The 281,479-nt window shown below is 53.3% G+C and overlaps 6 protein-coding genes and 1 non-coding gene across 13 annotated transcripts; 3 read left to right on the forward strand and 4 right to left on the reverse strand.

Annotated features, from left to right (window-relative positions):
* Positions 1-3,352: 3,352 nt before the first annotated feature.
* On the reverse strand, positions 3,353-101,723 carry CDC42BPB (CDC42 binding protein kinase beta). 3 transcript variants are annotated; one of them, XM_045901568.3, is made up of 37 exons: positions 101,268-101,723; positions 61,110-61,201; positions 58,709-58,792; positions 55,712-55,807; positions 50,686-50,834; positions 46,234-46,327; positions 44,531-44,731; positions 42,649-42,897; positions 40,723-40,802; positions 38,810-38,976; positions 38,606-38,725; positions 37,674-37,807; positions 35,987-36,229; positions 34,433-34,543; positions 32,698-32,942; positions 32,484-32,589; positions 31,925-32,049; positions 31,398-31,503; positions 29,326-29,474; positions 27,829-27,923; positions 26,061-26,140; positions 22,554-22,643; positions 22,132-22,209; positions 20,525-20,630; positions 19,396-19,532; positions 18,648-18,787; positions 17,371-17,452; positions 16,066-16,282; positions 15,788-15,850; positions 14,043-14,639; positions 11,236-11,333; positions 11,066-11,150; positions 10,848-10,965; positions 10,617-10,734; positions 9,869-9,974; positions 9,714-9,784; positions 3,353-4,634 (listed from the first exon to the last, which is right to left on the reverse strand). In XM_045901568.3, exons 1-37 carry the CDS (start codon positions 101,440-101,442, stop codon positions 4,503-4,505), a joined length of 5,139 nt encoding a protein of 1,712 aa, XP_045757524.1. In that variant the 5' UTR covers positions 101,443-101,723; the 3' UTR covers positions 3,353-4,502. The 3 variants fall into 3 exon arrangements, with proteins under 3 accessions (XP_045757524.1, XP_064427704.1, XP_045757525.1); XM_064571634.1 differs by lacking the exon at positions 101,268-101,723 and adding an exon at positions 98,995-99,267; XM_045901569.3 differs by lacking the exon at positions 22,132-22,209.
* Positions 101,724-122,026: 20,303 nt separating this feature from the next.
* Positions 122,027-123,845, forward strand: LBHD2 (LBH domain containing 2). Its single transcript, XM_045901826.1, has 2 exons — positions 122,027-122,095; positions 123,681-123,845. Exons 1-2 carry the CDS (start codon positions 122,027-122,029, stop codon positions 123,843-123,845), a joined length of 234 nt encoding a protein of 77 aa, XP_045757782.1.
* A 4,966-nt stretch (positions 123,846-128,811) lies between these two features.
* On the forward strand, positions 128,812-140,717 carry EXOC3L4 (exocyst complex component 3 like 4). The gene is made up of 12 exons (XM_064571635.1): positions 128,812-128,938; positions 132,683-133,119; positions 133,621-134,278; positions 135,023-135,134; positions 135,406-135,528; positions 135,896-135,996; positions 136,233-136,313; positions 137,225-137,339; positions 137,879-137,998; positions 138,091-138,243; positions 138,880-139,001; positions 140,188-140,717. The coding sequence occupies exons 2-12, from the start codon at positions 132,699-132,701 to the stop codon at positions 140,378-140,380; spliced, it is 2,199 nt and encodes a 732-aa protein (XP_064427705.1). The 5' UTR covers positions 128,812-128,938; positions 132,683-132,698; the 3' UTR covers positions 140,381-140,717.
* A 9,556-nt stretch (positions 140,718-150,273) lies between these two features.
* Positions 150,274-164,015, forward strand: TNFAIP2 (TNF alpha induced protein 2). 2 transcript variants are annotated; one of them, XM_045901572.3, is made up of 12 exons: positions 150,274-150,429; positions 153,296-153,659; positions 153,952-154,597; positions 156,597-156,711; positions 156,871-156,993; positions 157,141-157,241; positions 157,897-157,995; positions 158,555-158,678; positions 159,586-159,708; positions 159,933-160,088; positions 160,260-160,381; positions 162,340-164,015. In XM_045901572.3, the coding sequence occupies exons 2-12, from the start codon at positions 153,311-153,313 to the stop codon at positions 162,479-162,481; spliced, it is 2,100 nt and encodes a 699-aa protein (XP_045757528.1). In that variant the 5' UTR covers positions 150,274-150,429; positions 153,296-153,310; the 3' UTR covers positions 162,482-164,015. The 2 variants fall into 2 exon arrangements, with proteins under 2 accessions (XP_045757528.1, XP_064427707.1); XM_064571637.1 differs by lacking the exon at positions 150,274-150,429 and adding an exon at positions 150,748-151,339.
* A 58,171-nt stretch (positions 164,016-222,186) lies between these two features.
* LOC123862516 (ras-related protein Rap-2a-like) lies at positions 222,187-223,668 on the reverse strand. The gene has a single exon (XM_045902045.3). The coding sequence runs from the start codon at positions 223,430-223,432 to the stop codon at positions 222,830-222,832; it is 603 nt and encodes a 200-aa protein (XP_045758001.1). The 5' UTR covers positions 223,433-223,668; the 3' UTR covers positions 222,187-222,829.
* A 16,647-nt stretch (positions 223,669-240,315) lies between these two features.
* Positions 240,316-255,538, reverse strand: LOC123841438 (exocyst complex component 3-like). Of its 4 annotated transcripts, none has more exons than XM_064571640.1 (12): positions 255,054-255,187; positions 252,348-252,493; positions 250,818-251,385; positions 250,228-250,348; positions 249,222-249,314; positions 248,206-248,306; positions 246,442-246,534; positions 245,192-245,324; positions 243,581-243,694; positions 243,192-243,347; positions 242,629-242,753; positions 240,316-242,085 (listed from the first exon to the last, which is right to left on the reverse strand). In XM_064571640.1, the coding sequence occupies exons 3-12, from the start codon at positions 251,270-251,272 to the stop codon at positions 242,004-242,006; spliced, it is 1,473 nt and encodes a 490-aa protein (XP_064427710.1). In that variant the 5' UTR covers positions 251,273-251,385; positions 252,348-252,493; positions 255,054-255,187; the 3' UTR covers positions 240,316-242,003. The 4 variants fall into 4 exon arrangements, with proteins under 4 accessions (XP_064427710.1, XP_064427711.1, XP_064427708.1 ...); XM_064571641.1 differs by lacking the exon at positions 255,054-255,187 and adding an exon at positions 254,415-254,927; XM_064571638.1 differs by lacking the exon at positions 252,348-252,493 and having other exon boundaries at positions 255,054-255,534.
* Positions 255,539-255,630: 92 nt separating this feature from the next.
* On the reverse strand, positions 255,631-255,737 carry LOC123862561 (U6 spliceosomal RNA). Its single transcript, XR_006795265.1, has one exon. It is a non-coding gene; the product is annotated as a U6 spliceosomal RNA (small nuclear RNA).
* Positions 255,738-281,479: the final 25,742 nt, after the last annotated feature.

Genomic DNA, 281,479 nt, shown 5'->3' on the forward strand with positions numbered 1-281,479 from the left:
GGGGGTGGGAAGGACTGGCAGGGCCAGTTCGAGGGTCGAAGGTGGCTGGAGCTCTTCCGTGTCCAACAGTCTTTTTTCCAGTGGCCTGGCTTTTTTTTTTTTTTTTTTAAAGATTTTATTTATTTATTTGAGAGAGAATGAGACAGAGAGAGCATGAGAGGGAGGAGGGTCAGAGGGAGAAGCAGACTCCCTGCTGAGGAGGGAGCCCGATGCGGGACTCGATCCCGGGACTCCAGGATCATGACCTGAGCCGAAGGCAGTCACCCAACCAACTGAGCCACCCAGGCACCCCGTGGCCTGGCTTTTTACAGTACTGTAAAAGATGAGGAGGGTTTTGGTTTTGTTTAGGGACCTCCATTTGTTGGAGTTGGAAATTATGGATCTTAGAGGTCTTGGTTTTAGTTGAATCATCTAGGGCACCAGCGAGCTGGCTTGCTACATAAACTAGATCTAGAGTGGACAAGTTTCCCATTCCATCCTGGTCCTTTTAACTAGAAGATCTGCCCAGTAATGAACTGGAAGAGCCACCCAATAACGAACACAGAGTTCAAGGCTACTGGGTGGAATCGACATCCGGAGGAAGACCAAGCAATCTGTAGTGGATCGTAACAGTTATGAACAGGTTCACAGGTGTTTAGTGTGCAAGCCTGAATTTCGTGCCAACGAACAGGCTTAGGAAAAGCTTCAGTAATTGTTCTGGAAGTTTTCTAGTGAGTACCCAGGCTTCCTAGTCTGTCTCTGTAAATCCCTTCCAGGATCTTCCCACAGGGCCAGTTTCAGCTGACATTGGGCCTGACCCTCACCAACAAGCATGTGACCTGACTGACCTGCCTCTGAGTAACTACGTTAAGTGCCTCGGCGAGTCTGTAGGATCCTGAGTCCTAATTTAGCTCTAGCCCACCAGGGAACATAAGAAATTAAGGGTTTAGCACTTCAGTCCTCAGAGGGCTTAACTTTAAAGGGGTAGGTTCTGATAGGAGCAGAGGAGAGAGTGGGAAGAGATTTGGCAGAAGAGGAAGTTCAGAGAGGACTGGAATAAAGGGGGCTGGGGTGGCCGTGGAGGCAGGCGTGGGCACGAGATGGCTGAGCACACCTGCAGACAAGGCAATGAAGCCATTCTGACTTCATTCGGTTGTCTTCTTCCTTGGTCAATTTATTTAGTAACAGTATTTTTAAAGTGGTGATCTTAGAGTCCTGAACACGTCTGGAAGCCTCCAGGTATCGACTTAAAGTAGATATTCCATTCGCTTTGCTTAAATTTAGAGCCATGGTCTTCTAATTTGATTTTGAGAACAGTAACTCTGGGGAGACCTGGAGTTCCCCTTAATGACTACCGCAGCTCTAAATTATCTTAAGGTTGCCCATTTAGTGAAAAATGTGCACGAGGAGGGATTACCTTTCATCCCTCCCGGGATGACCATGTAACGGCAACCTTGCCACTGAAACAGCCGGTCATCCCAGCAGAAGGATGGGTTTATTCTGGGGCGGCAGAGGCCTTGCGCGGCCGGATGGTCAGGCTGCGGCAAAACCACAGGCAGGCAAGTCTGGAGACCAAAGGAGAGGAGGGACAGGGTGATGGAGAAAAAGGGGGGAGTCGGGAGAGGCGGCTGGGAACGAATGTCCGTGGGCGCAGAGTGAGGATTCGGGGCGCTGCCGGTTTCTCACCGGCTGGCTGTTCCCGAGGAAACTCCTGCTGCTGGTACAGGACGCGTCTTCCCGTGGGACGGAGGACAGGCGCGCGCGGTGGGAGAGCTGCCCGGCCGGCCGCGGGCTCTGCGAACACAGCGCCCTTTACTCGGGCTCACGCTGCGCAGGCCCGGGCTGAGCGCGGGCCTGGCCGTCGGAGACCCGGGGCCTGCGCACCAGCCCCGCACCGACCGGGAGCTCGGGCCGCGGGGGTGTGCTCCGCGCGGGCACGGGGTCTGCTGTCCGCCGCTGCAAGGCCCGGCCCCTCTGCAGGGCGCTCTGGCCCGGGGCGCGCGTGCGCCCGCGGCGGCAGCGGCGAGAAGGCCGGTCACGCGGCAGCGCGCGGAACAGCAGCTGCGCGCGGAACAGCGAGCCCGGCGGCCCTGCCCGGAGGCCCTGCCCGGTGTCCAGGTCTGGGAGCCCCGCCGGCGCCCCCCCACCCCCGCCGCGGCCAGGACCCCGAGGGCGTCTGGGCGGCGGGCGGGTGCCGGCCGTCGAGTTCCCGTGGGCAGCGGCCGAGCGCGGTGGGACCGTCGCTCGTGGGGCCGCGGTGTGGACCCCGCGCGCTTCTCCACCAGCTCTTCCGCCTCCGCACAGCCGAGCGCCCGCCGCTGGGACCGGCGGCCGGCGCTGTCGGCGGGGCGCGCTGTGACCCTGGCGCGGAGCCGGCCTCCGCTGGGGCCGGGATCCGCCCCGTCTCTGCCCCGCACCGCTGCTCACCCAGCCCGGGCCCTGCTCCTGTCAGCTCTCCCGGCCGATGCGGTTTCACTCGGGCCTCGGACGCTCCGGCGGTGCCTCGCGTGGTCGCTGCTGCTCGGACACGCGGCCCCTTCCAGGCGCAGGTGGGAGGACGGCCGTCTGTGCCCTGTGTCGGGGGTGGGGGCTGTGCTAAGGCGAGGGGAGCAGATGGGGTGTGGGCGGCGCTCCGCGGGGCGGCCACGTGGGGGGCACAGGGCGGCGGCGGCGGTGGCCGGTCCCGAGCATCCCCCGCCCCGGGCTGGGCCGGCGGCTCTGAACCTTGTCGTAGCCTCCCAGCACCAGCTCCGGCGGGGGCTGTCACTGGCCCCGTGTGACCAAGACCATGCTGGGGGTCTCGGGGCAAATATAACCCGGCCCAGGGCAGGGCCTGTGCTGGGGGGAAATTAGGCCTCCTGAGTTCCGCTGGCTCCTGGTGACTCGGGCCTGCCCCATCCCGTCCTCTAGGGCCGCCGAGGGGCCTGTGTGCTTGTGTGTGGACAGGGCCCCCCTGCTGCTGCAGGCAGCCCCACAGACGGGAGGCCGGCCTTGCAGGGTCTCATGGGCACCCACTGGCCCTGCCCTGCCCGTGGGCCCTAAGGCTCCTACTTCTCTCAGGTTGAAATTCTAACCCCACTGCTGTGGCTGGCTACCTGGAGGCCCCGCAGGAGCACTTGGCCCGGGGGGGGGTCCCTTCCTCCCCCCAGTGGCCCAAGCCCAGCCCTGCCTACCGTGTCCGGGGGTCCCCCCACGAGGACCCCCATCATAGACTTGGAGGGCCAGAGTCCTACTCTGGAAACCCGCTCCAGCCACATGGAGACCGGTGCTTTTTGCAGGACCCGCCCCCTCCCCCCCCATGACGAAGAACAGTGTCTGCAGGCACCAAGACACGCACAGGGTGACAAGTCATCACATTCAGACGAACCACTGAGAGCTTTAAAACTGCTGTCTTCTGCTTTATTGGCAGGTAAATTGTTCAAAAATGTTCTCACAATTCAATAATTACAAAGACTCAGACTTACATTAAAAAAGTAAAAACCAGAACCCCCAGCAGGTGCCAGCCCCAGCAGAAGGCCCAGGGGGGCGGCAGGCAGCAGGTACTGGGTGTGCGACACGCACAGGCAGGCCGTGGTGCCCACGTCACTCGGTGCCGACTCCAGGTAAGTAAGTGCATGTCTTCAACAGCGTCGCCAAGAACGCCGACCAGCGGGAGAGCAGGGAAGAGCCTGTCCTGGGCCGAAGACAAGCGCGGTCTGCTGGCCAGTTAATCCTAAGCCTTTCACGGGACAGGCCACAAACCTGATTACTCAACACAGCAGCAAGGAAGGGGGAGAGTAAATCCACGGACAGAGCCAATGTGCAGGAGTGTGTCGGGCGAGTCTACGTGATGCATTCGGGCACTAATCACAGGGCTCCATGCAGGGGCGGGGCGGGCGGGGGCGCTGGCCTCCTCACCCCCGGCAGGCCCCGGGCCGGCGGCAGCCGACCGAGCGCGTGGACTTCACAGTGACACTTGACGGCTGGGACCGGGAGCGGACTCTCACACACGGGCCCCGGGCAGGGGTGGCTCGGGGCCTCTGGCCGTGGCTACAGGTTCGGCAGAAGGTCTGCAGCTGAGGGTAATGGCGAAGTGAAGAAAGGCCACTGCCTGACCTCCGCTTTCCCGTCTTTAAGATTCTAGTGACACTGGGACTGAAACACAACTTCCTACGAGTCTCCTAAGGTCCTAGGGCACAGGCTCGACACGGAGGCTGTGTCCGAGCTGCACGGGACACCAGCATCCGCAGGGCCCCACGCGCCTTCGCGGCTGCTTCTGGGCGGGAGAGGCTGGTGCTGGTCCTTCGTGTGCAAACGGAACGGCGCTGTCCCACAGCGGTGCGCGTGAGCGGGCCGGGCCTACCACCACCAACCATGCGGCATAAAACTGGTCATTATTATAATAAAGATTTTTATCTCCGTATCTACAACTCGAGTCTGCATTTCCTCGGACAACACTGGAGGGTCAGCTCAGTCTTGGCACTGGACTGGGGGCCGCGCCCAGCGCCCTGGCCCCATACTGGTCAGGCGGGAGGCCGGTAGCTTCAGGCATCGTAGGCTGGCTGCTCCAGGCCTTCAAGAGGGAGCTGGCTCCGATGCGGTGAGTTGGGGCTGGGGGGGCCGCTGGGGTTGGAGCTGTTCGATGGAGTCGAGTGTTTGGTCGAATCGGAGTCCGGCTGTTAACACAAGGAGGGGAGAGCGTAAGAACCAACTGCCCTGGGCCGGCGGAGGCTACGTGCGGCCGGCCAGACGCGGGCGTTGGGGCAAAGATGGGGCAGCTACTGTCTCCTTTCTGGTTATGACAATTCTCTCTACGAGCATGTCACAGGGTCCTTGAGCTTGCCGGTGAAGAGATCACAAACCACAGCCCAACCCGAAAGCCACAAATACCTCAGTAATTATAGTTACAAGGAGGAACGAGCAACTCTACAGTGAAGAAACCAGTCAGACAAGGCAGTCTTTCACGATAAAGTCTCGCTACGTGATAAAGCATGTCCATGAAAACCCCACAGCTCACTTCGTACTGAAGGGTGCAAGTCACAACTTTCCCGCTGGACGAGGCACCAACGAGAGGCGAGCTCTCACCACTGCTGCTCAACACTGTACTGAAGTTCAACACCGGAATAAATTTAACCGGAGGTGAAACATCTGGACACAAACTAGAGAACATTGCTGACAGAAATTAAAGATGGCCTAAATAAACAGAACGACATCTCATGTTCATGGATCGGAAGACCAAACATCATTAAGATGGCAATACTACCCCCCCGGCCCCCCTCCGCAGCAATCCTCAGACTCAATGCCGTCCCTACTGAAATTCCAACGGCTCTTCTTTCCAGAAATGGGAAATGGAAATCCTCAAATTCATATGGAATTGCAAGGGGCCCAGAGTAGTCAAAACAATACTACGAAAAACCTGGGAGGAATCACACTTCCCAAGCTTACTCCTTCAAATGTACTAAAAAGCAACAGTTCCCCAAACAGCACGGTGTGCATGAGAACAGAGACCAGTGGAACAGAACCGAGTCTAGAAATAAATCTATACTACCATGGTCAACTGGTTTTTGACAAGGGTGCCAAGACTATTCAACAAGGGAAACAAGTGCTGGATATCCACATGTGGAAGAATTAAGTGGAATCTCCACCTTACGACATACGGAAAAATAATTCAGATCAATGACCTAAATATGAAGGCTAAAACCGTAAAACTCTTCGAAAAAACAAGAACAAATCTTCATGACTTTGGCTTCAGCAGTGAATTCTTAGATATGACCTCAAAAGCACAACCAACAAAAGAAGAAAAACTGGCTATCACCCAAATTAAAGTATCAAAGGACACGATCAAGAAGGTGAAAACACAACCCACAAAATGGGAGAAAATATTTGCACCTCACATCAGGGTCAAGTATCCAGATGACATAACATACTCTTCAACCCAATAACAAAAGACAACTCAATTTACAAAAACGGACAAACGACTAGATACTTCTCCAAAGGTACAGAAGTCACCAAGCAGCACAGGAAAATGATGCTTGACATCACCAGTCATTAGGGAAATGCAAATCAAAACCACAATGAGGTACGGTAACTTCACACCCACCAGGATGGCTATTAAAAAAAAAAAAAAGGAAAAGAAGAGTAAGCGTTGACAAGGATATGGAGAAATCGTCACCTTCACGCTTTGCTGGGGGAGTGTAAAATGGTACAGCTGTCGTGGAAAACAATTTGATGGTTCCTCAAAAAGTTAAACATGTTCCACGGCTAGGTACATACCCAGACGTGAGGACAGGCGTTCGCACGAATGCAGGCGCGCACACATTCATTTCCGCACAGAGCTCAATCCAGCCCCACCCCCCATGCCCACCAAGGGATAAGGGGGACGTAAAATGTGGTACATCTGTACAATGGAATATTTGGCAGCAGAAAAGAACCTACTGACTGACACCTGCTACACTGTGAATGAATCTTGAAGACCTTATGCTAAGTGAAACAGGCCAGACACACAAGGCCGCGTGGAACGTCCGTGACAGGTAAATCCAGAGACAGAACCAAGATCTGGTGTTGCCATGGGCTGGGGGAAGGGAGGAATGGGAGAAACTGCTTGGGGGGGGGGGGGCGGGGGCGTCTCCAGGGTGATGGAAGTACTTTCATCTTTAGCTGGGGGTTGCACAACTCCGTGAATTTACTAAAGAGCCACTGAATTGTTCACTTTACAATGGCGTGAACTCCACTTACATTCTTTCAAGAATGTGAACACACAAGATCAGTGCAGGACAAACGGGTGCTCTGTGCCTCAGAATGTACTAGCCCGAGGATACTGCGTCCTCTGTGTGGTACTCCAGCCTGGGACTGCTAACCTGAACCCCGAGACACGGGAATGTTGGAAAGACGGAGGACCTGCTCCAGGGGCAAGGAGCCTGAAGCGATGTGGTGAGACCAGGGGCTGGGGTAACAGAAGGAAGTGTGCCAGGCACAGCGCGGACCACTGCCGGAGGCACCATGGTCACACGGGACGAGAACCCTATCCCTGCTCTTGGGGCAGGGGGCCTGGTCTAGCCCACCCACTGATACGGTTCAGGAAAAGTATGTGTGCAAACACATACTTCCAAGCACTTATATGCTGGTCCCTGGGGCGGGGGGGGGGGGGAGCGCTAGGGGGACTTTTCACTGTTCTCCAATTCAAAATCTCAGACAAGCCTTGATTGAGGGACATTCGGCAAAAGAACTGTACTTTTCATAACAAATTCAATGTCATGAGAGAGAAAAAAGGCTGGACTCAGACTAGAGCCAGGACTATGGAATGCAATGTGTTATCCTTAACCGGATTCTGGGTTTAAGAACAGCCAGGCCCTGGGCATGAACAGTCCCTGGGAGGACACTGAGGCACGACGTGAGCCCTGTGACCAGGGAGGAGGCACCTGCACCCTCAGGAGACACGCACAGAACGGGATTTGGGGCTGTCGTGATGTTGTACCTTCCTTTCTGCTGGGTGTTCCCCACACACCCAACAGGGAGAACTAGGTTAGATCAAGCTCACATGGGATGTTCACTCTAGTATTCTTGCAATTTTTCTGGAGGTTCGAAATTTTCAAAATACACAGTTGAGGGAAAAAAGGTAAAATAAGAGAAATAAACCAAGACCTAAAACCAAGACCTCCCTCTAGAGTCGTCAATCTTAGGCAGTTTTAAGAATATTCTATGAAACCTTCCAGGAAAGAAAATTGATGTATCACGGCTACTAAAATATGCAAACTCCCTCAGTCAGAGTTGAGGCTAGGACAGCTCTGAGGACAAAGGTGGCCAAGGACAGCACAGGACACAAACTTTACTGATGAACACTGTCAATAAAATGATCCCAGACTGCATCTATTCGAAATAAGAACAGCGCATCACGACCACGGAGGATTTACTCTCAGGAGGCAAGGCCATCAGCTCCGACATGAACAGGCGAGAGAGAAATCCCATGAAGGTGGTCACCGGGGACACCTTTGATGAAAGCCTCTGACTAGTACCTATCACCCCTTCCTTACTGAAAAAGCTCTTCCCGAGCTTGGAAGAGAAAACCACTTGCTTAGCTTGGTGAGACGCTCGCCAGAAAGGACAGGTGGCGTGAGTCTTACTGGAGCGCGGGCGGGGACCCGAGCCCATGGTGTCGGCAGGCCAAACCTCCGCTCTCAGGAGCGCCGGCCAGTGCACTGAGTGAGGCCCAACACCAGCCTCTGCAGCCCACCCGCCCCCTCCCCCGGCCCCGGGTCAGAGAGACTGAACTCCAAGGCCACCAACCAAACACGGGTGCTAATCAGAATTCAGCAAGGTCGCGGGACAGTCCAAAGTCGCCAGCTTGTACAGACCCCAGCCATAACCACCAGATACATAAAGGAAGATTATAGTACCTTCACAATGGCAACAAATCCCTTCAAATTCGTAAGAATAACTTACCACAAATGTGCACTACCTGTAGGAGGAAAACCATCAACTGGAAAGACACTCGATGTTCCCACACAGGAAAGGTCAAGACGGTGAATATCCTTCAAATTAATCTATGAATTCAATGTAATCCCAATGAAAAGCTTAACACATTTTTTACTTTTTTACTGTGAAGCCAACAAGCTGGTTTTAAAATTTATTTGGAGTGGGGTGCATGGGTGGCTCAGTTGGAAGAGCATGTGACTCTTGATCCCAGGGTCACGGGTTCAAGCTCCACATTGGGTGTAGATGTTACTTAATAAATACACTTAAGAGAGGGCGCCTGGGTGGCTCAGTGGTTAAGCGTCTGCCTTCGGCTCAGGTCACGATCCCAGGGTCCTGGGATCGAGCCCCGCATCGGGCTCCCTGTTCGGCAGGAAGCCTGCTTCTCCCTCTCCCACTCCCCCTGCTTGTGTTCCTGCTCTCACTGTCTCTGTCTCTGTCAAATAAATAAATAAAATCTTTAAAAAAATAAAAATAAAAATAAGAAAACCTAAAAAAAAAAAAAGAAAGGAAACCTCGCCAAACTCCTGAGAAGACTACAGGAAAACGTCTGTTTATCTTAGCTAAAAAAGACAGACTGGACTGCGTGAGAATTAGTATCTGCAACAGACTGTTCACAGTGAGACGAGAGCTTCTAGGAATCAGTGAGGGGGTGAAGGTGTGCAGCCGGGCCCTGGAGGAAGAAACGCTCAGCCCACGTTTGGAATGACCGTGGAGCTTGGAGAGTCAGCAACATGTGCGGTAAGACCTGTGTTTGCCTTACCCGTTCCGCCCCGGGTGGAGTTACCGGGGAGCCAGAGGGCAGAGTGTTGGGCTCCCCCACTGTCCCCACTCCCTTCTCTCTCAGATGCGCGCCTCAGCGTGCACAAGAATGCTGCCCACCACGGCGGGGTCCGGAATGCCCGAAGAACACCCGAGCCATGCTGGCCCTGCACACCCCGATCCTGAACGGCCATCAGAGGAACGGGGGACAGAGACCGTTGTGGAAGGCTCTCCAAGATGCACCAGGCCACCTGTGCGCTAAAATGAATGCACCAACCAGTATGTGACATCTGAATACGGAGAAGTACACAGAGGAGTCTAGAAGCACTCAGGTCCGCCCATCACCAGGCTGCTCTTCGTTCTGCAGTGGCGACCAAGCTGCACCCTGGCCCTCTTTCCCGGGCCTGCTGGGCCCCACGTGGTGGTTCCAGGGCGGGTGAAGCCGCTGTCACCACTCTGATTCTCCTCCAACACGAGGAGCTGCAGACGCTCAGGTGGCGTCCCCGGAACGAGGCAAGTCTTACCTCTTTGTCAAAGTCCTGGTCGGGGTCGGACATACTCCTAAGAGGCACGGCCACTCCAGGCTCCAAGCCACCTACGGGACAAGGACGCTGTCATCTTAGGGAAAAGAGGCCAGAGCCCCAGCAGGCCGGGCCCCCACCCTCGGACACCCTGGTACCTGACGAGGGCCACGAGATGTAGGGCTTATTCCTGGGCGGAGGCTGCCGGGACAAGCTGGGGGGAGCAGGGCCAGGCCTCTCCTCCTGGGAGGGGGGTACGGCACTCTGGGTGGAGAGAAGGGCAGTGAGCAGGCTCTGGGGCGCCCAGGCAGACCCCGGCCCAGCGGGTCAGCCACCTGCAAAGTGGGCACCACAGAACACAGCCGGGGTCCTGGGACCTCGCTCCCTAGACAGGGGCGCCAGGCCAATTCTGAGCTAAGAATTGGCAGTAACGGTTTTAGTCAAATCCTCGCTCATGTTTTTAAGTGAAACATTATGCTACCTGCTTGTATGAAGATGTTCCTAAGAAATCCTTTTTGACAGCTACTTTCCTCACAAAACACTAACAGCCTGAAACGGTGACAGACACCCAGCCAGTGTGAACGCCCTGGTGTTCAGAGACACACAAATGAACACACAGCCGCTGGGAGCGGCCGCCGTGAAGGAGACCGCAGGCAGGGCAGCGGCTCCGGTCTGCGCCGCCCCTGGGCAGGCGGGTAGCCCCGCCCCGCCCCCAGGCCCCGCCCCCGGCCCCGCTCCAGGCCCCGGCCCCGCCCTGCTCCAGGCGCCGGCCCCGCCCCGCCCCCACGCCCCGCCCCCGGCCCCGCCCCGCTCCAGGGCCCGGCCCCGCCCTGCTCCAGGCCCTGGCCCCGACGGCCCCGCCCCGCCGGCCCCGCCCCGCCCCAGGCCCCGCCCCCGCGAGCTCACCAGAGGCAAGTCCATGAGCACCTGCATTCCATCACCTGGGCCCATGTGGGCCACGTGGTTGAAGTTGGTTGGGTTGGATATCATCTTGGATCTCAGTTCTGGGTCTCTAAGCATCTCTCTGAGGGAAAGCAGGGTATTGTCGAGACCCACAGATGGTCACCGTCCCTTGGCTCGCCTCCCCCCCCTCCCCCCCCGCAGCGAGGCCGGGCTGGCCAGGGAGGGCGCGCTCACCGCCGCTGCTGCAACCTCTCCTCCTCCGGCACCTTGAAGACGAAGCGCCTCTTGCTCCTGGTCCGAAGCATCTGCTTCTTGCTGTTATCACAGGTGTCGGGCACGTTGAGGGCTGTTCCTGCGGGGATGCGGAGCGACCCCTGTGGGCCCACGTGGCCCTCGAGCTGGCGACGCGCAGGCCCCCCCCCCCCCGCACTTCCACGCGCCGCCAGGCTCACCCGCGAACTTGCTCCTGAAGTAGATCAAGCGGGGAGGCTCGCAGTTGAGGAGGTTGAGGGTGCCGTCGGAGCTGAGCGGTCTTATCTGTGTCGGGGAGCAGACAGGGCGGCTAGCGGGGGGCCGGGGCGGGGCGGGAGGGGCTGCCCCGCACCGGCCCGGGGGGCCTTACCCTCCGCAGGCCGATGGTCTGAACCCACTCCATGGTGCGCACGTCGAACACGTCCACGCCGTACTCGCTGTACACCGTGACGTGAGAGGGGCTGCAACCTGGCGTAGACGGAGCAAGCAAGGTGAGCGACCCACGTGGCTGGCCCACACCTGGCGCCTTCCACCCTGGACGGCAGCGGCCAGGCCCCAACACCCGGGAACTTTAGAAGGTGCCAACGGGGGACACGCCGCCCTCAGCTTAGGGGTTACAACCGGTTCAAAGGGCGGATACTTTCACCTTCCCACTCCAGAAAGAACCTTCGCTTCAAAGTTCACACCAACACCGCACGTTTACCTGCTTTACCATCCCCGTAGCTGAACATTTTAAGTACCACGGTACAGATGCTCAAGAGGGTTTTTAGTTTAAAAAGCTAGCTTTTTCATTTAGCCTCCTTACACAATCACTGCAAAAACAACTGCTTCAGGCTCAACGCATGTGAAATTGAGGCAAATTCCTTTAAGAGATGCCAAAAAGTCAGGTTTCTGAGTCAATATTTAACATCTCCAAACAAAACTGCTGCTTAGCTCTGGGGCAACAATCCTGCCCGTCTCCACCCCCAGCTAACCCACCGGCTCGCTCGCTCTGAGACTGGTCCTTCCTGGTCCTGCCGGGTGTTTGCAGGCAGCCCTCTGGTGGGCTGGTCCAAACACCTGGGACCAGCTTCCTGGGAGGAGCCCCGCGGCAGGGGGGCCATTCCCCCTCACCCCGAGTGATGGCATACTGCCCCGGGGGGGGGGAGGGGAGACTACGACACGGGAATGCTCCAAGGACTGCCGGCCCATCTGGCATTTGAGGTTTAAGGGGACAGTCCGCCCTTCAGAACTGCAGTAAGACTATCTGAACGGGGAAGGAGAGGGCCTGCTGGGGGGTGGGGGGCGGGGGGCGGGTGCGCGGTGCGCTGTCGTGTCCCCAGCGCCACCCTGCAGGAGCGCAGAGCCAGGCCGACAGCACAGCTCAGCCTCCGCTCCGGTTCTCCTGCCTCCCAGGCTTGACTTAACTCCCTCGCGTCACTACCGGAAGATGGACCTTTGCAAGGCTTCTCTTGATGTGTTGCTGTCAAGTTCCCAATGGGCTGTGTGGTCAGCCCTTCTCTTTTGAATACAAACAGGAAAATGAAACAGGCTTTAGGAAGGAGCCAAGAGGCTGGAACTGGCCAGCAGCCTGTCACAGAAGTGACAAGCAGAAAAACTTTATGAAGTAATTTTCAGAGGACCGTTCTGCACACGGAGGCCCCTGGGGCAGCTCCTCTTACTTGGGAACATATGGGGCTTCCTTTGCAAGGAGCCAAGGAGTGATCTGTGTGACTTGCTGATAAAGTGATAAACTGAGGCATCCAGTCTAAAGAAAACTGTAAATTAAAACATCAACACCAGTGGCGAGAGAACAGGCTGGGGAGCCTGACAGATCGGCGTTTGAGCCGGGCTCCGCCGTGTGCCCCACGCGATGCCCTCCTTGGCCAGGTGGGACTGACTGCGCCTCCCTACTGGGGACAGGTGAGAATGAACACACGCAAATGCTCAGCACGGGAGTGGAACGAGGAGGCAACAGTCTTAGTTCTCCAGCCTGAATGTCAGTGACTTATTTTTCGCCAGCTCTAAAACGGATCTGGTGTCTGTACTGTGCACAAAGGGGAAGCGAGAACCGGACAGGGCCAACACGGGAGCTTAAGGTGTGCATGCCAGTCACAAAGCCAGGATGCCAAAAACATCACGCTCAGTGACCTTTCCACAATAAACTTTTCAAAACTTAGGGTTCAGGAGGAAAAGACCCTGACAGGCAGGGTTGCCACGTGGCTCTGTGGCAACTCCTGTCCAGGCTGCCCTTGAGGACAACGGGGAGTGGCAGGGAAGGGACCCGGCCTGCCACCACCTGCCTGTCTGTCTGTCTGCTGCCCTGGCTGAGGGCTGACCAAGGAATATGCAGAGGCCCGGAGAGCCAAAGGCCGGTGGATCCTCTCAAGGGCCCGGTGTCCTGGTTCCAACGCACTTGGGTACTCTACCAGCTTGGCGTGGCCAGCAACGAGGCACACAAAAGGTCGTCCTTTTACGTAATTAAGGAAAAATATGACCCCCACCTCCCACCCCGTCCCCACCCCCCATCCACTCAACATCAGCATGTACCCTGTGGCCCGTCTCATCAACCCCTGCTCTTTGTCTGACCTGCTGCTTCACCGACTCGGGATACACTGAGCAGGTGATCTGAGGCGCAGAGTCTGCTAAGAGTGACCAGACAAGAGTGGGAAGTGCCCCCCCTGGAGCCAACTCGGGGCCTTGGCTCACCAAGCTCAGGCCTTAAGAGACTCCTGTCCGGGGACCCCGTTCCACAGAAAGCCACTGAAACTAGACAAACAAAGGGACGCAGCTCCCAGCATTTCCAGGGACACATCTGTCCCAGCAGGAACTTTACCCCTGCACACTGGAGCTGAATTTTTTTCTGGCTACCAAAACCTTTTAGAGCTTGTTTTTATTACCGTGTGAGTTTATAAATCAGGGGCCCCTGCAAAGCCCGGGTGCCCCAGGAGAGAAAGGCACCGCGGGCAGGAGGCTGGCGCTAGAGGGGACCCCCCTTCCCCCCCCCCCCCCCACTGGTCCGAGATGCGCTGTCAGGACTGCACCTTCTCTCGAAGAAATGCACGGGGCCCGCTTCTCTGGCGCCTAACTGCTCGGCTAAGGGAACTGAGAGACAAACCAAAGCAAACTAGAACGCATGCTGACTGTCGAGGTGAAGAGCAGCAACAGGGATATGGCAACAGAAAAACATATACATACTACAGGCAACAGGCGCCGCAGGCCACATGAGCTCCTGCATGCGTGACCTCCGGCCTTGTGGGTCCACGTACAGTCCCATGTGGCTGAAGCAAAGCAGGTACTCCTCGCTTTTGAGCTCCACAGCACAAAGGGCATCAAAAGACTGCTGTGAGAGGAACGTAAGCGAGGGGTCATTGGGATTTACCAGGGTTAGAGCCTGCCCGTCCCCCTGGGGGCTCAGCAGAGAGAACCCCGAAGGGTAGCCAACACAGAGCTTGTCCTTGACCGCGGCCATCCACTGCACAGTGCCGGGGGCCACGATCTCATTGACCTTCCTGTGGAAAGGCCTAGTTCTCTGGACCTCATAGCAAAGGACCAGCCGTTTCACAGCTGCGAACAGGAAGGTGGAGGAGCCCTTGTTCAGTGTTGCGGTCGCTATGAGCTGGCAGCCTTTTGTTTCTGGAAGCTTGATGTCGACGTTGCTTTCTGCCCCGTCGAAGGCAGACCACGGACAGAGATGGACATGGTGGTTCCGGCCGCAGAGCAGGACGGCCACTTTGTCTTTGGGAGCAAGCTCGATCTGGTAGACTTTCTTGTAGTCAGCAACTCGGACGATCACTGCGGGAACAGAAATGCAGTGTCTCACGGTGGCTCCCGGGCACCTGCCCAAGGGCGCCACGAACCTCCCCATCGGCTCCCTTCCCTGCCAGCCAGCTCTAGAACACGCTCTAGAATGTGCCTCCACCCCTGCCAACGTCACTGTCCTGCAGATGCCAGGGCAGCGCCCTCCTTCAGAAGCCCCCAGGGGCCGCCATTCTCACACTCCTCCCTCTGCCTCCATGGCACTAGCCACCCCCCCACCAAGCTGGGAGATGCTGAGCGTGCTGTGGCCTCGGGGGGTGGATCTGGACCTCCTTCCAGTTCATCCCTGAAGACGAGAACCCTCGGGTTGCATGTGGGGAACAAAGGCCCATCTCCAACCTCACTGGACCCTCAGATAAACTCTCTGAAAGCACCCACCCCCAAATTAACCCAATCTCCCCAATACCCTAATTGGTTGGGATCTGCACTAAGGGCTCTCTGAGCAGAGCCCTTGGTCTGGAACCTGAGGGACCAACAGCCGTCGGTGTAGGCCAGCAGCGGTCACCCCTGGTGATATGCGTTTACACCGGGCTCGGCAGGAAGGGAACGCTGCCCACCGTGGAGCAGCTCCTTATTTCTGGGGGACGTGGCCAGACCCTGGCCCAGGGCCCAGGCCAGTTCTAGTCTCCTTGGAATTCTCTCCTGAGACACAGGGTGGTGAAGAGGGGAGACATGGGATACTTTCCATTTCCTTGCCGGGAAGAAGGAAATGTCAAACTTTGAAGCGGAGAAAGGAAGTTTCAGGAAGGCCTCAGCACGTGCAGGAATTCAGCGAACGATCCTCCTTCTTGCCCCCACTCCCTCCCCAATCCTCTCCTTGACGAGCCCAGTGAGCACAGTAAGCTGCTCACCTGTCCCCGCCAGGGGCTGCTGGTTGGTCTGGGTGCCCTGCTCTGCCCGGGGTAGGCCCTGCCCACCGCTGAGGCACCAGTGGGCACTCCGCCCGCACCTGCCGAACATCTGTCCGTCTGTTGCAAATGACGTTTCTCAGCTGTTTGCCTTTCCCTGTGTTTCCATAATTCACACATCCCTGAACGCCTCTCAGCTCGCGAGGGTTCCTGCCACTGCCCCCGCACCCGGCTGTGCGAGCCCGGGAGGACGGGCGGCAGCCCCTGTGCACTCACCGTCGCGGGTCACCTCTATGACGTAGAGCCCTTCTTCTAGGCCGACCACGATCCTGTCCCCATCTGTCAAGGCGGGAGGGGTAAGAACAACACACGAACGTCAGTCCTAGTGACGCACACCGTTCGCCTCTCGAAGCAGACGCAGGAACTCCGCTCCAACGGACAACACGGCCGTGGCCGCCGCCCGCTGGAGGGCGGATCGGGCACCGCACCCGCTGACACGCTCTGCTGCTCCCTGTGACTCAAGAGCGCGGCCCCACGCGGCACCTGGCACGCACCCACGACGGCGGCGCTCAGGACGGCCTTGATGAGAGGCAGCGTGCTGTCGTAGGCCTCCTGCGGGACATGCACCACCTGGTTCCTCAAGCGGTTCTTGTGGAGGATCGACTGCAGTCCTTCTAGAATCCCAACCCACTTCCTCTTTTCGTTCTCATTTTCTGTCAGAATGAGCAGTGAGCTGGTCTTAGAAGGTATCCCTAAGAGAGAGGCTGTCACCTTCGTGACAGACAAAGAAAAGAGCCATGAGACAACCAAAGCACAGCACACAGACGCCCGCAGCCTGGCCTGGACGCCACCTCGCGCTGGAGGGCGTGCTGCCCGGCAGTCTGGCTCAGGGCGACTGCTGAGTCCCGATTCTGGGGTGCCCACAGACGCTGTGAGGGGCTCTGCTGCTGTAAGCGGGCGGGGGCACTGTTATAAACGGTTCTATATAAAGGGCCCTGCATCCCTTCCTTGTCAGATTTTGCTCTTGCCAACACTGTGATGGAGTTACCCCATTTTAAAACTACTTCTTGAATGACCTCACTATAATTAACAACAGAACAGGAAAAACAGAATCTCCCACACAAACACTCTGCCCACACGTGCTTCCCTGTGAGCGCCCCCTGAGCCCGCAGCAGGAGCCTGGATGGCGTTGGCTGGTACAGAATGGTCAGCTTTTAAGCACCCAAGGATGGCAATTTTCTGTATCATACGTGTGAGGCAGTCTCTGAACTGATAGGTAAGTTCAGGAAAGAGGATTCTTGGACTTCATTTTGTGGTCAGTGAAAATCCTACTGTGTTTATAAAAATTCCCAATGGAGGGGTTGGGGGTGATTCTTTCCCTAATCCACAATCGCTCAGAGGCTTCCTAATGCCACACCATCTAACATCAACCCAGTGGGGGGACCCTCCATCTCGGCCAACAAAAATGCTGCTGGGAAACGTCTACTGATTCCTTCTGTTTTGCTCCAGTTGAGGACGAGTAAGTCCCGGGGAGGGGAACTGCGGGGGCACATCCCATCCATAAAGGACCACGGGGCGGCTCCCAGCATCAGGCACACTGTGACTGCACATACAGACCAGGTGGGTGCAGGACAGAAGGCAGTACTGGTGACGTGGGGAAGGCGGGGCCCTGGGGAGGAGGGACCCCAACATGAGGGACGGCATCTGGAGCAAGACAGGAGGTGGAGGAACAGGAGTTCTGGGTCTGCTGGCCCCTTGCTATGGCACAGTGAAATGCTCCGAAGAACTGTTCCATCTTAACCACGAGTTTTCCTTTTTAGGATTAACAAAACACCTCCAAGGAACAGAGAAAAGCATACCCTGAATATACACGGAATATCTCGGCGGGAAGCATGTATGACGTCTGAGGCCAGGACTGAGCTCACCGAGAACTCCTCATCTCTGGTAAGAAACAGAACACTTGGAACATCAGAAAGAATGGGCACATGGGCCTGTCCCCCACCCCCCAGTGCTACAAATCTCCTGAGAAAGGATACTTCCATGGCTCTACTTTCTAGAACATACGGTTGGCCCCTTGCCTCCAGCTGTGTAAGAAAGCGCTTATGCTGACAAAGCCCACAGACTCGAGAACCCTGCAGGTGTTTCAGTGATGAGGGACGTGTGAGAATAAAAGCCCTTTCCCTGAGCCACATGGTTCTAGTCTGTGCCAGATGCTTCCAGCCACATACACATCGCTGATTTGGCCCATACTTGGCTACAGTCAAGTGGCCGCCTGGTGACGGCTTCTAAGAACGGGACACAACCTGCGGAAACAGCCGTGCAAGCCCCACGTCCAACACTCTGAATCCTGGGCTCCACCTGCCTGTGGGCTCTTGGCCACCAGGCCAGGGCGCACTTGCGCCCAGTGACGGACGAGCAGGATTGCCTGGGGATGTGGAAGTGGGAGCCGCTGTGGAGGTGACTCAGCTACACGTCTGTCCCTGCAGCTGTCGTCGGGGGCACCACAGCCCGTGGCCCCCCAAGCACCAGTGCGGAGATTGAGGCGCCAGGCCCTCGCCCAGGTCAGGGGCAGACGGGACACCAGGCCCTGTGCTGAGCGTGCGCCTTCTAGGAACTGCTTTGATCTTCACAACCAACCTCCGACCTAATGATGTAATCATGCCCATTTTACAAATGGGGAAACACAGAGCTGGACGCTACCCCTAAGAGAAGCCAGGAGGGAGGGAGCATGCTACGCCGCCTCTCTCGGTCGGATGCTAGGAAGGCAGGTGATGAGAGATCCGTGGTAACGGAGGGTGTCATGCGGCAGAACCCTGGGCTCTAGGTTTCTGTCACAGACAGGATGTGCAGGTGCCAACACCTTGGGCTGGGCAGTGTGTTTCTGGGAAACCTCCTACCTGTTCTTGGGGCAAACAGTCTCCTTAAGTTAAATACCTATGTGCCAAATTGTTGGATGCAAAAATACCCACAGGGAAATTCTAGCACGCACGTCAAGCGCCTGTTTTTAGAACTGCGTGATGACCGAGGATGTGAAGGTATAAATGAGGTTAAAGATTACCCAGCAACAAACTCCCATTTTGGGCTAAAGAGAAGTCAGTCAGAACTCACAGAACAGGACGGAACACACAGAACAGACCTGAGGTCCAGGACCTGGCTGGCAACAACACCAGGCTGGGTGGACTTTCCTTCGGGCAGGTCATAGAGAAAGAGCTTGCAGTCACAGACCACTGCGTAAGCCCGCTGCCATCCTTTCTTCACCCCAGTGGGCTTCGGGACCTACAGATAACAGTGAGCACGTTCCACTGGTCCAGAAAGGCCAGGCCCCGGGCCCCAGGAGCCTCCTTGCCAAGGGCTTCCGTCCAGCTGCTGCGTGGCTACCCTGCTTCTCCAGGGACAGCGCCCCCCCATGACCCTCCTGGGCTGGCGGCCAGAGCCGGTCTGGGCCCAGGAAGACTCAGGGCATGACTGGGGAGGGGTCCACACAGGATAAAAGGTGATGCAGGGGACAAAATGGGCAACTCAGCGAACAGGTGTGTTCACACCACACACACAGCATCCTGGAATGCCATAGCTCTGAGGCTGTCCGGACACAGCGGTTTTAAGACAGCACTCGGCTCTGGAACCATCTCTAAGTGACCGAAAGGTGGGGATGAGGGGCTCCGGAGGACTGAGCATGTTTCTGGGCTCCTCAGAGCCCGGGGGGCCTGAATGCCTCACTGCCCAAGAGGGGAGGAATCCCAGGACCAGCACAAAGGTCACTTCACAAAGCAACCAAGGTCGGCTGTCAAGAGCAGTGCGGTGTGACTGTGGGTCATCACGACGGAGACAGGGAGAGTGGAGCTGATGCAAAGTGCCCTCCCCCGCCCGGGCCTTCATGCTCCTACCTTGACGTAGCCCTTGTAGGCCGTTCCTATGCCTCTCTGCACGTCCACGCCCAGAGGCCGCTTGGACTGCTCGGGGGGGATGGGGCACACCTGCGGAGCACTCTCTTTGCAGGACACGTGGCAAGCAAACGAGCACACTGGAAAAGGGAAGGAGCACCGCCATCAGAACCTGCTGCCTCCAGAGCAGAAGCCACGGGAGCGCGTACGCCACAGATGCGGCCACGCAGTAATCCCCACATCACGGGAACAGCCCCGACACCCAGTGGAGCGAACGGTTTCTGGAACAGTCCCCACAAAGCCCAGGGACTCTGGCACCGAGCGGCCCTCGAGCATGCTCGTGGGGGCCCTGACATGGGCGTGAGGGCTAGCATGGCGGCGTGGCCGCAGGGCCGTGCGTGCGCTCCCCCCGGAAGCCGGGCCTCACGCCCCATAGCTCTGTCCCCTCCTCGCCTGTGGAGGAAACCAGCTGCAGGCGTGTGACCAGGCAGTGGCTTCAGGGAGAGACGGGGCTCCTGGCAGCCGAGCAGAAGGCCTGCCAGGGAACAAGGAAAAGGCTTCTGCTGCCAGGTAGACGCACACAAAGCTGCTTTTGCAGAGCAAGTCCCCCTGTGACCAGCTGCTGTCACTTGTCATCGCGTGTGGCGCCAGCTTGGGGCCCATCTGTGAGACGGGCGATCGCACCGCACCGTCGTGTTGCCGAATGGGAGTGCGGCACGGGGCAGTGATGCGCCCAGAGATTACAAGGCCAACAATGACACCAGGAGAGACCAAACACCGGCGCTTACCCTCAGATGACGTGACGGGGAAGAGTGTAAGGTTCTGTTTACTCTCTGCTCTTCCTGATTTTCCAGAAGGACCGTGGACATTTCATTTCATAGTAAACAAGAGCCCACGGATAACCTGGGCCACCCTGTGACCCTGTGCTCTCCCGCAGCCGCAAGGATTTGGGACCGTGTCTCCCAAAGCTCGACTGAGTGTTTATAAACCTAAAGAGGGAGACAATCTGCCCTCGGCTAGCTCACCAGGGGCTCTGTATTCCAGCCTCGTCTGACTTTAGAGTAACTGCCCCTCCTGCCCGGGTGCACCCCAGTCACACACACGCCCCCCGCGGCTCGCGGCCGCCACTCACCCTCACAGGCGTAGCCCTGCCGGATCAGCCCCACCATCAGGGACGTGCAGTGGCTGCACTGTGTGGGGCTGGAGAAGGACTTGATGCTGAACTGGTGAGCTTTTGGCTGGAGGAAGAACATCGAGAAGGTGAGACCCAGGCTCTGAGCAGGGACCATCAGTCTGCTTGTGATCAAACCGAGGGACTTGGGCATGGCCCCGAGAAGCCGAGAATGCGCAGCTTCACTCTGAGGTCTATGTGCTCCTTACCGGTATTAACCAAGGAGTAGTGCTTACCACCCACCGACCAAACTTGAGCCAGAAAAGAAGTCAGCACATGCCTCCTCTGGTGAGCGGTCTTGCTCGTGGGAAGAGCAAGGGGGGCCGGGCAGGGACGCCATGCCAGCACCGCCCACACGCGCTCTGGGGCTGGCGCCTCGCCTCCTGGGGCTCTTGGGGGCTGGCTGGGGCCACGTTTTGGCGGGGGCTGCCACCCAGGGCTGCGCTCGCATGTGAGACCCAGAGCCACGCAAGAAACGAAGAGCAGCCCTGTTTCTAAGAGCAAGGGCCTGGACGGACCTGCCGCCCCTTGTTGGGAGGGCGGGCGCATCACGACACGATCCGCAGTGGAATGAAGGGTGAGGCTGAACAGAGGAGCAAGCTGGAGACATGCAGCACGGCCAGTGTGTAAAGCTCCGGCATAGCAAAAGAAAGGCTCATTATTCAGGGGCACAAATACTACGGGACCACGTGTAAGAAGCAAGGGAGTGGGCAACACAAAATCCAGAGGGCAGCCCCCCTGACCCCTGACTCTACGGGCATCGAAGCCCAAAGCCTAACAAAATCAAGTGTCTAAGTTGGCCCGCTGTCTATGGTTGGGGCCATGCCTCGTTAAAGGAGAACGAAGCATCTAAGTGCATCAAGCCAAATGCTTGCTAAGCCGGAAACTTTGGGTCTCCTCACGAGAGCCCTGGGAGCTGGCGCAAGGCCCCCACATACACTTCTGGGGAGGACAAGGTACAGAAGTGCACGCTGGGGGCTGCTCCGCTTACTCTGGGGGAAACACCCTTCCACGGACCCCAGGGCTCTCCACCGCTCCAAGTGCAGACGGACAGATGGAAGTCAGCCGCGAGCAGCGCGGTATGGACACGTGACCAGAGGGGTCACTGCTGGAGAAGGGAGTACGATCTGGGAGATGCAGGAGAGACCGAATTCCGAAATTTCCAATTAACATGTGACCATGTGTCATTCACTGGTTGAATTAAGGAGACACAGGGTCAGGGGCACCCGGGTGGCTCAGTCGTTAAGCATCTGCCTTCGGCTCAGGTCATGGTCCCGGGGTGCTGGGGTCGAGCCCCGCATCGGGCTCCCTGCTCAGCTGGGGTCTGCTTCTCCCTCTGTCCCTCCTCCTGCTTGTGCTCTCTCGCATGCTCTCTCAAATGAATTCTTAAAAAAAAAAAAGAAAGAGAGAGAGACAGGGTCCCGACACTTCGTGGACCACACACTGCTCACGGCAAACCATTACTAGGAACCAGGGTCTCGCTGTGCATACAAAAATAGTAAGTCTTATTATTCAAAGTTCCCTCCTAAAACTGAGAAGGCAGCATGGGTGCAAAGCCAGGCCCCTACCTTTGGTCCGGCCAGAGCGAGGGGCTGCATGGTGGGCAGTGGCACAGTGGGTGGCCTCTGCGTGGCCCGAGCCATGTCCTGGGGACAAGCAGGGACAGGTGAGCATCCTCTGAGCTCGATACTGCTCTTACATATCACACCCTGCTTGGGATTCGTTTCTCTCTAGAACTGATTAATAATGAACGGCATTTTTAATTTCCTACGTTGTTGAGACATCGGTCAGAGCAGCCCTCGCCCAGCTGATACATGACAATAACAACTGAGACACAAGTTGGGCTCGGCGGCTGGCAGAGGGTCCTGCTACAGGGTGCGAGGTAGGACCGGGGGCCACCTTGGCATGAGCGCACCCTCTGCTCATCAAGGGCATGGGCGGGGAGGGGACCCAAGGGCTCACAGGGGAGCAACAGGGCAACACTGCTTACTTCCTGCTGTTCTGTGCTTGCGGCCACAGAAACCGATGGGGACACCTCTGGCTTCGGAGCCTGGGTCTCTTGCTCCCCAGCTGAGCTGCTCTGTGAAAACAAAGGCGGAGACACAGTGGGAAGGAGAGAACTTCCACAGAAGTCAGACTCTGATTGCACGGTCTGTCCCACTAGGGACCCCGGGTCCCACCCAGGCCCGTACTCCCATCACGTCCCATCAGAGTCCACTTCACTCACAGCTGTGCTGCCTTCCCCCAGGGCCACTGCCCTTGGCATTCTAAGACCAGAGTGGTGACCGCGTGGTCTCACAAGCCACGTGGTCTCACAAGCCAAAGGCCAGAGGCCACCTGCCTCACCCTCCACCCGCAGCCCTGACCACCCGTTCTCCCCGCCGTCCCCCATTTAAGGGGCAGGAACCGGAAACTGCTGACCCACTGGTCTCGTTCAGAAGTGACTTTATCTATATCTGGTATCGTTAAGATAAAGGAGTCCAATACTTTTTAACCTCATTTCAGGGGCCAGGAAGAAATTCGGACATCAACAGGGGTCTGGGGCCTATGACCCAGAAGTAAGAATTTCCCTGAAAGTTCTACAACACAGGGAGGCAATGTTTTGTTCTAAGAACTCAAGATTCCCAAATTAATTTCACAATTTGAAACTGAAGCTAACGCTTTGAATCTAATTTGAAGCTCATTTTAAGACCACTTGAAAAGGACCTCATTTTGAGTATTCCTGAAGTTATTTCCTCACGAAAGGCTGTGGTATTTGCACAGACGTACATAAACTACGTACTTATGCTCAGTAAGTGTTAGCACCGAGACGCAGAGGTAGCTGGAAGGTTCCTACGGGAGAAGCTGACAGCTTTATCTTATGTTCCACATTGAAACCCCAAGGAAGCAAACCAGAGAAACACTTTTTAAAAGTTGTAGTTAATGAGGTTCCTACATAAGGAGCCGAATTCAGATGGGATGGTGGTGTGTGCATATGAACACGTACAACTGTGTACTGTGGTATATTTGAATCTGTTAACAAATTCACCAGGGAAACGCTACATCAATTAGCTAATCATCAAAGTACAAACTAAGCAAATTTCTCCCATAAATAAGGTGTATTACATGCATTAGAGTTCCATCTCTAGATAAATGAAAAGTAAAAGAATATCAGGTAACTGAATTTCAGCCATGGAACAGCCTGGCTAGTCTCCCTTGGTTGGGGAGGCCAAGGATGGGAATTAGGATGAGGAGCCATCCCCATCTGAGGGCTGCTAGGGACACAGGGAGGGCGCGGGGGGCCAGCATGGGCAGTGACTTACTTCTTCCTGAGAGGCTGGCAGAAGATGTGGGGACGAGGCAGAGTCCTTGATTGCGACAGATGGGAAGCATCACTTCCCGCCCAATGAACCCTTGCACAAAAATACACTGATTCCATCACCATGGCCAACACTGTAGTATTTAATGTGTTTGTACAGAGAAAGCAGGGTAGAAGCTTCTAAAAGATGGATCCTCAGGTCTGGAAACATCTCCTGACAAACCTAGACTCTGACCAAGGATTTTTTCTTTCCATCAGTGAACGTCCTTCCTCCTCAAACCACAGAGGGAAGGAGGGACAAAGACCAAACAGGGAGACTGCAGGAGCGCTGGCTGCCGGATACGGCGGCCTCTGTCCAGGTGCAAGATGAGACCACCTCCCCAAGGACCACTCCTCTTGGACTAATCCTGTGGCAATGCCTTGGCTCTCCGGGCCACCTCCACCCGGTTAAGGACAGCCGCCCCCGGTCCACCAGGACGTGCCTGGTGCTCCCGCAGTGGGAGACACATGGGCCTTACGAGGCAGCAGGTTTCTGAAGGAACCAGCTTGTGAGGACCGGGTAAAGCTATCTGCTTCTTAAGGAAAACTGAGGACTTTAGGGAAAAGACAAGCATCACTAATTTGGTAAGAAACCATTTTGACAGGTGAATAGAAGCAGGTATGGGAGAGTGGTAGGAGCAATACAGACCTGCTTGATTTGGTAATAACTGATCCTAGGCAAGGACTGCTGCCGGATACCAGCCCGCAGCCATCCCAAAGTCCCAATGCTTATGAAGGGGTGGGGCGGGGTCTGGCGGACACCACCTCACTCTAATGATAAAGCCTGGCACCCCCAACCCTACACACATGGGAAATACCCAACATCTCCTGCGCAGAATCCATGCCAAAATGTTTAACCCGCTTCTAATCGCGAGGAACTATCAGACAAATCCAGAACATAGGACATTCTGCAAGACGGCTGGGACGGCCACTAGGGAAATACAAATGCTATAAAAGCTGGGGGTGGGGGAGGAGTGGAGGCGCTGTTCCAGATCCAAGACGGATGCGACCTATGGGCTCTGGCTGGATCCTGACCGGGGAGGCCAGCCAGCAGTAAAGGACTTTGTTGGGCAACAAGGGAAACGTAAACGTGTGCTCTGCTTGGGCTTCAGCGGGAAGCGTCCTCCGCACTGCAGTCCTGCGAGAACACCCTCGTCTCGGGAAACAGACCCTGGAGTGTGAGGGGACGTGTCTGTGCATACCGGTGAGATAGCTGTATGCTTACTGTACTTTCCTTCAAGTTTCCTGCAGGTTTATAATTTTCTAAATAAAAAGTTGGAGATCAACAAAAAAAATGACGCTTTATCAGAAATCCCATTAATGAGATCTGCTTTCATTATTTTTACTTTCTGGCTCGTTTCAGGGTTTGCTAGTAAGGGTCCACCCCTAGCATTTTGGAAAAAGAGGGAAAGGCTGTCCTGGGTACACCTGCAGCGCACGCACAGATGAAGCGGGGCTCACGCAGCACCAAAGCCACTTCCTCACGCGGCTCCGACCTACTCCCGGAGCGGAGGCTCGTCACACTGAGCGCCAACACCAGGCTGGCGACAGGGTACCCGGGGCTGGACTGCCCTCATAAACCACTTTCCTCCACCCGTCCTTAAGACCAAACCGTACAGCCACACAGGACTTGCTGAAAGGTTAATGAGGCTTATTCATTTGCTGCGGTATGAGAATTTGTATTTTCAAAGCTGCCACGGGGCGCCTGGGTGGCTCAGTCGGTTAAGTGTCTGCCTTCGGCTTAGGTCATGATCTCAGAGTCCTGGGATCGAGCCCCGCATCTGCTCGGCGGGGAGTCTGCTTCTCCCTCTGCCTCTGCCTGCCCCTCCCCCTGCTCGTGTGCGCTCTCTGACAAATAAATAAATTAAAAACAAAAACTGCCTGAAATACTCAGCACACAGCCAGAGGCCAGCGTAGATTTCTCCCCTGAAGATGCTGAGCACTTTCTTAATCAACTTCCACTTAGTCTGAGGATGCTTCTCTGGGATCATTTTAAATACCTTAAATGTGTCTAACCTCATACACTGACCACCACGTGACAGGTCCGCATGAGGAAAATGCTGTTAGATGTTGTGGGTGGCCCCACATGGGATCAGAGCATGTCATACTAGCTCTAACTTACCATCAATTCATTTGTCACTTTTAAAAATAACCACTTACTCTGAACGTCAGATCGTGTGCAAGAGGGGCAGTGTTGAAATACTCAAAAATAGAATCCTGAAAATCCGGAAGTTTAAGGCCTGTAAAAAAGAAAGACCAGTCAAGGCAGGTTTAAAAGATGGTCTTTTGTGCTTAGATGAGAAGACGCAACGTCATCATGATGTCAATCCTCCACAAGCTGATAAATCTGATGCAATTCTAGTCACGTTTGTTTGGGAGAGTCACCAAGGAAGATGGTCTCAGAAATCCCTATAAAAGGGGGTTGAAAGAGGAGATCTACCAGATATTAAAACAGGCTCCCCAAAACCTTTTTAATCACAATCAAGCCAACAATGAACGAGGAGGAAAATCCAGAGACAGACTCCGGTGCTCAGGGGAGTCTCATGTGGGAAGGGTCACATGTGAAATCAGTACAGAGAGGAACTTTTCAATAACTGGTATCAGACTACTAACTAGCACAGGAAAAAGATAAAACTAGATCCATTCCTCAAAATGTACATCAGAGTCAATTCCAACTAAATCAGTAATCCAAATTTAACAAATGAAACCATAGCAGTATTAGAAAATATGAGTGAATTACTTGGAGTACCTGGGGATTTGAGAATATCTCCCTATGACTCAAGAAAAGAGAAGACTGATAAATTTATTGCACAAAAATTAAAAACAAAAAAGCACCAAAAAACATATGCTTGGTAAAAAACAAAACATAAGCAAAGTAAAAAAGACAAACTGGGAAAAAAATCTGTAACTTCTATCACAAACAAAAGACTCTTATCCTCGATATACAAAAAGCTTCTAGAAGAAAAAACCTGACATACAAAAAGCTTCTAGAAGAAACTTAACCTGAATTTTAAAAAATGGGCAAAAGATACAAATACATAAAAATTACAGAATAAGAAATGCGAATAGGTCTTAAACATACAAAAAGGAGCTCCATTTTGCTCATGATAAGAGAAGCACGAGTGAACTCTATTTCGATGCTACTTCTCGCCTATTCAGCATGCAGACCCACTCTGCAGGCGAGCCTCTGGGGCGGAGTCTGGCAACGGCTAGCACGAGTGGATGCATGCTTACTCTCTAACCGGCAACCCCGCTTCCAAAAATACCCCCACATAAATAGGAACTGTTATATACACATGGTTTTCTGTGCAGCCCAGCACCGTCCACAGCCCCCAGCAGACTGCGGTGCAGCATGGCCATGAAGGGACAGGACCTGGGACCACCTCGCATGCCGTGGCCCTACCCACACGCAGAATGGAGCCCCAAGCAGGCTGCCTTGCATAACCAGGAGGATATGGATGCATGCCTTTACACACATGTATTCGCTGTGTATTCCAAGATCTGATGGCAAGGATAAACCAAAGCCCGCGCTTACCTTTGGGGAAGGGATCTTTGAATGTGCCCTATTTCAGAATTTGGGCTTTGAAATTGTGTTAAGTGCTTTCTTTACGAAACTAAAAAAAATTAAATCTAACACAAAACCATATCCTTAAAAGAAGTTTATATTTAAATAATTCAGAAGCTTGGGCGCCTGGGTGGCTCAGTTGGTTAAGCGACTGCCTTCGGCTCAGGTCATGATCCTGGAGTCCCGGGATCGAGTCCCGCATCGGTCTCCCTGCTCGGCAGAGAGTCTGCTTCTCCCTCTGACCCTCCCCCCTCTCATGTGCTTGCTCTCTCTCATTCTCTCTCTCAAATAAATAAATAAAATCTTAAAAAAAAAAAAAAAAGAAAAAAAAAAAGAATTCAGAAGCTTGTAATTTTAATTTACCAGTATCTGCTCTAAATTTTTCTTCCATGTTTTTCTTCAAAATTTCCATTTCTTCTAATAATTCTCTATTTTTGGCTTCGGAATCCTTTAGTTTACTAAAATAAAAAACAAAAAACAAATGGCTTTAAGCACACTGAGAATAGATCATCCACATGTTCACTTAGCAAGTGTCAGAATGTGAGGGCAGGGGCTCGTCTCCAGTGCCTAGGAAAGTGCTGGAACACGGCAGGCTCTCCGCTGAACAGAAACACAGATCCCCTCTTGGCCTGGGTGTGCCTACTGAGTATGTTATGGGAAGCATGGATACTTCCCAATTATAAACAGACACGGATTTTAAAAATCATGGTTAATGCAGGTGTATCTCTTCAGGCCGTCATGGAGTTTCTGACACTCCTAGTTTCTTTCCAGAGGAGTCCTTTGTCCTCCGAGGACACACGACCTCTAAACGTCTTTCTCATAGCTGGCAAGATGGCGGGCTGCACCTGAGACCATGACCGCTGCCCAAGCACTGGGGGTCTTGGGGCTCCCACGCGGTCACGGGGCGACACAGCAGTCAGACCGCGGTGGTTAATGTCTGGCCAGGAGGCGCCCGGTACAGTCCAGCAGCGGAGCGGGGGTCTGCACTGAACTAGCGGGGAGCGCTGGCTGGCCCACTGCACCTCTGCCTGTCTCATCATCTGTAAAATGGGGTTGCAAGACTGCCGGCCTCCCGGGAACACTGGAAGGGTCACATCGTTAACAGCATTGCTTACAGGGAGCATTATTTAAATGGTAGCTGTTATTACTCTTCTAGCTCCAAACCAACAGAACGTGTGACTCGGTAATCCTGTCAGTGACATCCTTAGCGACACCCAGGTGCCCACCGCCTCCAGGGAGGAGCCTGCCCCACCTTCCACATCAACTGCCACTACAAGTCGGGAGGCCTGGTTTTTACGAAGCCGCGAGCGGGTCACTACTGTGTCCTGGGCACGTCAGGCAGCATCTGCTGGTGGTGGCCCCTCATCACACACTGGCTGACTTTACTCTCGTGTGTAAATGGTGTTCTTATGACTGTATGAGGTTGGAAAAGAGCTTTCAAATAGGCATACCACCTTCCACCTGTATTTTAAAGTAAGTTTCAGGTTAAAAGGAAAAATTCGAAGCTGATGAACTGAATAGCACTAAGGTGAAAAAGAAGCCCAGAGAGGTACCCACCAGACGTGTGGCCATGTCCTGTCACCCAGCACGGGGAAGACAAGCATCGCCCTCCACACACACAGACACTGACCCTTCAGAACTGTGGACTCATACCACTCTCGTTATTCCTTGGAAACACTAACATAACCCTCCAGTAGGTGAAGGGCATTTGCACATTCGTCCAGTCGATTCTTACTGAGCACCTACTAGGTGCCCAGAAAGTCCCACTGCTCAAAGCTCCTTCAGTCAACTATGTCACAGGACAGGGGCGTGCCCAAGGTCACACAGCCCCCCGCTTGGTCGGACCACAGCGCCAGGTACCTTTCAAAGGAGAGATTCGTGTCTTTGACTTTCCGCAGCTCCTCCTGAACAAGCTGTTTGGCCCGGATCTCTGCCTCAAGAGCGGACTGCAATTCTAGCCGCGCAGACATGTCCAGCTTCTGACTCCGGCGAACCTTCCAAAGGGGATCCTACAGATGAAATATTGCAGATACGCTGTTAAGCTATTTATTTGTTAAACAAAATGCTGGCAGGTACTTCATCTTTTTTCTAAAACTTTTATTATCATTTAAATATTAATTAATTTACATATTAATTTGATACCGTTCGATATTATCAAAGTCCATCAGACCCAGTTTTAGTTTGGGCATTTTGTGACTTTTATTCTTAGATATCTTGTAAGGAATGAGATGTACCTTTTCTTATTTTTTAAAAGAATAAAACTGAAACTCAAGTGTAATTTCTATTTGAGCCCACTAGACTCTCTTACAAACCTAAGATATATCGCGAGGTCTCAGCTGTCTTACTTTTCCTTTATCTGGAGACATTCTGCCATTTCACTCTTAGAGATTACGTCCGTACTCACCGGTCATTCCTACCGAACGAAGGGGAGGGGGAGGGAGGGGGTAACTTAATGAAGCCAGCCTGATGACAGTGTCCTATTCCTGCTGAGCCCGATGTAGTCCATCCGCTTTCAAGAGGGACAGAAGTCTGGGGATACCACTTTGATAGGCCTTTTTAAAGTTTTAACACAGGATTTTTCATTTTCCGTCCACACAGTAAAGAGAAGAAAGATAACCCGGTGCAGGTGCGTAGGGACAGAGAGAGTGGCGCTTCATCTAGACACTAACGACTGTACTGAAATCCAGCAAGTGAGAGAAAACTCAGCGAGTCTTCAGATGACTGCATCATACACGGATTTAACAGGTGAACAATACACTTCTCAGGACAGAAAGGAAATATACTTTTATCCAGCCCTCCAACAGGAATATCCTGTGACAAGAATCTCAATCAATCCATTTTGCTAAAAGGACTACGACTGTATTCTTTCATCTTTTCTTTTTTTTTAAGATTGTATGTATTTATTTGACAGAGAGACACAGTGAGAGCAGGAACACAAGCAGGGGGAGTGGGAGAGGGAGAAGCAGGCTTCCCGCTGAGCAGGGAGCCCGATGCGGGGCTCGATCCCAGGACCCCTGAGCAGAATGCAGACGCCTAACTGACTGAGCCACCCGGCGCCCCTCTTTCATCTTTTATAAGGCTTCTGCACTAAGTTTATTCAGTGCAGTTCATAAGTGCGAGTATACATGTAAACATGATTGGAAGAAAAAAGAAAATGTAGAAACAAAAAATATCTGATCATTTGAATTGGTTTTTATAAATCTAAAATCTAAAAATAACCATGTTTTCCAATTAAAGAGCAAAGAACATGGCTGTATTCTTCGACAGGACAGTATGAAATGTGCCGGGTGCTTGGGTGATGGGATGAGTGGTTAATGACACTGAAAGGTGCTGCCCCTTTCGGGTAAATATACCTTCAAATCAGCACAACGTGGGGATGAAAATTTGGGTTTATTAAGTTCTGGATAAAGTTTTAATAGAGTTGTTCCACTCTACCGTTCTTGTTACTTGCATACGTTATCCACACAGTAACTTACACACATACACAGGTGTCGTACAAACAGCAAACGGCAAATGGGAGCAGGAGGGCTGCGCGTGGCTGTGCCCAGAAGTGAGCCTGGGCGCAGACAGTGCTGCGTTCAGCCCAGAGCTCGCCACGCTCCCGGCACTCAAAACACACGGACCACTGCCCAGGCGGATGACAGAATGAACAGGACCAGTGTCCGTGAGGGCAGCAGCCCGTCCTGGGGAGGATCCCTCCACAGAGCCCAGCACGCAGTGATCACAGGCTGTGGGAGCGTGCGCTATCAGAAGAGGCCGTGATCTCCTGGCAACGCGCAGACCCTGAGCTCCTCAGACTGGGTAGCTCTGGCCACATGGAAGTCCCGCCTCATCAGTGAGACCCGCCTGGCACTGAGCTGCACTCGTGCTCAACAGAAAGCCATTAATGAATTCCATCGCCATCAAAATGCAGAGTTCAGAACAAAGCCTACCAGTGCTCTGGACCCCAGACTGGAGCTCCTCAGAGTCTCGAGCTCTTCGGTCATCTTAGAAGCAAGAGCCTGAAGATAACCTCGGGCATCTTTCTCGTCGCTGACCCTAGAGGAGGACCATACCCCGTGAGCCAGAGGAACCGAAAATGAGAACAGGTTCCTGCCTCCCACGGGACAGAGTGACGCCGTGTCCTATCAGCCAGAACAGTCGCCCACGACCATCGAATGCCTCTGCCAGCAAGGGCAGCCCCAAGTCCCTTCTGCTGAGTTGTGCGGAGGCCTGGCTTCCCGCTCACCAGAACACAGGGGGCGTGCAAGCCTGACCCACACCGTCAGTGACTCGGTGCGGTTTCTCCACCTTTAGTCCAATGTGATGAGCACTGGACAGAGCTGCTGCCCCTCGACTTTAGCGATTCGGGGAAAGAGCAGAGAGGTCTGTGCTGAGGCCTCAGAGAAACCGCGTCGGTGAGGAGAGCCCAACGGGCTCAGGCAGGGCTGGGGACAACCGCGGCCGGGCACGCACATACCACTGAATGATCTCTGCAATCTGAGCTTCCCAGTGGGCAACCGACTCCCTCTTGGCTGCCAGGTCCTGCAGCTCATCCTCCAGTTGTCTATTTTGAGCTGTGAGTTTGTCCACAAAGGAACAAAGCTGAAATTAAACAATTGTACCACACGACTTGTTATTTGGTGCCTTTTAAACTTTTTTTTTTTAAGATTTTAACCTTTTGTATGTTCTGGGGATCTCCGTGGGAAGCTAGAAGCTAAAAGGGTGCTCTTCAAATAGGACATCAGCATTGTTGCAGCCCAAGTTCTTCTCAAGAGTCTGAAAGCTTTCCTCGTTATGAGACATTATCCCAAACTTAGTTTTCAATGTAGATTTTTCGAGTGTATCTAACTTCCGTCACATCTCAATACAAATCTGAACACACTAAGAGATAAGAGCTGGTGGTTTGGGGTAATTAGCAGCTTTTAACCCAGTGAAACACCCCATTCTGAAGATCAAACCTATGACTTCCCGTAAGCATTAAGCTCCCAGGACACGTGACCGAGGACATTGCGGCCGCGAGCGGGGGCGCAGATTACCCTCTCGCTCTCAGCCGTGAGCTTCTTGTTCTCCTCCAGAAGCAAGGCTCTCTCGCGCTCATACTTATCTCTTACTGTGCCTACCGCCTCCTCCATTTCCGTGTGCCTGGGAAGGTGTGAGAGAGAAGGGAGTCAGAAGCCAGTGAGCCAGCCCCCCAGGGGGGCAGGGGCACAAGCCAGCACCCGCGACACTGAGGAGCGCACGGACACATACCGCTCTCGCTTTGACTTCTCCAATTTGTCTTTTAACATCAGAACTTCCTTCTGCAGGGCCAGCTGGTGGCTCTCCGAATCGTGCACCTCCTTCTTCACGTTTTTGACTTCCAGCACATGGGAGGCCTCACGCCTGACCAACTCCTCTTCGTAAAACAGGACTTTCTTCTCAAGCTCAGATTTGATTTTGGAAATCTCCTGCTGATGTTCTAAGGTGGCACCTGGTCCCCGGCCTCCTTGCTTCATCTGAAGATAAAGGTTAGATTAAGTTAATTACAGAGCTCTGGGTCCTCCCGAGGGCCACGCGGCCTGTCACCCCCCCCCCAAGCGACAGGCGCTGCACCTGACACATCTGGCCCCAGCGGCGGATGCCAGGGGCTGACAGTATCTGCCTTGCTGAAGGGACGTGCCCCAATCTGCCCAGGACTCCAGAAGCTGTCTCTATGCCCTGACAGGAAGGGTCTTCAAAGCCTCCTCCCACTGTTGGTTCATCACGCAAATATTGCTTTGAGGGCTGACTATGTGTCGGGCCCCCTGTAGTAACAGGGTTACACTGCGCTCTCTACTCTCGTGGGGCAGGGGGGAGAGACCGACGACAAGCCAGGGACTAAGCAACAAGACGCTAACACAAGGCAGCGCGACCAAGAACGGGGGGTGGCACGAAGCGCACAGTTAGAGACGGCGGCGCTGAGGTGGTGACACAGGAAGCGCCGTGTCAGGCGACGAGCGGCAAGGCAAACGCGCTGAGCTGGGAGCGAGCTGCGTGCACAACAGGAGGGTGTCGGGGTGGCTGGGGCGAGCGGGAAGGGGAAGTGCCCGGAGGGGCGCCGTTAGGGTCAAGTCACCCCGGAGCCATGGGAAGCCGCCGGTGGGCACAGGACAGGACGCACTCCGGCTGCCACGTGGAGCACGGACTGTCCCTCTGGACGGCGACAAGCACTCGGGCACAAGGGGGCAGAAGTCTAGGCCCATGGGGCTGCCGCCGGCCAGACCAGACAGCAGCAAGAGGACGGAAACAGGCAGCTCCGACATATGTGCTGGGGGAGGGGGAGGCCCACTGTCCCCACTTCGCAGGCAAGGAAACCAAGGCTCAGAATGGCAACTCGCGCACCTGAGATCGCACGAGGCTAACAAGGAGACCTACCGCCTCCTCACCCCTGTTCTACCACTAGCGCTCTCTGCTCGCTTGCTCGCTCCCTCCCAAGGTGCCTGGCTGCCCCGCCCGGGCCACCAGCCTGTCCCTTCAACTTCAGTGGCAGGATGTGGGCTTCAAGGAACATTTCCAGAAATGGACTCCACTGAATTTAGAAACCTGAGACAGGGAGGCCTGGGCGGCTCCGTCGTTAAGCGTCTGCCTTCGGCTCAGGTCACGATCCCGGGGTCCTGGGGTCGAGCCCCGCGTCGGGCTCCCTGCTCGGCGGGGAGCCTGCTTCTCCCTCCTCCTCCCTGTTCATGCCCACCTCATTCTCTCTCTCTCTTTCTCTCAAATAAATAAAATCTTAAATAACAAAAAGAAACTCAATAAATGGTAGGTATCAGGTGTTAGTTTACCAGGGTTTCCTATAAACTGCCTGAGACTTTTTACAGAAGGGAAAACATGAAGGAACTGGACTTTTCAAAGGGAAAAGCTGCCATAAAGCCGTCTTCTCCAGGCCCAGCGTCTCTCCGCAGCCACCCTCCCCCGACAGGCCCACCACGACAGTCAGGGAGACGGTCTGGCCTCCGGAAGGCGCTACCTTGAGGGCCTCAAGCTCACTTTCCACTTGCTTGGAGAAGTTCTCGCTGTGCTCACGAAGCTTGCGCTCCCTGGAGGCCTCGGCAACGGCGTCCTCCAGCCGAGCTTCCAGCTGCAAGAGGAAGGCCCGCTGCTTACTGGCACGAAGCCGGCCCTCCGGACAGGGGCCCTCGGCCAGCGCAGTCCTACAGCGTCTGACTCCTTCCCTCCTCATCAGATTTCAGACCCAGTTAAAGGCTGAAAAACACACTTCAAGACTTGACCAGAACGGCTGGTTAGTAATAAAACAAGTTCAAATTCTAATTTAAATCAATAATTTGGCATTAAATTTCAAGAAAGGATGCAGAACGGTGAAGCAAGTACTTCGGGTGTCTGGAGAACACGAACTCATTATTAAACGACAATCGTCACGCGTGTGTGGGAGCGGGGGGCAGCGGAAGGACGGCAGCCCTGGCTGTGTGGGCCTCGGCGGCCTGCCTTGTCCCCCACAGTGACTCCTCTGCAGGGTGACCGCTAACGCTGGTCAGGGGTTCCACGGACCGGAGCCACGGCCAGCTACAACTACAAAGGTATCTGGTAGTAAAATAAGTGCAGAAGAAAACAAACAAGCATGTTGAGACCAAGTGACAAAGATCACATACTTCTAGGCCTTCCGATTCAGTTTACTAAGCAAATTTTAACAGAATTCAATACTAAGGGCTGCTTAAAGTATGTCACTCGTTAGTGGAAGGGCATCTGGAGCATCTCAGGCAGCCAGTTCTCAAAGTCGGGTCTTGAGGCCCTGGGGGAATAAAGGCCCTTCTTTTTCTAATTACCTGGGTTTTCTTCAAATACTTGAACCAAAACAGTGTAACACGACGGACTGAATGCAGAAATAGGTATGACAACCTACGTGTTGTGTTATTATTAAGGCAGTTACTAAAGAAAAGCACAAAAATGTAAAGATGCCACTCTTTTCACTACACAGGGGAAGGTAGTTACTTTTCATAAAAAATGTTACTTATGTCAACATGTGATGGGTTTATTGTTAAACTGAAAGAAGTGTCTTCATTTCTAACATGGTAAATATGAAGGGCTGTAACCAACACAAACAAAAGCTCTTTGGGAGGTCTCAACAATCTTTAAGAGCAAAAAGCCGTCCTGAAAGCAAAGTCTCAGAGCCCCTGGGCTGACGTGAGGTGCGCCTGGCTGAGCCTGCTCTTCCTACCCTCCCTCTGCACCCACCAGGGACATGCGGCTCACGCACACTTACGCGGTGCTGGATCAATCATGACACATTTATGTTATATTTGTGAGGTATGAATACCCTCTCTATTTGCTTTAAAAGGGAATTTTTAACAATCAGCATCCTAAGACATCTCTTAATAATTTCACTAATAGATACTGAGGGCTGAGAAATACAAAAAAACTTGGCAAGCCAACTTACTTGGTTTCTCATAAAATTTAAGGCTTATTTTAAAGTAATTTATATAATTCAGCCCGAGTTCTCAAGATGTTTTATTAAGATCATACAAAGGTCCAAACAGTACAATCCCTGAAATAACTAAAAAGCTACCTCTTTCCTGAACTTCTCAGATTTGCGCATTTCCTGCCGCATGGAGTCGATCTTCTGCATGGCCACCTCCACCTCCTCCTCTTTGTCGCGGAGCTGCCGGGACACCTTCTGCTTCTGGGAGCGGAGCTCTGCCATGCGCTCGTTGAGCTCCGAGAACTCCTGCAAGGCCAGCTTTCGCTGCTGGTGGGCATCTTTGAGTTCTCTGGCCTGAGATTTCAATCGCTCTGAAGCTTCGACCAATTGCTGAACAGAAAGAATGAGAGCTATTTGACATCTGCTTGACAAAGACATGGAAGGCTGGAAGCTCAGTCTTCCCCCGCAAATGCCGGCTACAGACCATGGCCAAGACCCAAGAGCTCACCTTCTTGAAAAAAGCTCTGGCTCGGCCCCAGCACGCTATGAGGTGCCTGAAAGAAGCCACCTGAGCTGAGGTGCTGAGTGTCACCTTCACTCCAGAAAAGACCCCCAGTGACACGGCGACCAGAAGCCCAAGCTCCCCCAGCCAGCCTGAGGCCCCGCTTGCAGCGGCAAGTCCGGCTCACCGGTGTCAACCTCTCCCCGGCGCCATCCACACAATCACACAGGTGGATGGAGCACGAACGTCACCAAACAGCAGACTCAGGAAAGAATGTGTTACAGAAGAAAAAGCCTAAGATTTCCACCAAAGTAAAGAATCATAGAAAAAAGACGACAGGATTGCTAACCCTCACTAGAGAGAGCGATGGGGGTGGTTGTCCCTCTGGCTGCACGGGCAACATGGCCTCACCACCGGCCACCCGGCAGCCTCCCCCCTGCAGCCAATCCCTTAACCACTGGTGGCAAAGTCACCGCGGTACCTGTCTGACTGGGAGGCGGGGATGTGAACAGGTTGGCGAGGAGGCTCCCCCCATGGGGGGGCATGCCTCCACCGGGCCCCCAGGACCAGGCTCTGGGTGTTACTGTAGCTGGAGTGAGGCGGGGTCTCCTGTCGCGCACTGAGACAGGAGCGCTGTGGTAGGATGCCGTGGGGAACTGGACAATCTGGGTTTGAAATCCTGCACATTTTAGAGAACGATCACAAACCGTGCGTTTAACAACTTAAGTGTGTAAATGAATGTGTTTCAGAAAACACGATCCTGTGGTATGAACATACTGTATGATCATGGAGTTTGATATATTTCACCGAAAATCAAATTTATAAAAGCCTTTTGGGGGGAATTACCCGAACTTTAACAAATGGTCTCTCTTGTAGCGCTCTGTTGTAAGGAAGAGCTCACTTCTGAAAGAAGGGGGGGTGGGGAGAGGCCGCTGCAGGGGGCCAGATGGAGCAGGGGCGGGGAGGGGGGAAGGACTGGCACCAGACACAAGCGTATGAACCCAGCTGGGTCGGTTCCTGTGGACGCTGGGACATGGGGACCCTCTGCACCGCCATGTCCTTACTTTCACTGGGGGGTATGGCCCACAGGGCAGGCTTGTGGTCAGCATCCAGGAGGAGGCCCACGAAGTCATGGCCAGCCACCCTGGAGGCTGAGTGCCCAGTGGCCCGGCGGGACCCTCGGGCACTCGTGCCCCTCTGGGGCTGCGGGCAGTACAGGCCAGGACACACACGAGGGTCCTGGAAGAGGTCCGCGGACCCCTGCACGACTTCAACCTCACCACTTAAGAAACCATTCACACCCCTCTCATGGCAAATCACACCCTGGATTACCTTGTGAAAATCCTCCTTCTCCTGCCGCACCACACGGTACTGCTTTTCCAGGCCTTTCAGCCGATGTGTGGAGTCCTCATGCTCTTGCCGAAGGGTCGCCGTGTCCTCCAGCTGCCGCTCGAGCCTATTTGAATCTGAGCGAAAGAGAAAACAGACCATCTGACTTCCTGAGAGTGAATTATTTGTAATTCCTCATGCTCTTTATCATTTAGAAGCTTTCTGACTTTCTCACACACGTGAGCTGTGTCAAGTGCCACTTGCTGAGCCACCCATGTGAGCTGCCCGTCTGGGTAACGGCTCTGCCCCGGGGGCTGTGAGCCCGGGCGTGGCACTGAGCCACCCGTCTCAGGGACTGCTAACCCTGAGCAAGCACAGGGCAGCCTCTGTGTGTAACTGACTCGGGCCCTTTTCAGCGTCAACGGGGGTGGGGGGGTTCTAGGAAGGAAACGGAGAGAAAGAACAGGTTTGGAGACGAGAGCCAACTGCCGGGCTAACCCCTGTGTCAGTTGAGGGTTAAGACTCAAAAGTGACTTGAGTCTTTAGGAAGCTTTGATAATCCAGGAACCACGTAAGATGGAGGGGGGAGGACAGATCCAGCATCTAAAATACCGAGGAAAGAAGGTCACTGAGGAAAGCCTCAGGAAGAAATAAGCAATTCTGTCTCAGGGCTACAAAGAGGGGAATTAAGACAGAGAAATGTAAAATGTGCTGAGAGTTTGTGGATGAAGTACTAGAAGACACAAACTAGCTACAACTATAAAATCTGTAATTTGAGCTAAGCCAAGGTGGAGAAATCATCTCAAGTGAACAGACAAAAGAGACCTTTAAACAGGTTCAGTGAAGCCAAAGCTTTTTTTCTCCTTTTCCACCTTACGAAAAGGACTGAAAATTTTCTCTGAAGGGATGAATGCCCAAGAATACAGACCACCTACCTGCTATTTTATTCTTCAGACGCTCGATCTCTTCATTTAGCTTTTTGACTTCCTTATCCCGGGCCAAGCTGCCCAGGGCCCGGGTGGAGCCATGCAGGGACTGCACGGTCTGGGTGGACTCTAGGGAAGGGAGACAGGGCGTGAGGGCAGGCCAGTGCTGAGGGCGGGCATCCGAGGCTGTGGGAGGCTGGGCTTTGCCCTTACCTTGCAGCTTCCTGCTCAGCTCCAGCTTCTCCTGCTCCAGCCTCCGGATCCGCCGTTCGTAGGCTTCTACCTGCAGGCTGTTCTCCAGGTCCCGCTGCACACCCTCGTCTTTGGTCAAGGTGCTGGACTGCATTATGCTCTTCAGAGAGCCTCGGTCGGAAAAACAGCTGTAAGTGAAGCAACAGGGTTTTCTCATCTACTGAGAATTCATAGCTCATCAGCATTTTAGAACTTCTGGGGCAAAACACACATCTTTCAAACAGGCCAACAACACTGTCTGTGAAAAGACTACAGAGTCAGAATTTAGAAGAGTCTTCCTTATGGCTAATGGTCAGATGACGGGGGGTGACAGACAAGGATGTGCCCTCTGAGGTGGTCAAAGAAAATGCCTCTGTGAAGGAGGGAATGGAATCCCTACGGCACCACTTACACTCAACCAGAAATGCAAGGGGAGACGGTATCCTGTGGGCATCTGAGCGTGGGGGCCTGGCAGAGGCCACAGGGGACGGGACGGCCCTGAATGCCCAGGCCATCGAGGGCCTCCTCCTGCTGCTGACCGACTGACGATTTCTGGGGATGGGCCGCTCCACCCTCCAGGGCTCATCCTCCCGTGCAGACTGAACAACCCGCACGGTTCTCTCAACTCCAGCACTGTGGGCGGCCCAGCCACTCACCAGCGACGGGCCCGCAGCGTGCACCACGTGCACAGATTAAAGCCCACGGTGCTTGTCGCACTCAGAGCTTAATTCTTGAACTGGTACACAAGTTACTTAGTTCTCTTGCTTTTAATGTGACAACGATGCTGGGGAGACTCCTCTGGCTCCTGCTACACTGAGTGCAGCCAAGGCACCTGCACACACACGTGTACGGAAGGGCCGGGCTGGTGTTTCTCAAGGGTGGCCCGAGCATGCTGTGCACGCCAGCACCGTGGGGTCTGTTCCAGAAGGAGGGCCTGGGCCTGACCCACCAAACTGGAGCCTCGGCAGGTGGGCCTGGAACCCCTGGGTGTAACAAGCACCCACGGAGCTAGAACGGGCCAGAGAAACGAGGAACCTCTGCAGGAGGGATTAAGCGGTCAGTATGCCTACGGCATCTCGGACCCCTTCCTGTGGACTACGAGGCACCAGCTGTCACTCTGGCTCAAGTGCTGCTTAACCCCGGCACCTCACACCAAGAGAGCTTCAAGGGCTCAGGCAGGAACAACCCTCTCCTGAAGGCATTCTCATCAGTCCGGCTATGAGCTGCTGGGAGGTGCCAGGAGTCAAGTTGTGTTGCCCTCCTTCAGGCGCTGCGTGGTCCCAGCTGCTTCACTTCGCCTGGATTTCCTCCTCTCTCCTCTCCTCCTGGCCCAGTTTTCTGTGAAAGCCGGTGACAACTTGGCGAAGAGGCCCATTCAAGACAGAGGCTGACAGGTACAAAAAGTCACCACGGTATTTGGGGGCTGGAGCTACACGTGGGGCTTCTGTTCCTGGCTCTTTAGATTTCCATTACGTCTGGGACTGCGCTCCACGGTGGAAGCTACAGCGCTGCGGCTAAAATCCTTATGAAAGCCGGGCATGACCGGGGCAGGGACCTGCTGGCCACGGCCACTGACATTCTCTCAGAACAGATCTTGCCAACACTGATGGCCTGTAAGTCAGAAGTCAGCTAACTACCTCCCATGAGCTAAGGATGGGTTTCCCATTTTCAAAGCGTTGTTAAAAAAGAAGACTATGTAACAAAGACCACCCTTTGTGGAAGAAGTCTGCCAGGCCTGCTACGTGTCACCATGTATAGTCATCAGGTGGCCCTTTCAAAGGACAAGCCCTCCCCCCAACACTGACGCAGGCATGCACCCAAACAGGAGCAGCCCCCAGACTGCTCATCCAGCCCAAGGGGAGGCTCTGGCTGGAGAAGGATAAATCTAGACCTACCTTTCCGTTGTGAATGTAAAACCGATGAATGGCAAATGTAACCCAGAGAAGCCTGTATGAGAACCAGGAGGTAATATTTCCTGCATAAGAACACATACAACAAAATTAAATCCATGTTCAAACAAAGGGAAAGAGGCAGGAAAGAATATTACCCATTGGTAAAATCAGGGGTGCACGAGAGAGAGTCGTGTGGCTTTCTAGGACATGGAGGACACGCGTTCCCCGCCAGAGAGCACAGCACTGGCAAATTTGCTGTTCTCGGGCCTGGCTGCGCTCACAACGCAGCAGAGAGGACAAACACACCGCTTCATATGAGATGATGTCCCGGGCCCAACGCGCACCCCAGCCCAGCCCGCTGTAGCCACAGCAGCCACCACTCCACGTGGCCCTAAGGAGAGGTGCACAGATGGTGCACACACACAGCCCCCGGAGGGCGCGGGGCAGAGCCTGGGGGCTCCCAGGCCCTCGGCAGAGACAGAGGCCAAAGGCAGAAGAGAGGCTTGGAAGCCAAGGTAGAGTATTGTAGGTGAATGTATTACCAACTCTGTTTTTCAGCTTCAGGATCCTTCTTTATCGAACATGAGACCAAAGTTATAATTCATCTGGGAGATGTCAGTGTGGAAATGGTTTCTCTGGAATCTAGGAAAACCCTTTCCACAGGACACTACTTTTCTCCGTGTCGTCTATAGTTCAGCTCTTATTTGAGTAAGAGGAATTCTCTAGGGAGCACTCAAGATCTTTCTTCTACTTGGTTGAACTTCAGTCCCTCTATCCCCAAACCAGGTCACATGTATGGACTAAAAAAGGCTGGGTTCGAGGAGATCAAATAACTTTACAGCCTCTACGCAAAACTCTCTGGGGCTAAAGGTGACGACCGATGCACCAGAGGCCCTGTTGGAGCGGCCAAACACCGACAGCCCTAGAGCCAGGACCCGATCTGGAGACTCCACGACGTCAGTGGGAGGACTCCGAACCCACACAGTCACTGCTGCTCCCAAACCCCTGCCATAGAAACACGTGTGTAGACACCCAAGCACACGGGACAGCAGGAAGCCTACAAGCTCATGCGCGGGGACCGGAGCCCCAGAGGCTTGGGAGCCCGCTGTGGGGGAGTGGAGGGCTCCTCGCCTGCTCAGGGCCTCAAAGTCTGGAAGCGGGGACAGGGCTGTGGCGGGCTTCCAGATGGTGGCAGAGGTGACACAGTCGAATGCCATGAAAATACAGCACAAGCACGTCTGGTGAGTTCCAGAGGAGAAGAGCCATGTAACTCGATTTTACTCCCACTGAGCACAGGCGTACCTCGGGAGAAATGCTGGGTTCCGCTCCAGACCACCATAAGAAAGTGAGTATCGCAATGAAGCGAGTCAAGTGTATTGTGTGGTTCCCCAGTGCATGCAGGAGTTCACACCACACTACAGTCTACTGAGCGTGTGACAACATTGTATCAGAATAAAGTACACACCTTAATTTAAAATACTCTACTGCTAAAAAGTGCTAACCATCACCTGAGCTTTCAACAAATCATAAGCACTAATGACAGATCACGTAGCAAATACAGTAATAGTGAAAAAGCTTGAAATATGGTGAGAATCACCAGGATGTGACAGAGAGACACAAAGTGAGCAGAAGTGGCACCCAAAATGTGCTGGAGGCACGTGCAAACCTTTAGTCTGTAAAAAACCCAGTATCTGCAGAGCACCATGAAATGAGGAGTGCCTGTGACCCTTACTTTTTCAAAGGCACATTAAGGACCAGGCTGAAAGTCGGAATAAAAGGTGTATTTTCTTAAAACAACTACCAGATTTTTAAAGAAACCAACTCAGTCCTAAGATGTATCATACTGGCAAGCAACACCTTCCACAGAACACTGGCACTATTCGGACCCACCGGGACACCACATGAGGACGCAATAGCGTTAACACTTACAATATTTCTTAGCACATCGTCATCCACATCAAAGTTGGAGGTGTCAGAAGGACTGCTCACGTCAGGAATATAAGGTGCTTCCAGGTTCCGTATGTTTTCCCAATTCAGACCTTCAAAGAACGCGTGCTTTTTGAAGTCCTCTATCCCGTTCTGGCCCAGCCGGCGCTCTCTGCTGCAGATGAGTCTCTGAATGAGGTCTTTGGCTTCTTCAGACACGTCGGTGACATGGGATGGAAACTGAAATCGCTCCTGGAGGGTGGGGAGGTCGGTGGACACAGGATGAAAACTTACTCAGAAAAATCGAAGGTATACAGACATTTCAGGAAACAGAGAGGCGACCACTCCAAAGCAAGTCACGACTACTTTCACGGTAACTAAAATGCAAGCCACAGCTAATGAAACTGAACTCCAGAAAGGCAAACGAGAAAATCATTAGTCTTACTGCTTTTACGTGTGGCAAACTTGGTACCACATTACACATAAATGCCAATAATGATGGACAGTCACCCATCAAAGTGGCCGAGGACACAGACCACGCGCTGTGTGGGACAGGCCGGTACAGCCCTCTCAGAGGGCGTTTCACCAGGAGCTATGGCAATCCCACTCTGAAAAATGTATTCTACAGAAACAGTCAAAAAGAGAATACCTAGCATGTTCACAACAGCATGATATTCTGACCAAGTAAACTGCAAATTACCTAAATGTCCACCAAAAAGGGACCTGTTAAAAACAGGGCACACACACGCCAAGAGAACGGGCTGTTTCTGTGCATCGGACAGATGACAAAAACACATGGACAGAACCACCTGGTCATATGCAATATGCTGCCATTCATTCCAACCCCCCCCCGCCCCTCCCCACACACACCCAGCCCAGGCCCGCCTCTGTGATCTAGAACCAGGGACAGCAGAAGCAGCTCGCGGGGTTGCGTGAAGATCAGGTGAGTGCGAGCACGCAAAGCACTGGACCAGGCCCCACAGGGAGCGTGCTCAGTACCAGCAGGCTCCTTAGGATTCACGGAGTCCCATTCAGCACCTTAACAGCACTTATCATGGAAAAGCAGATGCGGTGATTTCCACCATCTATGCTCTACCCTTCTGTGTCATCTGACATTTTAATGGTAGGTACAGACTAACTTGCAAGTGAAAAGAGTTATTTCTACCTTGGGAAAAGTGTTTTTTACAAGTATGGCTTGCTCTGATTTGTAGTTAAATGGAAGACCACCCACCACTTTCCTGTTAATCTGCTCCCCATGGGAGCAGTTAGTGAGGGACGGGGCTGAGGACAGGTCAGTGGAGGGGGTCACCCTTGGATAGGCGTGGAAGAACGCTGAGAGCACGCTGGCAGAGGGTGGGAGCGGCGTGAAGAAGACATACGTGACTGAGGGAAGCAGATGACAGAAACACGAGGAAGAAGAGTAAATGGTAAAGCAAACGAGAAATGGAGGCGAGGCAGAGAGGAGGCGAGGTCGGAGTGGAAAATGCACAGCTGGGAAAGGGAAAAGGAACAGGACCCAGGAGGTGGAAGGATGCCGCCATGTGGAGGCGCGTGGCCCCGTCATTGAAGCTGGTGAATCCAGACCCTTGGGTGGAAGTGCCCAACTGCTCCTCAACCCCGGCCATCCTGAGGCCACGCACGCTCAGCACGCTTCTCCTGGGCCGTGACCTGGAAGCTCTCCTCCCCTCACGCCCACACCTCCTGTGTCGGCCGCCGGTGTGGACCCTACTGCCGCAATCTCTCTGCTCCTGTCTGGCGGCCAGCAGCCTGCTCCAGCCTTAACACCTCTTCCCCAAAGATGCTAACAGCTTCCAAGCAGCCCTCCCGCCTCCAGGCCTGTACCTCGGGACTCGAACCAACAGGACATGGAAATGCAACGTCTTACTTCGTGGTTCATGATCTTTCCATAGGTCTCCACAAGTGACTCTGCGTAGAAGGGTGTTTCTCCGTACAGCATCTCGTACATGCAGACGCCCAGAGACCACCAGTCACACTCGGGGCCGTACTTGCCCATGCCGTCCTCCATCGCCTGCAGGATCTCGGGCGAGATGTAGTCAGGAGTGCCCACGGCCACAGAGGACTGGACCTTAGGGGAGAGGTGGTTTTGGGAGGGAAACTCTCAGGCCAAATTCCTAACTACCTTCTCTAAAATAGGGACAACAAATAACGAAATCATCATGAAATAAAACTGCGGCACTACACACTGGGCAGTTTCCAGAATGCACAAGACTGTCTTGCACACCTGGTCTCTCTGTGCCCAAAAGCCCACCTCAGCCCCCAGATGACACTGCAGTCCCTCAAGGGGTGGCATGGCCCACACGCTCCGTCACTGCCCCAAGTGTGGTCCAGGGGCCATGTGTGTTCAGGCTGACCCTTCACCACCCCCGTGTGCACACAGGCCACCCTGGGCTCTTGGAGAACAAATTCTAAGGTGGGGCCCAAGACGCTAAATTTCCAGCATGCTCCCAGGGATGCTAAGGCTGCTCACCCAGAGCCTACCCTTCAGTCTCCCAAACGGGAACATCTGGAAGTAGGTCCAGGCACTAGCTGGGTGCTCAGGAATTCCCCAGATGGGGAAGCAGGAGGCTAAGGCCCCTAAAGGGGAAAGAACAGTCCCTCGGCTACTGATGTCAGCAGAACAGGCCTGTGACATCTCTACGGAGATCTGTGGCCAGAGAGGGCAGCAATCATCACAGAGAAAGCAAGAGGCAGTGAGTCAGCTGAGCAATCAGACTGGTCTCGGGAGCACATGGAGAAGAGTCCGTAAGACTGAGGGAGAAACAATCACAGAAGGCCTGACTCTCCCTTGGGTCGTGTCTGAGGAGGGGGCCGTGGGGTGCAAGCAGTACCCCGGGTCAGACTGAATCAGCAGCAGGGGGGTCTGCCTCCATCATGTGACCAGAGTCACTGCTCTGCTGCATGGCTGCCCGCTGCAGAAGCTCCGAGGCGGACAGCGGGAAGACTGGAGCATGAGGTCGTGACACGGGACGAGTGTCCACACGTGCGGGTAAGAAGGCTAACCAACACTCGAGCTCAGTCTGAGGCCACTGTCTCGTCGTCAGAAGACTGGACTTGAGGACAGCACCAATATATCAACTCATCAATACGCAGAGCTTGTTGGAAAGAGAAAGCCTAGCATCCAGGACCCCCGCTTCCAGATCTACAACACCCGCAGAGAGAAAACCGCTGACAGGGAGTCAGCTGCCCACAGACAGAAATGAGGAGCGGTAGTTACAGTGAAGGTTTGTGCGCCCGACTGGCCTGCACAGGGTGTTTCAAGAAAGGACCCGAGGGCTGCCTGTCATCCCCTGCAGCGCTGATGTGACTTGAGCTGCCTGGCCACGTGAGGAAACCGGACAACCCGTGCCCCCCAACTGAGAGGCATGTGCATGACTTTTGTAAACACAGAAAGCTAAAAAGAGGTTTCAAACTTAAGTAGAACATTTCAACTGTCTCCTAAATGGATTTATCTTTTTAATTTACATTCATGAACTTGGTTTCTGAACTGGATCTCAAATTAAAATTTTAAGCCCCTTAATTACAAGCAAAACCCCAAATCAAATGGAAAATCTCCAACAAAATACCTACAGTTCCATCGTCATTCATCTTCAAGCATGATCCAAAGTCAGCCAGGCGGATGTGACCATTCACGTCCAAAAGGACATTGTCAGGTTTAATGTCTCTGTTAGTAAAATAAATAAACGAATTAACCATTTCCATGCTACACACTGAGTAGGTCAAAGCTCTTAACCTTAACAGCAGCGTACCAGCTCTGACAATCTTGGAAAAACGTCTCCCGTGACGCCTTACTTGGGTAAGCAGTGGCGGTCTTCACCACTACCGCTCACTCCTGTGCGCGAGCTGATCCCCGTCAGTCAGGTGACAGGCCATTCCTGTTCCCACCACACGTGCCAGGGGCTGTGCTCGACCCCAGGTCTACGACGGGAACCAGACCCCGCGGCCCCCGCCTTCACGAAGCTTCCCACCAGCTGAGATGGCAGAACATGAACACAGGATCGCAGACACACACACGTGGTCTCAGCACCAGAGTATGACATGCGTGGTATGTACTGTGAAGAAACGTGAGGAAGTCGAAAAGGAAGCCGAGGGTGGCTGAGCAGAGACTGGATGAGAGCAGGAGATGGGTGAGGCTCTGGGGCAGGAGCCCGGCGGCCAGCAGCGCACCGCGTACCCAACGCCGGAGCTGACGGGACAGACCTGGGGGCTGAAGACCAGCTGTCAGCAGTAAGCGCCTGGCAGGAAAGTAAGCCCACGGCCATACCTGCTGCTCTGTGTCCTTAGAAACGTAGGCCCCCGGGTAGGGGGACGACCTCTAAAGCACAAACCCTCCTTCCTGGCAGAACAAGCTCAAATGACCGGCCAGCATGAAAGGGAACACAAACGTCAGGAGCAAAAGAAGGCAGATGCTCACCCAGAGGAGTACAGGCAGGCACCGAGGCGACAGAATGCCACACCTCTGGGAAGACAAACGCGCACCCGCTACTCCCAACATCGGGGGCGAGTCCCACAAACAAAGTGAGCAGAAGATGACAATTCTTACCCACAGGAAGACCCACAAAGCAAAAGAAAACTAGCACAGCACTCCAAACTGGAATAAACAAACAGGAATAGGAGAGAGAAAACAAAACAAACCCTCAACGAGTCGGGAAAATAAACACTAAGGACAGAACCAGACAAAATCAGGACAAAATCAGGAAGAAATGAAGAGAGTTGATTTAACTCAGGAAGAAATAAAAGAAAAAGACAAAATCTTATCAGAAATGGTGACTAAATTATAAGGTGCTCAAAGGAGAACAAATTCAAATAAAGATCTGATGAAAGGCACTGAAGAAAGGGAGGGAAAGATCTAGAAGAATAAAAGGGAGACAAAGCAGTGAGAAGGGTCAGAGAGAACAGTTGGAGGGAAGTGGAAGACAGGCTAAGAAGACCCAGCACACAAATAACGGGAGTCCCCGAAGAAACCGAAACAATAAAGCATAACTAATACTTGAAAATACAATTCGAGAGAACTTTCCAGAAGTAATAGAAAGGGCCTGCATTGACAGACTGATGGGCCCATCACATCGAACATTTTCCAACTATTCTTGGAGCCAGACAAGTCGATACTGAAGGTCACAGGGATCGGTTACTGTGTGAGGGCAGCCAGAAGAACCGTGAGGAGGAAGCAAGGGGGCTGAGGGGGCAACTAGGCCTCCATGGACTCAGCCTCCATGATTAAAGCAGCAGGGCTCTGGTGCGGAGACACAGAGGGACGACAGGACAGGACGGAATGTCCAAAACCAGACCAACTGCACAAGGAGTGCAGACGTGATGAGGATGTTCTCTCAGTCCACTGGGGCAGAGAGACAGGTGAACAAGTAAGCGGCTCTGGGGACAACAGGAGGGCCTCTTCAGGATAAAGTAAGAGCCATTCCTGGGGAGGCTCTGCAGAGCTGCCCTGACCACCCACTCCCCGGATCTCCATCTCGGTCAGGTTTCCTCTGCGCTATCCTGTGTCTCTTCCACACAGCTCCTTGTTCTCGCTGTTCCTTTCTCAAGACTGTTTTTGTCCTCTGAATATTCCTTCTCATAAAACTGCACCATTCTTCTTTCATTCCTAAGCCGTACTCTCTGTTCTCTCCGGGGATGTGATATCCTCCAACAGCGAGTCTTTGTGAATCTGTGACTCTCCGTTTCTACCTCTGCTGAGGTCTGGGGCCGACCTCTCAGAAGCACGGGTGTTGCGCTCCCCACTCCCTGCCGCCCACTGCGTCCTGAGCTGCAGAAGCCCAGCTGCCCACGGGCTACCACAGAAAGGGCGCAGGGCTGTGGCACAGGGTCAGGATCGTGCGTGTTCAATCCAGCAGTGTTATTGCCACTCATGCTGACGAAACACACCTCTTGCTGGCCCTAACAAATGTAGTTTCACCCCACTCACACTGTGTCCACCACGGGAGGCTGGGGTAGGACCGACTTCCTGCAAAACCTGACTTTGTGACCTTTCTACCAAAAATGCACAGCTTTCTGCTTTTAGACTGGGTCGTTCAAGCTCTAGGTCTGAATCCTGAGTTGATGGGGGTGCTAATTACATACTTAATTTTCCTCCTATGCCTGGATGTCGAACAACAGAGTGAAGCTTTACGTAGCCAATTAAGAAAATAAAGAGAAAGCTTTCTAATTAGGGAAAACAGGGAAAGAATAAACTGTTAATAAGGTGGTCAGATTAACTTCCCTGGAGATTGGTGACAAATGCAAAGACATTTATGTCTGGTATGAATCAGGCACAGTCTGTCAGAAAGGAAGAACATAAAATTGAAGGTTGAAAACAACTACAGTGAACTGTTATAAAAGCAGCCGCAACGACATTAAGGAATCCATGAAAAAAGAGAAAATGCACTGTCCCAAACCTCATCACCCTAAAAGAAGTGACATTTGGGTGCAGCTCCCTCTGCTTACTCTATGACACACGGAACCTGTGGCCCGGTGCCCTGGGCAGGACATGTGGCTGAAGGCAAGCTGTCCCAGGGCCCTGTGCCTCAGTTTCCCTGCTGAGCAGTGAGGTCACACTCATGGCCATGTTAGGAGAACAATGGGCCCCGAGCCTCCCAACACGGGACAGTGACGCCTTCACAGTCCTAAGAGGAAGGTGATTTCCAATCTAAACTTCCATACTGGATCATCCATCAGTCACACATGTGGATGGAATTAAGATGCTGATCTCAAAAAAAATGATCTCAGGAGCCTCCTTTTCCAGAAATTACAGAGAGTAGGTGCTACCAAATCGAAAGACTGAACCAAGAGGACGATACGATGCGTGACTCAGAAAACAAGGGATCCAATCCCAGGGAGATGGGCAGGGACCCTGTCCAGGGGCAAAACTCTCAGAATGAGGGCAGAGCAGTAGGCTCAGAGAACACCCTGGACAGAAGGGAATGGGAAGGAAGAGGCAGCTCCAGGCAAAATCAGACCAAGGCTACCTGCTGTGTCTGTGTGTGCATAGCTTTGTGATTTGGTCACACAGTTTGGGGATAATTAGCGATGGCTCCCACGGAAAAGTACACTCATGAAAACACAGGGCCGCTACTAACCCTGGAGGAGACGAGTTCTACAACGGGGGTAATGCTGTAACTGCAGGGCTCATCTGTAATATTTAAACAGGCGCCGTATTATGAACACCAGACACAGATTCAACCACAAGTTATCATTTACGGCCTGGGATGATGTGGGAGGGGAGGATGGAGAGTGTGTGGGGGAGAGGGCTGGGAGAGAGAGACACTCTGTAAAAAGTAAATCTCCATTTTAAATGATGTGACCTAACTGTCCCTCCTCTGCGAAAAAGAGCACAGCAAGAGAAGCGCGTTACTCAGAAACAGGAGGTAAACAGCAGAAGAAACAGTTAAGAAAGGTGGCAAGCTACCTGTGGCCAGTGGAATCTGGGCAGGGCAGGAGACTCATATACAACTATCTGACTTTGATCAAAATGAAACAACCCCCCCAGGACCGATGCGCTGTCCTAAACGGGAGAAAGCGACAGAGGCGGCTCTCGCACAGGAGAGCGCGGGCCCAGCAGAGGGCCCGGGACAGTGGGGGGCAGCCAGCCACACCGACCCCTCCTCAAGCGCCAGTCACACTCTCGCTCAGGCGGCTGTGGTATGCGCCCCTCTTCTCAGCCTCATCTTCCTCTGTGTTTCGTTGGGGGCCGTGGAACAGAGAAGGCACTGCTGAGAAAGCAGACACAGACACAGGGAACCCACGAGCTAGGGGGCAAGCATCCTGGGGAGGTGGGATCAGCAGGGGAGAGGGTGAGCCAATGTCAGGTAAATATCAAAGGTGGCTTCAGTGACCGGCACTCGAGCATCACGATCGTCACAGTAATGCTGGGATCCCCTGGTGCCAGGCGCTGGGGCAGCTCAAAGTGAGGACTGCTAACTGCACGACCTCTCTGGAAGGCCTGGAACCTAGGGTCTGTGACACAGAGAACTCTGAAAGGGTATTTTAACACATTAGATGGAGTTTCTGTAAAACGTAAGAGGTGATTACCTGTGCACATAGTGAAGCTGATGGATGGAATCGATGGCCAACACCATTTCACCAATGTAGAATCTTGCCATATCTTCTGGAAGCTTGTCTTCAAATTTACTGAGCAAGGTCAGTAAGTCACCACCCACATAGTAATCCATGACTAAGTACTACAAATTGGGAAGAGACAGGAGAGAACATTTAGTCAGCACCAAGCCTGACAACTGAAGGCCAAACTCCCACCGTGAAGTCCCTTGGCTCTTCAAGTCTGGATCAACGGCTTGCTCCCACGTCATCCCACGTCATCCAGGATTTCCTGCTTTGATGTATCCTAACACTGCTGTACTTTCAAAGTTCGGCATTTGGCAGAGAACAAACTTCAAGAGATAGTACATCTAACCAATGGAGAAAGTGACTGAAGGGTTTGATGCTGGAGAAGGCACAAAAGCCAGAAACATGATTTGTGATCTATCAAGTTCTACTGTGTTTAAAATAATTTTCCAGGGGGCGCCTGGGTGGCTCAGTCGGTTAAGCATCTGCCTTCGGCTCAGGTCATGATCCCAGGGTCCTGGGATCGAGTCCCGCATCAGGCTCCCTGCTCAGCAGGGTCTCCCTCTGCCCCTCCCCCTGCTTGTGCGTGCATGCATAAATAATAAACAAACAAACAAATAAATAAAATAATTTTCCAGGCCCTTACATCACAGGAAGAGACCACTGGACCAGAGGAGGAAGGCGAGTTACCTAAAATCACATGAAACTAGCAGCTCTTATTAGAAAGGTGATCCCATGAACAAGCTGAAAAGTAGGTACTTATGAGTACACCCCCACGAAACATCAGAACATTTACTGCTTATGTAGAAATCAAAGCCATGAGAGAAAAACGTCCAGGTGCCGGGTGTTCCGCTAACGGGACTGAGCAGGCCCTCCCCTCAGAGCCGGCTCGTCCCAGGGCGGGAGGGGCAGGGCGGCCTTCTGTCTGAGAATAGTCTCTGGGCGCAGCACCCTGAATGCTCTGATGTCTGACGGGGCATCTCACAGGTCAGGGTGGCAGCTGCTGGGGTCACGTCTCAGGGACTCCTGGACAAGGGGGCAGGCCCCACCTCAGAGCACTCACCCCCAGTTTCCTTTGAAGAGATGGATGCTCTGGTCTGAGCAGTTAACTAACCAACAGAAGGGAAATACCACCACCTTGCTTCCTAAGCCAGGCAAACAATCACTTTATTTACTGAGAACCTAACAACAGTAAGAGTTCCCACTCAGGGAGCAACTACTACGTTCTGTGCTTTCAGGCCTGATTCACCCGCTCTGCGGATGCCCACAGCAGCCCTCCCCACAGATGCCAGCACGGTCCTGTTCTAGGGGTGAGGAAGTGAGGCTCGATGACGCGCCCGAAGTCCCCCAGCCAGCGAGTGACAGAGCTAGGATCTGAACACAAGCAACTGGACCCAGGCCCACAATGGCGAACATGGCCCTCGGTGCCTCATGAAAGAGGAGAGTAGCCACCATGCTGCTGGGCTCCTCCGAGGAGGGAGAGCCTTCACTCTAGGCCCCTGCTCTCAAAAGCACTTGTGCTGACAACCCTCCCATCCTGCCTCACAAGCCACTCTCAAGACTCAGGTCGGCTGACCCCACCTCCCTGCCTAATCTCAGGGCACCGGGGCACTGCAGCCTGCCTGTCCAAGGGCGGGAGTCCTGTGTAATCAGGTTCCCCTCACCCGTGCCCACAACATCTCCTGTTTCACGGAAGACCCTCAATGGCACCCACCGAGCTAGTGCTTTCCCTCGTTCACTCACTCATTTGCTCATTCTCAGCTAGGAGCCCTTGGCACCCCTCCAAGGCAAGGGGTGCTCCTCCACAGAGCCGACATCGAGGGGAGGGCCAGAGACCCTAAGTAAGTAAGGAGACGGTCACAAGACTTTCAGAGAGCACTAAGCACAGAAGAAAACAAAACCACACAGCATGCTAGAGCATGACCAGGCTGCATGGACCATCAGGCAGATATCTTGGGGCCTACACAACAGGCAGAAGCCGGCCTTGGCACGGGCCAGAGGTCATGTTCCAGACAAAGGGACGTGTGCAAAGGATGTGGCCCGTTGCGGGGAATGGAGAACAGTGACTATGGCCGGAGCGCGAGCAGGGGGTGGGGGTGAGGCCAGGCCCCACAGACCACAGCAGGGACCGCAGGCCCCACTCAAAGAGCCAGGGAAGCTGCTGGGAGGTCCTGGGCTAGGCAGCTGCAATCTGATGTACTTTACAAGCTTGCTCTGCCTGCCCAGGAAGAAGGGACTAGAGGATGAGGGCCAAGAGCAGGACAGGAGAGGGGCTGGGAGGCCAGGCAGCAGGTGACGGTGACAGGCACTGGGGAGGGCAGAGAGGATGGATCAGGCATCGTGGCTATCTGGAGGCAAAGACCAGAGCACCTGCTGACGGACGCATGCGGGGTGAGGGGGTAGGTGAATGAATAGCCAAGTTCTGCAGCCCCTAAGAAAGCAGTAGGAATAAGTCAAGCACCACGTCTAGCTGAATCTCAACGGTTTCCATGTCTACCTGGAAATCTGAAAAGAAAAATAAAAACGTAGTATAGCAGGGCTAAATATGATTGATAGGCTCCTAGAAAACGAATTTGTAAGGAAAGTAAACTGTAACGGCTTATGACGCAGACACTTAGAAACTGATTTTTGGAATAAGAACTAGACCAATTATCACGTAACACAGGATTCTAAGTAAGGCAACGCCCTTTCACTTACTGGTGAAACAGGTTTAATTTTTATGACATGGCAAGTTTAGATACCTACAACAGAAATTATAACACGAACTGGCTTCGCAGGGCAGCCCAAGGAATCCACCTAACACAGCCGGCACCCCCCCTCCACCCCCCCCCCCCCCCCCCCCGCGACACTCAGGCCGCGTTTTTGCCGGGCCTGCTTCGCACCTGCCCCACAAAGACTGCCACTGTCCCAGAGAGAAGGAAACTTGCCCAAACTCACCACTCGGGGGCAGCAGAGACAGCCAGATCCTGGGCTGCCAACCCCAGCCTGAGGACCCAAGAAGGCCCAGAGTCCCTGCTCTCCTTCTCCCTAATTGTCACTGTACCTCTATTTGTGCAACTCTAAACACTCAAGAAGATGGCTTCTTGGCTGGAATTCCTAACTGACCGTCTGCGGTCAGAATAAGCCTGGGGACGCCTCACACTTCAGACTGCAACATGCCGTGCCGACTTCAGGGAAGACACGTTGCTCTCCTTCGGTACAGACCCACATTGCCTAGACTGCTCAGAAGCTTCATTCACATGGGAAACAGGCTGGAGCCGGTCCCCTGTGAGCAGGGGGTTTATGTGGAGAGGGCCCCAGGGCGTCAGGACTCTGCGGTCTGTGGGGAAGGGCACTGAGCACCACTTCCTGCCACAGGCCGGGGCTGCGGTCCTTGCTCAGCCCCTGCATCTGTGCGACAACCTTGGGCAGATGACTTCATCCCTTCCTGCTCCAGACACTCCATTTAAAAAGTGGTGACAACCATGAGCGCCTAAGCCATGGGGTCCCTGGGAAGACAGGACTGAGGTGACCCACGCGCCACTGCTCAGTAAACACAATGGTCCCCTCTGTAGAAACAAGCATATTTATTTAAAATTCTTTTATTTTTTTTTTTAATTTTAGAGAGAGAGAGCACACACACGTGAGTGAGCAAAGGGGGCGGTGGGGGGGCAATGGGGGAACAGAGGGAGAGGGAAAGAATCCCAAGCAGACTCCACACTGAGCACAGAACCTGACGTGGGGCTCGATCCCACAACCCTGAGATCATGACCTGAGCCGAAACCAAGAGTTGGACGCTTAACCAACTGAGCCACCCAGGCGCCCCTATTTTAAATTCTAAATAAAGGGTATAATAGACCCTTTTACCTAATTCTGGGCATTTCAATCTAAGGGATTTCTTTTGATGTCTGAAAGAGACTGCTCTATGATGAGTAAGAGAGATCCCACGTCACTCGGCTTGCTGTAGGAAATGGAGCACGCTAGTGAGGGTGCGCTCAGAGAGACAGAGGTCCCCGCCCTGAGGCTGTGCTGACCCTCGAATGCGGCCAATGCTGGAGCTGCGCAGGCCGGAGGAGCGAGGCAGAGACCAGCTTCTCCGGGTCTGTGCTCGCCCGACACCTGGAGCTCCACATAAAAGGACTTCAGGTTTAGGTGAACCTAGAGTCACTCTTGGAATTCAAAGTGCCTGAGACCCAAGGTTTGGTTTCCCTTCACTCTAAGCTATCGTGTTTTTTTTTAAGATTTTTATTTATTTGACAGAGAAAGAGCACACAAGCAGGGGGAGTGCGAGAGGGAGAAGCAGGCTTCCCGCAGAGCAGGGAGCCCAATGCGGGGCTCGATCCCAGGACCCCGGGATCATGACCTGAGCCGAAGGCAGACGCTTAACGACTGAGCCACCCAGGCACCCTCACTCTGAGCTATTGTGTCTGCGTTTCCAGGTGTCTACGTTCTCGTCCAGGCGTGTGCTGGTCACACGGCAGACTGGTCAAGACCGAAAGAAGCCCAGCTCAAGTCAGGAGAAACGGATGCTAAGAGTCCCCCAAAACCCCGTGTCAGAAGGCCTCAGAGAGCCCAGCTCGTCCACCTGGGAGGACTGCAAACCAGCTCAGTGTCCTGGGCCTGTCGCCAACCAGCAGGACAACAGCCACTCGGCGTGAAGGGCTGAGCCCCTGTGGCCCTGCAGCACTCCCTCGTCTCACACGTAACTAAAGATGGAAAAGGTTTAAGATGAAAAATGTTTAACACCCCCAGCTTAAATGGAATAAACCCAGTGAACAAAATAATCAGGTCATCTAGTAATTAGAAAAAGTATACAATCTCATTAGTCTATTTTTTAAAAATTCCACCTGATTACTACATTAAAACAAACCCCTAAGTTTTCTCTGGTCATATATACGTTTCAACAATGTCAATTCCAAACAGTCTTACTCATTTTTTCGTAACAGCATAAAGGAATCAACAAACTTCGGCCACACGCCATCTGACTGAGCCTCAGCTCCCGGAGACCCACACGTACCAGGTAATTCTCGTCCTGGAAGGCGTAGTGCAGCGTGGTGATCCACTGGCAGTCCCCGTTCACCAGCACGTCGCGCTCTTCTCGGAAACAGGCAGTCTGTAAGCAATCAGGGGGAGAGGCGGTCTATGTCCATCTGAGGAGTACAGTCCCGAAGAGAGGGGACCCTGCTGGGACCCAGGCTCTGGAGACAGTGCTGGAAGCCTGGCCTCCCTGCCTCACCTGCAACCTCCCCCCCCAGGCGGCTCCCACCTGCTCCTCAGTCTTTCTTTACCTGCACTGGCTGAGAGGCCGAGTGCCTCCGGGTTCCTCCCGGCCCCTGCCCACACGGGCACTGGGGGCTGCTGAGAACTCCCTCCTCATGATGAGCCTCCCCCCGCCACGTGCCCGCTGCTCCAGCTGGGAGAGTCCACCTGGCTCGAGGGTGGACGCCAGCCCCTCCCACCCAGCAATGCCTGACCTCTCCTGAGCAGGCCAGCTTCGTCTTGATGGCCTATGGCGTGGCCACCCCGTGTCTGCCCTCTCGCAGACCGTATGGCTGGCAGGGGAGGGCACACCCCCGCCTCGTGATCTGAGCCATGCCATGGCATTTACTTCCAGCATACTGATGCACGTGATAGCAACAGGATGCTATGAAGACCTATGGCCTATCGCATATGGGTAAAAGGCTAGCTTTTAGGCTGTCATGGTTTGTTCAAGAAGTTTACTACATAGGTGGCCCCTGTATTTAAAATGCCCAGGTTCTCTGGCAAAATTATAATAAAACGTTCTCTTTATTGAGCACAGAACATTTTAACTCCTTCTTGTATTTGAAACTTGCAAAGCTTCACAAAAATGAGAGTGGCACTAACAGGGGCCCCACCCTGCCAGGCACTGGAGAATTCTACCTGTTCTCTCAGGAGACTCACAGTGGCCTGTAGAACTTGTTTCTTATAAGCTTTGTTCTAAACTTGTTTTCTCAAGTTTTTCTTTCAAAAAGATGACTGAAGTAGATGTGCCCCGATTCTACTAATTAAAAGCAGAGAAAATAACTCGAATGGGCCAGCAATCAGCTTACACTGTCCAGTTGTGCAGAGACCAGAGGTCCCAGAGCCCCTGCGGCCCCTCAGCCAGTGGCCACCAAGACCACAGGGCCTGGTGCAGGGCGGCCACAAGACGCTCCGCGTTCTCAAGCGTCTACCTATCCACGTTTAGAATGAAAGCCATTCTTACACTGAGGATCCGCAGCATAGTGACCCACAGACAGGAAATATACGTATTATTCAGCAGTTTTGTTTTGTTTTCAGAGCAAAGTTTCAGGACTTTTTTTTTTTATGAGCTAAAAGCCCAGCACGATCCACAAGTTATGAATTCACATGGCTCTGCAACTTCTGTACTGCCCCCTCTTGTTGACTTCATGTGTTTAAAGATTTTTAGAAGTTAATATAAAATGTTCAATATAGGCTTACTAAATAAGAATAAAAAAATGAATTACTGTAACCAGCATTTTATATCAATATTATGTTTTTGTACCATCACACTCACATACCCCATTACATATATTCTGAGATAATCATAATTATCATCATAAATCATATATAATCATAATAATTCTTGGACTTTTCAGAGTATGCCAATTAGGATCTCTGTAACCAGATTTAAATTTCAAAATTCCATAGTTTTAAAATGTACTCACCATGACATTTGGGTAAATACTAACTAGTATGATAAGGTGAGAATCACCTCTCCCTAATCCTGAGACTTCTCACTCCTATAAAAATATAAACTTGAATGAATTTGCTACTAGCATTTATTCCCCCCAAGTTTTATGGAACACCAGCTGCTTTGTTCCCCACGGAAGAGTCACTTCAGCGGCATTCCTGTGACAACCAGAGCACCAGTGGTGCGAAGAAGGGCTGCTGGGCACCAGGTGAGGAAGGTATCTGGAGCCCAGGTGACCGCACAATGGTGATGCATTCGCTGGGCAATCCAGGGCGAGGCCTTGTGTGGGCGCACGGCAGGAACGGGGGTACACATGGGGAAGCAGAAGAAGCCGCAAGTGACAAGACGTGATGAGCTCAAGATGCTGAGTGAGCATGCCCACCCACCTAGTTAACGACAACCTGAGCTCAGGAGAGGGATCTGACCAGAATAAACATCTGTACTGTGATCTGCCCAAGGTGGCAGGATCAGCCCAGGTAAGAATTAGAGAACACAGGGGGAAGGGCCACCTAAAATTACAAGGAAGGTTCAGAGTGACAGGATGAGGGAGGCCAGAAACCAGGGAAGGAGTTCCCAAAGGAGGAGGTGGCCGATCCTGGGGGCGTGCAGTCCCAGGGTGAGCTTGCTTCACAGCTGGGGCGCAGCAGGGGCGGCGTGGATGGGGGGAATGGGTGAGGCTGGATGCTGCCACAGGTGTGTGGAGGGCGTTGGGCCTGGGCAGTCCAGCGAGAGGACACAGGGTAAGTGATGGAGCCCGAGGCGAAGCAGAGGGGCACAGAGCATGGCTGGTGAGGATAGACCGGGGGGCAAGTGTGGGCAGCACCAGAGGAAAAGCTCGGGCTCACTCCGCAGCCTCACCTGTCTCCGTCGGGGCCAGGAGCGTGAAATAGGCTCCACAGACATGGACACAGCACTCAGGAAAAACGCATCTGGAACATCTACTTACAATTCTCATCCTCCCTCTAGGAGGGAGCATTAAAGACATTTCTGTACTTAAGTAGGCTCCAAATTCAATAATGCCTTTTGCACATGAAGCAGAACTGAGATAAATGCCTAAAATTTCCGTGAAGGCTTTAATGTTCCCTTCCAGTAAACAGCCCTGGCGGGAGAGGGGCTCCGCAGTGCAGCGGACAGCCAGGACGGGGCTGACGTCGTGGCGACAAAAAGCAGTTCACTTGGGTCAAGGAGGGAGGCCCAGATCTGGGAGGGCTGTGGTCTGGACCCCACGTGGTGTCGTGGCCTCTCTCCTCTCACATAAACCCCAGTTCAACTGTTGATTAGTCACCACTCCACGCTTACCTCTGCTCTTTTCAGCATTTCCCACTTGTTGAGGATTTTCATGGCGTAGATTCGTTCAGTGTTCTTCATTTTGACAACAGCAACCTGGAATACGAACAGGAGTTTAACAACAATGTAGTTAATGGAACAAAAGGCCAGCACATTTTCATATAACTACAGTGAAATCTTAATTGCCTGGGGGAAATGAAACGCTGGAAAATGAGCTGCTGAGGAAAGAAGAGTTTTTTACGTAAACAAAGATTTGCCCTTTTAAGCATCAAGACTTGATGTTAGCCATGCTGCACCTGGCACCTGACTCGCTCAGTTCAAAAACCTTCAGCGGTGAGCAGTGGGTGCACAGGGGGGTTCACCGTCCTCTTCTTTGGGGCATGCCTGGGATTTTCATCAGAAAAACCTTAAAAATCTACTCATTGCTCCCAAGCCTTCCTCCCTGTGTCCGAGGGCTCCGTCCCCACAGCCTTCCTACGCGCCCACTGGTGCTCACATCTACCTCTCACAGGCGGGATTCAAGTCCAGCTCCAGCACAAGCCATTCTGGGCCCATGGGCCTCAGTTTCTCATCCTCCTGGTGGAGCGGTGTTCAGGCAGGGCCTAGAAGGTGTCAGTGCTCCCACACTGATGAGAGCACTTCCTAGACCAGCTGTCCCCACAATCCTGAGAGGAAAGTGTTTCCAAAGCCATTCTGCTCAAGGAAAAGGGCAATACCACAAATATTCCCAATCTTGTTTATGGAATCATCCAGAAACGTTTCTCTCAACTTTGCCTGAGTAGTGGTGGTGGGGGGGTGCACTTCTGAGCTACCAGTTTCATATGCTCTCATCACGGGACGTGGAGTTCTGGACTGTCCACGTTCTCTCTGGGAGGGGGCTCCGGAGTGGCACGTCCCATGATCTCAGTGCTATCGGTCCACATACCCGGGCTCCACTGCAGACCCCCCCAGACAACCTCCCCTGGCGTGTCATTAGGAAAAAATAGTTCAGTTAGAACCATATATGTTCTTCATAAAGACCGTCCCAGCACTGACAGAGTCCTCATTTCTGTGATCCGCTCAGTGCTGTCACTGAAACTGGGCACACTTCAGGTACATGATGACTGGAATATCCCAGGGAGGCAACGGCAATAACACCTCATTACCACAGAGTGCCATGTAATGGTAGTACTGTTAAGAGTCCAAAATTCTAGTCCTGGCAGGGGAGGGCTGGCGAGCACGTGCAGGGAGCCCAGACGGGATGCAGAAAGGCTGGGGGGCGGGAGGAGCTAGACGAGGGAGCCGGTGATATGAGGAGCCCAGGCCACGGGGCCCAGGGAGGGGTGGCATGAAGCCAGCGCGGGGTGGCAGAGAGCACGGCTGGGGTCTGATCAGAGGCCAGAGCAGTTTCCAAGGGAGAAATGAGGGCACGACACACAACTGTCCACACTCGCTCGGGGAGGCCAGGGCTTTCTCCCTCGACTATTTATAAAGCATTTTTGGAGGAGTACTTCCTTTCTGTGCATTCTACCGAAGCAGATGCAGTAGGGGTACCATCAGGTGCTTGTAGCAGAAGAATCGTCAAAAATACTGACATGTTTTCTAAGACAGATCACAGGCCTTGTTCAACTCAGCAGGCAGAGGAGGCACCTGAGAGCAAAGCGGCCGCCCGGTGAACTCACTGCTTTGTTCCTTGTCCGGCACACAGTGGGAAATGTGCGCCCCACACAACCAACCCCACACCGCATTTCGTAGCTGTGCGGTCACGGCAGGCGGGCTCACTGGCAGGCAGAGCACGTCAGCTGCTGCGCTGGGGCCGCGTGTCACTGCTTCTCCTCGGAACCCCCCTGCCACGGGCTCCCCCAGCCCGAGCTAAAGGCAGAGTCTATGCAGAGGCGTTTCAAAGTCGAAGAGGCGCACTGTAAAAGTGCCTGATCCTGGTCTGCTACGGGGACCTGGGCCTCCCTGGCGGGGGCATGACACCAAGCAAGGCGCCCGGGGCAGAGGCCATGGCCTCCGGGGTCGGCTGTCTGGCCCAGGGCAGCGAGGCCGGCACACCTGAGGCGAGCGGAGGTCGGGAGGGCAGTGCAGAGGGCCGTGCTCGTGAGCGGGCCGGGCTCCGACGGCAGGCGAGCCGCCCACAGGGAGAACGGCCACTGCCTCGCCCTCCCTGCACTCTGGAAAAGGACCACAGAGCTATTTTTCAATTCACAAATGGATTTTTAATAGACTTCTTTGTCTCTAAGAAACAATATTCAGGGCAACTCACCTGTCACAAGCTTCTTCTTTTTCTCTTAATTCTTTCAGACTCTGCCCGCCAAGCACCACTCTCCCAACGATCCCAATAATGACCCCCTCCCCAGATCAGCGCACCGGGTCCTAAAAATGCTGTTGTGGCCGTTAGGCAAAGTCAGCACAATGAAGTTTATCTTACCTCTCCAAAAGCCCCTCTTCCGATCACTTTAATGATTTCGAAGTCTTCTCGATGAAGCTGCATCTCCTTCACCAGTTGTGTAAATGGTTTAGCTACAAATTTAAAAAAGCAAATCAACAATTTACTCTCATAAGTTGAGACTACATAAAAATTCAATTGACTGGGGCATTCTACTAAATTACATAGTTTTAGAAAAAAAGTTTACTTTTTAAATGTTTAATATCTGGCAAGTTTTGGAAAGTCCGTATTTATGCTCAATTAATGTAGATGTTTATCATCGCACCTACACTCTCTGTTATAACAAACGCTGCCACAACAGAGATCCCCCAGTAAAAATCACTGAAGCTAGGGTCTACCTCGCTGCGCAAGCAACTAGTGGGCACATTCGCAGCCATCCCACAGCGACAGCCCACCGCAGCCCACAGAACCAGCTATCCTCCAGGTGAGCAAGCGCCAGGCTCCACCTGTCAGCTCAGTGGAGCCATGGGGCAGCTGCGGGAACACGAGACATTCTCCAAGAACGGGGGCGATCCTTACACCACGCGGGCAGTGCTCTCGTACATCGTAACCATCCTTACCAAATGCATGGAGCCTCTAAGTGACTTCAGTAAGAAATGAGAAGCACCTTCCACAGCACTCACGTGTTCCGCATTTTAGGAGGAGGAAACTGAGCCAGGTTTCTGGGGACAGTCTACTGGGTTGAATAGTGTCATGTCTCCCCTCTGCCCCCCAATCAATAGTGTCCATCCAGAACCTGGGAACGTGGCCTTATTTGGAAGTAGGGTCTCTGCGAATTAAGGTAAGGTCACAAACAGGAATGACATGGGCCCTAAATCCAACAGGACTGGAGTCCTTATTAAAAAGAGAGAATTTGGGCACCTGGGTGGCTCAGTTGGTTAAGCGACTGCCTTCGGCTCAGGTCATGATCCTGGAGTCCCAGGATCGAGTCCCGCATCGGGCTCCCTGCTCGGCAGGGCGTCTGCTTCTCCCTCTGACCCTCCTCCCTCTCATGCTCTCTGTCTCTCATTCTCTGTCTCAAATAAATAAATAAAATCTTTAAAAAAAAAAAAAAAAAGGGAATTTGGACACAGAAGGAAAAAAGCTACATGAGGATGGAGGCACAGACTGGAGCAATTTGGTCACAAGCCAAGGAACGCCGCCTCCGCCAGAAGCTGAAAGACACGGGAGTCTTCCCTGGAGCCCCCAGAGGGAGCATGGCCCTGCTCACACCCTGACTTTGGACTTCTGGCCTCCAGAACTGTGACAGGAAGATGTCTCAGTGGTGTTGAGCCGCCCCCAGGTCGTGGACGGCACTCCAGAGAGTGCGGGTAAGTTCCCTGACAGGAGCAGAGCAAGTGGCAGCGCCCGGACAGACGTCCTGTGGTTCACCTCCTGCAGAGGCTCACTCCCCACCACCACCTGTCCCGCCCTTGGTCTGACTTCCATTTAATCACATCTCTTACACCTCACACCTGGTCTTATTTTCACCTCCAGGCCTAAATCCCCATTTGATGCCAACCTGTATTCTACACAGTTCTTTTTTAAATTCTCCACTACTAGTTTTGCAAAACATTTCCACTGGGGAACTGTTACCGCTATCAGTGTTAAGTGCCCATCGGCACAGAGATTAGGGAACAGAACACATAGGGCCTGATTAAAAAAAAAAAAAAAAAGGCCAGGCTAAAGAAAACCCTTGAGTTACAACTTGAAAGGTCATCTATGGCTCATCTTTCTTTCTTTCAAATATCAACCCAAATAACCATTCCCAGAATGCCTAATGGAAATATGTACTTCAAACAGCCACCGAAAACCTCAACCTCTCTTGGTATCTTCTCGGGGAACCACATGGTACCGTTCCTTCTACAATGAAGAAAAACAATCCCAACAAATCTGATCTGTTCTATTTTACCACCGGAAGAGAGAGATGCAGAAAGGAAAGCACACTGACCAGCTACGAACAAACTCCACCACTAAGCACAGTCAAGTGCACGCCGTAGAAACACCCGCTCTGGCAGGGGTACAATGCAACGTTCTGGACCCTTCCACAAATACCCCAACGACTCACGAAAGGTGGTAGCCACTGTTGTAAATGTACAAACCAGTCATGCAAGTCAAAGAAAATTCCACCCAGAATCGTGCCAAGAGTCAATTTAACTTGTCCGTGTTCCTGTTCCATCTTACTCGTAGACAGTGTTTCGTATTTTCTGTATTCTTTTATTTTCTTAGACATTTCATGTCTCTGTACTCAATTATCATTTTAACAGATGCATACTATTTCACTAAGTTGACACACCAACCACTGTAAATGGTGTGTCTGTTGAACAGATAGATTAAACATTTTTTTGTTAAAAGAAAGATTTATTTGGGGCACCTGGGTGGCTCAGTCATTAAGCATCTGCCTTCGGCTCAGGTCATGATCCCAGGGTCCTGGGATCGAGCCCCACATCGGGCTCCCTACTCCGTAGGAAGCTTGCTTCTCCCTCTCCGACTGCCCCTGCTTGTGTTCCTGTTCTCACTCTCTCTCTGTCAAATAAATAAATATTTTAAAAAAGAAGAAGAAGAAGAAAGATTTATTTGAGAAAGAGAGAGCGCGCGCGCACACACGAGCAGGAGGGGCAGAGGGAGAGAGAATCCGAAGCAGACTCTGTGCTGAGCACAGAGCCTGATGTGGGGCTCAATACCACGACCCTGAGATCACAACCTGAGTCGAAACTAAGAGTTAGACATTTAATTGACTGTGCCCCCCAGGCGCCCCTCATTATTTTAAAAAAGATTTTATTTATTTATTTGAGAGAGAAAGAGTGTGCACGTGCATAGAGGGGGAAGGGCAGAGGGAGAGGCAGATGCAGACTCAGTGCTCAACACGGGGCCTGATGACACGGGGCTCAATCCCAGGACCCTGAGATCACGACCTGAGCTGAAGTCAGACGCTTAACTAAGCTGCCACTCAGGCGCCCCTAAACATTTAATTTTTAAAACTATTATCTTTCTGGGAGGTCTGGGTGGCTCAGTCAGTTAAGCATCTGCCTTGGGCTCAGGTCCTGATCTCAGGGTCCTGGGATCGAGCCCCGCACCGGGCTCCCTGCTCTTCAGGGAGCCTGCTTCTCACCTCTGCCTCTACAGCTCCCCCTGCTCGTGCTCTCTCTCTAATAAAATCTTAAAAAAAAAAAACACCTATCTTCTTACAGTAACTTCACAATCAACATTTTCATGCACACAAGCTTTCTTTACTATTTTTTTTTTAAAGATTTTATTTATTTATTTGACAGAGAGAGAGAGAGGAATCATGAGTAGGCAGAGTGGCAGGGAGTGGCAGAGGGAGTGGCAGAGGGAGAAGCAGGCTTCCCGCTGAGCAGGGAGCCCGATGCGGGACTCGATCCCAGGACCCTGGGATCATGACCTGAGCCGAAGGCAGACGCTTAACGACTGAGCCACCCAGACGCCCCCTTTTTTTACTATTTTAAAATAATTTTTGGGCTGAAATTCCAGGACTCTCCAACGGACGCTACCGTTTTCTGCAGCTCCTAATCTGCCGTCCATACTATGGCCCGAGTCACCGCTCCTCGCCCCAACACCGTACGTGCGTGCCTACCTGCCTCTGAAACTGGCAGTTCTCTGAGGCCCAGTGAAGCTGGCTGTACACCCCCATTATGCGGATTATCTACTCATCCCATTTGCTCACTGGTCACGTCTTAATCTCGTTCAAAGGACTGCGTAAGTGCTTTATTCCTTGTGAGACAGCTTACCTGTAAACACCACACCTCCATCATGTCCCCGCTTTTCATCTTAATCATATTATTCTTACAGAAATTATTACTTCTAATAAAAGTATTTCTAATAAAACTGAATTGATTCATTCTTCCTTCGTCATTTTACTATTAAGGTTTAGAAAGTTATCAACTCTTTCAAGATCTGATATTCAATCCTGTTTTTTGCTAAATGGCTTTTAAAAATAGTTAACCTGTCATTCATCTGTTGTTGAGAGCATGTTGTTGGAGCATGAAGTGTGTATCTTAATCTCTGGCTGTAACTGTCTCTGCGTTGTATTTAAGTGGTCCAGTTCTGCTGGGGGTGTGGGAGAGAGAGCCCCAGCTTCCAATCGGGAGACTCAGGTCCCAAGTGCACCAGCTGGTAGCAGTCCATCTTAGGACGTCATTTCGTCCTCTGTGATTAACTTTCCTCACCCATAGAATGGGCAAAACGCCTTCCCTGCCCACCTCAGGGGCCCATGAACAATGACATCAAGGCGGGTGGAAGTGCCTCATGGCAAGGCTGCCACCCGGAATGCCCTCATCACTCCATCTCTGCTCTTTCCACATCAATCATCTTATTTACCTTCCTCATCAAGTTTCCTTTAAAAAAAAAGATTTTATTTATGTGAGAGAAAGACTGAGACAGAGTTGGGGGGGCAGAGGGAGAAACAGACGGATGAGGGCCTCAGGGGGACCATGACCTGGGCCAAAGGCACTTAACCCACTGAACCACCCAGGCGCCCCTCTCCTACTCTTTGATAGAAGCAATTTTGTTGTTGTTTTTTTTTGCCTTGTACACAGTTCTGTGCAAATTTTCCTGAAATGGATGGACATGGGTTCATCAGGGCCAGTCAGATAAACAGGAAAAACCATGGAAACGGAGATGAACACTTGAAACGATAGCCAAGAGTTCTGAGGACAGAGTAAAAATATGACACTGGTGTGTAAAAATTATTAAGACTGCATTAACTAAAACCAGAATAGAGAATCACACGGCAGCGGCAGACCACCCTGCTAACCACACAGATGTAAGGGGCCATGAAATCACACTGATCAGACAGGACTTAACAGGTGAAAAGCAGAAAGAGTAACATTTCAAATGGGCTCTCAATCAGTATCAATACAAAAGCAGGGAGACTCCGCCATCCGGACTGGGCAGAGTCAAGAGACAGAAACACACAGTTAATGAATAAGAAAATCTGACATAAAGAACTGTTAACGAGGTAACTAAAAAGCAGGAAGGGAACTTATCGTGGGGACAGCAGATGTGGATCAGGGGAACCGAAGGAAGATGCTGGAATTTTTGACACCTAGGCAAAGGGCTCTGTTGAGCTGAGGGTGGGATGCTGCTGCTGGTACTGGGGTCTCTAGGCTCAAAGGTGCATCCCATGGGCTGGGAGCCAGGGAGCTGGGAGGGAGCTGGGATCTCCAAAAGTGTGGGAGAACGCCCACCTGGGAGCCGCCGCCCACTGCTAGCAGGCACTTTGGCCAGAAGGAAGAAGCGTTAGTAAGGGCGTCACTCAAGGGAAGAGGAGCAGGCAGGAAGACCCCAGTCCCTTCTGTCTCCTCCGCCCCTCCAGTCTCCTACTAGCACCCTTTAGACAGGGCCCAGCAGAGAGCAGGGGTCAGAGCCCAACCGGGGAGATGCTGGGGTCAGGTGGACGTCCCCGCAGGGAAACAGAACAGGGTGAACAGGAGGGGAGATCTGTTCTATCCAGGAGGACCGATCACATAAGTAAACAGATTCAGGACAAAGGGGAGTCAGGTTCCTCACCGCCAGAGAAGGGAGTTACGGGTAAGTCACGAATCCTGCAGTACTGGATTAGAATCGGAGGCATCAGTGTGACCTCAGGATTTTCAACGTACAGAGACATCACAACACAGACATAAGTAGCAGCATACATCCGCATAGCCCTCGCTCCACCCATGGACAGGGCCTGGGGGCAGCAACATCCCAGCAGCAAGCACGTCGAGCGCCCGGCTCGGGTTCTCGGGGCCATTCTCCCGCAGAGCAACCAGGGCTCCTCAGGCACTCCAGAGCCCGGCCTGGAACATTTTGTGGGAGGAAGGAAAGACACGCTCAAAGAATACTGGTCAATCAAAGTAAATACCGATAGTCACAGATTACATAAATTAGGTAGGAAACCAGAAGTCCATACTGACATTCATAAATTTAAAAAATCTGATGAGAAATGAGATATTTATGTAAATTCAAAGCACATCCAAACGAAATAGTTCTCAATGACAAAGGGAAGCAAGTAGCTTTACGGTGACGTCGGGCAGACACTTCTCCCTAAGTTAAGCGACCAGAGTGAACACCATCACCAGTTACGTGACAAAACGAAACTGTGCCAGCACCCAGCAGGACACAGTGAGGAAAGGCAGTGTCGCTTCTGGACATACCCTGAATTTAATCATGAGGAAACAGGACGTAAACCTACATTAAGGAACATTCTACAAAGTAACTGGCCTGCAATGTTCAAAAATTTTAAGGTCATGAAAGTCAAGGCGAGACTGAGGAAATGTTCCCACCGAAGGGAACGGAATGGCCAGGCCGAGGAGGAGTGGCGTGCGGCTCTGCGCGGGCCCGGGTGCCACGGAGGGGAAAGCGAGCGGGATGGTGGCCCTCCCGTGGGCTTGGAAGAGCAACTCACTCTCAAATCGTCGGGGGCACTTCTGCGTACTGTTTGTTATTTGCAACTTTTCTGAGTTCGAACATGTTTCAAGAAAATTCTTGAACATCTTTTTAAAGGTTCTCTCTCATTATCTGGAAAGCAGGTTGCAGAGGGCAGGAGTGGAAGCAGAGCGAGCAGAGGGTGCTGCCTCCCCATGAGAGCTAGCAACGGCGGCTTCGAGGCCCACAGTGACAGTGACAGCAATGCAGGCCCTGGACACGAGGAGCAGGAGGCCACACCCAGGTTAGGCTCCGGAAGTGCAGTGGTCTGCCATGTGGGGTGAAGCAGAGGAGACTCAAGGGGACTGCTGTGGTCGGATGCCAGCGACTCACGGGGGACACACCCAGGATGAGCAGGTTTGGGGCAGGGAGGGAGCGATGACGGAGCAGTGGAGTCCAAGTATTCCACAGTTTCCGCTGCGGAGCCTAAGACGGCGAAGAGACCAATCTTGTAAAATCCTACTGTTCCATACTTTCAAAAGCCCCACTTCAGAAGCACCAGCTGCCACGGGGGTGGAGGAGCAGCGAGGCCAGGAAACTGGAGACGGAGCTCACTGGGAGGAAGGAGGGCACTGGCATTTTTTAAACCTTCTCTCATTCTGCCAATGTTACCTACTGACTTCATCTAGAGCCTGGATGCTCTCAGAATACAGAATGTTACAGGCAAAATTTCATGAATTATATCCACGGGGGTGTGACACAGCCTGTCACACTCTCAAAATACGCAGGATGCAAAGCAAAACCACAGTAGTGGAAACTCCATTAGGGACTCATTTTCAGTATCATTTATGTTAAGGTTCTCGTAGAAGACAGACATCTTACGTAACTTGAAGAAAACAGATCGGCCGTACAACTTAAAATGTTTGATTTTTTTTTTTTTTTTTTAAAGATTTTATCCATCCATTTGACAGAGAGAGACACAGCGAGAGAGGGAACACAAGCAGGGGGAGTCGGAGAGGGAGAAGCAGGCTTCCCGCAGAGCAGGGAGCCCGATGCGGGGCTCAATCCCAGGACCCTGGGATCATGACCTGAGCCGAAGGCAGACACCCAATGACTGAGCCACCCAGGCACCCCTAATATGTTTGATTTTCATGGTGATAGTGAACTTATGGATTCTGAAGTAAGACAAGCGTAACTGTTAGAAATTTTGGGAAGGGTGAAGTTACCTCTCCTTCGCATTCCATGAACAAACACTAAAAGGTGCCAACTCAGCACGTACTCCCTGGGCACCTCCAATGCGCCAGCACCAGGAAACCACACTGAGGACAGACCGAGCAGCGGGGCCCAGGCTGACGGGGCCCAGGCTGACGGGGGCCAGGCTGACGGAGGCCCTGTGGGAGTCTAGTCCCTCCCACACCTTTGCCTGCAGCTGCACCTGCGCACGTCTCAGACCACTCCCTGCTACCCCAGCCCCTCCCGCCAGTCACAAAGCCACCTGTCCCTGTCCCTCTGACGCACACCTCCTCGCTCACCGGCCTGTGCCGGCGCACCCGCTCTCCAGCCTCTCAGCGCTTCAGTCCCCACGGCCACCACACCATCTCTACAGAGCTGGCGTAATCACATCACATCCCTGCTGACGATTCCTCCGCAGCTTTCCATGGCTCTTGGCTAGAATGTGCACGCTCAGAGAGCTTGCTGCAGTGCAGGCCCTCCTGCGTCCCCCACTCCCACTCCAGCCTCGCCCAGCTTCACCCCCGTGCTCCCCTCGATCCTGCCATACCTGGGGTCTGTGCCTCAGTCAACCCTGGGTCTTCCTAAGTAGAACCCTCAGCCCGGGATAGCCCTCTCACCCCTACCAGCTCCTGCTCACCCTTGGGATCCCTGAGGCAGAAGGTGACCCCGACTCCAGCCAACTGACCAGGTCAGGAGCCTGTCAGTCCTCTAAGAAGGAGGCCTCGGAGCTGTACCTGCCCACTGGCATCTTCCCCACTGGACTAGAAGGCCCTGGAAGGCTGGGCTACCTCCCCCCTGCTAATGCCTGCTCCCCAGGCCCTGGCGCAAGGATGGGAAAGCAATAAACACAGCTGACTGAGGGACGTCATGATGCGCCATCAGGAAAGGTTACTTCCCCTACAGGATGGGTGGGCAGAGTTCCTAAGGTAAAAACATTTAACCACCTGGCATATTTTCCACCAAAAAAGACTGAATAAAGCTTTAGCCCTTAGAGAGCTAAATGTTTATTAGGAGATTCTTTTTCCCCTAATTTCTTCATTCTTCCACAACCCAAGATTGTCCCCAATAGAACTTCTCTTGCTGCCCTGAATTAGGCAAAGAATTAACCAATCAATCAGTCGTGGGCAACCACGGGCCAACAGGAGATCCCAACTGTAAGGAAAATCTGGAGTCCAGTGTCCCTTCAAACAGGAAAACACTTTGCCGGGAAGGACTGGGGGCGGAGGGAGGCTCCTTGGCTGAAACAGACAGAAAATCATTGTGAATTGAGAAACTGATGCCCCCCTCCGTCCTCACTGGAGTGTTTATCCAGAGAGGAAGATCAGGGTGGCTGGAAGGAGTGCCCAGGGAGGGACAGTCAGAGGGAAGAGGACGGTGTCACAGGGCAGCTGCCCTCAGAAAGGCAGACCGGAAGTCCCACTCTGTCCCTTCGCAGCATGCGCCCTGGCCTCCCACTGTTCCAGCCTCAGCCACTCATTGGTCATGTATTTGGAACTGGAAATGGTCTTACAGATTATCTAGCCCACGTAACACATTTACTAGCACAGAAACAGGAGCCCCAAAGGCCAAGGGCCTGACCTCCAATCCTGCTCCGTGGTGCGGTGCCCCGCTCCTGGAGGTCCTCGCGGCAGCTGCGGCTCTGGCCCCACCCAGAGACCACAGGGCCGAGCCGCAGCCCCTCGGCTGGCTGCGTGCAGAGGAGGAGCCCAGCGGGCACTGCAAGCCCCAGGGCGGAAGGCCAGGAACATGCCAGTGGACTAGGGACCTGGTCTCTGCTAGGGGCGAAGCGGCCAGGACGGCACCCCGCAGACCAGGAGTGCGGCCACAACAGGACATTACAGCGGGCAGGGGATGACTCTGAGCCCGACGAGCACACACAGAGAACTGGAGGGCAGGGCCGAGGGAGAGTCGGGCTGTCATCCAGCGAGCGGCAGGAAAAGCAGACACTTTCCTTCAAGTACCAGCTCCCAAACTCCTTCAAATTTATTCTCACAGTTCAGACTGCTGATACACCTACAGAAGATTAACGCCTTTCATAAAGTTTTTGAAAAATGTGCTTAACTTACATCAAATGGGATTTGTTTTTTAAAGATTTTATTTATTCATTTGACAGAGAGAGACAGCGAGAGAGGGAACACAAGCAGAGGGAGTGGGAGAGGGAGAAGCAGGCTTCCCGCGGAGCAGGGAGCCCGATGCGGGGCTCGATCCCAGGACCCCGGGATCATGACCTGAGCCGAAGGCAGACGCTTAACGACTGAGCCACCCATGCACCCCAGGATTTGTTTTAATAACTAATTTTGTTAGATGACAGAACACTTTCCTTCATAGGGAGTCCGTCACAAATCTGTCTTGTTATAAATCACCAGTTCTGAATCTTCCAAGAAGCCCTACTAACCCCCAAATAAAGTTCTCTAAATTTGGACTCTTCCCACATAGCCTGATAATCAGGAACTATACTGTTGTAAAGTGAACAAACATTAAATTTTAACGCAATTTCAGATCTTAGAGAACTGAAAGGGGAGCCCTTTCACACTGCTCTGACTCAGAAGGCAAGTGAGGGAGAGACAGAGTCAGGGAAAATTGGAGAAGCGAGGGTGGGGGAAAGGGTGGGGAGGCCGCACTGAGTCAACAATAAACCAGGAAAGGCCTCATTCCGACAGCCTGCTGTCACACGGAGGCTGGCGCACCCCACCTTGGCTAACCTTCCTCAGACCTGGTTTCAGGATGTACTCCGGGGTCAGCCACGCATTCCTTCCTCTTCGCGTCCACTTGATTGCTGACTGACTGCTTTTCTCAAATCACTGTCCTTTGGTCCATCTTGCTCAAAATCCTATTGCCTCACTGCTGTGCATCACTTACAAGTGTCTGTCCTTTCCACCTGAGAGCGGCACATCCCGCATGAAGCCCCAACAGAGGCGGCTACGACTCCCACGATGGCAAGTCGCCCCCCCAGACTGCTGGGGCACTGTCCTGGGGATTCCTCTGTCAAAGCAGAGAGCCTACGCAAAGTTGAGTGATCTTCACAACACACGTCTTCTTATAAAGCCAACTTCCCTGCTGAGGTGAATACAGATACATGTTTACGTTAAAAAAAAACCCCGAGTATACAACGGAACGACATGAAACAGAGCCAACTGAGGCATATACACCAGTCACACAAATGCACCGAAGGCCCGAGAGAAGACTTCATGATGCTTCGGCGCCTACGCCAGGGAGAAAGCCAGGTTCAGGCCACTTCTCCTGCGGGGCACTGGAAGCATGCCGTATGTGTACATTCTAAATTTAAGAAACAGGGAAATCTACAGTACAGAACACATGCTGGTTACCAGACGGCAGGGGGCGGGCGGCAGGGGCAGGAGAGAATCTCGCCTGAGTTCACCATGCCATCACCGAGCAGACGGCACGTCCTCACGGCCAGGCCAACCACCCCAGGGCTGGACGTTAAACCCCAACACCGCTGGGACACTGCGCGAACCTGGCAGAGCTACCTGGCTCTTCTAAGGCTATGCCCTCACCGGCTGAGAAGAACAGTGCTTGCCCAGAAAGTGGCTGGGAGTGTCGCACTCTACCCGCGCGCCCCGCGCTGGCACACAGTGCAGCCTCCTTGAATAGCAGCCCCAGCTACCGGTGGCAGACGGGTGTTACTCAGATGCCACACTGAACAGTAAGGAAACCAGCTCTATCACCAAAATTAGCCCAGGATCCAGCGAACTACCAACCAGGAAGGTGTACCTGCTACAAACACGTTCCACCAGGCGGATCGCCCTCGGGTAACACCCAGGTGGCACTCAGCAGTTGCCACGAAGTAGCCCTGTAAACCAAGTGCCACAGGAAGGGCCTCCACGGCCCTGGAGGGTGGTCTGTTCTGCGCAGGGTGGAGGGAAGCCCACGCATACACGTCAGGGCTGCCACCAGCCAGTGGCTCCTGGACCTGCTCGACTGGGGAGACGAGGAGGACCTCACCTGCAAAGTCCAAACCACCAGCGGCCTCCCTTCTCTCCCCCGCCCCCAGGGAACGTGCCGACTCTGATCCCTGACGTTCCCCGAGCCCGCCTCAGGGACCTGTGGGAGCAGTGGGAGGACTTGGATCATTTTAGTGACCTTCACATTTCGACCTGACCTGCGGGGCTACTTTTATTCCATGACACTCAGTTTAAGAATTTTTCTTTTTTTTTTTTTAAAGATTTTATTTATTCGAGAGAGAGAGAGAGAGAGGGAGAGAGTGAGAGCACAAGCAGGGGGAGCGGCAGAGGGAAAGGGAGAAGCAGGCTTCCCGCCGAGCAGGGAGCCCGATGCGGGGCTCGATCCCAGGACCCTGGGATCATGACCTGAGCCGAAGGCAGACGCTTAACGACTAGCCACCCAGGCGTCCCAAGAATTTCTTTATAAATGTAAAACATGAAGGGACAACTGTGACAGACACGTGCCAGGTGGGACTGAGCGGCTCGCAAACTCGCTCAAAGGCTCATCAGACCTCCAGTGCGCGGCTGGCAAAGCACAAGAGCTGAAGAGGTGCTTCAGAGGACGCAGCCAGGGCTGCTGTTACCCTATCTGAACCCAAGGCTGATGCGATGTTGTGGGGGGAAAAAGGAAAGATGCATATTTTCCTGTAGTAACTACGATGTTTACTGTAAGAGTTCTAGTTCTCTGTTTTGTTTGTCTGGCTTCAGGTACAGGGCCCGGTCTATGCAGGTCAGTCACCCATTAATTTAGAGCATTTCCGGTGAACCTGCTACTGAAACCACCTACAGCATCTAGTGGCCACAAACGGCAGCCCGTGAGTCTGCACCAAATGCCTTATTGCTGCCCACCCACCCCCAGAAACCCTGTGAGGTTGGTAGCATCGTCCTCTTTTACAAGGAAAGAAACTCTGGATCTGTGCCCCCACGACTGCCGAGTTTCTTGAACCCAAGGCTGATGTGATGTCCACAGTCCGTGTCTTTTCAGGGCCCTGGGGTCAGGTTCCTGAGTCCTGGTGGGGTGGCTGTCTCGCCTTTCGGCAGTCGTAGATAATGGAGTGGAGGCCTGGTCAGGAGGGCCCTTCATACACCCTCCCTAAGGGGCTCTCTAAGTGACCTTCTCGCTCTGGGATTAACGCTCACGGAGGCGGAGAGACAAAGAAATGTTTCAGGTTTCTGTTAACCTCTAAAATCCTCCACCCCAAAGTTTAAGTCAGAAAAATCAAAATTTAATGCAGCAACTTGTCTGTTTCTTTCACTGATGTGTTTGTGGATGAAGAACCACCCAGTCATGGAGTGAAAAGATTTGGTAAATTCCTTCTCCTTCTCGCCAGGAGCAAGCACAGCTCCTCATCCCCTTCAGCACTGTTCAACTCCCCAGGATCTTTCAACTATCTTCGTGGTTTTTCTTCAAACCGTAAGTCCTCTACACCCTTCCTTCATCTGTACTGCTCTTCAAATGCCACAGGTCTGAAGATATTTTTTTTTTTAAAGATTTTATTTATTTGAGAGAGAGAATGAGACAGAGAGCATGAAAGGGGGGAGGGTCAGAGAGAGAGGCAGACTCCCTGCCAAGCAGGGAGCCCGACGTGGGACTCGATCCCGGGACTCCAGGATCATGACCTGAGCCGAAGGCCGTCGCTTAACCAACTGAGCCACCCAGGCGCCCAGGTCTGAAGATATTTTGCTTTAACATCTGGAGTTACTCCCCAGAAAGGTGAATTCAAAAAGCCCAGCGACATGCGCAGAAGGAAGCTGAGGCTGGCTGCCAGTCCCCCACCACGTCTATCTGGACCGCAGCTGCTCACAGGCACCTTTGTCATGAAGAGCATCACCTCTGTCCTGGACTGCTCAGTCCTGGGGAAGGGCCTGCTTCTTACCCATCTCAGACACGCCCTGCCAGATGCGAGGAACACAGGCCTCAGGTCCAAACTGAATCCAAATCCTATGTACTAAGGAAAGCCTGACTGGGAACCCCTAGGGGAGGCCACCCTGACATCCAGGGTCCTCTTGGTTTAGCAGAGAGCAGGGACAGGAACACACTGAACACAGCACATGGACAAGCAAGGTGAGCGCTACAAAGAATTTTAAGGAACAAGCTGTATGGGTGGAAGAGAAAAGAAACCAGCTGTGGGGGGTCCAAGAGAGGGAACATTACAATAGTTTCTTTGAAGAGGGTTGTGGAGGAGGGAGGTAGAAGGGAAAGGGAGTAAAAGCTAAACCAACCTTGAAGTCCCGCTTCTGTGTCCGACACAAGACCTGTAAGCAAGAGCAGTGTGAGCAGAAGCACGGAGCAGGGGACGCTTGCTCTCCATCTGAGAGGAGGAAGCCAGGCACAGGCGCCGTGTCAGTTCCACGCGGGGCTGAGCAGGTGGGACTGGCCAACGTGAACACACACCTAGCTAGCACCCTTCTCTCACCTGGAAGGCCACAGCGAGGACCCCAGGATTCTGTACCTGGGGAAGTTATGCAGACTGAATAAATGATTACGTGAGACAGTCCACGAAAGCATTTCGAGGGGCGCCCGGGTGGCTCAGTCGGTCAAGCATCTGCCTTCAGCTTAGGTCATGGTCCCGGGGACCTGGGATCGAGTCCTCTGTCGGGCTCCCTGTTCAATGGGGAACCTGCTTTTCCCTCTCCTCCCCACTCGTGCTCTATCTCTGTTGTTATCTCTGTCTCTCTCTCTAATAAATAAAATCTTAAAAAAAAAAAAAGCATTTCATAAACTACAATATTGTATGAAAATGCTTATAGTCCCTGATCAGAATCAAGTAAACAAATACTTAATAAGCATCTGCTGTTTGCCAGGAACTATCCTAGGCAGTATGGGTAGATCTGTGAACAAAAATCCCTACCTTCCTCATACATGTGAGGAACAAATCAGTTATACAGAAGACATTCAATCTTTAGATAAAAGGAAAGAAGCAGGGAAACCGGGAATGTTGTAGAGTAAGGGAGGAGAGTTGTTTCTAAGGGCCAGTGGTCTGGACAGAGCCGTCAACGTGGTGGGGTCAGGTTCTGACTGTAGTCTGAAGGTGGAGCACACAGGATCTCCTGTAGGCCTGCATGTGCCGTGTGAGAATTACCCCAGGTGCTGGCCTACGCGCCTGGGAGGACAGAGTCGTCAGTGAGTGCGTGGAGCAGACCGTGGGTGGCCAGGGAGGTGGCTGGAGCCTGAGCCCGGGCTCTGGCTGGGAGTGTGGGTCCTCAGTCCACTGCTGGCGTCACAGTCACGGCGTGGATGAGATCCCCGGGCATTCAGGAGAGACAGAGGAGGGGACCAAGGGCTGGCCCTCTGGCTACCGGGAGGCTGAGGGGAAGAGAAGCCAGGAGTCTGGAGGAGTAGCCAGCACGATGCGCAAGAACCGGGACTTCTGTCCAGAAGGCAGTGGAGGCTGAGGATTAGCCCCTGGTTTTTGCCACGGAGAGCCCACAGGTGGCCCTGACACAGCAGCAGCTTTCGAGGAGTAGTGAGGGACAAAAGTCGGATTCGAGTGAGTCTGAGAACGGGAGAAGAGGCAGTGAACACAGGGAGAACACATCACTCTGAAGAGTTCTGCTGCTAAACAAAAAATGCATCGATTAGAGGCGTGAAGTCATTTTCACCAAATGTTCTGTAAACACAAAAACAAAAACCATTCATCTTGGAATAGAGGTTAAAGGTGATCCATTCCAAAACCAAGCTCACATCACGCTGATCAACTAACCTCATCAAGCTCGGGGATGGGAAGACGTCTGTATGACGGACATCACAGATGTTATAAGGAAAAAGTTCATTTTCACTGGTTTAGATGCTAACAGTAAACCCTAATTCTAGGCTTATAAATTCAGTCCCAAGCTTCAGTAAGCAATCCACAGAATACAGCGTTTCCTTACAGTGAATGTTAAGGACGCTTGGTATTTCTAGGGCTCTGCCCGGTGCCTCAGTGGTGTCTCCTGGGATGCGCCTGCTTGCCTGCACAAGGCTCCGACCACACGTACCCGCACCAGCTTTTTGTATTTTGTTTTGGGTTTTTTGGGTAGAAATTAATGATTTTACTCACTGGTTTTTCTTTAGTTTTTCCTGATCTTTCTCTACTGAATCTTGAGTAAAAAACTTTAATTTTGATAAAATATATTTATGAACACACACGCTGCTCTATTGAGTCAACTGCTGGGAAAATATACACATATTTGGATAATACACAGATTCCATACTGTGCCAAACCGAGATGCTCAAGAGCACCTGCAATCAGAGTGTGGCCTTTTAGTCCAGCAATACAGTATCACAGCCGCTCTAGAGACAGTTTTGTAATTCTAAGTCTTACTGTGTTAACCCAGGAATCTCAGCGACAGATGAAATTTACCTTTAGCATTCTATTTCGTTAAAGACAAAAAGCAGGCCGCCAGTGCACGGTGCTGGGTGTTCTCTGGCTATAGAGGGTGCCCTCAGGTCAGCTGGTGAAGAGCCTACACACCCAGCACCAAGACGGGGCCACCCTGGGAGTGCTCAGCACCCCCTCCACACACACACACAAAGGAGGAGGACCGTGGGAACCCATCTTCCGTGGCAGGATGGAAAGTCAAGGATGGCCTCCTCCCCCCTGCCCAGCACAAAGCCAGAGCCATCCTGAACAGACCTGAAATGCCTCCGGTACACTTACAGCTGGGCTGTGTGACCAGTGGGGCAGGAAGCAGGGCATGACAACAGCAAGGCCAGGGACCGTCTGCATCTCTTCCTCCCAGAATGGGGCGTGTTCACAACACCTCTGTGTGACTGAGACTGGAGTCCTAGAGCAAAGTGAGTCCTAACCTGCTTCCCCTGGTTCCGACTCTCAGGTCGGAGCCTGCCCTGGAGAAGGGAGCCGGGGGGGGGGGGGGGGGGGGGGGAGGGAGTATAAAATCAGAAGGTGGGAAGTCTACAAAGCCTCCACCAGCAAATCAACACATGAAAAAAAAGGTGACTGAATTTCAGTAATCAGTAATTTAGGGGAACTTTCAGAAACCAAATAATATCCACCAACCTTCCGTTACAATTCATTCAAATTTATGCCACGGTCCTATTTAAGAGGGATAGAAGGTAGGAACCTGGCTGAATACTTTACATTTGTCTTTTACTCTTTCTCCCACCCTGAATATTTGATAAAATATTAAATCCACCCCATTGCTAATAGAAGCTACCACTTTCTGAACATCTACATATGGGTCAGAGATGTCACAAAACAATCTCTCAAACCTGCAGGACAGATTATGACCTGCTTTTGACAGATAAGTAAACTAAGAAAACACGAAGTCCACGTTCATATAAATGGGTGGTATTTTAATTCTCATTTTGTTTCTCACATACGTATTCATATTTCTTATAACATTAAAAATGTCCAATTTTAAAAGGCAAGGAAAAACTAACTGCACTTATTTTTCTTATTGTTCAGGCATCCAGTCGGCCGTGTGTGATCGGATTTTCTGTGGGTGCCCCTGCTGCAAATTCAGAGCAGTCTGGCTTTTGTTCCACACAGTAAAACCATAGCTGCTTCTGCTTTCGTGATTAGTACACCTTCTGTGGAACCAACAGTCGGTGGTAGCCAGTATCAGTTTGGTTAAAGGAAGTGTATCGTTCAAATTCTTTAAAATCTGGAACCAAAGTAAACAATTCTTTCATGCTCCTCTAAACGGATTATTTATCACCCTTCTGTTCCCCCATCCGTCTATCTCCTAAGCTGACATATGTGTATCCTGACGACCCAGCTACGTCTACCAAAAAGATACAAGAATGTTGACAGCAGCTTTAGCCAAGCCATCATAAGCCAGTAACAACCCAATGCACACTAATGGGAGAATGGTTAAAAAGCTGCAGTCCTCGTGCAATGGAATACCACACATCAGAAGAACGAACTGAGGCTACGCACAACACTGATTAATCTCAAGGATACAGTGTGAAGCTAAAGAGAGCAGATGCATAGAACTGCATGATTCCATTGTCTGAAGCTCAGACACAGACACAACTCCACGAGAACGCAATGAGGAAGAACAGTCTAACAGTGCTAAGACACCTGGATACCCGCATGCAAAAGAATAAATATGAGCTCCTGCCTCACACCAAATACAAAATTAACTCAGAAAGGATCAAAGACCTAAAAGTAAGAGCTAAAACTATAAAACTCTTAGAAGAAAGCATGGGTATACATCTTTGTGACCCTGGATTAGGCAACAGTTTCTTAAATATAAGGCCAAAAACATAAGCAAGAAAAATTTTAAAAATAAACTGGACTTCATCAAAACTAAAAACGTTTGCACTTCCAAGGACACCAATGAAAATGAAATGACAAACTACAGAATGGAGAAAATACATGCAAATCTGCAATTATGCACAAATTCATGTACAACTCACTAATAAAAAGACAAATCAGGGCACCTGGGTGGTTTGGTCAGTTAAGCATCCGACTTTGATTGTGGCTCAGGTCATGATCTCAGGGTTGTGAGATCGAGTCCCGTGGGCTCTGCACTGGGCATGGAATGTGCTTGAGAATCTCTCTCCCTCTCCCTTTGAGATTCTCTCTCTCCCTCTTCCTCTGCCCTTCCCCCCCACCCCCTCCTACTCTCTCTCTAAAAAAAAAAAAAAAAGAAAAGACAAATCATCCAATTTATTTTTTTTTAATCACCCAATTTAAAAATGGCTAAAGGATGTGAATAGACATTTGTCCAAAGAAGACATATAGGTGGCCAACAGACACATGAAAAGATGCTCAAACACCAGCATCGGGGAAATGCCAATCCAAACCACAAGGGGTTGCCACTTCACACCCACTAGGATGGCTAGAATAAAAAAAGACAAATCATAACAAGTGCTGGCAAGGAGGTGGAGAACTGGGAACCCTCATACACCGCTAGCAGGACTGTACAATGATGTAGGCACTTTGGAAAACAGTCTGGTAGTTCCTCAAAATGCTAAACATGGAGTTACCCCCAAACTCAGCAATTCCACTCCTAGGTGTATACTCAACAGAAATGAAAACATGTCTACACAAAAACTTGTACACAAATATTCATGGCATTATCCAGAGTAGCCAAAAACAAGATGCAACCCAACTGTCTATCACCTGATGCATGAACAAACAAAATGTGGTCTATCCAAACAACGGATTATTATTGTCATAAAGGGAAAATACGGATACATGCCACAACATGGATGAAGCTTACAAACACTGTGCGAAATGAAAGGAGCCAGTCATATCGCATGCCTCCATTTATATGAAATGTCCAGAAGAGGCAAATCCACGGAGACAGAGCAGGATGCCAGGGGTTGGGGGAGGGGAGATGGTGACACTAATGGGTATAGGGTTTCTTTTAGGGGTGGTGAAAATGCCTAGAACTAGGAACTGGTAATTGTTGTACAGTTCTGTGATACTAAGATCACTTCATCATACACTTAAAAAATAATACACTTGAGAAAAAGGCATAACTAACCTGTGATAGGGGTCACAACAGTGCTTACTACCAGAAGAAGGGGTTATACACTGGGGGAGGGGTCACAACGGAACCTGCAAGGCTACATGATTCATTAATTCATTTATTCATTTATTCAAAAGGTATTAAGAATATTTAAGAAATTACTGGAATGCAGCAGCAGACACAGTGGCTGAGAGCAGACCTCTGAGTTGGACTCAGCCACCCCCTGGTATTACAAGCTACTTCGTCTGAGCTCCAGTCTCCTCTTCAGTAAGTTAGGGGTAACCCGGGGCTGAGGGTTACTGGGAGGGTTAAGTGAGACCGTGGGCATAAGCCATGGGCAAGCACAATGCTCACTGTATCAATACACTGAGCCATTAGAATCGCGTTGTGATCACCTGCTCATCACAGCAGACTCACTGCTCCCTTCTCACCCTGATTCTTTTCCTCACAGAAACGCAGTGTCTGTGCTCAGCAGGTGCACACAGCACCTGGTCCCTTGTCCCAAACCTCTGGCGCTCCCCTGGGACATAAGCCTTCCCTCCCTTGTCGCCGGGAGCTAGAAACCACCATGGCCTGACAGCTGCACCAGTCCCTTCCGCCACTCTGTCATCCCTTTCTTCCATCAGCACTTGGCAAAGGGCTACTCCCTGCCCGGTCCTAAGGATACTGAGTCAGTAAGAGCCCCTGACTTCATGGGCCCGCCCTCCTTCAATGTCACCTAAGCCCGTCACCGTATTGGATGCTCATGATCTTTACATATGGAGCATCCTCTTTAATCTGAATACAAGTACATGGAATTCTTGCATAAAAGGACTGTTATTTAAACTCACTCAACTGTAAAATACTAGAAAAACAAGTTTATGCCAGAGATATAAAAAAAAAATTCTAGCACACATCCTGAGACCAGCAGAGTCCTATTTAAACCTTCCATATAGGGCGCTGGGTGGCTCAGTCAGTGAAGTGTCTGCCTTCGACTCAGGTCATGATCTTAGGGTCCTGGGATTGAGTCCCACATCAGGCTCCTTGCTCAGTGGGAGCCTGCTTCCCCTTCTCCCTCTGCCTATAGCTCTCCCTGCCTGTGTTCCCTCTCTCTGTCAAATAAATAAAATCTTAAAAAAATAAAAAAATAAACCTTCCATATAAAAACTATCTTCATCAATGTTCATAATAACTGCCCAGAGCTAAATATTCAAGGATCCGAGTCCCATCTGGCAATCTCTCTGAACTGGATGGTCAATATACTAGGAATACTATGGTGTGAAAGAAGAAAAAAAAAGGTTTTATGGGTAATGTTCCCTTTATCTAAAATCCATTCCAGCTTTTACTTTATTTAGTGACTAGCTCTATACTTCTGCAATGAGGAATACATGTCTCTGGAAGGGGTAAAACTGTTTCTACAAAAATTATATGAATGTTCTAGAACCTAGTCCTCTGCCGGACACCAGGCTACAAAGGAATGCTAGACTGCAGCCCTCAGCGGCCAGACGTGAAAACAAGCAGGAAAGGAAGATTCAAAAGGGCAGGCCTCGCAGCCACTTCAGCAGGTCGTGGACTTTAAGGCCACGGCTTCTGAACCACAGGAAGGAAGTGAGCAGGCTGCCCTCAGACTGATACACTCACCTTCCTCCCAGCATCTTGCCCGGCCTCACCCCCTAACAGGAGGGCCGCGGCCACCTTCCACCAGCTGTCACCGCCACGCTGAGTGTGCTGGCCAACGGGGCTAAGGTGGAGACAGCGCCTTATCAGGACGCTACTAACCATGTAAGAGAATCTAGTTTTCTTTTTCCTAAGGATAGGCTTATGAATTGAGGAGCAATAGTATTTTAGATGTAATAAAAACAGCTTCACTTATTTGAAATGCGAATCGATTCAATGTTAACAATTAAATTTGTCCGCTATCCACATAAATCGTATGTCCTATTATCCAACTGAACCTAGGCATTTCTGAGGTATGAAAACAAACCCTCTATGCTTGATACTTTTTCTGTAATATAAAAATGACAGCATAAAAGAAAAAAAAAACACAAAGGCAAATAATCGAGACACTTGAGAGAGAAGGGCAGATGTCCTCCTGAATCTTTTAACTCACTATCCCCAAAATAAATAATAAATAGAGAATAAGGAAGCTGCTTTTATCTAAGACTTTTTAAAAGTATTACTCTGGTTTCATCTAGCCATTGGTAAGCTGGTCCTCCTCCCACTAAACCGGCTGGAGATGAGACACACTAAAAAGATGGCAAATGACAGGAGCTTTCCATAAGTCAATAATATTTTATCGGAAGGTTGGTAAATGTTTAACACTTCAAAAAAGGACATCTAGCTTTGTGCAGTCTGCATTTGCATGCTAAAACTTCATTCTCCTTAAAATGAATTATAAAACTTCATTCTCCTTCTAAAAATGAATTATAACATTTGATCTAAAAAAAAAACAAAACACACTTCTCCAGGATCTCTGGTGCTTCTGAGGGAACTGAATATTTACACACACCCACACTCAGCTCTTCGCCTTCTTGCTCACAGTGACCACCGTCTCCCTCCCCTAACCGAAAGCACAGCCTTGCCCCTGGCCTCCCTGGCTGGACTGCCCACCCCGCCCGAACTTTCTGAGCTGGGTTAAAGAACGAAGTAAGAGCTGGATACACCGGAGAGCACAGCATCACTCACAGACACAGACGAGGATGACCTAACTTTTCTTAAGTTCAATTACAGAACTAAAAGGCTTACGATGACGACAGTTCAGACTCCTCACTCTCTCAACCCCCACCACCGCAACTAAAGAGGCCTCTCACACGCGTCCTGCAGGGTCCCTCTGTGCTGCCCTGAGTCACCTGGGCTGGGCCTCTGGCTTCTCCCTGCCCCCTCGGCCTGCCACCGTGGACCTGGCTTCCTGCGGCACCCCGCCCAACACCTGCCAACTCCAGCGAGGGAGGGAGGGAGGCTGCATGCTCCCATGACTTCTCACACATCAAGACACAATGAAAACCAAAGGCCCTGCTTCGCAACCCCAGGCCATGCAGTACTTTCTCTGTCTCTGTGGCTGTTGGAAGCTGGTGACAGAGACTACCCTACTCACCATCCAGCACAGAGTGGGGAAGGACATGTAGCACAGGAAAGGGGGGCCACCAGGCACTGAAAGGGGAAGGGAGAGACATCCAGCACAGGAAGAGGGGGGGCACCCAGCAAAGAAAAGGGGGCCAGCCAGCCTAGGAAAGGGGGACTTCCAGCTAGAAAGGAATGCACTTGAGAGCTCAGGCCCCAGCACCCTGTATTTCAACTTATAGTCATAAACTCAGAACAAAATACCAGCAAATGCTGACAAAAGGCAAACAGAGAAAAACATATAAAAAAGGGGTTAATTTCCCTAATATAAAGAGCGCTAAGAAACTGATAGGAAAAAGCTTAACAAGCCAATGTAAAGTATGGGGAAAAGGGAAGGATTTTAGCTAAACATTAATCAACTCTTTAAGTGTTCACAGTGTTCATTAAGATGCCCTCCAGGGAAACCATGGGGGAGGTGAATCAGACATGTGGGTAGGGGAGGAGAGGCGGGTCCCGACGGCCACACTCAGGAGACCATGCGTCAACAGAAGGGAGGCAGTAAACGATGAGGCCCCTGCATCACCAACTGCAACATTAACCACCAACCTTGGTCACAGCTGACCCAACACCCGGCCCACACTCAGGATCTTAAGCCAAGCCAGCCACTAATGAAAAACACACCTCACAACAGTAAAAAAACGCACACAAACACACACAAACAACAACACATCTCAGATAAGTAAGAAATATCTCATTTTTTACAACAATTGATAACCCCCAAATAACTCTATTTCCTACAAAATATACTAGATCAACAGTATAAGAATGATTTGCCACCAGCCTTATTCGTCCAGCTAGGAAAACACTAAAAAGAAGTTAAAATGGTGCGAGCAGGATGGGGCAAAGAGCCTGGTACCTTCAACATGAGAACTGAAAATGGGGTGGGGGGTCTGTAGGTTAAGAGATTTAGGAGGTGCACCATCCAAACGCCACGTGCAGACTTTGTTTGGGCTCCTATAAAACCTACGGAAAATACCAACAAAAAGAGGAAATTTAAACCATGTCTGAGTATTTGATGATACTGAAAAATCTGCTGTTAGCTTTTCAATGTCATAATGTCACTATGGCTATGGTTTTTTAAAATTTATTATTATTTTTAAAGATTTTATTTATTTATCTGAGAGAGAGAGTAAGAGAGAACAAAGCAGGGGGATCGGCAGAGGCAGAGGGAGAAGCAGGCTCCCCACTGAGCAGGGAGCCCGATGCGGGACTCGATCCCAGGACCCTGGGATCATGACCTGAGCCAAAGGCAGACGCTTAACTGACTAAGCCACCCAGGTGCCCCAACTATGGCTATACTTTTAAAGAAAGCCCTGATCTTCTTAAAGTATATAGTGAAATATTTACAAATGAGACTACAAATGTCTTGGATTTGCCTCAAAATAATCCTTTTTGGGGAATGGGGGGATAAAAATGAAGCAGACTGACCACGATCTGACAACAACTGAATATGGGTGATAGAAACAGGGGTTCATCATTCCACTCTCTACTTAATGTCTGAAATTTCCTGTAAGAAATCTAAATTTGCAGTAGGAAATACTTCCAATTGCTACCACTTTTATTAATACTATTTATGAAAATAAAGAAGCCACTCCAAAAAAGGAATCATATTTTCATACAGGGGGTCCTCTGCTATTTCTTATCTAAACAGAGGACAGTTGAAGGCTCGACATGGGATGCTAGGCTAGACATTTTTGAAAAATCGGTCTCCTTGTACACATACTCAAACCAGAATGACTGACTCCAAATCACCACCAGCTCTTGCTGCAAACGACACAGGAGTTTTCCTCACTGGAAGCATATCTGGACATGAAAATCAGCTACATGCCCAGTTTATTTGTTATGACTTTGTTTGTTTTATTGCTGGCATTCCTTCTGGTCATAAAACAGTTTTATGAGCTGGTAAAAATTCTGTACAAATTCTGCAGAGCTGACATGACTAATGGTTTCAGTATTCAGTATAATAGATGTATATCCTGAACCTGATTAATAATGGTACAGCAGTACTTTGGACTCTGCTTTCAAAAGGCCTATTGAGATACTCCTATTGCTAAATGTTTACCCACAGACTCCCTTTCAACTGTGGTGCTGGGGAACACTTTGTGAAAAGTGAAAAACAGTTATACTTCTCCATACCAATCTTTATCTTTAAAAACACTTAAAGGGGCGCCTGAGTGGCTCAGATGGTTAGGCGTCTGCCTTCAGCTCAGGTCATGGTCCCGGGGTCCTGGGATCGAGTCCCGCATCGGGCTCCCTGCTCGGCGGGGAGCCTGCTTCTCCCTCTGCCTCTCTCTCTCTCTGTCTCTTATGAATAAATAAATAAAATCTTTAAAAAAAAAAAAACACTTAAAGTTCATTACTGGAAAATATTTTTCTCAGATAATAAATGTAGTATTTTAAGCATCATTAAATTTGCAATACAATCAACAAGAATTACTAAAGCAGGGAAAAAAATAAACCATAAGAAAACAGATATGGGTGGGGGCATGAAATGACAGTAACTGAGAATGACATAGATTTTTAAAGTTTTTAGTCTTATTAGCAAATGAAATTTTACTTATATTATAAACCAATTGTGATGAAAATGCTACTAAAGAAGAAAAAATAGAAAATCTGATCAAGTAAGGATCTGGCAGTACTCAAAAACATCACCATTCAGGGGCGTTTTTTACGGGTGGCTCAGTCGGTGAAGCATCTGCCTTTGGCTCAGGTCACGATCCCAGGGTCCCGGGATTGAGCCCCATGTCGGGCTCCCTGCTCCACGGGAAGCCTGCTTCTCCCTCTCCCACTCCCCCTGCTTGTGTTCCCTCTCTTGCTGTGTCTCTGTCAAATAAATAAAATCTTAAAAAAAAGACCACCACCAGTAGATCACATAGCTCTTAGACAACTGCAGAGATCTCTTCAAAATGAGGCTGTCCTTTATTTAAAAAAAAAAAAAAAAATGCCATGGCGAAGTATGCTTCATCCTGGGAATGCATGAATGATTCACTAGCATTATGTATATTAATGTGCATATACATAACAATAGAAATTAATAGTCTATCAAAGGCAAAAATCACAACCCTCTTGATACATGCAATAACCATATTTCAACATTAACTTCTCATGAAAAATTTAAAACTATGAATAAGAATATATTTTGATATTAAAAAGCCTTTCAAGTCAATTTTCATTTTAATGAGAAGTCTAGAATATCCTCTAAAATTAAAAAAGAAATAAAAAGTTATATACAATTAGGGTGAGAAAGACTTTTACTTTCTATGACATACCTTTCTGCATTGTTTCAATTTATTAAATCATGAGCACATTGTTATTTTTATAATTTTAAAACTATTTAAAATAAAAATAGCACCGGCCTAATGTAAGTTTTGTGATTTATGTTCTGATATTTTTAATACTTGGTACATGGGGCAATCCTAAATCACAGAGAACTGTAATCTGGACCATCCAAGACAATCAATCCTCCACAAACTATTACAGAATTCGAAGCTACGGGAGAGTAACTCAAGAAATGTCTAGAAAGGAATTTTTAAAGAAACACCGACCAATGATATGGTAGACACACTGTAGTCAAAGAAACTCTCTCTGGAGAATTTAAAAACCCAAGCAATTTACGGTAGAACTCTTCATTAACGGCCCAAAAACCGGCCACCCCAGACATGCGTCCAGAGTGAATGCACAAATGGTGACACGCAAGTACCATGAATACTACACAGTGAGCAGGAAAATGAACAGCAGTTAAACTCAGCAGCATAGATGGATCCCAGTTACTTTTACTTACAGTTACTTTTTCATTGTGGTGAAACATAAAACTTGCCACTTTAACCATTTTTAAGGTTGGCCAAGGGAAAAAAAAGGGGAGGCTCAAATTGCTAAAATTGAAATGAAAGAGGAGACGAGACATTCCTACTGATCTAAAAGGATTAAGAAATGCCATGAACAGACTCTATGCCAAATTAATCTAGATGAAATGGACAAATTCCTAAAAAAGATAAAAATTACCAAACTGACTCAAGAAGAAAGAGAAAATGTGAATAGATGTACAACAAGTACAGGGGTTGAATTAGTAATCCAAAAACTAACCAAAGAAAAGCCCAGATAGCTTACCAGGTGAACTGGGAATCTGTCAGTTCCTCAAAAATCAAAATTTTAAGAATACAAAATTTTCACAAACTCTAAAAAAAAAAAAAAAAAGGAGAGAGAACACCTTCAAACTCATTTTATAGGGCGCCTGGGTGGCTCAGTTGGTTAAGCGACTGCCTTCGGCTCAGGTCATGATCCTGGAGTCCCGGGATCAAGTCCCGGGATCGAGTCCCGCATCGGGCTCCCTGCTCAGCAGTGAGTCTGCTTCTCCCTCTGACCCTCCTCCTTCTCATGCTCTCTGTCTCTCATTCTCTCTCTCCCAAATAAATAAATAAAATCTTTAAAAAAAAAAAAAAAAAAACACCTCATTTTATAAGGCTAGTATTAACCCTGATATGAAAACCAGACAAAGATATTCAAGGAAAGAAAAAACCACAAACCAGTATCTCTTACAAATATTGATGTAAAAATCCACAACAAAGTACTAGCAAACCAAATCCAGCCAACACAGAAAAAGAAATGTACATCATGACCAAGTGGGATTTATCCCAGGAATGCAAGGTTGGTTCAACATACAACAATTAATGTAATACACCATATATCAACAGAATAAAAAATAAAAGCAACATGATTATCTCAATGGACCCAGAAAAAGTAGCTGACAAAACTCAACACCGTTTTATGAAAAAACACTCAACAAACTAGGAATAGAAGGAAACTTCCTCAACCTGATAAAGGGCATTTATGAAAACTCACAGCTACGAGCAAACGTAATGGTGAAGACTTAGATGCTTTGTCCCTAAGATCAGGAATAAGACAAGAACGTGCACTCTTGCCACTTCCATTCTACACTGTGCTGGAGGTTCTAGCCAGGGCAATTAGGTGACAGAAAGAAGGAACATCCAGCCTGGAAAGGAAGAAGCAAACTATCTCTATTCACAAGTGACATGATCTTATATATAAAAGTCCTAAGGAATCCACTAAAAACTATTAGAACTAGTAAATGAGTTCAGCCATTTTGCAGGACACAGGATCAATTTAAAAAAAAATCAACTGTTGGGCGCCCAGGTGGCTCAGTTGGTTAAGCGTCTGCCTTTGGCTCAGGTCATGATCCCAGGGTCCTGGGATCAAGTCCCACATCGGGCTCCCTGCTCAGCAGGGAGTCTGCTTCTCCCTCTCTCTCTGCCCCTCCTCCTGCTTGTGCTTGCTCTCTCTCCCTTTCTCTCTGTCAAATAAATAAATAAAATCTTTAAAAAAATCACTTGTTATTTGTATACATTTATAACAAACAATCTGAAAAACAAGATTAAGAAAACAATTCTATTTACAACAGCATTAAAAAAAACCCCTAGGAATAATTCAATAATTGCAAATCTTATACTCTGTTTTGTGAATGTAATTAATGTAACCAAATAAACACTTATATAGTTAAAATGACAAATTTTCTATCATACGTATTTTACCACAATAAAAAAGTAAAAACAAACGTGCTAAACTCTGAAAACTACCAAATATTTTTGAAAAACAATTTAAAAGATCTAAATAGGGCACCTGGGTGGCTCAGTTGGTTGGGCGGCTGCCTTCGGCTCAGGTCGTGATCCTGGAGCCCCGGGATCGAGTCCCGCATTGGGCTCCCTGCTCGGCAGGGAGTCTGCTTCTCCCTCTGACCCTCCTCCCTCTCATGCTCTCTGTCTCTCATTCTCTCTGTCTCAAATAAATAAATAAAATCTTTAAAAAAAAAAATCTAAGTAAGTGGAAAGACATTATGCTCATAGACAGAAGATTTAATATTGTTAAAATGGCAATACTCCCCAAATTCATCTACAGATTTGATGCAATCTCTATCAGAATCCCAGATGGCTTCTTTATAGAAACTGACAAGCTGATCCTAAAATTCATATGGAAATTCAAGAAACTTAAAATAGCCAAAACAATCTTGAAAGAACAAAGCTGGAGGACTCACACTTCCTGAATTCAAAACTTACCACAAAGCAACAGTAATCAAGACAGTGTTGGTACTAACCAACATTAAGGATTGGCATAAATATCAACAGAACACAACTGAGAGCCCAGAATTAAACCCATACATTTATCAACTGTTTGACAAGGATGCACGACTACTCAATGGGGAAAGAACAGTCTCTTCAACAAATGGTGCTGGGATAACAGGATATCCACATGCAAAAGAAAGATAAAAAAATTGTGGTTCTCCATCTCATACCATATACAAAAATTGACTCAAAATGGATCAAAGACCTACATGTAAGATCTGAAACTATAAAACCCTTAGAAGAAAACACAGGTATAAATCTTTGTGACCCTGGATTTGGCAATGGATTTTTTTTTTTTTTAAGATTTTATTTATTTGAAACAGAGAGAGCATGAGCAGGGGGAGGGGCAGAGAGAAGCAGACTCCCCACTGAGCAGGGAGTCCAACGCAGGGCTCCATCCCAGAACCCTGAGATCATGACCTGAAATTAACCGACTGAGCGACCCTGGTGCCCCTTGGCAACGGATTCTTAGATATGACACCAAAATCAACAAAATTTAATTAAATTTCATCAAAATTTAAAACTTTTGTGCTTTGAAGGAAACCATCAAGAATGTGAAATGACAACCCACCGTATAGAGGAAAATATTTGCAAATTATACATTTGGTAAAGGTTTAATATCCAGAATATATAAAGAACTCTTACAACTCAACAACAGAAAGACAACACAATTTAAAAATGGGCAAAAGAACAGACATTTCTCCAAAGAAGATATACAAATGGCCAATAAACACAAGAAAGGATGTTCAACACTGTTAGTCTTTAGAGAAAAGTAAATCAAAACTAAAATGAGACACCATTCACTAGGATGGCTAAAATAAAAGAGACAAGAGCAAGTGTCAGTAAGGATATGGAGAAACTGGAAGTCTTATATGCTGCTGGTGGAAATGTATACTGGGTACAGCTGCTATGGAAAACAATCTGGCAGTTCCCCAAAATGCTAAGCACAGAGTTAGTGAATGACCCAGCAATTCTACTCCTGGGTATACACCCAAGAGAAATGAAAACATCTGTCCACACCAAAACTGGTACATTAATGTTCACAGCAGCATTCTTCATAATAGCCAAAAGGTAGAAACCACCCATATGTTCATGAACTGATGAACGGATAAACAAAATGTGGACTATCTACGTAATGGAATGTTATCTGGAGTTGAAAGGGATGAAATACAGAGATAGCTCTGAAAACATTATGCTAAGTGAAAAGGATCCAGTCACAAAAGACCACAGGAAATGTCCAGAACAGGCAAATATATAATGAGACGAGATCAGTGGCTGCTTAGGGCTGACAGCAAAAGGGCACAGGGCTTCTTTCAGAGGTGATGAAAATGTTTGCGATTCAACAGTGGAGACGGTTGCACGATTCTATGAATATATTAAAGCTATTGGACGGTATAATCTGAACAGGTAAATTGTGTGCAAATTATATCTCAATAACGCTGTTACCAAAAAAGAAAGAAAAAGTAAACCACCTGCTAACTGTAAATGCCAGAGAAATCTTTCTTTCCCATTAAAATAAACAATCAGCTGTGCAATTTAAGTTTCTCTCATCTTGCTAATAGACATCAGTTTCTGTCCCAGTAACCCTCTTCACATATTATTTCACAAGGATTATCAAAACTTCATAAAGGCAAACCTTGCTTTTTAAAAAAATATTTAGATATTTGTAGAAGGAAATATACCCAGGCTTCACTTCGGTTACATAAAACCATAATGCTGATGTTTTCAGAAACATTTCTTGTCCTGATACAGTCTAATATAAATGCCATCCTTGACACCTTAATTAATTGGTGAAATTGGGAATAGAGCACTCCCAGTAACTTCCCAATTTGCTGCGAGACAATATATCCCACATATTCAAAAGCTTTATTGACATTTTCCCAGATTAATTTTAAAGGTACATCAGAAGACCGACTTGTTAATATACTTAAAAGACTTTTCAACAATTTGATCTCAAATACTTGCAGTTAAAAAAGCAGCAAGTCCATTTGCGACAGAACTGCAAAATTATTTTTAAAAGATTACTGTATATCCATTAATTATGAAATCAACATCTTTCTCAATAGTGAAGAATGAAAATGCTATTGCCAGAAATGCTATTGCCAGGGGCGCCTGGGCTGTCTCAGTGTGAGAGCATGTGACCCTTGATCTCGGGGTCATGAGTTCAAGCCCAACGCTGGGTGTAGAGCCTACTTTAAAAAAAAATTAAACTAAAAAATAAATAAAAAATACTATTTCCAGTTAAAAATAACATAAATTAAAAAAAAATAAATTCAGCTCCCTGATGTTAATTTTTTTAAACAAAATGAGAGAAATTCAGTGATTTCAGTTCAATTCTTTCACATGGAGAGGGTAAAGTACAACAGAACGGCCTTAAAATGTAATCCGGGTGTCATGATAAGGGAGGTCTGTTTACCTTTGGATTTCATTTCTGTTATGTGTTTTTAGAAAATTATGAGTGGCAAGAACAGTTCTTCTGCTCTTGATTTTAAACTGGTGATACCTGGGGTGCCTGCGTGGCTCAGGTGGTTAAGGTCTGCCTTCGGCTTAGATCATGATCTCGGGGTCCTGGGATGGAGCCCCAGGTCAGGGTCCCTGCTCAGTGAGGAGTCTGCTTCTCCCTCTGCTCCTCCCCCCACCTTGTGCACTTGCTGGGGTGCAGGCACACATGCGCTCTGTCTCAAATAAATAAATAAATAGCTGGTGATACCTTCCTCCATGGCAAGAGCTTAAACAGAATCACTTCCATGTCAGCTCAAGAAAGATCAAAGCTTATGCACATAGTCTCTGGGTCACAAACACTCCCCCCCCAACTGCAAACATCTCCACACTGTGGGTCTCCAGAGGTCCTTCCCTGCTTCACCCTGTGCCCACCCTAGAGTAGCCGCTCCCCAGCCATCTGAAGAAGCACTTTCCAGGCACCCCTTTTCCTTTTCAGTGCACCCATCCTATAACTCCTTCTTCACATCCCTTTCCTAACCCCCCCTTCCACTGGGATGCAGTTCCTAGAGAAAAATTTGTCCTCCCTTTTTATTCCCACGTCTTCCTTCTACTTATGGGGGAAACCTAATAAACGAGTAAGCATAGGAATAGAAATGCCAATACATCCATGTCAAAGAAAACAGAAATTATCCCCTCTGACCACACACCTTTCAGCACATCCGCCTTAGCCTTACGCCACCTGAAAACGCCACTAAAATGACAGCTTATGATTACCATGGGACACAGCCTCCATGTTATCAAGGATAACATGAGCCCCAGGAGAACAGGGATTCTGTTCATCATTGCAGTGCCTGGTGCTTTTTAAGTACTTAAAAAATACTTGTTGAACGAGTGACAGAAGATGACAGCAGCCTAGGAATGTCAGCACAATTCTGCACAGTGGGAAAAGCCAATGGACAAGTGATAACTAATTTAGCCAAGTTAGAAAACTGAGTTATTGTGTGTGAGGTAGGGGTAAGGCTGCTCTGAATGATCAGAAGCACTGGGGTCTCTGAGGGTCTAAATGGTAACAGACAGAAAACAGGACTGGCTTCAAATCTACAGGAGAAGCGGTGACACCCCAGAACTCCTTCTGTTCCCTCCCATCAACTCTCCACCTTACCCCAACTTCCCCAAAAGCCAGTATATCCCACATCACTCCCCACTGCCCAGGCAGGACACCAGAAACCCCTCTCTGGGGAAACTGACAGGCCCAAAGAAAGAATTACTTTAGCAACTTCTGATAGTGTCCCTCAAATTGTCCCTGTCCTATTTCCTAATGGTGAGACTCAAAAAAGTTTGTCCATGCACATGGGGAGTTTCCAATCAGTCCACTCACAATTATGAAAAGACAGCCAATAATCAGCAAATATTTGGAGAAATGCTTCTAACATCAAAGACAAAGACCAAAGCAGGAAAGATGAGAACAAGGACTCAGAAGAGAGAGACAACACGGGAAACAAAAGAAAATGTCTACATAACATAAATGTGTACACATAAATCAATTTAAAAAAATTTTTTTAAAAAGTACATTGCTGGGGTGCCTGGGTGGCTGAGTTGGTTGAATGTCTGCCTTGGGCTCAGGCTCTATCAGGCTCCCTGCTCAGCAGGGAATCTGCTTCTCCCTCAGCCCCTCCCCCAGCTTGTGTGCAGGCACTCGCTTGCTCTCTCTCAAATAAATGAAATCTTAAAAACAGTGCACTGCCTTCATGAAACGAAGATAGAATGTTATAAAAAGGAATGCTGAGAACAAAAACAGTAATGAAAGATATAATGGCAGAAATAAAAATTCAGTGTAAGGACTAGAAGATACAGTTAAGGACCTCCCCAGAAAAATCAGAAGAAACAGATAATGAATAGGAAAAAGGAGGAAAAGAGAATTAGCAGAACACTCCAGAAGGTCCAACAACTGAATAATAGGAGATCCGGTAGGATACATTGGAGAAATCAGGGATGAGATCATCTAAGAGACAACATGGAAAAGTTTCCAGAGCTGAAGGGCCCAGTGTCCCCACCAGAAAGACCCACCAAGAATGCTGGGAGCAGACAGAAGACCCTGAGAGTGGGCACCTGGGTGGCTCAGTTGCTTAAGCGACTGCCTTCAGCTCGGGTCATGATCCTGGAGTCCCAGGATCGAGTCCCACATCGGGCTCCCTGCTCAGTGGGGAGTCCGCTTCTCCCTCTGACCCTCCCCCCTTCATGCTCTCTCTCTCAAATAAATCTTAAAAAAAAAAAAAAAAAAAAGATCCTGAGAGTTCCCAGATAAGACAAGTCACACAAAGTCTTGGGGATCACTATGGGGTTAGGCTGCTCATTACCAACAACAGAAGGAGTAACACTTTCAAACTTCTGAGGAAAAATTACTTCTAACCTAGAATTCAGTACCCAGGCAGTTTGTCACTCAAGTGTGAGCGAAGAAAAGACATTTTCAGACGGGGTAGGTCTCAAAAATTTCTCTCTGATGAACCCTTTCTCAGGAGGCCACTAGAAGACACACTGTACCAAAAGGAAAAAGACATGAAATCCAGAAAGGGGAATTCAACAGAAAGACACCAAAAAAATTCCCACAAGGAATGAAGAGAAATGCTAGGAATACTGCTAATCACTGGGTCTGGAGCACAAACAGCCTCAACGAGAACAGGAAAGGGAAAGGATTTGCAGGGTGGAAGGTGACAGACAGATCGGGTGGGGCGCGTGGCAGGGCGTGTTGTGGTGCTGAGATGTTCTAGCTCCCCACCTGGAACTACACTTAGCCCTGGACCACTGGCGTCTAGCTAGAGCAAAGACACATAACTCACTCCAAAAAACACAGAAATAATCCCGTCTCAGCAAAGACAGGGAACTAACTGCATCCTATGTGGCTTAGTTAAGATATTTACCTAGTGAGAACATAAACACTACCAATTTAAACAAAAATTATTACATAACCATATTTGGAAAAAGGGAGAGAGAGGACAGGTGGGCAGAGAAGGTATATAAAAGTTCTATAACATTCTCTTCCACACTAAGAAGTCAACAGATAATGCCTAAAACAGAAAAATCAGTACAAACACACTTTAAAGAAACCTGGAATTTGAGGCTAGAACTGTTAAATAACTATAACATCCCAGATTCTTCCACAGTAATACAACACCTTCGCCCTGGTGCCTGGATTGCAGAGGGGACGGCCACCATCAGAGGCTGGACCGAGAGCAGGAAAGGGCCCAGGTCCCTGAAGACTTCTTGGAATGAACTGTTTACTAGCCCTGCCCTGCCCACATCCCAATTCCACATGAGACAGAATTCACCTTGATTTTGGGTAAGGCGCTATTAATTGGTTGTGTTACTGGCATCTGAATGCAATCCTGAGACAGATGATTATCAAATAGAAACAGAGGGCTTAGAAGTGGCTGCTTATGAAAGTTAAAAACCAGAGTTACTAAGTAAATGCATTACTTTAATAAAGGTAAAATTATATTTGAAGAAAATCACGGGGTATGGTCAGAAATGCTGTTAATCTCAACTTCTAAAACTAAGATTAAATGGGTCTTTTTAGGTCAGTTTTACCTGATTTATAGACAGACAATAGAATCTACAGACAACAGAATATGAAGTATTTGAAAGAGGGAGTGATGAAAGGAATAGCAGTGTCTAAGGCTGACTGGCAGAGATATTTAAACCCTAAAGTGAGAAAGGCATTCATTTAGGTCTGCGGGCTTGAGAGCTTCAGCTAGGCCAGTGATGATGGGAATGGAAGGAAAAGGCTACAATAAAACAGATGTTTCAAAGCAGGTGCCTGCAAGGCAGCCCAAGGTTGATCATGGTCCAGCAGACAAGAGAACCCCCACTAGAAGGCTGCTGGCTCTGAAATGATCAGGAAAAATGTCCTGAGCCTGGTTTACCTAAGGGACAGCGGGGATGGGGGTGGAGGGCAGACTACAGGGTCACTCCAATTCTTAATAGTGTTCACACCTATGACTCTGTGATTGTGGAGGCCAGAGAAATTATCGCCATCCCCGTAACATTTGGAGTCACCTTCAAGCAAGTTCCACAGGTCTCCAAAGCAGCTCCAATACAAGGACAGAATTGGACTGAAACATGATCCAATTCAAATTTCTCTCAGAATTTCTAATTCTTTCCTAAAGATAACAAAATCCAAAGTTCTATTATATAATTGACTCTTTTTGCAAAATTTTAATCTAAAAACAATCTTGTTGCCAGTTACCTACCAGTCAATGAAACTGACCAAAAACCTAACGTACAACACAGATCATTCAGATCTTGCTGTAAAGTACAACCTTTATTTCATAGTTAGTATTTGTCTTTAAAAAATAGCTGTCTCTTGTAGATTTTTAAGTCCGTATTTCAGTTCAGATTGTCAAAACACTTCTGGTTTTAAATATAAGGAGAGGGGCACCTGGGTGGCGTAGTCGTTAAGCATCTCTGGCTCAGGTCATGATCCCAGGGTCCTGGGATCGAGCCCCGCATCGGGCTCCTTGCTCGGCAGGAAGCCTGCTTCTCCTTCTCCCACTCCCCTTGCTTATGTTCCCTCTCTGTCAAATAAATAAATAAAATCTTTCAAATAAATGAATCTAAGGAAAGTGTTCTTTTCCTCTCACCCGTTTTCCTTATTAAGAGAGCGTTTGTATAAGCTTTTCACACAAACTTAAGATAACCCTAACACACTGTCATTCTGGACCATTCTTAAAGCTACGAACCAAACTTAAACTTGGGACAGGGACTAAACGGTGTTATCTTATGGGGACCAGTTAGGGTGATGTGATTACAGGGTTTTCATGGGTTTTTTTAAAAACTCCTTCAAAACTTCCTTTAATTTTATCTCCTTTTTGATCCTTTTACTTTGTTAGTCTCAAAAAATACTTCTTGTCTCTTTACCAAGAAAAGTACTCAATAGCTTCACCGTACTTAATAAAGTTTGGAATTAACAGTCCTGTCTGCTCATGTGTTTATCCAGCATCACAGACGTCAGCACAGACAGATTTCTAAGGGCACCAGGCTCTGCAGCCAGAGGCAGGGCAAAGGCAAGAGGGGCCACCTCTCCACCCCATGGTATTCCGATTATTCTACCTCAGGTGCACGGAAGTGCGCTTGGCAACCGATCCGCTGCATGTCATAGGCCTTCTCACGTGGCTCACACAGTGGCATCCTGTTTGAAAACAATTCACTCCAATGCCAACCTTATTTAAAGTCTAGAGTTAACACACTAAGTGTGTCACACAGGAAGTGACACGGCTGTTCACTTCGAAACCCAAATGTCAGTGGATGAGGTTTTAGGAGAGAAAGGGTAAGGCTGGCTTGTTATGGTTTAATGGTTTCAAATGTCCCACCACCTGCCACCTAGTCAATATCACCACGCATTTTTTTTTTCAAAGATTTTATTTATTTGTTTGACAGAGAGAGAGAAAGTGAGAGAGGGAACACAAGCAGGGAGAGTGGGAGAGGGAGAAGCAGGCTTCCCGCTGGGCAGGGAGCCCGAGGCGGGGCTCGATCCCAGGACCCTGGGACCATGACCTGAGCCGAAGGCAGACGCTTAACAGACTGAGCCACTCAGGCGCCCCAACCACGCATTTCAAATAGCTACTTACAAGTCTAAATTATGTTAACTTAATTTTTATTATGCAATCCCAGTATTTCCCTCAAATTTAGATCTTATTCAAAAGACCTGTTTAAGTCATTCCCATATTACACAAACATTCCATCTGGAGGACCCATTATGTATCAAACCAAAATGTATCTTGAGATTTTAAGCACCACCAGTTAAGCCCGAACGTTTTAAATTTGGTAGAGTCATCCCACTCACACGTTGGGCTGAGGATCCCCGTGCTAACCGCTATGGGAATTCACAGGGATGAAGGTACTGCTGCATTCCTAACAAGAAAAAACACAAATGAGGAGAGGAAAGAGGGCTAGAAAGGATTAATTTTCTTCCTTATATAGGAAGTACAGTGGCAGGGTAAAGAAAGGTGCCCTGGACTGCAAATTGGGAAACCACACTGAGGTCCGCGTCCCCGAGACATGCCTACACCAGCTGCAAGCTCCAGGCTTCCCACCTGGTCTGCAGGCCATGAGGGGCCAGAGCACAGAGCCACTGTGGTCTACCCACTGCCAATAGGCTGGGACTTCAAACATCAGCTCCATCTGATGTTTGATATAACACTAGTCATTATATTTAAGCCATGAAAAAAGTACTTAACACATGTAAAAGTATTTTTTTGTACCCAAAGTAAGAGACAGCAAATTCCTCTCATTTACTTGTATTTGTTGCTATTTACTTATAGAAATTTCAAAGTGCTTCATATGTTCTACTTTGAATGGGATCCAATTTGCATTAAAATACAGCTTAAAGAAATACAGATGCAAAGCAGGGTATTTCCAACTTTTAATTAAAGTTCAGGATTTCATAGAGGAAACTAATCAAATTATAAACATAATCAAGGGAAAATTAAAGACCTACAATGAAGGTCTTTACAATGGGCTACGATGACTCTTATCCCACACAACCACCGTGGCAAAAAGGAAGGAAGAGCCAGAAAGTCTTCTTTTAAAACTTAAAAATGGGGTGCCTGGGTGACCCAATCAGTTAAGCATCTGACTCATGATCTCAGAGTCGTGAGATGGAGCCCCATGTCGGGCTCTGCACTGAGCATGGAGCCTGCTTGAGGTTCTCTCTCCCTCTCCAAAAAACTAAAATTAACTTAAAATAAAACTTCAGAGAAAGACAAATACTGTATGATTTCACTCATATGTGGAATTTAAGAAACAAAGTAAATGAACATAGGGGAAGGGAAGGATAAATAAGATGAAAACAGAGAGGGAGGCAAACCACTAAGAGACTCCTAACTCTAGGAAACAAACTGAGGGTTGCTGGAGGGGAGGGGGGTGGGGGGATGGGGTAACTGGATGATGGACATTAAGGAGGGCACGTGATGTAATGAGCCCTGGGTGTTATATGCAACTGATGAATCACTGGATTCTACCTATGAAACTAATTTAAAAAAAATCCATTATCACCTGTTGTTATAAAACATAAATACATTTTTTAAAGTAAAAAAAATTAAAAACTTTATTACCTATGCTTTCCAAATTTCCTCAAAGATTCCTCAGTAACTCTTTAAATCTGAAATGAATAGCTGTATGTCTTCATTAAGTTTCAAGATTTCTACCTAATTGTCATTAGACACCTACCAAAATTTGGAAGGTGGGGGGAGGCTGGCCCTCTGCATGACAGGACTCCACACACTGGAGACTTCAAATACCGTGCAGAGCGTGAACCCAAAGACTCAGCAACCCCAGGGTAATAGCTTATGTCTGTTTCCAGAGCAGCAGTAATTCCACCTGGAAGTCAGGGCACCTGATAATGCTCCACAATTCCACTCGACGGACCATTCTTCACCTTCTGCTTGCAATACACAAGCACTCTAAGTAACACTAAATAAGGACTTCATTAGTGATGCACGCCTGCAGAGCAACAAGTGTACAAGTTAACATGCATGAGATTAAATATTACTTCCTATTGTATTAGTATTTAGAAGTAGTATTAATATTTCATTAAAATGCCACCTTAAACCTCAGTCCATTTCTCTTCCCTGCAATTTAAGGTTTACACTTCTGTGCAAATTGAGTTGTTAGGACAGTGTAACTCATTTGTAATCATAATTTCCAATACTCCAAAATACAATTTCAAAAATAATTCTAAGTGATAACACACAGCTTCTGTTTCCATCTGGAAAGATCTAATCTCTTAAAATAAGACCTCCACACATGCTGAGAAGAGCTTGCTCCGGTAAAGCCCACCAGGTCACAGAGTGGCCGGTACAGCCTGCCAGGGATGGAACTAGGTGAGAACCACCCACGTACGGGGTGTCTGGCTCTCAGACTTCAACCCCACAGAGGCACAACTCAGTTCCCAGGCCAGAGGCCAGATGGACCACACCTCACCACTACAACCCTCCCTCCGCTTCTCCTTTCAGTCACACTCCTACCCACACACTGTGCACCAAGTTGAACCTGATTGTGGAACTGTCTGGATTTCAACATCAAATGCTCAGAAAGGAAAGGCAAATACAACATTCAGAAGACTCAGATGTAACAAGCACCAAAGACCTCACTTTCAAAGCAACTGTGAAGGTGAGTTAATTATTTGAAAATCACGTCACCGATAAAGGACCCTAGAAAGTGAACGCTCTCATTTTACGGACATTGTATATAACCAAGCACGGTGGTCCCCACCGAAATAAAGCATAATGGGCTGTCCTGGGGCTCTGGCCCTCCTTTCTCCTGCGGCTCTCACAAAACACCATTTCGCTAAAGAGCAAAAAACAAACCCTCTAAAGAACATCTCAACTTAAGTTTTAATTAGTAAACAAAACCCCAAATTCCAGTTCCCATTTTGGCAGAGTAGGAGGCCTCACTCAAAATACATTGGTTTCTTCGTGTAAATATCAGCTTTATCAGCCCCAAAGATTAGAAATTACTGGCTCAAACTGCACAGTCCTAGCCCAACGACGCAAGTAACCCAGGGATAGGATTTTCTTAGGTTTGGCCTGAACATAAGCCCTGCGTGTTCCTACTAGGTCGTTCCAGGTGAGTCTGAGGGTCTTGACAGGATGCCCATGTTAGTTAGAAACCAATCGAAAGGATTTCATTTTACACCTGTAGCTGTCTCCGGGATTCTAATGATCATCAAGTGGCTTAATCAAACTTTTGTCCTAATAAAGCAAAATAGGTTAGTTGATCAATGATTAGGGTGCTATAGATCCGTGAATAAACTAGAGAAGGCATGCAAGGCTCAGATAAAGAAAGTTTTTAAAGGCCTCCCATACACTGACAGTTCAGCTGCCCCCAACGTACTACAAGAGTCCAGCGCAATTACAACGAAAAGAACCAATCTGCTCTTGCAAAATAAGGCTTTTAACCTGAAGACTCCCTTGGAGGTGCTACAGTCAAGGGTGCTCGAGCCCTGGACATCCAGGGGATGCAGCAGGCTGTCACCCAGGAGGGAGCAACAGAACCGGGCTCCCCGGAAATGCACACGCAGAGAGGGGGCCCACCGGGCGGTGGAGGACGGGGATGTAAAAATCACACGCGGCTGCCCCCACAAGCCAGCAGGGGCTGACTCTGGACCCCAGAGCGGGGGGCGGGGGCGGGGGCGGATTTCCCGGGGAGTGCTGCAGGAAATGATACCCAGACGCGGAGGGTGGATCTAGGAAGCGGCCCGGGCGATGGCCGGCGGCGGGGAGCGAGTGGGGGTGGGAACGGAGGATGTGGCTCCCAGGAGCAGGATGAGGGGGCGGGACGGCCGAACGCGGACGCGCCAGGGGGGACCGGGAGCCGCGACGGGACCAGGGCGCAAGGGGCGGCCCGAGAGGACGGGGGCGGCGGGCCTGGGGCAGGAGGCGCGGAAGGCCGAGGGCCGGGGCGGAGGGGCGGAGGGGCAGCCGGCGCCCGCGCGCACTTACCCCACTCGAGGAACTCGGCCACATACTTGTCGCGGCGCAGGGCCGCGTGGCTGCACTCGGTGTGCAGGCAGACGAGCACGTCGAGCAGCGTCTCCACGCTCAGGGCGCTCTCGTTGCGCCACGGCCCGTCCAGGAGCAGCTGCTCCAGCTTCTTGAGCCGCACCTTGGCCGACATGGTGCCGCGCGGCCCGCTCCCAACGCGCCGGACTCTCGCCGCCCGCTCGGCCAGTCCGTCAGGGCGAGCCCTCGGGGGCCCGGCGGCCGCGAGCCCCGGCAGCTGCGGCGCCTGGTCGCCGCCCCGTCCGCGTCGCCGCGCCCCGGCCTAGGCCGACATCTTGGGCTCGGTCCCGGCGGCGCAGCGTCTGGGGCGCCGGGCCCCGCGGGTCCATGGGCCGGTCTCCTCCCCTCGGCGCCGCCGCCCGCCCCGCCCGGCGCGGCCCGCCCTCGCCTCGCCTCGCCTCGCCTCGCCTCGCCCCGCCGCCCGCCGCGCGCCCTTCAGCCCCGCCCGCGGCCGCGCCCTCCCCGCCTGCGCCGCCAGCCGTCGACCTGCAGCGGCGCGGAGCCGAGCGCAGCGCAAGCCCGGCCGGCGCCCGAGCCCCGACCCCAGCCCCGACCCGGCGGCCCAGCCCGCGGCCCGCAGCCAACCAGGGCGCGGCCAGCGCGGGCGCAGCCAACCACCGCGGGGCCGGCCGCCGCCGCGCTGACCTCAGCGCGCCGCCCCGCCCCTGCGCTCCCGGCTCCCGGCTCCCGGCGGGATGGGACCTCGCCGCTTGCCGTAGGGAGTCCGGGACGCTGGGAAGGCCAGGAGACGGGGGCGGGGCGAGCGCGCGGCCAGGGCGCCGCCGAGATTGCGCCCCCGCGCGTGCGCAAAGGGCGCCCGGGCGGCGTGCGTGAGCGCTTCGCGGAGCAGGCGCGGCTGTGCCGAGTCCGCGCTCGCGCACGGGCACACCTCGGGGCTCGGGGGGAAATACCCACTCCCCCTGCTGGCCGGGGGGCTTCGGCGGCGTGACCTGAAGCCCCCCGGCGTGACCCGAAGCCCCCCGTGACCTGGTTTAAAACCAGGGCGCTTCCCAGCCCAGAGCAGCCTTGGAAAGCGGGGCCCTGCCGGGCTTGCACGGGAGCCCGAGGCCCGGACCGGGCACAGGCCGCTGCAGAGCGGCGACCCCGCGGGCCCCCCAGCCCCTCGTGAATTCGGGGTGCCCCGCAGTGGCCACTTCAGATTCTGCTGTGCAGCTCACTCCAGCCGCAAACAAATGTCTTGGGTGGGGTTTTGGTAGGCAGCGGCGGCTGTCTCCAGGCTGGGCTTGTCTAGCGAGTCACTGCTTTAGTGAGACTGTTGGTTTGTTTGGGTGGCGGGGTCAGGAGGGTGGTGGGGAACACCCCCACCCAAACACACCCTTGGCGTCAGGAGAGCAGGGCCCGCCTGGAGCTCGTGGGATGTCACTGAGGCCACGGGGGTGGCTGAGAGCTGGGCGGGAGGGTGCAGGGCCTTGGGAAGCCTAACCGGGGGAAGGGGGTGGGGTGGGGGCTTCAGTGGATCCGGGGCGAGGAGGCAGAGCGGACGGAAATCTAAAGGAGCCTGTGGCAAAACTAATGTATGGAAACAAATCGGAATAGTAGCTACCTCTGTGGAGGAAGTATTGACTGGAAACGGGTAGGAGGGAGTCTTCCTGGCTGCTGGAAGTGTTGTATAATTTTATTTGGGTGGTGGTTATGCAGGAGTACATGTAGGTAACATCCTCCAAACTGTACTCTGTATATGTTATACCTTAATTTTTAAAAGGTGGGCAAAAACAATCTTGGTGTTAGAGATCAGAGTAGAGGTTACTTTGGGGGGGATTATGAACTGGGGGCTAGGAACATTCTGTATCTTGACCAGACCCTTCTATAACACGGATCTGTACATACATATTTTTTAATCAAACTGTACTCTAAGTATTTGTGCACTTCATATGTATGATACCTCAACTTTAAGAGGGAGGAGGTGGGGCTGAGCAGACCACCTGGCTCAAAACCAGAGATTTCCCACTGGTTTTAGGATAAAGACCAAATTCTTTACCTTGGCTTTTAAGTAGGGTGATGAGATGCCGGAATTTGTCTGGGACAGTCCCCATTCTTTGTCTTTGTCGCAGTGGAAGTATAACAACGTCCCTCCCCCCAGTGCCCCCACTTGGATGATACATTCTCTCGTCTCCAAACCCAGCAGGCTCAGCCAGGCCCTGCTCCACCCTCCAGCCCTGATCTTACTGTCTTCAGTCTCTGACTCCAGTCTCACTGACCTACCTCCTTGCTGCACCTCAACTGTTTCTGCTTCCTCCTGCCTTGGCCTTTGCACTTGCCAAGACCTCCCCCCTTGGATGCCCCTCCCTGACCACCTTCATTTTGTCGGCTCAACCCATAGCTCTTAGAGCATTACCTTTCACGCCAGCCTTGCCTGACTTGCTGGGCTGAGTCAGACCCCAATTCACCCTATATTCTCCCTCAGTACTTGGCACCGTGGGTACCAATGGGTCTTGCCCACTACTCTGAAACTAGAAATCTTCCTGTCCCTCAGTCTCAGGTGTAAAAAGAGAATAACTGTAAGACCTACCCTGTATTTCAAGTGAGTTTCTGAAAGGACTAAATGAGTGAACACCCACTGAGCACTTCGAATGGTGCCTGGCTCCTAGTAAACGCTCACATTGGTAGCTGGTATGCATTACAATTGCTATTCAGGAACTAGGGACTCTGTGACCAGCTTTTGGATTGAGTGGTCTTGGGTCCTCCAGGCCAGGGAATCCCAGTGTCTTCAAGCACCCATGAAGTTCCTCCGTGTATGTCTTAATCACTTCAGGGCGCTATAACAAAATTCCGTAGACTAAGTGGCTTATAGACAGAAATTTCTCATGGTTCTGGAGGCTAGAAGTCCAAGATCAGGGTGCCAGCACGGTCAGGTTCTGAGTGAGGGCCCCATTCCTGTTTATACAGGGCTATCTTGCTGTATTCTCACATGGTGGAAAGGTAGTTCTTTGCCCTTCTATGGGGCAGTAATCCCATTAATGAGGGCTCAACCCTCAAGACCTAATCACCTCCCTAAGGCCCCACCTCCTAATATATCCCACTGGGGGTTAGGATTTCAGCATATGAGTTTGGGGGACATATTCTGTCCATAGCAGTATCCTTACAATAAACTCCTACTTGGGCTCCTGTGGGTTTCTGGTCTGTGCAGCACAGCAAGTCAGGCCAAGCAGAGTATTATACCCAAAACCCTGCAACATGCACAGCTTATTGTAAGTTCAAGCTGAAGTATCTCGGTTCAGAAATCAGAACGCCCAGGCCTGCAGAATGACACCTTGGAACTTGATTTAACTTAACATCTTCCCCTCGCACCCAGCTTGGGGGGCATGAGATAAGCACTGGGGACAGGGGCTGTGCTTGGTGCCTTCCTTGCTCCTTCCTGAGCCTCAGCTAGCCTGGCCCTGCTTCCACCCACCTGGGGCTACTACCAGGGAGGAGGGAGGCTACAGTCTCACCTCTGGTCTGGCAGGGCATAAGCTGACCCCCCCTACACCCGGGGATAGTCACAGGCTCCCTGCTCCCTCTCCTGAGCAATGTGTCACTTTTCTGGGTGGGTGTTTACCTGGTGGCTGCAGGGGATCCTCTACCCCTCTATGAGGACCACTAGACAGGACCTAAGACGACCCATCCCTGTGACTCCTATCTGTCCACGGGAAACACTCTTGCATCCCTTGCTCTGACAAATGCTCAGGAGCAAGCAGCTCCCAACATTGCAGCACACTCTATCTCCAAAGCAGCTCATGAGCCCTCCTTTCGTGGGTGGGAGTCCATCCCCAGTCCTTGATGCCCCCAAATGGAGGGCCACATCTTAAGTTCTCTGAGGAGCCACCCTCACTAGGTTTCAGGTAAAGGAAGGCGTGCCCCATGCTCCACACCCCAGCAGGACCAGATCATCAGATACTCACACCTTTTATTCCAGGGTGTGGGACAGGTTTCCCTGCACTTCCATTGACAGGCTACATATGGTAATCTTACACCTCGTTTGAGAATTCTACATTTGTTGTCTCTTGATGCCCCCCACCCAAATTTCAGCTTACTGTTGTGATAAATTTATTACATGTACACTGGACAAAGGGTCACTGTTCCTTTGCTGGGCAGTTCTTGGGTTTCTCTGCCTGCCACCCCCTCTAAACCTGCACCTCGCACAGAGAAAGGACCCTGAAGATCTGCAGAGTGGGTACCCAGCAGCACATCAACTAGCACTAGTGGGGAGAACTTCCCGAGGCTACAGAAAGAACCATTCAAGAGAATTAGAGAAAACAGTGCCTGGTACTCACACAGATTGAGAATAGTGTTGTTTTCCACCAGCCAGACTAGAAAAACTCACAGCTCACCAGCATTAGACTTCTTTTTTTTTTTTTTTTTTTTTTTTTTTTAAAGATTTTATTTATTTTTTTGAGAGAGAGAGAGAGAGAGAGCACATGAGAGGGGGCAGGGGCAGAGGGAGAAGCAGGCTCCTCGCCGAGCAGGGAGCCCGATGCGGGACTCGATCCCGGGACTCCAGGATCGTGACCTGAGCCGAAGGCAGTCGCTTAACCAACTGAGCCACCCAGGTGCCCCAGCATTAGACTTCTTGAGAAGGTTGTGCCTTGGAAATGGGAATTAGTTCTAGACTGAGCACTGCTCCAGATCTGGCTGACATCATATAAACAAGACCCCAAAATATCAAAGTGATTTGAAGCAATTTAACCACATCCCAGAACAAAGCTCAAGAAATTTTATAGGAACACAAAAATATCCAGCACCCAAAAAGATAAAATCACACTATCTGGCATCTAATCAAAGATGACCAGACATTTAGACAGACAAGAAAACACAACCCATAGTGAGGAGAATAACCAATTAAATAAACCAACCCAGAACTTACACAATGTTAGAATTAGCAGAGAAGGACATTAAAACGGTTATAACCATATTCCATATGTTTAAAAAAAGTTAATAGAATCACAAAAGACATTTTTTAAAAACCCTAATAGAACTTTTAGGGATGAAAACTACAATTTCTTGAAAACATACGGTATGAGATTAATGGCAAATTAGACATTATATAGGAAAAGGTTAGCGAATTTGAAGGCATAGCAACAGAACTTATTTAAAATAAAACAGTGAGAAAAAAAGAATCCAGGAAAACAAACAGCATGAGTGAACTGTGGGACAATGTCAAGTGACCCAATATATGGATAATTGGGGTCCTGAAGGAGAAGAACAAGAAAGAGGAGGGACAGAAAAAATATTTGAAAAAACAATGGCTTAATATATGTTAATAAAAAAAATGGCTTAAAATTTTCCAAATTCAATGAAAACTATAAACTCACAAAGCCAAGAATTTCAATGAAACCCAAGCATAAGAAACATGGGGGAAAGAACTAAGGCCGCACCATAATTGAATTCCTCAAACTCAGTTATTAAAAAAAGAAACAGAGGGGAAAAAAGCCACATAACAAGCAGAAGAACAAAATAAAGATGACATCAAATTTCTCTTTTTTTTAAAGATTTATTTATTTGAGAGAGAGACAGAGAGTGGAAGGAGGGAGGGGCAAAGGGAGCAGGAGAGAGAAACTCAAACAGACTCCATGCTGAGAGCAAAGCCTGATGGGGGGCTTGATCTCCCGACCCTGAGATCACAACCCAAGCTGAAACCAAGACTCAGATGCCCAACCAACTGTGCCACCCAGGCGCCCTGGATGACATCAAATTTCTTATTGGAAATTACATAAATGAGAAGACATTGGAACAGTATCTTTAAAAGAAAGGAAAAAATCCTGCCAGCCTAGAATTCTATACCTAGCAAAAATAACTTTCAAAAAATGAAGGTGAAAATAAAGATGTTTTCAGACATAAGAAGGCCCACCATGAAGACAGAGGCACAGTGCCTGATTGGCCTTGTTGGATTTTATAGACACATCTATTGCTAGGGCAAGCTTCTCTGACTCATTGCTGGGTACCCTCCAAGACTGCCAATTTTGAGTGGAACCCAGAGCACAAATGAGCTTTCCAGCAGATCCAGGCTTTGGTGCAAGCTACCCTGCCACCTGAGCTCTATGACCCAGCAGACCCTCTGTTGTGAGTGTGAGTGTCAGAGACTTTTGGCGGGGAAGTCCCAATAGGAAAATCCCTGTGTATACACACAGGGTTTTGGAGTAAGGCCATGCCTTCTGCTGAAAGCTCTTCTGCAGTTCAAAGACAGCTCCTGGTTTGCTGCTGGACCTTAGCAGAGACTTGACACCTGGTCATGGACACCAAGAAACTATGCAACCCAAGCTGTCCATTACAAAATAGGTAGTATCTTATCCACGAAATCATAAAACTGTATGTGCATGCAGCGATCGATTATAAGATGAGACTGAGCCCAAGCAGACCTGGGAGGAATGAGTAAACTTCATGAGTAAGTAGGTAGCTTAGCCTCCATGGTATCTGTTCCTACTCTTTTACCAACTCTTCTGAACCCATGGCTACACCCTCCTGGGAAGGGCTGTGATCAGTCAAAAAAGGATTGAGAAGGTGGGGCCTGATTTGAAGATTGGTCTGCCCAGGGCTAGCCAGAGGAGGGTGGCTGCCGCTTTGCAAACACACTCAGGGGAAACCCTGAAAGGCAGTGGTGAAGAAAAATTCCCCAGGAGGCAAAACTTCTATGTTGATCCACAGGCAGTGGCTAATGGGTTGGCTTGCCAATCAGAGACTTGGAAAAAACAAACTTTTTCTAGGAGCTGTAGGGGAAATGCAAGTGGTTGGATCGCTCAGGATGGGCACAGAATGCTCATCAAAGGGCATCTACTGTGGAGGAGGCTCTTGTGGGTCAAGTGGACCCATTGTGAGAATATTGGCCTCTTTCCTCCCCTCTCGTGGGGCTTTCTCAACAGGCCCGTGTACTAGTGACCGAGGAGGCAGGCATGGAGGCTACGCAGGGGCTCATCCACATGGACTTCCCTCACTGAGGCTGACTTGGCTTCCATTACAGCTGAGTGCCCACCGTGTCAACATTAGGGCCCCACAGTGAGCTCCTATTATGGTGCCATTCCCCCAGGGGATGGGCAGTTGCCTAGATGCCAGGTTGGTGACGCTGGACCCCTTTCATCATGAAAAGGGCAGTGGTTGGTCCTTGCATACTTCAGGTTAGTACTCGCCTTTCCGGCCACGTCACTTCTGCCGGCACCACCGTTTGTTGACTTGGAGAATGTTTTATTTATCCATCACCAAGGCAACTCCAGCATTGCCTTAGACTGAAGGCCTCATTTTCTGGTGAAGGAAGCACAGCAGGCAGACAGCCCATGCCCATGAAATTCCCTGGACTTACCATGTGCCCCGACACCCCAAAGGAGCTGCTTCAGAGAATAGTAGATGGTCTGCAGAAGACTAGTTATGGTGCTGGAGGAGAGCCAACACCCCGGTCCCTGCGGTCCAGACTGTGGTGTGTGCCTCGACCCGCAAGGCAAGATATAGCCATCCCTCCATCGCCCAAATGCGCGGGTGCGGGAGCCACGCAGTGCAGGTGGGACTGTTCCCTCTCGCTATAACACCACATAACACACTGGAAGAATTTCTGCTTTCCTTCCTGTGACCTTGGGCTGGTGTCCAAGAGAGGAATGCCTTCATCAGGAAACAGTCATGCTTCCAGTGCATTAAAGCCGAGGCTGCCCCTGCCCCCCACCGGCTATTTCTGGTTCCTCATGCCACGGAACCAGCAGGCAGAGAAGGGAGCACTGTGGGCCTGGGACATTGAACCCAAGCATCAGAGAGACTTTGCATTGGTTCTATGCACTGGGCTGGGGCAGGGGATGACGTCTGGAGCCCAGAGGTTTCACTGTGGTGATTAACGATTCTTCCTGGGATAGGGAAAGGAGCTCATTCATGACAGGCCCATAAAGGACTCAGGTCCTGAAGGAACAAAAGTCTGGGTCACCCCACCAAGACTAACAAACAGGGCTGCTGAGGAGCCTGCAGAGGGGGCAGGACAGAGTTGGTGGCTGAAGAGCATGCCTCGTAGCAGGTGCTCCTGCCAACAGACCTCATGGGGACTGTCTTCTGCTTGCCCGTCTTCCCCCCCCACCCCCCACCCCTTCTATGAGGAGCACGGCTGAGGCCTGGCCTCTTAGGCTCAGGATGGCACACTCTGGGTTGGCATCACCCAGGGTGATCAGTTGAGGACACATTTCCCGCATAGGACCAGGGCGGATGCTAAAGGACACGAGCGTGGTCAGCGTGCCTCTGCCTCTCAGGTGCCCTCTGCCCTTCTCTGCCTGCTTTGTGCCCCCAGTGGGCTGCACCTTTAGGATGGGGAGCTCGGGGCAGAGTCAGGGGGCTATCTATCCCCCTCCTCCCTCTTCCCTGTGACTGCAGCCACAGCCTGCCTGGGGCCCCTCTCCTTGAAACAGCTGTCCCCAAGCTCCAGCCACCCCTCCTTCCTGCTGCCCCGGGAGAACCCAGGGTACTAAAAGCTCTCAGCCACTGCCAGCCCTGGGAGCTTGCCCACACTCCCCGAGGGGCCCCAGACCCTGCCCACACCTTGGTAAATAGGCCACTTTTTGTGCTGTCCTTGATTTCCCTGCTTTCACGGGCCCCTGCTGGGACTCTGACGGAGGCAGTCATATGTACCAGTAGTATTCATTATCAGTTACCTGCAATTAAATAATGAAAACCTGAACTTCCAACCCTAGACACATAGATCCATAATGGTCCATGTAGTCATTAAAAAAATTATGGGGATCGGGGCACCTGGATGGCTCAGTCGGTTAAGTGTCTGCCTTCGGCTCAGGTCATGATCCCAGGGTCCTGGGATCGAGCCCCACGTCGGGCTCCTTCCTCGGCGGGGAGCCTGCTTCTCCCTCTCCCTCTCCCTCTGCTTGCCACTCCACCTGCTTGTGCTCTCCCTCTCTCTATCAAATAAATAAATAAAATCTTTTAAAAAAATTATAGGGATCCATTCATTCAACCAACCCAAAGCTGCTGAAGGCCCGCCACGTGCCAGCACCAGCCCTGGGTACCAAGGGTACAGCAATGTCCCAGATGGATGCCCGAACGTCCACTCTAGTCCGGGGACAGACCACAGACCAGGGCACAGAGCAGTAGAAAGAGGGAATTTTGGAGAGTGGCCAGGGCTTCGAGGAAAGCAGACTCGGCAACGTGATGGAGAAGGAGGGGGTACCTGCCTTACAGAGATGGGGGACCCAGGGAGGCCTCTGCCCCTCAGTGCCCCTGCAACTAAGACGTGAGCAGGAAAGAAGAAGCCATGTGAGGCTCTCCAGGCACAGAATGGGAACCGAAGGTGGCCAGCGTGAGACGGCAGGGAGGGGGCAGGCCAGACATGCATGGGTGGGCCCTGGCCGATGCAACTTTCTGCAATGGCCCCACTTTCCCTGCCCGTTGCCGCCTGGGTCCTGTGGTCACGGTGACCCTGGTGGCGGTTCCTGAGGTTTCCTGCCACCCAAGTCTCTGGGCCGTGGCTCCTCCTAAAGGGTGTTTGTCCTCCTCCTGCTCAACCTCCCAGCTGACAACATGGAGGAGTTTGAAGGTCAGGGGCATGAGCCAGTATCCTGCCAGGATCAGACACAAAGAAAGTGCCCACAGAGACGTGTGTGCATGAAGGAAGGAGGCTGGGAGCCCGGGGAGGGTGGCAGGGACGGAGGGAGGGAAGGCTAGACAGTCCTCTCTCGAGTGTGCTGCTTCTTGTCTCCTTGGCATCTTGACATAGACCGGCTGTGAGTTTGCAAGCCTTGCCCTCCCAATCCCCCCATGCGTGTCCTTGCCTGAGATGCCCCATTGCCTCCAGGAATGTTCCCGGCATCCCAAAGCACTGAACCCAGCAGTGCCCAGCAGCTGCCCATGCAGGATGCTCTGCAGGCTGGGCGAGAGGACCAGACCAGAAGCAGCAGGCTGACTCTGTGACCCCCAGCTCCTCATCTGAAAGGGACATGGAGTCCCTGCATTGCAGAGGCTGCAAGACATCAGAGGTCATGGCCATAGCCTGCAGTCCCACTGGGCCCCTTCTACGCAGAAGTCCTGCAGTGGTACTTACAAATAGTAGCTGCTGGAAGGTGAGACAAGGTGGTGATCGAGACAGTGTGCACCACCTCCTCCCTACCCTGCTGGCCTCCCTACCTGGCAGTCTCCCCTGCCCTCCGCCATGGCCAGAGGCATCTTCCCAAAGGCTGGCTCTGACCACATCTCTCCTGCTCAGAAGCCTTCCATGGCTCCCCACTGTCTCAGGGATAAATGGGGCCCTCTGGAGCCTCCAATCTAGGATTTCTGTTCCAGAGCCCACAACAATGCAGGAAGAACCACTCACTGCCTGGAAGGAGCACGTATGCAGACTGGACCAGGGAGTCAGGGAGGAGGCATCCAGAGTGCATGTGTGTTGGGGGCAGCTTGGGGGAGGACACCAAGGCTTCGCAACAAAACCTGAAAACACTCTAAGTGCTCTGTGCACAGCGCTTTGCAGACCAACCCGCTGAGAAATCGGTGAGGCAGGGACAGGAACGGCCCCCTGTTTCAGAAGAGCAAACCAAGGCTCGGGGAAGTGAAGCAGCTGCTGGGAAATGGCAGGGCCTGCTTCTGAGCCCAGGCAACCTGGCCCACCACGCTGCCTTCCCTAAAGTAGCAAGGCCCTCCTTCTAAACCAAGCTGGTGTCCCCTCCTGGGAAAAAAGAATAACCCTGGAGACTTCTATCTGTCGAGCACTTCCCACGCAGCCTCTTGCTTATCTGCGCTCTGTCTTGTTCTCCTCCTCACTAGTGTTTGAGGAAACTGAGGCTCTGAGTGGCCAAGAGACCCACCCAGGGGCACCCAGCCGAGTCAGGACTTCCTCTAAGTCTGTGTGGCCAGTAGAGGCCTGAGTATTGCCCCTGAGCACAGAGATGTCCCCAGGCTGCAAGGCTGACATGTCCTGCCTGGAATGTGGACCCTGGAGGCCTAGGAGGGTCATACTGAGGATATTCCTGTCCCTCTGCCACCCCTTCCACCTTGTGGTTCTCAAAGTGCGGTCCCCAGACCCAACTAGCTGCATCGGCCCCCGGGAACTTGTTAGAAATGCACGTCAGACTCACTGACCCAGAACCAGTGGAATAGGGGCCTCCCTGTAATTCGGCCGCATGCTCAAGACTGAGAACCAGCCCAGGGGCTCTGGACTGATTCCGTTTCCTTCCAGGGCCTCTGTTCTGGGCCATGGTGGGTACGAACCGCCCCACCCACCCGGAACAGAGAGAGGGAACCCAGGGTGCGTTCACCTTCAGGGTGACACCTACTTTGGACACCGCCGTGGCCAGTCCCCTGCCTCATCTGACTGAGTCCAGCAGAAGAACGAAACCCATTAGCAAGTTACCCCTTACCTGCTGAATGGGTCTAATGCTCCCCACCTCGTGCGGACTAAGTGGGGTAATGAGCGGGGTGGGCGGACAAGGCACTTCACAACTCCTTTATCCTCAATAGGATCTCCCCCGCCCCGTGCCCCTCGCCGAGCTCAGAGGACCAGCTCCCTAAATCGGCCGTCGAGACCCCCAGCGCGGGTCCCCCTGCGGACTGTGCGCGGGTCAGGAAGTCGGAGGCCAGGCCCTTCCCCGCAGGGCCCGCGGCCCGGGCCGCCCCTTGTGCCGGTTCTTCCGGCCTTTGCCCGCCACGCGGAGCGCACGCCCCCGGGGCGCAGGGTCGGGGGCCCTCTGCTCCCACTCACGAGGCGCGCCCGGGGCGGCAGCTGTCGCGCTGCGCGGTCGGTGAATGGACGCGGGAGGCAACCGGGGCCCGCGCCGCCGAAGGACCCGCCGGGGGGGGGGGTGCGGCGAGACCGACCGGGGCTGCGGGGGCCGGGTTCGGGGGCGGCGGGAGTACGGGAGTGCCCGCGCCCGGGCGTGCGTTCTCCTCCGCTGCGCCCCGCGCAGGGGCCGGCAGAATCGGGGGTGCCAGGTCCCATCGCTCAGCCTGCTCGGCCTCCAGGCCTTGAACCCCGCAGGCGGGGCTGGGAGGAAGGGCCGTCCTCTCCCCCGCCCCACACCCCCACCCCCGCGCCGTTTGGCTCGGGTCCGGCCTGTCGCCGGGCCCGCGGTCACGGCTTTGCCCCCCAGCGCGCAGAGGGTTCACGTGGGGGCTTTTAGAGCCCAGCCTCCGCCGGCCGGAAGGATCGATTAACGGGGGGCTGCCGGGGAGTGGGCAGTTTCTGAGCGGCCCGAGGGCCTACAACCTCCCCCCCACCCCGGGGTCTGCAGGGCTCGGCGCCCCCGGGGCGTGGGGAGAGGGACGACTCCAGGGCTCGCCTGCGGCCCCCGGTCTTGGGAGGCAGGAGGGGCCGGGAACACAGAGTCCCACGCTCAGCTCTGCGGCGTGAGCCCTGAGGCAAGCCGCCTCCCTCTCGGCGTCTGCGTCTGAGCCCGTACCTGTCCCCAGGGCTGCGGTGAGGGAGGACCGGCCGGATTGGCCGCGTCCCAGCTGGGGTGTGGCCCGTGGTAAGTGGAGGTACCGCGAGAGGTGTGCCTCCCCACCTCCTCGCGCCCCAGTACCCCAGTACCCCAGAGCGGCAGCCCAGCGCGGGGGTGAGCAGTCTCGTGTGCCCCCTCCAAATCCCAGCCTTGCCTCGCACTCAGCTCTGTGGCCCTGGGCAGGTTTCTCAGCCTCTCTGTGCCTCTGTCTCCTCCATAGAATGGGATAATAAAATACCCTCCTTCCAGGGTTTCCATGATTAAATGAGCTAGGCAAAGCACCCAGGCAGGGCCTGGTACACAGGAAGCGCTGCGCAACCTCGGCTAAAATTGCGGTGTATCACCCCAGAACAGTGCTACGCTATACAAACGTCTGTGTGCATTAAAGGGGCACCTATTTTAAACTTTATGTGTCTTACACAAAGGTGGCTCATGGCAGGCACTGCTCATTTACCAAGGCTTCCTGGAGAAGGGTCTGTCACCACCTCTCTGAACAGGAGCTGCGGCTTAGTGGGCTGGGGATGGGTGGCCATATGTGGTGAGACCTGGGATCTCCGAGGATGGCCAGCCGGGTCCTGCCCTTTGCTCCTGGCAGTGGGTAGAGCTCTGAAGGTTCTAGACATTAAAACTCTGACACCCCACCCCCACCCCACCACCAGGTATCCTGCCCACCCTCACCTTCTGGGAGTGGGTTGGGGTGAGGCTGCTGGAAGGACTGGCGACAGCACTGCCCCCAGTGGTGGGCGGGCCCAGAGTGGGGTGGGGCCCGCGCTCTGCTAGCAGGACGCGGGTGGGATGACGTCTGCCGGCGAGCAGCGTGACCTTGGACAGCTCTCTTCCTTCCCTGCTGCCTGGGTCAGCTTTGCAGTGGGACCAGCCTCAGGGCCCGGCAGCAGCCCCACCCTCAGGGCCCGGCAGCAGCCCCACCCTCGCCTGCCCTAGCCGGAGTCCCCACACTTGGGCTGCCTCTCTCGCTTCCATCCCCACCTGTCCAAGGTCACCTGTCCTTCAGGCAAATCAAGCACCGTCCCCTCCTCTCAGGCCACCGGCTACAGACCTCGGATGGGCCCTTGGAGTCGAGCTCCCTGCGCGGGGGACCAGCGGGCTCCCCGGCCTGTGAAATGGGGAGCAACCCCCTTCCTCCGCCAGTGCGCAGGGGGCCAGCACCGCGCGGGACGCCCGCGGGGGAGCCTGGACGGCTTTGCCTCCCATTCTCCCGCGACCCACTCTTTTCGAGCCCCAGTTTTTCCCGATGTGCCAGGGGTAGAGGCTGCGGGCGACGGCGCTGAGTGGGGAAGGATCGTCAACCCGATCTCCTCTGGCTCCGGCGACGGGAATCTGCGCCCGCCCCCGCGGGGAGGAGGGGAAGGCCGGAGGCTTGGAGAAACTGAGACCAGGAGACAGACTCTGAGCCACCTGGTCCGAGGGGAGAGCGGGGCATCGGACAGCGCCCGTCTGAGGGGAGCGAAGCCCGCAGGCGGGCCGTCCGTTAAGCTGTCTTTCCCTCTTTCGTGGGGAGTGGGACGTGGGGAATGGGGCGGAGAGATGGGCGCCGGCAGGCTCTGGGTCTGCGCATGGCCGCCCCTTCGCCCACCATTGGGGAGGTCCCTGGACGTTGAACGGTGTCTCCCAGGCTGGGAGGGGTGCTCGAGGGAAGCCCCGCGGCCCACCGGGAACGCCCAGCCCAGACCCCTGGAGCCCCGAAGGGATGGGCCTGGCATCCCTAGTGACACCCTGCCTCATTCACCCCGACTCCCTCACATGCCCCAATCCCCCATGCTCGGTCCTGCACAGTGCAGGTCAAGGGAGGGCGGTTCAGGTCTGGAGGACAGGCCCGGGTCTTTCTCCTATCCCTACTCCAGCCTCCCAGGGAGGACAGATTCCCTCCACCCCCGGGATTGCCCCCAGACCGCCCAGACCGCCCCTCCGCCCCAGGGCACACGGCAGGCCTCAGGGATGCTGTGGTGGTGGCTGATGGCGACGCTGGAGGCTCCTGGGTCCTATAGACCCTGCGAAGTGTGCTTTGCACTGTGCGCGCCCACCTGCGCACCCTTGCTCCCTGGGACTGCCTCTGTTGGTGTGATTCTCTTATTATGACATTTTAAAAACTCTGAAATCTGGGGCGCCTGGGTGGCTCAGTCGTTAAGCGTCTGCCTTCGGCTCAAGTCATAATCCCAGGGTCCTGGGATCGAGCCCCGCATTGGGCTCCCTGCTCAGTGGGAAGCCTGCTTCTCCCTCTCCCACTCCCTCTGCTTGTGTCCCCTCCCCCCACCGCGTCAAATAAATAAAATCTTAAAAAATAAAATAAAAGCTCTGAAATCTGATTATTTGCATTAGAGAGAAACGTCCTGAAACTTTGTGCAGTCAACCAATTCTGAGGGGCTGAAGATTTAGTGTTGGTGCCAGACAGGTGGAAATTTTATTGAGATGAGACAGTCAGCAGAAGGGGAGGGAGGTTTTCTCCAGCCAGACCTTTCCTCAACCATCTCCGCCAATTCATCCCTTAGCCGGTCCTCTTCTTACCTGCGGTAATTTAGTTAGGACCCTTAGGGCCAAAGGCATCGAGGCTCAGGCCTGAACCTGCCTCTCGAGGATCAGCATGTGAGGACAAAGAACAGCCCGATGCTCATGCCACACCTCAAAATATTAAAGGTTTCAAATTAACACCCCAAAGCTGCCGTGTTGTCACTACCCTGCCGAGGCCATCTGGGAGTCTCGGGTGTTTTACCCGAGAATGGCCGCAAGAGGGCACGCAGAACAAACCTTCTTGGACCAGAACCAGGATTCCACCCGCCCTGGGTACCCCCAGCCCAGGCAGCCTGCCCTCACCCCCATTCAAGCTTTGGAGGGTGTGTGTGGTAAGGGGGTGGATAAGGGCATAATTCTAGTCTCACCGCGGCCATCAATGTGGGAACATCAGAGATCGTTGGTCCTTACTCTTCACTTAGTCCACTCTACCCTCCCACTACATCGGTAGGGACTACAGGTCCAGAAAGGGGCAGGGCCTCCCAAGGATACATGGCAAAGGCTGGGTGAGGCCAGGACACAAGGCTCCTGCCTCCAGATCTGCCCATCTCCTGGTGGAGGCCGGGCGGGAGGAGGAGCAGCCCCATTGGAGGCTGGAGGCAAAGATGGGCCCGAGGCTGACTCTGCGGGCTCAGATGCGGGCCTCCAGGCCTGTCTTTAAAGATACTCCCCGTCCCCAGCCTGCTGCTCCACCACCAGAGCCTTGGCCTCAAGGGCCTTGAGCACTTCCTGAGAAGCCTGTTAGCAGCAATCCCCAGGAGCCGTGAGGCCCTTGTCAGCTAAAACCTTGGATGATAACCAACACCCTAGGTGACAGCTAGCACCCTCATTAACAAGTAGGAAGAGCAATTCCTGCCCCAAGTGGAAAGTGGCCTTTTGGGGGCTGGGGGGTGTAAATGGGAGCATGCCAGCATGCACTTTCCTGACACAGGGTGTCTAGGTGTAGGGATGGTACATTTGCAGACATGGCACCACCCTGGCGTCGCTGTGTGACCTGAAGGCAGGCCCCTGTCCTTCTGGTTCCCCGGTTCAGGTACTCCTCAGTGGAGAAACGCATGTGGAACTTGCTTAGAACTTAGCTGACTGGGATACTTACCTGCCTAAAACCCTCCTAGAGCTCCCTGTTGTCATCAGGGACCCATCATCAGGGACCTATCCCTTAGTCGGGTGTTCCTAGTCTTGCACGACTTCTGCCAACCTCTTTTTCCAGTCTTACCCCTCTTTACACCCACATCATCAGGTCTCCCAAACTGCAGCCTCCGTGGCCAGATCAGGCCTCTGCCGATCCTGCTGTGATGTCCCCTCCTGGTCCTCCCCCTGGGAAACTTGTGCACAGAGCTCTGGCTGTCCTATGGCCAGAAGAGGGAGGCACCAAGGTTTAGACACAACATATATTTTTACAATGACACTTCTCTGTCTGACTTGTTTCTTCTTTTTGGATCATCAGATTGTGAATTCATCAGACCATGAATTTGGATGGGATCTTATTCATCTCGATGATCCTAGAACCCAGCACTAACGCTGAGTAATACATGTTTCATATTTATGTTTCATATTAATATTTATTAACGCATGTTTAGTTTATGATTGAATGGGTGAAAGAATGGTGAGAAGATAGGTGGGTGAGTGAATGATTGGTATGAGTGGTAGAGAGAAGTGAGAAAAGTTAACTGATGTTTATGTGTATGGGTAACAAGGATATAGGGGTAATGGATGAATGCATGGCAGAATGATGGATGGGTGAAATACTAGGTGAATGCACGGTTGGTAGGGGATGAATGACTGGATGGAGAGGTGAATTAATGGATGAGAGATGGATGCAATGTAGAATGTGTGTGTGCGTGTGTGTGTGACGTGGATGAGTGTATAGATAATGGTTGGATAAGTATCGGAAGCATGGTAGAGGGAGGTACTAGATGGTGGATCGATGGAAGATGGTGAATGGTGGATGCATTTATGTAATGGTCATTGGTTAAGTAATGAGCAGATAACTAGACTATAGATTGATAGACGGAGAGTGGATGGATGTAGACAGTAAATTGATAGACTGATGGATACTGAGAGAATCTATAGAGAGAGGATGAATTACAGATAATAGGTGGTGGATAGTGGATGCTTGGTGGATGGATGAATCATGGAAGCATGGATGGATGGTGGATAAATAGTAAGTGGATGATTAAGATGGATCTCTCCATAGAGAATGGATGGATAAATGGCAGATAAATGTGAATGGATGTATGGTTGAGGGATGGATTGTGAATGATGTACAAGGGGTTGAATGGTGCATGAATAGAGAAAAAGATGGCAAATGAATGGTTGCTAGGTCAATGGATAGTGGTTTGTGTACTATGGGAGTATAGGTGGAAGGTAGGTAATGAAAAGATAATGAATGGGTGGATTCTGAATGGATGATTATGTGATGAATGGATGATAATTAAATGACAAATGGCTACATCTCAGAAAATGGAAGGATGAAAAGTGAAAAGTGAAGGAGAGGATGGTGGAGAGATGGTGGATGGACGGTAGATGGTGAGTGGTGTATGGTAAATGCATGGTTTAGTGTATAAATGGAGGAAGATGGGTACATGGCAAGTGAATGAATAATGAAGATGGATATTAAATGGATAGTGAGTAATGGGTGGGAGCTGATGCACAGTTGATAAATGGATGGATCACGGATGGATTGTAATGGTGGATGGATTATGGTGGTTGAATGCTCACTGTTATTCTCTATCTCCAGCACCTAGAACAAAAGTTGGCACATAGAAGGCACTCAATAAATTTTTCTATAATGGATGAATATGGATGGATGGTAGAAGATACCTGAATGGGTTTTGGATGAATAGTGAATTATGGCTGGATGATGGGTAGAGGATATTTTGAGATGGACAATGAATGGATAGATATGTGGTGGATAGGGATAAGAGTTGGGTGGATGGTAGATGGTTAGTGAGTGGATGGATGGTGGGTCATAGTTCATAGAAATATGAATGGAGGAGTGATGGTGATTGGTAACTGAATTGTAGATGAGACGAATTGTGGCTGATTGTATAGATGGAGGCTAGTGGATGGGTAGTGGATAAATCCAAGTAAATGGGCAGTAGATAAATGATAGATTGATTAATGACAACCAGACCTATGGTAGGTGGATAAATGAATGGTAGATGGATAGTGGTTTAATACTGATGGAAAGCTGTTAGTGAATGATGCGGGGGTAGGTGGTGGATGGATGGATGGTGAATTAATGTTGGACTGATGGGTATTTTTGTGGTGTATGGATGCTTAGTAAATAGTGGGTATGGGTGGCGAATGGATGGATGCGTGGCTGAAATGAATACTGGTTGGATCATGGGTGGTGGTTGGGGTTGGATGGCTAATGAATGTGGGATGGTGATTGGATGGTGATTGGTTGGAAGAGGATTCCTGAATAGGTGGTGCATGGTGGATAATGGTTGGATGAGTGGATGCTGAATGGTGGACTCTGGATGTTGACTAGAAGCTGGATGTTAGATAGAGGATGGTGGGTGTTAGATGTTGGATGGTGGAAGGGTGGGGAATTATGTGGATCAGAGGTTATGCACCTTGGCCTCAGGCATCAGGTCTGTACACCAGGCTGAACGCAACTGTCCCAGGACTCTTTTGTTCCTCTTTGGGAATGGGATTGGGGATGAAAATGAGCAGGAAGCAGAGCAGTAACACACCCTGCCCCCACCCCGTTGGCCATCCCACTTGTTTTCCTTCTCTTCACTCCTTCAAATTGGAGGGTGTCCTCCTTCCTTGTATCTGGCCCCATTGAAATCTGACCTCCATCCCAATTCCTGAACCTCGAACCTGAGGCTTGGGGTCTCAAGTGACTGGGATCAGGTTCTGGGGGATGCTGTTTTGTCAAAGGGAGGATGCGGCCGGGGTGCTACCTGGGAGCTGGGGCTGGGAGCGCGGAAGCGCCCCGGGGCCTGAGTGTGAATGAGGGGCCGGGAGCGCGCGTGTGGGCGGGGAGCGCGGGCGAGGGCGGGCGGCAGCCAGGGAGGGCGAACCCAGGCTCGCAGCTCCGAGCCCAGCCTGGCGACCCGGCGGGAGCATCCTGCGCCGGAGGGTGAGTGTGAGCGAGGCGCAGGGGGCGCCCCCTCCCCACACTAGTCCCAGCCCTCGCCCCCGGTGCGCCCTGGCTGGGAGGGGAGAAAGGGGGGAGTTTGGGGAGTTTCGAGTCGGAGCTGCCCCGGGGAAAGAGGACGGAGTGGGGGCCGCGCTCAGCTGCCGGCTGCGGACGCCGGGCTTCGGGCGAGGGTAGTGCTCCTGGGGGCCGGCGGAAGTGTGGGGGGTGGGAGTCCTTGAGGTGCGGATGCTGCCGCTGGCGCTGGACCCCGGCGCGGGACAGCGGGGAGGCAGCCCTTAGAGACTTGCTGGCTGCCTGCCTGGCCCCTGGCTCAGCCCAAGGTGACAGCTCTGTCATCGGCCTCCCTCATCTGTCTTTATCCCTCTGTCTCTCCGTCTCTCTCCCTCTATCTGTAGGGTCCCTCTGGCTCTGTTTCCCTCTTCTCTCTCCAGTCCTGTCACCTCTGTTTTGTCTCTGTGGCCAGATGGTTCTTCTGCTTTCCCTCTGGGCTCTTTCTCGGATCTGTGTGGATCTCTGAGTCCAGTCTCTTGGTCTCTGCCCTGGCTGCCCGGGGCTCTAGCTGAGGTTCTGAGTCCTGGGATGGGTTTCCAGGAGGGGCTCATATGGAAGGACTGATGCGGGAGCATCGGCTGGGAGAGGGAGGGTAGGCGCTCACTCTCTCCCGCTCTGGGATTGGGTGGAGGCATATGGCCCCCTCCCAGCCTTCCCTGGGTCTCAGTTGGGACCTGACCAAACTGAGCTGGGTGTTCGGTGAAAGAAAGCTCATATCCCAGAATAACAACCCTCCGCCTCTGCTGGTGCCCACAGGACCCCTCCCCCACAACCAGCAAGACTTCACAGGCATTCCATCCCCCAGCTTGCTGCTCTCCCTCTGCCCAGGTCCCTCCCAGCACTCCTGCCCCTTGCCTGTGGCCCCCTGCCGCCTCCCAGCCAGACCCCTCCCCCATTTGTGCCTCCGGCCAAGTGCAGGTGGAGAGTCCAAGGCTGGTGCCTATGAGGCCTATGAGGCCCACCAGGGCTTCTCTTCCCGAAACTCTTGCTGTGCTCTCTCTGGCTGGGCTCCCTTGCCCTTGTGCTGGCCCGAGTGGGCATGGCCAAGTGCGGCAGGATGCCGGTTTCCCTTTGGTTGTGGGTATCGAGGGCCTGGCCCCGAGTGGGTGTGGGGTGTCCGCTCTCAGAGAGGACGTGGCCACCTTTGCCTCTGGCTGACTTGAACCTGACCCCCGCTGCTCCCAGCCTCCTGGCTCAAACCCTTTTGGGTCCCCAGATCTCTTGCCCTCGCCTAGCTGTTCCCTGTCGCAGACATCTCTCCTCCCCACTGGCCTGGCTGCCTCCTGCTCAGCCCCCAGGCCTCAGATCAGCTGACCGTCTTCAAGGAAGCCTTCATGGGTCTCAAGGCTGAGTCAGCTTCTCCTGCTCTGCCCCTGCAACCCTGGGCATGGTGGGTGGTGCCTGTCCAGGGCCCCCTCCAGTGGTGGGTTTGGGCGGGGAGCAAGGGTACAAGAGGTCCAGCTGAAGCAGGGGGCGGTGGGCCCAGGGTGGGGTGGGTGTAGGCTGGAGCAATCAGAAGCTTCCAGGAGGAGAGTGGACTCCAGTATCTGTCCCACAGCAGACACCTCGTTTCTCCCCCTGTCTTCGTGCACCCCAGCAGTGGCAACAGCATGACTGCCCCCCAGCCTGCCATGCCAGAGCTAAGTCCAGTGGAGGAGGCTGGAGGCCCAGCAGGAAAGGTATGCAGTTGGGGCCCTGGGGCGTGCCAGCCATGGGGGACAGGAGCAAGCCAGCCTCAAGCCCTGGCCTGTGATTTGAGGAATGCCTCAGTTTACCCATCCGTGTGAGAGAGGCGGTTGCTCCTCTCTGGAAGTCTGCTCCATGAAGCAATTGAAGGCGAAGCTCACTGGCTTCCTCAGCACCACTCCTGGACCTCGAGGACTCTAGGGTTTGCTCCCCAAAGCAGTTTGCTCTCTGCTGGGTGAGGCAATGCCAGAGTCCTCTGCCCTGGTCCCCTAGTTTTTGGGGGCCGTGTTAATGCAGCCAAAAAGTGAAGTCCTGCACGAAGGGTGCAGTCTTGATGTTCTGCATTCTAGAGCTGGGACACTGTCATCGTTAGCACTGCTGGCGGGCAGGGGACCAGCCCAGAGTCACACAGGGGCCTCCCTGGCAGGACAGATGGATGCCAAGCCTTAGAGCTCCAAGCACCGCTGGCTGGACCTCCCCCATCCCAGTGGCACACTCTGGGCCGAGGAGCGCCCCGGTTGGGGGTCAGCGGGCCTTCACAGAGGAGGACAGGGAGAAGAACGGCAGGTGGGGAGGGATTCCAGGAGGACCCGCAATGCTAGCAGGAGGAGCCGGGATGGTCCGGTCGCTGAGGCGTGGCCAGGTCCCTGCACTGCCGTTCCTCTGATTGTGGAGATGTCCCAGCCCCATGGGGTTCCCTGCGGTACCCGGTGGAAATGCCGATTCCTGGCCCCCACCCTGAGAGTCTGGGCTCAAGCCCGGGAATGTGCATTTAAACACATGTTCAGATGGTTCTGCTGTGGGGGTTCCGAGCCACTTAGCAAAACCCTGCAGCTGTGTGCCTGCTTTTCCTCAAGGCGCTCACGCCATTGGGGGAGGGGGCCAGGCACCAAGCAGGTCTACATCGGAGAGTTGGGGGGTGGGGAGCTCCAGGAAGGGGGGCCCTGCGGGAGCGGAGGGACGGAGGGACGCGGGACAGTGCAGGCGTCGGCTGCTGTGCAGCTCGGGCCTCTACCTTGGAAGGCCTTGAATGGGAGGCGGAGCTGCTGAAGGCACCAGGAGGGCCTGGGGAGGCAGCCCCCGCACACTCTTGTGGGCACCGAACAATGAGCCCAGAGCAAGCCCAGAGAGCCTCCGGTTGCCATGGTAACAGCTTCCCAGCTCCTCTGAGCGGGGGAGGAGACCAAGAGCCCAGCAGGGAAGACCCCAGGAAGGGGCTGCGCAGGATACAGGAGGCAGCTGGGGATGCACAGAAGCCCTGGGCTCACTCACCATGTGGCTTTGGCCTCTCTGGTCTCAGGCTCCTGTCTGTGAAGCGGGCCTAAGGGCTGAGCCCAGATGGATCCTTTGGTGCCCCAGGTGCTGAGTGCTCCAGCCTCAGGGGTGGGATGGGGGAGGGGCCAGCACCTGCACAACCCCGCCCCCGCCCCCCCACAACCCCGACCCCCCTCACACACACCTGAAGCTTGGGCAGGGAGGGCCCCTGATCCTCCCAGTGAAGAGTGCAGGACAGGTGTGGGAGGGAGCAGGGAGCCCAGGGCTCGGCATCGCCCTGACCGCTGCCCCCCCTCCCTGCAGACTGCGGCAGGTGCCCGGGACAAGGGCCCTCGGCTGGGCCAGCAGCTGCCCTCAATTGTGGTGGAGTCCAGTGAGGTGGGTTCTGTGGAGAGTGGGGAGCTGCATTGGCCCCCAGAGGGCGCGCTGAGGGCATCAGCCCAGAGCCAGGTTGCTGCTGGTGAGTGAGGGGCTGTGGGCGTGCCAAGAGAAAGGTCAGAAGCAGGGGCTCCTCCTGCCCGCTCCTGCAAGCAGGGCCCTCCACCCCTCCCATGTGCCCATCCTCCGAGCCTCTGTGTGGGCACCTGGGGGCCTCCTGGCCTTGCCCCTCTCGTTGTCCAGTGCCCCCTCCCACCTGCACACAAGGACCCTGTGTGTTGTGGTGGCCGCAGGCCTGGCCTGTGGGAGGTGCCCATTAAGGGTCTGTTGGACCCAGGACTAAATGCTCCCACTCAGAGTTCCAGCTCTTCTCTCCCTCCTGATTCATTGCCTTTGAGACAAGTGTGATTCAAAGGGCCTGGGACAAGTGTGATTCAAAGGTGAGGGGATGGGTGCTAAGCAGGCCTGACCCAGGTGCCCATGATGTGGGGAGATGCGCCAGCCTGGTAGCAGGCTCCCCTGCTGGCCATAGGTGCCTGGTCAAAGGCCAAGGGGCTGCCAGAGCCAAGGAAGCTTCTGGAAGGAGGAGGATGTGTGGGCAGGAGAGGAGTCTTCCAGGGGCCAGGTGTGAGACAGGAGAGACAGCAGGCTAGCCAATGGGGGCCTCTGTGGAGGGCACATGAGGGGCGAGCTGTGCCCTGGGAAGTTTCGTGCCCTGGGGAGTCTGTCTCTTGAAGAGGAAATGAATTTGGCCTCAGCTGGGGCCACCTAGCACCCTCTTGCCCTCTCCCCCTCCTCCGATGTCAGCCCCCCAGCAGCTTGGGCCCAGAAGGGGCCTGTCCGGGCCATAACCCCCACCTTTCCCCAAAGCCCCCTCAACCTCTGTCAGGTTCCAGCCAGGGCCCAGAGCGGCACCAGGGACCATCCCTTGGGTAACCACTGGAACTTGGGCTCTGGGGAGGGTCTCCAGGGGGGCCCTGGACTTCCCCTCAATCTGCCACCTCCTCGCTCTGGTAGACGTGTCAGGGGAGGGAGTGCTCCTGCTCCCAGAGCCGGGCCTTGCGGGGCCGTGCCTGCCCTGCCTGGCTGAAGCCCCCACCCCCAGACCGCCCATCTCCTTGCAAGCCTATCAGAAATGCAGCCCCACCAACATGGAGGCCTTTATGTTTCTGCAGCCCCCTCACCTAGGGAAGCACCAGAGAAGACTCCAGATGACACCAGCCGTGAGCGGGCCAGCCGCAAGGACCGGGCCCCCCAAGCCCCCCAGGGAGGGGACAGGGACATGGCCAGATTCTACTGGGAGGCGGGGCCCTGCAGACCCTGCCCCTGCTCACTGACAGTTGACAGGGCCTCGGCCCCAGGGTGGCTGGGCTGACACGTGGAGCGGGGAGAGCCGAGCCGCCGCCTCGGCCTCACGAGGCCTGGCCAGGACCACAGGCCTGCCCTCTCCCATCCGCAGCCCAGGTCTGGATCACACCCTCCTTGTCCTGAGGTTTGAAGCAGAAGTAAAGGCCCTTCCTGGTGGCTGGCGGGCACGTTTGCTAGGGACTCGAAGGGCTGGGGACAGTTTTGGTTTTGCCATGGCCTTCCAGACAAGGGCCGTGACTCGGAGCCCAGGCTGACCAGGCCAGAGTGCCAAGTGAGTGACCACTTGGGTGTTCTACACTGGGAGTGGGGTGGCTCGTGGGGCCGTCCAGGGGCTGTGGAGTTTGCTCCTCGGGCTCCCCTGCCTAGAGCCTTCTGCTCTGCTTGGCCTCAGCTGGGACCGCCCAAGGCAGGACCAGCTTCCTCCAGGTGGCCCTCCCACCTCTCCTTGGGGCCTCCAGCTCTGGCTGGACCCTGAGGGCAAGATTCCTTCCTCTCACACCCCTCCTCACTGGGTGCATGGGGCACAGGAATGGTCCATGGGATGGGGTATCCTATTCCAGGCTGGATCTCATTAAATCCTTGGAAAAGTCCCACTTTGCAGATGAACACACTGACGTGTGAAAGAGGCACCCAAGGCTCATCCTGGCCCCAGCTATGACGGGATCCCTGGGGCTGAGTGTGGAGGCTCCTCTTCCTGCCCACGTGAGGGTTCTGTCCCTCCATGGGGTCCAGCGACATTGTCTCTTGGCTCTGTCCCTCTGTACAAGGGGAGCCCTCCTGGCTGGTTGGGGTTAGAATGGGGGGCAGAAACCTGATCACTGCCTGGGCCCAGGTGTGCCGCCCTCCATCCCATCCTCCCATTCTGGTCCCCTGCCCTTGGCTAGCCTGACCCAGGCCAGAGGAAGCTCAGGGCCTGGCAGGAGGCAGCCCTGCATAAATGTTAGCTCAGCAAAGTCCTCGGGCCCAGGCCGGGTGGGACAGGGCCCTGGTGAGCTCAGAGGGGCAGGCGGGAGACACAGGCCCTTCTGTTCTTTCCTGGAGGCCTTGTAACCTCAAGGATGAGTAAGGCGCTTTCCCCAGCACTCCTTCCTTCTAAAAATAACCCACCCCCCAAATGCAGGAGAGGTGGGAGGCGGAGGTGCGGAAGTTTGCCTGGCAGCCTGTTTTAATTTCAACCCCGTGGTCCCATGGGCCACGTCCACAGTCCCAGATGTCTCCGTAGTCCTCCTGGGTCTCTAGTTTAGGAGAGGCGTTGGACTGTCCTTCCAAGTCCTTCCTGTCCTCCTCCTCCAGCCCTCCTGTGGTCCTGCAGGGACATGGGAGGGGGGCAGACATTTCACAGGAAGCACCCCAGGACTTGCAGACTGACACATGGGACGTGGGGCAAGGGACTTGAGCAAACAGGGATGATTTCATATTCCTGGTGCGGAATGTGAGGTGGGCCAGCCAGGGTGTGGCCTGAGATTTACTGAGATTTGGGGGCCCTCCCAGGCCCAGTGTTACACCCATTTATATAGGACTTTCCCAAGGTCCCACAGCTGACAAGTAGCTGAGCTGGGACAGAATCCAGGTCCCCCTGAGCCCCAGGCCTGAGTGGTACCCACAATGGTGGTAACCACCATAGAGCCCACCATCTACCAGGCAGGCCTTGAGTGGAGGTGACCCATAATTGGAGGTCCCAGGACTTTGTGGTGCTCAGGGAGCCCAGGGGTGGGGGGAGTCAGACCCACCGAGGCAGTCCAGTGGGGGCAGGGCAGAGCATCTGTTTGCCCCACCGAGCTCGGGCCCCCAGCCTGCAGGACCCAGTCCCTTGAAGACAGGGCCCCCAGCCAACTCACCTTCACTCGCAAGGGCTTGTGCCCGTTAGGGGGCGGTGCCCCGAATTGGATGCCCGCCCACCCTGTAGCCCCGCCCGTATTCCCTGAGGCCCCGCCCCCAGCAGGCAGGCGCGCCCGACCTGGGGAAAGGGCCTTGGGAATCAGCCTTTGGCTAGAATTCTGGCCCCGTCTCACCAGCTGCGTGGCCGTGAGCAGTTCCTACGCCTCTCGGAGTCGGTGTTCCAGTACAATGAGGGTGGAGGGTGTTTGCTCCACAGAGGCCCTGGGACTCCCACTGAGGAGTCCCGGGCAGTCACCGTGGGGTGTCCCTTCTGTCTCTCGGTTTCTGACTGCTGGAGACGTGGGGGACAGGAGGCCAGCGAGCAGACCAGCCTGAGCTAGGGGGAAAGACCCCTCCAGCCCACAGGGCTTGAGCTGGGACTCTTGTGACCCTATTTCACAGAGGGGTACCCAGGGCTCAGGGGGCTAATGACTCAAATGGGAAGCCAGAGGGCTTCCTGGAGGAGGTGCTGGTATCTCTGCGTCCAATCTGGCCTGTCTGCAGATGGCAGTGGGGTGCTGCAGCATCTCAGGTGCCTTCCAATCTATTATGGGCTGGATTTTGTCCTCAAAAAATTCTTACATTGAAGTTGTAACTCCCAACAGTACCTCAGAAGGTGACTATATTTGGAGATAAGGCCTTTAAGAAAGTGACTAAGTTAAAATGAGGCCATTAGGGTGAGTCCTAATCCCATATGACTGGTGTCCTTATAAGAACAGGAGACACGCACAGACACGCACAGAGGGACGACCGTGTGAGGATGTGGGGAGAGGATAGCGTCTACCCGCCCAGAGAGGGCTCAGGAGACACCTGCTCTGCTGACACTTGGATCTCGGATTTCCAGCCTCCAGAACTTTGAAAAAATAAATGTCTGCTGTTTAAGCCCCCCAGCCAGGGGTACTGTGTTCTGGCAGAACCCTCGGACACTAACGCACGAGCTTGTCTCCACCTGCCCTCCTCTGCCCCCTGCCCCAGTGGCTCCAGCCTGCTTGGGACAGGCCTGGATCAGTCCTCCTTGGATTTTCCCTAAGTTTTTTCCAAGGATGCTAGCAGCGGAATCCCCCCGTGAAGACATGTGGCCTGCCTCTTCTGGGAAGTCTCGATGACCCTCTCCACAAATCATCTCCAGCCTGATCCACTGTGGAGGAGGAGGCCTGTGCTCACAGCCTCGCTGACCCCTGCCCAGAAGGCCATCCCTCCTCACCCCTGAGGGGAATCCTTCTCTCCTTTAGCCCCCTTCCACGCCAGCTCCTGAAGCCCTCTGGAATGGCCTGTGGCTTCTGGTACTCCCTTTGCTGTCACTGTGACATCCTCCCCAAACCGCCCTCACCCCCAGTGCCCCGTGGCCCACGTTTCTGCGCTCCTGGCTCTCGATGCCAGGCAGGGGCTCTCAGGATGAGCTTGGCACACAGGCCCTGGAGGGAGGGCTACTTCCGGGTTGGGGTGCTGTGGGCTCATGTCCCCCTCCCACACCCCGCGCACCCCGGCAGGCCGGCGCCTCTGGCCTCTGGCCTCAGTGTGCCCCCAGAAGGGGCTGTCCAGCAGTCCCTGCAGGGTCCCTCCCCCACTGCCTTGAGCCGTGAGGGGCTGCCCCTCCCCTCGCGTGCTCCCTGAAGCCTGAGCCATGGACGACTAGGAATCAAAGGTTGGAGTGATAGTGTCTGGAATGGAAAGGGAGTGGGAGCACTTCTGAAAGTGAAACTACGGGGTTGGAGTGGGGGGGTGGGGCAAGGGGTGGGGCCGGTGGGCCCAGGGCGGCGGCGCAGGCCAGGCCGGGAAGTCCCAGCTGTTGGTCACTCACTCTCCAACAGTGTTGTGAGAGTGAGTGACTGCCCCAGCGGCCTCACCACCGAGGCCCAGCTCTGGGGCCCTGGCTCAGCTGGCTTCCCCCGGCCGCCCTGTCCTGCCTGGGGCCCCGGGCTCTCCTCACCCAGCAGGTATGTTTGGTGCAGGTGGAGCAGGAGAGCTGCAGGGATGCTGTGGGCAGTGGGCGGGGACTCAGGGGACCGAGGACAGATCCCGGCCTGCCCAGTGGCTTTCCGGGCCAAGGGCCTCAGCTCGGAGCCCAGGCCGGAGTGCCAGCTCAAATCGCCGTGTGCAGACACAGACACGCAGAACGCGGATGTGCGGACGTAAAGACACGCACGCGGGCCCAGACACACACGGACGCACGGCCAGAGCCGCTCGCAGGCCTCTGAGGCACACGGACTTGGAGACACACGAGGCCCCTCCGCACAAAAGTGGCAACATCCCCCCCCCCCAGGCTTACCCTCACATTAGGTTGCTTATCTGTTTTCCTTGGGTCCCTGCCATGTACTGGCCGGGCCTGGCTGGGGGGCTGAGTCAGGCCCACTCCCTGCCCTGGGGGGCTCGTGGCCAAGGGGCAGAGGCCCCGGACCATGCCACCGTCCCTCAGCCACGGGAGAAGTTATGCCCAGGGCTGGGACCAGGTCCGCAGCGGGAGGCGCTGGCGGGGGGAGGGCTGCTGGGTGCTGGGTGCTGAGGCTTGCGGGAGCTGGGACAGCCTGTGTGGAGGTGTGGAAGGGAAGGGAGCTGGTTAGGGTGGGGGAGTGGGTGGGAGCGGGCACGGAGGGGTGGATGATGAAGGGCCTCGAGGGCCCACCCATGGAGGGGTCGGCTTCTCCTGCAGGCGCTGCGGGTCCCGGAGCCTTTTCTGTTGTCGCTTCTGAGAAGAGGAGCCTTTCAAGCGCCCTTTTCTACAGGCTTTGCTAATATATAGGACTAAGCAAATGATCACCTTGCCCACGAATAATGACAGATTTACCAGGTCCTTCCCAATATTGAAACCTCACTTATTTTCTTGTCTTATTGCCTTAACTAATCCTTCAAATGTTGAATAGAATGGCAAGAACATACACCAGTCCCGAGCCCCCCGCGCAGGAGCCGGGGCCTCTGAACATTCAGGGCAATGGGGCCAGAGGGCCAGGGAGAGAAAGAGCCAGAGAGAGTCCTCACAGGTATGAGGAGGCAGGTACGGGTCAGGGACCAAGATAGAGTCAGCAGGGCACCGAGTCCAACAGATACCGGTGTGGTGCCTGGCCAGGCAAACCTGGGAGAGGGGTGACCCTGACCCTGATGGTCCACTCCTCCTCCAGGCTGGCTCTGGGCTGATGGGGAGGGGGCGGATAGACAGAGGCTCCCGGGACGGTAAGGAAGGCCCCATTGCCACAGGGACAGTGGGGCAGCACAGCCCAAAGACACCTTGGAGGTGGGGGCACCCATACCCCTGGGCCCTGAAATCTGGGTCAGATCTGGAGAGCAAAGATGGGGAGGCTGGGAGAGGGAGCAGCCTGAGAGGAAGCTGGGAGGCTGGACATTCGAGGGACAGAGAGGCACCGGGAGGCTGGATGGGTGCAGGTCAAGGAGGCCCAGAGGTCAGGTTGGAGGAAGTTCGGGGATGGGAAGGCTTTGGGTGCCAGGCTCTGGGGAGCCACGGAAGGGTTTAAAACAAGGGAGTGACCTCGTTGACTTGTGCTGTGGGAAGGTCAATAATGGATTGGGAAACTGTGGGAGCAAGGTCAGAGGGGGCCGAGAGACCAGCCGGGGGCCTCGATGGGCCTTCAGGACAGGTCCAGTTCCAGATGAGGGTGGGGGGGACCCGTGTGCTTGTGTCCTCACATAAGACCCAAACTGCCAGCCGCCCTTCTTCCCCCCAGAACCTGCCTCTCGGCCCCACTCCTGGCATCTGGGCGCTGCCCCCACCGTGGGCCCAGTGACCAGGGAAAAGGGTTCCTTGGGCAGCAGCCCTGGCTCACTGGGGCTGGGAGACTCGGGGGAACCTGGCCTCTGCTCCTGGGGCCGCACGGGCCTGGGTTGGCCGAGGCTCCCTGACCCTGAGCTGTGTGGCTGGAGGCAAGACCCTGCCTCTTTTCAGAGCCTGTTTGCTCACCTATGAGATGAAGTGACACCCTACAACTTTGTTGTTAGGGGGATCTGATGTGCACCAGGCCTTGGGCTGGGCACACAGTAGGTGCTTACTAAGTGTGAACTCTCCCCAGCCAAGCCCTTGCCCACATGCCCCTGGTGATGGCACTCAAAGCACATCTGGGCAGAGCACAGGCCACCCGGACCCTGCAGGTGACTGAGGGGCCCCAGGGAGAGGGGAGTTGGGGGTGGGGAGGGCAGAAAGCTCTTGGGACAATGTTCCCTGCATGTGTGGATCAGTCAAATCAGGGCAGGGTCCCCGAGTCCCGTTGCCCAGGAGAGGACGATGACCTGTGGCCTGGGCAGGGCTGATAAGAACCCATCAATCACCTGGGCCTGCCTCTCTCTCAACAGGGCCCCTCTCCCGCTGTTAGGTGGCCTCTGGGCAGAGGGAGGGAGGCCTCCGCTGACCACCTGCGTGTCTGACCCCTGGAGGGCTTTGGGCGTGGGTGAGGGTCTGGGCCCTGCCCATCCCAGTGTCATACCCCCCAAGGCAAATGGGGACCTGGGGAGAGGTGTTCCTGCCCGATGTCACCCAAGGGTCAGGTGATAGCCTGACCTTTGTCCTGTGGGTGGGGGGAGCCGGGGGATGGGCTGGGGGCTCTGGCCTCTGGTTGGCCAGTGACTTCAGTAAGTCCAGCCTTCCTTTTGGCCAGCTTCTCCAAGGCTAAAGTAAGACCTTGCTGGTCTAAGACAGCCCCCCCACCCATAACACCCTCACAGAGGGGTGGGTGGGAGGTCCCCTCAGGCTGAGGAGGTCCCACCTCAGCTTAACCTAAAGCCAGAAAATCAAACATGGGCCAGGCTGTGCTGGAAGGGAGTGCGGGTACAGCCTATGGAAGGCCTGAGGCCCAGGTGGGCAGGGGCAGCCCCTGCTTTGCACCTCCTGCCCTAGGGACCCCCTCATCACCCCCTCTGCGGGGGGTGGAGCACACCAGGGCTGGGTGGGGAGGAGACGCAATGGGTGAGTACTGCCCCCGGGCCCCCCAGCCCCGGGTTAAATATAGACCTGCGGCCCCTCCCACCACTCCCCCTACAGTGCTGCAAGCCCCGATAGGCAGATAAGCCTTAGGGGCATCCAGGGGTGGCCATAGACCTCAGGCCTGACCCCGCCTCCCTCCAGGTCTGAGCTACCCAGAGAAGGAGGTAGTCTCTTACGCAGGGGTCCCTGAGCTCCCCTTTCAGCAGAAGCAGTTAGGCCTGATGGGTTGAATGGGGGTGAGCTGAGGGCTTTGGTGAGCGGGGAGGGCAGTGAAGGCTAGGGGGTGGGGAGAGTGGTCATTTTAGGCCTCAGGATCTAACATGCAGGAAATCCTGGCTGTGGTTGCTGGGCCCAGCCCCGGGGGCTGTGGGCTGTGGCTTGGGCTGTGCCCCAGGACCCGCAAGTTCAACTCTCCTCTCCAGCTCTGACAGGAGGGTCTGGCCTGGCAGAGCCCGGGAGCCTGGGCACCTGGGGGTACCCTGGGGAAGGTGGTGTCACGGAAGTTTTCCAGAAGGAGGTAGCTGTCTGCATCTCAGTGCCAGCTGCAGCCTGGCACGAAGACGGCTCTGGCCTCGAGAGCTGCCTGGTGCCAGCCTGGGGGTCATCTCCTGGGAGAAGCTGGCCTGACCAGGCCCAGCCACTGGGCTCCGTCAGGCCTCACAGGGTTCTCACGCGGTTTCTGGGCCCATTCCCCAGGGCTGGGTGCCACCCCCCTCCCTCACCCAGGCCTCCTGAGCCTCCTTTTCATCTCCAGCTTTCCTGCTACCAAGATGTCATTGCCACGGACAGTGACCTCCGGGCCGGAGCTGCACAGCCCTGAGGAGGCTGCAAAGAAGCTGCAGACCCCACCAGTGCGGGGTACTTGGCGGGCAAGCAGTGAAGGCACACCCAGCACCCACCGTGAGGACAGTTGGCCCGGCCTGGGCACCCTTCGGCGGGCCTTCTCCCGAACAAGCCAGCGGGCCTCGGGCCAGGCCCCCGAGGAGGACGTGGGCCTGTTCCAACGCAGCTCCCGCTTCCTGTTCCGGTCTTTACGGCGTGCCCAGGATGATGGCTCCCCTGCCCACCAGCCCCAGGCCACTGCTGTGCCAGAGGTGACCCATGGCCCAGAGGTGCCCTCCAGGGTCATGGATGGTGGTCGCCGGCAGTCCTCTGCTGGGGTGGGGCGTGAGGAACTGGAACCTGAGGCAGGTGAGAGCTTCACAAACAATACTGAGCATGCGGGGAAACTGAGGCCAGAGGGTGAGCATCAGGGCCCAGGCTTCCTGACAGGCTGTCCTCCCCAGCTCCCCCAAACACTGCCCTGCACGATTGCATTTTACATTCTCCCAGCATTTCAACCAGGGGAGCATCCACTGCGCAGCTCAGAGAGCTGAGAGTGAGCCAAGCGAGACTCAAGAGAGGTTGAGTGACTTGCCTCACGTCTCACAGCCAGGAAGTGGAGAAATGGGATTTGAACCCAGCCCCGCAGGACCCCAGAACCCTCACCTCTCCACAGCCTTCCCGAGCCTGGCTCCTGGCCAAACCCGAGGGCTGGACAAGGCCCTGGCCCTCTCAGGTCCCAGGGTCCCAGAGGGCGCCTGGCAGCCATGTGCGCGTGGGGGCTGCCAGGGCGGGACACACGGGAGCTGGGCCCCAAGGGTGCTAGGCGGGACCCCTCACTGCCGCTTTCCTCGCCTGTCCTCGCAAAAGGCAAATCTGTGGCCGACCTCATCACCGAGCGGCGGCTGCTGCCGGCCTTCGAACAGCTGCGGCAGCTGGAGGCGCGGCTCGTGGCCGAGAAGGCCTCGCACACCTTCGAGGACGACCCCACGGGCTTCGCGCGGCGCGCCATGGACGTGTGCCTGCACTACGACGGGCTGGCGGCCGAGATCGGCGCCATCGTGCGCGAGACGCTGGGCCCCGACGGCGTGGACGCGGCGGCGCTGGGCGAGCTGGCCCGCGTGGTGCGCGCGGAGGAGGCGGCGCACCCGGTGCCCCCGGCCGACGGCGACTTCCTGCTCACCCCGCGCCGCTGGCGCCAGCACTGGGAGGACGCGGTGAGGCGCAGCGCGCAGGAGCGCGTGCGGCAGGCGGGCGCCGGGGGGGCTCGGGGGGCAGCCGAGGCCGAGGGCGCATCGGGCCTGGCCCAGCTTCTGGCCGAGCTCGGCGGCTTGGTTCGCAGCGACCTGCACAAGGTGCGGCGGGAGGTGCAGCCGGCTTACTCGGCCGCCGGCCTCCCGGCGTGGGAAGCCTACCTGCGCGCCTTCCACGGCGCGGTGGCCCAGCGCCTGCAGGAGCTCGCGCAGGACGCCCGGGGCTGCGAGCAGCTCTATGTCCTGCTGGACTGGGCGGCCAATGTCTACGGCAGGTGAGGCCCCAGCCAGAGCGCCGCGGGGGGCGGGGGGGGGCGGAGGGGCTGGCACTGCCCGCCCGGAGACCTTTGGGAGCCCCCCCCGCCCCCGGCTCTGAGGAGCATGGGGCACTTTTCTTCTCTCTTTCCTCCCTGGGAGAGGCTGGTGGTTGGGCGTCCGAGATCCCTGGGACTTGGACATCCTTTTCTTCCTGCTCTGGGCCATGGTACTCTCCCGTCAGGATTTTCTTAAGGGGCCACCCATGCACCTGTTCCTGAAAGCAGGAAAGCATCTGAAGGGAGTCCAGGTGGAGGGCTCATGCTAGTCCACAGGGCACCTGTGTGCATTTACAAAAGGGCAGCCCTCCAGGCAGGACACGGCTGCGGATCACAGATGCTGGGCATGGGTTGGATCTCACCGCCACTCTTCCCTTTGGACGGGCACCTAGGTACAGGGCCCAGCCTGTTATCAGCTCCCACCCCCAGCTCTGCGCGGTGTGATGGGGTGGATTGCCTTTGCTGCTGAGCACTCCTCGGCTCTGAAGGCCAGAGAGCAGGTGGGAAGAGGGTGACTAAACACTCCTGGGTTCATGAATTGGCTGTGTGGCCTCAGGCAGGTGCCCATCACTCTCTGGACCTCCCTGGCGTGGGCTGGAGAGTGGCAGATCCCTGAGCTGTGTGGTGCTTGGTGATGGTGTCAGGCTTTGGCCAGGGGGAAACTGGGACAGCCGCTAGGCCCTCAGCCCCTCCCCTGCCTTCCAGTCCTGACTTCCTGGGTGCCCCGGACCTGACTCTGTCCACAGAGCCACTACCCCCACTCCTGGCACCTGCCTTGTGGGCCCGCCTGCAGAGTGACTACACCAGCTTCCTAGAGGTGAGGCCGGGGCAGGGCCAGGCCTGAGGGGCACGAGGCAGGTTGAATGTGGCTCCCTCCCTGCGGGGAGGTGTGGCACCCAGAATCACCCTGGGTCGGTGGCCCTGGCTCAGGCCAGAGCCACTTCTCACCCTGTGGCCTTTGGCATGGGCCTCTGCCCTGGCAGGGTGGTCCTTTTCTCCAAGGGCACACGACAGAGTGCTGGAGGTAGGGGAACTGGGACCTCCTTCTTGGGAGGGTCTCACTGTGCCCCTCTCCCCACCTGTCACAGACCAAGATCACGAGCTGCTTCGATAGCATCCTGCAGCTAGAACAGAGTCGGTGGGCGGACGCTGAGGCCCCCGACGTGCTCCAGGGCCTCTACCACACACCGCTATCCGTTGACGTCCACATGGTGAGCCTCAGGAGGAGGGATGTATATTTGGGCCCCTGGTGGTGTTTGGTCCCCCTTGAGGTGAGGACACCCAGAACTATACAACCCAGTCCCAAACTCCCTTCCCCAGTAGCCGAGAGCCTGAGGACCCACCTGGGGCGGAATCAGGGACCCCGGGTCTCCTGCCAGCTTGGGAGCCCCGGGGCATAGCGCCCAGCTTAGCCAGTGGCCGGTGGATGTGGGGAGTCGGGAAGAGCTTCTGGAAGCTGTAGCCGAGATGGGGAGACAGAGCAGGGCAGGCTGGAGACGTCGCTGGGCCACAGGTGGGGGACAGGGGGCGTCGGGATCTGGGCTCTGATGTGGGTTCAGCGGGCGGCATCTCTTGCAGCTCGTGGCAGAGCACGTGAAGGCGGCTGGTGCCATCTCTGCGGAACTGGAGGCCACCACCCTGTGCATCTGCACGCGGGCGCTCAGCCTCTTCTTGCCCAGGTGCGGGCACATCCTCCCCGCCAGGATGGGTGGGTAGAGTGGCCAGGGTTGGACGGCTGTCGTCCCTGGGGGAGGGCCCAACCTGCTTGCTCAGAGTCTGAGATCCCGGGACAGGGGAGAGGAAGGGGCCTCCTTATAAGGCTGGGGGTCTGGGTGGGGACCTGAGGGGAGGGCGGACCCTGGGTCATAGCGCCGCCAGTAAGGGTCCCTATGCCCTCTGCATACTTCACCCCCAGGTTTGAAAAGGCTTTTCTAGAGTCGAAGGCAGTGAACGAGCCTCATCTGGGCGCCAATATCAACGCCTGCGAGGAGCTCAGGTGGGTCTCTCCCGCTCCTCCGCAGGGGAGGTGCCCGGAACGGCCAGCAGGGGGCGCGCGAGCTCGGGGAGCGGAGTAGAGTAAGCTCCCGGCGGCCAGCGCAGGGGAGAAGAATCTGGCGCCGGCGGCCGCCTTGGGGGACTTCCCAGAAGGCCTCCATGGATGGCCCCCCTCTCCGCTCCCGCCCCCGCTGTAAGGTCCTCCCTCCGCCCTGCAGAGCTGAGGCCCTGGAAGGGACGCAGGGAGTTTCAACGCTGAGCCGAGGCTAAGTTCCAGCCACCCCCGTCATGGCCATTGCCTGCCCAGTGTGTCCCCTGCCACCTTGGGCTCCTTTCTTTCCTCCCTTCATCCAAGTTAGCCATCTTCCTTTTCAGGGACACTCCCTTCTCCGGGAAGCCCTCCCTGACCCTCCGTCCCCCCTCCCCTCTACCCTGGGGGTGGCACCTGGGTCCCTTGGCCCCCAAAGCAGAGCCCCCGCTTTCTGCTGGCAGCAGCAGCCCCCCTTCTATGCTTTCAACACCAAGACCAGCTTCAGTGTTCCCACATGTGGAGGCACCAGCAGCTATGGGCGTGGACTTTGAGTCACCGCGGCTGGGCTCCCATCCCAGCTCGGCCACCTGCTCGCTGTGTGCCTCGAGATAAGTCACTTCCCTCTCTGTGCCTCCTTTTGTCATCTGTGAAACAGAGATCAGAGCACCTGCTCCCGAGGGCTGCATGGGGACTCAGTGCCTTAGAGGGATCATTTTGCCTTCAGGGTTACTACCCCGTGCAGCCCTAGGGGCTGCCCTTCACATTCTAGTCTAAGTGACTGGAGTTGGTGTGGCACCTAGCCTCCATGGCTGTATGCCAGAACTCGTTCCACAGCCTGCTCCTCCTTGCCCACTTCCTCCCCTGTCCTGGCCCCTCCCCAGGACCCATCTTCTGGCCAGGTTCCCAGGAACCTTTGAAGAGCTGGAGAAACCTCTAGTGGCTGCCACCTGTACCTTCCAGAAGCGGCTGCTCCAGGGCCTGCAGTGTGATGTGCAAGTGAGTGGGACTTCCCTCCCCACTTTCCACACCCAGCAGGTGCTCCCTGTGCCCTGGAGCCCGGGGGGCCAGTTCGTAGCATTCTCGTACCCCCGGGGCAGCTTCAGGGGTGGTACATTGTGGGGTGGGCAAGGGACCTGAGCTGAGCAGTGAGGTCAGGAGACACCACTTACTTCAGTCTCCGCCTCTCAGAGAAGGTGGGTCAAGGAACCAGACCCCTCACCCAGCCCATCAAGGCCTCCCCAGGTTCCCCTCAGCAAGGCCTGCCCAGAGGCTCAAACTCAAACCCTGTCCATTGGAGCTCAGGGCCTGGAGGAGGCATTCCTGCCAAAGGCCTAGTGACTTTCGTGGCCGAGAGAGGAAATGTTACCAGGGTGACTTTAGAAGGGAGTCAGATAGCCCCTCCAGAGTTTCTTCCCAGGGACAGGTTGTCCCTTGGCCCGAAACGCCCCATGAGGAGCCAGGCGCTGGGCTCTGAGGGGAGGGTCTGAGGAGGAGGAGGATACGGTTGGAAGACTCCTGTCCCCCTCTGCTCCCAGCCGCTTTTCAGGGTCCTGTGCACCAAGGCCTGGCTGACACAGGACGTGCTGCAGCCGATCATGGACAAGGTGGTGGCCTTTGCCCGCCATTTGGAGCATGTGGCCCCACTGCGGGCACAGGTATCTCAAGGGCAAGGGCTCTGGGGGGGACGCACCCTGGGCTGGGGCTGTTGGCTCTGACTGACCCTGACCCTGCTCCCTGGCCCGCCCAGGAGACTCTGCAGGAGGTGCATCGGTACGTGGTCCGTGAGTACCTGGCCCAGGTGCTGAGCCCGCGTGAGCGGTTCCGGGGTGAGGAGCGCATGACTGGCTCCCAGAAGATGGGCCTCGACAGCCAGGCCATTGGCGATACCTTCCAGGGCTTGGTAGGAGCATCACCTGATAGCCCCAAGTGCTTGCCTCCTCTAGGGCCTCTGGCCTGTGGACCCTCCACTGGCACCCCCATTCCCATTTTAGTGGCCTCTGCAAGAGCCCCCGCGGGGTGGGCTTTGGCAGAAGTGGCTCTCCCCACTCTCCATCAACCAGGAGAGGGATTGGGAGTTCTGGCATGGCTGGGGCGGGGCCAGGTGAAGGTCATCTCCGTATATTTGCATACAGTTGGGGGGGTGAGTAGGGAAGGGGCGGGGCCTGTGGGAGGCTTTTCCAGCACCCCTGACCCAGCCGTTGGAGCTGAGGCACTTCATACACACACACCCCTTATCTGGGCCGTTGGTCCCCCACAGGCTGTAGGATTCCGGGCAGTACTTCCGGGCCAGGGCCTCAGTTTACCCATCTGAGCAGAGATGGGAAGACGTCTCTGCACTGTATCGTGGGAAGGGAAGACGAATATTGCTCCGTGGCTGAGTCCACAGCACCAGGCCCGAGTCCCCAGTCACAGCGGGGACATGGTGGTGGCTGCAGGGGGCGGGCTTGCTGTGCCCTGTGGAGGGGTTGCGGGCATGGATGGCAAGGAGGCTCCCCGGGCAGGTGGCCGGTCTGGCACTGTCTCTGTGTCTCCACAGGGCTCTGAGGCCACGTGGCTGGACCGGGCTATCCCGTGTGTAGCTGACATCCTGGGCGAGACTTACAAAGACGACATCCGGAGGCACCTGGAGACACTCATTGGGAGCTACCCTGACATCAGGTCCGTTACCCACCTGCTCCCTCACTGGGCTCCGAGGACAGAGCAACGCCAGGCCCGGGGGTGGGGGGCGGGCAGGGGCCCTTCAGAGGGTCCCTGTGGTTCTAGGTGGGCAGGTGAGGAGCCACAGGGAGGCACAGCTTGTTCCAGTGGGGGAGGGGAGCCCCGGTGCAGGTGGGGTGGACCCCCCCCCCCCCCGCCGCGGGCTACTATGTGCATGTGCGTGGGGACCTGGGAACGGTGGCCCCTGACCTTCAGGCCAGGGTGGGGGTGGGGCGGAGGAGCGGGGGCTGCCCCTCCTTCAGAAGCTATTCTTGGCCATTCTCCTTCAGTGCCGTGGGGTGGGGAGGACCCTAGAGCCTGGGGTGGGGGTCGGGGTCCGGGCCCCTTCCTGGTCATCAGGTGTGGAGACAAGTACCCGCATCCGCGAGTCTGAAGGGGAGGGGCAGCCCTCTCTGCGAAAAAGCCCTGTTGGGAGCCCGACTCCTGACACCAGCCAGGAGGAAGGAGGCTTTGATCCCCGGGAGTGTGTTGGGGGGAATGGTGAGTCATCGATCCTGTGGAAATTCCAGCCCGAATCTCTCCCTAGCCTTGGAGATTCCAGGATGGAGAGGCCACAGAGAGCCCCGGGCAAAGCCCTTTTCCCCAGCCGGGACTGTCTCTGCCTTTGGCTGGAAATGACTACCCCTCACAGCTCAGGGGTTTCCCCCTTGGTCCCTGGGGTTCCCCTGCACTCAGCCGGCTCTGCCCTCCGGAGGGCAGGAGGAGGGACTCCGTCCGTATGCTGCCGGGCCAGGGCTCCCGCAGTGCCTCTCTCCCTGCTGCATGTCCATGTGGCTCCCTGCACAGTGCTCCCAAGAAGAGGCCTGGGACATCTCCTGGCCTGGGCCGGCTCTCCTTGAATCCGTATCACTCCCTCTCTCACCCTCCACTGTTTCTTGAAGCTCAGCTTAGGCTGTTTTGCCTGATGGGCCCCCCCTCCCCCTCCCCACCCAGCTCCACACCCTTGGAGGCCCAGCCACCCTGTCCAGGGGCGCTGCCCGCCCCCCCCCGGCCTTGGCCATTCTTGGCCTTTCTCGGTCCAGGCCCCAGGAATGCCGGGTGCCCCTGTACTTAAGGTTCCCCTCACTTGAGGTCGGGACTGCCGATGGAGATGTTGGGCCTACGGTGACGGGGCGTGTCTTTGCAGGCGGGACCACGTGCTGGCCATTCTGGCTCTGCGCAGACTGGGCCGCCGGCGGAACCAGCGGCTCCTGCAGCATGCCCAGTACCTGCTGAGCGCTGCGGCCAAGGCGGGCGGCTCCGGGGCTGCTGGGGGACACGTGCTCTTCGAAGAGATCGAGGTGCCTACCTCCATGGACCTGCTGATCACCTGCATCTAATGCTCCTGGGTCTGAGAGGGGGCGGGCTCAGGTGGGGGGTTGCATCAGCAAAGGTCTAAGCCCCAAGCCTGGAGCCCAGGGAGGCATGCTCAGCCCCACTCCCAACCTTGAAGCCCATCATAAGGAATCCTCATCCTCGGCCCTGCGTGGCTGCTTACCAGAAGGCACGGCAAGAAGAGAGGCATTTCAGGCATGTGTGGGGGAGTGCTTGGAGTGGCAGAGGTTCCCTTCAGTACAGCCCACCCCCTGCCTCCCTGCCTAACTGTCCAGCACCACCCCCAGTCTGAATGTGAAGACCAGAGTATTTATTTTTAAAATAAAGGTGAATTAAAATGTGCCTCCCTAAAGAGGGGGTGGGTCCGAGTTGGCCAGGAGCAGGAGGTATGGGTCCCCATGTAGTGAGGGGTCAGGATGGAAAGTTCTGTGATGACTCCATTTGGTTGATGGACCTTTCCTGCCCATTGTACAAATGGGGAGACTGAGGCAGGTCCAGAGCTGGGAAAGCCCGTGCCTATGGCTGTGCGGATTAAACAGCCTTTAACCCTGGGATCCTGGGTCCACTGGCCTCATGGGCCAAGTGAGCCTCACTCAGCAGGGATGGGCACTGTTCTGTCGTGTTCTAAACAGGCCTGGGCTCCTGGTCTTGTCTCCTGGGACACAAGAAAAGGCCAAGGCATGTTCTGCAGCTTGAAGTATTTGGGTTAGATGTAAGAGGGACTTTCTAGCAGGGCAAGTGTCACCCAAGGAGTATGTGAGGAGGGTGCTGATCCTGCTGGCCTCAGCTCTGCAGGCGGGGCTGCAAGGAGATTGCCCCAGTGTGCACCTGTCCCCCTCCCCCCCGCCCCGGCTTCGCTCCCAGAAGCCTGGCACTGGAATTTGACTCCAGCCTCCTGGCAAGGCTACAAGGAAACTCATTTGCATGAGCAGCCTCCAGCTTGCCAGGGAGGCTGAGCGCTGAGATGGTGGGGGGAGACACTGAGATGGGCAGCCGTGGGTGCCTTCCCACCGCCCTTCTGCAGCAGACCAGCGGCTCTCTGAGCCTGACCTTGACCCTGGCAGTGGTAGGAGGCAAGTGATTGCAGGTGGGCCAAGGTTCTAAGAACCCAGGGATGTTGAGTCTCCTGAGCACAGAGCGAGGGTTCTAACAGACTGCAGGCCCAGGCAGGTGGGGGATAGGACTCTCCTGCCTCCCCCGGGCCCACCTCCCCACACCACAGACAGCGAGGGGCAGTGCCCAGGCAGGTCTGCCACGGCCCCTATGCCAAGCCTGGAGAACACAGCCAGATCTGAGTGTTGTCGGGGTCCTGAAGGGAGTGGAAGCAGGTACCAGGGGCAGCCCCCTCCACGAATACCTGGGGGCTGGGGGTCAGGGGTGGGGCAGGCAGGAGGCTGAGGGGGTGTCCAGACCTCCCTAAGCGGGGAACCCAGTGGGGTGGGGTGGGGTGGGGTGGGGTGGGTGGGGCAGGAATGAGGATGAGGAGAGGCTGCGGTTCAGTTTGCAGGCTCCAGGCCGGGGCAGGCGGTGGGGGGCTGTTTCGGCGCTGCTGATGACAAGCAGTTGTCATGTCTTTCCTCTGTGGGGAAACTGAGGCCCACAGAGGGTGGAGGTTCCTGCACACCAGGCCCCAGCACAGGTAGCCTGAGACCCTCAGAGCCAGGGGGAAGGGAGGTGTTGGAGGGGCACCACCTGGGTGGGGTGGGCTGCAGGAGGGCTGGATCAGATCCTGTCCAGGTTCTCCCTAGGAGCCCATACCCCATGTTGGAGCCCCAGTCGCCTCGTGGAAGCCTCCTCCTGCAGCCCCTGGCCCTGACCCTGACCCTAACAGGCCTGGCCCTGCCTGAGCCCCTTGGCTGGAGGCTGAGGATCCCGGGGCTGGGTTTCCAAGACAGGTTGGAGAGGTGGGGAGGGGTTCAGTCCCAGCCATGAGACAGCAGGCAAATTCCTTTACTTCCCTGTGCCTCTGTTTTCCCTAGCCATGAAATGGGGGTGCTGTCTGTGCCCCCCGGGCTGGGGAGGCTGAAGTATAAGCCAGCCTGAAAGCCAGAACCCTGGCCCTCCTGTCACCCCGTGTGCCCGGGGCCCGGCCAGACCACAGTCTGCAAACAGAAGCTAAGCAGTTCTGGGCAGGAGTGGGGGTGCTCTGAGTGGTAGCGAAGCCTGAGGTCTGTGAGGTCGGTGAGTGGGGCAGATGCCCGGGAGGAGGCCGGGAAGAGGCGCTGAAGCTGAGGAGCTGCTCTCTGCCAGGAGCTTCCTGCCTCGGTGGAAAGGGTTCAGGCTGAGACCCGGGCCATCTTCCTGAGCGTGTCTGGGCCTAGAGACAGGAAGTCAGGTTTTCCTGGCTGGAACCTTCATGCCCAAGCGGGTATGTGTGCCTCGTGTGTGTTCCTGTGAGCCTAGCAGTTTCTGGACACTGGGGCTGGCTTCCCGAGATTAAGTTGGGATGAGCAGAAAGCTGGATAGCAGCTCCCACGAAGGTGGAGTCAGGAAGGCTGGGCCCAGAGGAGGACCAGACCAAGGGAGCCGGTGTTTGGCCATTGACCATTCTGCCCGAGACCCTCCCGTGCTCCCTGCCCACCAGGTCCTAGGAGGCCTTGCTGAGAGTCTAGCGTATTTCCTTGGCCATCCTGTTGTCCAGGCCAAGCATGGGGGAGGGGCCGGCGCTCAGAGGGCAGCTTCCGGACTTGTGGGCCAGGTTGTCTGGCTGATAAGGAAGCCCGTGTGCATGTGTGTTCCTGCAGTGCCTGGGGATGGAGGGGCCGTGCCCAGTGTCTGCATTCCCCTGCATTCTGGAGCAAGACATCCTATTTGCCCCCAGAACTTGGGTCCTGGGCCCTACCAGCTGATCCCTGGTCTCATCTCTGCCTGGCCACTCTTTCTCTGGCATAGCTCCCTGCTCTTTCTTCTCCAGCTCAGCTTGGCTTCCTTCAGTGCCACACTTCCTGGGGCTCCTTCATGGATCGGGGGTTGCTTCTGGTCTCTGGCCCTGAGCCTGTGGGACAAACAAGGCCCCCTCTAGCAGTTTTTGGGACCCCAGCCCAGCCTGGGGAGGGCAGTGAGAAAGTGCAGAGGGGCATCCTGCCCAGGGCAGAGGGCTCAGGTCCAAGGACACGATGGGTACCACAGCCTGCCAGTCCTCTGCCAGGCCAAAGACAATCCTGGGGTGTCGGGAGGGGACCTGAGTGCCCCTACCCCTAGCTCAGCCTGGGACTTGTGCCTTCTCTGGGTACCTCTCCCTGCTGGTCCCCTGGCGCTCAGGCCCAGCGCCCCTCAAGCGTGTTGTGCCGTACACACCCACGGGGCCACACCAGGCAGGAGGAGTGTGTTCAGGTCTCGGCCCTGCCTTCCTCTTGCCGATGACCATTTCCACTCAGAGGCTCCGTCTCCTCTGAGGCACGGGGTAGATGAGAGCATCCACAGGTCCTGGCAGTGTCGCGTCAGCATGTCATCTCCGAGCCTGCATAGTCTCTCCCTCTTCCTTGTTTGCCTGGTGACCCCAGCCCCTTCCTTCCTGGCCCCACACCTCATGGGGTCAGCATCCTCATCGGCCAGGATGCGGTCCTTGCAGACCCCCACCACTGCAGGGGAGGGGAGAGGAGGAGGCTGCAGCGTTCCCAGGGTCACCCCCCATCCCCATCGTCACTTCCTTCCTTTGCTACCATGAGATCCCTCTGGGAATTCAGCAGGCCGGAGGGGCCCTTCTCCTCGTGGAGCTCTGGGCAGTGGGCCTGTGCGCAGGTCTGGGGGGAGACAAGGATGCTGCTGACAAGGGCCAGCCTCACAGAGCCCTGAGTCTGGGGGAATCAGCCCCCTGCCCCCGGTGGCAGTGCAGGCCCTCCTTGCAGGGGAGATGTGCCGGGGGCCGGGAGCTCCCACTGGTGAGTGCTGCCAGGGTCTCAGCCCAGCCTCCCAGGGCCCCCTCCTCTGGTGAAATGGTTGGAAGGGACGAACCCCAGACAAGTCAAACCCACCCCTGGGTCTGCTTCTCTCCTGGGACCCATGGGGCCTGGACTAGTCATTGCAAAGACTTTCCTCTTCGCAGGATTCCCGTACTGTGTCTGCACGCATACATCCCCACCTCTTGGTGGCCTTTAAAAGGTATTTGTTAGATGTTTCCAGTGTTGTTTTTTTTTTTTTAAGATTTTATTTATTTGACAGAGAGACACACAGTGAGAGAGGGAACACAAGCAGGGGGAGTGGGAGAGGGAGAAGCAGGCTTCCCCCGGAGCAGGGAGCCCGATGTGGGGCTCGATCCCAGGACCCTGGGATCATGACCTGAGCCAAAGGCAGATGCTTAACGACTGAGGCACCCAGGCGCCCCAGGACCACAGTTTTTGTGTTTTTCTTTTTTAAGATTTTTATTTATTTATTTGACAGAGAGACACAGCGAGAGAGGGAACACAAGCAGGGGGAGCAGGAGAGGGAGAAGCAGGCTTCCCGCTGAGCAGGGAGCCCGATGCGGGGCTCGATCCCAGGACCCTGGGATCATGACCTGAGCCGAAGGCAGCCGCCCACCGACTGAGCCACCCAGGCGCCCCAGATGTTTTCAGTGTTTAACTCTCATCATGTTTTGGATAGCAACACCATCACATAGCTCAGAATCTAAAAAGTACAAAAAAGTTATAAGGGGAGATGTCTCCTTATTTCCATCCCTTGTGTCCTTCCCCAGAAGCAACCAGGGCTCCTCACAGGATAGGAAGCAATGCTCATCCAAGGAATGTTCGTGAATAATCAAGTGTCAGGTGCTGCTGAGGCACCTGGGTTGGGGGAATGGGGCAGCCCCTCTTGAGGGCTGCTGTAAAAGCAAATGATGAAGAACCTAATGCTCTTACATTGACAGAATCCTCAAATAATGAAATCTCAGGATCTTGGAAAAGAGGAAGGTCGTGAGAAGTCCTGCCATTTCTGGGGCACGCACCGTGTGTGCCTGGGCTGTGCTTGCTGATTCATGGCTTTCCTCCTTCCCGTGGATTCGGTGCAGGGGTTAAGAATCAGCTTCTGGGTCCAGACACCTCTGGGCTGGGACCCCAGCTCTGCACCTTCCTAGCTGTGTGACTTTGGGCAAGTTACCCCGCCTCTCTGGGCTCTATCTCCAGGTGTAAAATGGGGAGCATTCCATGAGAAAATGCAAATGTGGTGCTGGCTGAGGGCCCGGCCTGCAGTTGGCATTATTGTTATTTACGTGCACCACCTCCTCTAACCCTTTCCTGTCAACCTCCCAAGCACGTGTCACCTCCATTTCCAAGAGGGAAGACTGAGGCCTGAGGGATGGAGCCACGTGTCTAAAAATGCAGATGTCGGTGATGGAGCTCCCCAGGGGCCAGGTGGTCTTCATGCCTCAGCCCCCACCATTCTGCCTTCCTTCTCCAAAGTCCAGAAGCCCAGAGCTGCGGGGTGTCCTCTCTGTCTTATCGGAGGAGGAGTTCCCAACACCCAGGCCCTGAGGGTTTGGGGGCAGCCTTGCTCCCCTCCTGGCCTGGTCAGGCCCCTGAAATGCTGGGATTCCCAGGGAGCTCCTGCCACGTGACTTGCCTCCGTCATTGGGTGGGGCCTGATGGGGAGCAAGTTTCCTCGGCTGTTTTCCTGGAAATCCAGGTCTGAAGAGGTGGGAACTGAACTCAGCCACCTTCCACCACCACCGGCAAGGGCGCCCGACTTGAGGTGGGCCAGCCTCCTGGGACTCGCGCAAAAGCCACTTACCCTCACCTCAGTTTCTCCATCTGCCAGACACAGAAAGGACCACATGACCTGGCTTCCTCCATGGGTGGAAGGAGGGGCAGTCTCTGTTGGTAAACACCTGGCCTGGTGATCGCCCTCGTGGGTGGGGATGCCCTGTGAGGGAGGCTCCGGGTCAGCTGTCCCTGGGCATCCCGTGGTCCCTGAGGAGGTCAGCCGACCCCGGCTGAGGTCTGGTGTCCCTTCAAATACCCCGGAGCAAGTGACTTCCCCTTCTGGGGAAGGCCGGGTGGTAGCAGGGACCACAGCCTCAAGGCCGCAAACTTGGTGTCCGCTTACCGCTCTGAGACTCGGTTTCTTCATCTGTCACCAGGGGGTACAATGGCTCTGCCCAGTGCAGCTGGTGAGTGGGGTATCCCTGGAAACAAGAGGCCCTAGGAGGGATCCCGGGTCAGGTGATGGCTGGCCTGGGAAGTAAAGGAAGCAGTGGGGCTGGGGTGGAGGTGGGGGGAAGTGCAAGTCATCTCTCAGAGGGAAGTGGGCCTGGCCAGGGGGGAAGGGCTCCGTGATATCCTGGAATGCCCTCATTTCCCAGTCCCGGGGAGCCCTCCCCTTGTGATCAAGGCACCCTGGCCAGGTGCTCCCAGGGTAGCCAGGCCCAGCGACCCACAGCCCCTTCATTCCCATGCAATGCCCTCCCGGGCCTTTGCACCCGCTGACGCCCCGCAGCAAACCGCACTCTCCTTCTGCCTGCAGCGTCCCCCTCTTCCGGGAGATTTTCTCCAGCAAGGTTCTCAGGCAGCCAGGAGACAGAGGAGAGGGAGGACCACCAGTCACACACACACACACACACACACACACACACACACACACACACACTGCCCTGTATTATTCTCTGGCCCAACCCGGCTGGGCTGCCAGGACGGAGTTGGCCCCACCTGCTGCCCCACAGGTTGAAGGTGAAGACTCAAGTAATTGACCAAACAAGTCATTGACCAAAGAGATTGGGGATATTTTTTTTCAGAGACGAAAAAGAAGTGGAGGGCAATAAAACCTCCCGTTTTTGCATCTCAGCTCTCTGCTCTGGCAGCCTTTACTTGAGTCTGACTTAAGTATGTCAAGCTGCATTTCAGACTGGGGGAGAAGCAATATAGCGCAGTGCTTACTAATGGCACCCTGAGCTCCATACCCACTGGCACATGACTGAACCTGTTTTCCTCATCTGTGAAAAGGGAATAATTAAGGAGTACCCATTTCCTAAGGTGGTGTGACGAAATCAGTTAATGCACGCAAAGCACTTAGGACAGAGCTTGGCACCTGCGGAGGTCAATGAAATCAGATGCTACCCACAGAATTGAAAGCAGGGTCTTAGGTATTTGCTCACGCATGTTCAAAGCAGCATTATTCACAATAGCCAAGAGGTGGCAGCAACCCCAGCGTCCACTGATAAACAATGAAATATTATTCAATATTAGAAAGGAAGGAAAATCGGACACCTGCTGTAACATGGAGGGACCTTGGGGGCATTATGCTGAGTGAAATAAGCCGGTTACAGAAGGATAATACTGTTAGGATTCCACTTCTGTGGGCTACTTAGAATAGTCAAATTTATGAAAAGAAAGTAGAACGGTGATTGCCAGGGACTCAGGGAAGAAGCAAAGGGGAAATAGTGTTATAAGTCCGGGGTCTCATTCTTTTTTTTTTTTTTTTAAAGATTTTATTTATTCATTTGAGAGACAATGAGATAGAGAGAGAGCATGAGAGGGGGGAAGGTCAGAGGGAGAAGCAGACTCCCTGCCGAGCAGGGAGCCCGATGCGGGACTCGATCCAGGGACTCCAGGATCATGACCTGAGCCGAAGGCAGTCGCCCAACCAACTGAGCCACCCAGGCGCCCTGGGGTCTCATTCTTGCAAGGTGAGAAATGTCCTGGAGATGGATGGTGGGGGTGGTTGCATAATAATGTAAATGTCCCTGAACTGTATGCTTAAAAAGGTCAATATGGTAAATTTGGTTCCATGTATTTTATCACAATTCAAAAAACTGATCCGCTGTCATGTCTGAGCAGAGGGCAGGGAGGCCAGCGCACATGGGTCCTGGGCTTCTGAGGCCCCGGGTTGCCTGCAAGGAGCTGGCCACTGCTCCTGGCCCGGCCCGGTGCCGGCACACTTGACTTCTGGGCTGGCCTGGGGAGGTCTGTTGCCAGTCAGTTTCTGCCTGCTGTCCTCTCTTCCCGGTGGAGCTGGCCTGGTCTCCCCTGCCCATCCCCTGGGGAGAAGGCAAATGGGACAGCAGCTGGCCAGGAACACTCCCAACCAGCATCTGATGCTCATTTCCTGCTGGGGGTGGAATTCTTGGCTGGCCTTTGGCTCCCTCTGGAAGCATCTGGCCTCTTGAGGATGGTTTCCTCATCTATCATGAGAGGTAAGGCTAGTGCCTGCCCCACCGGCTGTCATCCCTTGGCTCTATGCAACCCTGTTTTCAGAGGGTTTCCCTTGTGTTGGGGGCTCCATGTAGGTGACCTCTGACCCTCCTATCTTAACTCAGGAAAGGGGAAGTGACTGGTGCAAGCACAAAGGAGAAGGTGACTTTTCCCTACTCCTGGCCATGGAGAGGGAGCTCAGGCAGCCTGCGCATCGGAGGACAAGGTCGGCTGCCCAGCCCCTGCCCTGGGAAGTGTCCTTCCTGCCTCTGCTGATCAGGATCCTGGGCTGGGGTGGGGGGGGATAGTGGGATCTGTGGGCCTGACAACCGCCCCCCACCCACCCATGACTCAGAAAGCTTCAGATTCTCCAGCGATTTCCCAATCTGTTCAGGGTGAGGAGAGGAGGCCTGGCAGGGAAATGTGGGGATTGCATAACGAGGGAGGTCACCGAGGTGATGAGCCAGGAGCCCTTGCTTCTCATCCTCATCGCCCCTATGTGACTGGATGAATTTGGGGACCTGGCCTTTAGTCTCCTCATCTGTTCACTGGGGAGTGAAAGGAATGACCCTCCCAGCCCTGGGGCACTGTGGCTTTGCGAGCTTGTCTGAAAACTGTCACCCTGAACCCCACTCCCCCAGGGACTCTGGGAAAGAGAGTGTGGAATCCATCTTACTGCCACTTCCTGATGTCCCCCTCCCCACAAGGCCCCCCAGGGACATGATTATGGCCAAGCCCAAAGCTGGCACTTGACTACCACTCCCAAGGAGGAAGAGGAAGTTCTCAGTCCCAAGGGGCACCCCCAGCTCCCCTGCCCCCCACTCCCAGGCCTCAGAGATCTGTGCCCAACTGATAGGGGGGAGTGGGGAATCCACAGGGAGGGAGAGACCAAGGGTAGGGGCAAACAAAAGGATGGGAGGAGCAGGGGCTCTAGCAATAAAGTAAAAGGGAAGCTGGTGCCCAGCTGGGAAATTCCTTAATGACACGGTTCTTTCCAGAGGGCAGGAATTCCTAAAATGAGAAAGGGGGAAGGGGGTGAGTCCCCAGTGGTTGCTCTTCACCAGCAATAGCCCCCCCAACCCCCACCCCACGACAGACCCAGACAAACGGCCACGCTGAGGAAGGACAAGTCTCCACTGACTGAGATCAAGCCTCAGCTGTTGGGGTCCGGACCTGGTGTGACCCAAAACCTGTTCTGCCCAACCCCAGTCCCAGAAAGGGAAAGTGCTCCAGTGGGAGTCCTGCAGCCGGGTGTGTGACCTCGGGCGAGTTGCAGGTCGCTTCACCTTTCTGAGCCATAGTCCCCTTTCTAGCAAGGCTTGATAATGAGAGCGAATGCCAGGCACCCAGCAAACGTGCTTTTTGTCCACAGCTGTCCTTGCCTGCACCCACTTCCCCTTAGAGCGCCTCTTCCAGCAGGGCCCCTTTCCGGGCCTCCCTGAGTGGGGACGCTCTACCCGGAGGGAGCAATCCTCCCGCGGCCCAGGGAGCTGGGGTGGGACGGTCCCTGGGACCCCGCGGGGCGAGAGTCGGGCGAGCTGGGGTGGGCGCCGCTCTGTGACGCGGGCAAGGGGTCCCGAGCGCGGAGCCCCTTCCAGCCAGCCAATCAGCAGCGGCCGTCGGACAATGGGCCCGCGGCAGGCTGAGCCCGGTCCGCCCTGGGTGCGGTTCCCTGCGCCCCACACACAGCGGCGACGCTCGGCCAGCCGCGCCACCCAGCCCGGGCCGGTGGCAAGGAGTGACACCCCCGCTGCCCTCGGCGGGGCGCGCGCGACTCCGGGCTCGGGCTCGGGGACGCAGGCAGCCCCGGGTCGCACTCCGCCTTGGCCTCCGCCCTCGGGTTTTCCGCGGTTGCCGCGGGCGGGGCGAGCGGGCGGCCGCGCGGGGGCGGAGTCTGCGACTATTTCAGGCGGCGCCAGGCTCTGCTGGGACAGAGGCGGCCCGGCCCGGACACAGTAAGTGACCTCCGCCCGCGCCGCGGCTGCCCCCGCCGCTCCGCGCGGCTGCCCGCCCGCCTCCACCCCGGGGTCCCGGCCGGCCCCCCCGACGGAGCGGCCGGCACGGCCCGACCGAGGGGCACAACGCTCCGAGGGCCCCAGGCCTCCGGCAGCCCCACTTCTAGGGAAACTGAGGCCGCTGCGGCGCGCCAGGGTGCAGGGGGCCCGGGTTTGGTACTGCCACCCGGGCCTCGGTCCTGCAAAGGGCAGGGAGGGAGGAGGGTGGGGGGAAGGCGCAGGGGTCTCTGCTCCTTTTGCAGAAGGCTGGCCGGCCAAGTTACTTTGCTGCCTGTGTCTGGGTGTCCTCACTGGGGGGGTGGCTATGCCCTCCCTTTCCCGGCCAGGACAGAGGAGCCAGGCGCAGAGGCCATGGGAGGCTTTGTGGGCCTCAGCCCTGACCCAGGAAGGAGCATAGGGGGTGTGCGGTGCCTGAGGAGAAGCTGGGAGGTCAGGAGAGGGGGCCACTGTGGGGCCACAGGCTGTGGTCACATGATATGACTGAGCAGGCCCCTTTTGTCAGTGTGCCCAGCCTAGAGCCCAGGCTTGAAGGAATGCCTTTCCTGCCCTCTTCTGCTCTACCCCGGTGCTGAGTGTGGCTTGATGGACACAGGGACACGGGACACATACCCTTACGAAGAAGGCTGGCTAGGCGCCAGCACGGGGCTGCAGGGTTTTGCCGATTCCTGCAGCAATACTGTGGGGTGGGGGTCTTCATGCCCATTTCACAGATGGAGGTAGGGAGGTGTTGTCCACACGCTAGTGAGTGGTCCAGCCGATCCCCCTGCCGCTTCTCTTTCCACTGCACCAGCTGCCTCTGAAAACCAAGGCCTGGGATGGAGCCCAGGGGGCCGCTGCAGGACCTGGAAGGGTGAGGAGGATTTTATACCAGAGGCAAGGAGGCAGTGATGTTATATGGGGACCGGCAGGAGCCAGGTCTGAGGTCAGATAGAGCCTAGCACGTGTGTGCGCGCGCGTAGAGGTGAGGCTGGTGGGTCAGGGTGGCCCTCTCCCTCACCCTAGCTGGAGAGCAGAGGTGGGGTCTGCTCAGTCAGGGTGGTGCTAAGTAGCCCCAGCCAGTGGCCGGACCAGCTCCTGTGGGTATGTGGCGCGACAACGGGATGGATTAGGAGAGGGAGCTTGGCCAGTGGGTGGGCAGGGCAGAAGAGCCTCGTGGCCTTGCACCTTGGCTCTGCGGCTCCCCGAGCATCCCTCACTTGGCCCTGGAGGGGAACTCTCAGCCCAAATGGCACAGGAGAGGCGCTTGAGGTCCAGCAGTGTTAGACTCTGCTGAGGGCATTTGGTGAAGCCATTTGGGAGAAACTCGGGCTTCCTGCCCCCCAGGTGGCTCTGGCCAAACTCAGGGGTTGTGATGAGGCCCAGGGTAGTTGGGCTGGTGGAGAGGTAGTAGGGGCTGTGGAAAGAGTCTGACAGACCTAATCCATGCCTGCTATGTGCTTGGGGCAAGCACCTCCCAAACCCCCTCCCTGCCTCAGTTTCTCCTGGATGATGGATCATCCCACCTGCCTTGCAGGGCTATTGCAGAGGTGAATCAAAGTCATAGTGTTGCACGAGTCACAACTCATTGTACTTACTCTTGGGTGTGTGTGGGCGGGGCAGGCGCTATGGTCCTGGATCGCCCCAATCATCAGGGAAGCCTGACCCTATCTGCTCCCCACTCCCAGCCCTGCCTTTCTCCCCTCTCCTAGGCTCAGCCCTGTTCCCCATTCACTGGTCCTGGCCTTGCTTTGATTTTAGCCATGGTGCTGGGGAGGGTGCTGCTGGGCACAAGGGGGTCCTGCATCTCCGAAAGCAGCCTGCAAGGTGGTGGGGGACATGGAGGCAGGAGGACCCAGCACCGGGTGATCTGAGTTTCAAGCCTAAGCTGTCAACCATAGGGACATTTCCCTGGATCAGTTTTGTGCAATGAGGATAATACACCACCACCACCACCCCCAGAAGGGAATGAGGAAGAGATGGGATGGGTAGCAGGGAGGGCACAGAAAGTGGAAGCCTTTGTGATGATGATGTCACCCCATTTGGGAGCAGCCAGGATGAAACGGGAGCCAGGAAGCCTGGTTCCTGGCCTGAGTTCCTGGGTGACCTCAGGCAGCTCGGTGCCTCTTTGGACCCCTTGTCCCTGCTGACATGTGAAAGTCTTCAAGGTCCTTTCCCACCCCTTGAAGTTTGGGAGGGCACTATGATTTCTAGACCTGAGCCGCAAGGCCAGGGTAGGGGGTCGGACTCTGCTTCCCAGAGTCCCAGCCAGAGCAACCATGTTTCTGCTTGAATCGTCCCTCAGCGGCTCCACGTAGACAAGAGAAGAACCGGGCGAGAGGGAGGATGGGGTGCGGAGGATGGAGCCGCCTCTGGCGCTGCGACCTTTCTGGACCTCGATCCTTGCTCTGTGTGGTGGGACAGTGCTGTGCTCTGCCACCTCTCCCAGGGTCTCATGGGATGCAGGATGGCACTCATGCCCTCCAGTCCTTTCTCCTTGCCCAGAGGGTGGGCTGCCAAGGAAGGATTTGCCAAAATGAAGTGAAGGCCCCCTCCATCTGGGAGACTTGGCATCTCCAGATCCTTCCCTGCTTCTGGTGATTTGGGGAGGCACTGGGGGGTGTTGGAAGAGGAATTGTGGGTGCTGAGAAACTGGTGTCCAGGGAGGGAGCTGAACTGTGGGTGCCCCTCTGGGCCAGGAGATAGCCAGACCCTGATAGTCGTCCGGTGAGGAGAGGTGGAGCGTGCTCGTTGCTACCACCGCGGCTGTGTCCTCGGGCCTGTCTACTGCAGCTGCTTTTTCATTCCCTGTCCTCTTGCCCATCCACAGGCCTGAGCCCGGGTGATGCTGAAGATGATGACTTTCTTCCAAGCCCTTCCAGGCCAGCAGACGGTGCCAGGGGTTCTTGACTTCCCCGGAAGTTCCCCGAAGTTGCCCTCCACCTCCGAGGTGGAATCCGAGGCCTCCATGTCAGAGGCCTCTTCTGAAGACCTGGTGCCACCCCTGGAGGCCAAGGGAGCCCCGGAGAGGGACAAGGAGGAGGCAAAAAAGAAGAAGAAGAAGAGGCCAAAAGGACTGGCCGACATGTTCAGCATCTTCACTAAAGGGAGGAAGAAGAAAGGTCAGCCCAGCTCAGCAGAGCCAGAGGGCGACCCCGAGTCCCAAGCGGAGTCCAGCCGCCCGCCGCCCACAGGTAGGCTGGGACCCCAGGCGGGGTAGGGATCCGGGATCAGAGCTGGCCGGGGCTCATCCGAGCGAATGGCCCACTCGCCCTGGACACAGGGAGGGCCGCAGAGATGGCCTTGGCCGTGTCTCGTGTCTCGCCCGCCGCCTTTCACCCGCGCCGCCTAATCCTGGGGCCGCAGGCGGCCGGCCGGGCTCAGTCGGTCGCGGGCGCCGGCGGGCCCCTCGGGGCGCATCCCGACCCTGTCGCGCGCGGCCTCCCCTCCCGGCCGGCGCGCTGACCCCGTGCTGTCCGGCCGCAGTGGAGGAGCTCAAGGCGGACCTGGAGCGCGGGCGGCTGGAGGCGGCGCGGCCGCTGCTGGCGCTGGAGCGGGAGCTGCAGGCGGCGGCGAAGGCGGGCGGCGAGAGCGCCGAGGAGCTGGTGCGGCGCCAGAGCAAGGTGGAGGCGCTCTACGTGCTGCTGCGCGAGCAGGTGCTCGGCCTGCTGCGGCGGCCGCTGGACGCGGCGCCCGAGCGGCTGCGCCAGGCCCTGGCCGTGCTGGCCGAGCAGGAGCGCGAGGACGGCCGCGCGGCGGCGGCGGCGGCGGCCGACGGGCCCGGGGCCTCGGCGCTGGTGAGCGCGCGCCCGCGGCGCTGGCTGGAGCGGTGGCGGCGCGGGGTGGCGCAGGCGGCCGAGGAGCGCCTGGGTGCGCGGCCGGCCGCGGGCGCCGAGGGCCGCTCGGAGGCCGAGCGCCTCTTCCTGCACATGGGCCGCACCATGAAGGAGGACCTGGAGGCCGTGGTGGAGCGGCTGAAGCCGCTGTTCCCCGCCGAGCTGGACGTGGTGGCCGCCTACGCCGAGAGCTACCACGAGCACTTCGCGGCCCAGCTGGCGGCCATGGCGCAGTTCGAGCTGTGCGAGCGCGACACCTACATGCTGCTGGTCTGGGTGCAGAACCTCTACCCCAAGTGAGTGGGCGCCGCGCTGCCGGAGGCTGGGAGACTCGGGAGCAGGGCCTGCGCTCCGTGGGCTTTGCGCTGGGAGTCCTTGGTTTCCTGGCTGCAGCCACGTTCTACAGTCGGGGACGCTGAGGCACGGGGAATGGCGGGGACTCCATCATTCATTCCTGAGCTCCCAGTCTGAGGAGCGGGGTGAGGCGGTGACCATCCAGAGCAGGGAGGGCGGTGGCAGAGGAGACCAGGGACTGTGGGAGCCACCAGCAGGGGCCCTGAGCAGCCTGAGTCGATTGAGGAAGCCAACCCTGAGGTGGTGGAGGAGGAGGAGGGAAGGAGGAGGAACCAAATTCTGCCTGCTGCTGGAAGGAAGAGAGGCAGGCAGGGGAGGGGAGAGGGCAGGCCTGGAAGAAGGTGGAGGGACGGTGGTGTTCCCCACCAAGGGAGTCATCTTCGGCTGCCCGGGCTGAGCGCTGAGACTTCCTGGGAGTTGTGCAGAGCTGGCCAGTGTTTGGATTTACCTGGCAGGCTATGGGGGCGCTCCAGGCAGCACAGGGAATAGACGCAGAGCAGGGCCATGTGGCCGTTGTGCAGGGTCACCCCGTGGGCCCACGGCAGAACTCGGTTCTGGTCCCCGAGGCTCAGAGCTCCTTGGGTGGGAGGCCGGCTCTGAGCAGAGTGCCTCAGGTACCCTCTGATTTACCTGGACTCCCTGGAATCCTGAGCACATCTGTCATTTGTCCAAGCTGGGTGAGGAGTGCAGTGCTGGGTGGGAATGCCCAGGGCATGGGAGGCCGGGGCTTCCTGTGGGGGCTAACTCTGGCCCCCAGGGTAAAGCCTGCAGGAAGCCTGGACGTGTGTGAGCAGTGACTGAGGGTCTCGCGGACACATCTGGGTGGCTGGTGGTCTCAGGGGGTGCCAGTGGCTCAGCCTCCAGCGGGGGGCCAGAGGAAGGGTGCCGTGGAGGTGGTGGGTGAGTCAGCAGGGCATAGGGAAACTGGCATAGGGCAGGGATGGCGGGCTAGACAGGCCAGTCGTGAACCAGTTTCTCCTTGCTTATCCTGACTCACCAGGAAATACTGGGCATTTGCACCTCAGCCTTCCTGTCCCAGTGACCTCAGGGCTTTTGGCCTGGGGCCCACTGGGGTCAGCACGGCAGGAAACTGAGGCCAGCAGGGCAGAGCCCCGGGGAGAGGGAGTGCAGGGGGCTGCCGTTGAGGCCTGTGTGGCCAGAGTGGCCAGAAGACAGGGAGCACAGGGTCCCAGCCACATCCAGGCTGGGAGAGGGGTGAGAGGGTGGTTCTTGAGTGTCCGGGCAGACAAAGGCCCCTGAGGAAGTGCCAGGGAGGGCTGGACGGTCCCTGGGGCTCCCGGATCCCACACAGGCGCCACGAGAGTGAGTGGAGTAGCTGGGGTGGGGCAGCCCTTCCTGCCTGCACCGACCCGCCCTTGGGGGGCAGCAGGGCCAGCCTGGGGGTGCTGGTCCCGGGCTGGCAGGATTCCCAAGGTCAGCAGGCCTGGAGTGCAGTGAGGGAATGAGGTGGGGGGGGGGGCTGGAGAGCGAGCGGCCGGTCTGCAGCCGAAGGAGCCGTTTTGTATCTGTGTGAGCTGGAGGCCTTGTGGCAGGGAGGGGGCCAGACTCCAAAGTCGTGCTTGCTGGGCGGAGGAGGGACTGCTGGGGCCCAGGAGGCTGGAGAGCAGGCCCCTGCAGCCAGCCAGGCGAGAGATGATGGTGGTGGTTAGGGCCTCGGGCAGGGTGACTTGAGGCTGATCTGCTTCAGTAGGAGTGGATGGGGGGGAATGAGTCAGAGCAGGCATGAAGATTCCAAGGTTTCTGACCCAAACCCAACTGCACAGACCGGGGACCCATCCCCTGAGCTGGAGAAGCAGGGATGGGGGAGGGCGATCAAATTCTGGGCCTGCGGGAGACCGAGGCTGAGAAGGTGGGCTCTTGCATGAGTGCTGGTGCTAAGTGGGTGCAGTCTTTCTCATGCTAGCCCCCCTCTGCCTGCAGTGACATCATCAACAGCCCCAAGCTGGGGGGAGAGCTGCAGAGAGTCCAGCTTGGGAGCCTTCTGCCCCCCAGGCAGATCCGGCTGCTGGAGGCCACGTTCTTGTCCAATGAGGTGGTGAGTCCAGCGCCAGGGACCGGGGCCAGGGCAGGGCAGGAAGGAAGCTAGGGGAGGCTCGAAGACAGGTGGGACGCAGGCAAGGAGCTTGACAGGGACTCCCACGTGGGCCTGGCCGATGGGCTCTGTGCTGCCCTGACCTGCCTCTCCTGCCCCCAGGCCAGTGTGAGGGAGCTGATGGCCCGGGCCCTGGAGCTGGAGTCACAACGCTGGGCCCGGGATGTGGCTCCCCAGAGGCTGGACGGCCATTGCCACAGCGAGCTGGCCATCGACGTCATCCAGGTAACACAGCCCGCCCGCTGGGCTCTCGCACAGCCCACGCCTACCCCATGTGTGTGCATACACGTGCCCACTCTGAGCACCGCCCTCCCCTTGTGCCGGCCTACCCTCTCTCTCTGCCCCGTCTCAGCTCACCCCTCACCCTTGCAGATCATCTCCCAGGGCCAGGCCAAGGCCGAGAGCATCACCCTTGACCTGGGCGTGCAGATAAAGCACCTGCTGCTGCTGGAGTTGGCTGCATTCCTGAGGAGGTGGGTGTGCGCCTGCCTGTGCCGGGGAGGGGGGCCTGGTCCCTGTAGCCACTTCTCTCAGAGCCACCTGCGCTCCGTGTCCCACTTGGGTATCCAAGCCAGATCAGCGTCCCCTTCCTGCCTCTGGGGTGTCTGTCATTATGAGCAGGAGTCCTCCCCCCGCCCCCCCCAAACCTCCCACCTGAGCCCTGAGAGCCTCAGGTGATCAGACGGCTGAGCAGGAAGCCCTTAGCACTGCAGCCTCCAGCTGCGAAAAGGATGCCCCAGGAGGGACTGAGGCCCTGGCCTCCCTTCTGCGGTACCCTGGGTCTCCAGCCCTGCATTTCTCTTGGCTGCCTCCCTCCCTGCCTCTGAGGACTCCTCCATGTACCCCTTGCCTTCACCCCCCCCCCGCCCCTGTCTTCCAGCTTTAGAAGGATCTGGGGGGAAGGAGTGGGGCCGCAGGAGCTCTGCAGGGGCCTTGGCCCCACTGGCCTTGGCCTGCAAAGCCAGTTACTGATGTTCAGGGGCTAGCAGCCCCTCCCCGGGGGCCGTAGGGAGCCTGTCAACCTGACATGAGCTCTGTAAGCCCAGGGGGCCTGGGGGGCAGGCCGGAGGCTGCTATTGTCCCAGTGTTTGTGCTCATCCTTGCATGTGCCCCTTCTGGTTTCACCAGCTACCAGCGAGCCTTTGATGAATTTCTGGAGAGATGCAGACAGCTGGGAAATTACAGGGCCAATGTCATTGCCAACATCAACAACTGCTTGTCCCTCCGGTAAGGGGGTAAGGGCACTAGGAGGGGTTTGTGGGAGCGGGAATTGGGAATCGCCGGGCCTGCTGGGCTGTTGGAGGAAGAGGATGGCTGGGAGGGGGAGGGGAGGCCCGTGGGTGCGGTGTGCGGTGGGAGGCACAGCATGAGCAAAGTTGTGGGATTACAATGGGCATGGCTGTGAGGAGATGGCCGGGGTCTGTAGGGGCGGCAGCAGCAGGCATTTATCAAGTGCTGCTGGGTCAAGCATCATGCGAAGGATTTATTCCTTATTTCATGCTTGTAACACCCCTCTGGAACAGATGCGGGTTGTGTCTGTTGGGCAGATGTGGATGAGGAGCACGTAGTGCAGGTGTTCCCTGCGGGTGAGCAGGCTAGGTGCTGCCTCCGGAGCAGGGATGGGATGGTCCGGACTTGCTCCCACAGGGAGTGGGGAGTCACGGAGGCTTGTAGAGTGAAGAGATGGTTTAGGAAGGTTTGCCTAGGGCCAGTAGGCTCTCTGGGTAGGGGACTGTAGTCTGGACAGGGCTGGTGTTACCTCCCTGCCCCATCCGTGTCCTTCCAGGACCTCCATGGAGCAGAAGTGGCAGACCCCACAGGACCTCCCGGGCCACCTGCTGAGCCCCCTGAGTGAGCTCAAGAGTCACGGCTTCGACACCCTGCTCCAGCGCCTGCTCGGGGACCTGAAGGTACTGGAGCCTGACTCCCTGGGGTGCCTGCTGAGCTTAGCTTTGGGGCGATGCAGAGAGGGACCAGGAGGGGAGGAATGGCAGAAGCAGGGACCCAGACGTGTGTGGCCAGCTGTCGTGAGGCCTGTGCCACCGCAGTGATGGGGGCCACGAGGGCTTGTGACCTCATCCCCAGCACTTCAGCCTGGGCTTGGCCTCAGAGGGGCCCCTTGGGCTGGGAACCCGCAGAGAAGCGTTAGTGCCTCTCCCCGCTCTGAGACTCAACCCAGCCCTGAGCCTCTGTGCTCCTTCCCCAGCTCCCCCAGACCCTCCTGCCTGCGCCCCATCCCCACGCCTTCCTCCCAGCAGGGATGCTCAGAGCCTCTGGCAGCCGCTGCCCCACCTGCTGTGGGCCAAGAAGTCCACAGAAACCCCTTGGCTCCCTTAGCAGAGGGTGAAGCAGGGGTCCCTGAAAGAAAGAGGATGAGGAGTTCCCTGCCTGTTTTCCACGGGAGCCCGCCTTGTCCCTGCTGCCCAAGGCGGAAGGCCGTGGGTAGCCAGCCGGGGGTGAAGGCCGGGCGGTGACCCTGGATGACTTGGCACGCGTCCTCACAGGCCCCGCCAAGCACAAGTCCTTGTTTATGCAGGAATTTATTTATTTCAGAGGGGGGCGGTGGAAAAGGCCTCACGGCAGGCAGATGGCCGGCTTGGCTCCAGAGCTGCAGCTGGTTGACCTTGGAGAAGGGGCCAGGGACCCTGTCTCCACTTCCTGTCTGGGAACAGGGCCCCGAGTTCCGCTCAAGTTCCCTGGGAGTCCTCGAGCCCCCGCCCCTGCGCTGGGCCGCGAGTGTCGCTGTGCGTGTGTCTGCGGCCCGCGGGCCTTCCTCCGCAGGGCGTGACCAGACATCCTGCCTCTCTCCTGTCGCAGCCGCTGTTCAAGAGGTTCACGCAGACCCGCTGGGCGGCCCCGGCGCAGACCCTGGAAGAAATTCTCTCCACCGTGGCCGAAAGGCTGCCCGAGTTCTCGGAACTGCACGACTGCTTCCGGGAGGTGAGCAGGCGCTGGGCCGGTGGCTGGGCCTGGCGGGGCCGCGGGGGCGCGGGGCGCGGGGCGCGGGGGGCAGTCTGGACACACGCCCTAGCACGTGTGCGCGGCGCACACACAGCACACGGATGCACCCGGCCCTGCCCGGACTCCTGGCTCCGAGGCCTGGAGGGGCGCTGGGGAGCGCCCGCCCGCGCGGCTCACCCAGCGCTGCCCGCCCGCCCCGCCAGGAGCTCGCCGAGATCATCCACCTGCACCTGGTGAAGGAGTACATCATCCGCCTCAGCAAGAGCAGCCTGGTGCTCAAGACCGCCCAGCAGCAGCAGCAGCTGGCCGAGCACATCCTGGCCGACGCCGACGTCATCCAGCGCTTCTGCACCCAGAACGTACGTACCGTATATACCGTCCGGACGCTCCTGCCTGCCCCTCCCCCAAGTCCTGCGGGGCCAGGACCGCCGCCGGGCCTCCCCAGCCCTGACCGTCCGACCTGAGCCCTGGGCCCCCGGGTGCCCTTCGGGGGAGGGGCGGCCCGCCTCCAGCCAGACCTGTGCCTGCAGGGCTCCTCAGCGACCTGGCTGCAGCACGCCCTCCCCAAGCTCGCCGAGGTCATTCGCCTGCAAGACCCCAGTGCCATCAAGATCGAGGTGGCCACTTATGCTACCTGGTACCCCGACTTCAGGTGAGAGCAAGGGCACCACGGGCCGGGGCCGTCCGCAAGGCCCTGCTGGCACTGGTCAGAGCCTGGTGGGGCTGGACTCGGGACTTCAGGGCCACTAGAGCTGATGCCGGCCTCCACGCCGCCGTCCCAGCACTTAACCCTTGCGGAGTGCTGGCCGAGCGCCGGACACGGTGCTAAGATGTTACGGTGGCTCATTCACTGGAACCTCACTACAGCCTTATGGAGGAGAGGCTTTCCATCCCCATTCTCCAGAGGAGGCCTGGAGAGCTTGAGGAACTTGTCCGAGGTGACACAGCTAGCCAGGGGTGAAGCCAAGATGGAAAAGCCAGGTAGTCTGGCTCTACAGTCCACACTTTTAGCCTGATACGATACTGCCCCCCTTAGAGGGGAAACTGAGACCAGAGAGACTAGGGACCTGCTAGAAGCCATGCTAAGCTAGGATCCAGCCCTGGGGTCAGAGTGGAGCCTTACCCCCCAGCCCTCTGAGGATCTGGGGAGCTAGGGCAATTGTTTTTCTAGGTTGAGTCCTCTGACATGGTAGGGAAAGTTTGAACAGTCTTGATTTGGATTGCTTAGCCTAGTCCAGCCTAGTCTAGCCTCTGGTTGATCCACTCCATCCATCTACCTGCCTAGCTACTTATTTACACACTCACCCATTCATCCATCTACTCATACAAACACCCATCTACCCATCTACTCATCTCCCCATCCATGTAGCTATCCATCCATCTGCTCACCCACCCTTCCACCTATCTATCCAAACATCTGTCTACCCATCTACCCATCCACCCACTCATCCATCCATCCATCCATTCACCTACCTATTCATCTACCCATATACCCATCCATTCATTCATCCATCCACCCATCCATCTACCCACCCACCAACCTATCCATCTACTCACTCATCTACCTACCCACCCATCCACCCACCCATATAAAAAATCCATCTACTCGTTTACCCTCCACGTAGCTATCCATCCATCTGTTCACCCACCCTTCTACCTATCTACCCAACCATCTATCTACCCATCCACCCACTCATTCATCCATCCATCCATCCATTCACCTGCCTATTCATACATCCATCTACCCATCCATCCATTCATCCATCTACCCATCCATCTATCCACCTACCCACTTATCCATCCACTCATCCATCCTCCAGCCAGCCAGCCAGCCAGCCAGCCATCCTACCAATTATTGAGTGGTTTCCTGTTAAGTGCCGGGCTCTGTTCTAGGTACTGGGATGCAATGAAGTATAAGACAGACCAGGTAGCGGCGACTGGGTGGCTCAGTCGTTAAGCGTCTGCCTTCGACTCAGGTCCTGATCCCAGGGTCCTGGGATCGAGCCCCGCATAGGGCTCCCTGCTCCGCAGGAAGCCTGCTTCTCCCTCTCCCACTTCCCCTGCTTGTGTTCCCTCTCTTGCTGCGTTTCTCTGTCAAATAAATAAATAAAATCTTAAAAAAAAAAAAAAAAAAACCAGACAGACCAGGTTTCAGTCCTCCCTTGTGTAGCTTACAATCTAATGCAGGTTAGTAATAATGAGGTAATCAGGCAAAGAAATACAGTTATGATCTGTAAAGGTTATTTAACCAAGGTTGTGAATGACAGGAGGTGCTGACTTTAGAGATGGGAAATCTTGGGGGCGGTGACATTTTCCCTGAGGCCCAAAGTGTGAGAAGGAGCTGCTCATCTCCAGAGTGTGGGAAAGAACATTTCAGGAGGAACAGCCAGTGCAAAGACCTGAGGCCGGCAGGAGTTTGGTGCACGCTGGGGAAGGACAGGTGTCTGGGGCTGGTGGAGCACAATGGGCAAAGGAGACAGTGACCCCCTCGTGGGCAGGGGCTTGGCTGCAGGGCCCTGTGGCTTGGGCCAGGAGTCTGGGCAGCTGGGAAGAAGTGTGAGTAGGGGTGTTGGTGACTAGGCTGGACTGACAGGATGCTCTCCTTGCCAGCAAAGGCCACCTGAGTGCCATCTTGGCCATCAAGGGAAACCTGTCCAGCAGCGAGGTCAGGAGCATCCGAAGCATCCTGGACGTCAGCACGGGAATGCACCAGTCTTCCAAGCCCCTGTTTTCACTTATAAAGGTCGGTTAGCTTTCCCTGCAGCCTGGCCTGCTTGTGAGCACCCAGTGAGCATCGGACACCACCCCCCTTGGTGGGCAACCACTCCACTCCACGGCCCCTCAACAGGCTTCGTGCCTGCTGCTGCGGCTCCTGCCCAGCCTCGGCTAAGGCGCAAGCCCCCGGGCGGCTGGAACTGGACAGGACCGGTTTACGTGCCCGTCCCGTGCGGGCGGGAGCGCCCATTGTGGGGAGGCAGTGAGGCAATCCCCGAGAGACTCTTTGTAAATGACGGTCGATCGTGCATGTACCAATGGAGGGAGCTGGGAGGGAGAGTGGCCAGGGTCAGAGATCCTGGGTCACCTCCGGTCCGTGGGGCCCCTCCACAGTCTATCATAACTGTCCTCCTCATGGCTGGGTCTGAGCGCCTTCCCAGCTGCCGAGGGCCAGGGGCTGAGCCTCGCCTATCCCGCCTCCTCTGGCCCAGGACTACGGTGAGTGGGGCTCAGCATGTCCGTGGAATCGAAGGCAGAGCTAGAAAACAAAGGAAACAGTGAACTCCCATCTGGGCCCTGGACATCCTGGGTCTTCCATGTAGGGATAGGCCCGGTGTGGGGGGGCGGGGGTGCTCCGTGGGGCCGCTGCCTGGAAGTCAGCCTGAGGTCTGGGCAGGGCACGCTTGACCTCTGACCCCTTGGCCTCTGGACCAGCGCCCTGTTGCTGTTGTAACACATTTCCACAGACATGGTCATTGAAACCAGAACCTACCTTTCAGCTCTGGGGGTCAGAAGTCTGACACAGGTCTCAAGGGCTAAAGCCAAGGTGTCAGCAGGAAGATTCTGGGGGGAATTTCCTTGCTTCTCCCAGTTTTTAGAGGCTGCCTGTATTTCCTGGCCTGTGGCTCCCTCCATCTTCAAAGCCAGCAGTGGCCAGTCAAATCCTTTTCACATCACAGACCTCAGATCTCCTCTCCTGCCCCTGCTTCCACTTTTAAGGACCCTTTTGATGACCTTTGGCCCACCATATAACCCAGGATCAGCCCCTATTTTAAAGTTAGCTGATTAACAGCCTTACCCCACCTGCAGCCTCAGCCCCCTTTGCCACAGACCCTGACGTAATCACAGGTTCCAGGTGTTAGGATGTGGGCTTCCCGGCGTGGGAGACATGATTTTGCCCCCTCCGTGCACCCCCATCCACCCCCTGCCCTGGACGGTGCCTTATCCCACGCCGGGGAAAACATGGCTCCGGGAATGCTCCTAGGCCTCTGCCGGCCCCCGAGGCCCGCTCAGCTTGAGAGGGCGCAGTCAGACGCAGGCAGGACTCAGCCTCATGCCTCTGAGCGTGCTGAGGTGGGGTCTGGAGCCGGAACCCTTGGGTTTGTCCCCCTCTCTCCAGGTACTGTGGGCAGGAACTGGCCCATGTAAATGGTGCACAAGGGCCTTTGTACATTTGTAGGAGTTAGTGTGTTTGACGTTGTTAATATTATTTTTGATAGCACTGCTTTTGTATGTATGTATTCAGGACAGGGTGCGAGTTTTTATAGCTTAATATAAACCTGATTTCAAAAGTGGCTTAGAGTGATTCATTTTGGGAGCCAGAAGGGGCAGCGGTGGCTTTGCCAGCCTCCTGGGGCCTGGGAAACCCTGTCTCCCCAGGCTCTGTGGCAGGATCCCTGTCCCCACCCCCTGGGAGTCCAGCCCTGTGGCGCCTCCTCCCCCTTCTCACCAATGAGCATGAGCTGGCGGGGGGGGGGGGGGGGGCTGCTTATGGGGCACGATCAGTCATTTCGCTCTTTTGTGCCTCAGTTTCCTTACCTGTAAACAGGGGACCATAAGCTGCTTTGGTCTTCCCCACATTCCTTTGGAGGATGAGGGGGGAGGGGTGGACTCTAGACAATCATTTCACCCACACCCTTGTGCCCAGTGGGAACCTGCCCTTCTATTTCTGGAACTGACCTCACAGAGCTGCGGCTGTGGCCAGAGGAGCCCCACAGTCTGTCTCTAGAGATGGCCCCAGCTCACCTGGACACCAGTTCACCTGGCCCAGGATTTGGGGAAGGGCAGAGTCCCTAAGGACCAGAGTCCCCTCCATTCGACATAGCTGAGGGAAGGGCCCCAAGGGAGCCACATGTGGAGTCTGGGGGTCTGGGGGCCCTTTCAGCCAGTTCCAGGGGAGGAGAGAGAGGCCAGTGGGGATGGGCTGGGCGGGAGCAGCCTCGCAGTGGGGAGCAAGGAGGGAGGGGGACTGGAGCCCTGGGACACCCTCCTCCCCCTCAGTTGAGCTGGGCCCACAGGTGCATGTGGCTCCCGGGGAACAGCCCGGTCCCAGGTCCCAGGCCAGCTGGAGCCTCGTGGGGGGCGGGGGTTGGCAGTGGGGATCGGGGGTGTGGGGAGTGAGGGGTTGGGGGCAGGGGGTGCTGGGACCCCTCCCCCTTGGTACTACCTGCGGGGAGTGAAGGCACTAAGAACCAGGTGGAAGCTTCAGATTGCTCGGACCAGGCTGAACTGATGGACCTAAAGACATGGCTGCAGCTGCGGCAGGTGGGGGTCCTTGGAGCTGGGGGCAGTGGTGAGGACCCCAGAGCCCCTGCACTGCCCACCCCCACTTGGGCTGGTGGAGCTCCAGGAGGAAAGAGGAACAGGACTCAGACGGGGTGGGAAGGGGCAGGAGGTCACCGGCTCCCACTACCACCAAGGGTTCCACTTCAGGAACTTCCCCATCCTCCCCCCCCCTGCAGGAAAATCCCCTTAGGGGAAGGATCTAACCCCAGTGGAGGAGTGAGTCACCAGGCTCAGGGCACAGAGGGGACAGCCTGGAGAGGGAGTAGCCACCTGCTCTCAGGTCGTACATGGACACGGGGCCCGGTGTGAAGGGGAAGGGAGTCCGTAGTCAGGGCACAAGCACTGATGGGGCCCTCCAACCCTCCCCAATCCCTGCTGGGGGGGGCAGTGGGGAGAGTTGGCCAAGGCCACCCAGAAGGACTGACGTTCCCAGAGGCCCACAAAAAACACAGAGCAAGCAAACAAACAGTTCAGGTCCAAGGGCAGTGGGGTGATGGGGTGGGAGTGACTCAGTAGAGATTAAGGTGGGGCAGCTCCGGCTGTGGCCATGGGGAGTGCTCACGCAGGAGGAGACCGTTGGTTTCGGACCCCAGACTTGACAAGACCACTTACACAGACCTGGGCAGGGGAGTGCAGGAGAGGGAACAGCAGGGGGGCAGAGGGTGGGGGTGGGGTGGTGCTGGAAGGGCTCCGGTTCTAGGGCAAGAGCTCCAGGGTTGAGTGGGTGAAGGTGGGAAGCGGGGCCAGATCCCACCAAAGAGGCAGGGGTCTGAGAACCTTAGTTGGGGCTGGGAGTTGGGGTCACTCCCGCTGTAAAAAGCATTGAGGATTTTGAAGTGGCAGTTGGGACTGATGTGATGCATGACTCCGAAAGACCCCTCTGGCTGCTGCCTGGAGAATGGAGGGCTGAGGGGAGGCCAGGAGACCCTTTAAGGGGTGCTGGGGTTGCCTGGGGGAGAGATGATGTTGTCAGTGAGGGTTGCGATGTGGAGGGAGATGGGGTTAGCTCTGGATCAGGGTGTGAGAGAAGAGCAAGTTCCTGAACCATCAGAAAGCCCCTAACCAAGCCAGGGGGACAGTGGTGCCACCTCCCAGATGAGGAAGGCCTGAGGGGAGCGGGGGGAGGCCTTGGGGGAGAGATTTGGGAAGTGAAGTTTGAGAGGTCTGCAGAAAGAGTGTGTCTCAGTAGATTGTCCAAAACCCAAGTGGGTGACAACACTCTGCATGGCGAGGTTGACAGCCATTGGCCACTCCCACTAGCTATGCTGGGAGGATCATTTTACCCCCACAGAGGGCCATCTGGCAACATGGGTCAAGTCAACAAAAACTCTGTGAACCAGCCATTCCCCTTCCAGGAATGAATCTTTTTTTTTTTTTTTTTAAAGATTTTATTTATTTGTCAAGAGAGAGAAAGCACAAGCAGAGAGAGCGGCAGGCAGAGGGAGAGAGAGAAGCAGGCTCCTCTCTGAGCAGGGAGCCTGAGGCGGGGCTCGATCCCAGGACCCTAAGATCATGACCTGAGCTGAAGGCAGATGCTTAACGACTGAGCCGCCCAGGTGCCCCTCCAGGAATGAATCTTTTTTTTTTTTAAAGATTTTATTTATTTGTCAGAGAGAGAGAAAGCACAAGCAGAGAGAGAGGCAGAGGGAGAGAGAGAAGCAGGCTTCCCGCTGAGCAGGGAGCCTGATGCGGGGCTCAATCCCAGGACCCTGGGATCATGACCTGAGCCGAAGGCAGATGCTTAATGACTGAGCCACCCAGGTGCCCCTCCAGGAATGAATCTTTTTTTTTTTTTTAAGATTTTATTTTTTTGTCAGAGAGAGAGAAAGCACAAGCAGAGAGAGTGGCAGGCAGAAGGAGAGAGAGAAGCAGGCTCCTCTCTGAGCAGGGAGCCCGATGCGGGGCTCAATCCCAGGACCCTGGGATCATGACCTGAGCCGAAGGCAGACGCTTAATGACTGAGCCGCCTAGGCGCCCCTCCGGGAATGAATCTTATCCATACTCTAATATCCATGGAAAGTGATGCAGGTACCAGGCCAGTCACTGTGTAGTAGCAAAGTGTTGGAAACTCCCTACCTGTCCATCAGTAGCCCCAGGCAAATAATCGTAGCTCACCAGACAATGGAGTACTATACAGCTGTACAAAAGCATGAGTAAGTTCTCTCTGTCCTGATGTGGAAATTGTTCCAATACAGAATGTCATGGAGAAAAAAGCACAATGCAGAACAGTTTATGGTTGCATTCAAATAAATAAAAGTGGGGAAAGATATAGAGAGAATTTTGTATCTTACATATCATATGTATTTCTATAATATGTTCATTTGTATTTGCCTGTGTGTGCATTTAGGCAGCCTAGAAGAATACATCAGGAAGTAATAAGAGTGATTACTTGTGAGTGGGTGGGCACACACACACCAGAAGTGGGGAGGGAAAGAGCAGGAGGTAGGAGGGTGACGGGGAGGGAGACCGAGATTGGGAAGGAGATAGTTCACTGTATATCCTGTTTTAAATTTTTATTACTGAACCACATGAATGTGTTCTACGTGAACATTTTATAATCTGACATTATTTGAGAATGGAAGCCAGTGTGGTGGGAGGTTCAAGGGAAGAGGAGATGAGGCCCCGGGTCTCGGGTGTGGGATTGTCCAGCAATGTCAAGTGCCCTTTGAAGTGGGTTCATCAGCAGCCTGAGATTTTCTCCAGCCAAGTTTAGTCCTCAGGTGTCCACCCAGAGTCCCAGAGTTGGGTTTAACTGAGAACAGGGCTTTGGTCAGGCGGTCACACCAGGCTCACCGGCATGACCCCGGGGGCTGCTGGCAGGAGGACTGAGTGGAATCAGACTGAGTGAGAGGAGGGGCGGGGGGTGGTGGAGGATTGCTGGGGTAGAGTCCCAAGAGGGAGGGAGTCACAGAGGAGGACCCTTACAGTTGAGGTCATGGAAGTGATGCAGTTACTGGTGAGGACAAGAGGTGGGGGGGGGGGGGCACAATCTTGAGAGAGTGTGCTGACACTGGGAGGTGCTGAGGGCTCAAGGAACCAGGAGGCAGCCTGTGGACACTGAAGCCCCCAAGAACGCTGACGAAATCATGGGGCTGATGTCCTCTGAGGACGCCAGGGAGAGACCCAGCGGTGAGTGGAGGGCAGCAAGGACGAGAAGCCGGATGGTGTGCCTGCCAGTGTAGGTGGGCGCTGATCAGCTTTAGCCCCTGGCTTCTGTCCCTTGTCTAGAGCAGGAGACAGTCCCGGGACTTAGTGGATGGATCAGGTTTGTGATGGGCTGTGCCCAAGCTCAGGTGAGAAAGCTGTGTTGGGGTGACCCCAGGAAGGAGTGGTACCCTGATTCTCTGAGCCTGCTAGGTGGGTGGTGCATTAAGGATGGCAGCGCGTCAGGTGGTTGATGCTCCCATAGGCACAGTGACTGTCCCTGCAGAGACACCCTGAGGGCCTGGGGGTTGTCAGGGTCAAGAGGGGCTAGCCTGGGCTAGTTCACACACAGGCCGGAAGGTTCTGGAAACAAGCAAAGGTGAGCCTGGTGCAAGAGTTCTTTTCCAGCTTCTGCTTGTGCTCATTTGCTAATGTTCCCGTGGTCAGAGGCAGTCACGCTCACACAAGCAGGTCCAGATTCAAGGGCTGGAGAAACAGGATCCCCTCTGATGGGAGAAACTGGAGTGTTTGTGGCATATCCCCCAATCTGCCTTGTGACTATAAGTACTTACATGCTTCCCTTGTGAAACACAGATTTGCCCCATCCCCAGATCGCCCAGTCTCATCCAGTCATAGATCAGGCGGGCCATGCATGATCTCTGACCTTTCAGTGGGACCAAATGTAGATGAGTTTCTCCAGCGCAACTCCTTGGGCCAGCAACTCCAGACCCACACCCCATGAACTAAAAAGACAAGTCAAGTTGCCTGACATGCTCAACACAGAGTCGAGGTGCAGGGACAGGATGGCCACGGTTGACGACCTTGTTTGGGGTGCCTGGGTGGCTCAGTGGTTTGAGCACCTGACTCTTGATTTCGGCTCAGGTCATGATCTCAGGGTTGTGGGATCGAGCCCCACATTGGGCTCTGCACCAAGTGAGGAGTCTGCTTGAGATTCTCTCCCTTTCCCTCTGCCCTTCTCCCCACTTGCTCTCTCCCTCTCTCAAAAATAAATAAATAAATCTTTAAAAAATAAGGCGGGGGGGGGCACCTGGGTGGCTCAGTCGGTTAAGCGACTGCCTTCGGCTCAGGTCATGATCCTGGAGTCCCGGGATCGAGTCCCGCGTCGGGCTCCCTGCTCGGCAGGGAGTCTGCTTCTCCCTCTGACCCTCCTCCCTCTCGTGCTCTCTGTCTCTCATTCTCTCTCTCTCAAATAAATAAATAAAATCTTTAAAAAAAATAAATAAATAAGGCGGGGGGCTATCGCTCAGAAGGCCGGCCACTGCATGCTGTCTTCCGGACAGTCCTAGACTCCACCACCCTGTATCTGCGCCTGAGCTCTACCCTCCGAGGGGCCTTCCTTTGCCGTAACCAACGGCCCATGTTGGTAGCTGAGCAACTTCCTAGTCTTTCCATCATTCAGTGTCCAATCAAGAGTGGGGAACCCCCCAGGAATTGGAACAAGGGACGTTTAAAGGACCGTAGCAGGGGTTTGGGGTAACAAGGGGTCAGCTAGTAAGAGGATGAGAACTCCAAAAATACAGCCACCACCTGAGGGCTGAGGCAGAGTGCCAAGGAAGGGGTAGATCTAGAAGAGTCTCCTCACCCCCCAGACCGGCACTGGGATTCAGTCAGGCCTCACCGGAGAGGATGCAGCCTTGGTGAAATTCACCAAGGTGCTCTGCCAGCAGAACTTGCTGGAAACTTGCTACCTGGGATCCAGGTAAGCCATGCACAGGCAAGTGCTGTGCTCAAACTTGCTGCAAAGCCCCTGGAGGTCGAGGTCTTCGACCTTGGAGGACGAGGGCAGAGGAAGCTGTCCTTGAGGAGACTCGCCAGCTGTGCACTAGAACCACTTCCTCCTTTACTGTCTTTCCAGCACCCTCTACTGACAAGAGTTTAGCACTCCACCAGTGGACAAGGGAGAAAGTTCCAGAATGCCCAAACAGGCCAATGAAAGATGAGTTTGGGCCAGGGAGGCAGGAGACTGACGGGAGGCACTCAGCTTCCACACACACTCTTCTACACACATCAGACTTTCATGAAAATGCCCGCCGAACACTGCCCATCTGTCCTTCCCACAAGGGAAGACACTTCACAGTGAGGAGACGCAGCGCCGAGAGTAACTGGATCCACCCCTGTGGGTACCAATAACTCCAAGTGGAATCCTGTGAGACAGAGCCCCATCCTTCCTGGCTGCTGTCTCCCACCTGGCACCATAACTGAATCTTCAGGAGGTCCCTCAGCCTTTCAATCAGGCCGCCACTTCCGGGCGAGAGGATATGTGGTAAGACCAGTGAAGTCCATGGCTGTGAGCCCACACTGCGGCATTTCCTTGGTGGGCACCTAATTCCTTGGTCGGAAGCGGTGCTGTGTGGATACCATGATGGAACATGAGGCATCCTGTGAGTCTGTGAATGGTGGTCCTAACAGCAGCATTAGCGGGGGCAAGGAAGCCAAATCCATGTCCAGAATGTGTCTCTTCCAGAGGATGACTCATTGCCCCCTCCCTGACGGAAGAGGTCCAGGGCAATCAACCTGCTACCAGGTGGTTGGCTGCTTTCTCCAGGGAACGGGCTGTCAAGGGCTAAGCGCTGGTCTGGGCTGTTGTCGGATAAGGCACTCGGCAGTGGCCAGAGCACCTGGTAAGAGGAAGGCTGTGTCGTTGAGCCCACGAATAGCCTCCATCCCTGTCACCATAGCTACTTTGTTTGTGGGTCCATTGAGAAAGCACCGGAGTGGCTGGGGAAAGAGGCTGTTATGGGCTAAACTGTGTCCCCCTAAATTCATATCAAAGTCCTAATGCCCAGTACCTGAAAATATGACATTATTTGGAGATAAGATCTTTGGAGATAAGATTAAGATCTTTACAGAGATAAGATCTTTACAGAGGTGAACAAGTTAAAATGAAGTCTTGAGGGTAGGTCCTAATCCAATATGACTGTGTCCTTAGAGAAGGGGGAATTTTGGAGGTAGACACACACATGGGGAGAACACCATGTGAAGATGAAGGCTGAACCTGGGGTGATGCTTCTCCAAGCCAAGAAACGCCAGACTTCCAGAGAACCACCAGCATGGAAAAGACAGCTTCTCCCAGCCTCAGAAGGAAGCAACCTGCCAACAACTTTCTCTTCAGCTTCTAACTTCCAGAACTGAAACATACATTTCTGTTGTTTAAACCACCCAGTCGGTGGTACTTGTTTATGGCACCCTAGCAAGCGAAGACAGAGGCTGACAGACATCTCTACGGAGCTTCATTCTCTCATCTCATTATTAAGGGTCTCTTCTGGAGTGGATGCCCTTGGGTGGGCGGTCATACTGTGCACAAATGTCTCCATAGTCTCTGTCCACTTGGAGATGTCCATCGACACACTTCCTCCCCAGTTTTTCTTGTCACCAAATTCCCAGTTCTGTTTTTTGTTTGTTTGTTTTCCCCCTGAGGCCCTGACCATCCGACCAACTGTCTAGGTTAGCGTAGATCTGTACCTCTGGCCATCTCTCAGTTGAGACCTAGTGGACAACCAAAGGTATTGCTCAGAGTTCTGCCCCCTAGGGGGATGTTCCTTCCACACTGTCCAGGATCACCCCTGATTTCGGCTGCGGCTGCAGCTGTCCACAGACACATTGAACTAGCACATTGTGCAGACCCATCTGTCAACTAGGCTTGAGTTTTTCTTGCTCAACACTGCAAGAGGCCACGGGCACAGGCGGCAGGAAGGAAAGCAATGCAGTAGGAGTTGGTATTGAAGGAGTCTGAGCCACCTTCCGTGAACACTACTTGTGCCTCCTGGACCTGCCTGAGCTCAGACTCTCACGTAGTACTTCCATATGATGATAGAATGTTGCCACATGCACGAAACCTTATGGCGAGGTGGGTCTAACAACTCTCAGCTCATGATGGGAAACTCAGGCAAAATGGTCACCAGTGTCCCATGGTTGGACATTCAGTCTCCATTGAATCCCAGATGAAGGTCAGAAGCAGTTTCTCAGAAGGAAAATAGTCATCTCCAGAAGAGAGCATAGACTTGCTCCCAAATTCTAAAGATCTGGCTGTGATTCTCCCATTGATGCAAATCATGGATATCGTGAGTACTGGTGGATCTGCTGGATCATAGGGCCCAGGTGGTAGAGGGGCTGGTATGTGTAGAGCAGCCTGCATCTGCAGAACCTGGTCTCCTCTTAAAACTAGCTAGATGGATAATAGTGCAGCACACTAAAACGTATTGCTTCCAAAATCTAAGAAGACCTACCAAGCATTTGCCTCTTTTTTCATGGTAGATGGTAAGAGGCCCAACAACTTGTCTTTTAACTTATATTCAAAAATCCTCCAGACCAAATAACTCCCAGAAACTGAGAAATCACAGGCTCCTGAGTTTTTTGAGGGGAGGGGTGTTTCCCACTCTCAGGTTCACACATGTCTTCTTAAGGCATCTCACGTACTTGCTGTTTCTTGTTTATCAGATCCAATCAGTATAATGTCATCAATGTGGTGGCCAGTGTGATCTAATGTGGAATGTTAAGATTAAAAAAAAGATTAATTCATAGAGATGGGAAGTAGAATGACAGTTGCCAAGGGCTGGCAGGGGGAGAGAACGAGGAGTTATTATTTAATGGGTACAGAGTTTTGGTTTAGCAAGATGAAAAGACTTCCAGAGATGACTGGTGGGGCTGGTTGCTCAATGACGTGAATGTACATCATGACACCACCTTGTGCATTTTAAATTGGCTAACATGGAAAGTTCCAGGTTATGTTCATGTTATCTCAATTTTTAAAAGGAGTAAATTAAGCATAGATTAAAATAAATTTTTTTGGTGTTTTTATTTGACTACATTAAAAAACATCAGCATGTTAAGATCTTGATACTAATAGAGTGGTCAAAAGATTACCCACATTGGCATACACTGGAAGATTTTTATAAATGCAGAATGCCTGCCTTGGACCTACTGGATTAGAATCTGTACTTGAACAATCCCCAGGGGACTCATATGCAAATTAAATATTTTTCTCAGCTTATTTTGAAGCATAAGTGACAAACAGTGAAAAGACATAATAGAGATCTCTGTGGACTATATTGTGACAGAGAGCAGGAGAATTTACGTAGTGAGAAGGCAACATTGTGAAGGTGTACTTTTGGCCCAGCCAGGTGAAAGAAAACTGTTTCTGGTGGTCCTTAAAAATTAACAGGGTGGAAAAGGCATTAGCTAGGCCAATAGCTCCATACCAAGGGCCAGGGGCCATGTTGATCTGCTCCGGTAAACTTACTACACATGGGACAGCAGGTTCAGGTTGGGCCACCACGTGATCATGCTTATCATTGTTCACAGGCTATCTGGACAGGCTAAGCTGGTGAGTTAGATGTATGGGAATGTGATAGGTATTTGTATTCCCGCTTCTTCCAAGTCTTCAGTGGTGGCATTAATCTCTGTAATGACCCAGGGACACAATCAAGGACACACACCCAGGATGAAGTGAGGCACGAGGACACAAAATTTAAGGAGGTGCTCACTCCCAGGATTATGCAAATACTGAACCTGAACTCAAATGTTGTTCCTTAGGTGGCTCGCTCTGAAGGAAACACTCTCGGGGCTGTGTAAGTGAAGTGTGGGAAGTTAATACATGCATCTGCCATTGTGGGGACTGTAACTTAGCACAAAATTCCTGGAGGGCATTCGAGTATTTATTTAACAAAATGTGGTTCCAAGGTTCCAAAATTACCTTGTAACTTCTCATAAATGTGTTCTGTCTTGTGAATTTTTAAGTTTTCAATTTAAATTTTTAGTAGACTAACATGTAAACATAGTTTAAAAAGTCAAATAACAGTTTTAGGCTTATAATGAAAAAGTCAGTCCTCTGCTCTCCACACACCCCCCACCACACCAGGCAGCCACTTTCACCTCAGCCTGTGACTTCTGATCCTCCTTTCTGATTTTTTAGTTTTGGATGTTCTCCATGAAGCTATTATGAAGCTATTATATAGGTCTTGAACAGTTCTTTTCATAGTTTTAGCCAATATTGTGAAGCAGACCACATCCCATAAAAATTATCTTACTAGGTACTGGGCATAAAGTGTTAGTCTAGTGAGTTTTGTACCTTTATCTTGTAATCAGTGACCTTATCAAATTGTATTATTTGTTCTAAAAGCCTTTTAGTTTAGTCTTTTTTATTTTCTGGATGAACAATCCTATCATTTGGGGGGGGGATTATGCATTCATATATGTATTGTGTAATGTCTCTATAAATATACATGCCTTGGAGAAGATCCTGGGAAGACAGCTGAGTAGGAAGCATCAGGAATCTGCTTCCCCGCTTAGACAACAATTGGGCCAGCAGAATCTGTCTGATATAACTATTTTGGAGCTCTGGAGTTTGTTGGAGGCTTGCAACTTCTAGGGCAAGGCTTGGACAATAAATTGTGGTTAATTTTGGTCAATCTCAGCTCTTAGCACAGTAGCAACTACCCATACCCCACCCCCATACCTGCCACGAGGCAGGCAGCTGTGCACACATTCCTGGAGCAGCCTGCACACAGCTGTGGGAATCAGGGTGGGCAAAAAGACCCTGTCCTCCAAATACTGGGGATCTGTGCTCTGATCACTGCTTGCTGTGTCTGGGCACAGAGTGCGGACAAGAAGGAGGGGCCACTGTTATTGCACATCCTCCACATTGTAGCAAGACCCTCCCCCTCTGGCTGAAGTGACTTCTGGGAAATTTAAGGGGCTAGTGCCCTTCTACCCCCTTCATTTTTAACTTCCTCCCCCTCTGGAAGCCAGAGAGTAATGAGTAGGGCATTCAAAAATAACTGCATATATGGGGGAAATTAGGAAATGACCATGAATACCCAGGGAAAGTCTCAAAAAAGACCCAAGAAGATATTATAGTTAGACTTCAGACATCCTTGGCACAGAGACAGCCTACAATGATCAAAAAAATAAAAACAAGAAACAAAAATAGTAAAAAACAAAGAGCAAACCCTGGGGAAGGGGGAGAACCCGATTTCCAGAGTTCCCACATTATTACATTCAAATGTCCATGGCTCAACAAAAAGTTACAAGATGTACAAAAACAAACAAACAAACAAACAAACAAACAAACAAACCAGGAAGTATGGCTCATTCAAAGAAAAAAGAAATACATAAACCGAAACTGCCCCTGAAAAAGACCGGATGACAGATCTACTAGACAAAGACTTTAAAACAACTATCTTAAAGATGTTCAAAGATCTAAAGGAATATGTGGAGAAAGGTAAGAGAGTGATGTGTGAACAAAATGGAGATATCAAACAAAGAGATAGAAACCTAAGTTGAAATAAAAAAGAAATTCTGGAGCAATCTGAGAAGTGCAATACCTGAAATGAAACATTTGCTAGAGGGACTCAAAGACAGATTTGAGCAAGAAGAATCAGTGAAGGTAGGACAATAGAAATTATCAAGGCTGAGGAACAGAAAGAGAGCAGATGGAAAAAAAGTGAACAGAACCTAAGGGACCTATATATGCAGAGGACTGACATACACATTGTGAGAGTGGCAGAGGGAAAAGAAAGAGGGTGAGTAGAGAGAATATTTGAGTATGTAATGGCGGAAAACTTCCCACATTTGATGAAAAACATGAATATAAACATGCAAGAAGTTCAACAAACTTTAAGTAAGATGAACCCAAAGAGATCAACACCATGACACATTATAATCAAACTTTCAAAAGAAAAAGAGAATCTTGAAAGCAGCAAGAGAAGCAAATCATCACATCTGAGTGATCCTCAGTGAGATGATCAGCAGATTTTTCATCAGAAACTTTGGAAGCCTGGGTGACTCAGTTGGTAAGTGTCTGACCCTTAATTTCAATTCAGGTCTTGATCTCAGGGTCTTGAGATCAAGCCCCATGTCAGATTCTGTGCTCAGCAGGGAGTCTGCTTGAAATTCTCTCCCTCTCCTTCTGCCCCTCCCTCTGCTTCTGCTAAATGAATGAATGAATGAATGAATGAATAAACAAATAAATAAATAAATAAAATTTTTTTGGGAAAAGAAACTGGATGCCAGAAGACAGTGGGTTGATATATGCAGATGGCTAAAAGAAAAAACATCAACCAAGAATCTTGTATCTGACAAAAGTGAAAGAAAAATGAACACATTCCCAGATCAGCAAAAGTGGAGAGACTTTGTGACTGCTAGTCCCACCCGGCAATTAATACCCTAACCCTAACCCTAACCCCTCACCCTAACCCTAACCCTAATCTCCAACCCTAGCCCTAACCCTAACCCAAGTCCTATGAAATGAAATGAAAAGACATCAGACAGTAACTTGAAGATATATGGGGGAAATAAAGATCTCAATAAAGGCAAATACATAGTCAATTATAAAAGCTAGTATTGTAACAATGGTTTATATTGTACATTTGCTGATTTCCTACATGATTAAGAGTCTAATAACAAAAAAACAATTACTAGTGTAAAAGCTAGTATTACTGTACTTGGTTTGCAACTCCAAATCTTGTTTTCTACGTAATCTAGGAGACTAATGTCTTTATTATTTTTTTTTAAGATTTTATTTATTTATTTATTTGAGAGAGAGAGAGAGAGAAACAGCATGAGAGGGGATAGGGTCAGAGGGAGAAGCAGGCTCTCCAATGAGCCGGGAGCCCGATGTGGGACTCGATCCCAGGACTCCGGGATCATGACCTGAGCCGAAGGCAGTCGCTTAACCAACTGAGCCACCCAGGCGCCCGACTAAAGTCTTTAAAAGAATTATTAGTTTATGTTTTTGAGAACACAGGTGGAAGTGCCTGACATTAAGCTTTTGGTTGCTGAGGCATTCATTTCAAAAGATACCATTTTGAATAAACATATTGCCAGCTGTAAGGCACAGCAAAACAACCAGCTGAGGAATGAGGCCAACCACACCCAGGAAGTTCCCCTTGCAGAAAACTGAGGGCAATCTAGGTAACTTACCACTTGACTGACCTCCACCCTCCCACACTCTAATTCCCATTCATATGCTTCAAATTAGGCAATAATGAGAGACACCACAAAACCCCAGAAACTCCACCCTTGGACCCTAATAGAGGCAGAGCCCCAGATCCACATTCCTTCTCCCTCTCCCTCTCTCTCTCTCCCTCCATGACCTCACTCTGTGGCCCTCAGGTGTGCTGTGTATCTCCCTAAACGTGTAAAGCTTGTTCCTCAAAGTTCCTCGGTTTTTTGGTTTTTTTTGTTTGTTTTTGTTTTTGTTTTCTGGAGTACATCCTACCATCACAATAAGAAATCAAGGGCCGGCCCAGTTATAATTGGCCCCAGCGAGGGAGGTGTCTGTGGGGCTCTCTATGAGTAATGCTGGCCTGGGCCGGTGCCTGAGACATTCCTAGCCGAGGGTATTACCACTAATAGGCTGGGACTGACACCATGACAATGTATAAGGATGTAATTTTGTGCTATCAGTAACCAAAAGGGGTGGGGACAGAACTGTAAAGCAGCAGAGTTTTTGTATGTTACTGAAGTTAAACTGGTATAAATTCAAATTAGGGTGTTATAACCTTAGGATGTTAAATGCAATCCATAGGGCAACCACAAGGAAAACAGCTATAGAATATACACAAAAAGAAATTGAACATTTTACTACAAAAAAAAAAAAAATCAACTAATCACAAAAGAAGATAGTAATGCTGAAAATGAAGGACAAGAAAGCTACATGGCATATAGAAAATGAATAGCACATTATCAGTAATTACCTTAAATGTAAATTGTTAAACTGTCCAATCAAAAGACAGAGGCTGGCAGAATGGATAAAAACACATGACCCAACAACATACTGCCTACAAGAGCTTCCACTGAGATCCAAAGACACAGACAGGTTGAAAGTGAAAGGATAAAAAAGATAGGCCATGGAAATAGCCCCCAAAACAGAGCAGGTGACTATACCAACATCAGACAAAATAGACTATAAATCAACAAAGTTTACAAGAGACAAAGACTATTTATATGTTAATATGAGGTTCATGTATAAAATTGTCAAATCGCTAAGTTGTACCTGAAACTAATATAACATTACATGTCAACTATACTCAAATAAAAAAAATTTGATAAAAATAAAATCACAAGCAAATAAATAAAAGGTTCAAAGTGACTGGAAGATATAACAATTACAGTATTTATATACAATGACAGACCATCAAAATGTATGAAGGAAAAATTGACGAAATTGAAGAACAGACAGTTCTACAATAATAGTCAGAGGCTTCAATCCCCCACTCCCAACTGATAGAACAACCAGACAGAAGATAAGTCAGGAAACAGGACTTGAACAACACAATAAACTGACCAGATCTCGATCTCTCTCTCTCTCTCTCTCTCTCTCTCTCTCACACACACACACACACAGAACACCCCACTCAACAACAACATACATCTTCTTCTCAAGTGCACAAGGGGCATCCTCCAGGATAGACCATAAGTTAGGCCACAGATTAAGTCCCAATAGATTTAAGAAGACAAATATCACACAAATACCTTCTCTGACCACAGTGGGATTACGTTAGAAATCAATGCCAAGAGTAAAACTAGAAAATTCACAAAATTGTGGAAATTAAACAACATACTTTTAAACAACCAAGAGATCAAAGAAGAAATCATAAGGGAAATTAGAAAATACTTAGAGATGAATGAATCAAAAGCACAACATACCAAAACTTATGGGACACAGTGAAAGTTGTGCAAAGGGGAAATTGTATTACTATCTATGCTTACATTAAAAAACAAGAAAGATCTCAAATCAACAAGCTAACTTTAAAAATAAAGAAACTAGAAAAAGAACAAATTGAGCCCACAGCTATCAGAAGGAAGGAAACAATAAAGATTGGAGTAGAGATAAATGAGAGAGGAAACAGAAAGGCAATAGAGAAAACCAAAGAAACGAAAAGTTGGTTCTTTTAAAAAATCAACAAAATTGACAAACTGTTAGCTGGGTGGACTAAGAAAAAGAGAGAAGACTCAAATTACTAAAATCAGAAATGAAAGTGAGGACATTACCACTGATTCCTACAGAAATAAAAAGGATTATAAGAGAGTAATATGAACAATTGTACAGGAAAAAATTGGGTAGCCTAGATGAAATGGACAAATTTCTAGAAAAAGGAAACCTACTAAGACCAAGTCATGAAGAAATAGAAGAACTGACTAGACCTATAACTAATAAGGAGATTGTATCAGTCATCGAAAATCTCCCAACATAGGGGCGGCTGGGTGGCTCAGTCAGTTAAGCATCTGACTCTTGATCTTAGCTCAGATCTTGATCTCAGGGTCATGAGTTCAAGCCCCGCATCAGACTCCACACTGGCATGGAGACTACTTAAATTAAAAAAAAAAAATCTCCCAACATAGAAAAGTCTTGGACCTGATAACTTCACTGGTAAATTCTACCAAACATTTAAACAAGAACTAATTACCATTCTTCTCAAACTTTTCCAAAAAACTGAAGAGGGAACACTGCCTAACTCATTCAGCAAGGCTAGCATAACCCTGATGCCAAAGCCAGACAAACACCACAGGAAAAGAAATTACAGACCAGTATTCCTTATGAGCATTGATGCAAAAATCCTCAACAAAATATTCCAAACCAAATTCAGCAGCACATTAAAAGGATCATGTACCACGACCAAATAGGATTTATTACTGGAATGCAAAGATGGTTTGACATATTCGACTCAATCAGTGTAGTACACCACAGCAACAAAATGAAGTTAAGAAACTACATGATCATCTCAACTGATGCAGAAAAAGCACTGGGCAAAATTCGTTGCCCTTTCATAATCAAACACTCAACAAAATTGGAATAGAAGGAAAATAACTCAAACATAATAAAAGCCACATACTAAAAAAAAAAAAAAAAACCCACAGCAAACATCATTCTCACTGGTGAAAGACTGAAAGCTTTTCCTTCAATATCAGGAACAAGGTAAGGATGCCCATTTTCACTACCTTCCTTCAACATAGTACTGGAAGTTCTACCCAAATCAATTAGGCAAGAAAAAGAACTAAAAGGCATCCTATTTGGAAAAGAAGTAAATTATGTGTTTGCCGATGACATGATCTTATATGTAGAAAACCCTAAAGACTCCACAAAAAGCTATCAGAACTAATAAATAAATTCAGCAAAGTAGGGGGCGCCTGGGTGGCTCAGTTGGTTAAGCGACTGCCTTCGGCTCAGGTCATGATCCTGGAGTCCCGGGATCGAGTCCCGCATAGGGCTCCCCGCTGAGCGGGGGTTCTGCTTCTCCCTCTGACCCTCTTCCCTCTCGTGCTCTCTGTCTCTCATTCTCTCTCTCTCAAAAAAAAAAAAAAAAAAAAATTCAGCAAAGTAGGACACAAAGTCAAAACACAAAAAATCCATTGCATTTCTATTTGCAATGAACAATCTGAAAAGGAAAATACAAAATCAAAACAATTTACAGTAGCATCAAAAAGAATAAAATACTTAATAATTAACTGGGGGTGGGGGTGGTGAAAGACTTGCACAATGCAAACCACAAGACATTGCTAAAATAAAATAAAGAAGACATAAATAAATGGAAACACATTGATGTTCATGGATTGGAAGACTTAATATTGTCAAAATGTCAATACTGCCCAAAGTAATCTACAGATTTGATGCAATTCCTATCAAAACCCCAATGACATTATTTGCAGAAATAGAAAAACCCATTCTAAAATTCACCTGGAATATCAAGGGACCTTGAATAGTCAAAACAATCTTGAAAAAGAAGTACAAAACTGGAGAACTCACACTTACTGATTTCAAAACTACTACAAACCTATAGTAATCAAAGTAGTGTGGTTTTGGCATAAAGGTAGGCATAGACCAATGGAATAGAGTGAAGAGCTCAGATATAAACCCTCACATATAGCATCAAATTATTTTTTTAAGTTTACTTTTTTTTTGTAGTACTCTCCACACCCAATGTGGGGCTCGAACTCATGACCCTGAGATCAAAAGTTGCTTGTTCTTACAACTGAGCCAGCCAGGCGCCCCTCATCAAATGATTTTATTTTAATTAGAGTTCCAAGACCATTCAAAGGGGAAAGGAGTCTTTTCAACAGATGGTTTTGGGGAAACTGGATATCTACATGTAAAAGACTGAATTTGTACCCTTACCTCACACCATGTACAAAAATTAACTTGACATGGATCAAGGACCTAAATGATAGACCTAAAACTATCAAACTCTTAGAAGAAAGCACAAGTCAAAAGCTGTACAACACTGGAACTGGCAGTGATTTCTTGGCTGCGACACTGAAGGCAGAGGTAACAAAATAAGAAATCGACAAACGGGACTTCATGAAAACTTAAAAAAATGTGTACATCAAAAAACACGAACCACAGAGTAAAAATGCAGCCCACAGAATGGGAGAAAATGAGAAAATATTTGCAAACCATAGATCTGATAAGGGATTAATATCCAGAATATGTTGAGAACTCCTAAAACTCAATAATAATAAAACACAACTACCTCATTCAAAAATGGGCAAAAGACTTGACTAGACATTTCTCCAAAGAAGATCTATGAATGGCCAACAAGCACATGAAAAGATGTTCAAGGAAATGCAAACCACAACTACAAGAAGAGACCATCTCATATCCAGTAGGATGGCTGCCATCAAGGGAAATGAAAAACAGAAAACAAGTGTTGGCAGGGATGTGGGGAAATTGGAACACTTGTGCACTGTTGGTGGGATGTAAACTGGTACAGCCATGGTGGAAAACAGAACAGTGGCTCCCCAAAAACTTAAAAGTGGAATTACCACATGATCCAGCAGTTCCTCTTCTGGGTATGTACCCTAAAGAAGTGAAAGGAAGGTCTCAAGGAGATATTTGCTCACTCATGTTCAGAGCAGCATTATTCACAATATTGAAAACACAGAAGCAGCCAAATGGATGCTGAATGGATGGATGAATGGATAAGCCAAGTGTGGTATATACATACAATGGAATTAAAACGGAATTATGGAATTTATTGAATGAAAAAGGAATTAATTATTCAGATTTTTATAGCCTAAAAATAGAATTAATCATTCAGTCTTAATTATTCTATAACTCGCTACCACATAGATGAACCTTAAGGACATTATGCTGAGTGAAATAAGCCAGTCACAGAAAGAGAAAGACGATATGATTCCACTTAGATGAAGTACTTAGAGCAGCCAAAATCATAAGGACAGAGAGTATAATGGTTATTGAGTGCTTTCTCTTCTCCTGATGTGAGGGGTAGGGGAGAATAAAAGAGGCAAGGTCAGGGTCATGGCTCTCATGGATCCCTCCCAAATAGGAAAGAGGCACGCTTAACACCCACCTCTGCACACCCACTTCCCCTTTACCTCCTGTCTTGGAGCAATTTCTGCATCAGGACAGAGAGAACTTCCCCCTTCTTTTTACAGCTGTATAGTACTCCATTGTTTGGTGCACTGCAATTATTTCCCTGAGTTTTTACTGATGGGCATTTAGGGAGTTTCCAATATTTTGCTACTACAATCGAAGTAACTGACCTGGTACCTGCATCATTCTGCATGGATGTTAGAGTATCGATAAGATAAATTCCTAGAAGGGGGATGGCTGGTTCACAGGAGGCTTTGTCAGCTGGCCTGATATTGCCAAAGGGCCCTCCACAGGGACGTGCAAAATTACACTCCCAGAGCAGTGAGTGAGCACTCTGGTGCCCGTGAGCCTCGCCGTTAGAAAATGTTAAGTGATCTAGCTAAGAAAGCAGATCGGTCCGTGCCTGTGCCTGGGTGAGGAGGGAGGGCTAGGGGCATGATCGCAAAGGGCCATGGGAAAACTTTCAGTGATGAAGGACATGTTAATTATCTTTATTATTGTGATAGTTTCATGATTATATGCGTACATAAAAGCTTATTAACATACTTTAAATATGTGCGGTTTATGGAATGCCAATCACGTCTCAGTAAAGCTGTTTCTTAAAAAAACATGAACACATGGTAATTTCTTGGTCTTATTAGATTGTCAAAAAATAAACAAGATAATTGCCTCCAGGTCTGGCAAAGCTGTGAGGAAACTGGCTTCACTCTCCCTGGAAGAATGAATTGACGTAATTCTTTCTGGAATTAATTTTTGCAGTATCCATTAAAAAGTGTTTCTATTCTTCGGGGAAGAAGAAATGTCATAAGCTGTTATTAAGATCCTATTCATTTATTTCTTTTTTTGTCTCAGTAAAATTAAACTCCACAGCTTCTAGGGCCAACTAATGAATCTCCACAGCCTGGTTTTAAAAATGAAAGTCTAGAGGCACCTGGGTGGCTCAGTCGGTGAAGCGTCTGCCTTCGGCTCAGGTCATGATCTCGGGGTCCTGGGATGGAGTCTCGCGTGGGGCTCCTTGCTCAGCAGGGAGTCTGTTTCTCCCTCTCCTTCTGCCCCTCCTCCCCACTCCTGCTCCCTCTCTATCTCAAATAAATAAATAAATAGTGTTAAAAAAAAGAAAGTCTACATAATTACAAAAGGAACCTAAGAAAGAGTTAAAGATGTCTCTTTTCCCCTGAAATCATGAAGGGAAAGATAATCATTCTGAATTATGAAACTCAAAGAATTTGATTTGGTAAGTTGTTGAATCAGATCGTTTACAAGTGTGTAAATCTTGCAAATCTATGCAAACCCGGGACTTGTCTGCACATTCCTAACTGTTACCACCTTGCTCATTTCTCGGTTTCAGTGAATCTGGTATTTAAAGAGAAGGGTCTTACAATATTTCTAAGAAGATCACTTCAGATAGAAAGCTGGAACTCTGCTTGTCTTACTTGGTAACTGTTGCCCAGGCAGGGGTGTGCAATCATGTTTCTGGATTCTTACACAGAACAAGAACCTGGCAGATTTCTCAAACACAAGACAGTGTCCATCTCTGCTAGATTTCTTATTGCAATGAAGATGTTGAGTCTTGGCTTACCTTAAATAAGATCTTTGAGGTAATAATTCTACTTCTAGGGAATGTATGTTTCAAAATAATAGGACAAACATACGTCATACACACACACACACACACACACACACAAGATTTTCATTGTAGGGAAAACTGGAAAATCCCCAAATATCCAGCAAGAGGGAAAGAGGCAAACAATTACACCACATAGGACAGTGTGGCCATTCAGATGACACGTTGGTTCCATTGTCACGGGTGGGGGAAAGTCCTTGACACGGCATTAAGTGAACATGCAAATTTGCAGAACAATGTCTATAGCAGGATCGCTCATAAATATAGAGGTGTTTGTACCAAAATGCTAATGTGGCCTATGCCTGGGGCAGGGGCGTGAGAGCATTGTTGGGCTGAGGGGAAGAGTGGCATCCAGTCTGTACTCCACCTAATTCCTTAGAATCTATTCTCTCTGAGCCATTCATTCTCTACAAGTAGAATTCTTACCTCAAAGATCTTGTTTAAGGGGAACCAAGACTATCAACCTATGAGATTCTTCTTTGTGCAGATTTTTGAGAACAGTACTTTTGTACAGGGTGGGCAAAGGCGTTTCAGACCTATGTCTAGGGGCGCTGGGTGGTTCCGTGGGTTAAGCATCAGACTTCATTTCGGCACAGGTCACGAACTTGGGTGGTGGGATCCAGTCCCCAGTGGGCTCCACGCTCAGCGCGGAGTCTGCTTCAGATTCTCTCTCTCCCTCTCCCTCTGCTCTTCCCCCCTTCTCTCTCCTCTCTCTTTCTCAGAAAAAGAAAAAAGAAGAAAAGGACCTACGTCTAGTGCTTGAGTCTAATGGGATTTGTGAGTGATTTTCAATTCCTTGTTTCAATATTTTATTTAGTTTGGCTGTTTTCTCCAATGCAGTGTTTTTAAAGCTGGGAAACACTTCATTGTCTTCGTAGTAGAGGGAAGGACGCCGAGGATTTTCTTAAACCTGGGGCCGGGTCACCGGGGAGCCGAGAGCGGACCGCGGACCGGCCTCCGGGGGCGGGTCTGGTTCTTCTCCCACCCGATCGGGCAATCGTTCTGCCAGTTCCTCCACCAGCTCCGGCTGGAAGCAGGAGGCTGGGGCAGGCTGGGGGCGGGTAGGAGGGAGGGACAGACTGCAGGCCTGGGGCTTGGCAGAGCACAGCCAGGAGGGGCGGGCGGGGGCCGGCTGTGGACCCCCAGGGTGTGGGTTTGGGGCAGAGCCACAGGAAGGTGGAGCCCACGCGGGGCCGCCAAGTTCCCCGGAGGGGAGGTGGGGGGGCGCGGTTCTTGCCATCGGGCCACAGAGTGAAGAGGGTCAGGCGTGGCCCGCAGATAGGCTCCTGGACGGGGAGGGCGGCTGTTTCTCAGGGGTGTGCAAGGTCTGGAACTTGTAGGGCAGGAACTGCCTCCCAGGACCAGCCCCATCAACCTAGCCATGCCGTCCTGTTCCCCGGACCGTCATCCTGCTCCCTGAGAAGTGGAGACCCAGCCCCACTGGGTGCAGGAGACCTTGGGTCCTCCTCCAGCTCGGCCAGGGGTGCAAGAGTCCCCCTTTAGCCAGGAGGGCTTCTGCCTCGGGCCCCCCCAGCCCATACGGAGGAGGGGGCGGCTCTGTCAGGTGCCTGAGTGCCGTGAGTAGAGAATCCTGGTGAGACCTGGAAGAACAGAAGGGGGACTCGTTTTTCCAGAGTACCCAGGGGTGGTTTCAGACTGTTTAGCAAGGGCTGAGCCGCCTTGTGAACTTCCACACTGACAGAGCAACCACATGGTTGGCGTTCCCAGGGAGACGGCACCATGGCTGGACGGAGCAAAACCAGGCAGCCTGAGGCCGCAGGAGCCCCAGAAAGAGGAGGCGACCCGAGCCCAGCACCAGCCCCTCCCCTCTGCCTGGTGGCAAGGGGTCCTTGGGCCCAGGGACAGGGAACAGGCTGGGTCACCCATGGGGACGCCCCTGGATAGTGGACGCTGGGCTGGTTGTTTCCTCACTGGTAAGATGCAAAACCCATCCTGGAGAGGCTTTGGAGAGGATGGGAGGTCCAGCACTCTCCCTGCTGGCCAGAGCCAGCGTTACTCTGGGTTCCCCTTCTGGATGTTGTCCTGATGACACACATCCTACATCCGCCCTGTTCCCATCACTCAGCCTTCCGTCCGTCCGTGGCCCCGGAGATCAGGGCAAAGACACACACAGCCCACCTGTGTGCCCAGGTGCTGTGTGTGTGTGTTTGGGAGGGGGGGGAGTGGGCAGATGGCAGCCCAGATTCCAGCCTGGGGCAGGCAGCTCTCGGGATGGGTGCGGCCCCCAGAAGGAGGGTGTCGGTCAGCAGTGGCCCCCGGGACTGCCCTGGACTGTGGGACACTGGGCTTCAGAGACCAGTGCTTTTGGACACTGAGGAGACCATAGCTGGAGAAAAAGCTGGGGGTGAGGGTGAGGCGATTTCCAGGAGCCCTTCCCCCCAGGGGAGCCTCAGAGAGTAGGGTCCCCTGGGGGAGAGAAGACAGGCCATCTAGGCTTTGCAGGTAGCTCCCTGGGGTTGCAGGCCGGGGCCTGATACCCTGATCTGGAAGCCAGGGCCCGCTGGAAGCTTCTCTTCCACCGTGCTGGTTCTGCCCCCTAGTGGTGGCAGCGAGGAATGTGCCCGGGAGAGGAACCCCTTGGTTACTCCCCTTGAGCTAAGGGTGTAAGACCCAGTTCTCACTACAAGGTCAAGGCAGCTCGTCGGCACCCAATGAATGGCACAGAAGATCAGTCCAAGGAAAAGCATGGAGTAGACAGCGACACTTGTTGCTAAAGTACTCTCTGAAACAATTTTGAAATCTGTTGAAATGTCCCACACATTTTTATGGGAACATATAACTTTTTTTTAAACAGAATTTTAAATTGTTTCCAGAGATGTAATTTCTGGGATACTGCCAACATTGACATTTAAAAATAAAACGGTCACATCACTCTCCTGAATGTGTCTAACTGAATGTAAATACCACAGTGACTTATGGAGCTATAACTTATGTTCAGTGGCATGCACAAACCTCGAGTGTAGTTTTTACATCTGTAAAACTAGTAGAACCAGATCAAGATGTGGACAGTTTCCTGACCCCAGTTATTCCTTTGTGTCCCCACCCGAGCAATATACACCCCCCAGAAGGGCGGTCCTCTTAATCTATTACCATGGATTAACTTTGCCTGCTTTTGATCATATAAATGGACGCATACATGGTGTTCTCTCTCATCTGACTCCTCTCACCGGGCACCGTGTCTGAGAGATTCATCCCTTTTGTCGAATGTATCTGCAGATTATATTTTCCCATCATTGCAGATTATTCCATTATACGACTATCCCACAATTTATTTACTCATTCTACTACTGATGGGCATTTGGCTTCCAGTTTGGGAATAAAGCTGCTGTAAACATTTTCACACATGCCTCGTGAGACAGAAGCCCTAATTTTGTTACACACACAAACATACATGCACGCACGCGTGCACACACCCAGGAGTAACACTGCAGGTCTGGGCCCCCACACGCTTGGCTCTAGGGGGCGCTGCCTGGAGCTTCTCCAGGGTGCTCTAGTGTTCTGCCCCCCTGCCACCCATCTAGCTATACCTGATTATTATTTTTTTTCTGTGTCTTCTTTTATCTCCTGGATTTTGGGCCAACAGAAGTTAAATTGACAGAAATAATAAGGCGGACGACGGAAGATCTACACAACCAATAAAGCACATCATATATATGTAAACTGTGCCACTGAGTAAAAGAAAACACGTATTTGTAAATGTATGTTGAACATTCATGACAAAGGAGCCATCATACCTAGATGACCAGGTCACAAAGAAAGTCTCAAGATCCATAAAGTAGAAATAACATAAACAAATGTCATCACAATGCAATAAAACTCAAATTTGAAAAAAATGTTCCATCTTGAAGGGAAAAGATTACCTCTTTGTTAAACAATTAGGGAGAATACAACTAAAATTGAAGACCTTCTAAAAACTAATGATAATGGAAATGCTATATACCAGAATCTATGGGAAACAATTATAGAAAGAAAAGAGCATAGCTTTAATTACATCATCCAATAAAAATTCCAAAACAAAAATAAGTTAATGAGGTATGGTTTAGTCTGGGTTTCCTAGAAAACTGCCTGAGGCAGAGGTGAATGTACTGATGCTTTTCACGAGAGGTACCAACCCAGGCAGCAAGAGGAGCGAGACAAAGAAAAGCAAGGGAAGACGGGACCCAGTGTGAAATGGTTCATGCCACACTGGCTGCCATATCACTATGAGCCCCAAAGGAACAAGCAGATTGCTTAGCACGTGTGTTTGCTTGGTCCGTGGGGCTTCTTTGGATAAACTGGAAGGAGTTTTCCTCAGCACATTGGAGAGAGGAAGGAGAGGTCATTGATCTGCCTAGATCCTTCCCATCTTTGGTTTTCCACTGGCCAAAGTTTGCCCTATGAGGAGTTCACTTCCTCACGCTTCTGAGTTGTTTCATGGGTCCTTCAGGGGTCAGACTGCAGATCCCACAGCTTGGGGTGTGGTACTTCATCCAGGAGCAGAGAGGAGGCCAACAATCCTCACACATGTTGGGTTTGTTTGACTACGAAGTGGTAGTCAAGGAGGAGAGTCCAGCGTACCCAGGGCATGCAGCCCATCTGCCCCAGGCGCCAGAAAAATCTGGGCCCTAGTTGAGTCATTTGGGAGTAGAGACAGCTGGGAGGAGCAAGCAGCAGAGGGTTTAGGAGCTGGGTGGCACCTGGGGAGATGCATGAATGTGTGTCCATTACAGTCCTTCTCCCCTTGCTTCACTAGATCTGTCTCCTCCCTCCGTATCTAGCTTCCATGCTATATTGTGGGGTCTCCTTTTTTTTAATTCTTAATGAGAACAAGATGGTGTCATTCCAAATAATCACAGACTCCCTTTCAAGGTAGTGGCCAGTCTCTTGGAAGTCTTAAGATTAGATGGCCCAGTGAATCCCCAAGTTCCAGACAATGTCTCCCTGCCCCCATCATGTGGAAGCAACCACAGCTTCTCATGGTCATTAGAATCGAGTACTTTCTGTCTGTTGGGTCACTGGCACCAGAAGCTGCACGATATTTAGAGGAAACCTTACCAGTGATAACTAGTAGCCAAGTGACAATTGGCAATACCAATGGTGTCCTCAGGTTAAGTGTTCTTTCCTGGGAGGGACCCCCCCGGGTCTATAATTTGGCAGAGTTTTAGGGACAAGAAGCACAAATTTCACAAGTGGGTCACTGGCCCAAGTCAGTCTTTTCCTGTCAGTTGGTCATTGGGAACTCCTCACGAGGCCATAGATGTGAGTGGACAGAGAAGTGGTGCATCTACTGATAGAATTTATTCATGTTTTCTGGGCTGGCTTGAGCCTGATTTTGAAAGCGTCACTTCCATTACATGAGGGATTGCTCCTGTGCGTGCCTGTTCTATGATTCTGTTTTGACTCAGTGGGTCAAATAACAGCTCATGCTGGGAACCCTGGTTGCATAGTCACCTGAGTCCCGTGATCCTCTGCTGTGTGTCTCCTAGGGCCTGACAGCTTGCTAGGAGCTGTTTCTCAGGCACTGGTAAGGGCATAGGTCTGCTCCATATGCTAGATGGCTTTGCAGCAATTCTCTTATCGGGGATCGCCAGACAATCCAAATAGTATTCAAATCCAATCCGGATACTTTTATTTCCATTACACCTCTTGGATCTGTGACTCAAGAGGCATCTTAGACCTTCTGCAAAGCTCTCTCTCTCTTGTTCTGGGCGCTATTCAAAACTGGAAGTCTCTGGGGCGCCTGGGTGGCTCAGTTGGTTAAGCGACTGCCTTCGGCTCAGGTCTTGATCCTGGAGTCCCGGGATCGAGTCCCGCATCGGGCTCCCTGTTCGGCGGGGAGTCTGCTTCTCCCTCTGACCCTCCTCCCTCTCATGCTCTCTGTCTCAAATAAATAAATAAAATCTTTAAAAAAAAAAAACTGGAAGTCTCTGGACCACTAAATAAATGGATGCAGTATTTGGTGCCTCGTGCACACAAAGAGCCCCCTTAAGTAGCTGTACCTCTTACATAGACACCTAGCTGAACCTCTTGTTCAGTGGTAGGAGATGCAAGAAGTAGCAACTTGTGCTTTAACTTACGGGACATGTTTCAGAATGTCCATACCATTGAGCCTCTAAAAATCTCACTGACATGGCAGTCCACCGATTATTCTTTAGGATTAAAGAATATACATATGAGACTTACTAGTATATCCAGAGCAGTTGCCACTTCCTGTTTAACAGGTCCAGTTAACACAATGCCGTCAGCATTGTGGACCACCGTGATGTCATGGAAACTATCAAGATGATCAAATCTCTATAGACCACGTTGGAACAGAGAGCAGTTGTTAACATAGCACTGAGGCAAGACATGGAGGTATGTTAATATCCTTACCACAAAGAGTTGAACTGCCTTGGGCGCCTGGGTGGCTCAGTTGGTTAAGCGACTGCCTTCGGCTCAGGTCATGATCCTGGAGTCCCGGGATCGAGTCCCGCATCGGGCTCCCTGCTCGGCAGGGAGCCTGCTTCTCCCTCTGACCCTCCCCCCTCTCATGTGCTCTCTCTCTCAGTCTCTCCCTCTCAAATAAATAAATAAAATCTTTTAAAAAAAAAGAGTTGAACTGCCTTTGCTCTTCTGTCTTCATAGGTATTGAGATGAAACCACTCACTGCATCAGTAACCATTTATCAAATTCCAGAGGCTTAGTTGATCTGTTCCAGCGAAAACAACACATCCAGAATAGCAGCTGTAGTTGGAACTGTCGCCTGTTTAAGCTAACATTGGTCCATCTTCATCTGCCAAAACCCATCTAGGTTATGTGGATGCCAGACAGGTGAACAGAATTAATACTTTGGAAGGGCTACCATCATTGTATGTTTTAAGTCTTTGATGGTGGTGCTTTTACTTGGCTCTTTCTACCATATTGGCCTGTACTCATAGGTTAGGGAATAATTGGAAAGGCAGGTCTCAATGAGCAAGTACTTTTCAAGTCTCTGTTGGTGATGTTTGCTAATGTCACCTCAATAAAGCAACTCACATGCCCAAGCCTGAATTCAAGTAGCAGAGAGATAGACAATGCCTCTTGATGGGATGAGCATCAGAAAATTTGTGGTCTTTTTAAAAAACTTGACTACAGGGGCACCTGGGTGGCTCAGATGGTTAGGTGTCTGCCTTTGGCTCAGGTCATGATCCTGGTCCTGGGATTGAGCCCTGCATCAGGCTCCCTGCTTGGCGGGGAGCCTGCTTCTCCCTCTCCCTCTACTGTTCCCCTTAATTGTGCTCTCTCACTCTCTCTGTCAAATAAATAAATAAAATCTTAAAAAAATTAAAAAAATAAAAACTTGACCACAGCCCTGCTGTAGAGAGTAGAAAGGTCACATAGTACCCTCTTGACTTGGGATGCTGCCAGTCTGGGGTGAGTCGCAGCTTGCCCTTGTGGCTGAAGACAGAGCGGGCTGATGGTGTGTGACACGGGGCATGGGGAGGGTCAGCTACAGAGGCCTCTTGCATCACTCAGGTCCTCTCATGCCACACTGTAGGTTCAATTTTTCAGGTTCTTTCAATTCCTCTAAAGGTTTAGTGCACAAAACTAGGGGAATAAGCTAAGGTCATTGATGCGACTGGACCTGAGGTGGTAATTGAGATTTTCTTCCTTCTCCAGCACTCACTCTAGATTTTCCTCCCCTTCAACAATAATTTTAATTGGTCTAGGTTGCTTGCTTGGTAGGGTGACTAAGTCTTTCAGACTTGAGGAGTCTGAGACTCTGGCTACCTTGCTTTTGTCCTGATGTGGTTGCTCCGACTGACCAACTGTCATTTTCATTTAGTATATAAGCACCAAGACATGCCCTGGAAAGTCCTGAGTTCCAGACATACTCCTCTCTGTCTTCACTGTATGATACACCATAGCCTCTCGTGATAATTAGGGTCAATTACCCCACCAACAAAGTAACTCCTTTTTTTTTTTTGCCTGCTGGTCCATCAGGATAGAGTTCAAAGTGATCAGACAGTAGTCATAAGAGTCTTACTAGTAAACTGTAGGGTTATTTTAGCTTCAAAAGGAATCATAACTGTAATTAATTGTAAACCATTCAATAAATCAAGCCCACAACTTGATAGTTACGCTGAAAAAGTAAAAAGGAACACAAGGAATGTTCATGCTTTTAGAAGAATGCCAGCCAGAATGCTCAGAACTAACACAAGAACTAGAAAACTCGATTTCTGCAGCCTCCCATAAAACACTTGCCTCCCGCAAGGACAGTGCACAGATCAGTTTCCGAAACAATAGTGTGGCATAGCAAACTCCCCCACCCCCAAACAAGGAACATCTGTTTCTCATTCACAGGTTTGTAATTCTCATGAAGTCTTGTTTATTGGGTTCAGCCTCAGCTCGCGGACTAGGTTCAGTTTTGTCTCTTTATTCTCCGTGGACCAGGCTCCACCTGGGACATGTCCACCTCGTGGCAGATTGCAGCCCACCCCAAGTTCATAAGCGTATTTAATGCCTCTGCCTATGTTATGTCTGCTCACATTGCATTAGCTCAAGTAAGTCATGTGGCCAAGCCCAGGATCAATGGTAAGGGGAAATATATTTTCTGTACTTCAGTGGGAGATACTGCAAAGTCACGTGGCAAAGGATGTGGAGGTGTAATTCTAAACCTGGGAAGGAGTAAAGAGTTGAGAACAATGATCTACCAAAGATGTGAAGGATGCTAAAACCATTTGGTGAAGTTTTTGAGAGACAGCGTATTTGCAAGATGCAAAAAGTGTTAACCCACAGATACTAGCTAATTTCAAAAAGAAAAAGAAATGTGGTAGAGATACACAATGGAATATTACTCAGTCATAAAAAGAACAAAATCTTGCTATCTGTGACAATGAGGATGGACCTAGAGGGTATTATGCTAGGTGAAATAAGTCAGAGGAAGACAAATACCATGATTTTTTTTTATATGTGGAATCTAAAAAACAAAAGAACAAATAAAAAAGACAGAAACAGACTCATAAATACAGAGAACTCATGGTTGCCAAAGGGGGGTGGGCAGGAGGATAGTTGAAATAGGTGAAGGGGATTAAGGGGTTCAATCTTCCAGTTACAAAATAAATAAGGCACTGGGGTGAAAAGTACAGCATAGGGAAGATAGTCAATAATACTGTAACAACTTTGTGTGGTGACAGATGGTAACTAGACTTATTGTGGTGAACATTTTGTAATGTATATAAATGTTGAATCACTGTGTTGTACACCTGAAATTAACATAATATTGTATGTCGACTATACTTCGAGTTTTAAAAACAATTAAAGAAAACCAAAATACTTTTAAGTTTCCACTTAGAGTCTTTATCTGACCCATGGGTTACTTAAAAGTGTGTTTTTCACTTCTAAATATTTGAGGATTTTTTCCCAGAGATTTTTCTGTCATTGTTGGCTAATTTAATTCTATTGTGGTTAGAAAACATACTTTGTATGTCTTGAATTCTTGTCTGACTTTTAAATTTACTGAGACTTGTTTATGGCCCAGAGTATGGTTTGTCTTGGCAAACGTTTGGTGTGCATTTGCGAATACTCGTTTTCTGGGCTGTTGTGGGGTGGAATATTCGATAAATGTCAATCAGGTCAAGTTCGTTGACAGCGTTGTCTGTTTCCTTCCTGAATTTCTGCCCACTTGCCCTGAGAGGGTGTAGAACTCTCCAGCTACGCTTATTCGTGGCTGTGTCTGTTTCTCCTGGTAATCAGATCAGATTTTGTTTGGTTTATTTCAAAGCTCTCTTATTAGGTGCATAAACATTTAGATTTGTTACATTCTCCTGATTAACTGACCCCTTTGCCCTGTTTATTGCTGTTGTTATGTCTTCTGAAATCTATCTTGCCTGATGTTATCAGAGATACTCTAGCTTTCTTTGGTTTAACATGGCATATCTTTCCCCGTCCTTTTGCTGTCAAGCTACTGTCTTTATATTCGAAGTGGTTTCTTGTCGGCAGCATACAGTTGGGTCTTGCTTTTTTTTAATTTTTTTTTTATAATGTGACAATTTCTGCCTTTTCGCGCAGGAGCTCAGACTGTGTGTTCCGTGACTGTGGATATGGTTGCCTTTAAGTCTTTCATCTTACTGTTTGTTTTCTGTTTGTCCCATCTGTTTTTGTTTTTGTTTTTTTTATCCCTCCACCCTCTTTTTCTGTATTTTTTGGGGAATAATTTTATTACTTCATCAGCTTTGTTGGCTAATGAACTTTAACAGTTCATTATTTTAGTAGTTGCTTTAGGGTTTATAGTATACATTTTTAATTTAACCATGACCTGCCTTCCAGGTCTGCCTTCAAGCGCCATTACGCACATACAGTCGGAAACTTACAACAGTTTGCTTGCCTTCTGCCCGTCCTTATGCTACCGCCGTCCTACGTGTCCTTTGGCATGTATTATAGCCCCAACTTACTATTATTTTTGCCTTCTTCCTCTCTGTAGACCCAGGGTTCTCTCTGGTGTTATTGTGAAATTCTTCAGACTCACATTAAGCTAAGCCTGCATTAAGCTTGCAGGACTTCCTCAAACACTTCTTGTAGTATGAGTCTGCTGGTGATTTGTCCTTCCAGCTTTTTGTCCGTCTGAAAAAGCCTATTGCGCCTTAGTTTCTGAAGGATATTTCCGCTGAGTGATGAATTTTATGTCAACTGTGTTTTTCTGCTTTCCTTCAGTTCTATAAAATGCTGCTCCACCATCTTCTGATTGCATTTTCTTTTTTTTTTTTTTAAGATTTTTTATTTATTTATCTGAGAGAGAGAATGGGAGACAGAGAACATGAGAGGGGGAGGATCAGAGGGAGAAGCAGACTCCCCGCCGAGCAGGGAGCCCGATGCGGGACTCGATCCCGGGACTCCAGGATCATGACCTGAGCCGAAGGCAGTTGCTTAACCAACTGAGCCACCCAGGCGCCCCTGATTGCATCATTTCTGACATTGGTTCAATCTTTCTTCTACCTTCTTAAATATGGAGACCACAGCTACACGGTGTCCTAGCTCCTAACGCTTTCATTTGGGCCATTTATGGGTCCATTCCGACTGACTGATTTTTCTCCTTGTTATGGGTTCTACCTTCCTTTTTCCTGCATACCTAGTACTTCTCATGGGAAATCAGACCATGTGAAGATTACCTTTTTGGTGCTGGATATTTTTGTATTCTGTAAATATTCCCCATCTTTGTTTTGGGATGCAATGAAGTTACTTGGTGGGACCCAAGCAGCATTGAGTCTAGGGTTAATTTTCCTTACTCCCGTGCTGAGACCTTGTTGGTACCCTCACCAGTGTCATGTCCCGGTCTGGCGGCTGCGGGTGAGCACCGGGCACTGCTACTCCCGGTCCTTTTGGGTAGTTCCCTCCCAGCCCTGAGCACGCGCCAACCGGTTCTCAGCTGGACACTGCAGGGAGACCTTCTTCAGGGCTCCAGAACTCTGTGTGCCCTCCTCTTCAGTACTCTGCCCCATGGGCTCTAGACCACGTGGCTTCCCTGGACTGCACTCAAGAGATGCTGGGGGGTGGCAGTCTTGACCACTGTCCTCTCATGTATTTTTGTCAGGTTTTCAGTTGTTTAGGTCAGAGAGTAAACCTGGTTCGTGCTGTTCCATTTGACCAGAACCAGGGTCCTTTTGCATGTTTTTTAAAATTTTTTAAATAGATTTATTTATTTTGAGAGAGAGAGAAGAGAGAGAGTAGGGGGAGGGGCAGAGGGAGAGGGAGAGAATCTCAAGCAGGCTCCCCACTGAGCACAGAGCCCGACACAAGGCGTGATTCCAGGACCCTGAGCTCATGACCTAAGTAGAAACCAAGAACTTAACCAACTGCGCCACCCAGCCTCCCTCTTTTACATTCTTTTAAATAGAGTCTGGGAGCCTGACTTTAAAATCTGAATTGATTCTGCCCAGCTCTGAACTGGCACAAATCACTGGTGACGCCCGCAGCAACAATGAGAAGTTTCCTTTGGCCTATTTCTTCAGGTTTGATGGCTCTGAGAAGAGTCACAAAGAGCTGACACTCCCCAGACCGTGGCCTAACCCTAACTCCGCACCTGCTGCGTGGCAGGAGGCTTACTCAGTTCCAGGGAGATTTGCAAAGCCAAGCTCTACATAAAGTCAACATCTCTTCCTTCCCTGGAGGCCAGGAGTTTGGGAGACCTGAAATGACCAGTTAGAGCAAAAGTCCACCTACTTTTGTTTCCCTCCTAGACTCCTAGCCCCTGCAAGACGCCCAGCAGCCTGCCTGCTGAAAGAAGCGTCCCCATGCTGAGCTGTGTTCCAGGACACCCCGGGGGATCCTCCAGAGCCCAGCCCGGCCCCCCAAGTCAGAATAGCCCTGCTGGGGATGCAGGACCGCATCTTCACACGCTGGCCCTGCCCAGGGTGATTCTATGATCCATCAGACAGGAAGTCCAGAGACCTAGAAGGCTAAGTCAGTGACCCTGGACCACGACAGAAGTCCCCTCACATCTGCAACCCGCTCACCTGCCCATCTCCACTCCAGTCACAGCCTCCACGAAAGACTTCCCAAACTGGTGTGTTCACAAGGACTACATCTGGGGTCCCAGCAGTCGGGGATCCCACGGGGGGACGTCACCGGGTTACGTGCCGGCTGGAGCTGTGTTAGTCATAGCCAGCATTCCAGAACATTCCTGAAATTCTTCAGACTCACAGCCCGAGGAGAGGGAGGTACTGGCATTTGCAGAAAGTGTGGGCGGCTGGGGCTCCTCAGGGACTGCAAGCTGTGGGGTCACCACACCCACACCAACCCTCTGCATCCTGAATAGAACCTGCACGCAACCATTGCAGAACAGAGGCTGGGGAGAAGCCACAGGGGGAGACGTCAGTGCGTGTCACTGACTGGAAGAAGCCCATCAGGAAAGCCTGCACTCTGTGTGACGGCAACTCTAGGACATCCTGGAAAAGGCAAAACTATGGAGCCAGTGGGATGATCAGTGGTTGCCAGGGGCTAGGGGCAGGAGGGCACAAACAGGCAGAGCCCAGAGGATGCTTAGGGCAGTGAGTTGACTCCGTATGAGATTATGATGACGGATTTATGTCATCACACATTTATCCAAGCCTGTAGCATGCACAGCAGGAGTGAGGCCTCGGGTAAACTCGGGACTTTGGGTGATAACAATGGGTCAGTGTAGGTTCGTTGTTGGGAACAAATGTCCCCCCTCTGCTGGGGGAAGCTACGTAGTTACAGAAGCAGGAGGTATTTGACAAACCTCTTACATTGTGAACCTAAAACTGCTCTAAAAAAGGTAAAGTCTTAAACAAAAAGAAATCCAAACAAACAAACAAACAAAAACCCAAAGAGATGCACCTTGCCTTTCCAGAATTCAGGTGGATTTGAGTCCCACAAAAGCTCCAAATATTAGAACACTTAGACATTTTAGTTGAAATATAACAGAAGTGCTTTAATTCTTAGTTGGGATCCTAATAAAAGCAAAATTTCTTCCATGTAGTCCATCTAAAGGTGGCTCAGAAGATGTTTGTCTTGGCCTGAGCTTTAGGAGCTTTAGATTGATAGAAAGCCCCGTCTGAGGGGCACCTGGGTGGCTCAGTGGGTTAAGCCTCTGCCTTCGGCTCAAGTCATGATCCTGGGGTCCTGGGATCGAGCCCCGAGCCCCGTGTCGGGCTCCCTGCTCGGCGGGGAGCCTGCTTCTCCCTCTGCCCCTCCCCCTGCTCCTTCTCTCTCTCTCGCTCACTCTCTCTCAAATAAGTAAATAAAATCTTAAAAAAGAAAGGAAGGAAGCCCTGTCTGTAACTCGGAAATCGGGGAGGAAACCAGGGACCCGTCCCGTTGGCTTGTGCTTCAACCCTGAGCCACCCGCTCTGTCTCGGAAACTGCTGGCCGTGGTCCGAGGCAGCGGCCCGGGGGCTAAGAACCAGGGTTTCCAGATTCTGCATTTGATGCCCCAACACCAAGGCCGCTGGCTGACCTTGGAGGGACGGCCTCTCCAGGGTCAGTCAACTCCTAGAGACAGCAAAGGAGTCCCCTGCGGAGCACATCTTGTGTATGCAAACCACCAAATCCAGAGCCCACACGCCAACCACCACCTCTGTCAGGCCTTCCCACTCTGGGCCACCATTTCCCTAGTCACCCTGGAGCCACGTTCCAGACAACCAGGGACAGCCCGCATGCCCCAGACCCACCAGGAAGATTCAAACTAGCCAGTTCTAAACCTGCTGACCCACCTTGCCCGTTCCCTCTGGTGGAATCCACCATAACGTCTCCTGCCCACATGTCCCCTTCCCCTCTGCCCCCTGACTGACCCCGGTGTGGATCCTCCTCTTGGGAGCTATGTGCACAACAAGCTACTTTTCGATGGCAGTCTGTGAGGTACTGAACGCAGAAGCCTCACAAATGGGATTAGCGCCCCTAGGAAAGGGAGCCCAGAGAACCCCTCGGCCACGGGAGCCACAGAGACTGTCCAGCCCAGGCGTGGTCTGACCAGACGTGGCCTCCTCTAAAGGACGTGCGCTAAGACACTTGTCACAGAACGGTGGCAGCAGCATCATTCGTAAAGGCCAGAGCGTGAAAACAGCCCCGAGGCCCGGCCGGGGGAAGGAGCCGTGGCAAAGCCACACCGTGGTAGGCCGCACAGCCACGAGGATTAAATGACAGTTGCCCCCCCCCCCCCAATCCAGGCACTCGGATTCTATTTATGAGAAGTTCAAAAAGGATGGTCACTAATTGACATTGTAAGTGGACTTTCTGGGTAAAAACGGGGACTTTTACAGTTCTCTTTTCTCTGCCGAAACTTACTTCTTTCATGCACAAGAGAACAGACTGTGTGTGAAGCCTGGCGGGTCTGTTCTGCTGTCCATGGGTCTTCTGTCCCGGCCTCTGTTGTGGCCTTGGGGACCTTTGTGTCCCTGAGAAGAATTTGTAGCAATGTTTTGAGGCCCATAGTGCAGGCGCCTTCCCCGAAGAGGATTTGCATGTGCTTCTGCCAGGCCCTGCCTGAGTCCTTCAGCGATTAAGTGGACCACTGAGGGGCGCCTGGGGGGTTCAGTTGGTGAAGCATCTGTCTTGGGCTCAGGTCATGATTCTGGGGGCCTGGGATGGAGTCCCGCACCAGGCTCCCTGTTCAGCGGGAGTCTGCTTCTCCCTCTGCCCCTATTGCTCTCCCTCGCCCCACTCATGCTCTCTCTCACTCAAATAAATAAAATTTTTTAAAAATAATAAAAAATAAAAAAATAAATCAACCCCTGAGAGTGAGTGTAGGCTGAACACTGCCAAGTGCTGATTTATCCAGGTGACCAGGAGGCTGAGGCCCTGTGTCAGCAGAGTACAGTATGGAGGGGTTCCCGTGGACGCCCACCTTGGGCAGGCAGGGGATTGTCTCCCTGCATGAGAGGCCGTCAGAATCCCTGTTCTGATTCACCTGGAACCCCTGTGCTCTCCTGTCTCTTTCCTGGCTGAGCCCATTGGGCCCTGTCTCCCTTCAGTGACAGCCTGGTGACTCTTTACTACCGAACCACCTCACAAATCTTTCCTTTTTTTAACTGATAAACTTTATTTTGTTTGTTTGTTTGTTTGTTTGTTTGTTTATTAAATTTCTTTAGAGTGAGAGAGAAAGATGGAAGAGAAGGGCAGAGGGAGAGGGAGAGAGAATCCCCAGCAGACTCCCCACTGAGTGCAGAGCCCGATGCGGGGCTCCATCCCAGGACCCTGAGATCATGACCTGAGTGGAAATCAAGAGTTGGATGCTTAAGTGACTGAGCCACCCAGGCGCCCCTAAACTTTATTTTTTTAGAGTGGTCTTAGGTTCACAGCGAAATTGAGCAGAAGGTACCGAGATTTCCCATACACCCCCTCCCACACATACACAGCCTGCCCCCATCAACACCAGAGTGGGACATCTGTTTTGGTGATGAACACACAGTGTGACACATAATAGTCGCCCAGAATGTATGCTTTACATTCGGGCTCAGTCTTGGTGTTGCCCAGTCTATGGGTTTGAACGATGACATACATCTACCACAATAATATACATACTTTCACTGCCCTAAAATTCCTCTCTGCTCCACCACTTCATCCCTCCCCCACCCTCATTACTGGCAACCACTGGTTTTTTTACTGTCTCTACAGCGTTGCCTTTTCCAGAATGTCATATCGCTGGAATCATATAGTATGGAGCCTTTCCAGATTGGCCTCTTTGACTCAGTAATAATATACATTTAAGGATCCTCCATATCTCTTCAGGGCCTGATGGCTCATTTCTCTGTAGGGCTGTCTGCATGGACCACAGTGCATTTATCCATTCGCTTACTGAAGGACATCTTGGTGACTCTCAGGTTTTGGCAGTTATGAACAAAACTGCTATAAACATCCACGTGCAGGTTTTTGTGGGGACATAAGTTTTCATTTCACTTGAGTAAATGCCAAGGATCAGGACTGCTGGGTCACAGGGTGCGAAGATGTTTAGTTTTGTAAGAAACCTCCCGAGTGCCTTCCCCAGGGGCTGCACCCTTTCCCACTACCCCCAGCGACGAACAAGAGTCTCTCTTGCTCCACATCCTGAGCAGCATTTTGTGCTGTCACTGTTTTGGATTTTGACCGTTTTAATAGGTGCGTAGTGGTATCTCATTGTGGTTTTAATTTGTATTTCCCTAATGACAGAGAATGTAGAGCATCTTTTCATGGGTTCACTTGCCTTCCTTGTATCTCCTCTGGTGAGGGGTCTGTGCAGGTCTTTTGCCCATTTTTAAGTCAAGTTGTATATTTTCCCACCGTTGACTTTTAAGAGTCCTCAGTATATTTTGGATACTGGTCCTTTATTGGATGTGTCCTTTGCAAATATTCTGAGTCTGAGGCTGGACTTCTCATCCTCTGGGCGTTGTTGTTCAGAGAGCAAAAGTTCTTATCTTTAACGAAGTCCAGCTCGCCAGTTCGTTCTCTCATGGATCTTGATCTTGGAGTTCTATCCAAAAAGTCGTCACCACACCCAAGGCCATCCAGGTTTTCTCCCATTGTCTTCTAGGAGTTTTACAGTTTTGTATTTTACATTTAGATCTATGATCTGCTTTGAGCGATACTCTGTGAAGAGCGTGAGATCCAGGTCTAGATTAGCTGCTTCTGCATGTGGGTGACCCGTTGTTCCTAATTTATAGTAAGTCCTTTAAAAACATTTTTTTTATTTTGGTAAATTAAAAATAGAATAGATTGCATGAGCAGTCACATCTTAATTTCCACATAGTTCTAAGTATAGTTATGACTTAGTGAAGCGTTTTAAAGAGAGATGTTCTATCTCAGGTAGCCTAATCTTGTATGGAAACAGTCCAGCTCTGCTTCTCAGTTTTGTAACTGACGTCTAGTTGAAAACTGAGTGCAAATAAAGGGTTTTTAAAACTTGCAGGGGCATCCTATTGGCTTCCGCTCCTTGGGCGGATCCTGGCCGTCAGTTCCTGTCCCTAGCAGCCCAAGCGGACAGAGCAGGAGCCCCAGCTCCACAGGGATGGGCAGCAGCTCCGGGAAGAAAGCTGACAGGTAGGGTGACTGACGTATCCCAGTTTGCTTAAGACTTTCCCAGATTTAAGATCGGGAGTCCTGAATTTGGAGAACGCCTTCAGTTCTGGGCCAGCCACGACGGCAATCACCCCACAGGCATGACCTGATGTAGAAGAGGCTTCCCGGCACGCACAGGCTCACATCTGCGGACGCTCTCGGCCAAGGCCACTGATGCCCCCTGTAGTTGAATGAGTGGGGCTTATGATGCAGAGCAGGAGAGGGAACAGAACCAGAGCAGGGAAAGCAGGTTACGCCCTGACATGGGCTTGGCCGGGGGTCTGGGAGAGGGGCTAATGAAGCAGGGGTTCGCTCGGGATTGGATGCTGGCAGAAAGCATCTCCATAGCCCTGCTCTGCAGACCACGAGGAAGATGGAGTGACAGGGGCAACGCAGCAGCTGTCCCCCCCTTGAGCCCAGTGCGGGGCTGCTTCCTAGGCTGGGGGGGCGGTGCGGGGCACGGCGAGCTTGTCTTCATCTGCGCTTACACGGAGTTGTGAGGTGGCCTTGCTTTCTCTCATTCCATCATTGTCTCCGAGGGGCCTTGTCTGAGCGTGGTGCCCATGGGATGGTTTATGCCCTCCAGGAGGACAGCACGGCCCGAGGGGTGCAGGGCCGGCTTCTGTGAGGCGGGGCTATATTTTCTTTCCATGGAGGGAGGAAATGGTAAGTAGGATGAGCATAAATTAAAAACTTAACATTCCTCAGAAGTCACTATTAAGAGCGTGAAAGCCAAGACACCCCATTTCAGAAGATATGTTAATACGTATCTGAAAAAGATTAATATCCAGAAGACACAAAAACTCCGAATCAATGAGGAAAAGAAAGAAGACTCATTGGAAAAATTAGTGCTTTCAAGACTTAAATGAAAATGTGAGAAGAGTAGACTTGCAAATAGCTATCAGCCTATGAAAAAGTGCTCGGTTTTATTCATCAAGGAAATGTCAATTATTATCATAGCTGGACACAATCACACACCCGCCAAAGGATAAAATGAAAAACACTCAAAAGACTGAGTGTTGCCACGGTGCCCAGAAGCCTCTCACAGCCACATGTGGGCAGCCACTTTGGAGACAACGCTGATGGGCGGTGTCTACTAGAGCTGACCGACCCAACCCTAGGACCCAGCGCAGACTCCTAGGACAGGACACAGAAGGCGAGCACATGTGCACCGAGCCAGGGCCAAGAGCGGCCCCAGCAAAACCCGCCGAGGAGCTCACGCTGGACAACTGAAGAGCCGACCCCAGGGCGGTGGACAGAAGTCGGCCCCACTCATATACGGAACACGAGTCAGCAAACAGATGGAATGAACTGCGCCCACCCGGCTGCCGGGGAGAATCGCACCTGCACGTTCTGAGAGAACCCAACACAGGGTCATGTCGGCGTCCCTGTGGATGAAGGCTGGGGACAGGGGAGACTAGTTCTGCTGTGAGAATCAACCGTGGTGCTTCCCTGTGGGGATGACGGGGAGGGGAGCCGACGGGGGCATCTGGGGACTGACACGGGGTGTTCACGCTGAAGAGGGGGCTCCTGGGGGACCGACACGAGGTGTTCACGCTGATGACGGGGGCTTCTGGGGGAGCGACACAGGCATGTTCACGCTGAAGAGGGGGCTCCTGGGGGACCGACATGGGGTGTTCACGCTGATGACGGGAGTTTCTGGGGGAATGACACAGGGTGTTCACGCTGATGACGGGAGCTCCTGGGGGACCAACATGGGCGTGTTCACGCTGAAGAGGGGGCTCCTGGGGGACCGACACGGGGTGTTCACGCTGATGACGGGAGCTCCTGGGGGACCGACACAGGGGTGTCCATGCTGATGACGGGGGCTCCTGGGGGACTGACACGGGGTGTGTTCACGCTGTGCAAATGTTTGCAACTGCCCATCAACAATCCGTATCTCTTTCTACAAGTACGATACACTTCACTTTAAAATTTTACTCACACATGTACAGACGGGCTCCATGTAGAAACTGCCCATCCCCGATGTCGTCAGGCACCTGGGGCACAGGCCACACCACCTGGCTTTGACCCTGATCGCCTGTGGCACCGCTGAGGGGAGTGACACCCTGACAGCGAGATTTGCTGAGTGCGGACGGCTGGGAACAGGGAAGATGCAGCAAAGACCAGGGAAGATACACCAGCACCTGGGCTTCCCCTGCTGAAAGCCCCCCACCCCCACCCCGCCTTCCCTGCCTGGGCTCAGCTGCCCCCTCAACACCTAACAATCCCCCCGGCTCTGCTTCTGGAGCAAATGGCTGGCAAACAAGCCCTCGACATCCCCGGGCTGCCCCGAGGTCTCACTCAGCCATCATCCTGCCAGGCACACACCCTAATGTGTCCCTTCCTGTGCTCTGCCCACGAGGAAGAGAACAACACAGAGAGACGTGCGCTCGCCCTCCGCAAGAGCAAAGGTCAAGGACAGCCCGGCAGATTCAGGGCATCAGCGGCTGCGAAGGAGGCAGGGAGACTCCTGCCTGGGACCCGGACAACCGTCTGTGAAAGCACGGCGGCTCCAGTCAGGGATGTGGCCAAGGCAGCAATTCGCAACAGGAGGCTCAAGGACCCTGGGGAAAACACAAACGGTTATTTTAAGTTGCTGCGACAGCGAAACGTTCACTGGAAACCGCTAGATGCAGAATTGGTTAAATGACGTCGGAGGACTCACACATCAAGCACAGTGAACTGAGTTCTGCACGTACATTGCCGATGATCCTCGCCGACTCGGGGCGCATCCACAGACCCCGAAGCCACACGAGACGGGGGGCCTGGGTCCCATGTGCAGGCTTTCCAGGCAATTGCCAAGCACCAAAGCTCCAGATCACTACCACAGCTGGAGGCGGCTTCTGAGGGGAAACAATCTGTCCCAAATGAAACACCAGGTCCCCTACCAATGTCACTTCATTTCCTAAACATACGTGGATGCAGAGACAGAGTAGCAAGGGAGGCTTCGGTTAGGACCTGTTGTGTCGGAGGGAAGGAGGGACGCTGGTGTTTTCCCGCGTCCTTGGTTCGGCTGAGACGTCAGCTCTCTCCCGCCATCAGAACAAGATTTGCCAGGACGGAGCCTGGGTCACGAGCCTGTGGGGGTGGTGGAGCCCCCACACTCCGAGTGTGATGGAGAAGCCGGGCCCCCACATGTCCGGCAGGCGGTACACGAGGCTCCAGTGGGGCCCCGGGGAGAGCATGGACCGCTCTGAGGAGAAGGAGAGAGGCCTGCCCGGCAGCCGTCCCTCGCTGTGGGGGTGGGGCAGGGCCTGATGAGTTTTAACCAGAACCTCCTGTGCATTTTGTGGCCCCATGTTCTGTGACTGCAACAGGTGAGTTGAGCTGATTTTCCAGAGCCAGTTTCTCTCCTCCTGAAAGGGTCCTTGCTGGGTGGAGCTACAGGCCTCTGTGCTGGGAGACCCCCCCGCCCCCCGCTTGCCCTTCATGCCGCTGAGACCCCAGGGGAGCTTCATTCTGGCCACACGTGAGAATCCCCTGGGCAGGTCTGGAACCAATGGCTTCCGTCTACTTTAGCCTGAGCCCATTAACTGGGGATTTCTGTGGTTGAGACTCACGACCCTCCACCAGGATGGTCACCTGGGGTGAGAACTAACCGCCCTGCTCTGCTCCTGTGGGCTGCGGGGTGGGGGGACACTGGGGAGCTGTTCCTGGGCAGTCGGTGCTCCTGTCTTCCCCTTCCTCCTGGTCCGAGGAGCCGACAGTCCCTTCCCGATCACACCCCCAACTGCAAGGCTCTCTCTGCTGACTTGCCTGAGCCTGAGCATTCTGACTGGGTGGTTTCCTGCCTGGCCCCTGTACTTCGGGGTTCAGCTACAATGTCGGGGACAGTGTGTTCCTGTACATGGGCTGTGTTCATCCCCTGGGGTTTCAGCCCTGCAGGGACCTACATCTGGAAATGTGGGTTCTTGGCCCTGCCTCTGTCACGGGGGCCAGGCTGGTCCCTGGCTGGACTGGAGCCAGGCCCTGCCCATCCGGGGGGTTCCTCCTGCCCCTCCTTCTCTGGCGTTTTGGCAGGGATGCCCACGGGTCTCAGGGGCTCTCTCTGGGGCCTCTGGTCGCCGGTGGTCCTGCTTCTGAATGCTGTCCTCACCTGTCCCTACCCTCGTCCTGCCTGCTCCCCGCCCCTCCTGGGATGGGGTCAGAAAAGGGGAAGGGGCCTTGGCCACAGAAGGGCCTTCCCTCAGGTCCCCACGAGAAGACTTTATCAAAGGACAAAGCCAGTGACAGGTCATGATGCACATTTGAGAAGCTCCCACAAGGAAAGGGGGCTGGAGGGGTTCAGATGGAGGCAGGGGTCCCAGGTGTCCCAGGCACAGGAGGGGGCACGAGAGACTGGAGCCTCAGTCTGAAGCTCCCTGGCAAGCCCCCTCTTCATCTGCCCTTGAGTTTGGGGTCCTCCCGGCAGGGATGGGGGTGGACAGGCTTCAAGTGCACTGCCCAGACGAGCCTGAGCTTGAGCAAGGTCAGCCTGGTTCTAGCCACACGAGTGGGTCCGGAAAGGCCAAGGAATCCCCACAGTTCCCGGGAGCATTCTTGCAGGGACCCGACCAGCTTCTGTGCCACGGACAGAGGGGCCTCTCCTTGGAAGGGGGGGAAAGCCAGGGACTGACTGAAGGACGCTGGGTGGGGTGGGGTTCGGGCAGAGGCCAGTGAGCGAGGCTCAGAGCAGTGCCAGCCAGCACTCCCCAGCCTGTGCTAGGGTGCGGAGAAAGAGCCGGGTCACGGGGAACTTGCCCCAAGGTCTCCAGGCGCAGGGGGAGAGAAGGTAGACACAGTTTCAGCCCAGCCTATGGGACAGAGGGACCTGGTCCTGTCTCAGGGCCCCGGCCTCCCTTGCTGCAGAGATGGGCAGCCGACCCTGCAGGGCATGGGCCCCTAGAGCCGGAGGCATCCCGGACTGGGACCTGCTTGTCAAGGCCTGGAGGGGCTGACTGGGCAGGGACTCTCTCTGACAGCAGCCCTGGGACTGCAGACTCCCCAGGACCCCTGCTCTGGCCGCACAGCCTGCAGGTAGGGAGGGACCCCTGTTCTTACCTGCCCAGTGCCACACTGGGACCTGGGGTGGGGGTGCTGCCTGAGTCTCCACCGGCAGCCCAGAGGGACGCGCGTGTCCGGGCCCAGAGCAGCCGGGGCTGTGGGGGCGCAGGGGCCCGCGCAGCGACCGGTCTCCCGCGCCGGAACCAGGCAGGACGCGCGCGGGCCGTGGCGGCGCCTCCCTTCCGGAGAGCGGCGGGGACACGCGCCACCGGGCCGGAGGACCGCGACGCCCGGGGGGACACCGGGACCGCCCCCGCGCCCGGCTGCGCCTCCGCCCTGGCTCCCAGGACACCCCCATCGGCCCCGGGGGCCCCGCGCCCCGCCCGGCTCGGGGGCGCAGGAAGCTTGGCGGCGCGAGGGGAGCCCCGCGGTGTCCTGGGCCAGGCGGGTCGTGACTCTCGTCCCCTCCGCACTCCAGCCTCGACGTCCCGGGAAGGCCCCCGTGGCAGCCCGGCGTCCGCCTTCCGCGCCGCGTCTGGCCCGAGGGCGCGCTTGGTCCGTGCGGAGCGCAGCGCGGGCCAAAGCAAGTGGCGCTGCGAGGGGCTCCGGGCGTCCAGGTCCTAGTGGGCCGCCCTCGCCGCGCCGCCCTCGCCCTGCCTCCCCCCGCGGCGCTCAGTCCGAGGCCACCAGAGCTGTCGGAGGGCTGGCAGGTGCCTGCGGGCTCGAGGGCATCCGCTGCGGCTTTGGCCCCCACGGGGCCCCTTTCCTGAAGCCCGGGCCCGCGCCGAGGGCCCTGGGGTCGCGGGGTCCTGCCGGGTCTCCTGCCCTGCCACACGCACGCTCTCCTGCTTTGGAAGCAGGCCCCCCCGCCCCCCTCCCCGGCTCCGGGGCGCAGGCCCGCTGCCCCGCGGTGAGCCGCTGGCGCGGGGACCCCCAGGGCCCCAAACGAGCCGGTTCCCACGGTGGTTGAGCGGAGAGGCCGCTTCCTGCCGCCGTCCCCGCAGACCCCGGAGCGCGCTGTGACTTCGCGCTGCGCTGAGCTCCTGAGCAGGACACTCGGGGAGACCCTGGGTATTTTCACCCTGGTTGAGCTGTTCCGATACACGGAGGGTGGGGCGGCAGCGGCCGGGGCTTTGCCGCCTGACCTTGTCCGGAAGAGCCCCACTCCCAGGCCGGGAGCATCAGCAAGGCTGTGGCAGGAAACGCGCCTCCTTGCAGCCCGGCTCCCTGCAGGAGAGCAGCCGCTCTCTCCGGGGCTCCTCTCGGAAGCAGGCCAAGTGAGATGGCCCCGTGAGGACCCGCGTGGGGGGTGTCCAGGTCTGCTGCGGGAGCCCGTGTCCGGAGCGGGGCTTGGTGGGCGGCGTCACCCCCGAGCAGCCAGCCGGGCCACCCCACGGGGACACACTGCATCCACAGCATGTGTTGTCCTGACCCTGGTAACTTCAGGAATCTGCCGGAGCCGGTGTTTTTACTTAACCACATCAGTCGTGGTTGTCTGAGCTTGGTGCTGAGGGTGTCCTGCAGAAGCGGGGGTCCTCCGTGGCAGAGCTAAACACGCACTCCTGCCCCAGTTGTCAGAGAAGCTGGAGAAGGATCTAGGGAAGGTTGAGCAGTGCAGACCCAGCAAGAGCCCCTCTTCAGTGGGCGAGGCAGCCGGTCTGGACTGCTTGTGCGAGACGCTTCTCTGGGCCTTCCAAAACTGTGCTCTAGGTCCCACGCGGGTGCGGGTGTGCTGAGCCTCCAGTTTCTATTTGCACTGCATATAAATCACCATTGTTTGCTTCAACCCATATGTATCATTACATTTTAGACGGGGAGAGAGAGAGGGTGGGAGAGCGAGGGGGCGGGCAGAAGGGGAGAGAGAGGGTCTGAAGCAGGCTCCATACCCAGTGGGGCTTGATCCCACAACCTGAAGTCAAGACCAAAGCCGAAACCAAGAGTCTCTGCTTAACCGATTGAGCCATCCAGGCGCTCCTCTGACTCTTAATCTCAGCTCAGGTCTTGACCTCAGGGCCGTGAGTCCAAGCCCTGTGTTGGCTCCACGCTGGGTGTGCTGAATGAATGAAGGAAGGAAGGAAAGCTATTTAGAAGATCACACTACTTAGCCTGAGTGTTTGAATACTTTAAAAGTAGTATCAGCATTAGAGCAGAAAGATAGCCTATAAAACGTAAGAACTTTCCTATAGCCTGTTTTTTTTTTTTAAGATTTTATTTATTTATTTGACAGAGAGATAGCGAGAGCAGGAACACAAGCAGGGGGAGTGGGAGAGGGAGAAGCGGGCTTCCTGCCGAGCAGGGAGCCCAATGTGGGACTCGATCCCAGGACCCTGGGATCATGACCTGAGCGGAAGGCAGACACTTAACGACTGAGCCACCCAGGCGGCCCCTATAGCCTGTTTTTTGATAGTAGCATATGGGAACTCTTTCCTGAAAGCTTTTACCTTTTGTAACTTCAGCACAGATTTCATTTAGCTCGTTTTAAAAAGTGTGTGTCGAGGTGCACGTCCTCTATTACACCAGCTGTAGGAGCTCCTTGCTTCCAAATAAAACAAATCCCAGCAAACCCCACACCCGGGGTTCGGTCTGTAACAATAAACAAGTTTGTCAAAGGAAGCTCTGTTAATATTTTATATCCCATTTAAATAAGGTGATGGCTTTTATCTTCCTACCTCCTAAAACAGAAAAACAAACCCAAAGGACTCAATGTCCAGCTGGAGGCTCAGCCTCCCTTCACTGTCCCCTCCCTCCCAGGGCTGGACTACTCTTTGAAGCCTTGGAAACCAAAGACTCGCTTCCCTCCTCCCACACTGGGTGGGCCCTGGACAGTTTGCTGCAGAGGCCTCCCCTCCCCTGGTGGTGTCACCTTACACTCTGAGTAGGGACCTCCTTCTGTGTCAGAGGGGAATGGGGAGACACCCCTCCCTCCAAGTCACCCTAGAGGCACCAAAGTCCCCTGCCGTTAGGGGTAGCTAACGGTGACTCCTTCCCTGCCTCTCTGGTGAGTCTGTCCCAAAACTGTCAGAGCACAGGTGCCACGAGGGGACCAGTGTCCTGGGTTTCTCCTGGCCCCAGCGCTGCCTCCCTGGGGGCTGTGACCCACCCACGGCTGCCCTGGGCTCCTGGATCCAGGCCTCTCTAAATAGCAACTGAGATCCAGGAAAATGCATGCTATCTCCAAATAAGCCCTTTCTCCTGGCGTGGCCTGCGGGATGCACCTCCCAGCTGCCCTCAGTGCTCTCTGGAATGGGGCTGGGCCTAACTCGCTGGCCAAGAGGGACTTTACAAGGGGCTAGTACGACAGGTGTTTGGGAGGCCAGGCTCAGTGGTCTCCTTCCAGAAGCCCTTGACCTCCTGAGTTGAGGTTCTAGGAAGGCACCAGAGGCTGGTCTGGGAGGCCCAGGTCCGGGGCCCAGGGGTTCACTCCCTACAGGATGGGTCTCCGAAGGGAACACCCGATTCCTTCCCTCCTTCAGATGCCCTCAGACAGCTCAGGGGCATCTGTTCCTTGTGGACTGAATATCTGCCTCCATTTCACCTAAAACCACCTCGTGGCCCCCATACTGCTCACCCCAGGCCTCACTCTCCCAAAGGTTTGCCTTTTCCAGTGGACCCCAAGAGCCGATTTCTGTCACAGTTGATGGTTGGGCTTGTGCCTTAGGACCTGGATTTGGGCCCCAGAGGAGCTAGGGGGCCTTCTGGAGGAGGCAACAAGACAGACTTGTTCAGGGGGCCCCCAGGAAGGATGAAGCCCCCACCCCCCCACCCCCACCTCCTGCAGACTCCTGAGAGGCTCTGCACCCTGCTGGACTCACATCCAGGACTCACTGCTCCTGGTGGACCCTGGTTGGAGACGCCTGGTGGCCGGGGGCAGTGGGGGTGGGGGGCGGAGTCCTGGGGCTGGAAAGAGTCAGAGAGAGGAAACCGCAGGGAAAGGAGGCAGCCAAGGGCTCGCCCCTCCCAAGGTCAAGGGAAGGAGCAAGCTGGAATGAGTCACGTGGCTGCCAGTCAGAAGTTTAACCCAGCGGGGTTAATTTTAAACATTTGTTTAGGGCGCCTGGGTGGCTCAGTTGGTTGAGCGACTGCCTTCGGCTCAGGTCATGATCCTGGAGTCCCGGGATCGAGTCCCGCATCGGGCTCCCTGCTCGGCGGGGAGTCTGCTTCTCCCTCTGACCCTCCCCCCTCTCATGCTCTCTGTCTCTCATTCTCTCTCTCAAATAAATAAATAAAATCTTAAAAAAAACAAACAAACATTTGTTTAAAAAAAAAAAAGAAGGAAAGAAAAAATTCTGGAAGTGGGTAGGCAGCTGCACAGGGCCACCTTCGGGGGTTGCTAACCCAGTCCCTACTCCCTGCGTCTCAGGTCTGGATGGGAGTGTGGTTCTGCCAACCGCGCCCTCCCCACAGATTTTGAAGTGGGAAAGGGACAGAGGCTGTGCCCCGCTCCGCTCTCTGCTGCTGACAGCCAAGGTCTTGAAGGTTGGGACTTTCCGAGCAGGTTTCAGCTGCTGGCAGGAGACAGCTACCTAGATGCTGGGAGGCTGGGATGGCAGCGACCGGCGGTGACAGCAGCAGAAGCAGCTCTGTGTGGGGGCCAGAGTTTGGGATGGCCACTGTGGTTGCTCTATAAACTCCTGACTCCAGTGGCAGGTGCACAGGTCCGACACTTCCCCACCCCCAAGCCGCGGAGAGCCTCCTCCTCCAGTTCTTCCAGAAGTTTCATAAGCCCCTGATTATGTCTATTAAGTCAACCCTGCTTAGATTACCCCTAGAGGTTCTGTTGCCTGCACCCTGCCTGCCACGGGATTTGCTGTCAGAGTGAGAGGCATAGGCAGCAACAGTGGACTCCAGCCAAAGCCCACAGTAACACACCTGTTGTTGAGCCAGCGAGCCCTAGGGTGTCTCAGTGAGAAAGTGCTAGAAAGCACTTGGATTCGGGCTTGTAGGAGCTGATTTTAGTGCAAGTTCAAGAAAGTAGAGTTTCACTCTGGAATGGTTGCTGTCAGGAAGTGGGGGACATTTCATGACTAAATATCATAGTACAGCTTATCTAGAAGGAGGGACGGCTGCACCGTTGACCCTTGAACAACACGGGTTTGAACTGTGCAGGTCCACTTGGACGCGGATAGTTTTGTTAGATACGGTCCAACCCTGTGAATTGTATTTTCTCTTCTTTATGATTTTCTTACTAACATCCTCCTTTGTTTGGCTTACTTCATGGTTAGAATACGGTGTAGACTACATGCAACACACCCGATAAGCGTGGTTTATATCATTGGTGAGCCTTCCAGGCACCTGCAGACTATTAGTAGTTAAGTTGTTGGTTTGGGCGGGGGAGGAGGGGCATCAAAAGTCATACACGGATTTACAACTGCGTGGTGGGGTGTCAGTGTCCCTAAACCTCGCGCTGTACAAGGATCAGCTGTAACTGTGAAAAAACAGTGGTCACTCACAGAAACCACGAGAGGGGGCGTGTTTGGTCATCTCCGTGGTTTTGAAATTTTTCATATTTCTATCTGTATTCAGACATGATTACAGAGGGCTCCTGTGTGTCTTTATCCATCCCCGTCACAGAGGGGTCTTGTCTCACTGATGTTGGGGTTCTCTGAGACTGTTTATGTGCAACAGAATGCCACAATCTCGCTGTGAGGCCCAAGCCAGCTCCCACGTGGGCGGGGCTGCTTTTCTCGCGGACGACAGCAGTAGGTGTAGACTCAGGCTGGGAGGCTGGGGAGCCCTGAGTGACCACGGCGAGACATTTGGTGAAACTGTTTTCAGAGCCACGTATCTAAAGAGTCTGTCCAAATGTGCTGAGAGGCTGCATCTCTCACCTACTCCTGCTGCATTGTCTCCTCGCCCACAATCCAAACCTATGACCTCATAGGGAGGTCTTTATGACCAGTTGATGGAGAAGGAAAAACCTTGATCCTGGTTTACAGATGGTGCAGAAGTGGATGGCTCAAGCATTCACGTGGTGGCCCAGAGATGAAGGAGAACCCTCTCAGGGGTCATTACTTCAAGTACCATGTTTGGCCGTTGTCCACTTTGCCTGGCCTGAGTGATGGCCAGAAATAGGGCTCTAATTGATTCATGGACAGTTGCTAATGGCTTGGTTTGATCATCAGAGCCTTAGGAAGAAAAAAAAACCACATTGCAAGATTGGTAATGAGGCGATCTGGGGATGACATATGAGGAGGGACCTCTCTGGATAGACATGGACCGTGAAGATCCTTTGTCACATGTGAATGCTCGTCCAAAAGCATCTGCTGCAGAGGAGGCTCTTGGGAACCAGTTGGACGGGACAGTCCATTCTGGGAAGGCAGCCAGCCTCTTTAGCCAGCCATCCAAATGCTTGTTCAATGGGCTCATATACAAAGTGGCCAAGGAGGCAGGGCTGGAAGCTATGCGTAGAGTTACACAGGACTTGGCCTCACCAGGTCTGACCTGGACATCATCACAGTCAAGAATCTAACCCACCAAGAGCAGAGACGAATGTGGAGCCCCTCATAAGGTGCCATTTCCTGGGGCAACAGCTAGTCACTTGGTGGAAGATGGATTACATTAGATCTCTTCCATCATGGAAGGAGCAGCAATTTGTCCTCACTGGCATGGACATTTAGTCTGGATATGAACTCGCTTTCCCCGCCTGTAATGCTTCTGTCAGCACTACCATCCACAGATTTATAGTATGCCTTGTGGACCTTTATGGTATCCCACAGAACATTTCTCTGATAAAGAGATTAATTTTACAGCAAAAGAAGTGAAGCAATAAAGCTATGCACATGGAATTCAAGGTTCTTACTTTTACATACTCATCCAGAACACATGACCTGATAGAAAGCCTGATGGTCTAGTGAGGACTCGTGTGAGCCCCAGGTGGGACACAACACTCTGAGAGGATGGAGGTGCACCTGACAGGTTGTGACATTATCTAAATTATAGTTATAATACAGTTACTCGTATATATGGTGCTGTTTTTCCCAAAGCCAAAATAGAGGAGTTTGGGAGTCAAGTGGTGGTAGAGGAACTAGCCCCTCTCACTATTATTCGCAGGAACTAAGTGGGTCCTTAGAGGTGCCTCTTGGTACTTCCATTCCAAAGGTAAAAGGTTATCAGAAAACAGTGTCAACCAAAAACTGGCAGAAACCTGCTGAAGATTCAGATCCTTTGGGTATGTTTGGGTCATACTACTAGATGAAAAACCCCAAGCAGCCAAGGTCTTGGCTAAGGGGAGAGAAAACATGGAATGGGTAACGGAAGAAGAAAATTAGAAAAATCATACTTGAAAGTAGCTAAGAGAGTAGATCTTAAATGTTCTCATCACAACAACACCAAAAAAATGGTAATTATGTGCGGTGAAGGATGTGTTAACTAACCTTGCTGTGACAATCATTTTGTAATATATACATGTATCACACCATCACATCGTATACCTTAAACTTATCCAGTGTTACATGGCGATTATATTTCAATAAAGCTGGGGGGCATCTGGGTGGCTCAGTCATTAGCCGTCTGCATTTGGCTCGGGTCATGGTCCCAGGGTCCTGGGATCGAGCCCCGCACCGAGCCCCGCATCGGGCTCCCTGCTCAGCGGGAAACCTGCTTCTCCCTCTCCCACTCCCCTTGCTTGTGTTCCCTCTCTCACTGTGTCTCTCTCTCTGTCAAATAAATAAATAAAATCTTAAAAAAAAAAAAAAAGCTGGGGGCAATATCAACTATGCCCTCAAGAAAATACTAGCAAATAGAATCCAACAACGCTTTAAAGGGCTTATATGCTATGACCAAGTGGGATTATTCTTGGAACACAAGAGTGGTTCATCATACAGAAATCAATCAACGTAATACAGCACGCTAACAGAATGAAGGGGAAAAACCTGCACTTGATGCAAAAAATAATTACTTGACAAAATTCAGTATCTTTCCATGATAAAAACACTCAACAAACTAAGAATAGAAGGAAACTAAACATAATAGAAGTGATATATGAAAAGCCCATAGTGAACATCATACTCAATGATGAAAGACTGAAAGCTTTTCCTCTAAGATCAGGAAGAAGATAAGGATGCAAGCTTTCACCACTTCTATTTATGATAGTACTGGAAGTCCTAGCCAGAACAATCAGGCAAGTAAAAAAGGGAGGGGCATCCTAATTGGAAAGGAAGAAATAAATTATCTTTGTTTTCAGATGACATGATCTTAAATACAGAAAGCCCTAAAGATTTCATTTTAAAAAGCTGTCAGTAGTAGTAAATTCAGAACGTTGCAGGATACACAATCAATACAAAAAAATCAATTGCATTTCTATACACTAACAATGAACAATCCAGGGAGGAAATTAGGAAAACAATCCCATTTGCAATAGCATCAAAAAGAAGAAAATACTGGGAAAAAACTTAACCAAGGAGGTGAAAGATTTGTGTAATGAAGAGTACAAACCATTGCTGGAAGAAAGAAGACACAAATAAATGGAAATACATTCCATGTTCATGGATGGGAAGATTAAAGATTGTAAAAATGTCAATACTACCCAAAGCTATCTACAAATTCAAAGCAATTCCTATCAAAATCTCAATGTCATTTTTTGCAGAAATAGAAAAACCCATCCTAAAATATGTATGGAATCTCAAGGGATCCCACATAGCGAAAGCAATCTTAAAAAAGGATGACCAGAGCTGGAAGACACACTTCCTGATTTCAGAACTATCACAAAATAGTGTGGGAGTGGCATAAAGACAAACATAGCCCATGGAATAGAACAGACCCAAACCTATGTTTTCATAGGTCAAAACCTTTACAACTTTGGATTTGGCAACGATTTGGATATGGTGCCGAATGCACCGGCAACAAAAGAACAACTGGATAACTGGACTTCATGAAAATGTTAAGATTTTGTCAAAAGACATGATAAAAATTTTTTGTAAGTCATTATTTATATATCAAATGTATATATATCAAAAGGCAGCATGCAGAATGGGAAATAATATTTGCAAACCATAGATCTGCTAAGAGGTTAATATCCAGAATATATGGAGAACTCCTAAAACTTAACAACAAAAAAACCCACCTGGGGCGCCTGGGTGGCTCAGTCGTTAAACGTCTGCCTTTCGGCTGAGGTCATGATCCCAGGGTCCTGGGATCGAGCCCCGCATCGGGCTCCCTGCTCCGCGGGAAGCCTGCTTCTCCCTCTCCCACTCCCCCTGCTTGTGTTCCCTCTCTCGCCGTGTCTCTCTCTGTGAAATAAATAAAATCTTAAAAAAACAAAAACAAAAAACCCCACCTGATTTAAAAATGGACAATGAGTTTGAATGGACAGTTCTCCAAAGAAGAGATACAAATAGCCGATGAGCATGTGAAAAGATGCTCAACATCACTCATCATTAGGGAAAACAAACACCACAATGGGATGTCATCTCACACCTACTAGAACGGCTTTATGAAAAAACAAACAAACAGAAAGTGACAAGTGGCGGTGAGGATGTGGAGAAGTCGGAATACTTGTGCACTGCTGGTGTTGGTGGAAATGTGCCGCTGCGGAAAACTGTAGGGTGATTCTTAAAAAATTAGAAGTAGAATTAGCATATGATCCAGCAACTCCACTTCTGGGTGTATATCCAAAGTAGGGTCTTGAAGAAATACCTGCACACCCACGTCCAGAGCAGCATTATTCACAGGATCCAGAAGGTGGAACCAACCCAAGTGTCCATTGAGAGGTGAATGGGTAAGCCTAACGTGGTGTATCCATACAGTGGAAACTATTCAGCCTTAAAAAGAAGGGAAATTCTGTCACATGCTCCAAGATGGGTGAAACTTGAGGACATTTTGCTGAGTGAAATAAGCCAGTCACAAAAAGACAAACACTGTATGATTCCACTTACGTGAGGTTCCTAGAGTAGTCAGATTCAGAGACAGAAAGTGGAATGGTGGATGCCAGGCCTGGGGGAGGTTATTGTTTAATGCATATAGAGTTTCAGCTTTGCAAATGAAAAAGTTCTGGGGGGGAGGGGAGGCGCCTGGGTGGCTCCGACGGTTAAGCGGTTAAGCGGTTAAGCGTCTGCCTTCGGCTCAGGTCATGATCCCAGAGTCCTGGGATCGAGTCCCACATTGGGCTCTCTGAGAGCCTGCTTCTCCCTCCCACTCCCACTCTGCCACTCTCTCTCTCTCTCTCAAATAAATAAATAAAATCTTAAAAAAAAAAAAAAAGACAAGAAAAAGTTCTGGGGACGGGTTGTACAATAATGTAAATATGTAAACACTCCTGAACTATACATTGAAAAATAGTTAAGATGGTAAACTTTGTGTTATGTGTACTTTATCACAATTTAAAAATCAACTATGGCCTCCTGACCAGTTACAGAGACAATGATGTAACAGCCACGGATATTTTCTTGCTTGCCTGTTATGGGGCATGAGTTAGCTAGACTGCAAGCAGAAGAGGGGAATAAAGGTGTGACTCCCTTACCCCACCACTGCCGAGATGGGCTGGGGGTGTACTACCCAGAGTCTCCTTCAACTGGGTTGTTGCTTCAGCTGCTGGTTGACAAGACTGCAGCTGTCAGCCCCTTTAGGGACCACCCCAGCTGTAGAGAGCAGCCTTGCTCGATACAACGCCCTTCCCTGGGGACTCCCCATATAAGATGAGTGATCTGAGGGAGGAGTGTGAAGACCTAGCTATTCTGACCCTACTCAGAGCGGGCGAAGGTCCATTCTAGTCCCAGAGATCCTCATGAGGTTGGCTGAGCCCATTGTTGGGGCTGCACTGCAATTCAACTTCTCCTTCTGCCTTCCTGCTGCCCTTCCCTTCCTTCCATCAGTCCTATTCCCAGAGGCATTTCTTCATGAGCATCCTGCATGCTCAACTCCTCTTTCGGTCTGCTTCTGAGACTCCATCAAGCTCTTCATCTGTGAAATGTGGAGTGAGTCAGAGGTGGAGGTAGAGAAAGGGCAGAAATAAACAATATTGGGAAAAAGGAGAGGATGTAACCAGAGACGCTACAGTTATTAAAAATTTTATTTAAGAGGTTGTCATGAACAATTTTATGCTGATTTGTTTGGAAAGACACAGGTTGTGTAGATCCCTAGAAAAATACAAACTAGGAAACTAAATTAAGAAGAAAATTAAAAACGTGTAACCATTAAAGACATTAAATTTTGTTTCAAAATGATGCATTCACAAGCAAAATTTACCAAATGTGGAAAGAGCAGATAATTCCAATCTTACACAGAACCTCCCAGAAAATATAAAAAGAAGGAATACTCCCCCACTAGATTTGTGTGTGTGTGTTAGCCTAATATTGATACCAAATGCAAACAAGGGCAGTATAAGAAAAAATGTATAGGCAGGTCTCAGTCACAAACATGGATGCAAAAATTTGGAATAAAATCTTAGCAAAGTCAATCAAATGTATAAATATTTATATCAAATAACAACCAATTGGAGTTTATCTCGGGAATGCAAGTTTGGTTAAATATTATAAAATGGAGGAATATAATCTCCCATGTTTGATCATTATAAAGTTCACAATCTTGTCATCTAAATCAAGTCCAGGCAAGGATGAGACTCCTCTAGTCCAGTTCCTCAAGTACAGTTTCTCTGGGTCTGTAGATCCAGGTTAGCTGCCTCCCCACTGCCATGTGCCCCACCATGTCCAGTGGTGGGACTGACACAGGGTAACTGCTCTAGACACTCCTGGTCAGAAAGGCGGGCAGTGGGACACACAAAGGAGTCACTGGTCCATAGCAATTCTGAAACCCGGCCAAGAAATTTTTTGATTAGGTCTTAGGTCCTGGAAATAATCCTCCATTGCTTTGGGCTCTGTCCTCTGACCTCTTTATTCTGCTCTCTGAGCCATGCCCCCTTTTTTCTTAAGATATATTTATTTTAGAGAGAGAGAAAGAGTGGGAGGGGCAGAGGGAGAGGGGGAGAGAATCTCAAGCAGACTTTGTGTCGAGCACAGAGCCCAATGCTGGGCTCGATTCCAGGACCCTGAGATCGTCATATGACCTGAACCAAAACCAGGAGTTGGATGCTTAACTGACTGAGCCACCCAGGCACTCCGCCCCCGCCCCCCTAGCCACCATTTTTTAAATGAAAGCACATGTTTGCAACCAAGCAGTTTTCTCAGTCTACTTCCTTCCAGTAAAATTGTGCGGGGTGGGAGGCGGGAGTATCCAAAGTCTCTTTTCCTTTTGAATGGCTCTGTCCTTTTCTTAGTCCAAGTGGGTAGTGTTTTTGTTAATATAATTTTTTTTCAAAAACTTGGTGGCTCTCCTGTGATTTGGGGTTAACGCAGTAAGAGAAAAGATTCACTCATGAATCTGTTTGAGGACTGGGTTCACTCCATTAGCGAAAAGGCACACCCACGAAGGTCTCTGAGATGAGCCCTACTCTAGCTTGGGCTCCTGGAATGGGTGGGAGGCGATGTGGGGGCTTCTGAGATGCCCTGTCTCTGGGGGAGAGGATTTGTGGGGTACACCTTAATCTGGGTCCCAAGCCCATCACGTGACTGAATGGCCCTCTGAGGGAATCACCTTTGCTCTTTTGAGGCCTCGACAGTCACACTTGGTGTCACTTGCAGACCAGTTCTCCCGGATCTGACATTCCCTGGGAAGTCATTTCTTAATTTTAGCGTCTTTTGCCGTTTGGTGAGACTGCAAATTTTTAAAACGACTGGTTCCTGTTGGTTTCCCAGCTCTCTCAGTCTGCCTCGCTTCTCCCGCTGTGCTCCAGGCCGCGGGAAGAGACCAGCAGCGCCTTACGCACTCACTGCAAACCTTCTGGTGGGCTCACGGGGGTCGGTGGGCACCCTGTTTGCTCCCCACACAGCTGCAGGCGACAAGGTGGTCACACTTCTGCCGTTCCGTCCCCAGGACCCCTGGTCCTCACTTCCTGGGCACCCTCCCTGGCAGTGTCCTCCAAGCCCCACCGTCCACTAATGGCCTGTCTGGGGTGTGTTAGTGCTCACCTAACACTCCCCCAAACCCCACCCGGCTCTGCCCACAGTCTGGTTCCAAAGCCGCTCTGGCCTGTTGGGATACTTGCATGTCGGTACCCTACCCCAGGTAGCAGGAAGCTATAGTAGTGATCTGTTGCTGCATAATAACTCACCTTGAAACTTATTGGTGTAAAACAATAAATGTTTCCCGTCTCATAGTGTCTGTGGGTCGGGCAACTCGGTGCGGCTCAGCTGGGGCCTCTGCTCAGGCGCCCTCACGGGCAGCAGGGACAGGTGGGCTGGGGCTGCCCTCATCTCAACGCTCATCTGGGAAAGGATCCCCCTCCCGAGCTCTCGACGGAGCTGTCGGCAGGTCTCAGGGCCCCGCCGGCTGCTGGGACATCAGTTCCTTGCCACATGGCCCTCTCCACCAGGCTAGTCACAACACGGCGGCCGGCCTTTCAAAAACCAGGGCTCTAGGAGAGGCTGAGCAAGACAGGGGGCAGGGGTTTTGCGAGTTAATCTCAGAAGTGACATCCCGTCACTGTTGTCCTGTTATATTCTCTAGAAGAGAGTCACTAGGTCCTGCCCACCCTCCAGGGGAGGGAGCCACCCAGGGCAGGAGGACCAGGAGGTGGGGGCACTGGACACATCTCAGAGGCTGTCCACCACGGAGATAGAGCAAAACCTCCAAGAACCGGGAAGAAAAGGACAGATCACACAATTTTAAAAGCTGACAAAAAGAGCAGGCATCTCCCTGAAGAGGACATTAAATGCCATGAAACCCTCCGAAAGAGCTCTCAACATCACCAGCAGTCTGAATCATACGAATGGAAACCACTACACATTGGTAAGAAAAGCATCTGCGCAGACTCTGAGCTGCAGAGCATCAGGAGCGTGTGGGTATGTGGCTGTTACAACCAGTTTGGAAACCGGTTTCACATTCCCTGGTGATGCTGAGCGTGCACAGAGCCTATGGCCCAGTGCCCAACCGCAAATGGCTTGAGATGGTAACACCATCTGCAAGCTAGCAAGCTGACTGCCCGGTGCCTGGGTCCCCCCACCCCCTCCCGGGGCACAGTGCTTCCAGGCTCCACAGCGCCCCGACCTACAGAGCAGGCACATTCTCTGCTTGCAAATCCACTTCAGCTACCTAGGCCGCTCTTGACTCCAGAGGGACTATGGGCAACTTGCGTGTGGCATTAGCTAAGTTAGAGTAAGAAATGCAGGAAAAGAAAGAAAATCTGGTGTGTAGGTCTTGAATTTTACGCGTCACCCAGAAACTGCTCTAAACCTATTCCTGAGGTCACAGGAGCTGATCATTTGTTATGTTGAACACCCTGGGCTTTGAGCTGAAACGTAGATCTGAGTGGAAGGATCTGACGTGGCCCTAGGAATCTGAAGGAAGAAATGTCTACTTGTACATTTTTTCCTGGATTGAGCCTATTATGCAGAGGCACAGGAATCCAGGGACACACGATCTCCCAGGAGGCCTCAGTGCTGGCTGGTGGAGAGTCAGAAAGGCAGGGCGGGCAGAGCTGGGGAGTCAGGCAGCTTGCCGTCCTTGGGGCCCAGCTTCATGGCTGAGAACGGAGGACTGCTCCCTGTGTGCTTTCTCTGCACCGCTCAATGCCCAGTCCAGGAACAGTCTTGGGTTTTTGCCTCTGTTCCAGCAGAGGAAGGGGCAGCTCTGGACAAAGACAGCTGAGGCCGGGAAGGTCCTTCCCCACCACACACACCTCCGCAGGCCCCCCTCCCCTCCTCCCTGTTTTTTTGAAATGTCCCCTTAGAGATGGTCCTGGAAGAGGGTGTGAGGAAACACGACCGGGAGGAGTGACCCCAGAACAGAGGGTCAGAGGAGGGAGTGAGTTAGCTGGACTTCAAGGCTTCAAAAATAAGTGCCCAACACCCCCTCCCCCCAAAGTCCCAGGGACACAGGAAGAGAGAAAAGACAGGGGACGCCCAGCCTAGCCTTCTCCCCTGGTGAACTGGCCGTCAGGCACTGTCAGGTTCTAAAATACATATACTCCTTACGTTAAAATAAAATCCATCCTTCTGTTCACACATCATATACAATATAAATAAAATTCCCAGAGCAGTGCATAACCATCACTTTATAGATAACTTTCCTGTAACAAAATGAACTTTTTCAGGTGACAGGCACAGTTTTGAGGGTTCTTTATCGCTTTAATTTGTTTTTCTTGCTTATTTCTTTTAGAAGACGTTTAAGCGGTAAGTCTAGGTTCCTAAATTTGAAAGATTTGTTGGGCGGGTGAGGCAGAATTGTTAACTTGTGAAAACAGGCACATGCAACTCCTATCAGAGACAAATTCTAAAAATTGTAAAACAATGGCATTCTCTAACCAGTGCAAGAAAAGTTCCTCTTCTCGTTATGTGAAAACTATACAAAAAGAGTCCTACGCGGTCTGCTTCTACTTCAGCACGGGGTCGCTGTGAACCATGCAGGTATCAGACAAATATCCTACTCTCTGGCAACAAGAAATACGTACCAGATGCGGCCATTTTCCCCTGGTTACCATCGTGCTTCCCGGAATAGAACTGGAGAGCAGAGACCGTGTATGCGAATGTAGGAACTGTGGCTCTAAGTATTAGAAAGACCGGTATGTAAAACGACCACCTTTTCAAACCACTTTATTTTCACTCAATTTACAGATGCAAAATCGCCTGGATGTCCGTTACAGAAGGGAAGGCAGAGCTGAGCAACGTCTGGGTGAGAAGTTGTTTCTCCCCTCCCAGGGCATACAATATCCCTTTCAAACCGCGGCTGCGTGTGCATAACTATATTTAGAAATACGCAGAGAGCAGACCAGGCCCGCTCGCTTCGAGGCTGCAAAGCAGAGGCAAACACACGAAACCTCACGGAGCGCGAAGCTCCAGGTCTTTTTAGCTCACGTCCCCCGATCCATTCCAAAGGTCGGATGGCATCTGAAGGCGTTCGTTATCCAAGAAGGGCGGGGAGGGGGCCGGGGGGGGGGTCCTGAAACAAATGTCACTTGAAGAAAAGGGTGGTACTCTCTGCATACAGGAAAAGGATACCGATTTGGGGCTCCCGATAGCACTGTAAGGGGTCAACAAAGTGGCGGAGTTTCCACCAAGGACGTGAGAAGCTCTGCGCACAGCTCGAGGAGCTGGCCTGAGTTACTAGCGGGAGTAACCACTTGTCTTGGGCCGGGTAACTTTCCTGCAAAAGCGGGGAAGGCAGGCTGGGCTTCGGCAATCCGAGAAGCGCCGAGCGTATTCCGAAGTACCCGCGGCGTGTCAGCCAATGAACCTCTCCGACGGCCACGCATCCTGGGCGTTGGGGGGGGGCGCCGGGGCCTCTTCCTCGGGCGGCGCCAGGGCCTCCATCTCGCGTACCACCTGCGTGAACACCTGGTCCACCATCAGTTTGCTCTTGGCCGTGACCTCCAGGAACGGGCAGCGCCACTCGCGGGCCAGCGCGCGGCCCCGCGCCGTCAGCACCTGGCGCTCGGCGTCCAGGTCGGCCTTGGTACCCACCAGCACGAGCGGCACGGCCTTGGGCCCCCGCAGCCGGCCCATGCGCTCCCGCAGCGGCCGCACCGCCTCGAACGAGGCCTCGCTGCACACGCTGTAGAGCACCACGAAGCCGTCGCTGTTCTTGATGTACAGGTCCTTGAGGGTGACCAGGTGCTCGGCGCCCACCGTGTCCACGATCTCCAGCAGCGCGGGCGCCGCGTTCACCTCGATCACCTTGCTGAAGAGCTCCTCCACCGACGGCTCGCATTGCTCCGGGAAGCTGCCGCAGGCGAACTGCGTGGCCAGGGCCGTCTTGCCCACGGCCACGCTCCCGAGCAGGACCACCCGGTAGCCCTTGGCGGGTCGCGGCCCCAGGCCCGCCATGGCCGAGACGCGGCTGGCGGGACGCTCGGCCGGAGGCCTGCGAGGAATGGCGCGCGGAGGCGGGGGCCGGGGGGAGGGGAGAGGGGGGCGGGGCGGGGGAGGGGAGGGGCGGGAGGGGCCGGCGAGGGGGACCGGGGAGGGGCGGGGCGGCCGCGAGGAGGGGGCCCGGAGGGCGGGCGCGCGGGCGCCGGGCCGGGGTGGGCGTCCGGACTGGCGCGGAGACCCGCTGCCGCCGGGCCGGGGAGAGCGCCCCGCAGCCAAGACGGGGGTCCCGGGAGTGTGGGCCCCGCGGTCCTCTCCGCCCCGCTCTCTGCCCCGGTGTCTGCCCCGCCTCCGGCCCGGGGCGTGCTGGCGCCGCCCTCCCCACCAGCTCCACGTCCCAGGCCTCCCTCTTCCCCAGACCTCACTCCCGGCGGGGCTCCCGGTGGGTTCCCCGGCAGCCAGGCCCTGCTCGGCCTCTTTCCCCTGCCCCACTGGACGACCCGCCGGGGCCCCTCCGTCAGTCCCTGCTCTCTGCTCCCCCTTTCCAAGAAGAGCCCCTTCTGTCCGCGAGACTAGAAGGTAACCTGATCCCTTCCATGTCTACCCGGGAAATGCAGGGATTTCTCCACCATTCCAGAACCAGCCTCGCGGCCGGAAGCCGGGCTGGCCTCGTTTTAGGTCAGGCCCGGCCCGGCTGCGCAGCTGGGGCCCCTCTCCAGACAGGGAGGACCCCAGAAAAGGGGTAACTTGGGAGGGAGCTTCAGACGGAGGGCCCCAAGTGACTCCTGGGCCCGGCTCCGTGCCTGGAGTACCACGCGCCCCTGGCTTTGCTCTGGCCCCTGCAGACCCCTTTGTCGTGGAGGAGCGCCCAAATGAACTTTGTAAAATGTCAATCACATTATACTCCCCGACTCCAACCTTCCCTGGCTTTCCATCATGCCCTCCTGACCTACGAGTAGAGTGACCACATAAGGCACCATCCAGAACTGGTCACTTTTGAAAATGAAAGTGTGCACCCCTCCACCTGACAGCAAGCATAAACCCGCAAAGTCCCTGGCAACAGGGCTTTGGGGTCACCCTAGCTATAGAGGGTCCTCCAGGTTGGGCCTCCCTGCAGCCCCTCTCTCTCAGGCTTCTACTCTACACAAGCTTCTTGCTATTTCTTGATTTCAGAGGAGCAAGGCTGGGTGTGGGACAAGGGGGGGCTGGGTAGAAAGTCTTGGGATCTCCACCCACCTTAGGCCTCAGGCACAAGCTGATGCCTTAGGACTTCAGGGGGATGGGCAGGCCTGGGCTGAAAGTGGAGGTATCTACACTTTCCCTTTCCCTGTGTGGGGGTGCCCCTGAGCTGTCATTCTGGTGCAGCCCTGGAGGGGTACAGGGCCCCAATGCTGATTGAGCTTGAAGTTTAAACAACAGGATACATCCTTCACACTGGTGTTTGTGGTCACAGAACATGCTTTTCTGTAAACAGGGCATAGAGCATCCTTAATCTATAATATGAATCATACAAGGAACACAACAGACAACTTGACTTCTAAATAGAGACATCTCATGAGACATTCTCTGACTGCAAAGTAACAAAAATAAAAACGCCTTTTTAAAAAGGATAACTGTGAATATTCACTGGAGGGATGAAAGTTCCAGCCAGCCTTCAACAACATCCCACAGATAGCTTTTGGGGGAAAAGAGGCAACTCACCGCTGAAAAGTCGCAAAACACAAGAGGGAAAAAACCACTCTGAGTGAGAGCCGTTGGAATCACAGACAATAAAACCATGTCCAGAAAACTGCAGACACTGGCATTATCAGACATATAATAATTATGTTTCATGTGTTTAAAGAAATAAAGAAGCTTAACATTTGGAGCAAGGAACAAGAGACTATAAAGTATGGCCATGTAATTTGAAAGAGTTTCTCCAAAAGAAAAAAAAAAAAAAACCTTCTGAAAATAGAAAATATGATAATTTACTATTTTAATTAACATAAAACATCCACTGATAGGTTAAAGAGTAGATTAAACGTGACAGAAGAGAGAAGTAACAACAACATTGTGAGTTGTGGGGAATCTGGCCTGGTTTTCATCATCAATGCCCTGTGCCTGCAGGAGATGTGGGGGGCTCCCATGTCGCCTGGAAGTGTCAGACTTCGATAGAGCATCTTAAATTAAAAGTTGGCTAATTTGAGCTTATCATTAGTATTTCGGGGGGCTTTCAAAGCCATTAACAAAAGTCAGCTCCCCCACCCCTAGTACGGAACCCATGCTTCTAACCGGACCAGATCCTAATCGGCCCCCTGGTGAGTCACTGTGCCACCCACAAGGCTTGCCACCAGCTCACTCGCCGCCAGCAATAAGGTCCCTACAACGGGGTCTGAAGGGCGTGTGATCGATCTTAGAATCCTGCTCTGAAGCTCTGAAGCTCTGCTTCTTAGGGTCTCTTCTCTTAATTCAGGTTCTCTCCAAAAGCAGGATCTATGACATGGGACATGGTCTTGTGGGCAAATGGTTTAGTTTTGGAAGTGATCTTGGAGATCAGGAACGGGGACCCTGGAAGGGAGAAACGGGGAAGTGGGGAGATCCAAGCCAGAGTGCACCTTGGTCTTACCGCTGCCGCAGGAGGAGTTCTCTGAGGAACGGTGTGCGGCGGGCCTCAGCACCGTCCACCGGTGCACGGTAGCGAGGGGCGCATGCGTCCGCTGACACCCACTCCTCCGCGCTCCAGGGCTGCCTGCAAACTCCGTCTGTCTTCCAGGAGTGTACGTGTGCCAGCTAGGTTGAGCTCCAGAAGCATCGCAAGCAGCGGCCGCGGAGAGCCTGGGATGGAGAGCAGGGCGTGCACGGTGCAGCTGAGGCCACGGGTGGCCAGGCTACCTGCGTGGCCAGCTGGCTTCCGTAGCCATGACGACAGCAACCCGGTGGACCCAGAGCATGCGAGAAGAGGGCCCAAATGATGGCTGACTCCACTCGAATGGTTCGAAAATGCCTCCTTTGGAAGGCGGTGACCTAGGAGCACATTATCTGCAAACATTGCTTATTTCCTTTTCTTATTGCTTTAGCTAGACTCCAAATACATCGATGTGGAACCACAGAGGTAACAGCTGGTATCCCTCTGCATTTCTGGCCAACAGAAATGCCTTTACAACACACCACTCATATAATGTGTATCCTTCACCGTAAGAGGAAATTTTGTTCTCGAACTGGTATCCTTCACTGTAAGAGGAAATTTTAGTCTGTTTATACCTTAGAGTTTGCATTGGGAATGTCTGCTGGGATTTTTTTTTTTTTTTTTTTTTTTTTGGTCTCCAATGAATTTTTCGTTTTTTTCTCCTTTAATTCTGTTAATTTTATGACTCATAGTTGATGGATTTCCTATCGATGAGTCATCTCTCACCCCTCTTCTCACTTCATCTCTCACCCCTCTTCTCCCTGCTGCCTCTGGACACAGTGATCCTCTGACTGCTCCTTCAGCATGCCAATCTGTGTTTCATCACACAACCTTCACATTTGCTATTCCCTCCTCCTGGAATGCTGTTCCCTCTGATGTCCGCATGGCTCACTCCCTCGTTTTATTCAGGGGTTTTGCTCAAATGTCACTTGCTTAAAGGTGTCCTTCCTTACCAACTGTGAAAGATAGAACTGTATTCATTTGTTGAAGTTCTAACCCTCTGTACCTCAGAATGTGACCTTATTTGGAAATAGGGTTGTTGCAGATGTAATCGGTTAAGATGGGGTTCCACTAGAGAGGGGTAGCCCCTAGTCCAATATAACTAGTATCCTCATAAAAGGGGTAATTCGGGGGCACCTGGGTGGCTCAGTCAGTAAAGTATCTGACACTTGATTTAGGCTCAGGTCATGATCTCAGGGTCATGGGATGGAGCCCTGTGGCAAGCTCCATGCTCAGCGGGGACTCTGCTGAAGATTTTCCCTCTCCCTCTGCCCCTCCCCCAATTCATGCTCTCTAAATAAATAAATATATATATATATATATTTTTTTTAAGGGGGTAATTTGGACACAGAGATACACAGGGAGAATGCCACATGAAGATGAAGTCAGAGCTCGGGCTGGTGTTTCTACAAGCCAGAGAATGCCAAAGATGTTGGCAAATCACTGAAGCTAAGGGCGAGGGGCGTGGAACAGGTTCTCCGTCACAGCCCATGGAAGGACCCACGTCTGCTGACATCTAGATCTAGGACTTCTGGCCTCCAGATCTGTGACACAGTCGATTCCTGGCTACACCCCCTCATCTGTGGGACTCTGTCAAATCAGCCCTAGGAAGCGACCCAAGTGCCACCTACCAGAAATCCATCCCTTACTGTCCTGCTGCCTTGCTTGGTCCACAGACTTGGGGGGGGGGGGGCTTAAACGAACCACATTTATCTCTCTGTTCTGGAGGCTGGGAAGTCCAAGGTCAAGGCGCTGGCAGATTCGGTGTTTGGTGAGGGTCCTCGCAGGGCAGCAGGGGCAAGGGAGCTCTCCGGGGTCTCTTTTGTAGGGGCGCTATTCACATGATCACTCCCAGAGGTCCCACCTAATACCATCACTTTGGGGGTTCGCTTGCAATATATGAATGGAGGGGCACTTATCGTACTATATGAAATTGTTTGCTTATTGTTTCCCTCCTTGCAACGCACCTCCCGTGAAGGCGGAGACAGCCTCTGGCTCGCTGCTGACTCGGTGCGGGGCCCTAACTACAGTTCTGCTGTGACGCTCAGTTTGGAAACGTGGGTTTTTTCCAACACGACTGAAGAATGACGGAACGATTCGAGCAGAGTGTGAATTTTGCATTTTGTGTGATTTTATTTGCAAGGTAAACACAGAAAAGTGCCCCGGCTGGACTGAGGTGTGTAGGGGATACTCACAACGCACACGCCTCACACATGTCCCAGCCGCCTCCTAACCGCTGCGCTATGAGCGCACCAGGCAGCGTGGGTCTTAGCACTCACCCACCTCACCCACCACCTCACAGCACCTCACAGGCTGAGACCCTCCCCAGGTTTACTTCTGGAACCAAGCTTCAGGCCTCTTAGATAAAGGGCCACACTTACTATGGCATTAATGTATTCTTCAAAACAATTTCACATATACAAGTGGGCTACCCTTTTTTCTTAGGTACCTCTCTGGTTTTAGTGTGGCACTGATGAAATATTTTGAGGGTCCTGCCCCAGCTCCATTTTCCCCCACAAGAGCCATGGTTTTTATTGTGCAACTTTGCGTGGCACCCTGAATTTTATGAAACAGGATGAGGCATCCTAGCAAAACTGACCATATTTGTTGACTGGTGAAATGCTTGCCTTTCTGAATTAGACCCTAATGTATCCTGAGATATTGCTTTTTCAGTATACTAACAAAGTAAATTTACTAACTGGTTGTTGAGGCTGGCTGTCTCCAAAAGGCTTTTTGGCATAGTATAGAATAATCTAGTGGTTACTGTAGGGTGTGAGGGGCCCAGTCAATGACACCTTCGGTAGCCCTGCCCAAGACCCAAACAACTGAGAGATCTGGCAAAGGGACTCAAGAACATGTAAATATAATGATTACCTTATCACAGATGATATCTGGGTTGGAGCAGATGGCTTTAGAGGGCTGCACTACGGACCCTCCTCATCCTCAATCCCCCCTTTGAACTCACCTGGCCAGTGGTAGGCAAACGAGTATATCCACTGTCCATCTCCAGTGGGAGCCGCGGCCCCTGAGATTTCTGGCAGGGAACTGCAGGAGCAAACCTCACACCATATTCCCGGTGCCCCCTGCCCCCAGTCTCCTGGCCTGCCTCATTCTCTCAGCCTGTAGTGCTGGGAGCCTTTTACCCTCAGAGCCTCACGCCCTAGACCAAAGAGAATCTCTCTGACTTCCAGGGGGAGGAACTGGGATCCCAGCACCTCTAGGCACAGAGGAGGAACCGCATTCCTGAGGAAGCAGCAGCTGCTGGTGGTATCTGCAGAGAACAACTGTGCAAATCTCCCTGGGTGGGAAGGGTGGGGGGGCGAACAATGGACCCTCTGAGAACTCCTGGAAATAGTGCAAACACTCGGGTGATCTCTGCCAGCGAGTATATGGGTGTGGACAAATGCGCATGCAGTCATCCCAAAGCCCAGTGATCCCTCCCTTTTTGCCCATCAAGTTGGTTAGATGACTGGGAAAAATCTTCAAGACTAGAAATTCTGAATGAACCGTCCCAAAATGCTTTCTGGCAGAACTGCAATGTTGGAAAAAAGGAAAAGCCCCAAACAGAGAAGCAGCTGAAAACCAAAGTACCGACTGATGCCCAGGCAGGCAGCCCCTGGGGGTTCACAGTCTTGGTCATCAAGGCTTTGGGGTGTCATGGAGACAGGAGACAAGACTTTGAGCCCGTATAAAGTTCCCAGTTAGCCCTGGGACCCCCACACGAACTCTGCATCTGGGAAGGGCCATGTCCTCAGTGAATGAGTGATTTTGAGAGTTTTCCAACCGTCAGCAAAAGGAGATGAGAAAGAAATTGTCCTACCCAGTACTCTTGCTAGGACATAAACAAAGGATCTTCCCTAAGATTTGTAACAAGGGTCGGATCCTCCGGGACGTTTGGGTTTAAACTGAACATCCCTTTAGGTCCTGGAAACAGCAAGATGAAAAATTAGCATTAAATGGGCCCAGATGGGTAGTTCCTGAAGGATGTCTTCAGCAATAAATACCAGCATCTCTGGAGGGATGCACCTTGAGCCGGGGCTTCCTGTCATCCTCTCAGATCAAGTTCATGGTCCAAAGATACTGAACAGATGAGGAATAAGCCACCATGAGCAGAGCCCACAGAAACTCTAATTTTTAGGCAGTAGGATTAACAGAAAAAAGACATAAAAGAAATAATACTAAAACACAAAGAATAGATGAGTGATGGGAAACCAAATGTGATACTAAGTAAAAACACCGGCTCCGGCAGATTCCTGAAGTTACCAGGGTCAGGACAACACATGCTGTGGATGCAGTGTGTCCCCGTGGGGTGGCCCGGCTGGCTGCTCGGGGGTGACGCCGCCCACCAAGCCCCGCTCCGGACACGGGCTCCCGCAGCAGACCTGGACACCCCCCACGCGGGTCCTCACGGGGCCATCTCACTTGGCCTGCTTCCGAGAGGAGCCCCGGAGAGAGCGGCTGCTCTCCTGCAGGGAGCCGGGCTGCAAGGAGGCGCGTTTCCTGCCACAGCCTTGCTGATGCTCCCGGCCTGGGAGTGGGGCTCTTCCGGACAAGGTCAGGCGGCAAAGCCCCGGCCGCTGCCGCCCCACCCTCCGTGTATCGGAACAGCTCAACCAGGGTGAAAATACCCAGGGTCTCCCCGAGTGTCCTGCTCAGGAGCTCAGCGCAGCGCGAAGTCACAGCGCGCTCCGGGGTCTGCGGGGACGGCGGCAGGAAGCGGCCTCTCCGCTCAACCACCGTGGGAACCGGCTCGTTTGGGGCCCTGGGGGTCCCCGCGCCAGCGGCTCACCGCGGGGCAGCGGGCCTGCGCCCCGGAGCCGGGGAGGGGGGCGGGGGGGCCTGCTTCCAAAGCAGGAGAGCGTGCGTGTGGCAGGGCAGGAGACCCGGCAGGACCCCGCGACCCCAGGGCCCTCGGCGCGGGCCCGGGCTTCAGGAAAGGGGCCCCGTGGGGGCCAAAGCCGCAGCGGATGCCCTCGAGCCCGCAGGCACCTGCCAGCCCTCCGACAGCTCTGGTGGCCTCGGACTGAGCGCCGCGGGGGGAGGCAGGGCGAGGGCGGCGCGGCGAGGGCGGCCCACTAGGACCTGGACGCCCGGAGCCCCTCGCAGCGCCACTTGCTTTGGCCCGCGCTGCGCTCCGCACGGACCAAGCGCGCCCTCGGGCCAGACGCGGCGCGGAAGGCGGACGCCGGGCTGCCACGGGGGCCTTCCCGGGACGTCGAGGCTGGAGTGCGGAGGGGACGAGAGTCACGACCCGCCTGGCCCAGGACACCGCGGGGCTCCCCTCGCGCCGCCAAGCTTCCTGCGCCCCCGAGCCGGGCGGGGCGCGGGGCCCCCGGGGCCGATGGGGGTGTCCTGGGAGCCAGGGCGGAGGCGCAGCCGGGCGCGGGGGCGGTCCCGGTGTCCCCCCGGGCGTCGCGGTCCTCCGGCCCGGTGGCGCGTGTCCCCGCCGCTCTCCGGAAGGGAGGCGCCGCCACGGCCCGCGCGCGTCCTGCCTGGTTCCGGCGCGGGAGACCGGTCGCTGCGCGGGCCCCTGCGCCCCCACAGCCCCGGCTGCTCTGGGCCCGGACACGCGCGTCCCTCTGGGCTGCCGGTGGAGACTCAGGCAGCACCCCCACCCCAGGTCCCAGTGTGGCACTGGGCAGGTAAGAACAGGGGTCCCTCCCTACCTGCAGGCTGTGCGGCCAGAGCAGGGGTCCTGGGGAGTCTGCAGTCCCAGGGCTGCTGTCAGAGAGAGTCCCTGCCCAGTCAGCCCCTCCAGGCCTTGACAAGCAGGTCCCAGTCCGGGATGCCTCCGGCTCTAGGGGCCCATGCCCTGCAGGGTCGGCTGCCCATCTCTGCAGCAAGGGAGGCCGGGGCCCTGAGACAGGACCAGGTCCCTCTGTCCCATAGGCTGGGCTGAAACTGTGTCTACCTTCTCTCCCCCTGCGCCTGGAGACCTTGGGGCAAGTTCCCCGTGACCCGGCTCTTTCTCCGCACCCTAGCACAGGCTGGGGAGTGCTGGCTGGCACTGCTCTGAGCCTCGCTCACTGGCCTCTGCCCGAACCCCACCCCACCCAGCGTCCTTCAGTCAGTCCCTGGCTTTCCCCCCCTTCCAAGGAGAGGCCCCTCTGTCCGTGGCACAGAAGCTGGTCGGGTCCCTGCAAGAATGCTCCCGGGAACTGTGGGGATTCCTTGGCCTTTCCGGACCCACTCGTGTGGCTAGAACCAGGCTGACCTTGCTCAAGCTCAGGCTCGTCTGGGCAGTGCACTTGAAGCCTGTCCACCCCCATCCCTGCCGGGAGGACCCCAAACTCAAGGGCAGATGAAGAGGGGGCTTGCCAGGGAGCTTCAGACTGAGGCTCCAGTCTCTCGTGCCCCCTCCTGTGCCTGGGACACCTGGGACCCCTGCCTCCATCTGAACCCCTCCAGCCCCCTTTCCTTGTGGGAGCTTCTCAAATGTGCATCATGACCTGTCACTGGCTTTGTCCTTTGATAAAGTCTTCTCGTGGGGACCTGAGGGAAGGCCCTTCTGTGGCCAAGGCCCCTTCCCCTTTTCTGACCCCATCCCAGGAGGGGCGGGGAGCAGGCAGGACGAGGGTAGGGACAGGTGAGGACAGCATTCAGAAGCAGGACCACCGGCGACCAGAGGCCCCAGAGAGAGCCCCTGAGACCCGTGGGCATCCCTGCCAAAACGCCAGAGAAGGAGGGGCAGGAGGAACCCCCCGGATGGGCAGGGCCTGGCTCCAGTCCAGCCAGGGACCAGCCTGGCCCCCGTGACAGAGGCAGGGCCAAGAACCCACATTTCCAGATGTAGGTCCCTGCAGGGCTGAAACCCCAGGGGATGAACACAGCCCATGTACAGGAACACACTGTCCCCGACATTGTAGCTGAACCCCGAAGTACAGGGGCCAGGCAGGAAACCACCCAGTCAGAATGCTCAGGCTCAGGCAAGTCAGCAGAGAGAGCCTTGCAGTTGGGGGTGTGATCGGGAAGGGACTGTCGGCTCCTCGGACCAGGAGGAAGGGGAAGACAGGAGCACCGACTGCCCAGGAACAGCTCCCCAGTGTCCCCCCACCCCGCAGCCCACAGGAGCAGAGCAGGGCGGTTAGTTCTCACCCCAGGTGACCATCCTGGTGGAGGGTCGTGAGTCTCAACCACAGAAATCCCCAGTTAATGGGCTCAGGCTAAAGTAGATGGAAGCCATTGGTTCCAGACCTGCCCAGGGGATTCTCACGTGTGGCCAGAATGAAGCTCCCCTGGGGTCTCAGCGGCATGAAGGGCAAGCGGGGGGCGGGGGGGTCTCCCAGCACAGAGGCCTGTAGCTCCACCCAGCAAGGACCCTTTCACGAGGAGAGAAACTGGCTCTGGAAAATCAGCTCAACTCACCTGTTGCAGTCACAGAACATGGGGCCACAAAATGCACAGGAGGTTCTGGTTAAAACTCATCAGGCCCTGCCCCACCCCCACAGCGAGGGACGGCTGCCGGGCAGGCCTCTCTCCTTCTCCTCAGAGCGGTCCATGCTCTCCCCGGGGCCCCACTGGAGCCTCGTGTACCGCCTGCCGGACATGTGGGGGCCCGGCTTCTCCATCACACTCGGAGTGTGGGGGCTCCACCACCCCCACAGGCTCGTGACCCAGGCTCCGTCCTGGCAAATCTTGTTCTGATGGCGGGAGAGAGCTGACGTCTCAGCCGAACCAAGGACGCGGGAAAACACCAGCGTCCCTCCTTCCCTCCGACACAACAGGTCCTAACCGAAGCCTCCCTTGCTACTCTGTCTCTGCATCCACGTATGTTTAGGAAATGAAGTGACATTGGTAGGGGACCTGGTGTTTCATTTGGGACAGATTGTTTCCCCTCAGAAGCCACCTCCAGCTGTGGGAGTGATCTGGAGCTTTGGTGCTTGGCAATTGCCTGGAAAGCCTGCACATGGGACCCAGGCCCCCCGTCTCGTGTGGCTTCGGGGTCTGTGGATGCGCCCCGAGTCGGCGAGGATCATCGGCAATGTACGTGCAGAACTCAGTTCACTGTGCTTGATGTGTGAGTCCTCCGACGTCATTTAACCAATTCTGCATCTAGCGGTTTCCAGTGAACGTTTCGCTGTCGCAGCAACTTAAAATAACCGTTTGTGTTTTCCCCAGGGTCCTTGAGCCTCCTGTTGCGAATTGCTGCCTTGGCCACATCCCTGACTGGAGCCGCCGTGCTTTCACAGACGGTTGTCCGGGTCCCAGGCAGGAGTCTCCCTGCCTCCTTCGCAGCCGCTGATGCCCTGAATCTGCCGGGCTGTCCTTGACCTTTGCTCTTGCGGAGGGCGAGCGCACGTCTCTCTGTGTTGTTCTCTTCCTCGTGGGCAGAGCACAGGAAGGGACACATTAGGGTGTGTGCCTGGCAGGATGATGGCTGAGTGAGACCTCGGGGCAGCCCGGGGATGTCGAGGGCTTGTTTGCCAGCCATTTGCTCCAGAAGCAGAGCCGGGGGGATTGTTAGGTGTTGAGGGGGCAGCTGAGCCCAGGCAGGGAAGGCGGGGTGGGGGTGGGGGGCTTTCAGCAGGGGAAGCCCAGGTGCTGGTGTATCTTCCCTGGTCTTTGCTGCATCTTCCCTGTTCCCAGCCGTCCGCACTCAGCAAATCTCGCTGTCAGGGTGTCACTCCCCTCAGCGGTGCCACAGGCGATCAGGGTCAAAGCCAGGTGGTGTGGCCTGTGCCCCAGGTGCCTGACGACATCGGAGATGGGCAGTTTCTACATGGAGCCCATCTGTACACGTGTGAGTAAAATTTTAAAGTGAAGTGTATCATACTTGTAGAAAGAGATACGGATTGTTGATGGGCAGTTGCAAATATTTGCACAGCGTGAACACACCCCGTGTCAGTCCCCCAGGAGCCCCCATCATCAGCGTGGACACTACGTGTCGGTCCCCCAGGTGCCCCCTCTTCAGCATGAACACGTCCGTGTTGGTCCCCCAGGAGCCCCCTCTTCAGCGTGAACTCGCCCGTGTCGGTCCCCCAGGAGCTCCCGTCATCAGCGTGAACACATCCGTGTTGGTCCCCCAGGAGCCCCCTCTTCAGCGTGAACTCGCCCGTGTCGGTCCCCCAGGAGCCCCCGTCATCAGCGTGAACACCCCGTGTCGGTCCCCCAGGTGCCCCCTCTTCAGCATGAACACGTCCGTGTTGGTCCCCCAGGAGCCCCCTCTTCAGCGTGAACTCACCCGTGTCGGTCCCCCAGAAGCCCCCGTCATCAGCGTGAACACCCCATGTCGGTCCCCCAGGAGCCCCCTCTTCAGCGTGAACACCCCGTGTCAGTCCCCCAAGAGCCCCTGTCATCAGCATGGACACCATGTGTCATTCCCCCAGAAACCCCCATCATCAGTGTAAACATCCCGTGTCGGTCCCCCAGAAACCCCCGTCATCAGCATGAACACGCCCGTGTCTGTCCCCCAGGAGCCCCCATCATCAGCGTGAACACCCCATGTCAGTCCCCAGATGCCCCCGTCGGCTCCCCTCCCCGTCACCCCCACAGGGAAGCACCATGGTTGATTCTCACAGCAGAACTAGTCTCCCCTGTCCCCGGCCTTCATCCACAGGGACGCCGACATGACCCTGTGTTGGGTTCTCTCAGAACGTGCAGGTGCGATTCTCCCCGGCAGCCGGGTGGGCGCAGTTCATTCCATCTGTTTGCTGACTCGTGTTCCGTATATGAGTGGGGCCGACTTCTGTCCACCGCCCTGGGGTCGGCTCTTCAGTTGTCCAGCGTGAGCTCCTCGGCGGGTTTTGCTGGGGCCGCTCTTGGCCCTGGCTCGGTACGCATGTGCTTGCCTTCTGTGTCCTGTCCTAGGAGTACTTGGACAGGGTGGGGAAAACTAACCCTAGACCAAATCCTGTTGGATCCCACCAAGTAACTTAACTGCATCCCAGAACAAAGATCAAGAATACTTACAGAATATAAAAGTATCCAGGACCAAAAAGGTAAACTTATATCATCTGATTTCCCAGTATCAGACAATCAACAAATAGGAAAACAGAACCTATAATGATAAGAACAAGCAATCGGTTAAAACAGAACAATAAACGATGCAGATGAAAGAGGAGAAAAAGACAGAACCACATAAGTGCAAATGTTCTAAACTCCCCTATGAAATGGCAAAATTATTAGATTTGGTTAAAAAAAAAAGTAGATCCTGCTATATGCTCCTTATAAGAAACTCACTTTAAATATGAGGACAAAGTAGCTTAAATACAAGAGGATGGAAAAAATGCCAAATCGAAGAAAAGTTATGTGGCTCTAATAACATCAGATAAAATAGATTTCAGAGAAAGGATCATTTTTTTAAAGATTTTATTTATTTATTTTAGAGAGAGGGGGCACAAGGGTGGGGTGGGGAGGAGAAGCGGGGAAAGAATTCCAAGCAGTCTCCCCAGTGAGCACTGAGCCCAGCACCACGCAGGGCTCGATCTCATGACTCTGGGACCTTGACCCGAGCTGAAACCAAGAGTCGGACATTTAACCCATGGCACCACCCGGGCACCCCAGAGAAACAATTATTATCACAGATAAAAAAGAGGAAAGGGGTCTATTCATCAAGAGAACATGACAAACCTGAATGTTTATGCATCTATAAGATCTTCAAAATACATAAAGCAAAACTGAGCCACAGAGAGAACTAGACCAATCCCCACTCACTCATGTCTCTCCATCATATCACCGTCCCCTCCACACCCTCCCCTGCCGGTTTCAGGCGGCACCCACTGGCCCCTTCTCAGCGGGGCAGCAGATTTCAGCCAGGTGCCTCAGCCTTTTGGTGAATAAGCAACCCCCACCCCCTACCCCCAGAGCAGAGACTATTTCCCTGTTGGGCTATCATCAATGCCCGCCCTGTTGATCAGCTGGGACGCAATGAGCCCTGGCAGGGACAGACCTGAGAGAGAGACCAGCAGCATCGTGGGGAGAGAGCAGCACCTGCCTCGGGGGAAGGCTCTGCAAACTCTCCGGGAAGGGGGAGCCTTGCTCCTGCAGGCTCAAAGGGCTCACAGGAATGTGGCCTTGAAGATTCTCAGGCTCATCCCTCCAAATATCCCCACCCGTTTCTGAAAGTCGCTCTGTTCCTGTCAGAGCTCCATCTTTGATGTAAGAGACCTGTCACATTTTCAGCTCTGCCACCTGTAGGATCAGATCCTAGCCTGACGTCCAGCACCCATTCAAAGTACACCGCTGAGTGGGTGCCCACATTGGCAACTAGGGCTCATCCCATTGGGAGCCCTCGGAATTCACATGTAGAATGTTCCAGGGAAACTAGGCTGCTCACCAGCTGACTCTCCTTGCCTACTTATTGACGGTGGCCTCGGGAGTGAGAGCAGCCTCCCCTCATCTGGGGGGTCTGCCCCCCACCTCACCAACCCTTATGCCTTCAGACCAACAACCAGGGTCAGGACCAGGCACACCCAAGCGGGGACGTACAGTCTCTACTCCGAGGGGACTAGCTTATACGAGGGAGGAGTTGCCATGTCCGGGAAATATGTGCCCGCCCACAGGGACTGGGGAAAGCCAGCTGGGAAGGGACCCAGGGGCAGGGCCGCGGGCTGGGGCGGAGTGTCCAGAGGGTAAGGGGTATTCCTTGACATAGGAGCATCCTCTTGTGATGGACGCCGTGAGACCAGAGTCCTGGCAAGGACACCAGAGACTGGTCTTAATGCGTTTCTGGAAGCTTGGCCACATCAGTGGCCTGCCGTGAATGACGCAGAGAGGCAGGAACTGCCTTGGCATCATACAGGAGGCTCAGGGAAAGGAAAGTGTTAGAATGAGGTTTTTTCGTGACACTGGGGAACCCACCATCTGGTGACTCTGTTCCCCAAGAGGTCCCAAAGGACCCTCACTAATCCCGTGCAGGTATTTTCAAGCTTGTGTTTTATTTCTTTGGGCACAATTTATACACGCTCTGCAATCCGTGTCTGATACACAGTGTGACTGGGAACCGGTCTTCGCGGGCCTGTCTGCTGGTCCTACTGGGTCTCGCTCATGGTTCCTCTGTCCTTGTGTGCTTGTTTATTTTTGTATGGAGCTCATCGTCCTCCAGAAACTATTTGTAGGAGTGATTTGACACCCAGAATGAAAGCACTTTCCTCAGGAGAGGATCAGTATTTGCAACTGTCCAGCATCTGTCCGGGATGGCTTTAAATAAAATGTACAGCTTGAGTTTTTTCTTTTGTTTTGTTTTTGGATTGCTTGTTTATATAACGTGATTGGTATGGAAAATCCACGTTCAGTGACCCTCCCCACCCGGCCCCGTGCCCAGGGCCCTCTCCCCATGGTCCAGCCCTATGTCCCCAGGGCTGAAGATGTGGCTGGTCCCTTGCCTGTCCCTGGGACTCTGCGGCACACAGGCCTCGGCCAAGCTCCCTGACCCCTTCCAGCCATGGTCCCGCACTGCCGGCTCGTCGTCGGGGTGTGAGAGGGGAAGAGGAGAGACCCACCAGGATGGCAGCTCAGGAAGGAGGCGGCCTGGCCCTTGTTCTTCTCCAGCAGGGAGCGGCACGTGGGAGGGACGGCCAGGGGATAGAGAGAAGGAGGGAGCGAACAAGCCACTTCTTCAAACATGAGGAACATGAGGCCCTCCCTTTGGACTCCAGGCCAAAAAGTGTGTCGGCCCTAAGGAGGGACCAGGCTGTGGCCTGTGGCCAAGGCGTGCAGGGGCCAGCCGGGGGTGATCAGGGCCACGGGCTGAACCAGTCCCAAGACTCAGAGATCACACAGGCAGCATTGCATGATACCCTGCAGTAAAACCAGGTCTTAAAAACAAAATCTGAACACAAAAAGACTCTTCTGCCTGGAAATTTAGATTCGAAAACTCTTCAACATCTCCAGGGACAAAGGAAATGCGCCAACTGCCCTTTTCTGTTCTGCTCTACAGAGGTACTATATATCTGAGCCCAGGGGAGGCCCTACAACGGCGTTTACACTCTTCAACAAGGTCCGGGGCGCAGCCCATCTCAAACACAGATGTACAGGAGCTACTCTTTTATCTCTCAGAAAGGAGAATGACGTCGAGGAGGACAAAAGGAAGGAAAAGAAGAAACGACTTGACAGCTTCTGACTCAAATGAAGCGGAGACCTGTTCATTGCAGCAAATTCATGAGGCCCGGAGGTGGTAGCAAGCATCCGTTCCCCCGGGGAGGTGTGGGTGACCGAGGTGACTCTGGGAAGACTGTCCCTTGGTTCACAGCATTCCTGATGCCAACCGTGCGGGCTTCCCCACCAGGCGGGTCTCCAGCGGTCAGACACCCACAGGCCAGGTCAGCCTTTAATTCTGACGCTGCATCTGCCAATGGCTGGGCGGCAGGAATCCTGAGGTTCGGGGCTCGGGCCAAGGAGTGGGGTTGCTGGCTGGAACAGCGGCACGTGGCCTCCCACAAGGCCGGGCCCGCCTTACTGCTTGGTGGCTGGCTTCCGGGGTAAATGCCCCAGGGACTCCTTGTGATAGAAGAGTCCAGACTTGACAAGGATTGGCTTCCTCCTGGGAATCAGGCACCCAGGAAGTGAGCACCCAGATCCTCTGCCTCGGTGGGTATTGGAGCCATAAAACTTCCACAGCCCAGGGCTGCCTGAAGCCAGAGCTCACCTCCACCTCCAAGCAGGGCAGCCAGGGCCCTGCCAGACCCCGTGGGGACAAAGACAAACATGGCTGGTCTTCTGCCATCAAGACACTTGCCAATGAGCAGACAAGACAGCTCTTGGCCGAAGGGAGACTGTGATGTGCATTTCAGGGGAGAAAGTGAGCAACAGACTTGGGGGTCTAGGAGCCAGACCTTGAAGGAGGAGAATTTCAACAGATGGAAAGGGCCCTCCAGGGAGGCAGAACAGAACATGCAAAGATGTGGAGACAGTCTGTTTGAACCATATGAATTCGTCATTTTTATTGGGGGGAAAATGCTCAAATATCAATAATTTCAGATAAGTCAACCTCCAGCAGGCACATGGGCAGAGGAAGAGCCCAGTGTAGCTAGACCAGTGATTCTCAAAATATGTTCTATGGAATCCTAGGGCCCAGAGATCCTTCAGGGGAACTGTGAGGTCAAAATGAGGTCTTTCATTATACTAAAACACTGTTTGCCCTTTTTGGGGGGTGGACATTTGCACCCATGGCCCAAAAGCCAAGATGGATAAAGCTGCTGGAACCTTGACTAGCGCCAAGGCAGCGACAACGAATTCTGCTAGTACCCCTTACCATCATGCACTCGCAGGAAAAAAAAAACCCAGTTTCACTTTAAAATGTGTTGATAAAAGAGTACAAATAGTTACTTTTATTAAATCGTAACCCTGAATACACAAATGTTCAATATCCTACATGAAGAAATGCACGGTTCATAGCTAGCCCTTCTACTGCCCCATGAAAGACAGTGGCTGCCCAGAGCAAAAACACTTGCACAACCGACTGTTTGAGTTACAAGCTGAACTAGCCACTTTTTCTATGGAATACCGCTTTTTTTTTTTTTTAAAGATTTTATTTGAGAGAGAGAGAAAAAAAGCATGAGCAGGGGGAGGGGCAGAGGGAGAAGCAGACTCCCCGCTGAGGACAGAGCCTGACATGGGGCTCAATCCCAGGACCCCAGGACATGACCTGAGCTGAAGGCAGACGCTTCACCGACTGAGCCACCCAGGCGTCCCTGGATGTACCACTTTTACTTGAAAGAATGACCAACGGACAGACTATTTAGTTGTTGACGGCATTTTCTTGAGAATGGATGATGTGAGCTGGGGCTTCAAAGTAAACAACGGACAGTATTTGTTGTCAATGATAAAAATTTGAGCCTTCAAGCAAAAAATCAGGATTCTGGAAAACCTGTGTCTTCCACTGTGAGCCTGGGATTCCCAACAGCTACAGACTCTCCTGATGAAGCTGATGGCAGTGTAGACAACGGTGCTTTTTGGATGAGGTGTGCTAAAACGTGCCAACACCTGGATCCGCATCACTCTGAACTGGTATTTGCCAGGTGACGAACACTCGATGCCACAAATTCACATATGGGTAGAAGAGCCGTTAAAAGTGCAAGACAGGCCAACAGATTTTACTACAACAGAGCATGCAAATTTCATATAATTCATCAAGTTGGTTTCAGAATTCGTGTCCTAATCTTTAATAAACTACCACCTGTCCAGTTTGGGTCTGGTATCAAAGAAGAATAACAAGTACCTAAAAGAGGCATTACAATACCCTCCTTTTCCCCAACAGTAACTAGTCCACGAGAGGCTGGACCTTCCTTGCATACTTCAGCCAGAGCATGTCACAATACACTGAACACAGCAGCAGACACGAAGATCTACCTGTCTCCTGGTAAGCCAGATAAAGGTATTTGCAAAAACGTAAAACAGTGACACCCATATTGTTAAGTTTGTTGTTATTATTTCAGCAAATACTTCATTTTTTTCACTTAAAAATCATCATTTGCCATAATGTTAACATGTTGTGGGTTTATTATTATTTTTAAATAAATTAATATTTCTAAATTAGTATTATTTCTATATAAATACTAATTTATTTCCAAATCTATTCGCATATAATATACATTATCATTTACTTTGTTTATAGTTACTTAATAAATACCAATTTTCTATTTTAATGAATTACTACTATTTTTAACAAATACTGTAAATGAATTATTAAATATTTTCTGGTTTTAATTTCTAATGTGGTAACTCTTAGATATAATACATAAGCTACAGTTCTTTAGTTTCAGTAACTATTCGGGGTAGGGGGGTCCTGAGACCAAAACGTTTGAGAACTGCTGGCCTAGAGCACAAGGTGATACCGTGTCAACTGAGAGCAACTGGAGCACGCTCTGGCTGTGCCCCTTGACCGGGTTCCCACCCTGCCCAGGACTGGACCCTCCCCTATCACCTCCCCTGGAGGAGTGATCCGGAGCCTTGAACCCTTGGCCACCTTGTCCAGAGCTGGGGGTATCAGCAGCAGCAGCGGCAGGAGCTTCCCTTGACCCCAATCTCCTCCTCCAAGTCCACAGAGCAGCATGGCTGGTCCTGCATGCTGGGGAGCGGGGAGAGAGCTCTGTGCACCCATGAGTGTGTGCGAATGAAGTCTAGAGCAGTGGTTTCCAGGGCAACTGGGACACTAGCAGATTCCCCAAGTCCCCACCCACCCTTCCCTCTGGGGACCCCTAGGCAGCCTACCAGGGAGCCCTGGGAATTCTGGGAACAGGTCAGGACAGGAGCACTCTGAGGGTCCTGCCCAGTGAAGCTCGGGAGCAGGGGGCAGGGAGACCAGCCTCCCCTAAGACCCCAGGTGGTGATGGTCCTGCACTGCCTACAGTGTTTTGCTGGGGACTCTGGGCAAGTTCTTGCCAAGACCCTTGCTCTCTGGCCTCAGTTTCCCTATCTGGGAATGGGGGTCACTGAGCTGTGAGACTCCAGCCTAGGGTTCCCAGTGCCTGCCAGCGATTGAACCTCCATACCTGGGGCCCTGTGCCTTTGGTGTGGTCTTGCCCCCACCTGGGCCCCTGGCAGTACCCCATCTCCGCAGGCTCCCCCTCCCCCTCTCTACCCAACCACTGCCCCTTATTCTCCCTCATACCTCAAATAACCTGGGAATCTGTCCCTGAAGGAGGCCAGCCAGTCATCCACAGTCTCCCTGCTCTTGTTCTCGCTGGACTCGAAGATCCCCATGATGGGCTCCTGTAGGTTGGCCAAGCCGAGGTCCTGCAGACAGCAGCTGGTGGGTGAGCTCAGGCCCTGTGTTCCCAGCCTCCTCTCTCAGGAGGACCTATTTGCCTCACCCACCTGCAGGCCCACACCCCGGATCTACCCCTCAGACCTCTGGGCCGACACTGCTGGTCGGTGCTCTCTGGTCCCGCTGATGCTACCTCCTGAGCTCCCCACAGGCTGTCCTGGCCCTGGGGCGGGGGGGGCTGCCTCCCCCCCAGCTGTGACATCCCCAGCCCTACCTCACAGCCTTTGCTGTGAAAGCAGGTGGCCCCAGCCTTGTGTGTGGGATTCAAGGCCCAGTGCTGGCAGGCCTGAGTGTGGTTTGGGTGAGGAGAGCACACCCAATCCAGGCAGGGAACCAGGAGAGACAAGTACTAGAAAGCGAGAACTAAGCCCCCAGCACCTGGCCTACCCGAGGGGCCCATGGCTCACCCCGTGCTTCATGAAGATGTTGTACAACTTCCTGGTGTCTGTCTCCACCTGAACCCTGAGGCCCTCCCACTTCCTGGGCTCCAGCGTCCTGAGGTGGGTGGCCAGGGCCTGGATGTACTCCCCAAAGACCACCATGTGCAAACTTCGCATGATTCTCTGTTCCCCCAAAAGACAAAGAGATGGAGAGGCCTGAGTGAAAGCTGTCCCAGGACCCGGTCTGGCTGGCCCTCGGGGATGGGGGTGGCGGGCTGCTACACAGACTCCTCTCACACAGGCCTGGCAGGGGCCTGTCCCCACCACCAGGCAGATGGAACCCCTGACCCCCGGGGTTGCAGGGGTGCCTGCCTCAGCTTCTCGGCAGGTCAGTCGCCCCCGAGTCAGCCTCCTACCTTGTACACAGGAGTGGAGTGCATGTTGGGGCAGCCCTCCAGGCCTTGCCACAGGCACTGCAGAGCTCGAACCAGATCCTTGTCCTTCTTCCCAAAGTGGCCCCTCAGCTGACTCTGAGGACCAGAGGGTCAGACGTCATGGAGGCCCGAAGCGCCTGGCTGGCTGTGCTCTCTTCCACCCTTGCCTAGCCTGCTCCAGCCTTGTGGCCCCTGTCTCTCCCCACTGGGCGCACAGTCCTGGACCAGAAGGGCCCACACTGAGGGAGCCAGAGGTCATCCCCTGTCTGTCCCAAAGGTCCATCCACCCTCCTCCTGCTGACTCCTGGGAGCACCCCAGATTCAAACTGCAGCCCTTGACTTGAGCTCCTCCCTGGAGCCCTCCCAAGTCCTCCTGGGTATCTCCCCTTTCCCTTTGGTCCCCACCGGACCATAGAAAGCTTTCTCCCTCCAGATCAGACTCCTGAGACATGGGACAAGGGCCTGCTCAGTTCTCAGTGGACACCAGAGGGCACAGGCAGAGGGGGCAACGCCAGCCCCCTCGGTGTTTAACCAGGGGACCCGAGCAAGTCCCATGCCCACTATACCGCAGCCCCCCAGTGCCCCATCTGCATGATGCAGCCTCATCAGCAACATCTGTAAAACATGGTGCCAAGTCCAAGCCATGAGCTGTGGCTGCCTGGAGCTCTGTGTAGAGAAGGACCCTGCAGCTCCATATGAACCAGAACAGAATGCTGGAATTGATTAGTAATGTCTGCCACGGCCCAGGGTGAGGCAAGGCAGTATGTAGGCCATCCTGGGAGGGCATGACCTCTCTGGGTCTTCCCAGACACTCAGATCTCTGTGGAAAATCCAATGGCAGATGTCTCAGAAGCCGGGGCCCACAGTGGAAAATGAATCACTGGATAGAACTACAGGAATGGAGACCCGCCCACCACCACCTCCCATCTTCCACCCAGGAAGCCCCATGAGGACAAGGCCCTGAACCCCAGATTTGAACAGGAAATGCTTTCCTGTGGTTTCCACATCCTATGAGGCCACCTTGCCCTCTCAAGACTTCAGCTCTGGGGCCAGCCCCTGGGTATCCTCAGGGACCTCATCCTCTGATGTGTGTGGCAGCCACAGTTCAGGGGAGACAAAGATGGGCAGGTACAGAGGCTCTGGGACGCAGTGATGGGACTTCACCTGCCTGGGGATGCACTGGGGTCAGAGCCAGGGTCAGGGGGAGGGGGAGTTGTCAGGCCTCAGCTGGCAGAAAGGAAGAGGGGACAAAGGGAGATGCCCTCAGTGAGGAGGGAGCCAGACCTCAGAAAGGGGAGAGAGGCCAAGCCCAGCCCAGCCCACCCACAGGGACAGGACCCCTCCCCTCAGGCCAGGGGGGTAGGGGGAGCCGGCCCTGCCCTTCTGCTCCAGACAAAGGCATGCGGAAGGCAGGAGGCCTGACCAGGCGACCTGACCAGGAACTGATCAGCACCTCGTCGGTACCTTGCCCTGTCACCCCAGCAAAGGCTCTGCTGGGCTGGGCACAAGTCCAGGGAGACACAGGCAGGCGCCTCCTGCCTAAGTTCTCTGGGAGCAGAAAAGACCCCACACCAGGGCTGGGGCGGGGGTCACCTGGCACAAGGTTCTGACTCTAGGCAGGAGGTGGTCCCGGCCGTGGTCCTCAATGACATGGATGGTGCCTTGCACAGCAGGGCCCTTGGCTGCCAGCTGAACGTGTTCCTGGCTCAGCTCCCGCCACGTTTCCCTGGTGGGGCAACCAAAGGGGTCCATGGGGCCTGGCCCAGAGCCTGCCACAGCCCCAGGCTGCACACCAGCCACACCGGGGCCCCTCTGTGCACCCTTGGACGCTCCCTCATTTCTGAGGCTGTTGCAGTCTACGTCATCCACTGTTTTTTCTGACTGTACTTACAGACTCTTGTATTCACGTGGCTTAAAACGCAAAAGGTACAGTGGAAAAGTCCTCTCCCAGAGGCAGCCAGGGCTATTGGCGCCCGTTGTTTCCCTATGAAATGGTGCCATTCGGTACACACACGGGGCTGTTAGCCCCGCTTTTCTCACAGGTGGTCCGCATGGACCTGCCGCCTAGCCTGCCTGCTCCCACTGGCCCCGGCCGCGCCCCGACACACCCTCTGGCCCCGCCCACGCCCGGCCGCACCCCGACACACCCTCTGGCCCCGCCCACGCCCCGGCCGCGCCCCGACACACCCGCTGGCCCGCCCACGCCCGGGCCGCGCCCCGACACACCCGCTGGCCCCGCCCACGCCCGGGCCGCGCCCCGACACACCCGCTGGCCCCGCCCACGCCCGGCCGCACCCCGACACACCCTCTGGCCCGCCCACGCCCCGGCCGCACCCCGACACACCCTCTGGCCCCGCCCACACCCGGCCGCACCCCGACACACCCTCTGGCCCCGCCCACGCCCCGGCCGCACCCCGACACACCCGCTGGCCCGCCCACGCCCGGGCCGCGCCCCGACACACCCGCTGGCCCCGCCCACGCCCGGCCGCACCCCGACACACCCTCTGGCCCCGCCCACGCCCCGGCCGCACCCCGACACACCCTCTGGCCCGCCCACGCCCCGGCCGCGCCCCGACACACCCTCTGGCCCGCCCACGCCCGGGCCGCACCCCGACACACCCGCTGGCCCCGCCCACGCCCCGGCCGCACCCCGACACACCCTCTGGCCCGCCCACGCCCCGGCCGCACCCCGACACACCCTCTGGCCCCGCCCACGCCCCGGCCGCACCCCGACACACCCTCTGGCCCCGCCCACGCCCCGGCCGCACCCCGACACACCCTCTGGCCCGCCCACGCCCGGGCCGCACCCCGACACACCCTCTGGCCCCGCCCACGCCCGGCACCTGAGGATGCAGCAGTTTGCCAGCACGTGCACCTCGGGGAAGGCCCCGGCGGCGGCGTTCTGCTGCAGGAAGTGGACAGCCTCCGCCTGGTACCTGCAGTGGAAAATGGAGATGAGCCCCTCCCACCAGCCCAGCCCCCCAGGCCGGCCCCACCCAGCCAGGCCCCGGGGACTTGCTCCCTCCCCACTTCACTGCTGCTTCCTTCGCAGAATCACAGATGTGGGTGACAGCAACCGAGGGGTCAGCAAGGCAGCGAGGGCTGGCTTAGTGCCTTGGGCTGGCTCTGTGCCAGGCCCTGCCCCCAGATGCTTCCTAAGGACCTTTTCATTTAATGCTCTCGGTGACCATTTGTGATAGATGCTTCCAGAACAGGATAGGAGTGGTTTTCCTGTGGACTTGGGAACTGCAGAGAATGCTGCATTTGAGAGGCCTGCCTGCCCGTCCCGCGCAGTGAAGGAAGAGGAGGGAGGGGAGGCAGTGCTCCCAGAGCCGGGCTGGCCCCCCACCCAGAGAGTCCGGGTGAGGCCTGGGGGTGCTGAGCTCTCGGGAAGGGGAGGCTGGCACCCCACACCTGGGCTGGGTCACTGAAGCTGCCCCAGAGCAGGGAAAGGGTCGGGGACAGCACACTGCTCTCCAAAGGCAGGAAAAAAGAGGGGCCCACACCTGTCCCAAGAACATGGATCAATCTGGCCACCCAGCCATATCTTCTTAAACATTTAAAACCTGGATAATTTCACCGAAAAATCCCCATGTCTGGTTTCTCTTAAGTAACCTACTTCATGTCTGCCAGTAATGGAGCCCGTCCCAGGTGAACACAGCTACTCTGAAGGCCCCAGAGAGAGGAGCTCGTGATGGGGTCTACACAGTGCTTCATCTGAAACAGGAGCAGCCCACAATAGTGACTCCAGCCCCAGCCCAGCAGGAAAGAGGCAGGGTCCCCACCCAAACCCTGAGGCCGGGGCAGAGCTGGGTGTGTGGCTCAGGGGTCTGATGGGAAAAGCAGAGGAACCCGGGAGGCGGGTAATCCACCAGGTCCCTGGCCAGGATCGGTAACCGAGATAACATTTTGATGAAATATTTTTAAAAATCAAAATCAGGGCGCCTGGGTGGCTCAGTTGGTTAAGCGACTGCCTTCGGCTCAGGTCATGATCCTGGAGTCCCAGGATCGAGTCCCGCATCGGGCTCCCTGCTCGGCGGGGAGTCTGCTTCTCCCTCTGACCCTCCTCCCTCTCATGCTCTCTCTCTATCATTCTCTCTCTCTCAAATAAATAAATAAAATCTTTAATAAAAAAAAAAAATCAAAATCAGTCCAAAACATCCATCATGAGCAAAACACCAAATTTTAAATAAAGACAGAATTCGACCCGGTACGTTCATGACTCCCTTCCTGGGCTTCCCCCTAATCCCAGTCCTGCTGGGAGCCACAGCCCCACGTGGTGTTTAAAGGTCAATTAATTAAAAGTAAAATAAAATTACTTAATAATTAAATAAATTAAAAGTAAATAAAATTTAGCTGGTCCCTCCGTGGAACCAGCTCGATAGCCACACGAGGCCAGAGCACCATGTCAGATGATGCTGCCATGGGGCATTTCCAGAGCCAGACTGGGAGCACCCAAAGCCAATGCTAGAACCTTCCCCTGCTTCGGGAACTGGCCAAGCACCTGGTAGCCAGCGGCTGGAGGCTTGGTCAGCACTCTAACTGGGGTTCGGTGGACCCAGCCACCCATGCCTCCTTCTGTGGGCAAGGACCACCTTTTCACTTACCTTTTCAGAAACTCTGAAAATGTTTCCAGAACCATCGCTTGCACCTGGCTGGTGATAGGTAGTCCCATGGGTTGTACTGCATTCATGCTTTCTTCCAGCAGCTGTCAGTCAAAGCAAGTGGGCTCTCAGGGGGACCCAGGAGTCACAGAGCCAGTGGACCCTAGGAGAATGTGTCCCCCCCCCAACTTTGTGCCTGACACAGCTGTCCTTGCAGGAAAGGCTGGTGTGCACAGGCCACCACACCTGTATCACTCTGCAGATGCGCAGAGCAGACGCCTCCCACCAGGCCCTCACTACCCCTCCCAAACCCCCACCATCTTGCCAGCCCTCTCTCCCTTGAACCCTCCACCGTGTCCTGCCATGAGCCAGCCCGCACAACATCCTCCTATCCACGCATGGCTAGGCTTCTCCCGTTTAGCCCGGAGGCTGCCCCAGCCCCACCTGAAGCTGCCAACTCCCCACCTGACACTGAACAGTGCTGCTTGGTGTGAAGGCACGAGGACGCTTAACATCACCTCCTTTTCTCCCTCCAACCCTGAGCAGTCAAGAGCACCAAATCCTCTAGAAAAAAAAGCCCCCGCCCCCCGCCACCACCACCACACGCACTGGTGGTCTCTCCTCCTCCTGGGCCAAACATCCTTCACCCCAGTGGGCTGCTCGACCCTCTCCCTGAGGCGTCCCCAGACACCGGTCCCAGTGCAGGTCCTACCTGAGGTCTGAGCAGGCTCGTGAGCCGAGACATTCCAGGAAGAGGCCTCTCCCCAGAACATACGCCCTGCAGCCCTGCACTGGGGCCCCACTTGCCTGTGCCTGTCGCCCTCAGACACTGACGCTTCGATGCCCGGAGCCCCACCCTCCACCGTGCCACCCATCCTTGCTGACACGTGCCCTGCCACCCATCACCCATCGCCCCCCAGACCCCCATCCTTCTAGGCCCCCTCCCAACCAGCCCGGGCACTCAGGAAGGGGCCAGGGACCCCAAGTGGCAGGCTGGGAAGGTTCGGACAGGTACGTACCTGGAAGATTTCGAGAAACGTTGGGTGGGAACACTGGGCCCACTTTTTCCGATCCCAGATCAAGACTCTTTCTAGATGCTTTTCCAACTCTTCCTGCCCAGAAAACAGTAAAAGCAACTTCTATCCCCACACTCCTCTCTGCAGCACATCAGGTCCATCCCCGACTGAGGACAGGAGGGTGACACCCAGAGCCAGCCCAGGGACCGTCGACCAGCGGCCTGAAATCCTCCCCCAGGGACCCAGTTCCAAGTAAACCCCCTCTTTCACGGCCTCCAGCCCTCCGTCCGTCATGGGTGGTCTGTGAAGCACCTTCTAGATACACCGTCCTCCTCGTTCCTGGCAGGTCCTGCCCCGTGCCCCAGCCGCTCGTTCACGGCCTGGGGGGGAGGGGGGACGACAAGCAGCTACCACTACCAGGCAGCCAAAGCCCTTCCGTGGGCGAGACCTAAGAGGGGGCCCAGAGACCCACAGCCTGGGGGGTGCCAGGGAGACCCGGGGTACTGGGGACCAGCCCCTGGCCAAAAACCTAAGTGTGACCTCTCAGGCCCGACCACAGGCAATGACAAAGGCTGTCTCTGGCAGGTTCCCAGGGGAGGCTGCCCTCCTTGCCCGGGCTTGCGGCACAGCCAGCGCCATGCGGTCTGGGGGGGCCTCAGGCTGGCTGTCTCCTGCTCCCACGCAGGTCTCCCTCCTAGCCCAGGCACCTCCATCCAGAGGCCTGCTTACTGGGGGCCCTGGGCAGGCCGAGGCCTCCTTGTTTGGGGAAAGGGACAGCCTAGAAGCCAATTTTCTCCACCGACTCAGCACTCAGTACTTTCCCATGCCTAGCCACAGAGCCACGGCCACTGTTGCTTCCCATGTGACAGTGCGCAAGGGCCAGAATCAACGCACCAGCACCCCCCAGCCCCACCACCCAGGGCCCACCCTGGCCCAGCCCCTTGCCTGCTGTGCCCCAGATGCTGGACGAGGAGGCCTCTGGGTGACAGATACTCCTGGATCCATTTACCTGGATCAGCCCCACCAGCTTCTTCTGCATTTGGGACATCCAGGTCACAAACATTACGGGGTCCAAGAGGTGCCTGACCGTGGGCTCCTGAGAAGTCGGAGGTGCTTTTGCAAGTGTCTCCCTATTGGGTTGGAAGGAGCCATGAGGGGCAAAGAGCTGAGCTGGGGCTGGGGTGTGGAGGCCAGCTCGGCGCTAAGGGCAGTGGACCCGAGGCTGGGCCTCGCCCCCTCCCCAGCCTGTGCTGCCCGCCCCCCACCCCTGGACAAGGCCCAGTGACTGGAGAGGGCAGCCGGGGTGAGAAATGGGAACAAGAGGCTCTGCTGGTGTAGACAAGTCTCAGTGGTCACATACACACACACCCCCTAATGCGCTAACACACCCATACACATACTAACGACAGACACACTGACACACACTAACACACGCGTGTGCACGCGCTGTCCCCAAGGCCAGCTGTGTCCACCCTTCTCCGACCACCAGTCCCGCCCAGGTGGCCCCTCAAAGTCTCTGTTGATCACAGCCCTGGCCTGAGGACCCTCCCCCAGAGCAGTGGCCTCACCCAGCACCCCAAGGTCCCCAGGAGGACTCACCCCGGATGCCCAAACAAGTTCGTCTTGCCCCAGGTGTACAGGACCTGACAGCTTTTCAAGTTGGTGCCGCAGGAGCGCGTGAGCTCGGAGAGGCGGCTGAGGAGCACCTCCTGGAAGTACATCCTGTAGACCCCCCAGAGGCAGGTCCCCAACCGGCTAGCCCGCGGGGACCCCAGGCCCTGTCTCACAGCCTTGTCTAGCTTCTCCAGGTATGGGTCCAGCTGGTCCTTGGGGCCCAGGGTGGGCACTCGGGCCTCAGCATCATTTCTCAGCAGCTTCTCCAGCTGACCAGCCCACGGGGCAACTCCACCGTCCTGGAGAGCACCAGCCTCTCGGCTCTGATGCTTGTCCTGTGTCCACCCCACAGTGGTCAGCACTGCCTGGAGCTTCAGCTTCAGCTCCAGCTCCTGGCTGGGCCCAGTGCCCTCCAGAGCCTGCTGGACGACCTGCCACATGCTCTGGGCCACAGCCTGGTACTGGGGGCCACAGTCCTGCCCTTCCTCCGCCAACGTCGAGATGCTCTGGTAGGCCTCCAGGAACCGCCCCTCCTGGACCAACTCGAAGAAGCCTGGAAGAAAGGAACCCGAAAGGATGGCTCAGCAGGGGGCTTGAAAGACCCGGAGATCCAGGGAGGGGGAGGGGTGCCTGCCCTGGACCCTTCACTGTAATTTCTGACAGGAGTAGGCTGGAGATGGGCTGAGCTGTACGGAACTCATCCAAAAGAGGAACCAGCAAGAAAACCAGGTGGAGGGTTCAAGAGCTTTCGGGAACAAAGTTCCTTGTGGCCAGTCAGGATCAGAAGGCCACAGGTTTGTTATGATGTTTGCAAAAGACCAGTAGGCTTTCCACTGTGTCACCTTTGGAATAGAAAAACGTAACACCCAGCTGTAAGCTCCCAGGGCTATGCATGGTCCATGCCTTCATCAGCTGTAGGTTTGTTAACCCAACATGGAGACAGCAAGGCACTTTCCCCACCAGAGGCACAGAGAGGGAAGCCCAGCAGAGTTAGTAGAAAATTTCTAGCAAGGGGTTCTCAGAAGGAATGCATGTCAGGACCACCTGGAGGGCTCATTCCAGCCCAGATTGGAATGTGCATTTCTTTTTTTAGTTTTTTTTTTTGTTTTTTAAGATTTTATTTATTTATTTGACAGAGAGAGACACAGCGAGAGAGGGAACACAAGCAGGGGGAGTGGGAGAGGGAGAAGCAGGCCTCCCGCGGAGCAGGGAGCCCAACGCGGGGCTCGATCCCAGGACCCTGTGATCATGACCTGAGCGGAAGGCAGACGCTGAACGACTGAGCCACCCAGGCGCCCCTGTTTATTTATTTTTAAGATTTATTTATTTATTTGACAGACACAACGAGAGAGGGAACACAAGCAGGGGGAGTGGGAGAGGGAGAAGCAGGCCTCCCGCGGAGCAGGGAGCCCGACGCGGGGCTTGATCCCAGGACCCCTGTGATCATGACCTGAGCGGAAGGCAGACACTTAACAACTGAGCCGCCCAGGCGCCCCTGGAATGTGCATTTCTGACCTGTTCCCAGGAGGTGCTAATGGTGCTGGACCTCCTGCTGTGCCCGGAGGGAGAGATGGAAAGGGAAGGATTCTGCTTTGCAACCCAGAGGAGCCTCAGCAAGACTCTCCAGCCTGTAGCTGCAGGAGGCAGGCGCCAGCGAGACTCTAAACCAAAAGAGGAATTGGTGGTCAGGGTTGTCCAAAGCACTTGAGCACTTGGACACCAGTTCTTCTGGACTTCAACTTGAAAGGGCATTTTGAACTTTAACTTCTCCTGGAAATTTCAAAATGAGAGGGCAGTTATATTTCAAGTTGGGGCTCAGAGTGCCCTTCTGTTGTCAAGGGCAAATGCATGTCCTCCCCTTTCCTATTCCTCCTTTCCGACAGCTGGAATATCACATGTGATGCCAGGACCTGGGCAGCCATCCTGGGCCATGAGACAGGAACACCATATGGAGGATAGTGGAGGAGCACAATGGAAAGGTCTGGGTCTCTGAGCACTGAGGTGTCCTGAACCACCTACTCAAATCTTCCATGAGAGAAGCAAATTTTATCTTGCTTTATCTTAAGCCACTAGTTCGTTGGGTCTCTCAGTGAAAGCAGCTGAACTTATAATAATACAAAGAATTGAGGAGTGGAGTGTGGGATGGAAATTATTTTGAACCAAAATAGGACAGCCTTCCATGGCATGTAACTATTTTGAGGGTGAAGAGTCCCTATCCACTTCTCATAGATAGCTCCTTGTTGATAGTAATTAATTAGATCACACTTAAAACTAGGAACTGTACGTGCTGGAACCTCCATGGTTTTACCAGACGCAGGGCTGCTCGGACATTTTACCAGACGCAGGGCTGCCCCCTTCCTTCCAGAGCTGCACCGTCCAGCAGGGCAGCCTCAGGCCACACGTGGCTACTGAGCCCTTGAAATGTCAAAACTGAGCTGTGCTGTCCAGTGTAGACCACACACCAGATTTCAAAGACTTAGCGGGGGGAAAAAAAAGAATGTGAAATATCTTAATTCTAATATTGATGGCATGTTGAAACATGTGGAAATACTACATCAGCTACATTGGGCTAAATAAAATATTTTACTAAAATTAATTTCACCTATTTCTTTTTATAGTTTAACTGCGATTCCTGAAAACGGCTCCCACTCTATTTCCCTGGGCAGCACTGACTACTCCAGAGCACGCTTGCCCCTCTCCCTCCAACAAGGAGCTCCTGTTTATCCTGCACCAACCTGGCTGTTTTCTGGGTAGGGGGCTGTCATCCCCCTACCCACAAACAGAAGAGCTGCCCTTACAAAGTCCTGAGGTCTCCCGGGCTTCCTACAAACATGGCTGCGTTGGCACCATTTCTTTAGCAAAGATACTGGGGGCTGGGTTAGGCAGGCAAAGGCAGACATGGGGGGTCCACTGTTGCGTCCCCCCCGCCCCATGCAGGCCCATCGAGCTATGCAGAGCGTGGCCGCTCCCGACCGCCTGACCATCTCTTGGCATCACAGGCCAGCAACACGTGTGGCCTGAGGAAAAAAGTGAAATGCACCTGAAAAGTGACCATCCTGGCAAGGCTGGTCCGGTGTCACCAGGCACAGGGCTAGTGAGGATGCAGGAGACCCTCAAAGATCCCATCACCTGTGAATCAACTGATAAGCACTTGTCCCCTCTTGGGTGACAATGCCAGATGCCAGAGATAAAAAGGCAGCTGGTGACACCTCATCCCCACCCCCATGACCCCACACTCCTATTGCAATTCTGCAACTTCCCACCGACCTCAGGGAAAATCTGAAGCGTTTTCTCTTCAGGAAAACACGCCCTAGGTTATAAACGTACCAGCTCCGCCCACAAACCCACTGCGGACCAGAGCCTTAAGCAGCCCAGCCCCAGCCCTGCTGTTCCACGCAAGGCCATTTATCGAGCTTTTCTGGGCGCAGACCCGTGCTGGCTCATGGCGACACAAATAAGACACTGCACACACAGCCGCACCTCCAACCCAGGCCCCTCTTCTCTCCCTCCTACTGCCCTAGGGCCTGGGGCACAAGTAGCAGCCAGCTCTGCCGGCCGGGACTTGAACCGTGACCTCCTCACCTGCTGCGGGTCCCTGGGCAAAGGGCTCCACCCCCGGGCCGTGGTTTCGTCGGCTTTGAAACGGCGAGGTGTGTCTCACAGGCGTGATGACTGTGGGCTGCTTCGCTCTGCTTTGGTCCCTCTCTTGCTCCCCCGCACTGCGTCAGGGCCCCCGTGGGCTCAGCAGCACCCCCAGCCCCGTGACAGCCCGCTGCGTGGTGGCCGTGGTGGTCAGCGAGCCAGCCCCGCTCACGTGGGGTCCCCCAGGCATGGGAAGGAGGCATCTTCCCACCGTGCCTGGTCCCCTCCAGGCGCCCAGAGCGACATCCAGGAGGCTGGCGTATGCAGTACATATTAAACAAAAGGATAAATACGCGAGCAAAAAAAATGAAGGAACAGGACAAAGGCTCCTGCCGGATATAAACGTGAGACCCAGGGGACGCCTGGGTGGCTCAGTTGGCTAAGCATCTACCTTCCGCTCAAGTCATGATCCCAGGGTCCTGGGATTGAGCCCCGCGTTGGGCTCCCTGATCAGCGGGGAGCCTGCTTCTCCCTCTGCCTGCTGCTCCCCCTGCTCATGCTCTCTCTTGCTCACTCTCTCTCAAGCAAATAAATAAATAAACAAATATTTAAAAGAAATTTATAAGGCAAGACCCATACCTTTGGAAGTTTTTGTCAGATGAACAACGTTTTGGGGTTCTTTATTTCTGTGAAATACTCCCAGAAACTTTGCAATCTTCCTTCTTGGCTTCGGAGGATGGCCTTTGGGCTGTTGCCTCGGGTGCCCCTGAGCCTCACTGGGCAGGATTTGTTGGTGCTCGCTGCCTGCTTCTTTTCCTTCCAGCCTGGGTTTCTTCTTGCCCCAGCGGCCCTTTCTTTTCACCCGGTCCATCTCTCTGCCTTTGTGCCGGACAGCAGCCTGGCCCCACAGACACCCTCTCGAGGTCTGCACGTCATGGGGTTTTATCTGTGTCCGCTGAACAATAGAAATAAATGGGAGGAAGCTGGTGACAGCCAGAGAAATTTCCCCTGCATCTAAAAATATGGGTGTTGGGACACCTGGGTGGCTCAGTCGTTAAGCGTCTGCCTTCAGTTCAGGTCATGATCCCGGGGTCCTGGGATCGAGCCCCACAGTGGGCTCCCCACTCGGCAGAAAGCCTGCTTCTCCCTCTCCCTCTGCCTGCCCCTGCCTCTGCTTGTGCGCTCTCCCTCAAATAAATAAATAAATCTTTTTTTAAAAAGTGTGGAACCCTTCTCAAATTTGTGTGTCATCGTCATGCAGGGGCCGTGCTAATCTTCTCTGTATCATTCCACTTTTAGTATAAGTGCTGCTGAACTGAGAACTCTTCTTTTTATTATGGTAAAACATGCACAACACAAAAGTTACCATTCTAATCATCGGTAAGTGTGCCGTTCAGTGGTGTGGAGTAATACCCATTAACTAACTTGTGCAATCGTCACCACCATCCGTCTCCAGAACTTTTTGGTCATTGCAAACAAAAACTGTTCCGATTAAACAGGAACCCCAATCCTCCCTGCCCCAGTCCCTAGTGCCCGCCACCCTACTTTCTGTCTCTGTGACTCTGACCCTTCTAGGGACCTCACAGCAGTGGAATCATGTGGTATTTGTCCTTGTGTGACTGTCCTCGAGCTTCAACCGTGTTGTAGCGGAGTTTCCTTCCTTTTTAAGGCTGAGTAATACGCCCCCCGTGTGCACAGACCTCTCCTCTGTTTAAGCACTCATGTGTCGATGGGCTGCTTCCACCTTTTGGCTCCTGCTCTGAACACAGGCGTGCAAATGTCTGTTCAAGTCCCTGCTTTCAGTCTCTGGCTGTGGTTTGGTTTTCACTGACAAAGGCATGATCACCGCTGTGGTTCTTTTTTTTTTTTTTTTAAGATTTTATTTATTTATTTGAGAGAGAGAGCATAAGATGGGGGAGGATCAGAGGGAGAAGCAGACTCCCCGCCGAGCTGGGAGCCCGATGCGGGTCTCGATCCCGGGACTCCAGGATCATGACCTGAGCCGAAGGCAGTCACCCAACCAACTGAGCCACCCAGGCGCCCCCACCGCTGTGGTTCTTGAAAGCTTCTCTCTCCTTGGAAGCACTCACTGCCCAGGCCGGTGGTTGGCAGCTTGGGGGGTGCAATTCTGTTGGCCACACACCCCCTTAGCTGCAGCCTCCTCTCTCTCCCGGCTTCACAGCATGACTTCCAGAAGCACTGGATGTCTCCACACTCTAGTGGCCAAGGGCGGGCCACCAAAATGGCATGTTGATTATTTTAAATGGAAGCTACTTGGGAAGGTCCCTCAGACCGCCGTCTGTCCCCTGAAAGTGGCAGTAAGTCTCCCACATGAAAGGCAGCCTGTCAGTAAGTAAAAAGACATCCCCATCACCAGAGATCGGAAATTCAGAGCCAAGAAGGCCGTATAAACAGCCATGTTACTTTTTGCTAATTTCCTACTTCGGTCCAAATTCTGCTTAGAATTCCTTACGAGACAAAGCTCCCAAACACCTCTTTTCTTTATACTGACAATTCCTCACAAATTGAGTGCTTCTTTGTCCAAAATGTATGAAAACCCCCTGTCTTGGTCACTTATTTAGGTCTCAGTTTTATCAGGCCTCTGTGCACACAGAACAAAACTTTGGGTTTTTTTCTCCTGTCGATCTGTCTCATGTCTCTTTAATTATCCGTCCAGCTGGAAGCCATGAGGGTGGAGAAGAATTTTTCCTCCCCTACAACACACCTCCCTCCAAATCCACTCCCCCACCAAGGCAGCGGGATCCCATCTTTCTTCGAACCAGGCTCCACAGCACAATCCCGCAGGCCTTGTCATGAGGGACTCCATTCGGCATTCTAGAACAGTCCTCTATTTTTAGAACAGTGCCCAGGTTCCCAAGGGCCACTCTGGCTTATTTGCATTCCCTGCATTCATTACCTCCTGCTCACAGAGACAGTGACGCGCACTTTACTACGGGACACAGCTCAGAGAACACACCGAGTTCTCGGGATTTGGGCACCACCATACACGCATACTACAAACCCCCAACGTGTGTGGTGTGAAATAGGGCTTCTGTGCCGAGCTGGGTGTTTTCCATGGGTGATCTCCTTCACTTCTTGACAACCGTATGAAGCAGGCCCTAACTGACAGATGCCGCGGGCCAAGGAGATGCCCTGGGGTCGGGAGCTCGAAGGTGCTGGACCCGGGATACAGCCTGAAGAGCGGCTCCTCCTAGAAGTGCTGGGCGGGGGGATGTTCCCAGGGACTTTGGGGCTATGATCCAAAGACCTTTGGGCTATGAATGTATCCAGAATCCAGAACCAGAAAGATGCTCCCAAACAGCCTGAAGGGAAGTCCATACGGATGTGTCTCCCCAGGTCACACTCCCGGGTGTGAGCCCTCAGACCCGTTCAGATGAAAGGGGCCGTAGTGAGCATGTCCAGTAGCATGGCTTGTGAATACTGGCATCCCGCGCACAGTTCTCGAAGAGTCCAAGATGAGCATTGGAACAGGACTGTCTCTAATGGGCTAGGGTGGCAGGACCTTGGTGTCCTGCCTGGGTCTGGAAGCTTGGGCGTGAGGCACACCTCGATTCTGGGGTCCCCCTGCATCTGCGGCACAAACAAGCAACCTCATAGGCTGCAGAGCCTCACGAGTCCCACGTCCAGGTGACATACAAGACCTGGTGGCCTTGGTGAGGCTGTGGGGACAAGGGGGTGACCAGCGGAGCGGGGGTTGGGAACCAAGCATGAAACCACACCCTCAGCTGGGCTTGGGGCCAACAGAGGAGCCCCCGTCCCCATCACCAGATGCCTTGCTCCTGTAAACTGATAAACTCCAGGCTTGGGAGCCTCTTGGGGACAGAAGGTGGGTCTGCCAGGCTGGAGAGAAACCGTCTCAGGGAATCCCCAAAGGTCCCATTCCATTCAGGAAGGAAAGGGTTTTACTTTCAGTTTTGCTCTTACTGTTTTTCTGGTGTTTCTGGGAAACCACTGGGAAGTTCTCATTTATTTTGCTCAAAACACATCCTGATGGACGAGCTCACATGAGACACAAACACCCTCCTCCCTGCAGGGTCTCCAGGCCCTTATGGGCCTCCCCACCGCGCCCACACAGCCCACCGCTATGTCTGGGCGGACTGTCCTGCCCTCCCTCCCCTGTAGTTCAAGGGCTGCCTGGCTGGTTCCACACGCCCCAACTGCACTGGAGCAAACCCCAGACTCCGGGGAAGGAGAGGCAGGCTTCCTCTCAATGCCCCCTCCCCTCCACGCTGCTGGGAGCACCCCTGAAGGGGTCCCAGGAAAGCCCCCACCTGAGCCAGCCGAGCCAGCTGCTTACATGTTCCCACAGCACGAGTGAGCTCAAGACAGAGACTCTCCCCATGGCTCAGGGCCTCCCCCGCAACCCTCCGGGGCCAGTTCTCTCCCTCGGCACCTAAATCCCAAAGCTTTCTAACCAGGTTCACCAGACAGATTGGATCAAAGCGCCCCCCCTTTTCTCGCCTCGAATGGGTGGGACTGGGAGCCCCGCCATCCATCCCCTGCCCCCCCCTGCCCTGGGGGAGGGGGCCATGTGCCAGATCCATCAAGGTTTTAAACAGATGTACCTTCAGACCGAGCTATTCCACTATGAAAGCTTCTGACATCCCGACAGAAAGATACGGATTCACTCCACAAAGAGGACCGCGGGGTCTTCATAAAAAGCTGAAGCCACCTATAGGCTGACAGGCCAGGAAGGAAGCTGTCTAACAAACTGCCCACAGCAGCCAGAACAGCCGAGACCCCTCCTCTCCGAGACGCACAGCGCAAGGGAAAGAGCCAAGCGCAGCGCGCACGGCTTCTAGACATCACCCTTGCTCCCCGCTCGGGGGCCCACCTTCCTCGGCCTCAAAGCTGGCAAGGTCACATCTCTGACCAGTCATCACCTCTCCCCCTCTGACCACACCTGGGAAAGGCTGTCCACCGTTAAGGACTCATGTGATGTCACTGGGACACTCTCAATCACATCTGCACCGTCCCTTTCTCCTCGTCCCCTGTTCGCATGTCCCGGAGATTAGGGTGGGAACATCTTTACACCTTAACCATGACTCTGCCAACCACAAAAGTACACCCTGCAGACTGCTCGTGGCCGTGCACATGGTCCTCCTCATTCCCTTCTCTGGGTGCACCCTGGATCTCTTGTGAGGACGGACCGGGCTCTACTCCACCAGGCCCTTCTGTTGGAAGATAAATGAAATTTTCTCTTGAGTCCATTTTAAGATAAGCTCAGTGGAATCCCAAACACATCTTGGAATAGGTATCAGTGACTGATCATACAGCTGAAATAAGTATTTTTAGCAAGCAGCAAATTCTACATTGGCTCCCTGACCCACGGAATAAAGGTTTTCTGGGTAGAAAAAGGAGAGGTCAACCAAAAATAAAGCAAGTGCTCAGGGGAATCCTAGATATTAAAGATCCATTAAAGACAGAAACACACTCCCCGTCTAACTCCGAACAGAGATAACCCTGCCGTCCAGCTCCGAGTCCTGCCAGTCCCACCCCTTGATACCAAATCCTCTCTCCCAAAGCACATGAAATCTGCTTGCTTGCCTCTGTTCCCACCACTGGCCCATCCAAGCATCCTCTCTGCAGACCCGCAACAGCAAGGCCGTGCTCCTGCAGGATCTCTCCCGCCCCCTTTTCAGGGCTGGTCTTGGTGTTCAAATGCAGATCCAGTCAGCTCACCCCTACCCAGCTGCTTTCTTGTAGCCCAAGGACTCAGTAACAATTATTCGGGGTCTTAAAGTCCTAAATACCTTTTGGCCCATCCCCTCCCTGCCTACCTGCCCCCTCAGTGCTCCTACCTGCCCCCTCAGTGCTCCTGCCCACCCCCTTCCCTCACTCTCCCGCTCCTCCCCCACGAGGCAGGCCAGCCCCCAAGACAAGAGCAAAACAGCCCCACGTGTGCCCCGTGGCCCCGACCTTGCCTACCTCATCACCGTTCAGTGTCCCTCTTCCCCGAAGGCTGATCAGTTGCGTGAGCACCCGAACCCACATGGGTTCGCCACTGAGTCCCGGGGCCTGGCAGGGCCTTGTGCATCCAGGGCTTGGTCAAGAGTCGCGAATGAATGAATGAGCAGGTGATGAAAGCACCTCTGTGGCCCCTCCCCCAGCACCCCTCCTGCTGGAGTGGGGGCTGGGCTGGGGCCCTTCAAGGCCCTCTGACTCTGAGGCTGGGCGACCCCCAGGCTTTGCTCCCCTTCTCAGGAGCAGTGGGCCTGACAGCCGTGTCCCCACCGCCCCCATGAGCAACCATATTTCCATGCTAGGCTGTTCCCACGGTGTTGCCTAAGAGGGGCTGGGGCCGGGCAAAAAAGGGTCTTCCCCCCACCACTCCGGTGCCCCTTCGAGCCCCACTCTCTGCAGAAGCCAGAATGACGCTGGGATCTTCTCTCCCATATCCTAAATTCCCATGAAGTGGGTAACATCCTGCAACACACCCACTACAAAATTGTAAAATTCTCCTCATTCATGGTGGTGCCCAACTTTCCCTTTCAGAATCTGCACCTGAGTCTGTCCCCCACCTCTACCCCCGGGGCTGCTGGCTGAGGGGGGTGCGGGGCAGAGTGGAGGCCAGGCCGGGGGTGAGCAGCTGGCCCTGGGAGGGAAGGAGGGCATGTGCATGTGACCCCAGACCACAGAGCCCAGGGGTCAGTCTGTCCAACAGGGGTAAGAAAGCTCTCCTTCATCTACTGGTTTTGAGTATGACGGATCCAGCTCAGGCCCTTGGCCAGAGGCCGGGAAAATGCCTCTTCTCTCTCCTAGAATCCTAAAGAAACACGGCTGGGGACCCAAGCGTGGGCGCAGATGCTCCAATCCTCACCCACCTTCATGCTCCCTGCCGGCAGAGCGCCCAAGAGGGTCAGTGTGGGCACAGGCCACTGCCTCCCAGGCGGCAGCAGTGAGTGGCCAGGGGCTGCAGTGTTCACTCCCAGCCCCCATAGACCCATCCCCAGAAGCCCACCACCCCTCCACTTCCTTGACTCCGTTAGCCTGGACACTGTCACCAGGGCAGGAGGAGGAAGGGGGAGAAGGGGGGGTGTGGAGCCTGGGACCCCCACACTCAGGAGATGAGGAAGGGGGAGAAGGGGGGGTGTGGAGCCTGGGACCCCCACACTCAGGAGATGAGGAAGGGAGAGAAGGGGGGTGTGGAGCCTGGGACCCCCTACTGAGGAGAGAGAAAGGGGCAGAAAGCACAGAAATACCTCCCGAAGGATCCCCCATGCAGCAGTGTGAAGGAGTGGGGGACACTAATCATTTTCAGAGTTTAAATAAATACCTAAGGTCAAGGGAAAGGGCCGGCAGGTCGGGAGGAAGCAGCGGGCCACGGGGCGCCAGGAGGGGAGGCTGGTTCAGAAAGGGGGGCACAGGGCGCCTGGGTGGCTCAGTCGGTTAAGCGACTGCCTTCGGCTCAGGTCATGATCCTCGAGTCCCTGGATCGAGTCCCGCATCGGGCTCCCTGCTCGGCGGGGAGTCTGCTTCTCCCTCTGACCCTCCCCCCTCTTGTGCTCTCTCTCTCTCAAATAAATAAATAAAATCTTAAAAAAAAAATTCTGCAGAAGCACGCATTGTTTAATTAATTCAACAAGGGGGCCATTAAGTCTCAGGTGGCTCTAAGGCCATGGCAGTTCCCATAAGCAAACCAAAACCTAGGTCTGTAAATGCCGCAAGGTTAGAAAATCAAAACCTGGGGCGCCTGGGTGGCTCAGTTGGTTGAGCGACTGCCTTCGGCTCGGGTCATGATCCTGGAGTCCCGGGATCGAGTCCTGCATCAGGCTCCCTACTCAGCGGGGAGCCTGCTTCTCCCTCTGACCCTCCTCCCTCTCGTGCTCTCTGTCTCTCATTCTCTGTCTCAAATAAATAAAATCTTAAAAAAAAAAAAGAAAGGGGGGCCCAGTGTGGGCAGCGAGCAGCCGCCCCCGGGGTGCCCAGCACCCCCGAGACCTGGGCCCCCGAGGGCACCACGGGTCACGGCCGGCAGCCCCTGGGCTCGGCTCTGGCGAGCAGGCCGCCGCCGCCCTCGCCGGGGGACTGTGCCCCGGGGGCCGCACCTGCAGGCTGGAGGCCCCGGCAGGACTGCCCCCCACCCCACCCCGCGCTCGCCAGCCCCGCTTCCCCGGCCCGGTTCTCAAACACGTCCGGGCCGCTGTACCCCGGCTGCAGAACCGGGCGAGCGACGGGCCCGGCCCCCGGCTGCCGCGGGGGATACAGGGCACAACGGTGGGAAGCTCGGTCTCCAGGCCCCCGGTCCTCGCCAACAGCCTCGCTCCCCAGAGACCGCGGCTGCGTGTCGCCACCTGGCGGCCTGCGGTGGAAATGTCCGCTGGCGTTCGGCGCTTTGCCCGCCTGGGGGCCCCTCGGCCCAGGTGAGGCCCAGGGAACCGCACTGAGGTCTTCCCCTCAGAAGACAGGTGAGAGCCTCATCAACGGGGAAAGTTTCTGAGTACGGTTTCAATAAACATTTGAAGGCTGTGAGTTCTTTCAAGAAAAATCGTCTCCCCCCCCCCCCCCAAAAAGGAGGCAGAGAACAGAATGACGAAGATCACAGCAACCCAGGTGCCCCCTCACTACACATCAGGCCCTGGTAAACACAGGTGCTGGAACAGGGCTCTCACCCCGCAGGCCCCAACCCACAGCAAGAGATCCATCCCAGTATGCCCCAGTACCTGCCTATATGTGTGTGTCGGACCCCTCTTGATATTTTCTGTTCCATGTTACTCAGGGTTGCCAGATTCGGTAATAAAATACAGGACTCCCAGTTGTTTTTGAATTTCAGATAAATAATAATGACTTTTGGGACGCCTGGGTGGCTCAGTCGGTTGAGCTACTGCCTTCGGCTCAGGTCATGATCCCGGAGTCCTGAGATCGAGCCCCACATCGGCCTCCCGGCTCAGCGGGGAGCCTGCTTCTCCCTCTGACCCTCCCCCCTCTCATGCTGTTTCTCTCTCACTCGCTCTCTAATAAATAAATAAATAAAATATTTTTTTTAAAAAAAGGAAGCTATCCCTTTATTCCTACAGAGTTCTAGAAGTTATTGGTCAAGTGATGAAGCATAAAAAAAGGAGAGGGTCCCCTCGGCCCAGAAGACCCCTGGTGATACTGACGGGGAGGAATTCATGGTGTGGGGTGGTCAGCACTGCTGTGACTTAGACACCCTTCTTTGTTGGGATGCCTGGGATTTCTGAGCCGTTGGTGACGAGATGTCCATGCCTGCCTCACTTACGCTCCCAGGCTCCCAGGCTGAAGGGGTTGGGTCGGGGGCCTCACTGGCACACAAGGCCCCGTACTGATGGCTGTTGAAGTTGGTGGTGCGCCACGAGGGCCCCCGTGTGCTCGGCTCTTGTGGACATTGGACATTTCCACAATAAAAAGTCTTCTTTTTTTTTTTTTAAAGATTTTATTTATTTGACAGAGAGAAACACAGCGAGAGAGGGAACACAAGCAGGGGGAGTGGGAGAGGGAGAAGCAGGCTGCCCGCCAAGCAGGGATCCCAATGCGGGGCTCGATCCCAGGACCATGGGATCATGACCTGAGCCGAAGGCAGACGCTTAATGACTGAGCCACCCAGGTGCCCCATAAAAAGTTTTCTTAAAAAAAAAAGGAACAGGGAAATTTTCAGCAACTGTCACTAGGCACAATTTGGAGTGCAAATAACATGCCTCAGACAGGCCTCAGTGCAGAACATGCTCACCACCTCACTGGGAAGAGAAGGAGCCCCCAAGTCCCCAGGGAGGGGAGAAGTACAGTCCCATGGGGTCTCTCCTAGGTGGGCCTCATCTACACTGCTCAGTAAAGTGGCCTCGCCAAGTAGAGGCCAGGGTAAATGGAATCGCAGCTCTCCAGCTGGCCCAGGCTCTGGCCCAAACCTGAGGACCTCTGAGGACCATCTGCCCTCCAGGTTGGCAGTCCATGAAGGAGGCTCACAGCAAAAATGCGCAGGACCCTTGAAGGTAAAGCTCTGTTGGTTCCATCATTCAGCTACTTCCTCAGGGCCCCTCCCTCCCCAGGCAAACATCACAGAGAAGATTGTGCAGGACCAAGGCTGGTCGGGGGTCCAAGAGCAGCTTAAGGCCATGAGAAGGCCTGGGTGACCTAGGGAAGCTGGCTCCGGGGGCGGGGGGGGGGGGGGGCGTGCTCTGCCAGGCCCCCACAGTGGGTGGGGTTGGTGACAGTGACAGTAAAGTTGGTGACAGTGCCTCACATCCAGAGTCCCAGACCCCAGAGGCCAGTCTCTACCTGCCCAGCTCCTGCCAGGGTGCCAGGGAGGCCAGGAGGCCACTTTGGGACCAATTTTCTTCACAGACTCCCCAGAATGTCTCCAAGACACACAGCAGCTTTCTAGGCTGAAAGGTCTCCACAGTATTGCTGGGGCCTGCAGGAGGGACAAGCTCAACCTGGGTTTAGCAATGAAAGCCCCGCGTCCCAGGCAAAGGGGGCAGGTGGTCACTCTGGGGCCTACCCGCCTGCCTTAGTTAGGGCTGTTCTAACAAACACCACAGCCTGGGGGCTTATAAACAGTCCTGGAGGCCCCGCGTCTGAAATGGGCCCCGGCAGACGTGGTGTCCCATGAGGACCCGTTTCCAGGTTCACGGTCAGCCGTCATTTCTCTGGGTCCTCGCACAGGTGGAAGGGGCTGCGGGGGGCTCTCCGGGGCCTCCTTCATAAGAGCACTGATCCCACTCAGGAGGCTCCACCTGAGTGACCTAATCACCTCCAAACGCGCCCCCCCCCAAAACCTCACCTTGGGGGTGAGGTTGCAACATAGGAATTATAACCAAGGGAGACTTAGCCCAAGTGATTCTTCCAGCCTTTGACTGATGAGTCCTGGGAACGGCTGGAAAGGTCTCTACTTCCTGGAGGGGGACCACACCCACATGCCCCCCCAGGCCCCTCTGAGAGCTTCTCAGACTTTTTTTTTTTTTTTAAGATTTTATTTATTTGAGAGACAGAGCAAGAGAGCATGAGCAGGGGGAGCAGTAGAGGGAGAGGGAGAAGCAGGCTCCTCGCTGAGCAGGGAGCCCGACGCGGGGCTCGATCCCAGGACCCTGGGACCATGACCTGAGCTGAGGGCAGACGCTTCACCGACTGAGCCATCCAGGTGCCCCTCTTCTCAGACTTTTGACTGCGACCCACGGTCCTGCCCCGTGCACACGTGGTGTCAACACTGATCACTGGAGTCGGCAGCACAGGGAGGGCTTCGAGCTCGGATAAGCAGACCCCCTCACTAGGGCCAAGGGTCTGGCAGCCCCCCACCCCTCAGCCTTCTGGGCGGAAGGCGTGGCTGCAGCCTCCCTCCCCTGAAGTCCGTGGGGAAGTGTGGAAAGCAAGGATCCTGGTCCACCTCTTTTCCTTGCCCAGGAAGAGAGAAGCATCTGGAGAAGCTTCTCCCTGGGATGGGGGATCTCAGGACATGAGCTCCACAGGGGATATCCAGACCGGCCTTGGGTGAGTGGATTCTCCCCAGGGCCACCCTTGCCTCCTCCAGAGTGACACCAGGATTTAGCAATTTTACTCAAGATCACTTCCACCTTCATTCACTCCACAGATGTTCATTAAGTTACCCAAATACCTTGGACACTGAGCACCGTGGGCTGCATTTGTTTTCTGGGCCCGACATGAGGTACCACGGACCAGGTAGCTTTAAAAACAGGTGTGAGTATTGGTTCTGGAAGCCAAAACTCCAAGATCCTGGTGTCAGCAGGGCTGGCTTCTCCTGGGGCTTCTCTCCCTGGCTTGTGGATGGTGATCCTCTGCCTGGGTCCTCTGCGTGTGTCTGTGTCCCGACCTCTTTCTCCTATAAGGACGCCAGTCCTGTTGGATCAGGGCCCACACTAAAACGACCTCTTCTTAACTTGACCACATCGGTCCCGGCCTATCTCCAAATACAGTCACATTCTGAGGTCCTGGGGGTTAGGGTTTCAGCCTGTGGAGGGGGGCTTGGGGAGTACATAGATGCTGGTGCTTAAAAACAAAGAAAGCACAGTCCCAGGACCTGCGGAGTCTCAAAGACTGGTAAGATGTGAGCACGGCCCAGCCCTGAGCAGAGCCCAAATGGGGCTGGCGCCATGGCTGTGGCTCAGACGAAGCCCAGGTCCTCCCATCCCCTGGGACCCATGTGGAGAAACGCTAGCCAGGCTCAAACAAACCATCTGTGCGGGTCTCTGCGTGTGTCTCGGAGGGGGCAGAGGCTGGCCACAAGTGCTGCAGGTGACAGCTAGGCCCACCTGTGCTCCCCGCACCTGCAGCCCCCGCAACCCCCTCCCGTCCCGCCCCCTGGGGAGCCTTTCTAGGAGCAGCGCGTGGTGACTTCAACAGCACCCAGAGAGTAAAAATAACAGCGGGCCACCGAGCACGTGTCAAAAGCCTGAGCTCACAGCCAAATCCCTTCCCCTTCCAGCCACTCTGGCCCCCCAAGAAGTCACCCACTGTGTGGGCCGCCCGCTCCAGGCGGCAAATGCTCTTCTTATAAACGCTGGCCCGGATTCTCAGCTTGAGTTAGGACGCTCCCCAAGCAGTCAAGGATGTTCAGCGATGGCTTCCAACGTTGCTTAAAAAGCGTGAAAACGTGCAAGCAAGCTCGGGCTGCTCCCCCAGCAGGGACAACGGTGCCAGCGCATCCAGAGGCCACGGCCCCAGGCTCAACCCCATCGGGCTCCACACACCTGTGTTGCTTTCCCCAGACTCAATGCTGACTCACGGAACCACTGCAGAAAGATCTGTTTTAAACTTTAATTAACCTACATTCTTTCCTAGATCTCGTGACCTGATTTTCCATCTTCTCTCGGCTGGGACCTACGGGGCAGCAAAAGAATCACCCTCTCTTTAACCCCAACACCCGTCAACTAGGGGCTTGACCTCCAAAGCCAAGGACGCAGGCAGGGAAGCAGCCAGGAGCCTGAGACAAACACATCAGTCAGGGGCACTCGACCTTTGTATCTATAATCAGGGGGTGGGGTGAGGGGACAGGTCCAGGCCGGTCATGCCCAGAAGGGTGTGGTGGCCGTGAGGATGCAGACCCCCAGCTCCAGGGACGGTAACTGGCCCCAGGGCCCAGCTGCTGAGCTCTGAAATCCAAGCTTCCCATGGCTGCTCCCGGACATGACCTAGAGCAGCAAGGATGTTCCTAGGAGACAGGGCCTCCTCTGATGCCTGTGCCCGAGCTTGCTGGGGCAGCAGGCCCTCGAGGATGTTGCTAGCCTTCCCTCCTTCCTCCCAGTCTGACGTGCATGGCTGTCCCCGGCTCTTCCCGCCCTCTGCACCTGCCTCCCACCTTCCCTCCCGAAGACATTTCCTTCATGCAAACCCTTAGTCCCGCTGCTTCTCAGACGACCCGGATTAACACAGAGACCTGCTGCCCTGTCCCTCACCTGACAACTGCAAAGTCCTCCTGCCTGTCCTCCCTGCCTCATGCAGCATCCAGACTGACTCCCCCACCCCGTGGCCTGGCCCTGCTCCCCTCTGAGCAGACATCCTCTCAGCCCCCCATCTCTCATTCCACTCCAGCCAGACTGGCATCCACCACAAGCTCTTCCCAGACCTGCATGTGGCTGACACCTCCTCCTTCTTCAGGTCTTTACCTCCCCTTCCCGGTGAGATGGGCCCTAACCCCCTGATTCCCCATGCAGGCTCCCCTTCCTGCTCCCCTGTTCTGTGCTCTTCCACAGCAAAGATCACCTTGTAACAGAGAGAATAATTTGCTGATTTATTAGACTGCAGCATTCACCCTGTCTCCCAACTAGAAGGAGGGATGTTTGTTGCTTTTTCTCACTAGCAAAGCCCCAAGCACCAGGAAAGGTGCCTGTGCTCGACAAGGGGATGAACAGATGAAAGAAAAGCTGAGAGACACTCAACCTTCACTACTAGGGATTTCAAAAGAAGAAGAAAGAGGAGAGAGAAAGAAAGAATAAAACTTTCCAGAATGGAAGAGAGACCTAAGTCCTCACCATGAAAGAATTTGCCAAGTCCTGAGAAGGACAAAACACAAACAAAACAAATTTTATCCAGAAGATAAAGAACTCCGGAAACTCAGAAAACAAACACAACAATTTCAAAACAGTTGATGGATTTGAGCAGACACTTCATCAAAGAAAATATGCAAATGGCACATAAACACAGGAAAAGATGCTCAACATCATTAGTCATCAAGGAAATGCAAGTTTAAAGCACAATGAGATACCATCACACCCTCACCAGAATGGCCAAAATTAAAAGGACGGACCACACCAAGTGTTGACAAGGATGTGGAGGAACTGGAACGCTCAGACGTTGCTCATGAGAATGTTAAATGGCTCAGCCTCTTTGGAAAACAACTCAGGAGTTCCTTTAAAGGCCAAACATACTCCTACCATATGATCCAGCCATTCCACTTGTAGGTAATTACCCGAGAGAGAAGGAAACATGTGTCTGTACAGAGATTCATATGCTAATATTCACAGCAATTTCTGTGTGATGGCCAAAAACTATAAACCACCCAAACGTCCATCAGCAGGTGCCTGGATAAACAAACTGGGGTTGGTCTATGCAACGGGTACAACTCAGCCATCAAAGGAACGAACCGGGTACGTGCACAAATGACGTAACTGGATCTCAAGATAATTATTCTCAGCCAGACAAAAGCAGCCAGAAAATACCCTGGAAAATACGAACCAACTTTTAGCGACAGAAGGCAGACCAGTGGTGGCTTGGGAAGGGGTGAGGCAGAGGATAGGTGGGAGGGATCACAGAGGGCACAGGAAGCTTTTGCAAGGGTGAAGCTTTTCACCATGTTGAACGTGGTGATGGCTTCACAGGCCCACGCAGACGCCAAAACTTAACGAAGTGCGAGCTTTAAATATGTGCACTTCATTGTATGTCAGTTACACCCCAATAAAGCTGTTTTTTAAAAAATGCAAAATCTGATTCAGTAGGCCCAAGCTGAGGCCTGAAATTCTACAATTATAAAAAATTTCCCAGTGAGGCCGCCGCAGCTGGTCCAGACCACACACGGAGCGGTGAGTGTTGGACGGTGTAGCTGACCCAAAGGAAGAGAATTAGTGAACCGGTAGAAGGTCCTGGATGCTCTTGACCAGACAGGTGGTGAGCTTGGCCTCAGGCAGAAGGCGACAGGACTGCGGGACAAGGAAAGAGGAAAAGGAGCTGGGGGCAGTTTGTGCCAGTTTGTCCTCGCATGGCCTCGAGGACCACAGGGCCTGGCTGGGTCACTCCTGTGGTTGCTCCAGGAGCCTCAGGAGTGAGACCAGGGCCCGCAGAAGCTCTGAGCTCGAGAGGCCCTGAGAAGAACTGAGGAAGACCAACAAGCCCCCAGCGGTCCCTTCTGCAGTCTCTCACCACCCCCCAAAAAAACCAGGGAGCTGGGGATTACAGTCTGCTGTAGAGTTGTTCCAGGCTTTCTGGAACACTGGCCTCTCCACTCAGGGTTCATCCACCCACCCTCAAGCCTGCTGGCCTCCCCACTTAACACAACGCCTGACAGAGTAGCTGATACCCCCAGGGGAAACTGAGCACAAAGAACAAAACATCCAGACACCTGCAGAGCAGGACTACTTCAAAAGGAACCCCACAGCCTGGTTTACAGATCCTCCCAGAAACAGAAGATTAGAAAAGATGGACCAGGGCGCCTGGGTGGCTCAGTTGGTTAAGCGACTGCCTTCGGCTCAGGTCATGATCCTGGAGTCCCGGGATCGAGTCCCGCATCGGGCTCCCTGCTCGGCAGGGAGCCTGCTTCTCCCTCTGACCCTCCTCCCTCTCATGCTCTCTCTCTCTCATTCTCTCTCTCAAATAAATAAATAAAATCTTAAAAAAAAAAAAGATGGACCATCGGTTTGAAATTAGTTACTGAACACAGCAGACAAGATGAGGGGAGAGAGCAGCAACACAAAATAATAGGAAAACATTTTTAAAATGTTTTTATTTAAATTCCATTAGCCAACATATAGTACTTCGTCAGTTTCAGACGTAGTGCTCAATGATTCATCAGTTGTGTATAACACCCAGTGCTCATCACATCACGTGCCCTCCTTCATGCCCATCACCCAATTCCCCCAGCCCCCCACCCACCTCCCGAAAACATTTTTTTTTAAAGAGCCAAGCAGAGTGGGTTAAGAACACAGTAAACAGAGAAAAGAGCAGACCGGTACAGATGAGGAGCAAAGAAGCAGCCAGGAGGTCGGGTGGAGGAGCGCCTAGAAGGGGAGGTCGGACCAGGGAGTAGGAGGAGGAAACAGAGAGCAGGCTCAACAGCGCTAGCTTGGAGACTCGGGGATCCCAAGGGAGCCAGAGATAAACTACCTGAAAAAGTAATGGAGGTAGGTTTCCCGGCCTTAGACCGATAAAAGACTGAGATGGGAAGCCTCAGAGAGCAGCAGACCCACACCCACAGACGGTCTAAGATGAAGAGAACATCCAAATAGCTAAGACTATTTAGAGAAACGTGGAGAGAGAACCACCCGGAGCCGTGTGGAAGTACATGGCAGGTGTTCGGGACGCGGGAGGAGTCAAGGTGTCAGCGAGACCAAACGATGTGAGCAGCTGCTCAGTCCTCTGCTTGAAGGGGCGCACACAGATGTCAATTCAGAAGACAGGAAGGATTACAAAGAAATACAGGAAAAGGGGGAAAAACTGATCTAACAGGTCAAAATGGTGGAAACTGGCCCAAATAGATCAGTAGTTAAGATGGACTAAACCTGTCAGTCAAAGGGACAAAGGGACAGTTTAAAAAAAAAAAAACTGGGGGCCCCTGGGTGGCTCAGTCGTTAAGCGTCTGCCTTCGGCTCAGGTCATGATTCCAGGGTCCCGGGATGGAGCCCTGCATCGGGTTCCCTGTTCAGTGGGAAGCCTGCTTTTCCCTCTCCCACTCCCCTGCTTTTGTTCCCTCTCTCTCCCACTCCCCTGCTTTTGTTCCCATCCCTCTCTGTCAAATAAATAAATAAAATCTTTTAAATAAATAAATTAATTAAATTAAAAAAAAACCTGACACACTGGTTTAAAAAAAAAAATCAGGATAAATGTTGTTTGCCCAAGACACCCATAAACCTGAGGATGTGCAAAGACTGGAAAGGGAGGCAGACACGCCAGGGGCGCTCTACCCAGCAGGGACCGACCTCACGACCAAGTTCTCTTAGGGACGGAGACGGTCATAAAATAATGAGAAAAGGCTCAGCTCACCAGGACCATGATGTCATTGTAAACACACCTGCCCCTGGCCGCGTACCCCAAGATCTGCGACGCGAAGGTGGACCAGCGTCTTGGAGGGAGACTTGGCGTGCCTCCAGTTCTGGTGGTTCTGGACATAGACACCACAGCAGAAAGCCGAGGGGACACCTGGATCCCCGAGGAGGATGATATGCCCAGAGGGAGCTCTGCAGCCCACCGAGGAGGAACTGGGGGGGGGGAGGTCTACACAACTCCACTGTGCACCGTGTGATGCCCGTCCTCCGCCTGCCCAGTACATGGTCCAGGGCAGCTCCTGGGCACATCAGAGGCCCTGCTGGGTCCTAGTGAGCAGGGGAGGTAGCTGGGTTAGCTGAGGTCTCCCAGAGCCGGGCCCCGAGCCCACATTTGGGGAATGTCCCCTGGGAGAACAAACGGGGTGGGGGTACCTCTGCTCCCCCGTGCCTCCTGTAAGTCTCCTGCTCCCACACCACGGTCCGGATGGAGGCCCGTTCCTCCACATGCCCGGGTAGGGGGTGCCCCGCCACGACACTGCTCCCCTGGGCCCACCACTCTGCTCAGAGCCTTGGACAGCTCATTCCACCCTGGGCGTCAGCCACTCTTCTTCACGCACAGCCTCCCTTTGTGCATCCTGTGGGCGCACCTGCAGTCACACGTCAGGTGGGACACACCCCTTCCTCTCCCAGAAGCCCGCGTCCCCTGTTCCTGATGCTGGGCCTCTAGCTGTGCTCTTCCTCTGCCTGCAGCGCACCCCCACACCGCTGCTCTGGCCACTTCCTGCCCTGAATTTAGGGATTCGTGTAGCTGGGCACTTTCCTGAGCCCAAGCCAACACCCTGGGCTTACCTTTTCACTCACTCATCGTGCTCACCCCGGCCTCTTGTTCTCATCTGTACGCGCTACTGATCTGTCCACCCCACAAGGACCACATCTGTCCAGCTCATCCTTGTGCCCCGGGCGCCTTGCACAGGATTGCACATAGGAGGTGGCCAATAAATATCAAAAATCAAAAACCGTGGCTACAACAGAGCATAAGTGTCTCTCTTAGAGGGTACAGCCCCCCACAAGTGCCCTCTCTGAGACCTGCCTGCAGGGGGCCTGGGCTAGTCACGGCTTTCTAGAAGCAGTCTCTGCTCATACCTCCACCTCCTCTCCTTTGCTCCCAAGGCCCCTTGTCCTCCTCCTCCTCCCTCCTCCCTGGAGCCTGGCAAGGCCATGTTGCACCGGGACTCCCTTCCTGCCCACCACAGCCCACGGTCCACATCACTTCTCCGAATGCAAACCCCCATTGGTGATTTCCCAGTCATCATGCGACATCACAGACTGTGGGTTTTCCTAGTGGCTCAGCGGCTGGTGCTGCATACCGATGGGAGGCACTCCCGATGTGTTGCTGAATTAATGGAAAGCCAGGGCCAACGTAGGATATCCTTGACGATTAGGTACATCTTCCCTCAATCTCATGCCTCTCAGGCCCGTGCCTGCCCAAACCCCACTCTTCCCGGAGGGGACAAGCAGCCGGGAGTGATTGCTGTGCAGCTGTGTGAGTAGGAGGCTTTACCACGGGGCCATTCCCGGATGCAAAGGGGTCCCATCACTGACCCCGACGCTCAGCACTCCGTAAAGAGCTGACGTGGGCAGAGACGGCACCTGCTGTGCACAGCGCCTGCTCCCGGAGAGCCCATAGTCTGGCCCGAGAGCAGAAGAGCGCGGAGCAGATGCAAAACAGCCTTCCTTCTCTTTGGTGCCCTGCTCTCCCCTGGGAGGGTGAAGCATGACAGACAGGCTTTTTTTGTTTCAAAGGTCGGGGTCTCTCAAAGTAGTAAATTCTATTGTTCAGGTTGGGAGGGTAATCAGCAATTGTATTTCCCAAAGGAATGGCAGGAAGCTACCAGGCAGGTGTGGGGCTCCCTACAGACGGTCCACAAGCAGGCACCAAGAATGAGGCTCATCGATGGGGAGGGGTGAGGGGTGTAGGCATTTTCCAGGGGGGCCCCCCCGGCCAGAGCAGGAAGGGACAGCAGGCCAGAGAGAAAGCAGGAACACGCAGCATCCCAGCCAGCCCAGGGGGCAGCAAGGATCCTGCATTTGGGAGGGCGGGCCCCATCCGAGGCAATCAAGTTCCCCCAGACAAAATGATGTCACCTGGACACTTTGTGTTCCATGGGTTTAAAAGAGAAAGGGGCTAAGAGTGGAGCTTGACTCCTGGAGGCATCCTGACACTGTGCTGGGATCATCGGAGCTATTCCAGCTGGGTGAGAGAAGAGCCAAGAGCTCCTTAGCAGGAGGCCCCGGGGCCCAGCATTCGGCCTCCCTGCCGCCATATTCCTGGCTCTCCCTTCAATCCTTCCCCGGTACTCCTGGGCCTCCCTCGGATTTCCTCACTGCCCCACAAAGCCCGTCAGCTTCCCTCCAACCTGACGGGGCCCCCGTCCCTTCAACGCCCAAGCAGAGTGAAATTTAAGCAAGTGCTCTCTGGCGGATGCCTGCAAGGTAGACAACACTCCCTGGAGACTTGATCTCGAATGTTCTCTCAGCCCACCTTTTTTCCTCATCCTGCTTTATACTATACCAAGTGATTTAGGTAAAACGTGTGCCCCTCCCCAGGGTGACGAATTGTTCCAGTTTGCCTGGGACTGAGAGGTTTCCCAGGACAAGGGATTTTTGTCGCTAAAACCAGGGAGGCTCTAAGCAAACTGGGCCGAGCGGGTCCCCTGAGCTCCCCATCTGAGCCAGCGATTGTTAGTAGCATGGGTTCTGACTTCCTACACACGAGAACTTTGCTCAGAACCTGCCGCCTGGCAGGCGCGGAATAAAAAGACTATGGTTTCCTTACCATGACTTCTGTTGATGACCCAGAAGGGCTTGTGGGGATGGCTCCGTGCATGCTTACTGGGCTTCACTGGACTGGAATGGTTGTGAATTCCATTTCTCAACACATGGGGGTCTCCTTTGCCGCTCCTCGGGCCTCACCCCTTCCACAAGGGCAGCTACCCAGGTCTATCCCCTGTCCAAGGGGATGAGTCTGCTGACCACACAGGTGGCTGTCCCCGGCAAGGTCAGTTGACATTTTTAAGTTGTGAACACATGTCCTGGAGAACCTCATTTTGATAGCACCGCATCGTGATCTCCCTTGAGTGAGATGGGTCACAACCTCACATGCCTTCAATGGCCAGGGAGGGGCTGCAGGGGCTGTACGTTCATGAAAGAGGAAGACATCATTAGTGGGGGGGTTGGGGGGCTTGCAGAACACCCCAGAGCACATGACGACCTAAAGCCATTTCATCCTCCTCCTCCCCCAATAAATGATCACCAAAACATAACACGTCTGCAGGGACCATATTCATCCTGGTTCTGCCAGTTCATGCCCCTGGTTTAGAGTTCTCCCAAAATAATATAAATTCTCACAGCAGATGTTAATACCCTGAGAGCCATAGACAGAAAAATCTATCTTTCTCAAAACTTGTTATGTATCTTAGAAGGCCAGCAGAATCAGAGATATGAAAATGTCCACTATTAAATTTTAATCCAAAGAACCAAATGCAAATGACTGCAATTTTGAAAAGGCTGGTAGACACATAGTATAGTATGCATATCAAAATTTCTGGTGACCACTAAGTGTTGGATTTTGTTGGAAAGTGGCAACTATTACTAAAATAAAAAAATACTAGGCACCAACTTGATTTATGCAGTAAGATGAAATTAAACAAATTTATCTATGTTTAAAAAAAAAGATTCAAATTCAAACTTGGAATGATATACTATTGGGTGGTGGGGGGGGGGGAACAAAACACATTTCCAGCCAGCAGTGAGGAAGAAAAGAGCCCTGAAATTGTCTAAGATCTAGATTCCAGACCCGTTCTTTCTGAAGCAGTCCATATCTTCATCTCAGATTCTTCTGAAAAGCAGAGGTGGGGACCTCTACCCGCCCAGGCCCCAGAGTCTCTCACTCAAAAGCAGAAACTGCAAACTGGTGGCCCACAGGCCAGACACAACCCCGTCGTGTTTTGTTGGCCTGTGTGGAGTTTTGGTTTTGTTTTGTTTCCTTTGCTGAATGTGGGTGCTTCCTATCCTATTCCCACAGTCCCCACCATTCCTTTGTGCCTCGCGCCCGCCGTCTTCACACCGTGTGATCTCCTGCCCAGCCCTGGAAGGACTTGGGTTTACGACCCTTGCTCTGCAGGGCTAAGAAGTTTCCAACACTGCACTTGACTCTGTTACCGCTTGAATCCCACTGACGGGTGATCTTGATTCATTTTGGTTTCTACTTGTTCTGCCTTTAAATCCCCCCACCTGGTTTACAGGATAATAATAGCTCAAAAATGCTAAAAAGATGTGACCAAAGTCACGGAGTTCGTCTGAGAGCTACCATTTATATTTTTCCGAGGAACTTTTTAAATTGAAAAATATAGAAAAGCATAAAACAGAAAACAAATTTCATATAAATATACATGTGATCGTTAGTAGTGTGTATGATGCACATTGTATTTAATTGCAGAAATGTGAGGTTTTTATACATCCGCCATCACTTTTTTTAGATATAGTTGTTTAGGTTATTGTAGGATTTTTTTTTTTCTGATTTTGGTAAAATACATGCAACACAAAATTTACCATTTCAACCATTTTTAAGTATATGGTTCAGTGGCACTGAGTATATTCAAATTGTCATCCAACCATCACCACCATCCGTCTCTAGAATGTTTCCATCTTCACGACCTGAAACTCTGTCTATTCCCCCTCCCCCAGCCCCTGGCAACCACCCTGCTACTTTCTGTCTCTGTGAACCCGCCTACCCTTGTGAACCTCATATAAGTGGACTTACACAGTACTTGTCCTTTTGTGACTGGCTTATTTCACTTAGCACAACGGATGAAATTTAAAGGCATCATGCAAAGTGAAATAAGCCAGTCACGGCTTTAAATGCTGACTGTGGTTTTAAAGCAGCAAAGGTGTGTGTTAAAAATAGCCATGAACTTGGTAAATATCTAGCCAAGAGTGACTTAGCCCAAAAGACTTCTTTCTGCATGAAATACCCAAACATGCAAGCAGCGTTTATGAGCTAAACTAAAAACGGAACTCTGAGCACAGGCTCCTGGCACATAAAGCTCAGAATAGCTGAGCTTTACTTACCAAGTATAACAGTACAAAATGTCACACTGGGAATATTGAACGTGGGAGTTGATTGCCCAAGAAAAAAAAATCACTCACCTAATTTAAGGAAACTCAAAATGAATCCATTCTTTCCTTCACAACTCTAGATTGCAAAAGTCCCATCTGGTACCAACTATATTTACTCAGATCGGTACCACAAAATAAAGGTTATTTAGAGCATATTGTTATGGTTTCTGGATGGTTCTTCCATCTACAAAAGATACAGGAAACTGACCCTAAAAATGGACTAAATCTTGTTCAAATGGAAATTAGAAACAGCACCCTCAGGATCAAGAAAATCAGACCTGCTGTACGTCAGGCCTTAAAGCCCCAGTAATTGTCCTGGGAAGTGACAGAGCAGTGGGGGCGGCCTGCTTCGTGGCGCAGGGGGGATGGTAAATGAGGTAAGCACTGGGGTTTGGGACGGTAGCTGCTCACCTCGCCTGCCCAAAGGGCAAAGGGTCTGGCCGGTCTGGCACCCGCTGCTGTCCCCATGCACCAGCTCTGCTCCCCAGTGACTTTGGCAAAGCTCTGTCAACCCTCTGACCTCAGCCTCCTCATCCGCAATGCGGGGCAACAACACACTGTCCCTCGGGGGGCTGTTTTAGGGATTCAATGGGCTAAGGCACAGAAAGCACTAAGGCCACAGGGTTATCTCACCGTCCGAGCCGCCCACTGGGGTGCTTGCTGGCACTTCGGGAGCCTTGTCTCCCAACCGCCAATGCTGAGCAAGAGCCAGGTCTCAAACTGTGAGTTGTTAGACGTCTCCTTTTGAGTTGCATCTCCCCAAAAGCTATGCTGAAGTCCTAATCCTGAGTGGGGTGAGTGAGACCTACGTCACAGGAAGTAGTGTCCCTGCGAATGTGACGGGGTTCGCTGAGGTCACACTGGATTGGGACGCCGGGCGGGCCGGCCCCCCGCACATCTGGCGTCCTCCTACGAAGAGACACAGGGACAGGCACAGGCAGAGGGGAGACGGCCCTGGGAAGACACGGAGGGAGGAAGGCCACGTGACAGAGGCCGCTGGGGGCGACGCCCGAGCAAGCCAAGCCACCGGCAGCAAGCGGGCGAGGGCCCGGCCGTGCCCGCACCTTGATTCCGGACCTCCGACCCCCAGAACCACGAGAACACGTCTCTGTCGCTTCAAGCCGGGTATGTGCTACTTTGTTCCCGCACCCAGAGCAGCGGGCACGCAGCGCGCTGGGCTTGTACCTGCGGAGGGATTAGCATCGGGGCGGCCAGCGGCCAGGCACGGGGGCGCGGGCTGTTGCCCCGCACTGCGGATGGGGAGGCTGAGGTCAGAGGGCTGACAGAGCTCTGCCAAAGTCACTGGGGAGCAGAGCTGGTGTGTGGGGACAGCGGCGGAGACGGTGGCTCTGGACTCTCCCACCTTCGGCTCTGAAGGACAGAGACGTGGCTCCTGAAAGAGCCCCACGTCGGCGTGCGTCCCAGCATGCCAGGGCTGCCAATTTCCTAAGGAATCAGAAATCGCAGGTGAAATCGCCCAGGCTCTTAAATGTTGGCTCACGAACAAAATAAATGTACAAGTGGAGAGAGCACCTGCGGAGGTCCATCTGCATCTCGGATGCCCCACTCGGCCACAGGCAGGATGCACAGTGGCCGCTTAAGGAAAGTCAGCGGCCTAAGGAAAGCATATCCTCAGCCCCTGGATCCCAACTCCTGTCTGGGGTGTCTTAGAAAAGGGTATTAGAGCCATGAAAATCCAACCAAAGGAAGAGAGGCAAACTCTAGAACCGGGATGTGCCAAACAGGATAACGAGGTCCGACCAGCAGGAAAAGCCCTACAGCCGGAAGTCAGGACCGCAGCCCCAACCTTGAGACAAATCCCCTCTCTGAGCCTTGGTTTCCCCATCCACGCGAGGAGGGGATGGCAGGGCACCGGCCACTCCCTGAGGCGTCGGAGCGCCAGTGACAGAACCCGGGGGGCAGGGCTCTGCAGCACCGTGTCATTGGGACAACCGTCCTCATTCCGCTGGGCGTGGTGCACACAATACCACCTCCCGACAGCCAGCCTGTAACTCCTCCCTCGGGCCTGGGTGCCGTGGCTGCAACCCAGTCACCGGGACATCAATTTTGTTCTTCTTACTTTGATTCACAGACTTACTGACTGAATGTGAGCTCATGGGATATCTCAAAAGAAAGCTGCAGAATCTACGGTGAGGGAAAAGAGGTACCTGGGCTCCAAAGTCGTGTGACCCCCGTGGCCTTAAGGCAAAGTACAGTCCCGAGACTACAGCACCTGCGGCACCTGGGAATCTGTTAGAAATCGAAATTCTGGGCCCCACCCAGACCTACTCAATCACACTCGGGGTAGGGCCCAGCAATCTGTTTCAATAAGCCCTCCAGAGATTTTTTTTTTTTTTAAGATGTATTTATTTATTTGAGAGCGAGAAAGAGAGAGCAGGCGGAGGGGCAGAGGGAGAAGCAGACTCCCCACTGAGCACAGAGCCTGATATGGGGCTCAATCTCACAATCCTGAGATCATGACGTGAACCGAAATCGAGAGTCAAACACTTAACCAACTGAGCTACCCAGGCGCCCCCCAAGCCCTCCAGAGATTCTGATGCTCACACCCTCATTTGAGAACCACTGGCTTCAGGAAACCAAGTCATACACAGATAAGCAAGAGAGACAGCCTTTAAGAAATACAGAGTCCAGAATGTAGCATAGATAATTTGTACTCAAAAATTAGGTCGTGGGGTTCTTGGGTGGCTCATTCGGTTAAACATTTGCCTCCGGCTCAGGTCGTGATCTCAGGGTCCTGGGACCGAGCCCCACGTCAGGCTCCCTGCTCAGCGGGGAATCTACTTGTCCCTCTGCCCCCAACCCCCCAGCTCATGATCTCTTTCTCTTTCTCTCAAATAAATAAATAAAATCTTTTTTAAAAAATTAGGTCTAGAGGGGCGCCTGGGTGGCTCAGATGGTTAAGTGTCTGCCTTCGGCTCAGGTCATGATCCCAGGGTCCTGGGATCGAGCCCCGCATCAGGCTCCCTGCTCGGCGGGAAGCCTGCTTCTCCCTCTGCCTCTCTCTCTCTGCCTCTCATGAATAAATAAATAAAATCTTTAAAAAAAAAAATTAGGTCTAGATAGCAACACTACCCAAAGTAACAGCTGACTCTGCCGAGCATGTAACAAGCTGTGCTTCTGGGTCCTGTGGGTCTGTCTAGTGCTTCACTGCAAGGCCACGACCCACAGCTCATCAGCAATTAGTGAGCTCACTGGCTGGCATGTGGCTGCTTCACCTGGGTGGATAAAATGTGCCAGATCCACAACGAAAGGCAGAGGTGGGAACACGCAAAGATGCTCTCTCACAAAGGTCGGCAAATGGCTGTCAGGAATCCTCGGGAATCACAGGGTCTTAGGCAAGAGAACCAGCTGCATGCCACACCTGGGCCTCTTCCAGACCTTCTACTGCACACATGGTGCATTCCCAAAGCAGTGCACTCAGTCTGAGCAAATGCCTTTCCTACTGCCACGAGCCTCAAGCGGGTGAGGGACCAGCTCAGCAGCCATCCACCTTGCTTCCCTAAAGACAGGACCTGAGGCAAGCCAGGTCATCCACATTTCTCCATCTACTGAGTTGATACAATTTTGCACTTTCTTCTCTTTTTCCAGGAATGACATAATATAGAGTCTGATTGGAGTCAAATGCTTGGGAGCAGGAAGACATTCCGTCAGTCTCCAGCGATTCCTCACTGGATGCTTCATCTCTTCCTCACAGACATCTCTGCTTCCTGACTCTGTCCCTTTTGTAGCTGACTCTCTACTCTCCTCAAGGACAGGTCCCCTGCCCACAAGTTGTTTAGCCTAATGAGGAAGGCAGACAAGTAAACAGGCAAATTCAATAAAGTGCCACCGAATGCCAGAGGTGTGGTGGAAGTATTGGGTGGGTGGGATGGGCCTGTCACAGAGGCAGGGAGACATTCTGCCCAGAGGGTCAGAGATTTCAGGACGGGGACAAGCTTCATTTGGTGTCCACCAGGCAGATAGATGCTATTTGTTTACATATGGGCCCTGCGTAGGGCCTGCAGTGTGGGTGGGGCCTGTATCCCAGCAACTCAGAAATGTTCGATATGGGTGCATTAGATTACCATGGCTTAGGACACGGGCTTTCAACATAGCCAATGCCTTTGACTGCCTCTGTACTCACCAGATAACCTTCAGTTCCCTCCCAGCAGCTCTGGATGTCTGCTCTATGCACACCGCTGTGACAGGCCAGTGCTGGAAGAAAAACTACACACATCCCCTATAACTCAACCTCAAGCCGGGGAGTCAGAAACTTTAACTAAGAGTGTGCAGCTTTCATAGTGTGCTGGAGGTTAGAGATAGCTAAGAGAGGGACGTCATAGAGGCCAGCTGTCCAACCAGACAGCCCATCACAGAGGGCAATGTCCTGGTCCCTCAGTGGCCCACAGCTCAGAAACACAAGGTTCTTTCAGTCCACGCAGACTTGATCTTGCTCGAGGGGGCAAATTCATGCTAAACAGAACAGACACCAATATCTAAATAACCGTAAGGCCAATTTACTAACTTACCTTTTCAGCAGCTATCCATGCCTGCCATCCAAGGAAGGCAGGTGCTGAAATGCATTTCAGGCACTCATTTGACAACAATTTCAGAGGCACCAAGTGCCCATTACTTAGCAAACTGTGAGCACATAATTGGGGGAACTGCAGCTAAATGTGGCAGGGAGCCAGAAGTAGGAGGCAG

This window comes from Mirounga angustirostris, unplaced genomic scaffold, assembly GCF_029215605.1.
Source record: "Mirounga angustirostris isolate CCGP_5_RB_7025 unplaced genomic scaffold, mMirAng1.0.hap1 SCAF_9, whole genome shotgun sequence".
Classification (NCBI taxonomy): domain Eukaryota; kingdom Metazoa; phylum Chordata; class Mammalia; order Carnivora; family Phocidae; genus Mirounga; species Mirounga angustirostris.

What these genes read in the sequence shown, in the direction of transcription:
- CDC42BPB (XM_045901568.3), bottom strand. Translation starts at nt 101,442, where the DNA reads ATGTCGGCCAAGGTGCGGCTCAAGAAGCTGGAGCAGCTGCTCCTGGAC. An exon ending in GGCCGAGTTCCTCGAGTGGG is followed by an intron (nt 61,202 to 101,267) that starts GTAAGTGCGCGC and finishes TTAAATTTGTAG; the next exon opens with CTAAACCATTTACACAACTG. An exon ending in ATATTCCGTGTATATTCAGG is followed by an intron (nt 16,283 to 17,370) that starts GTATGCTTTTCT and finishes TCTGTCACGAAG; the next exon opens with GTGACAGCCTCTCTCTTAGG.
- LBHD2 (XM_045901826.1), top strand. Translation starts at nt 122,027, where the DNA reads ATGACTGCCCCCCAGCCTGCCATGCCAGAGCTAAGTCCAGTGGAGGAG. An exon ending in CTGGAGGCCCAGCAGGAAAG is followed by an intron (nt 122,096 to 123,680) that starts GTATGCAGTTGG and finishes CCCTCCCTGCAG; the next exon opens with ACTGCGGCAGGTGCCCGGGA.
- EXOC3L4 (XM_064571635.1), top strand. Translation starts at nt 132,699, where the DNA reads ATGTCATTGCCACGGACAGTGACCTCCGGGCCGGAGCTGCACAGCCCT. An exon ending in ACTACACCAGCTTCCTAGAG is followed by an intron (nt 135,135 to 135,405) that starts GTGAGGCCGGGG and finishes CACCTGTCACAG; the next exon opens with ACCAAGATCACGAGCTGCTT. An exon ending in GCGATACCTTCCAGGGCTTG is followed by an intron (nt 138,244 to 138,879) that starts GTAGGAGCATCA and finishes GTGTCTCCACAG; the next exon opens with GGCTCTGAGGCCACGTGGCT.
- TNFAIP2 (XM_045901572.3), top strand. Translation starts at nt 153,311, where the DNA reads ATGCTGAAGATGATGACTTTCTTCCAAGCCCTTCCAGGCCAGCAGACG. An exon ending in GTGCAGAACCTCTACCCCAA is followed by an intron (nt 154,598 to 156,596) that starts GTGAGTGGGCGC and finishes CTCTGCCTGCAG; the next exon opens with TGACATCATCAACAGCCCCA. An exon ending in CGTTCTTGTCCAATGAGGTG is followed by an intron (nt 156,712 to 156,870) that starts GTGAGTCCAGCG and finishes TCCTGCCCCCAG; the next exon opens with GCCAGTGTGAGGGAGCTGAT.
- LOC123862516 (XM_045902045.3), bottom strand. Translation starts at nt 223,432, where the DNA reads ATGGCGGGCCTGGGGCCGCGACCCGCCAAGGGCTACCGGGTGGTCCTG.
- LOC123841438 (XM_064571638.1), bottom strand. Translation starts at nt 255,285, where the DNA reads ATGGACCGGGTGAAAAGAAAGGGCCGCTGGGGCAAGAAGAAACCCAGG. An exon ending in AACTTGTTTGGGCATCCGGG is followed by an intron (nt 250,349 to 250,817) that starts GTGAGTCCTCCT and finishes CCAACCCAATAG; the next exon opens with GGAGACACTTGCAAAAGCAC. An exon ending in GAGTCAGAACCTTGTGCCAG is followed by an intron (nt 243,695 to 245,191) that starts GTGACCCCCGCC and finishes TCTGGTCCTCAG; the next exon opens with AGTCAGCTGAGGGGCCACTT.